General features: G+C 50.5%; 72 protein-coding genes and 1 non-coding gene across 73 annotated transcripts in view; 39 read left to right on the top strand and 34 right to left on the bottom strand.

Moving 5' to 3' along the window:
• Window positions 1-1,674: 1,674 nt before the first annotated feature.
• IWZ02DRAFT_486982 (uncharacterized protein) lies at window positions 1,675-4,080 on the bottom strand (the record flags this gene model as incomplete). Its single annotated transcript, XM_066769315.1, has 2 exons — window positions 1,675-3,417; window positions 3,478-4,080. 2 exons carry the CDS (start codon window positions 4,078-4,080, stop codon window positions 1,675-1,677), a joined length of 2,346 nt encoding a protein of 781 aa, XP_066627514.1.
• A 1,779-nt stretch (window positions 4,081-5,859) lies between these two features.
• Window positions 5,860-7,748, top strand: IWZ02DRAFT_369472 (PAS domain-containing protein; the record flags this gene model as incomplete). Its single annotated transcript, XM_066764438.1, has 3 exons — window positions 5,860-6,472; window positions 6,526-6,676; window positions 6,923-7,748. 3 exons carry the CDS (start codon window positions 5,860-5,862, stop codon window positions 7,746-7,748), a joined length of 1,590 nt encoding a protein of 529 aa, XP_066627515.1.
• A 4,478-nt stretch (window positions 7,749-12,226) lies between these two features.
• Window positions 12,227-14,679, top strand: IWZ02DRAFT_31133 (fungal-specific transcription factor domain-containing protein). Its single transcript, XM_066764070.1, has 5 exons — window positions 12,227-12,733; window positions 12,812-13,340; window positions 13,391-13,870; window positions 13,925-14,128; window positions 14,180-14,679. Exons 1-5 carry the CDS (start codon window positions 12,321-12,323, stop codon window positions 14,552-14,554), a joined length of 2,001 nt encoding a protein of 666 aa, XP_066627516.1. The 5' UTR covers window positions 12,227-12,320; the 3' UTR covers window positions 14,555-14,679.
• Window positions 14,680-15,786, top strand: IWZ02DRAFT_31141 (uncharacterized protein). The gene is made up of 2 exons (XM_066764072.1): window positions 14,680-15,247; window positions 15,511-15,786. Exons 1-2 carry the CDS (start codon window positions 14,805-14,807, stop codon window positions 15,515-15,517), a joined length of 450 nt encoding a protein of 149 aa, XP_066627517.1. The 5' UTR covers window positions 14,680-14,804; the 3' UTR covers window positions 15,518-15,786.
• On the top strand, window positions 15,420-16,496 carry IWZ02DRAFT_31129 (ADP-ribosylation factor family-domain-containing protein). The gene is made up of 4 exons (XM_066764069.1): window positions 15,420-15,734; window positions 15,785-16,029; window positions 16,085-16,150; window positions 16,216-16,496. Exons 1-4 carry the CDS (start codon window positions 15,587-15,589, stop codon window positions 16,306-16,308), a joined length of 552 nt encoding a protein of 183 aa, XP_066627518.1. The 5' UTR covers window positions 15,420-15,586; the 3' UTR covers window positions 16,309-16,496.
• A 1,803-nt stretch (window positions 16,497-18,299) lies between these two features.
• Window positions 18,300-19,232, bottom strand: IWZ02DRAFT_369211 (uncharacterized protein; the record flags this gene model as incomplete). The annotated part of the gene is made up of 2 exons (XM_066764415.1): window positions 18,300-18,476; window positions 18,567-19,232. The coding sequence occupies 2 exons, from the start codon at window positions 19,230-19,232 to the stop codon at window positions 18,300-18,302; spliced, it is 843 nt and encodes a 280-aa protein (XP_066627519.1).
• Window positions 19,233-19,498: 266 nt separating this feature from the next.
• IWZ02DRAFT_395036 (mitochondrial import inner membrane translocase subunit tim54) lies at window positions 19,499-21,173 on the top strand. The gene is made up of 2 exons (XM_066765576.1): window positions 19,499-19,679; window positions 19,743-21,173. The coding sequence occupies exons 1-2, from the start codon at window positions 19,559-19,561 to the stop codon at window positions 20,987-20,989; spliced, it is 1,368 nt and encodes a 455-aa protein (XP_066627520.1). The 5' UTR covers window positions 19,499-19,558; the 3' UTR covers window positions 20,990-21,173.
• A 5,686-nt stretch (window positions 21,174-26,859) lies between these two features.
• IWZ02DRAFT_473135 (DNA mismatch repair protein MutS) lies at window positions 26,860-30,200 on the bottom strand. The gene is made up of 6 exons (XM_066768982.1): window positions 29,643-30,200; window positions 29,487-29,597; window positions 29,071-29,437; window positions 27,604-29,027; window positions 27,040-27,555; window positions 26,860-26,998 (listed from the first exon to the last, which is right to left on the bottom strand). Exons 1-6 carry the CDS (start codon window positions 30,058-30,060, stop codon window positions 26,919-26,921), a joined length of 2,916 nt encoding a protein of 971 aa, XP_066627521.1. The 5' UTR covers window positions 30,061-30,200; the 3' UTR covers window positions 26,860-26,918.
• IWZ02DRAFT_440701 (uncharacterized protein) lies at window positions 30,201-31,704 on the bottom strand. Its single transcript, XM_066766853.1, has 3 exons — window positions 31,435-31,704; window positions 31,252-31,383; window positions 30,201-31,199 (listed from the first exon to the last, which is right to left on the bottom strand). Exons 1-3 carry the CDS (start codon window positions 31,546-31,548, stop codon window positions 30,357-30,359), a joined length of 1,089 nt encoding a protein of 362 aa, XP_066627522.1. The 5' UTR covers window positions 31,549-31,704; the 3' UTR covers window positions 30,201-30,356.
• Window positions 31,705-32,808: 1,104 nt separating this feature from the next.
• IWZ02DRAFT_440702 (Sas10 C-terminal domain-containing protein) lies at window positions 32,809-35,346 on the top strand. The gene is made up of 2 exons (XM_066766854.1): window positions 32,809-33,074; window positions 33,128-35,346. Exons 1-2 carry the CDS (start codon window positions 32,882-32,884, stop codon window positions 34,873-34,875), a joined length of 1,941 nt encoding a protein of 646 aa, XP_066627523.1. The 5' UTR covers window positions 32,809-32,881; the 3' UTR covers window positions 34,876-35,346.
• Window positions 35,347-35,417: 71 nt separating this feature from the next.
• IWZ02DRAFT_31270 (uncharacterized protein) lies at window positions 35,418-36,932 on the top strand. Its single transcript, XM_066764088.1, has 2 exons — window positions 35,418-36,347; window positions 36,681-36,932. Exons 1-2 carry the CDS (start codon window positions 35,869-35,871, stop codon window positions 36,898-36,900), a joined length of 699 nt encoding a protein of 232 aa, XP_066627524.1. The 5' UTR covers window positions 35,418-35,868; the 3' UTR covers window positions 36,901-36,932.
• Window positions 36,933-37,287: 355 nt separating this feature from the next.
• On the top strand, window positions 37,288-38,217 carry IWZ02DRAFT_369841 (uncharacterized protein; the record flags this gene model as incomplete). The annotated part of the gene is made up of 1 exon (XM_066764464.1): window positions 37,288-38,217. The coding sequence occupies one exon, from the start codon at window positions 37,288-37,290 to the stop codon at window positions 38,215-38,217; it is 930 nt and encodes a 309-aa protein (XP_066627525.1).
• A 215-nt stretch (window positions 38,218-38,432) lies between these two features.
• IWZ02DRAFT_486992 (magnesium transporter) lies at window positions 38,433-38,995 on the bottom strand (the record flags this gene model as incomplete). The annotated part of the gene is made up of 3 exons (XM_066769316.1): window positions 38,433-38,483; window positions 38,554-38,848; window positions 38,940-38,995. The coding sequence occupies 3 exons, from the start codon at window positions 38,993-38,995 to the stop codon at window positions 38,433-38,435; spliced, it is 402 nt and encodes a 133-aa protein (XP_066627526.1).
• A 102-nt stretch (window positions 38,996-39,097) lies between these two features.
• Window positions 39,098-40,551, bottom strand: IWZ02DRAFT_440713 (EF-1 guanine nucleotide exchange domain-containing protein). The gene is made up of 4 exons (XM_066766855.1): window positions 40,422-40,551; window positions 40,316-40,355; window positions 39,734-40,110; window positions 39,098-39,680 (listed from the first exon to the last, which is right to left on the bottom strand). Exons 1-4 carry the CDS (start codon window positions 40,459-40,461, stop codon window positions 39,430-39,432), a joined length of 708 nt encoding a protein of 235 aa, XP_066627527.1. The 5' UTR covers window positions 40,462-40,551; the 3' UTR covers window positions 39,098-39,429.
• Window positions 40,552-40,622: 71 nt separating this feature from the next.
• Window positions 40,623-43,607, top strand: IWZ02DRAFT_440714 (heat shock protein 78). The gene has a single exon (XM_066766856.1). The coding sequence runs from the start codon at window positions 40,801-40,803 to the stop codon at window positions 43,168-43,170; it is 2,370 nt and encodes a 789-aa protein (XP_066627528.1). The 5' UTR covers window positions 40,623-40,800; the 3' UTR covers window positions 43,171-43,607.
• A 302-nt stretch (window positions 43,608-43,909) lies between these two features.
• On the top strand, window positions 43,910-47,113 carry IWZ02DRAFT_31357 (fungal-specific transcription factor domain-containing protein). Its single transcript, XM_066764098.1, has 3 exons — window positions 43,910-44,148; window positions 44,198-44,280; window positions 44,337-47,113. The coding sequence occupies exons 1-3, from the start codon at window positions 44,056-44,058 to the stop codon at window positions 46,807-46,809; spliced, it is 2,649 nt and encodes an 882-aa protein (XP_066627529.1). The 5' UTR covers window positions 43,910-44,055; the 3' UTR covers window positions 46,810-47,113.
• IWZ02DRAFT_505328 (uncharacterized protein) lies at window positions 47,114-50,477 on the top strand (the record flags this gene model as incomplete). The annotated part of the gene is made up of 3 exons (XM_066770374.1): window positions 47,114-48,428; window positions 48,513-49,353; window positions 50,404-50,477. Exons 1-3 carry the CDS (start codon window positions 47,418-47,420, stop codon window positions 50,475-50,477), a joined length of 1,926 nt encoding a protein of 641 aa, XP_066627530.1. The 5' UTR covers window positions 47,114-47,417.
• Window positions 50,478-51,681: 1,204 nt separating this feature from the next.
• On the bottom strand, window positions 51,682-53,705 carry IWZ02DRAFT_478761 (uncharacterized protein; the record flags this gene model as incomplete). Its single annotated transcript, XM_066769075.1, has 4 exons — window positions 51,682-52,824; window positions 52,962-53,120; window positions 53,155-53,402; window positions 53,594-53,705. The coding sequence occupies 4 exons, from the start codon at window positions 53,703-53,705 to the stop codon at window positions 51,682-51,684; spliced, it is 1,662 nt and encodes a 553-aa protein (XP_066627531.1).
• A 322-nt stretch (window positions 53,706-54,027) lies between these two features.
• Window positions 54,028-55,427, bottom strand: IWZ02DRAFT_505340 (uncharacterized protein; the record flags this gene model as incomplete). The annotated part of the gene is made up of 5 exons (XM_066770375.1): window positions 55,181-55,427; window positions 54,919-55,096; window positions 54,407-54,879; window positions 54,305-54,368; window positions 54,028-54,270 (listed from the first exon to the last, which is right to left on the bottom strand). The coding sequence occupies exons 1-5, from the start codon at window positions 55,390-55,392 to the stop codon at window positions 54,028-54,030; spliced, it is 1,170 nt and encodes a 389-aa protein (XP_066627532.1). The 5' UTR covers window positions 55,393-55,427.
• Window positions 55,428-61,263: 5,836 nt separating this feature from the next.
• Window positions 61,264-63,631, bottom strand: IWZ02DRAFT_369281 (glyoxylate reductase; the record flags this gene model as incomplete). The annotated part of the gene is made up of 5 exons (XM_066764421.1): window positions 61,264-61,368; window positions 61,456-61,695; window positions 62,322-62,728; window positions 63,230-63,444; window positions 63,582-63,631. The coding sequence occupies 5 exons, from the start codon at window positions 63,629-63,631 to the stop codon at window positions 61,264-61,266; spliced, it is 1,017 nt and encodes a 338-aa protein (XP_066627533.1).
• A 433-nt stretch (window positions 63,632-64,064) lies between these two features.
• IWZ02DRAFT_412772 (CCAAT/enhancer-binding protein zeta) lies at window positions 64,065-66,993 on the bottom strand. The gene is made up of 2 exons (XM_066765736.1): window positions 66,841-66,993; window positions 64,065-66,793 (listed from the first exon to the last, which is right to left on the bottom strand). The coding sequence occupies exons 1-2, from the start codon at window positions 66,964-66,966 to the stop codon at window positions 64,235-64,237; spliced, it is 2,685 nt and encodes an 894-aa protein (XP_066627534.1). The 5' UTR covers window positions 66,967-66,993; the 3' UTR covers window positions 64,065-64,234.
• Window positions 66,994-67,096: 103 nt separating this feature from the next.
• IWZ02DRAFT_496192 (glycosyl transferase) lies at window positions 67,097-69,071 on the top strand. The gene is made up of 2 exons (XM_066770165.1): window positions 67,097-67,531; window positions 67,593-69,071. Exons 1-2 carry the CDS (start codon window positions 67,214-67,216, stop codon window positions 68,577-68,579), a joined length of 1,305 nt encoding a protein of 434 aa, XP_066627535.1. The 5' UTR covers window positions 67,097-67,213; the 3' UTR covers window positions 68,580-69,071.
• An 11-nt stretch (window positions 69,072-69,082) lies between these two features.
• On the bottom strand, window positions 69,083-69,163 carry IWZ02DRAFT_t9. The gene has a single exon. It is a non-coding gene; the product is annotated as a tRNA-Ser (tRNA).
• A 28,483-nt stretch (window positions 69,164-97,646) lies between these two features.
• Window positions 97,647-98,738, bottom strand: IWZ02DRAFT_368603 (uncharacterized protein; the record flags this gene model as incomplete). Its single annotated transcript, XM_066764386.1, has 1 exon — window positions 97,647-98,738. One exon carries the CDS (start codon window positions 98,736-98,738, stop codon window positions 97,647-97,649), a length of 1,092 nt encoding a protein of 363 aa, XP_066627536.1.
• Window positions 98,739-103,582: 4,844 nt separating this feature from the next.
• IWZ02DRAFT_31503 (uncharacterized protein) lies at window positions 103,583-104,392 on the bottom strand. The gene is made up of 2 exons (XM_066764116.1): window positions 104,284-104,392; window positions 103,583-104,232 (listed from the first exon to the last, which is right to left on the bottom strand). Exon 2 carries the CDS (start codon window positions 104,096-104,098, stop codon window positions 103,631-103,633), a length of 468 nt encoding a protein of 155 aa, XP_066627537.1. The 5' UTR covers window positions 104,099-104,232; window positions 104,284-104,392; the 3' UTR covers window positions 103,583-103,630.
• Window positions 104,393-109,691: 5,299 nt separating this feature from the next.
• Window positions 109,692-112,214, top strand: IWZ02DRAFT_505344 (uncharacterized protein; the record flags this gene model as incomplete). Its single annotated transcript, XM_066770376.1, has 3 exons — window positions 109,692-110,402; window positions 110,635-111,070; window positions 111,117-112,214. The coding sequence occupies 3 exons, from the start codon at window positions 109,692-109,694 to the stop codon at window positions 111,968-111,970; spliced, it is 2,001 nt and encodes a 666-aa protein (XP_066627538.1). The 3' UTR covers window positions 111,971-112,214.
• A 953-nt stretch (window positions 112,215-113,167) lies between these two features.
• IWZ02DRAFT_440752 (uncharacterized protein) lies at window positions 113,168-114,253 on the top strand. The gene is made up of 4 exons (XM_066766857.1): window positions 113,168-113,308; window positions 113,373-113,645; window positions 113,756-113,887; window positions 114,028-114,253. Exons 1-3 carry the CDS (start codon window positions 113,263-113,265, stop codon window positions 113,800-113,802), a joined length of 366 nt encoding a protein of 121 aa, XP_066627539.1. The 5' UTR covers window positions 113,168-113,262; the 3' UTR covers window positions 113,803-113,887; window positions 114,028-114,253.
• IWZ02DRAFT_429563 (uncharacterized protein) lies at window positions 113,943-114,254 on the top strand (the record flags this gene model as incomplete). The annotated part of the gene is made up of 1 exon (XM_066765997.1): window positions 113,943-114,254. One exon carries the CDS (start codon window positions 113,943-113,945, stop codon window positions 114,252-114,254), a length of 312 nt encoding a protein of 103 aa, XP_066627540.1.
• A 681-nt stretch (window positions 114,255-114,935) lies between these two features.
• On the top strand, window positions 114,936-115,337 carry IWZ02DRAFT_487004 (uncharacterized protein; the record flags this gene model as incomplete). Its single annotated transcript, XM_066769317.1, has 3 exons — window positions 114,936-114,963; window positions 115,014-115,148; window positions 115,201-115,337. The coding sequence occupies 3 exons, from the start codon at window positions 114,936-114,938 to the stop codon at window positions 115,335-115,337; spliced, it is 300 nt and encodes a 99-aa protein (XP_066627541.1).
• A 651-nt stretch (window positions 115,338-115,988) lies between these two features.
• Window positions 115,989-116,551, top strand: IWZ02DRAFT_487005 (uncharacterized protein; the record flags this gene model as incomplete). The annotated part of the gene is made up of 3 exons (XM_066769318.1): window positions 115,989-116,103; window positions 116,159-116,449; window positions 116,523-116,551. 3 exons carry the CDS (start codon window positions 115,989-115,991, stop codon window positions 116,549-116,551), a joined length of 435 nt encoding a protein of 144 aa, XP_066627542.1.
• A 519-nt stretch (window positions 116,552-117,070) lies between these two features.
• Window positions 117,071-117,455, top strand: IWZ02DRAFT_429566 (uncharacterized protein; the record flags this gene model as incomplete). Its single annotated transcript, XM_066765998.1, is given in 2 exon segments — window positions 117,071-117,113; window positions 117,133-117,455. 2 exon segments carry the CDS (start codon window positions 117,071-117,073, stop codon window positions 117,453-117,455), a joined length of 366 nt encoding a protein of 121 aa, XP_066627543.1.
• Window positions 117,456-120,618: 3,163 nt separating this feature from the next.
• IWZ02DRAFT_505355 (uncharacterized protein) lies at window positions 120,619-122,095 on the top strand (the record flags this gene model as incomplete). The annotated part of the gene is made up of 7 exons (XM_066770377.1): window positions 120,619-120,634; window positions 120,687-120,818; window positions 120,936-121,036; window positions 121,137-121,299; window positions 121,361-121,615; window positions 121,668-121,799; window positions 122,046-122,095. 7 exons carry the CDS (start codon window positions 120,619-120,621, stop codon window positions 122,093-122,095), a joined length of 849 nt encoding a protein of 282 aa, XP_066627544.1.
• A 991-nt stretch (window positions 122,096-123,086) lies between these two features.
• Window positions 123,087-123,453, top strand: IWZ02DRAFT_487011 (uncharacterized protein; the record flags this gene model as incomplete). Its single annotated transcript, XM_066769319.1, has 3 exons — window positions 123,087-123,114; window positions 123,163-123,294; window positions 123,341-123,453. The coding sequence occupies 3 exons, from the start codon at window positions 123,087-123,089 to the stop codon at window positions 123,451-123,453; spliced, it is 273 nt and encodes a 90-aa protein (XP_066627545.1).
• A 3,607-nt stretch (window positions 123,454-127,060) lies between these two features.
• IWZ02DRAFT_487013 (uncharacterized protein) lies at window positions 127,061-127,449 on the top strand (the record flags this gene model as incomplete). Its single annotated transcript, XM_066769320.1, has 3 exons — window positions 127,061-127,094; window positions 127,149-127,280; window positions 127,337-127,449. 3 exons carry the CDS (start codon window positions 127,061-127,063, stop codon window positions 127,447-127,449), a joined length of 279 nt encoding a protein of 92 aa, XP_066627546.1.
• A 1,936-nt stretch (window positions 127,450-129,385) lies between these two features.
• Window positions 129,386-130,892, top strand: IWZ02DRAFT_487015 (uncharacterized protein; the record flags this gene model as incomplete). The annotated part of the gene is made up of 5 exons (XM_066769321.1): window positions 129,386-129,419; window positions 129,473-129,607; window positions 129,656-129,784; window positions 130,516-130,659; window positions 130,699-130,892. The coding sequence occupies 5 exons, from the start codon at window positions 129,386-129,388 to the stop codon at window positions 130,890-130,892; spliced, it is 636 nt and encodes a 211-aa protein (XP_066627547.1).
• Window positions 130,893-134,202: 3,310 nt separating this feature from the next.
• Window positions 134,203-136,353, bottom strand: IWZ02DRAFT_467293 (major facilitator superfamily domain-containing protein; the record flags this gene model as incomplete). Its single annotated transcript, XM_066768550.1, has 9 exons — window positions 134,203-134,531; window positions 134,639-134,918; window positions 135,059-135,247; window positions 135,302-135,332; window positions 135,494-135,595; window positions 135,655-135,772; window positions 135,843-135,865; window positions 135,933-136,025; window positions 136,172-136,353. 9 exons carry the CDS (start codon window positions 136,351-136,353, stop codon window positions 134,203-134,205), a joined length of 1,347 nt encoding a protein of 448 aa, XP_066627548.1.
• A 1,100-nt stretch (window positions 136,354-137,453) lies between these two features.
• IWZ02DRAFT_440759 (uncharacterized protein) lies at window positions 137,454-138,602 on the bottom strand. The gene is made up of 2 exons (XM_066766858.1): window positions 138,410-138,602; window positions 137,454-138,329 (listed from the first exon to the last, which is right to left on the bottom strand). Exons 1-2 carry the CDS (start codon window positions 138,423-138,425, stop codon window positions 137,854-137,856), a joined length of 492 nt encoding a protein of 163 aa, XP_066627549.1. The 5' UTR covers window positions 138,426-138,602; the 3' UTR covers window positions 137,454-137,853.
• Window positions 138,603-139,085: 483 nt separating this feature from the next.
• On the bottom strand, window positions 139,086-139,676 carry IWZ02DRAFT_368765 (uncharacterized protein; the record flags this gene model as incomplete). Its single annotated transcript, XM_066764396.1, has 2 exons — window positions 139,086-139,371; window positions 139,408-139,676. 2 exons carry the CDS (start codon window positions 139,674-139,676, stop codon window positions 139,086-139,088), a joined length of 555 nt encoding a protein of 184 aa, XP_066627550.1.
• A 3,558-nt stretch (window positions 139,677-143,234) lies between these two features.
• IWZ02DRAFT_440764 (uncharacterized protein) lies at window positions 143,235-143,811 on the top strand. Its single transcript, XM_066766859.1, has one exon. It carries the CDS (start codon window positions 143,383-143,385, stop codon window positions 143,647-143,649), a length of 267 nt encoding a protein of 88 aa, XP_066627551.1. The 5' UTR covers window positions 143,235-143,382; the 3' UTR covers window positions 143,650-143,811.
• On the bottom strand, window positions 143,812-147,098 carry IWZ02DRAFT_440765 (ribonuclease R). Its single transcript, XM_066766860.1, is given in 4 exon segments — window positions 143,812-143,889; window positions 143,906-146,171; window positions 146,216-146,784; window positions 146,829-147,098. 3 exon segments carry the CDS (start codon window positions 147,022-147,024, stop codon window positions 143,982-143,984), a joined length of 2,955 nt encoding a protein of 984 aa, XP_066627552.1. The 5' UTR covers window positions 147,025-147,098; the 3' UTR covers window positions 143,812-143,889; window positions 143,906-143,981.
• A 79-nt stretch (window positions 147,099-147,177) lies between these two features.
• IWZ02DRAFT_31668 (splicing factor 3a subunit 2) lies at window positions 147,178-148,222 on the top strand. Its single transcript, XM_066764152.1, has 2 exons — window positions 147,178-147,343; window positions 147,391-148,222. The coding sequence occupies exons 1-2, from the start codon at window positions 147,332-147,334 to the stop codon at window positions 148,093-148,095; spliced, it is 717 nt and encodes a 238-aa protein (XP_066627553.1). The 5' UTR covers window positions 147,178-147,331; the 3' UTR covers window positions 148,096-148,222.
• Window positions 148,223-148,998, top strand: IWZ02DRAFT_31669 (uncharacterized protein). The gene has a single exon (XM_066764153.1). The coding sequence runs from the start codon at window positions 148,349-148,351 to the stop codon at window positions 148,841-148,843; it is 495 nt and encodes a 164-aa protein (XP_066627554.1). The 5' UTR covers window positions 148,223-148,348; the 3' UTR covers window positions 148,844-148,998.
• A 2,332-nt stretch (window positions 148,999-151,330) lies between these two features.
• On the top strand, window positions 151,331-152,056 carry IWZ02DRAFT_31685 (uncharacterized protein). Its single transcript, XM_066764155.1, has one exon. The coding sequence runs from the start codon at window positions 151,519-151,521 to the stop codon at window positions 151,966-151,968; it is 450 nt and encodes a 149-aa protein (XP_066627555.1). The 5' UTR covers window positions 151,331-151,518; the 3' UTR covers window positions 151,969-152,056.
• Window positions 152,057-153,103: 1,047 nt separating this feature from the next.
• Window positions 153,104-155,524, top strand: IWZ02DRAFT_31711 (chromatin remodelling complex Rsc7/Swp82 subunit-domain-containing protein). The gene is made up of 3 exons (XM_066764158.1): window positions 153,104-153,287; window positions 153,425-153,535; window positions 153,584-155,524. Exons 1-3 carry the CDS (start codon window positions 153,176-153,178, stop codon window positions 155,350-155,352), a joined length of 1,992 nt encoding a protein of 663 aa, XP_066627556.1. The 5' UTR covers window positions 153,104-153,175; the 3' UTR covers window positions 155,353-155,524.
• Window positions 155,525-180,052: 24,528 nt separating this feature from the next.
• On the top strand, window positions 180,053-181,512 carry IWZ02DRAFT_31831 (uncharacterized protein). The gene is made up of 3 exons (XM_066764169.1): window positions 180,053-180,649; window positions 180,718-180,971; window positions 181,027-181,512. Exons 1-3 carry the CDS (start codon window positions 180,323-180,325, stop codon window positions 181,313-181,315), a joined length of 870 nt encoding a protein of 289 aa, XP_066627557.1. The 5' UTR covers window positions 180,053-180,322; the 3' UTR covers window positions 181,316-181,512.
• A 3,635-nt stretch (window positions 181,513-185,147) lies between these two features.
• On the bottom strand, window positions 185,148-191,642 carry IWZ02DRAFT_478776 (uncharacterized protein). Its single transcript, XM_066769076.1, has 2 exons — window positions 186,940-191,642; window positions 185,148-186,893 (listed from the first exon to the last, which is right to left on the bottom strand). Exons 1-2 carry the CDS (start codon window positions 191,402-191,404, stop codon window positions 185,602-185,604), a joined length of 5,757 nt encoding a protein of 1,918 aa, XP_066627558.1. The 5' UTR covers window positions 191,405-191,642; the 3' UTR covers window positions 185,148-185,601.
• A 432-nt stretch (window positions 191,643-192,074) lies between these two features.
• IWZ02DRAFT_487025 (uncharacterized protein) lies at window positions 192,075-194,909 on the top strand (the record flags this gene model as incomplete). The annotated part of the gene is made up of 1 exon (XM_066769322.1): window positions 192,075-194,909. The coding sequence occupies one exon, from the start codon at window positions 192,075-192,077 to the stop codon at window positions 194,907-194,909; it is 2,835 nt and encodes a 944-aa protein (XP_066627559.1).
• Window positions 194,910-195,623: 714 nt separating this feature from the next.
• Window positions 195,624-197,236, bottom strand: IWZ02DRAFT_505379 (P-loop containing nucleoside triphosphate hydrolase protein; the record flags this gene model as incomplete). Its single annotated transcript, XM_066770378.1, has 4 exons — window positions 195,624-196,482; window positions 196,556-197,020; window positions 197,076-197,131; window positions 197,175-197,236. The coding sequence occupies 4 exons, from the start codon at window positions 197,234-197,236 to the stop codon at window positions 195,842-195,844; spliced, it is 1,224 nt and encodes a 407-aa protein (XP_066627560.1). The 3' UTR covers window positions 195,624-195,841.
• A 1,075-nt stretch (window positions 197,237-198,311) lies between these two features.
• Window positions 198,312-199,966, bottom strand: IWZ02DRAFT_478779 (P-loop containing nucleoside triphosphate hydrolase protein; the record flags this gene model as incomplete). The annotated part of the gene is made up of 4 exons (XM_066769077.1): window positions 199,863-199,966; window positions 199,587-199,810; window positions 199,091-199,551; window positions 198,312-199,033 (listed from the first exon to the last, which is right to left on the bottom strand). The coding sequence occupies exons 1-4, from the start codon at window positions 199,950-199,952 to the stop codon at window positions 198,312-198,314; spliced, it is 1,497 nt and encodes a 498-aa protein (XP_066627561.1). The 5' UTR covers window positions 199,953-199,966.
• Window positions 199,967-200,487: 521 nt separating this feature from the next.
• On the bottom strand, window positions 200,488-202,377 carry IWZ02DRAFT_31885 (P-loop containing nucleoside triphosphate hydrolase protein). The gene is made up of 3 exons (XM_066764175.1): window positions 202,172-202,377; window positions 201,673-202,120; window positions 200,488-201,624 (listed from the first exon to the last, which is right to left on the bottom strand). Exons 2-3 carry the CDS (start codon window positions 202,045-202,047, stop codon window positions 200,881-200,883), a joined length of 1,119 nt encoding a protein of 372 aa, XP_066627562.1. The 5' UTR covers window positions 202,048-202,120; window positions 202,172-202,377; the 3' UTR covers window positions 200,488-200,880.
• Window positions 202,378-209,151: 6,774 nt separating this feature from the next.
• On the bottom strand, window positions 209,152-209,766 carry IWZ02DRAFT_31888 (uncharacterized protein). Its single transcript, XM_066764176.1, has one exon. The coding sequence runs from the start codon at window positions 209,611-209,613 to the stop codon at window positions 209,203-209,205; it is 411 nt and encodes a 136-aa protein (XP_066627563.1). The 5' UTR covers window positions 209,614-209,766; the 3' UTR covers window positions 209,152-209,202.
• A 417-nt stretch (window positions 209,767-210,183) lies between these two features.
• On the top strand, window positions 210,184-211,978 carry IWZ02DRAFT_31904 (putative MFS multidrug transporter). The gene is made up of 3 exons (XM_066764178.1): window positions 210,184-210,400; window positions 210,447-210,823; window positions 210,868-211,978. Exons 1-3 carry the CDS (start codon window positions 210,340-210,342, stop codon window positions 211,957-211,959), a joined length of 1,530 nt encoding a protein of 509 aa, XP_066627564.1. The 5' UTR covers window positions 210,184-210,339; the 3' UTR covers window positions 211,960-211,978.
• A 1,645-nt stretch (window positions 211,979-213,623) lies between these two features.
• Window positions 213,624-214,620, top strand: IWZ02DRAFT_31919 (uncharacterized protein). The gene is made up of 4 exons (XM_066764179.1): window positions 213,624-213,754; window positions 213,810-213,884; window positions 213,937-214,264; window positions 214,318-214,620. Exons 2-4 carry the CDS (start codon window positions 213,879-213,881, stop codon window positions 214,440-214,442), a joined length of 459 nt encoding a protein of 152 aa, XP_066627565.1. The 5' UTR covers window positions 213,624-213,754; window positions 213,810-213,878; the 3' UTR covers window positions 214,443-214,620.
• A 251-nt stretch (window positions 214,621-214,871) lies between these two features.
• On the bottom strand, window positions 214,872-216,003 carry IWZ02DRAFT_505393 (uncharacterized protein). Its single transcript, XM_066770379.1, has one exon. It carries the CDS (start codon window positions 215,722-215,724, stop codon window positions 214,975-214,977), a length of 750 nt encoding a protein of 249 aa, XP_066627566.1. The 5' UTR covers window positions 215,725-216,003; the 3' UTR covers window positions 214,872-214,974.
• A 56-nt stretch (window positions 216,004-216,059) lies between these two features.
• Window positions 216,060-217,958, top strand: IWZ02DRAFT_31926 (uncharacterized protein). Its single transcript, XM_066764180.1, has 3 exons — window positions 216,060-216,268; window positions 216,316-217,161; window positions 217,250-217,958. The coding sequence occupies exons 2-3, from the start codon at window positions 216,353-216,355 to the stop codon at window positions 217,569-217,571; spliced, it is 1,131 nt and encodes a 376-aa protein (XP_066627567.1). The 5' UTR covers window positions 216,060-216,268; window positions 216,316-216,352; the 3' UTR covers window positions 217,572-217,958.
• Window positions 217,959-218,338: 380 nt separating this feature from the next.
• On the bottom strand, window positions 218,339-220,135 carry IWZ02DRAFT_368601 (glycosyl hydrolase; the record flags this gene model as incomplete). The annotated part of the gene is made up of 2 exons (XM_066764385.1): window positions 218,339-218,598; window positions 218,662-220,135. 2 exons carry the CDS (start codon window positions 220,133-220,135, stop codon window positions 218,339-218,341), a joined length of 1,734 nt encoding a protein of 577 aa, XP_066627568.1.
• A 388-nt stretch (window positions 220,136-220,523) lies between these two features.
• On the top strand, window positions 220,524-222,394 carry IWZ02DRAFT_440802 (uncharacterized protein). Its single transcript, XM_066766861.1, has 3 exons — window positions 220,524-221,534; window positions 221,584-221,865; window positions 221,927-222,394. Exons 1-3 carry the CDS (start codon window positions 220,755-220,757, stop codon window positions 222,323-222,325), a joined length of 1,461 nt encoding a protein of 486 aa, XP_066627569.1. The 5' UTR covers window positions 220,524-220,754; the 3' UTR covers window positions 222,326-222,394.
• Window positions 222,395-222,456: 62 nt separating this feature from the next.
• IWZ02DRAFT_31974 (translation machinery-associated protein-like protein) lies at window positions 222,457-223,473 on the top strand. The gene is made up of 3 exons (XM_066764181.1): window positions 222,457-222,510; window positions 222,565-222,705; window positions 222,885-223,473. Exons 1-3 carry the CDS (start codon window positions 222,497-222,499, stop codon window positions 223,294-223,296), a joined length of 567 nt encoding a protein of 188 aa, XP_066627570.1. The 5' UTR covers window positions 222,457-222,496; the 3' UTR covers window positions 223,297-223,473.
• An 840-nt stretch (window positions 223,474-224,313) lies between these two features.
• Window positions 224,314-225,743, bottom strand: IWZ02DRAFT_412815 (glutamine-rich cytoplasmic protein; the record flags this gene model as incomplete). The annotated part of the gene is made up of 3 exons (XM_066765737.1): window positions 225,628-225,743; window positions 224,469-225,550; window positions 224,314-224,398 (listed from the first exon to the last, which is right to left on the bottom strand). Exons 1-3 carry the CDS (start codon window positions 225,628-225,630, stop codon window positions 224,314-224,316), a joined length of 1,170 nt encoding a protein of 389 aa, XP_066627571.1. The 5' UTR covers window positions 225,631-225,743.
• Window positions 225,744-225,903: 160 nt separating this feature from the next.
• IWZ02DRAFT_412819 (uncharacterized protein) lies at window positions 225,904-230,325 on the bottom strand. The gene is made up of 3 exons (XM_066765738.1): window positions 229,927-230,325; window positions 229,633-229,882; window positions 225,904-229,589 (listed from the first exon to the last, which is right to left on the bottom strand). Exons 1-3 carry the CDS (start codon window positions 230,002-230,004, stop codon window positions 225,988-225,990), a joined length of 3,930 nt encoding a protein of 1,309 aa, XP_066627572.1. The 5' UTR covers window positions 230,005-230,325; the 3' UTR covers window positions 225,904-225,987.
• A 118-nt stretch (window positions 230,326-230,443) lies between these two features.
• IWZ02DRAFT_31998 (uncharacterized protein) lies at window positions 230,444-232,159 on the bottom strand. Its single transcript, XM_066764183.1, has one exon. It carries the CDS (start codon window positions 231,882-231,884, stop codon window positions 230,529-230,531), a length of 1,356 nt encoding a protein of 451 aa, XP_066627573.1. The 5' UTR covers window positions 231,885-232,159; the 3' UTR covers window positions 230,444-230,528.
• Window positions 232,160-233,927, bottom strand: IWZ02DRAFT_31997 (casein kinase II beta subunit). Its single transcript, XM_066764182.1, has 4 exons — window positions 233,709-233,927; window positions 233,001-233,246; window positions 232,398-232,955; window positions 232,160-232,341 (listed from the first exon to the last, which is right to left on the bottom strand). The coding sequence occupies exons 1-3, from the start codon at window positions 233,763-233,765 to the stop codon at window positions 232,491-232,493; spliced, it is 768 nt and encodes a 255-aa protein (XP_066627574.1). The 5' UTR covers window positions 233,766-233,927; the 3' UTR covers window positions 232,160-232,341; window positions 232,398-232,490.
• A 52-nt stretch (window positions 233,928-233,979) lies between these two features.
• On the bottom strand, window positions 233,980-235,683 carry IWZ02DRAFT_440822 (mitochondrial 54S ribosomal protein uL2m). The gene is made up of 2 exons (XM_066766862.1): window positions 234,338-235,683; window positions 233,980-234,291 (listed from the first exon to the last, which is right to left on the bottom strand). Exons 1-2 carry the CDS (start codon window positions 235,397-235,399, stop codon window positions 234,193-234,195), a joined length of 1,161 nt encoding a protein of 386 aa, XP_066627575.1. The 5' UTR covers window positions 235,400-235,683; the 3' UTR covers window positions 233,980-234,192.
• Window positions 235,684-236,273: 590 nt separating this feature from the next.
• IWZ02DRAFT_467305 (G2/mitotic-specific cyclin CYB1) lies at window positions 236,274-237,823 on the top strand (the record flags this gene model as incomplete). The annotated part of the gene is made up of 3 exons (XM_066768551.1): window positions 236,274-236,282; window positions 236,329-237,700; window positions 237,747-237,823. 3 exons carry the CDS (start codon window positions 236,274-236,276, stop codon window positions 237,821-237,823), a joined length of 1,458 nt encoding a protein of 485 aa, XP_066627576.1.
• A 1,839-nt stretch (window positions 237,824-239,662) lies between these two features.
• IWZ02DRAFT_32045 (uncharacterized protein) lies at window positions 239,663-241,465 on the top strand. Its single transcript, XM_066764184.1, has 3 exons — window positions 239,663-240,645; window positions 240,852-240,929; window positions 241,112-241,465. Exons 1-3 carry the CDS (start codon window positions 240,135-240,137, stop codon window positions 241,363-241,365), a joined length of 843 nt encoding a protein of 280 aa, XP_066627577.1. The 5' UTR covers window positions 239,663-240,134; the 3' UTR covers window positions 241,366-241,465.
• Window positions 241,285-242,799, bottom strand: IWZ02DRAFT_412834 (mitochondrial 54S ribosomal protein uL10m). Its single transcript, XM_066765739.1, has 3 exons — window positions 242,761-242,799; window positions 242,165-242,700; window positions 241,285-242,032 (listed from the first exon to the last, which is right to left on the bottom strand). The coding sequence occupies exons 2-3, from the start codon at window positions 242,675-242,677 to the stop codon at window positions 241,565-241,567; spliced, it is 981 nt and encodes a 326-aa protein (XP_066627578.1). The 5' UTR covers window positions 242,678-242,700; window positions 242,761-242,799; the 3' UTR covers window positions 241,285-241,564.
• A 111-nt stretch (window positions 242,800-242,910) lies between these two features.
• Window positions 242,911-245,165, top strand: IWZ02DRAFT_395126 (prolyl-tRNA synthetase). Its single transcript, XM_066765577.1, has 2 exons — window positions 242,911-243,120; window positions 243,168-245,165. Exons 1-2 carry the CDS (start codon window positions 243,025-243,027, stop codon window positions 244,821-244,823), a joined length of 1,752 nt encoding a protein of 583 aa, XP_066627579.1. The 5' UTR covers window positions 242,911-243,024; the 3' UTR covers window positions 244,824-245,165.
• A 1,545-nt stretch (window positions 245,166-246,710) lies between these two features.
• Window positions 246,711-251,241, bottom strand: IWZ02DRAFT_440834 (Gryzun, putative trafficking through golgi-domain-containing protein). Its single transcript, XM_066766863.1, has 5 exons — window positions 250,841-251,241; window positions 249,796-250,784; window positions 249,176-249,747; window positions 249,013-249,132; window positions 246,711-248,969 (listed from the first exon to the last, which is right to left on the bottom strand). Exons 1-5 carry the CDS (start codon window positions 251,117-251,119, stop codon window positions 247,138-247,140), a joined length of 3,792 nt encoding a protein of 1,263 aa, XP_066627580.1. The 5' UTR covers window positions 251,120-251,241; the 3' UTR covers window positions 246,711-247,137.
• Window positions 251,242-251,338: 97 nt separating this feature from the next.
• Window positions 251,339-253,498, top strand: IWZ02DRAFT_32215 (RXT2-like protein). Its single transcript, XM_066764189.1, has 4 exons — window positions 251,339-251,629; window positions 251,676-251,788; window positions 251,835-251,994; window positions 252,038-253,498. The coding sequence occupies exons 1-4, from the start codon at window positions 251,560-251,562 to the stop codon at window positions 253,084-253,086; spliced, it is 1,392 nt and encodes a 463-aa protein (XP_066627581.1). The 5' UTR covers window positions 251,339-251,559; the 3' UTR covers window positions 253,087-253,498.
• IWZ02DRAFT_32155 (mitochondrial carrier domain-containing protein) lies at window positions 253,498-255,472 on the bottom strand. Its single transcript, XM_066764186.1, has 2 exons — window positions 255,176-255,472; window positions 253,498-254,961 (listed from the first exon to the last, which is right to left on the bottom strand). Exons 1-2 carry the CDS (start codon window positions 255,210-255,212, stop codon window positions 253,910-253,912), a joined length of 1,089 nt encoding a protein of 362 aa, XP_066627582.1. The 5' UTR covers window positions 255,213-255,472; the 3' UTR covers window positions 253,498-253,909.
• On the bottom strand, window positions 255,473-257,701 carry IWZ02DRAFT_32154 (uncharacterized protein). Its single transcript, XM_066764185.1, has 2 exons — window positions 255,997-257,701; window positions 255,473-255,946 (listed from the first exon to the last, which is right to left on the bottom strand). Exons 1-2 carry the CDS (start codon window positions 257,401-257,403, stop codon window positions 255,734-255,736), a joined length of 1,620 nt encoding a protein of 539 aa, XP_066627583.1. The 5' UTR covers window positions 257,404-257,701; the 3' UTR covers window positions 255,473-255,733.
• A 33-nt stretch (window positions 257,702-257,734) lies between these two features.
• IWZ02DRAFT_32197 (Prefoldin) lies at window positions 257,735-258,663 on the bottom strand. Its single transcript, XM_066764188.1, has 3 exons — window positions 258,445-258,663; window positions 258,227-258,393; window positions 257,735-258,175 (listed from the first exon to the last, which is right to left on the bottom strand). Exons 1-3 carry the CDS (start codon window positions 258,622-258,624, stop codon window positions 258,001-258,003), a joined length of 522 nt encoding a protein of 173 aa, XP_066627584.1. The 5' UTR covers window positions 258,625-258,663; the 3' UTR covers window positions 257,735-258,000.
• A 1-nt stretch (window position 258,664) lies between these two features.
• Window positions 258,665-258,780, top strand: part of IWZ02DRAFT_32165 (alkaline ceramidase-like protein) — a 1,678-nt gene continuing 1,562 nt past the window's right edge. Inside the window, exon 1 of the mRNA XM_066764187.1 lies at window positions 258,665-258,780. This exon is cut by the window's right edge and continues 384 nt beyond it. The gene's annotated coding sequence lies outside the window, so the exon portion shown is untranslated.

Below are 258,780 nucleotides of genomic sequence, written 5' to 3' on the forward strand. Positions count from 1 at the left end.
GTCGCGCCCCGCAGCGCCTGCATATGCCACCCATGGCACGCCTGGCTGGCTTGCTGGCTGGCCGGCCGACAGCAACCATGATGGCATTGCGTCGTCGTCGCCGGTGAAAGTCGACTGACTGGTGACTGTTTCATGCAAAAAAAAAAAAAAAAAAAAAAAAAAAAAAACTTTGAGATGCTGGGACTGAATTGGATGCACTGGACCGGTCTAGGTGGGTCGCTTGAGCGCCGCCGTCAAACGCTTGCTCGCGCTGGGACGCTAGCAGTCCCGTCGTCTACCACCAACACCATCTACCTTACCTTACCTTACTTGTTTGTACCTTACCCTCCTTTCTCCAAGGCACTCAAATCATCATCAGCAAGACAATCACTACCTTCGCACCCTCTCAGTCCACATACAAACAAACAAACCCATAACGCACTCCCATCCCTCACTCCCCCAAGTCCAGCCACCACGCCGCTGCACACTCGCACCACCTCATCCCGCCTCGCCTTGCCTTGCCCATACTTCATGCAATGCAGTACAACACCAAAGCAGCACTACTGACAGATCCACCTCACCTATGTATGTAGCCCAACTGCCCCTCATAGCTGTCCCGCATCCATCATGCAACCGCGAGACAAATCCTTCTCTGCGCAGCGGGAACGGAGACGATGGGGGCGAGTCTAGAACGATGGGTGTGTTGAGATGAGCGAGGTTAACGGCGTGGTCTGGGGAGGAGATTGGTCTGTATCTCTGTCCTTCTGTCTGTCCGTCTGGTCATTCCATTCTGTAATCAACTAGTCTTTGCTCGTCGCCTTCGACGCAGTCGTTGGCCAAGTAGATAAATAAAGCGCGGCGTACGCTATCTTTAGAAGGTATACTCTCCGCTCTGATCTGTTCTGGTGGTCTGATATAAAGGCAAGAAAGAGCACATACAAATCATTCGTCTTTAGGCACAAGAAACTCCTCCCATCCCTCCATCCATCAACGCACGCATCTCCCCTTTTCCTACATCCTTTTCTTTCCCTGACTCCAAAGCACACCGATTGCCCTCACCCCCCCCCCCCCCCCCCCCCCCCCCCCCCCCCAAAAGAAAAAACAAACATATCAACCCCAAAAAAAATACCTCGACCAACAAAGGCCCAAACCCAAAAAATGAGTACTAATATGTACGAGGGTATAAATATACACACTAAAAGGCAGCAGCCAGGCAGGCAGGCGCCTAGGCAGATGGAAAGGCCACAAATAAATGCATGATAACATGTCCGATCAACGAAGAAATAAGAATGGAAGAAGTAACAAAAAGGTATCAAATATGGGGCAAAAGCAAAGATGGCAAGGTAAGCGTGAGACACGCGAGAAGGGGAAAAAGATGGACAGGTAAATAGATCAGGACCGGCTGTAGAAAGCAAAAGAGAAGAAAAGGCATTTATGCATTGGTTCAGAGCTGTAAAAGCCGTTATCAGAGGGGGGTATACGTCCAAGTTTTTTTTTGGGGTTCGCCGGAAGATAAGTCGAAATGCACATTTTTGGGGAGAAAGAGGTCGAGATGGGATGGGATGGGTTCAAAGATCGAGCTTGAGGTACGGGTCCTTGGAGTGAAAAACGCAGGTTTTGGAAAAGTCGGACGAGTTGAATGAGTCGAAAAGCCGTGACAAAAGCGGCGGCGAGTTGGTGAAGCATGGCCACTCATCACATCTGAATCTCTTCGGGCACACCGTCCAGTATCTTCCTCGCGGCATCCAACCGGCGCCTCCAAATCTTCATCTCATACGCGTCCTCCTGGGCGTTCTGCAGCCGCGCGCACACCTGCTGGATGCTCGTCGTCAATGCATAGAGTAAATCCTCGTCCTTTTGCGCCAGAGGAGTCAACTTATCCCGACATGTCGACTGCGCGAAAAAGGTTGACATGATGCGCGCCGTCGAGTCTTGGCCGCTGCCGCTGCTAAAATAGGCTTCGGAAGGGGGAGACTGGAGCAAGGGACTCGAGCCGTTGAAGGAGCTTCCAGAAGAGTTCAGGTGAAGGGGGCTGTAAGACGAGGCGGCGGAGCGCAGGTGCTCGGATCCAGAGGCCGACGAACTGAGCGACTGGTTGCTCCTTTTTGAGGCGATGGCCACGGCGTGAGCGGCGCTTCGTGCGAGATGATGGTCGATCGCTTCGTCTCCTTGCTCATCGTCATCTTCTGACGGCTCAATGTCAGCATCGGAACCCTCGTCGCGACCTTCAGTGGCAGTCTGAAATGTTGTAATGGAAGAGATGGAATCGGCCGACTTTTGGCGCTGGTGATTCGGGACAGCCAGCCTACCAAGCTTTGGAGGTGATCGTGCGTTGGCTCTGGCTGCTGCTGCTGCTGCTGCGGCCGCATGGCGAGACGAAGGTCGCGTCGTCTCGACCGAATCTTCAGAAGAGGCGGAGCTTACGCTGTTGCTACGCTGTTGTTCGGCTCTGTAGGTCCCCATGGCGCTGTGGAGAAAAAAGTTCTCATAATCAAAGGCGTCGGCGCGGTCTTCGTGGCGTTCAGACAAGACCTGGTCAGCATCCTCGAACTCGTCGTCGCCGTAAATTTCGCGGTCCTCTCGGTTGTGGTGGTTGCCATATGGTCTCACGGCCTGGGGCGATCCTTCGTCATAGTCGAATTCCTCGTCTGCATCCTCGAATCGGCTGTCATAGTCAGACTGTTGACTGCTATTCCGGCGTCCCCTCAACTCCATTGCTGTGTGCGCGCGCGGAGCATGTGTTGCGCTTTTGGAGTGGTTTGCGGCCTGCGAACGCGAGCGTTGATGCGAATCATCGTCTGCGTCCCAGTGATAGCCATTCACGTCAGAGTCGTGCAGATTTTGAAGACTTCGCCTCTTCAAATGCTCCTCTCGCGCCCTTTCTCTCAGTGTCGAAATGCGGCGGTTCAACGTCTGCATCTGCGATCGCAACTCGCTCGCTGTCGAAGCGGAGCGATGAAGAGTTGAATGCTGCTGCGTGGCTTCATCCTCTTTGAGAGTTTCGAGAGTGGGGGATATTTGTTGCGTGGAGCCACGCGACATGGACCGGTAGCTTTGCTGCTCTCCCGAGACCCACGTGTGTCTTATGGTCTCTTGACTTTTTGCGCCTCTCAGCGTGACCGTGGAGTGTCTTGGATTGGTTTGTGGCCATTGCATCCTAAAACTGCCCATAGCGCTCACGGCCCTCTGCGCCCTCCTTTGCGGCGTGGTTGTATTCTCTTGCGACATGTCCGACACTTCGCTGTGACGACGCGTGTGACCGGGGGTTGTAGCGCTCGATCTTGCGGCGTGTTGGGCTTGCGGTATGTAAAAGGGGCCCTGGCCTTTAGGGATGGGAGATACACTCGAGGGTCTCTTAGGAGCAATGTAGGAATTGTACTTGGGACGCGGAGGGGGTAAAAGGGATTGTCGCGCGCCTCGTAAATTGCCTTCCATGAGCTGTAGACGTGTCAGTTGGCGGCGGGCTTCCAAATCTTTGGCGCTAATTTAGCGACGTACGTTTAGTCGCTTCTTCGCGTTTGCCAGAATCATCTCAGCCCTCTTGCTCAGAGCAGCCGAGGATATTGCCTCGAGATCGAGCTCCTCGTGGCCGTCGTTGAACAGGTCCGTGTCCGTCTCTTCATCGCTTCCTGCCACGTAGGGCAGATTTCCCAACCTCGACGAGGCGTCGTCGGTGCCGTCGGTATCGCTCTCGACCAGAGGCCCATCAAAACCGGGCCAGTGATTATCGCGGTCGTCGGCCTCGTGATTGCGGCCCGTCTGCCAAGCCTGCATGCCGTTTGCGCGCGATATTGCCCGGAGCGAAGATGAAGATTTCATATCATGTTCCCTGAGAACCAGTCGTTGTGGGGTCGTGTCCCCGTCGTCAGTGGACGCGCCGTGGGAGCTGTGGGTGTAGCTGGTGGGCGGACGCGACGGCAGGGGTTTCACGCCGGGCGAGGGATTCGCCAGGCGAAAGGGCTCGCGCAGCAAGTGGGCGGGAGGGGAAGGCGGGCGAGTGGGGTGCAGCTGTGGAGATGGGGTCGAGTCGAGCGAGTTGCTGAGGTCGGGCAGGATCAGGTCGGGGTTGGTGAGGGTTGGCGACGAGGGCTCCTGGGACATGTTTTCCCAAGTCACCAAATTGCTGCTGCTGCTGCTGCTGTCTGCGCTGGAGAACATTATTGCGAGAGCAAGAGTGGGTGGGTGTGACCCGTTCAGCGAGACGACCGGGATGTCCTAGCAACGAGGATTCAGGGCATGACGGCCGGGGGACGGAGCGGCTGTCGTTCAGTCGTCGCGATGGCGAGCGAACCAAGGGCGGACAGTCTGAGGAATATAGGTTGTTGGTGTAGCAGGCAGATGGACGCTTTGGCCCCGGTCGTCGACATTATTGCGTCGAGAAATTGCTGGTGCCCATGGCGGCGTAGCTGCTAACCTCAATTGGGTGGGCGATAGTCAGGGGCCGTGGAGGAGGATCAACAGAGAACGTCCTCTCTCTCTGTGTGTCTCTCTCTCTCTCTCTCTCTCTCTCTCTCCAGCGACCAGGTCTCGCGAGCTTGGCTGCTGTCGCCCTGTCAATCATCTGCAACCACTTCACTGTGCAGTGCCGTGGTTGCATTGCTGCTGACCCGACGCGACTCAACACCACATTCCGCATTTGGTCCCTTGCCTTGTGTCCAGTGATTGACGACCATCACTGCGCCTCAGCCCCGCTATAAAGTCCAAGGTTATGGTGATCGCGTCGTCCACGTGCCGATGCCCCGAAATTACCACCTTCTCTGCACCGACTACAAGAAGTCGAAAACACCAGCCTTTTGTGTTGTGGCGCGGTCAAACACGGCCGCAACTCTCACCACCACCACCACCACCACCACTACCGCCACGGCGACCTGCATCTAGGGGTCCTAAATCTCGATATGCGTCAGCCTGGGCCCGAAGCCAAGGCAAACCCTCATAATTCGTATCCCAGGCGGGTCAGGTACGACGACGCCCACGGTGTTTACCAAAGCTGTTGCTGGGAAAATACCACCAGCAAGACCGGGAAACCCAGCAATTGTGGCCCGGCTGCCCAATCAAACAATTGATCGGAACTCGGCGGCGGGATCTAGGACAACAAACGGTCGGAAGCGCCAGCCGTTGTCCCGAGTAGCTTTGGGTTCATTTACAGTCGCGGTGCCAACACCTTACCTAAACATCCGACTTCTGCTCGCGTTCCAAGGCTCGTGGCAAACCCAGGTTTGTCTGCACAGAATGAGCTGGGATCTTATAGGAAGAGGCCAAGTCCACGAAGACGCTCCCGATCCCTCTGTAGGCCCGCCGGCACGCCCAAAATCGGCTCGGTCATCCCGCTGGCCGGACTACTCGCCATCGAGTGATCCAACTGCTGCGTGAGATACCCTGGTGTATCGCCGCGAATGGTACATTTCTGGATGGCTTCTCATGAGCCCAGAACCGCGGGGACTTCCTTGTCACCATTTCGCCTTGCTCGCTTTTGCCCGTGGAAATTTTTAGCCTTTCGAGATATCGGTATTGGACTGACTGACCTCTTGCCTCCTTGCCTTTGAGTTGCCGCGGCATGGCTCCAGCTCCACCGTCCTCTTCCATCGGGATCTATATTAATTTTTCGGTTAATTGCCAGTGCCGAACCCTTTGTACAATGGCTTCGGAAACCGTTGACCCTCCACCCTTGCCATGTGCTATTCTGCCGTCCTCGCTGATATTACTGTGACCATGGATCTTGGAAATGGGCTGAGCCCTCTCCAAGGTCGTTACCTACCCACCCGCAGTAGGAGGGGTATTGCTTCCATGTCTGTATTTCCCTCTGTTGAGCATGTACCGCAATCTTCGACATATATCCATTCCGTCGAAGACCTCACCCTCAGCCCTCCCCGCCGAATCGCCATGTCTTCAAGCGACCCGTCTGCAGATCCCCCATCCATCTTCGACACGGACGACAACGACCCAGATGCTTCATCGAGTGCTTCCTCCAGGACTTCAAACGGCTTCGATCTTATGCCGCCGCCTCCAAATGTAACCCTTACCAACGCCGAAGTCCTCTCAGTTCGACTGTTCTCGACCGACCACCTCAACCTCATCATACACCACCAGCTATTCTTCTCCCAGTTTATAGCATTTCTCAACGAATACCGGCCCAATCACGCACCGACGCTCATCAGGTATCTGGAAACGCTCAAGGCAGCGGCTGCCGTCGACTACGCAAACGCCATCGCAAGGCAAATTATTGCTCCCGGAAAGAGATCATCTGCCACTTTGGTGGCGGCAACCCTGAGCAACAAGTTTGGGTCTGGCTCACGGCGCGTAGCAGAGCAGCTGGTTAACGAGGCGCTCCCGGCATACATAACCTTTCGGCTGACCAATGTGGTTTCGGAGCTCCTCGTCAATGAAATCTCTGGATGCAACGGAGGAACACGCAACTTGGTGACCGGACTGGCTGAGGCCTATTGCCTGGCAGACCCGTCACGGCCAGGCAACCCGATTGTTTATGCTTCAGAAGGTTAGTTGCGCCCCGGCATAAGGTTCAGCGTCGACGGAACTGATACGGCTCAGGTTTTCACACGACGACCCTCTACGGCAGAGATTTTGCCCTGGGTAGGAACTGCCGATTTCTTCAAGGTCCGAAGTCTTCGCGTGCAACGATTGCCCGCTTTACCGCTGCCATTCGAAATGGCCAGGAGAACAGCGAGCTTCTACTGAATTAGTAAGTAATTGCGATCATTCGATGTTTTGTTTCGCATTCAAAGCACGGCATCTCCCAGCCCTCGGATGTAGCCGGCGCTACTACATTGTACCGATTACCTTTTGACTACCGCTTTAACGTCAGATATGCTACACAGCGCCTCAAAGTCTTTCTTTTTCGGCGTTGATTTATTTCTAAACGGTCCAACTAAAATTAGCGCGTTCAAAAATTCATAAATAACCAGCCGGGCTGACCATGAATTCACAGTCGTCGCGATGGCTCCCCTTTTCTGAATCTTTGCCTGATCGCACCCCTACACGACAACAGGGGAAACGTCCGCTATTTCATTGGATGTCAGATCGATGTCACCAACCTCGTCGAAGGCTGTCAAGGGCTCGAGTCTTTCCAGACGCTCCTCGATGAAGATCAACGGATGCACCAGCGAGAGGCATCAGCGCAGCAGCAGGAAAAGGATGCACTCGAGGCTTTGGGTCGTTTAGGAGAGCTGTTGAGCATGGAAGAGATGGAAACAATTAGGTCAAAAGGACGGCCTGGATCCGACTCGCGGTCAGAGACGCCGGCACGAGGAAACCGCCAGCTCGCCTCAAGTGCCCAACTTCGTCGCAATGTCAGCGTAGAGGATTCTGCTGAAGCCGGCTCTGCACGGGTCAGGGCGGCCAACAGGCTCAATCCAAGCGGAAGATTTCCCAATGCCTACGAAATGTTTATGCTCGTCCGCCCCTATCCATCTCTCCGCATCACCTTTACTTCCCCCGCACTTCGAATCCCAGGACTTTTGCAATCCCGCCTACTCGACCGCATTGGTGGGCCACATACCGTTCGGGAATACATTCGAACGGCACTAGCTGAGGGCGCGCGCATCAAGGCAAAAATAAACTGGCTCACCAACTCGGGTCATCGCAAGACACCAAGTCTTGACCGCGCAGGGAGGCCGCAGGTGGACATTCATGGCCAACCGCCGCCTCACTACTCGAAGAGCAAGCCAAGATGGATACATTGTACACCACTGCATGGCACTGATGGTAACATTGGGGTTTGGGTAAGTAGCCGAAATGGTCTCGAATCAACGTGACTGACAAATTCGTTCAGATGGTGCTCATGGTAGAGCCTGACGAGAACGAAGCTCAATATTCGTCCTACCCGGCAGGATATCAGCAAAGTTCCTCGTACCGCGACCGTCGGAATCACTCCATCTACCCTACGCGATCCGACTCGTCTATAGGCGCCACTCACGCAACAACAGGCCCTGTGTCAGGCAGAAAGGCTCCCTCTCCCGTTCCCTCGCGGTACCCTCCACAGCGCGCCGCACCCAATCCCATCGAAACACTTTCGGCTCTGCGCCATGGCGACACCAAACTCGATCAATCTACCCCTGGCAACTACTCACAGCCGCCGTCTCCTCCCCCTGGTTTTCGGGCCTCCAGGGCGACCCCACTCTACATCAACACCAGCCACGGTGGAGCTTCTAAAAACACCAAAAACGGCCCCGCCTCAACCCACAACTCGTCCTCTGCTGCGCGTGCTATTTTCGACCACCATCACGGCGGGCAGCAATACCACGACTCGCACAATGCCAGTGGCGTGCGGCGTTCACGGTCACTGACGATCCAGGCCATCACCATGGGTACGGCAATAACGACGAACTCGCCCGTTCCAGCCCCGTCGTACCATTCTCCGCCTGCAGGCTACTCGCCCAAGCCGCCAACGCCTACCATTGACGACCTAGCAGCATCGGCGGCGCCGCCCAGTCGTTCGGGCACGCCAGCTTTTACGTTGACGAACCAGCTCTCTCCCAAAGGGCGCTCGGGCTACACGCCAACGCCGACGCTGCCATCGTCGAAAGCGTGCTCGCCACTGCCCAGCCGCGCAGGACTGAGAGAAGGAGAGAACGGGACGGACGGCGATAATGCGGAGGAAGCTTCGGGCAGCGTGACGCCCCTCGCTGGCGGGGGAGCAGGGACGCCAGCTAACACGCCGCGCCGGGGAGGTTACGAAGTTGGCGACGACGGTGGCAGAGCCGGCCGGTCCGTCACGGCGCCGTCCCGTACTGGCAGTGTTTCGACGTCGTCGACGTCTCTCCACACCGGCCGCTTGACGCCCGTCACCGCGGGCACTTCAAGCTTGTCCGGGCGCACGCCGAGCACGGGGAGGTCGCTCGTCCGGGGGGCAACGGAGAAAGACAGAGAGAGGAAGAGGGAGCGCGAGCGCGAGCTCAAATGGGAGAGTCAGCAGCAGCAGCAGGAAGTGGAACGCCATCAGCGCCAACAGCAGCAACAGCAAGGCAGAGACAGCCCCATGGCCATCCCCTCAACCCAGCGCCCTCGCGCCGGCTCCTCCGCGCACACGCCGTCGCCCGCCGCCAACAGCAGCAACAACACCGGCGTCGTTCCCAAGAAAGTCGAATGGGTCGAAGGACTGCATCGGCAGGCGTCATTCGGCAGCATCAGCGTCGGCGGCGGCGGGCGCAACAGTCCAGCGCACGCCAACAGCAGCCCCGTCACGCCGACAACGGCGCTCCCGCTCCCGCCGCCGCCACCGCCGCCTCTAGCGCGTGAGAAGAGCAAGCGCGGCGGCCTCAGCAGTCTCCTGACGAGCAGCAAGTCGTCGTTGAAATGCGCGACGTCGTCGAAAGAAAAGGCCAAGGACGAGAAGGATAGAGGGTTACAGAATACGGCCCGCGAGCGCAAAGGAGGCACCGGGACGCGCACGCCGACGCCAACGCTGGGAGGTGCGAGTGCGAATGTGCCTGCTGAACGTGGTGGGAGTGCAAATGGGAGTAGGAGTGGGAATGGAAGGGAGACGCCGTTGACGGCGCTGCCTGTGCCCCCGCTTCCGCCGCCGATGGCGCCGCCGAGGGAGTCGAGTCCGCGGTTGGAGGTGAGGTTGTCCGGGTTGGGGGAGTTGGAGATTGATGATGATGAGGGGCTTTTAGGGTTGTGAGGGAGGGAGGTGGTGGAGATGAGTGGAGGATGAGGATGTAGATGATGAAGACCTGAAGGGGAAGAGGAAGATGATGATGAGATGTACGAGGAAGATGAAAAGGCGACGTGTACGATGTGATGGACGATATGGCATGGCATGGCATGGTACGGTACGGTACGATCCAGAATGGTTTTGGTTTGGGATAGGACACCACCGGTCGATTGTTTGACTGGTTGGCTGAGTGGTCCGTTGGGCATCACGGCGCCCTTCGCTTCATCTTTCCACCCTTCTCCTTTCCATTTCTCTCCATCTGTCTGTCTATCTGTCTATCTTTCTGTCTGTCTGTCGCTTTGCGCTGTCGGCTGCGTTCAATTTGTCCACACTGCCATCGTTATCGTCGTTGTCATCTTCGTCTTCATCGCCGTCGCTCTGCTGCTCTCATCGATATACCCCTCGCTGTCATGCGTGCCGCTATACCGTCCACTTCAACCTCACCATTTGTTTTCTGTACAGTACACACACCTTCAACCCCCTTCCCCCACCACAATAATATTCACGACCGAGTCGAGTCGAGTTGTCACTCGACATAAATAATTCTGTGTAGGTACAGTACGTCTATGGCCTGTAAGTTGCTTTTTCTGCGTGTACGTAATTTTAAGCTTGATATACGTATGTATGTGTACAAGTAAACGCGTGTACCGGCGTCGTCGGTCGTCGCAATAAAGACAAGACTGTGTCTCAGACCCCCACCCACATTGCTTGGCTCCCGGCGGCGCATCTCTCTCTCTCTCTCTCTGTCTTGGTCAAGAAAGAGGAGCTAGCGGGCGAGGCACTTGTCACAATTACACAGGAGCGCAATCAAATATGGCTATTTCCTCCAAGTATTCAGGCTGCGACTATCTATGTAGGTACTGACCTACTTACTCAGAGCGCCATGTGACGGAAGAAGCTTCGAGAAACGTTTCGACATATGATAAGGGACCCAGGGGTGTGGTAGAAGCAGCTCTCATCTATAGCATGTCTACATGTATGATACGTATGCTGGGCTCTTGGCCAATCGCGAATGCGAATGTGAATGAGTACAGTACTTACAGTACGACTTGACGACTGCCATATGGATGGATGGATGGATGGGTGGAGTGGGCTGAATACTTGTCGCGGCCTTGCAGAATGGTTTGCAGTGTCATCATTGCATCCCAAGTCGTGGCCAGACGCTGATGTGAGTCTCGACAGTCGGAGATGATCGAATGCGAATGCGATTTTTCCTTGCCGTCGTTGTGGTCAGGTGGGTTGCCGCTCGCCAGGGGTGGCTGCCTGCAAGACTGTTACTACGTCGGCGCGTCGGCGTCAAATCATGCAAGTGTCTACCATGATTTACGCTTGATGATGATGGATGGCGGAGGGCGTGTGTGGTGCGTCGGCTGGCTGCGCGCGCTCTCGCAGACAGCCGACGAGTAAATGCAGACGCAACCCCAACAACGCCTCCACATTTACCCCCCTCCCTCCCAAGTCGTGGGTAATTACTCCGGGCCTCCAGCAGTGCGGAATCGGGCGAGAAACTCGGACCCAGCAGCCACTGCCAGGCTTCGCACTCTGTCTGCCTCCACAATTCCTGGGACGTGCGGGCCAGGTCTTTTTAATGTACCGGGCCAGAAAGCAGCGGCGCGGCACATGAGTGCGGTCTGCACTGAGGCATGTGACGACGATGTCGTCTCGCGTCGCCCGTCTGATCAGTTGGCCGTGTGCGAAGGTGTCGCCGCTTTGTTGGCGCGCGGCTTAGGTAGCGGGCACATGGTTGATTGCGGCTTGTGATTAGGTGGGTAAGGTAGTGTGCGTGGTTGAGTTGGCGGACCCTGACAGACAGCTGCCAGACACGATGCAACTAGCTGATTTGGGCAAGAGGATGGATGGGTGCTTTTGCTGGTTGGCGCTAGGGTTGCTGGACTTGGTTAGTGCGGGTGGTGAGTGTGGTTTGGGAGCAGTCGTTGGGTTGTCAGGTCCACAGTAGTGGGATGGCGAGGAGCATTTGTATTTCTCGTGTATCTTTTCTGCCGCGTGCTGGAAGGCTTCCTCTCCATCGCCTAGATAAGAAAACATTCGCACTGTGCTGTTGGCAGAGAGATGTCATGGCATGTGAAGCAGACTTGGGAGTTTGCCGGACCTCTTCCAACCGCGCGTCATGTAGATGAAGTGTCGCGTATTCGTTTTGCTCAGCCCTGGGAACGTAGCACCGAAAAAACAAAAAGGCCATGCAGCAAACAGCAGACAAAGCCATGGGCAAGTGAATGCTGCAAACGCGACCAATCGGATCGAAATGTTAGAGGGATCAAGGGCAATGCGGCCACGACATTGGTCCATTGCTGCCATTTCGCGAACCGTGCGCGCGCCTCAATCTAGACGTCTGACGTACCATGACGACGCCGATGTGTATCTCGACACGACCAAGACGCACAATTTCTTGCCCAAGCTCTGTCAGCAACACCCACGGTACTTACGACCGCGCCCTCGTAACCTGCTGTCAATCAGCTCATTAGTCTCGTTGCGCACTGACGCTGTCAGTACCAAAGCGGCCATGTCTGCAGCATATATATACGACCATTGCGACACCAGGTCTTCTGGCCTGTCATTTTCCAGCTTTGGCTGACACTGCATCCGACGCCTTCTTCATCTTTCCGTCTTTCTGCGCGTCAGCTTCCGCCGCAGACGATCCTTGCTGCCGCCAATGACGCGGCCTGAAGTCGATTTCAACGACTTGTCGCGGGAAATGCCCTGGCAACGACAGCGCTCAACTCCTCCTCCCAGAAAACGCACTGAAAGAGCTTGCGACCAATGTCGGAAGAAGAAGTCAGCTTGTGATGGGGGCCACCCTTGCAACAAGTGCTTCCCTTCTACCCGTTGCACTTACAAGCCTTCGTCCAAGAAGTCGGCGTCGCCGGCGAGTGACAGCGGCGCAGATAATCTCAGTCAGCGCAATCAAAGCCTTGAAGATGAAAAGGCATTATTGAGAGATCGTCTCGCGAGACAGGAAACTTTTGTCCGAAAAGCATTGTTTGCATTCATTCATCGTGCTGGTTCTGACACAGACGGCGATGTGCCATCTCAAGAGACTCCGGGTGAGGAGATCATTGACAAGCTGTCCGTAGTCTTTCAATTTCTTTCGTAGCTTTCAAGCGCCCTTGGTAATTTCAATGATGCTGACTCAGGGGCCCTTAGAATTGCAATATATTTCGAAAACATCCATCCGCAGCTTCCCATGATCCGCGCCGCGCGATTCAAAAACTCGTCGGAAAGTCCTTATGTCTGGGAAAAACCTCCACAATGCCTCCGATACATCATGGCTGCCCTTGCTGCTACTACAGACGCCAGCTATGTGCAGAAGAGCAGGAGCTATTACAATTCAGCAAAAAAGTGTTTCCAGAGAGACAAAGATGACGAAGTGTTTAATCCTCAGTCAATTCATACGCTGTCGCATGTCCAAGCTTCGGTGCTCATCGCCACATACGAGTACCGTTCCGGCATATCCACACAGGCTTACTCAAGTACCCGCAATGCCCTAGACCTTTGCAACTTGATGCGCCTCTACAAAGAGCCTGGTCCTGGAATCTTTGAAGATACTATCGCAGCTGCTCCCAACGACGCTGCCGATGCTGAGGAGAGGCGCAGAACCTTTTGGGTCTGCTTCGACCTCGACGTATACAACAGCATCGAAGAGGGAACTCCCCGGCTGTTCAAAGACGAAGACGTAAGGCAGTCCCTGACGGGTTTGGAATTGTGACTGATGGAAATATCTAGATAACTGTTCGCCTGCCCATGTCCGACGAAGACTTTGAAGTGGGTCGGGAAGCTGTAACGATGACGCTTGACCACGCTTTGACTTTCAGAGGGGTTCCGAGTCCTGCGCCCTTTGCCGCAGCTTGTGTGATGGCTTGCCTTTTGGGACGTATCACATCCCACAATGAGAAAGGCAAGCGCGACAACGAATTTGCCGACGCTTTTCTGAAGCGCTACAAGGAGCTCGATTCGACTCTTGAAGATGCAATGTCAAGCCTTGCTGAAGAATTCAAGTCAGCTGGAAAGAGTTCCAATCCGAGCCATGTGTTCGTGGGCGTCAGTCTCCACTCAGCCAGGATCATGCTTCACCGCGTGGCCCTTGAGAGAGTGAAACATTTAAGAGACCGGTCGCTCGAGAAAATCTGCAAAGATCAATGCGCGCACGCAGCGCATGAAATCTCAAAGATGTTCGACGGGTTGGAAAAGACGAACATATCCCGGGTAGATGATCTATCCCCAAACGCAAGCAAGCCAGACCGACTAACACGGAAGTAGTTTCCTGCCTTCACGTCCTACTGTCTCCGACTGGCTGCAAAAGTGCTCCAGTTCCTCAAGCAAAACAAAGATTATGAAGACCAAGCTTTGGTCAGGGCGATGCAAGCACTAGAAGTCAACACAACATCATACGCCTTGGATCGTGTCAGGAAGCTGAATTTAAAATTTCGCAACATGGCCATACCCGGATGCACAAACTCCAATGTAGGCTTGTACACTGGCTGACTTGGCTCGTCACAACTGACAAAGACTTAGCAGCAGAACTTGCAGTCGTTTGGTCAAGGCCACAGTGCCCCGGCGCCACCAATCGCTCCGATTTACTGGAGTCCGCAGGCCACATCATTCGAGCCCCAGCGATTGTCTGCCTTTTCTTACGGCATCTCGAACATGCAGCCTACCATGATGTCGAATCAAGGGAATCAATTCTTGTCAACGTCGCCCATGAACTCAGAAGCAACCATGTCAGGGAGTGACTACGGCAGTGCCGACTCTTCTGTCGGCCAGTATCCAGACATGTCTTGTTTGGGCCAGTCGGCAGCGGCATATTTCCCACAGGGACATGATTGGAGTAGATGGCAGAGCTACGGGGCAAGGACCGGCCAGGCCTTTTGGGGCAATCAAAGTGGGTGATCGGTGCGACAGGGCAGACAGGTGGCTGGGCAGGGTCAGGTCGTGACGATGACAATGAGAGTGGCGTCGTTTTCGGGAAGGATTTAACAAGCGTAGGAGTCGGCAGTGATAGGCTGCAGTTTTTGGAGGTGTTCCATAGGAGAGACGGGTAATTCGAGAGGACACATGTGTGGTACCGGAAATATGCAGACAGGCAGACATTTTTGACAGGTCTCTCACCTAAGATGATGCAAATGGCGATTGCAGATGGATGGATGCCGTTGCGCACTTGACCAGTATTGGCAAGCAGAGCGGATATGATGACGGTATGGGAGGCACAGCGAGGCTGAGTCTTGGGAGGAGGAGGAGGAGGAGGAGGAGCAGGAGAAGGAGGAGAGAAGAGGGTACGGTGTCTGGGGCGAGATGCGCTGATTCGAGAGCGACGAGGCCGACAGGCGCGCAGTTTTGCGAAAGGCTCCCCTTGGACGACCCACCGAGCGCATCATCACGGTGGTCGGCTCCTTTGGTCCCAGTCCCTTTTGCAGGTTGTGGAGGATTTCGTCGCTCCCGCCCGATTCGGATAGTCCAGGGCCCGTGCGCGTGCCCAGCGACAGGAAACACCGTGGACATTTCAACCACGACCATCACCGTCCGATTACCACCTGCACACCCCCCACACCCTCCTCAATCAACCCTTCTCTGCCTGCTATCGAGGTAAGTTTGCCCTCGTTCCTCCTCGCGACTCGTCCCAGGCCCACGCTGTCACCTGCCCGCTCCGCTCGCTCGAGGTGCTCGCTCTCGCCCTCTCTCCCTGCCTGTGCTCTCTCTCGCTTTGGCTCTCCAGACCCGCCGACAGCTTACGCCCACTGCTCGCCGCCGTCGTTGCTTGGCCATCGCATTTGATTTTCATCAAAACCCGCCTCGCTGCTTCACCTCCGCTGCTGGTCGCATTGTTGACGCTCGTTGCTTTCGCTCAGGCTCTAGGTTCCTCATACACCGCTTGTCCACACCCCGAACCCCCCTTACGGCACACACGACACCGCACCCGCAACCATGGGTCTCACATTCTCGAAGCTGTTTGATAAGCTATGGGGAAAGAAGGAGATGAGAATCCTGATGGTCGGTCTCGACGCCGCAGGAAAGACGACCATTCTCTACAAGCTCAAGCTCGGTGAAATCGTCACCACCATCCCCACCATTGGTGAGCGCCGCCGCCGCCCTCTTTGTTGACCTCGCTAATCCCCCCGCCAGGCTTCAACGTCGAGACTGTCGAGTACAAGAACATTCAGTTCACCGTGTGGGATGTCGGTGGACAGGACAAGATCCGCCCCCTGTGGAGGCATTACTTCCAGAACACCCAGGGCATCATCTTCGTCGTCGACAGCAACGACCGTGACCGTATAGTGGAGGCTCGCGAGGAGCTCCAGCGCATGCTCAACGAGGACGAGCTGAGGGACGCTCTCCTCCTGGTCTTTGCCAACAAGCAGGATCTTCCCGTACGCCCGCCCAGCCTCGTCGCAACCATCGAGCCCGGCTGACAATCTTTTGCAGAACGCGATGAACGCCGCCGAGATCACCGACAAGCTCGGCCTCCACAGCCTTAGGCAACGCGCCTGGGTAAGTCTTGCCCGCGATCGCGCGCTGACGGCGCTTACCGGGCACCAGTCGCTAATGGTTCACAGTACATCCAATCCACCTGCGCTACCTCCGGTGACGGTCTGTACGAGGGTCTGGAGTGGTTGAGCAACTCGCTCCGCAAGGCGGGCCACAACTAAGCGAGTGTTTTTGCTACTGCTGCTGCTAAGAGCCTGACGATTCCCCCCGGTTCTGCGAGCGAGAAAGAAAAAATGTCATATCCCTCCATTACTCTCTCTCACTCGTATTTCAATCACTTCGTTCATCACACGACACCACCTTTCCTTCCCCATCCAGCTGCTGCTGCTGCTGCTGCCGCTGCGTAAGCAACAACATCGACGACGAAATATGCAGGGTGTTATAGCCGGGTTCCAGTCGGGGTTTCGGTTCGGGTTGGGGGTTCGCGCGCGAGGGGGAGGGGGAGGTGGAGTGAAAGAGAGGATGGCGAATTGCTTGGAGTCTTCTTTTTTTCTCGTTTCTCTTTTTTTGAAATTATCTTAATTAGCACAAGTGCCAATGATTTTGGAAGTCACGATGATGAAAAAAGACAAAGCACACACACACACACCGCACACTTGTACTTACAACTGGACACCTACAAACTCTCGCTCTGTTGGTCCTGGGGGAAATGAGGCGCCTCTTTCTCTGACTAACGTCTTACTACTTCTACATTGTACCCCACACATGTACATGACGAGTAACAATACAAAAAAGAAGGGACAAAGAAAAAAAAAAAAAATTACATTGGGAGAGGGACCGCACAAGCATGTGTTTCGACGCACACGCGACAGGGCGGCAGGGGGGAACGGAATGTGGGAATGGAATGCAAGGGGTCCTGTCTATGCTCTAGCATCTTTTCGTTGGTGGGTTGATTGCACGCGCGCAGGCATACACACTTACATACATGTTGGTTTAGGTTGGAGTGAGTGAGTGAGTGAGTAAATGAGGGGGCTTAGAGGTAGCTGGATCTAGATGGGGGGGGGGGGGGGGGGGGGGGGGGGGGGGCAAAAGCATGGCGTTCATTTATGTCTTTCTCTCTCTCTCTCTCTTTTTCTCCCTCTTTCTCTGTCTTTCTCTCTCTCTCTCTTTTTCTCCCTCTTTCTCTCTCTTTCTCTCGTTTTTGCTTCGTTGATTAATCGATCGATTAAATTGATTGATTGAGTCGTGGGTGATCCATTGGTCTGATTAAGGTGTATAGTTGGTTAGTTAATCAGTTAGATAGGTGGTCAGCTGCGCTGCGAAATTAGCTTTGTGGGGGAGAAAAGAAAAGGAGAGAGGAGAGGAGAGGAGGGGAGAGGAAGGTGGTTGATGATGATGATGATGATGATGATGATGATGATGTGGGATTTAGGAGGGTTGTCTTGTTGCTCTTCTTTGTTGGGTCGTTTGGTTCGTTTTGTTGCTGTACCTTGTGCTTCTTTTTATCTCGGTTAAGGTGATTGACCGAGGTTGGGGGTCGAGGAGGGTGAGAAGGGTGGTTAGTGTGTAGTGCTCACCGTATCGTACTTCTCCTCTTAGTCTGTAGATTAATTGATTTATTGTTTGTTCTAGTGCTAGCACTGAGTAGGGTAGTGTCTCAGTGTACTGTATATATTGTGAGTGTGGGAGTGAGAATATTGTTCTGTTAACGTAGGTGGGCGATGGCATGATGCTTTGATGATTTGTTAGATTACATTGCCGTCCTGCTAGACCACTTCAACAGAGGTACTCAGAGATACGAATGCCTGAGGAAGAGCGAGAGGTGTGATCACTCTTTGTCCACAAACAAAGTCTCTGCGTCGCTTTTGGCTTATTGAGGCGTGTTTTTAGTTAGGCAGAGAGCAAGCGATGGTGATGTGATGTCTGCTTGCGGGCCGCTTACATGTAATCGATGGATGAAGGAGTGAAAGAGAGGTGGGGCGGGCAGAAGGATGCACTGAATGCTTGACGCTCGACAAATACATGTTAGACACGGCAAGGAGCGGAGAAAGGAGGACATTTGGCTGCGCATGTCTGCTGGCATTTCATGCGTCCATGACCGCTAGCACTGATAGCTTAGGATGCTCTTGTAGCGCTATCCCTCTTGAAGCCGCCGCGAAGTCGTTCAGGGTATCCTCCTCTATGCTGTGTAGTGTTGTGTTGACTGACTTCCTCATTTCTGCCTCAATGCCTTACTCTTCCTCTTCTTGAACACGACGCCCACGCCATCGCTCTTTGCTGCGCCGGCCTGCTCCTCCTGCTCGTCTTCCAATTTGACCGGTGGTATGTCAGATAGCTTTGCACTTGGTGCTGCATCGCTTGCTTCTGGGTCTGGCTTGACTTCTTCAGGCTCTTCTGGTGTTTCCCTCTTTACTGGCGTCTCGTCGTGTTCCGTCGTCGGTGCCTCAGATCCAGTGTCAGGGTCGGGCTTGACATCCACTTCCTCCTTCTTGACCACCGGCTTGCGCGCCGTGCTGAGCAGCGCCTCAATATCGTCGTCCGTTGCCGCGTCCTTGGCCGTCGAGCTGTACGTCTTGAACGTGTTTCCCCACCCGCGCTTGGGACGCTGAGCACCGCCTTCATCCTCGTCGTCGTCATCGTCTTTCTTCCGTTTCCTGACACCCACGTTCAGCGCCCCAGACGCCCCGTTGTCCCCCGCGCTCTTCTGCTCGCCGCCAATCGGCTTGACCGACACCGTCTGCCACTCGCCCACCATGGCCATTTCTCCGCGGTACTCGTCTGGAACGGCCACGCCCATGGCCGCCAGCTGTGCGAGCTGCCGCTTGCGGTCTTCCACCGTTGCCTGCCGCGGTGCCTCTCTTGTTGCACCGGCCTTGCCTCCTGCTGTTCGTGCTGTCGATGCCGAAGATGACGATGACGCTGAGCCTCCTACTACGCCGTTGAGGCGCGCCACCTCGTCGCGTGCGCGCTGCTTTTCGCGGTCTTCTCGCTCTCGTTCGCGATGCAGGTCGCGTAGTGACCGCTGAATCGCGATTTGATGTTTGCCCGTCGCTTCATGTTGCTGCCGTTCGAACTTGGTGTCTCGGATGTGCGTCTTGCAGAATTTGCACCAGTATTTGGGCGTAGATTTCCAATATTCCGCCATGGTGTTTGAGGCGGCTTGTGAAGTGTGGGATGTTGGGGGGGGGGGGGGGGGGGGGGGGGGGGTATTTGAGAGTGAAGACAACGTTCTTTTTGTAGCGAGCCGTCTGAGGTAGTCGAAGTTGATTGGGACCGATCAGGGACTGCGACAAGGCGTGTAGTGGTGGAACTCGAGGTTGTAGTTGTACGTGTGGAGAGTTGAGCGCGGCGGCGAGCAAGATGGCAAGCTCGCGGGAGATCGCCGCCAAGGCCGCTTTCACGCGCCGCCAACCAGACTCGAATTTTTGGACCTCTGCCATCCCAAGCTCTCCATTCCACCACCCGCTTGCCATGTCCGATGCCCCCAAGCCAGATGCCAGCTCTGCTTCGAGCGCGGCAGAGGGCGCTGCCAAAAGTGCTGCGCAAAATGCAGCCAAGGCCTCTGAGGGCAACCCCGTCTTCCGCATGATGGGTTCGTCACCGGTTTGATTTGTTCAACTTGATATGAGGTCACAATGGCTAATGCGTGCTTAAGGACTGCCAAATTTCAGATTGAAACTGCCGTCTCGCAACTGGATGATCTTCCTGACCATTACGGGCACCTGGACCGCAGCTCTCGTTTATGATCGCCAGCAAAAGAAGCGCATCCAAAAGAAGTGGTGCGATGCCGTAGCACATCTCGCCCGCGAACCGCTACCCACAGACACTATGCCGCGACAGATGACCATCTACTTGAGTGCTCCCCCTGGCGACGGACTCATGGCTGCCCGCGAGCACTTTCACGAATACGTCAAGCCCATTTTGGTGGCCGCTGCCATGGACTGGGATGCGGTCGAGGGTCGCAAAGAAGGCGACGTACGCGCCGGTCTTGCTGAGCGCGTGAGACGATGGCGGAAGCTCCGCGGCGAGGCGACATCGGAGCCGCTGATGGAGGACGTGGAGAGCGTGACGCAACACGCGCGGCAGCGGGCCGGCATCAAAGAGTGGGACGGCGTAGGAGGCAGCGTGGTCATCGGGCGAAACACTTGGAAGGAGTATGTGCGAGGACTGCATGAGGGATGGCTGGGGCCATTAGACCCACCATCAGAACCGGAACCTGTCAAGGAGGCCACCCCCTTGGCCACGACCCCCTCTGACGATGCATCGCCGAGCACGCAGCCCGCTGCTACCGACGACCAGCAAAAGCCTCCTGCAGAAGGGGACCAGGAGCAGAAGAAGGAAGAGGAAGGAAAACCCAAGAAGAAGACGCAACCTCCCCCGTTCATATCCACCTCGGCCTACTCGACGGCCCTGCTCGCCCCCTCTACCCCTTCCGAGCTGCCCCCTGCCACCGCCGTCGCATTCCCTCACATTCTCGGCTTTCTCAACACTCCAATCCGCATGTACCGCTTCCTGACGCGACGCCACCTCGCCGACCAAATCGGCGCCCAGGTCGCCGCCGCCGTGCTGGCCACGTACAAGCCGTTTGATGGGCCCACCGAGGGTACTAGCTTAGGCGCAGTCGCTGACGACGATGGATCCGCGAGCGGCTGGGAGCAGGCGCGCTTGCTGCGTCACGAGGAGATGGAGTGGCATAAGAGCGTAAGGAAAGACGCCGAGGGCAAGCACGCGCAGGGCAAGGAGAGCGTCTGGTGCGATGAGATGGTGCTCGAACCGCGGGTCGCGAGCCGCATGAGGAAGTTTGTGCTTAGCGAGGAGGACAAGGCGAGGGTTTCTAAAATTGCCGAGGGCAAGGAGGGTGTGCTGGGCGAGTCGAGCGAGTCGAGCGAAAAGGAATTATAGGCGGGTGGATTGAGTGTGCTTGTAAATAGATCTGTCTGCCTTCATGTGGCGAAGGCGTTCTTTTGGATCGGATCTGCTGGGTTTAGCTGTAGGATTTGCATCGGATCACCCTGCTCTGATTGTCATCACAAAATTTAGAGGCTTTTCTGTAAGATAGAAAATGAGGATGCATAGATTCTATGACTCTGGTAAGTGCCTGTCCTGGGTAATGATTGTATGCTGACTTGGCCTCTTAGATACATATGATTGAGTTGGTACCTATGACTCCAACCTTGAACATTCAGCGCAGTATAAGATCATTTCCGCGGCCTGGGAGGCCTCCAAAGCAACGCGGATGCTTGCTCTGACCACCAGTCGATTACCCATTTAAAGCGCCATCAGAACCCCGATTCTACTGCAACATTACCACTCGCATCAAAACGAGTCCGTGACTACTTCATCGAAATCAAACTGCGCGCCTCCTTCTCCCCCGTCCTTCTTTCGGAACGTCCCTTCAACCGCTGGCTCTATGACCCCTTTTCCTCGCACCATGACCTCCATCACCATGTCTCAACGGCGTCCAGCATCAACAAAGAACACCAACACCTGATGAGACCCTCTTGAGATCGTGGACTCTGGATTCAGCGACGCCAGAGGAGGGCAAAACAAACGCAAAAGACAGTGCCATTCCAGCATTCCGGACTGCGAGTAGTTCGTTGGAAATGCTGTCATTAGTGTATCACTGCGGTCGATGGACAGTCAAAACATGCTGCGATCGGAGTCTTATATACCTCCCTCCGAGGCAGCCAGGTCTGCCATGTGGCCAAGGTCCTGCGGCTTTGGGTCGTCATGTTTCAACGTCCATCGTCAGCCCAGATGCCCGCGCGGCTTCTTCTGCACTTCAGAATATGATCAGGACGGCCGTAAGACTGCCTCCGCTTCGATATGGCTCGTGGTAGCGATAGCACATCACATCGTTCCCCCATGCGCATCTGTCTTGGGCAACGTCTAGGTCTTCTGTCTTTTCACTTCGTCACCCTATCCTACGCTCTACTCCACCATTCCACAACGCCGTCCAGCGCCAACGTCCGACAGAATTTATGAACACGGGCTCTGAAATCAACAAAGTCTCACGGCGGCCAAACGAAGACCAAAGACAAACCCAGTTCTCCAGTGTCACGGTCTTGAGTGAAGCAGGCAGCTTTGCGCCGTCGATTGATGGTCGAAGGTGACAACAATCAGGACCTTTATACTGTTCCCTGAGAGGGGAGCTTAAATGACACACGTGAACATGGTCTTTACGCTCCGTCACGTCTTGACGCTAGTCAAAAGGTACCTGCGCAGCTTTCCCTAGATGTCATGTGTTCAAGATGAATTGATCAAATACCTCAACCTCAATTTTGTGATGCTAGAGCAATCTTTCCCCCATCTGTTCGAAGATTGATCTCTATTTTGCTGAATTTTGATGAAGCCTTTTATTTCACCTACCAATTCTACGATCCGCATCGTTATCCATCAATAATGATAACCATCACTTCCTAATAAAGTCTCCTTGAAAATTCCAAGAAACACCGATGATAAGAAAGTGGAAATTTCAGAACGACGAGCTGCCACCACCAAAGATGGTAAGCCGCTGTGACCAAAATGGGATAGATGTCAACTCCGGTGATGGACGGTCGAAGATCGACTACAAGCAGGGCTTTCATACCCTTCCCTAAGGGCCGAGGGGCTGATCTGTGACCCGAAACCTGACCGGGCGTGGTCCTTGCGCTCCTACGTCTTCTCTTACGCGGTATATATTCGACTTTGACTAATGACTTGAAGGAAACTAAGCTCCACGCGACTATATTTACATCGCACGATGGTCTGCCTTCACAAGGCCAACCGTGAGGACTGGTCTTTTTCTAGCCCTCCACCCTATTGCTTCATTCATTGAGAGGTCCATCATCCTACATCACCGTCGCCCGATGACATCCAACATCAGCGTCTGATGAGGTTTCCAAAACCGTAGATACTGCATTCCACGAAGTCCCAGCGAATCGAAAGATTCAAAGAAAAAGTCAGTATGAGAAGCCGCATCCAACAGAGTAAATGCATGGCTGATATTGACCCTATGTAAGTATTCTTCTTCCCGAGCAATCTTAGGAAGAAACACGGGTGGACTGGTGCGGTGGATGGACGATTGAAGCCTAGAGAGGCTGGGGTTCTATATCTGAGATCTTGTCCTGTTGATCATGCGCTGGGGCACGCGGAAAACCGGGTTGGCAGGAAAGAGGTCTGGTGCATCAATTGATGACGCATTTGTGCCAGCGGCGGCGCAAGGAAAAGGAAATCCTAAGTCTCATCCGTTAGTCCCTTGTACCTCCTCCTTATTGTCCATACGCACTTTTCGTCATTGCAGCCGCTCTATATGCATCTTTGCCATTATTCTCTAACGCTTTCCGTCACTGAACTCTGAAAGCAGTTGCCCCTGAAGTGATATTTCCAAGAGTAAAGCCTCGAAAGTGAGCCATCTGAAGATGAAGAAATGAAGTAGAGTGTGAGGCGTGTGTAGCAGACTAATAGAGAACAGTCGGCTTTGGTATCTGTCACACACAGAGGTCCGTGGACTGATGCCGTTAATGGATCGCTGGAGTTTGCTGAAACGCAGAATTTATGTCTGCGAGCCTGGGTGCTCTCGTTTAAATGTGCGCTTGCCTTGCGTGACTTAGGGGCATCAACTCAGGGGCATCTGATCACATAATACCCGCGAGCTTGCTGACTGAGAAACTTAAGTAGCAAAGAATGTAAGGAGGCAAGTAACTCAAAATCTAATGATCGGTGTTTTCTACTGCACCATTTTGTTGCAGAAGAACCAGTCACCATTATTTCCTACAAATGGGCATCCCTCTCCGACGTAACAGTGCAAAACCATCCACACCACCTCGTGAGTTAAGTGTTGTCAGCGCACTGGATTGAATTAGGATCCATTCATAATTCATCTGCTTATATACTCAAGTTCCAGGGGCTAAAGCATGTGCATCATCAAGCGGAACTCGCAGAGCCGATTTCCCAAGAGTCGCGACTGGCTCAGTACTCAGCGCATGATCAAGTTCCAAGTCTTTCGGTCAGTTCCTTTGGTCTTTCTGCAAATCAATCATTCGGAAAATTGCTGCGCCGATAGACGTCGCTATTTTCACTCGACGTCAGTGTCGCTCATCATCATTGCCTCTCGCTGCTACCCCCTTTAAACCCTGAGCTGTCTAAGACTCGGTAGCTTGAGCGGCACAAGGAAGAGAAAACAAAAGTGACGTTAATGGTTGTGGCATTCCAAGCGGCGGCGACAGTGCGACAATGAAATGTTTCAACTGCACATTGCCGACGGTCGTGGCTGTGAGTTGCGAAAGAAAAGCCTCACCAGGACTCCTTTTATATCCTCAACCACGGAGATGTCACGATAGGTAGAGAGCAACTGACAAACAACTACCGTTTAGGAGAGTAGAGAAGCTTGAGCAGGAGTGTTGCCGCATCTTCCAAATTCAGGGGTTAGAACATGAAATCGAACATGTATTTCCAGCCAGCTTTCTTTCAACAATAATTGCATCATCACACCTCAACGCTATTACGCAACGAAATATCTGCACCCCACGGCGGCTGCGCGGTTTCCAAAGCCTGCCGGTGACTACATGTCTGCGAAAACCAAAAGACTATCCAATGCCTATGATTTCTTCACAACAGTCTCAAGCTCCGCAATTTGCCTGGTGTCGTAGTTGTGGTTCAGTGTTACTGTTCGAGAGACGTAGATGGTGAGGCTTATATACTGGAAGTTCATGGGCTCAGAGGTGACTTACGGTCACTTGTCACATGCGATGCGGAATAGGGAGGAGGCGCGTGAGTGATGACGCAAGCTTGAAGGTCCAGGGCAGATAAGGGAGTAAGTGTGCAAGACAGATAGAGCTATTGCTAAACAATTCAAGACATTTGTTAGTTCGTCAACTCCTCAACCGTCGCCACAAGCATGATTAGAGACAGAAAGCACTTACACTTCCACAATACTTAGGGGTAATGCTTTCCCTCAACATCGTCCAGTCCCGTAGTTCTTCATCATCATCCAACGCTGCCATTGATTCAGCTTTCTAATCCACCTCTAAGTCATGCACAAGAAGAGAAACAAGCCTGCGGAAACAAAAAAAAGTCTTGGTCAAGCAAAAGAGGACAGAGAGTCTTGTTCAAGCAGAAGACGAACCACAGTCTTGTTCAAGCAGAGAAGAACATCCTCAACTGCAGACGCGGTACCTTCACTGTTGTTGTTGCGCCCTCCATCCGCTCATAGAAGGAAGGATTTTATATCCAGAGGAGCTAAGGCGCGCGCACGTGGAATTCCCACCTGAGGAGCGTGACAGCTGGCGAGCACGCATGAAAGCTTCATGTGAAAGACCGCTGATTTCTTTCTGACTCTTATCACATGGGCACGTGAAAGAAGCTGTCAGTCTTTTGACCGCGTCCGTCAACTGAGGTGTCTGTGTTGTGTGCGGTGTCGGAGGTGGAAGAGCGATGTAAAAGAGCCGCCTCCAGCATCTTCAGAGTAGCAAGAGACAGGCGTATCGAACATCAGCAATAAAGCAGACGAATACAACATCTGCTTACTTTCTTGTGTCTCTCTTCTGCCCGAGCTCCAGGAGACTTGTCTTTCTGCCGTCCCTCTGTGCGTCCAGCAGTTTAAAGAACCTTGTCAAAAATTCCCACTGCGTCGCATTATGATCCGCTGCTAAAGCCCATCAAACAACCAGAACGATGAAAGTAATTGTTGAGTCATAACGACACCTCTCATCATCATTAACCACTAGGAAAAAACGACACTCCAATAAAAACTTGATTGGTTAATTGGCTAGATACTTTAGGGTTTGCGGGTGGGCAAAACCAGCAAAACAGTTCGACCGCAGGCGTGTCACCTGCGGCCTACATCTGCCCACCCAGAGGGAACATGAGCGGTATAATACACTACAACACAACAAATCCCTCTAGAGCGCGACCCCCCCGGACGGGGGTCGAACTCATGATCTACGTTCCAGCCGGCGAAACCCCCAGTGCTAATGGCGCAGAATCATTCGCGGGCGACGGGGCGTCATACTGCGCCATGCGGGCGGGGCGGAGGGGCAGCCGGCTGGTGATGGATAGCTCGCGTTTTTGGCTTATGAAGGAGGGGTGGTGGAAGGAGGGACTTGAGGTTGAGATTGATGGAGGGCGGGGATACTGCTTCGTCGGGCCCCGCTTGCTTTTTGCCAGACAGCGGATCCAGAGGTTTGTTTACTCATACCCATATCAAAGAACTTCGTCCAGACAGCGAAGAACGCGAGCACGCGCCTGCCTAGTCCTGCGTTGGCGGGTGCTGTCATATGTTTGGCGAGTCATAAGTCACAACTCACGAACTCCAACCAACCTGGCGGGCCCAGACATGTAAACTTTGTCCCTGATGACCTTCTCCTGAGCTTCTCAGGCCCGATATAAACGATGGCTGGGTTTCATCTCACCAAGATGCGAGACACCGAAGAAGAAAGTGCAGTCGAAGTCTTCATCTTTGACGACTGTGTCTTCGCTGAGAGCAAGAATACCCTCTCACTTTATTTTCGCGGAGGAAGCAGAGACGCGCAAGGGTCGCTGTCTCTCTCTTTGAGAGTTCGATTGAAATTGGAAAGATGCGGTCAAAGCATGCTGGCATCTTCCGTTATGATGGAACGATGACGTTGTGCACCACTAATGAGTTAAGACGTAGAATGTTGTATGTCACTGGTTTCTCTAACTCAGGTTTAAGAGCAAAAGCCTCAAGCTTATCAGTCACTCAGTCAAATAAAATTGTGGATGATGGGAGTGTAAGCGAAATGAGGGACAAAACCCCCCTTTCGAGCAAAACAGTATGTAGACACTCCTTCAAAGAATGTAGAAGAAGCAAAGAACGCTCTCGACAAACCACTCAGACAAAACACCTCAAGACAAACTCCCCGAGAAGCGCGAACTCGCAGTCTCCAGATCCCGCGAACTCATCGTGCCCGTCTGCTTCATTATCAGCACCTCGTCGAGAACACTACGCGCACTTCTGCCATCTCCACAGGCAGAATCATCGTTATTATCAAAATCCACTGCAAGAAACGCGCGTGCAACTCTCTCAGCCTCCTGCAACTCCTCCGCCTCTCCCTCCGGCATGACCGCAAAAGCCGCAACCAAATCCTCGCCCTTCATGGCAAGCAAAACGAGCTCTTCAGCGCGCTGCACCACCTCCTTACTGATGCCGTTGTTCTCTGCGCAGGCGGAACCAAATGATTGCGTGCTGCGGCCAGGACACAAGTTGTAGAGGTAGGTGATTTGGTCCTCGACGGTGGAGGCTTCTTCGTCCACGCGTACTTGCATGTGGGCGAATTGTAACTGTGGCGATGGTGCAAGGAAGCCACCTTCGAAGATATCGTGAAAGTGCGTCGCGGCAAGGACTTTGGGACAGGAGCGCGGTCCGCGGTCCAGTAGATGGACTAGGACGCCAGCCATGAGACCAGCGCCGTCGCTTGATTCTGTCCCTTTGCCGAACTCGTCAATGATGAGGAGGCTGCGGGGCGTAGCTAGCGAGAGAGCCACAGAGATTTGTTGCAAGTCGATCATGAAAGCGCTTTGGATCCGCGAGACGGACTCGCGGGTTGCGATTCGGGTGAGAATCTTGTCGGTCAGACCTATCTGTGCATACTCGGCAGGCACAAAACTACCAATGTGGGCCATGTAGACGATGAGAGCAACCTGCTTCATGTAGACGCTTTTGCCAGAGTAATTGGGACCCGTCATGATGAGCATGTTTGGTCCTTCCGACTCGTCAATCGAGCGACCATCAGGAGTGCTAAGGTCTGAGACCGATGCTGATGATCCATGTTCCTCCAATTCTGGCTCTACAAAGCCAGCGAGGTTTGTGCTGTTTGCAACGTAGGACGGGACCGTGAGCTCTTGCAATAGATGTCGTCCACCCTCAATTTTGACGACATTCTTTTCCGTGACCATTGGTTTTGTCAGCTTGTGCATTTGTGCCCCTTTGGCGAGCGCAAGGAGGACGTCGAGCTCAGCGCAAATATCCGATGCAGTCGCAAGGAGACCTTCGTATTCGAGGATTTCCTGGGCAAGTTCATGAGTGATTTCAATCTCCCTGTCGCATATCATGCCGTGAACATCTCCAAAGTGTTCATCCATCTCGCGCATTTTATTGTTTTTGAAATACACAATTTGTTCGCTGGTGAACATTGGCTCCCACGGCTCTTCAACAGATCCGTCATAAACACTGGTTCCAGAGACTGGATCGATTGGAACGGTGGTGAGGAATCCAATCTGAGGAAAGAAGATGACATTGATATTGGCTCCCAGGACTGCAGGAACTTCGTTTGCAATTGAAATCGCAACCTGTGACAAGAGATGTTCCATGCCGTCGTATGTGTTCTTCATGTTGTCAAGCCTTTCATCGACTCCGGGAAGGACGACAGTCCGGTGCTGTTCAGCAGACTGATCAAAATCAATGACTTCGCTGATCTTTTTTCCGACTTGACCAAGATCATAGCCATCGTATCTGTCGAATATCTTTCTGCAGATCGGAAGCATTTCCGCGCCATTCATCTCTTTGAATGCATCCATAATCTTCAACGCATGGTATGCAAACAAGCGGATTGTGGACCAAATTCCACTTGTGATGCCTGTTTTCTTGCCAGATCCTGTGTTGACGCCTTTTCGGAGGTTTACCATGACGACCCTCATGTTCCTTACCTTCTTCAGCATATTCGTCAGATTGTCCATGACCGGCCCATTATCTGGCCGCATGAAGACCGAGATAGAAAAGAGGCGTTGGTGGATGACATTCAAATCCGTACTCGGCCGAAGGAAATACTGTCGCAGCAAGGTTTTGCCTTGAGGAGTGCGAGCCAAATGGTGGAAAAGTCCATACACAGAAAGACCTTCCTTCGATCCGGAGCTAGCCTTTGTAGGACCCTGATTGTGGGAATGTGGGTGTGATTCTGATTGCACAATCTGCAGCGACAGCAATGTATTCATGTTCATGAACCTGGAGAGATTAGTTGGCGCGCTTGAAGATGTGACAGACTCACATGTGGCCTTCGAGGGTAAACATGACAATACGAGACACTCGAAACAAAGCGTTTCCCGTTGGATTCCCCGGGAGGAATGCAGCGGCCCTCCGCCGTTGCAAATAAGCCAAAACGGCTCCAGCGCAGCCCACGGTCACTTTGCAATCTATATCAACCCAACCCTCGAGCTGCAAGAGATTCTGTTGGCGGGCGATGTCGGTATCATTCACAATCTCCGCTGTTTGAATGTCTCCAGGCACGGTAAAGGTCACTTGCGGGCCTCTTTCGGAACCAATATTGAGATTGACTAGCTTGTTCTTCGCTCCTTCGTATGCAAACTCGGATGCTGGACGAATGTCGAGCATGAATGGAAGAGCGAATGGGTCATCTAGAGTAATCATGTTAGTATCTCATAGTGGAAATGGGAAGAAGCCTACTCGAGCCATCCACCGAGCTGCCTCTTCTGCGTTCTGGATCGAGTTGGTCCAAGACAGCATCGTCGACCCGAGTAGAGACAAGGACAACCGTAGGCTCAACATAGAGTTTGACTGGAGGGATCAGCTTCTGGTCTTCAATAGGTCAGACAAACTTACGTGCGTCGACAATATCGACACCACCAAGCCGGGCATCTTCCATGAAGTAGAGTTTCTCTTCGCGTGCAACGTAATATGCGCAACCAATTGTACACTTTTCTCGTACATCGACAGCCATGACAATTTCGCTAAGCATGTCCGATTCGGCTTCATCGTCGCTGGCTTCAATATTGGCCGGTGCAACTCTCGCGTCGCTCGATGTGGTTGATGGAGGGACCTGGGACGAACGCCATTGAACCGCACGCCCAGGTGCCTGTAATGGTCTGGAGGGTGCTCTGGGTAGAGATGATGTCGATACTGCAGAGCTTGAGATTCTGGGCCGTGCGGACGTTTGAGTTTCGCGACTTGAGTAGTGGCTGCTTGTACTCGGGGCGCTAGGGTTGGTTCTCCTGCGTTTGAATGCGCGCTTGGGAGGCATTTCGGCAGAGTTCCTGGCGCAAAGATTTCTTGGGGTCAGGTCAGTGAGGAAGATTGGAATTCGTGAGGTGAAAGTTGGTGCGCAGGCAACAGATCAGCTGAGACCCTGAACTTTGGAGGAAGGCGCGTCGACACAGTCAATACCAGCAAATTGTTTTCGCAATATTACGCTGCAAGATTACAACTGTAGTCGATTCTTTAATTCTCTCCGAAGCAGCCTATGCCGCCCTGCTCAAATGCTCGCCATTAATAGTTGATTACGCTAGCATCGCTTCAGCTGAGGCGGCCCAGTGTTTATTAGGCGGGCTGGCCTTTGCTGTCACCAAGGCCGTGCGTTTTGCCGTATTTCCAAGCTTTTCCATCCATGTCGGGCTGCACGAACAGCCATACTAGACTTGTGACCCAGCTGAATACCGTATCAATGAACCAGTTGTTCCTCGGGCTGCCAGCGAGCGAACTAGCGCGCATGGCTTTTCCTAGAAAGTTGGTCGCAATGAGATAGTAGCCCCTTTCCAACTCCTTGACTGCCGCAACAGCCACCTCATCTTCTGACTGCACTGAATCGCCCTCTTCCAAGAGTTCCGTGATGGGATGCTTGGTCTTGGCCTCTTCCACAAGTCCAGGGGAGGAAATGGTGCCAGGGCAGACGAGGTGGATCTTGATTTCAGGGGCAGCGACGCCGGTTGCATGATAACGGGCCCCGTTGTAGAATTGAACCTCTTCGTGAAGGGCATCAGACAGATTTCGCAGTGCGGCCTTGGCTGGGCTGTAGGGAGAGTAACCCGCAACACCAACAAAAGCAGCGATAGAAGAGGTCATGATAAAGTGACGCGCCGGGATGGTAGTGAGTGATTTTTTATCGACATCCTTCAAACCGCCCGAGTTGACCCAGGTTTTGAGCGTGGATTGGGCGAGAAACGCGGCGGCAAAATAGTTGATTTCCATTTGTTGCCGCAAAACATCGATAGAGGTGTCAATCAAGAACGCAGGTGTGGACATGCCAGCATTGGCCCACACAATGTCAGGTGGCTGGCCATGATTCCACTCGGTGACTTCGCGGATGATGCGATTGTTTTCCTCGGGCTTGGTGACGTCTGCGCTGATGTGATGGAATCGTTGCGTAGATTTCGCAGCAGCTCCCTGAGTAGAGACATGAGTTCAAATTTTACTTGATTGAGCGCGATCCACTTACGGAAATGTACTCCAAGGCAGACTCCAGATTATTCTTGTTTCGAGCGACAATGACGACATTTGCTCCCTTTTGGGCGAGAAGTTTTCCAAGTCCTCTGCCCATACCCTGGGAGCCTCCAGTGATGACAACCGTCTGCCAGAGAGATGAGCCGAAAGTCAGAAGAGGACCCGCTGAGAGGCATACCTTGCCGTCCACCTGAAAGTGGTTCTTTTTGCTGAAGAAGCCCGTGATGTCTAGAGCAAGGACTATAAAGAAAATTGAGAGGAGTACAAAGGCCCAGAATAAGCCCAGGGCCATTGTCAATCGTTGAGCTACGAGTTGTGGATGGGCATGGACGAGTTGATGGCTGTGTTCTTTCAGTCCGAGGTGTCACGAAGACGTTTGCAGGTGCTTGAGAAAGCGTAGTTACAGCTATCCTAGACGATTAAAAGGTGGAGAGGAGAGAAGGCGGAGCAAGGGCGGGAGCTTAAGGGTTTTATGGACCCGTAGTGGCCTGTGCGTCTGTTATGCCTCGCTTAGTAGACGGACCTAGGTAAGTAGGGTATACATTAATAGACGCGACTTATAGGGCTTATATTATCTAGTAAGCTATACTTAAGCTATACTACCTTCTATTATAAATTATTAAGTAGCTAATTTATAGGCTTAGGTATAGAGGCTATCTACTTAGTTAAATATTATTATACTACTACCCTAGTATATAGACTAACTAAGTAAGATAGCTACTATCTTACTTACTATACCTTTTTAGGGTAGCTAGTATAGTAGTATTAGTCCTACTACCTTATAGAGTTAGTAAGATTTATATCTACCTAGAGGTTAATAGTTTAAGTCCTAGTTAAACTACTCTTTATTATAGTTTCTAACTATTTATATTCTTAGATAGATTCTATAGTTAAAGTACTAGGCTTAAAGTACTAATTCTCTATATATACTTACTTAGATTAGTACTTTAATCCTACTATTATAAGACTAGCTTACTATAACTATTTATTACTATAAGAAAGGAGTTAACTTATATATCTATATATTAATCTTCTAATAATAGGAGCTATTTTTTAATTTAACTAGCTATAGTAGTTAAAGGTTTTAAATATAAGATTTAGTACTATAGGGGGTTAAATTAAGTAGTAATAATAGTATATTTAGAGTAGATATTAGATAAAACCTTAGTTTATAAGGTTTAATCTATAGAGGGCCTTTTATATATCCTTACCTATATATATAGCCCTATTTAGGTCCTAGTTAGTAGCTACTAGGCCCTATCTTAATCCCTAATCTCTAGTAGGGTCCGTAGGCGTTAGTATTATACTAGATAATTCTAGATAATCTAGAATAAGGTATATATACCTTATAAGTAAGGAACTTACTAAACTATTCTTTTAGTATAATATAAGGTATAAGGTAATAGAGTAGAGGTACGTATAGGAGGAACCTTAGACTAAAAGAACATGCCTAATAGATATAAGCGGACGCGTCGGGCGTAGCTAGCCCTAGTGCGTTTAAAGTTCCGACATTTAGGTCCGAGCGTTTCACCGCCTTGGATCAACTGGCAGAAATTACTTTTCGACGCGACATTTTGGCGGCGCATTACAACCCACACGTCTTGCACCACCCGCCATCGTCAGCCATGGCCAAGAAGAGAAAAGCTTCCGGCCAAGCATATGGCCCACCCAAGGCCCCGAAAGACGAAAAGACCAAGCTCAACATCAACACTTTTGAAGATGTCGCCGACTCCGAAGACGAATTCCACATCAACCGCGACAAAATTCTGTTGGACGAAGGCCCGGAGGCAAAGAGGCGCAGAAAATGGCAAGAACAAGGTGCGTCGGCCGGGTTGTTCAATCTCTGCTCGCGCGCTAATACTGGCCTACAGATCAATTTCTCGAGCCATCCGACGAAGAAGTCCTAGCCTACGATGACAAGTCGGAAGACGAAGACATGGTTGACGATTCCGACGAGGACCAAAACAGCGATGACCAGGAACCCGGCGAAGGCGACGAGGAAGAAAAGGAGGAGGCTTGGGGCAACTCAAAGCAAGACTACTACGATGCGGACAAGATTGAGACGGAGCAGGATGCGTTAGACGAAGAGAAGGAAGCCTTGCGCCTGCAGAAGAAGCAGTTGGAGGGTATGACGGAAGCCGATTACGGTTTCGACGAAGCCGACTGGGCTACGGGCGATCAAGATGACGCCGAGGAGGGCGACGGAGAAGTTGTAACGGAGAAGCTGCCCGAGTTGCAAGTCACCGACGACATGAGCCCCGCCGAACGCCTCAAGGCCCTCAAGACAAGATACCCGGAATTTGAGCCATTGTCAAAGGAGTTTTTGGATTTACAGCCCTTGCACAAGGAACTGGCGCTCGCAGCAGCTGCGGCCCAGCAGATGCAAAAGCAGAGGGCTGCCAGAATAACAGGCGACAAGGTTCTCAAGACTCCCGCAGCGATTGTCAAGTACAGGGCCCTTTCTGCTTATTTGGCGGCATTGACCATGTACTTTGCCCTCCTGACGTCTACATCGGCAAACGGCGAGAAGACGCTTGCACTCTCCCCGGTAGAGCTTCGAGATCACCCACTCATGGAAGGTCTGGTCCAGTGTAGGGAGCTGTGGAGCCAGGTGAAGGATATTTCCATCACAAACAAGATTGCTGACAGCGACACAAGCAATGAGCTCGAGGCCATTGAGGAAGAAGCCGACGCAGATGTTTCGTCTGTGGACGTTGCTGCAGCCAACGACGCCAAAGCCGCCAAATCCAAGAAGAAGAGCAAAGCGCAGCGTGCAGCAGAGGCCGCCCAAGCCGAAGCCGAAGCCAAGCGGGCAGAGCGTCTTCGCAAGACTGAGGAAGAGCTCGGTTCACTGTCTGCTCTCACAGACAAGTCGGCACTCAAGAAATCACGCAAAACTAAGCAGGCGCCCAAGCCTGAGGCTGCCGTGTTCGAAAACGAAGAAGATTCAGACTTTGGCGACGAGACTGAACTCACGGCCGAGCAACTGGCTGAAAAGCTTCGCAAGAGAAAGAGCTTGCGTTTCTACACCTCGCAAATCGCTCAAAAGGCCAACAAGCGCGACGCTGCCGGCAAAGACACTGGGGGAGATGCCGACATACCGTACAGGGAGCGTCTCAAGGACCGCCAGGCCAGACTCAATGCCGAAGCCGAGAGGCGTGGCAAGAAGAAGGCGGCACCAGAAGAAGAGCTTGGTGGTGATAGTGATGAAGAGGACAGGCGGCAGGCCAAGGAGATTCGCGACGAGGCGGCCGACTCGGAGGATGACTACTACGACATGGTAACCGCACGGTCAAAGCAAAAGAAGAGCGACAAGGCAGCAGCAGTAGCAGCATACTCGGAGGCCGCAAGAAAGGGAGCGCAAGTGGTTGAGACTGAAGAAGTCGGGCCAGATGGCAAGCGCAAGATCAGCTATGCCATTGCGAAGAACAAGGGTCTGACGCCGCACCGCAAGAAGGACGTGCGCAACCCGCGTGTCAAGAAGAAGAAGAAGTATGAGGAGAAGATGAAAAAGCTGGGCAGCAAGCGGCAATTGTACAAGGGCGGCGAGGGCAAGGGCGGTTACAAGGGAGAATTGACGGGTATCAAGAAGGGGTTGGTCAAGAGTATCAAGTTGTAGGTTGGCATTTTCAGGCGTCACGCATCTCAATACCACATTAAAGAAGATTATTCACCAGGACTGAACATTTCCAGACGCGCTCTGGAACAATCTGGCACGTTTCTCATGGCCATTATACAGCGAGTGGAACTCCTCGTCAAAATGCAGCATCAAAATTTGTACCATACTCAGCTCTTGCACACAGACACAGTATTTTGGCCTTGCACTGCCACCAGCCTCAGTATCCTCACGCCGCTCTCCTAGTTGGCCTCTGCTCGCCCTTTTAGCCCTGTTGTTCAGTTTGAGACGTGTTACCCCTTCAGTTCCACCTCCACGTTTCCCGTTCTAGTCCCTTGGCCACGTTGTGGGTCGCACTCACGCGGGACGAATTCACAAGGGCTGGCCAACACGATTACCCATATTACAGGATGTGTGTTCAGAGCTGTCGGCTATTCTGTTCTGAAAATGTTGCGCCAGAAATTTGGCGTCAGGTGAAACGAAGCAGTCGTGTCTGCCAACATGAACACAGTCTGGACTGAGAAATGGAAAAGGGATATCCTTGTGTCAAAATAAGGTTTGCTCTCATTTTCACAGCGCTACTTGCTCCAATATCGTCCCCACTCGCACAGCTAGATCTCGCAGCACACAGAAGCAGCACTGCACACAGAAGCAGCACTCCATACATACTCCATATCCCCCACAAATGATCTCACAGCCCACGACCTTCCCATGCAGACATCGTTAACATGCAGTGCCAGTCAACTGTCCGCTGACCGGCGCACCTGTCAAACGGCGTCTCGAAAGCGGCTGGGCCGTCCTAGCTAGCCTAACAAGCAGTTCCTGCGTCGTAGCTTTCAGCAGCGGGTGGATCCTTGTCTGCATAAGTTTGGCACCGTCGCTTCGCCTCGCATGCGGCTGCCACTCACCCCACGCCTGCCCAGGAAGTCGGTCGCGAGGTTACTCTGGCACATCTGAGATGATTCTCCTGGTTTGTCACTAACTAAGTATCCGTCAATGAGAAGCAGGTTGCTGTCTTTGTTGAGCGAAGATCAGAAGCGCCATCTGTATTGCGGCTGGAAAAGCAAAGAACAAAAGAACTTTGGCACTTTATGCAGGGCACGGCAGGGCAAGCAGAAGCAAGGCGAGCCGTCACATCCAGCGACAACCCGGCTAAGCACTCTGCCAAACGTCACACGCGGGCAGACAGCGACCTCGCGCCCTCGTGCCTTGCCCACCGGTCGGCACTGGCGAGTAGCAGGTAGCTGGCTCTTGTTGCACACAGCCGAGAAGAAGCTAATGCGTGGTCGGGGAAAGGGGGGAAAGGGAAACTTGCTGGAGCAGCCCACGACAGACGGAAGCTGCTTTTTCTTCGGTTGTGTTGAGGTGGTGGTGAGCTGCTGGTGTGAGACCAATACTGCTTTGTTCATGATCTTACAAAGTCTCGACGGGCCAAGGCCACAGCTTCCAAAGCGTTGTTTTCTGAGCTACTACAGGTGCGTCTATACGAGTTGCGCTTGTTCCCCTCTCCACCATCTCCACCATCTCTACCACGGGGTGTCCACCACTCTCCCCTTACTCTACCAATCACCCACGATCCTCTGCACTGCAAGACAGAGCACCCGACATCTTTGTGCAGTCATTCTCTGTCTCTCATTACCTCACCCAGCCCACCAACAAACCAGCCAATAGCTCTTGTGCGCCACAACCCCCGCTCAAGCTCGATGCTTTTGCTTTTGCTTTTGCATCCCTGCCACCAATGCATATACGCACGTTTTCCCCTGTCACGCAGTCTTCAGACCAAACGATCTCATCCTCCATGAGTACAGGTTGTTGAGGCTTGACCAGGTGCGAGTTGGCGCTCTTGCCAAAAACTCACAGCACGCAGCATACCTTCTTTACGCGCAGAGCAATATCTTGTCTCTCCCACCACCGCGCCGACCCCAGTATCTCAGAACCTCCTCTTTTACTTTTCTGCTGTATACCTTACGCAGGGCTCACGCTACCCAACTCAGCACCCCGAAGCTTTGGCAGGGGTCACAACCTTGAGCCAAAAGCCTGAACTCTCGCCCAGCCCCCCCCCCCCCCCCCCCCCCCCCCCCCAGACAACACTCCAATCGCAACACTAGGAGCCATTCCCAAACCCTCCGGCCGGCAGTCTCCAGGTTCCTAGGCTTGACTCAGGAATAAGGGAAAAAAGCGCACAGTCGGGTCGGTCTGGCTAGCCGCGTGCCGATTCCCGGAAGCCGGTACATGGAGAGCTGGACAACGATGCCGTGGACGAAGCAGAAGCACGACACGCTGCACCATCACCACCACTTGTTGCTTGTTGGCGAAGAGGCGCTTTCGACATCGGCGCACGCGTTTTCGCTTCCCCTCCCTTTTCCTCATTCTCACGGCTACAACACCAACGACAGCCAAACAAACACCATGATGATGGATGCTTTCGGCGACACACTGCTGCCTCTCCCGTTCACCTCCAGCACCACAATGCTGCTTCTCCCCCTCATCAGCCTCCTTCTTATCACGCCCTTCCTCATCTATACCACCTACCTCGACTACCGAGCCTTCCTCGCCCTCGGCGCCGGCGGCACCCCACACAACTTCGGCGGCTACCTGCGCATCAAACTGCTCTCCTTATTCTGCCTCTCGAACCCGCGCGTGCCAGCACCGCTGCCGCCCGACCTGCGACCAACGGGATACCTCGACGGCACCAAACTGCCGCTGCGCCGCGGTCCTCGGCCCGAAGTACGCGGCATCGCGCCGCACCGGCAAGTTTTGGACAAAATGGGTGCGAGCGAAGGCGGCGGCATCATCTTCGACTCGATGCTGGCGCGGCTACGTCGCATGGCGGGGCCGGAAGCGGGAAACGGGCTCGTGGAGGGGACGAGTTGTTTCGAGAAGCATGGGACGGGGCTGTTCAGTACGCGGCCGCTGACGCCGACGTGTCGCGGCGAGGTGTGCCATATCCATGCCAGCGATGGCAGTTTGCACCTCACGCTGTATCCGGGCGATGCGAAGGTGGTGATTGAGCGCGGGTGGGGCGAGAGACATCCGCTTGCGAGAGGCGGCTGGTTGACCAGGTTTGTGCCACAGCATTTCCTCATGGTGTATGCGCCGCGCGATGAGGCAGAGATGGACGTTGTGGAGCGCATTGTGAAGGCGAGCGTGTGGTGGGTTAGTGGTGTTAGTGTTGGTGGGACGAGTGTGGATGGGCGCGCCAGGTCTGAGACCGATGAGAGGGCCGTGGGTGTGGAGAGGCAGCAGGAGAGCCGCCGTGATGATGTTGCGAAGCAGATGGACGGCTTTTGTCTGGGTTGTCGCCGGAAGATGGACGGGGAGTCTTACAGTTCGTTTGGTTCATAGCAATTGGACATGAGATATTCGCTCCTGAGGTATCTCTAGAGCACTGTTTTTCGATGCCTCGACTCTCATACCATTCGCCATGGCCAATGCCTCGCGTTCTACTCTCCCACTCGACTCATCTCGCAACATATCAGAACCTACAGTCAGTCAGCAAACCACCCTTCCATCCGGATTCCCCGTCCACCTCCCATTCAACTTACCCCATAACCTCCCTATCAAAGCTTCCCACCACCCCTCACCCAATCCGCAAACTCCCTGCGCTTCTCCTATATCAAAAGTCAGCCAGCCCGACCCACCAAAACCCCAAACAAAAACAAGAACCAACAAAATACTCACCCTCCCATCCCAAAACCCCATCCGCTCCCCCGTAACCCACGCCCACGGGTTTCCCAGCGGCACCTCTCCCTTCCCCTGTGCTACCCCCTTGACTAACCTCCGCCTCGCCTGCTCGCGCTCGGCTGCGCCGGCCCAGCGCGCCCAGCGAATGGGCTTGAGCGCCGGTGACGCGGCGATGATGCCGATGCACGTCAGCAGCACGCTGAGGAGCGTTTCGCAGACGATGTCGAGCGGGAGCGAGGGTGTGGTGTGTGAGGTGGCGTAGAGGGTTGAGTGTTCGTGGGCGGAGTAGACGCTGTGTGGAAGGGAGAGGGTTAGTCTGGTGGTGTTTTGTTGGTTGGTTTGGGGGTTGGTGGGGAGGGGAGCGGAGGGGAGGGGAGGCGTACGCGTGTGTTAAGAAGAGGAGGCCGGTGATTGTGAGGAGGCTGGGTAGGATCGCCATGGTTGAGGTAGGTGGCGGTTGGCGGATTGACGTGGTGTCGTGAGGTGGTGAAGCGCTACCGAATGGGCGATGTTGCGGTGGTGGTATTTGATGGACGTCGGATGTGCCGTAGAGCGCCCAAGCTTCTTGCTGCCAAGCGACTTGACCGCCTGCCATCCCACAAATCAGCTCGCTCACATGGGCCACGCCTTGGACCCCGCTAACAAAAAGTCACTGATGTTTGATTATGGATAGGTAGTATTTGTGCCATCATTTATCTTTTTTTCGTTGTTGGCATCTATGAAATCACTCATGATCATCATTCCGTAAAAACCCAGAAACCCCTCATGAGCAAAAAGGTACTTGGTGTGACGCAACCAATGCTAAAAACCCTTAGGTTGGTACCCTTTGAGCTTGGCGAAGAATTCAAAACAAAGCAGTTCTACAAGACTGCCTTACAACTTCTGCATGGCAGCAATGTCGGTGGACTGGATGTATTCGCTCTGCTCCTCCTCCTCGTTGGGGCCGGTCTGAAGCTGCTCCTGGAGCTCGTCGAGAGAAACCTTCTCGTCCTCGACGACCAGGTTGATCCGGAGCATCTTGATACCGAAACCAACGGGGACGAGCTGGGAGGCACCCCAGACGAGACCGTCCTTCTCGATCGAACGAACCTCCTTCTCCATCTCGGCGAGATCGGTCTCGTCATCTGTCGAATTGGGTTAGAACAAGTAGAACAAAGGAGCGTACAAGGAAGCTTACCCCAGGGCTTGACGTCGAGGGTGACGATGGACTTGGCGGCGGGCTTGTCCTTGCCAGCCTTCTTCTTCCTGTATTCCTCGAGACGCTGCTCCCTGATTTTGACAGCCTCGGCGTCCTCCTCCTCGTCGTCAGAGCCGAAGAGGTCGACGTCGTCGTCGTCCTCCTTCTCGGGAGCACCGGCGGGGTTGACGGTGAGCTCGCTGGACTCGGGGCCGTAGGCAGTGGCAGCCTTGGAGGGGTCACCGGGGAGAGAGGAGAACTCGGGCTCAAAGGTGGCAATGTGCTTGTACCAGCGGTAGGCGTGGGGGAACTTCTCGACGGCGGGGGCCTCCTTCAGTTGCTTGAAGACGGCGACATCGGCCTGGGAGGGAGCGTAGCTGTTTGACAGTCAGCATGCTGCGACAAGTTCAATTGCGATTGTGAAATGGATTGAAGCAAGGACAGGGTCAGAGGTGCGCAAAGCGCTTGTTGTGGACTCATTTGCGGGGTCTTAAGCCGCTCATAAACACGGACCAATATTTCTCATCATTCAGGTCGAGGGACTTGAAAACAAGGGTGTGTCATGGGATGGACTGCACTTACCCGACAATGTAGCTGCGCGACTCGACCCAGTTGTTAAGGACTATGTTCAGGTGTCAGTCAAAGTTTGCGCGGGGCCATTTTCAGTAGCAGAGGCGCTCTGACGTACGGGTGAGGCCAGCGTCGGAGACAAAGTCGGTGAAACCCATTGTGAAATACGGAAGAGGTGAAGAGTGGTCGTTGGGGTATCAAGGAAGCAGGAATTGAAAAGTGGTGATGGTTAGAGAGGGGCAAGGTGTCGTTGGGTTTTGAGGGAAAAAACCCACCCGCAGCTTTGCACGGGCCTCGACCACGCCCGGAAAATCTGGTTGGCCCGTCCTCCGGCGCTACCGTGGCGCCAGCTCCCTGTGGCGCAGCTGTGGCGTGAAGAGAAGCTCTTCGAATGCTCCAGTGATGTCTATGACATTGTCACTCCCGACGCGGGAGAGATATATACGACCTGTACCTCGCATGCTGTATTGGCCAAATGAATTTCCTCGACTGCGAAAATGTTGACCACTCAAGCGAGATCCGCCGCAAGGCGCCTTTCCATTTCAGCTTTGGATGCTTCGAACGCGCTGCGTCCGCGCAACGCTCGATCTTTGGCGACAATATCCCAGCGAAAACCAACATGGGCAACCTCTGCGACCACACTCAGACCTACGTATGCCATAAGACACTACGCGAATGGCCGGCCACATCCTCCTGGCGGTACCCATCGGATGAACATGGGCGGTGGTGAGGAAAAGCCGGCATTGGAAGAGTATGGTGTCGATCTTACGCAAAAGGCAAAAGACGGAAAGTTGGACCCGGTGATTGGCAGGGACGCAGAGATACACAGGACTATCCAGGTGCTTTCGCGGAGGACAAAGAACAACCCAGTCTTGATTGGTGCTGCCGGTACCGGAAAGACGGCAGTGCTCGAGGGACTTGCACAGCGCATCGTCAGAGGAGATGTTCCCGAATCGATAAAGGAGAAGAGGGTGGTTTCTCTGGACTTGGGTTCGCTCATTGCGGGTGCCAAATTCAGAGGCGATTTTGAGGAGCGGTTGAAGAAGGTTTTGAAAGAGGTGGAAGAGGCCAAGGGTGGCGTCATTCTCTTCATTGACGAGTTGCACACCCTTCTCGGACTTGGCAAGGCAGAGGGCAGCATCGACGCCAGCAATTTGCTCAAGCCTGCGCTCTCTCGAGGCGAATTGCAATGCTGCGGCGCAACAACTCTCAACGAGTACAGGCAGATTGAAAAGGATGTCGCGCTCGCAAGAAGATTCCAGCCCATCCTCGTGGGTGAGCCTTCTGTTCAAGACACGATTTCGATTCTCCGCGGTATCAAGGAAAAGTATGAAGTCCACCACGGTGTACGCATTACAGACACGGCTCTCGTCGCCGCCGCAACCTACAGCAACCGATACATTACCGATCGCTTCCTTCCCGACAAGGCCATCGACCTGGTTGACGAAGCGGCCAGTGCTCTTCGTCTGCAGCAAGAAAGCAAGCCAGACGCCATTCAGGAGTTGGACAGGCAAATCATGACCATTCAAATTGAACTGGAGTCCTTGCGCAAAGAGGATGACGTTGTCAGCAAGGAGCGTCGGGAGAAGCTTGAAGAGTCGCTCAAGTCAAAGCAAGAGGAGTTGAAGAAGCTAAATGAGAAGTGGGAGCAGGAGCGCAGCCAAATCGAAAACATCAAGAGCATTAAGGAAAGCTTGGAGAGAGCCCGCGTTGAGCTCGAACAGTGCCAGCGCGAGGGCAACTTTGCCAAAGCCAGTGAGCTCCGCTACGCCACCATTCCCGAACTCGAAAAGAAGCTTCCCAAGGACGGTAGCGAAGGGCCAGACAAGACCCCTGACAGTCTGCTCCACGACTCGGTTACTGCCGACGACATTGCCAACGTCGTCAGCCGCAGCACCGGCATTCCGGTCAGCAAGCTCATGTCGGGAGAGATTGAGAAGCTCATCCACATGGAAGACACTCTTCGCCAGTCTGTCCGTGGACAAGACGAAGCATTGACTGCCGTTGCCAATGCTGTCCGCATGCAGCGCGCAGGTCTCAGCGGAGAGAACCGTCCTCTTGCCAGCTTCATGTTCCTCGGACCTACTGGTGTCGGAAAGACGGAGCTCTGCAAGAAGATGGCCGAGTTTTTGTTTTCGACCGAGCAGGCGGTCATTCGATTCGACATGTCCGAGTTCCAGGAAAAGCACACTGTCAGCAGACTCATTGGCAGCCCTGCCGGATATGTTGGTTACGACGACGCAGGGCAGCTCACGGAGGCAGTGAGGAGGAAGCCTTATGCGATTCTCTTGTTTGACGAGTTTGAAAAGGCCCACCGCGACATTTCTACGCTGCTACTGCAAGTCCTGGACGAGGGATTCCTCACAGATGCACAGGGTCACAGGGTCGACTTCCGCAACACCATCATTGTCCTGACATCCAACCTTGGCGCCGAAGTCATTGTCGGAGATAATGCAGTCACCAACGCAGAGACTGGCGAAATATCACCCGAGGTCAAGAAGTCGGTCATGGACGTTGTGCAGGCGAGCTACCCGCCCGAGTTCCTCAACCGCATCGACGAATTCATTCTCTTTAGGAGATTATCCAAGTCAGCGTTGAGGGACATTGTTGACATTCGCCTGAAGGAGCTTCAGAAGCGCCTGGAGGACCGGAGAATCACGCTCAAGGTTCCAGATGAGGTCAAGGAATGGTTGTGCGACCGCGGATACGACCCGCGGTACGGCGCGAGGCCCCTGAACCGGCTCATTTCCAAGCAAGTGGGCAACAGTCTCGCCGACAAGATTATTAGGGGCGAGGTCAGAAATAATTCGACGGCAGTCGTTGGCATCAACGAGGACCAGAGTGGCCTATATGTGGCAGCAGAGTAAGCAGTTGGATAGGGGAGTAGTAGGGTGGTCAGTGTGTAGGTTGATGGTCATGCGGGACGATTGAGATTTGGGCCAGAAGCAGGCGCACGTTCTCCACTATGCAGGGTGTAGGAATATGCATTGCAGGCGTTCAGGGACAAGGATTCGGGGGAATTTTGTATAGCCAAATGGGAAAGACTTCACTCTTAATTGATGACGTCTATTGCACCGAGACGTTCCGCTGTGTAGAAGGCCTGGCTTCGTGAGGCGCCCAGCGAATTGGGGGAAAGCCGTGATGCGGCTGGACGCGATGGAATAGGGAACGAGGAGTCCGTGTCAGAGGCTTGCGGTAAGCCCGCTCTTGACGCAAGCGACAAGGTCACGATAGAGGTTGGGGGTGTGCATGGTGGAAGAGACAAGCGGCTGCAGACAGAGTTGCAGTCGGGCCGACCTTCTCCACACAGGGAGGGGGCGTGGAGCGGGAGCCATGGGGCAAAGGCCGACAACAAGCAAAGCAAAAGGAATCGACTGCGGGGGTCCCACCAGCCCAGGGCACCTGCACCCACTTGACTTGGTTGCTCTTGCCAGTCAGCAGCAAGTCAATTCTCATTAGCAACCCCACAACTTACTTCAACACACCCACCCTAACTACCCCAACTATCCCAAAGCCATCCCTCCCGCGCCGTCTCCTCTCGCTCTTCCCATGGATCGTCTTTGTCGCCATCCCAGCTAGAACCATCGTCGTCGCCGCAGCCCATTGCAACACCGAGACACACTCACACACACACACACACAAACACATAGCGGCGCGCCGCTACGCGTCACCGCCTCGCTCGGCCTTCCTGCCCTAGCCCCAGCCAATCTGCCGGCTATCCTTCTGTCCGCCCGGACTCGTCCTCCACCACCATGCCCGCCGTCGACAAGTCCCACTCCCAGCGCAAACCGCCCAGGCGACATGTCACCACCGCCTGTCTAGCCTGTCGCGAGTCCAAAATCAAGGCTTGACTCACGGAGCCTTGCTGCCCGGACAACAGCTAACCGTTCCTAGTGCGACGGCGGCCAGCCCAGCTGTGAAAAGTGCAAGACAAAGGGGAGAGAGTGCAAGTATTCGCAAGATGAGGACAAGAGAAGGTATGTCTCCACGTGCTCAACACTTTCTTGATTGGGAAATAATTCTCGTCGTACAGAGTCTCGTTGCGTAACGCCATTGAAATCCTGTCAGCGCGCGTCGACCACCTGAGCCAGCACATTATTTCCAATGGCCTCCAATTGCCACCCATGGAGCCCGAGGCCCAAGCGAGCCTTTCTCGCATCCTCGAGGTCCTGCGCTTGCCTGCCGCCAAATCAGCTGCCCTGAAGCCGCCGGTCCCATCAGGCCTAGAAACTTCCCCAGAACGTGGACCGCCTTCTTTGGACTTCGCGCCCGCTGGTTTTGACTGGAATTTTCTCGACACTCACCAATGGCCCGCGCCGTTTGGAGAGAATGGCAACCCGCACTCGGGATTCACGTCCAGCGTCGACCCCTCGGCCATTACGAGAGCGCCCATGGTCGAACAGCTCGCTGCCGCCGCAAACAACATGACTTCGCCACAGACGACTCAGTCGTACGTTTCGCCTTCGAGGGCTCAATCTTTAACCACGCCACCCGCTGTGGTGACCATGACGACTCCATCGACCCAGAGTGTGCCAGCATTGGAGCACAGTGGACCGATGGACAATTCGGCCGACGACAGCGATGATGAAAGCGAAGACGAGCTGATTAAGCAAATATCCACCCGAATGGGCTCCCTGCAGCTTGCCCCAGATGGTCACCTGCGCTATTATGGTGCCACTTCCAACATTTTGTGCGACTTTCCCGACACCGACCATACCCAGACCAGGCGAACTGTCCGCAGAGATGGTCGAGATGTTCTCGAAGCTGCCAACTTGGACAAGACCGTGGATCCATCTATCGAAGAACATCTCATCAGTCTCTACTTTGCTTGGCAGGAGCCATTCTTCCATGTTGTCGACGAAAAAATGTATCGCATTGGAAAGCAAGAGTGGCGCGAAGAGAAGAAGGACGTTGCCTACTATTCGGAGGTTCTCACAAACGCCATGTGCGCGGCAGGCGCCGCGTTTGATGCTCGCTACCACCCAAATTTCGTGACTTGGCCGAAATCTCTGTCCGACTATTTTGCAGATCGAGCAAAGGCGTTGTTGGAACTGGAGATGGACAGCCCCTGTATTGCGACAGTGCAGGCCTTGGTCATTCTTGGGAGTCACGAAATGGCTTGCAAGAGGGACGCGCGTGGCTGGCTTTACAGCGGAATGGCTATGCGCCTGGCCTTTGACCTCGGCCTCCATCTGGACATGTCTTCATACGTAAGACAGGGTAAAATTAGCTCGACTGAAGCCGAGATTCGCCGCGTGACTTTTTGGGGAGCCTACATTGTCGACCATCTCTCTGGCTTTTACTACGGACGACCAGTTCGTATCAACAATGGCGACATTTCCGTAGCCAAGCCGACTTCCGATCCATCTTCGGCCATAATGAGTGCGTGGGTACCGTACGGATTGCACACTCCAATGGCCTCGGACCCTTCCATGATGTTTCAGGTGCCACTGGAGCTAGTCTCGCGAGCTACGGTCGAGTTGTGCGAAATCATGGAGCCTCTTGGCCACGTCCTCTATGGAGTCTCCAACATTTCTCGACAGGATCTCCACCTCCTTTCTTACAAGGTCACTGGACAAATATTTGAATGGAAAGCCAATCTGCAGCCTCTTCTTCAAGTCGACTACCAGGACACCAACACTGCCTATCTTCCTCAAGTTTTGCTTCTTCATATGCTCTACCACCAGTTTATCATCTACATTCACCGGCCGTACGTCTCCAAAACCTACATTCAGCCATCTCCGCCTCAGGGTCCTGGCCATATGCACGCACAGCAAATGTGCATTGAAAGCGCAACTGCCATTGTGGACCTCCTGCGTCTGTATGAGCAACGCTACACGTTCCGCCGCATGAACATTCAGGCCGTGTCAATTATCTTTACCACCTCCCTAATCCTCATATTTCTCATTTGCTCCAAGCAGCGCGGCTCGCCTCCTCCCGTAACAGCAAGCTCTCCCTCGACTGCCAATGCTACTGAAAACGCCGTCGCATATCTCAGCGTCTGCTTCCGCGCTCTCGAGGATCTCACGCAGAGCTACGACAGTGCGCGCAGAACACGCGAGTTCCTTGTCGCCCTCCAACAACGCTGGCAAAAACAAGCATGCAACCACGGTGGCAAACGTGGACTCAAAGACCGCTCTACTGCCGCATCGCCTCGACATGAAAAGAAACGGCCACGAGCCAGCACCTGTGACGTCGCGAGCTTGACGGCTGCAGCTGGTGGATCTCAGGGAACCGGACTCATATCCGCCAACGGCAACACTACACGACACAATTCGCTCATCGGTACTGCAGCCGTAGCGAAGGGGGTTAGTGGTGTTGTCGGCTCGGTCCCGAACAACCACGGTGACTTGGAGGAGTTTGACTATGCTGGTTTCGGCGGCCCCGATTTTGCGGCTGCAGCATCGGCGAGAGAACAACAATACCATAGCCCGGACTCGTTGGGAGAAGACTTGTTAGCGCAACTGTGCTCCATTGGACCTGCGGGGTCGGTCACGTTTCCTTGAAGTTGTTGATGGAAGCGGCAATTTTTCCCCGTCGACGGCTCGCGTGATGCGAGCAAGGGTCCCCGCCTCCATCGTCATTTGTGGCTTTACCAACAGCGCAGCGCTTGAGGCATTACGGCTGGCAAAACATAATGCCGCCGGGACTCGTGTCGGGCTCTGGTTCGAAGGAACCGGATCATGTTCCCGATTCAGTGACGAACGAAGAGGCAGAGGAGCGCATCTGAAAGACTGGTATGTGTGCGATTCTGCCCAAGCCATTTGGATCTTTATTATTTGAAGGTCATGTTTTGTAGCAAGTTTCATATTTTTGTGGGGGTAGCCGGGTGTGGTGTTTTCATGTAGTGTGCGATCCATTTGGATGGCGCGTGTCAACAATAAAAGTTCGGTCTGGATTCAAGCAATCTCTGTCTAATTATTGTGCTGCAGGTCTGGACGCTTTGGCAATTTGGAAAGCGTCTTTCAGAAGTTCATCGTCGCTTCCGCTCGTTTGCTGTTTTGCTTTGCCATGTGGCAGCCGGCGCGGGCGAATCCGCTGAGCATGTTCATTCTTCCAACCTATCCACACGTCGCCAAATTTCGCAGCCACCAGCTCGGTCAAACAATTATCAATGTTGCATCGGATGTCACTCATACCCCTATACATCTTTTTCATTCTGGCCGCCGTACCGCTCGCCCGACCCTATCCACTCTCTACGCAGCCAACACCAGACGCCACAGCCCCTGAAATCGCAACGACCACACACGAAGAGATCCCGCGCTGCCCGGCCGGGCCCGGCAACGGCGACCTGTACGGGCTGGGGATCCGGCTGGGCATCTATCTGCAATGGCTGGCGAGCCACATCACGCACACGGTGTCGCCGGCGAGCGCGGCCGCCACGCACGACGCGAATTCCGTCTTTTTGCTCGCCATTCTGATTGCCCTGACGACGGGCACGGCGCGCCGGAGCAAGTGGATCCGCGCCGAGGAAGCATACATTGTGCTGCTCGTCGCGTGGGGCTTTGTCGGGACCGTCGTCGGCGTCGCGGGCGTGCGGTTGAGGGGCTTGGAGGGTAGCAGTGTGTGCGGATGGGTGTGGGTCAAGAAGAGGCTTTGTGACTGGATCAGGAAGAGACGAGCACGCGGGAAGAGCAAAGAAAAGACAAAGGGTTCGCCGCATGGGGAGGGTCGGCTGGCCAGCTTCCGTCGCTGGACACGCACGATGAGGCTGTCGGAAATGAAGACTCACTCACGTCGTCGACGCAAGCGCGTCCTGCGCCTCACGCTGGGTGCCGCCTCGGTCGTCAAGCACCCCAGCTTTTCGTGGGCTGGCGTCTTCTGGCGCAGCAGCATCCTGTCGTATCTGGCAGCGCTCAACGCGTGGGTGTGGTGGTCGGGCGTCGAAGAGTGGCAGCTGAGCCGCGCGCGCGGCGCCGGCGGCGGCAAGGCGTTTGCGCAGGCGCCGACGTGGGCCTCCGACGGTTGCGTCCATGTCGTCTTCTTTTTTGGCGCGCATGCCCTGGAGCAGGGCGCCCTCATGCGCGTGCTGCGCGTCGTCTCGCTCGTCCTCGCCGTGCCGGCGCTGGTCTTCAGCGTTGCGATTGCGCTCGTCGCCGCCGTCTTGTTGAGGTTTGTCGTCCAGGTTCTGCTGCTTGCCGCGAGGCACAAAGTCGAGGCGTAGAGCGTCCTTGCTCGCGGCCTTGTGGCGCGCTCTCTGGGCCGGCAGACTGAAGGCGACGACTTCATTACGTCTTTGTCTTTGAGAAACACGGAAGACACGCCGACTCGACGACACCCCTTCTCCTGGCTCCATCTTCTCCGCCGCCCTACCAAGTCAGCCTCGTCCAAACCAGTAAAGACGCAAGCGCGCTCCAAACCCAAATCCAAATCGGGACAGCGATCCGCGCCGGCCCACACCGAAAACGACAACGACAACGTCCCCAAACCCCTGCGCCGTGTCCGCCGCTCTTCCTCATGGTCGCTCGCCGCCGCCTCGTCGGCTGTGGGCAAGCCGTTCCTCCTCGGCGTCCGTGACGTCGTGACGCAGTGGTTTGTAAGGAAGGAGGCGGAGCAGTTGAGGATGGGGCGGGAGCGGGAGGATGAGGATGAGCAAAGACAGCAGCGTGGAGAGGAAGAGCGCGGACAAGATCTGGCGGTGGTTTGGAAGCCGTTTATGACGCTCATGATGAACAGAGGCGAAGGCGAGGGCGAGGTCAAGGGTGAGGAGAGCAACAGCAGCGCCTCACACGCGGCCACCATCAGCGCCTCGTCGAACCAAAACCACCGTCACTGCAAACACTCAACCAAACCCAAACCCGAACCTCGTCATTATCATCATCACCACCATCCCGACCCTCTCCCCCACCACCACACCATTCACTTCCTCCCCCAAATCCTGCACATCCTCCCCCTCGCCGCCTTCATCATCTCCATCGAAGCCTCGCTGCGCCTCGCCCGCCTGACCGCCGTCAACGACCTCTCGAGCATCGGCCAGCTCATCCCGTTCATCATCGGTCTGGCGTCGTTTGCCGCCAGTCTGCGCGAGGTCATGCTCGTCGTGTATAGGCGTCAGCATCCTGATTGGCGTGATTGGGCGTGGGAGGTTCGGACGGGTGGAGGAGGGCCAGGGGGAGCGCCGTGGGGAGGGTTTGGTGTTGGGGCGAGGGTTTTGAGACCGAGGAGGACGGGGGATGGTGAGGGTGTGTCGGCATTGTCGTTGCGGCGGTTGGCGGGCGCTGCGGGGAAAGGAAAGGGGAAGGGCAAGAAAAGGCGGAGGAGGAGTGCGAGTAGAGCGAGCGAGTTGTCTTGATGGCTGCCGAGTTTGCGGCCTGTTTGTCTGTCTGTCTGCCTGGTTTCTTCTTATCATCATCCTCCACTCTATCCAATTCGACTGAGTCCTTCTCCTTCTCCTCCATCTCCTTCCCTTCCTCTCTCAGTGCCACATTCATCTACTCAACTGCGCACCCACCTACCTACCGCAAGCGCAAGGACCCAGACTGGAAAGCTTCAGGTACAGGACGCCGAGGTGTCTGTACACCTGCCTGATTGGATAGTGTAAATCTCTTATAACTTCAAACGTGGTGCATGATGTTGCTATGCAGCCTGCTGAGCGCGCTTTTTCCCTTTTCCTTTTTCGCCGAAAGGGGTAATCGTGGTGTAACTTCGAACGTAGCAGTGGCTCTCACCTCTGTCCTGAGCGTACTCTTTTCCTTTCGCCGAAAAGGGTAATCATATTATAACTTCAAACGTAGTAGTGGATTTCACCTCTGTCCTTAGAGGTCTTCTGAGCCAGCTCCCAAAACACTCACTGCTCTGGGTACCTCCCTAGGCAGGCTCCGAACCACGCTGTCCCAGTCGCCGAAAGAGGTAATCGTGTTGTAATTTCAAACGTAGCATTAGCTCTCACCCCTGGCCCGGGAAGTTCTCAGCGCAACGTCCGTTCGCCCAAAGAGGTAATCGCCTTTCGCAACTTCAAACGTAGCAATGGCTCTCAGCTCTACTACCCTCAAGACTTCTCAGCTCTACCCTCAAGACTTCTCAGCTTAAAGCCTGTTGGCCCAAAGAGGCAATCATGCCGCAACTTCGAACGTAGTAGTTGCTCTCACCTCTATTCTTAGTCAGACCTGGTACTGAGTATGGACACTTTTACCTTTCGCCGAAAAGGGCAATCGTGTCGCAACTTCCAACGTAGCAGTAACTTTCACCTCAGGTCTGCCCTCAGAAGTTTTGAGCGCGGCGCTCAGAGCAATGCTGCATTTGCCCAAACAGGCAATCGCCCTTTGTAACTTCGGACGTAGCAGTGGCTCTCACCTCTGCCCTCAGAAGTATTGAACTGCTCTTGGTACACATGGACGCGGTCCTCAGGGCAATGTTGCACCTGCCCAGAGAGGACATCGTATTGCAACTTTAAACTTAGTGAGAGATGTTCTCTCACAGCCTGCTGAGCACGCCTTTCTCTTGCTGCCGAGATAGGCAATCGGAGATGACTGCCGGTTGGCCGGCATGGCGCGAGAGAGAGAGAGCGAGTAGGAGAGTCAGAAAGCAATGGAGAGGTGCATGGTGGAAGTCAAACACGTGCATGAAGACGGGGAATGAGTAAGACAACATGTGAGGTTGAAGCGTCAGTCACGTCCTGAAAAGAAAAGCAGTGGGTGGTTTGATTCGATTTGGATGTGGGATTGGGAATGGGGCGGACGCCCGCTGTGTGTTTGTTTGAGCGCATTGCGCATCAGCGAGACACTTCTGCAACTAACTAATCTAGTAGGACTTTGACCCGAGGAATTCGTTGTCATGGTGCTGCGTAGGAAGGCCGTTGGCCGAGAAGTCACCTATTGTGGTGGCGCGTAGTAGGGGTTTTCTGCTTCATACTGACTGACTGTCCTGTCCCTCAAATTACCTAGCGCGGCTGGCTTTGTGACGGCTCAGTGGTAGTTGGTGTGGTAGAAGGAATGCGCGTCTTCTCGTCGTCCGTTTTTTGTATGGCTGATTACAACAAGGAAGATAGGTAGGACTGTCAATCAACAAATTATCAAATGAGTGCAATGGATTAAAATGGTTTTGACTGTTCTGTCTTTTTGTGACTGAGAAGCCGGTATGGTCGTGGCCGGGAAGCCGCTTGTCTGTTGACGCTCGCCGTTTATCGAAAAATGCTTTTGGCGTTTTGTGTTGACGTGCTCCGGGCTGAAGCTTCCTATGGTGGTGTTGGACTATTCAGGCTCATATTCTTCTCCATCACCACCATGATCACCACCACAGACCCTGTCGTCGACTATGGGAGCATCACCGGCGTTGGCCCACACAGCGTCGACAAAACTATCGACTCGTCGTTTATACTTGATCCGACACGGAAACTGGTTGACGCGGACACAGGACTCCAACGTCAAAGGGGATTTGAATCACCCGAAAGGGCCCTCTTCTCCTTCGAAAAGGCGTCTCAATTTGTACTTGAAGACGGCGTCTAAGCGATTGGCAATCTGGAGCTGGATCTCGGACCACTTGTCAGGGCGTGATGGTCCACACACCCGGAGCGTATCGCCGTTTTCGAAAATCAAATCGAATGAGAGGAATTGGACGCGCAGCTTGACCAAGTTGAGCTGCATCCGCACGGCGTCAAGGAAGTCCTCCTCATAGTCGAAGATTCGTGGGTCGGCGTGACAGGGGACCGTCTCGTTGCTTTGGGGGAGGCGCAGCCCTTTGGGCTCCAGGAAGGATTTGACGTGTCTCTGGAGTCGTCTCGTGTGTGTCGTCTCATCCGGATCGAGGCACAGCTTGTAGTTATGGGGGGCCATCTCTACGGGCAATGGCTGCTTGAGCGCTCCGGGGCTTTTGGGGACAACCATCCACCAAGGAACTGCAGGAAAGGGGATCAAAAAACGCTGGAAGGAGCAAGCGGACTGGAACTCGGATTCCCACAGCCCGTCGGTTCGCACGACATGAATCAGTCTGCGCAGAACCAAGTACGCCCTGTTATATTCCTCAAAAGGCTGTTCGCCAAAAGCTTCGAGCGGGCCCCATGCCGGCTGGTCGACTTGTGTTACTTGGTGGACACTCGGGATTCGCAGACCCGTGCATTTGGCGAACTCGTCATTGGCAGCGTTTTGGAACCGGGCCTTCTCTTCTGTGGTGGCGCGGCTGAAAGCATCGCTTGTGCAGTGGACGAGGTAGCGCAAAAGTGAGGCCAGGAACCTATCCTGGCGAAGTCCTTTGCGGTTAAGGTTTCGGCACCGAGTCTTTTTGTAGTCATACTCTCTGTCTTCGTTCTCGGCGTCTAGCGGCTTATGGTACTTATCAACTATCTCCTCCAAGAGTAACGGAAACAAGTCATCAAGTTCGGTGGCGCTTTTCAAAATTTCAGTGACCTCTTCAAACTTTGTGTTCAAGCTGCCGTGCTGTTTCCAGACGCGAAAGCGTCGAGGATGGGATATGACAGCATAAACTGACGAAAGGCAGCCTGGTCGGTGAAGAGCAGGTAGGCGGCCAACGACACCTCGTTCTCGTAACATTCGAATCGGCGGGTCAAGTTTCCGGTTTTTATGCGGCTGTATGGCATGGTAACGTCTTCATTGTTGCAAAGACTGTATCCCGAGGTGTAGAGCATTCCCCAACTATGCTTGTGCATCTCGAAGAACGTCAGCTTAAGCGCAGAAGAAAGCTGCTGCAGTTTTGGTGCACTTACTAGGATGAACTCGCGGCGCGCCGGATCCGTCGTTGTCTCGAAGGGAACTGTGTCTTCCATGTTGCCGGACAGGATAGACGTTGGCTTACCCTGCGGGATGATGTTAGCTTTGACAAAAGCTGACAGGTGGTAAAGACAAGTCAGAGCGCCAAACCACACCTGCAAAGTACAGTCCTTCAGAGGATGAACTCACCAATCGAGTTGGCAGGTTGCGGATGGGCGCGGATTGGAGCGCGGGGCCGCGACCTGGGCGAGAATTCGTTCCGATGGCTGAAAGGACATAAATGTTGCGGAGAGAGAAGAGGAGACTGTAAATTGGTGGGGTGAGGCAATCGAAATGGTTTGTGCCGACGGGGATATGGAGTTGGCGGTCGTCGTGCAGCGCCCAAATACAGCAAGTAGCCGGGACCGTTGCATGACAGCGGCTCGGCCCGCCTTCCGCTAAACGTCAACCAACCTACCTTTCTTAGACCTCAGTTCCTCGCATTGCCGTCGATCGCAATTCTTCTGATGCCTTAAGTCTCAGGCGCCCAGATATGTCGTTATTTAGTTACAAATGCCCAACTTCCACTTCATGGCCTGACATCTCAGGCCGCAATCATTATGCAGGCGTGAAGTTGTCTCCATCTTACTAGCCGCCATGCGGATTCGGGCTTTGGTTTGCTGTAAGTCAACATTCACCTCAAAGAAAATCATGTAGGCATAGGCTTCATGGCTTCTACGGATAACAAATAACGGCTCCATGGGCGACTTCGCAGACTGGCGCTGTCTATTTGGCTAGTCTACTTTGCTATCTCTTCTGAAAGTTCCGCGGGTAGGCAGACTGAGGAATCTGTCGCCCATCAATGTTCAATCAGGTCATATGCATGACTGACTTTGCTGCTACCATCTAGTATCCCATGCGGCTCTGAACTAAGGAATCCACTGCGCGTTTAACTTCTCTTCAACATCCTCTATATGCTCCGATGGAGCCACGAGCGAGCCTACAGGACTCCCCTGCTTGACTTTGTAGGGGAAGTCTACTTCTGTTCCTCATCTTAATAGTCATCGTCAGACTCTTCCTTGATCACGATGTCCTGCTGGCTCCCGGGGACAGGATTGGCGTTGGCTTCTGGCTGATTGAGTTGATTGGCAAACCGTCAATCTCAGCGCGAAGCGCGTTGTAGAAGGCAAGATCTTCAGGCGGGATGGTGCAGACGGTGAAGTAGTGTTTTTCTCCAACGTCAATGCGGAAACGCCCGATGCGATCAGGGCGATGGCCGTATCTCATCAGCTGCTCGAGCTGTGCACAATCTGTCAGAACTACTCGCTGTGATGATGTAGGGATTTCTGTAAATACTTACTGTTCTGCGGCGAGCCGTGCCCTCATCTTCCTTGCGATCCAGCAGACATTGGGACGTCCATGTTCTTCGCAGCGGCATTCATTTCGCTCAAAGCAGAGGGACCGGTCTCTTGGTTTAGGACTGCTCGCTATCGCGAAGTCTCTAACGGGCGACTGCATTTTGTGGGGCACTGCCATAGCTGGGGTGCGGCGTGGTATGTGACCCTCCAAGCCAGAATCGAGGCGACGTCGTTTCGAATCGGGGTTTCCTTCAGATATGCTGGCGGTAGGTCGGCAATCTGAACGCAACGAAGCCGAGGGACTATTGCGTTCAACAGTGCTGCATTTGCATGTGGTGGGGTTGACATTTTGATGGTAGAGCTTTGGCGGCGCTGGCTGGCTCTTGGGCAAGAAGCTGAAGAAATCAGGTTCCTCAGCTTGACTGGTGCGCTGCGGTAGCGCTGTTTGGCTGTCGATGCGAGCAGACTGCATGGAATTTGGCATTTGACTGGCTGGTACTGGCCTGTGGCGATTCGGAGCAGGCGGTGGCTGGAGCTTTTGGTGCTTGCAAGGCTTCAATTGAATGCACGGCGCAGACTCTTACATTTCGGTAGTCAGATGTACGCAAGGACGCACCTCTAATAGTCGTTCTACTGCGATTTTGGACTGTGCTGACAGGGCAAGAGGCTGCATGTCGCTGGCAGAATATAGTGTGGTAGGCGGCGGGATGAGAGCCGGTAAAGGCTGAACTCTGACCGGTGTTGAAGACTTTATACCGGCAGGCTGAGCAGATTGGACGAGGACAGACATGTTTCTGTGAAGAACATTTGAGGAAGGCCCTTCACTTTGTGCTCCGAAAGCCGGACGACCGAGCTTGGTGATAGCATCAAGAATTTACGCCGTTTGAGCTTGGATGGCAGCCAGGCCCTCCTGCAGCTCATCGAGGCACTCATCGTTTCCTCCAATGCCGTCAAGTACGTCATGGAGACTTTCCCGAGTTTCTGCCCGAAACTCAATCTGGCGGCTTGTTCTGTACTGTGCTTGAGCGTCGTTGCAGGCGGGTGGGTCGCGGTCCTTGAAGTTGGGGTCGCGTTGAGCGCCGGGATCCATGCTGGCGGTTTTGTGTTTGTGGCAATATTGAGAAAACGGAATGACGGAGTAAGATCTATGAACTGGGGACTCCATTCGAGGCTACTCTGAGAGCTGACTATATACTCGTCCTACTACTGCTCAATTAACAGGAGCAGTAGTAGCCGTCCCAAACTGCTAAGAGGCTAAATGACTCCATTAGGCGATAATTAACTAAGTCCTAATAACTAGACGCGTATAAGACTAGTAGCTAAATGGTCTTAACTAGCTTAGCCGCATGGTATTAGTTATACTAAACTACTAACATACCCCCTAGGATGAAAGGAGATAATAAGGAGAGTAGTAGTAGATATAGGAGTAGTAGTTATAACTAAATAGAACCTACTAAATCATCTATCTATACCTAATTAGGTTATAAAACCGGTAGTACTTAATTATTATAAGTAGTTTAGTAAGTCTATCTACGGCTATCTTATTAGTAGAGATGTAGGAAACTATAGTAATACTATCTATAACGGCCTATTTAATGTATCTATAATATAGATTAATATACTTTATAGTAGTATTAAATTTAGTACTATTAGTAAATCTAATAGCATTTTTATTATTATTATATAGCTAAATAGGACGTATATCTAGTTTATTATAGCCTATCTTATAGAGGAGTCGTGCTATCTAGATAGCTTATTTAATTATAGAAGTAAGATTAATAAACTTAGCCTCTATTATAGACGTACTAATAAGCTTTTAGTACCTACTCTTTACATAAATAGGACCTCCTAGAGCTATAATAATATAGCTAGATAAGGACTAGTAGGTATCTAGATTATCTATAAATATAGTATTAGTATGGATTTATAGACTAAGACTACTATCTTTACTAGAATAGAGTATAATACTATAATTATATACTCCTTATAAGTAGTAAAGGACTTAGCGCGCGGCTATAAGGTATTTAGGAGATAGGTTTTACGTATATTATAAGAGATAAGCTACTATAAAGAGTATAGATAGATAGTATCTTATTACGTACTATATAAGAGAACTAACTATCTTACTATATAGTTATTATCTATTTACGTTAATCTTACCTTTAAAGGCGCGTAATTTATAGGAATCTATTAGTATAAGGATACATGAAGCACTATCTATACTAAATTATAGGAGTATATTATGGATATATCCTTCTTAAGATAGCATAATTATGCCATTTAAATATTATTTAACGTGTATACTAAGGAAGTAGTATAGTTATCCTATATCCTTAAAGCGGAACTCCTTATAAAGGAGTAAGATAATGCTATTAACCTTAGTCTTAGTTTATATAGTAATATAGAGATCGTTAATATAGATAAGGATAAATGTTAGTTTATTATAGCATTACATAATGCACTATTTAGAGGGAAGTAAGTAGAAACTAAGATGCTAAAGGAAGTTATAGAGATACTAAAACTAAGTAAGTAGTAATTATTATAGGCTATAAAGCGCATGTTAAAGGCGCTAAACATAGTAGGGAATCTAGTATCCTAGAGGTATCTAGGTATATACTAAGGTCTTTAACGGCGTATTTAGGAATGCTATTAGAATATCTCCCTACTTATAAAATAGCTAGAAGTGTATAAGGATAGCTATATATAGCATGAAAGTAGAAAAGGTAATAACTAGTAATAAGACTTTAGACGTGTTAAATCCCTAATATTAGAGATTACCTAGAACTATAATATAGCTCTTATATATAACCTTCTTACCTAACTTATTAAGTTTATAGACCTATACCTATTATAATAGTAAAACCTATAAGCTATCTATTAGGTAGTCTATCTCTTTAAAGGTACTAGTATCTTATAGTTCCTTAAGTTATTTATCTATAGATAGCTTCTAATAGACTAATTTAGGGCTAGTAGTAGCTTTATGTACTAAATAAGGTAGTATCTTATCTAATAGGATAGTATCTTACTAGTAGTAAGTAGCTTTATCTACGGCTATAAATGTGCGTATATAGTAAGTAGATAGACGTAGAGGGCGTTCATTAAGTAGTTCTTTATTAAAGAAACGTGTTAGCTTACGAATCCGTAATAGGTAGTAAGGGGTTATTATAGGTAGAGTAGTTATAGGAGGTAAAGACGGTAATAGAGGTTAAGGTATTATTATAAGGTCTATAAGTACTAAATTAGTAGATCTAGCTCTCTAATTAGCTAGAGAGACGTTAATCTATTCTATCTTACTAATTATTAGTAGCGTGTTATTAAAGGCTTCATCTTTACTTTCATCTTTAATAACTCTACTACTATTATTAGACCTCTCTACTATCTTAATTACCTATTTAGTAACATGCTAGAGTGCTTTAGGCTAGCCGCTAATAGCCTCCTTTACTATTTTAGATAGGAGATACATAATAAATAAGTCGTTACTATTATCTATAGTTTTTATAGTAGGTTTATTATTCATAGTAATAGCTTAATTAGGCTACGGAGTAGGCCTAAAATAAATATCTCTTATATGAATAATGCGATTCGTATATAGGAGATATACCTAGAAGATATACTTACTATTATAGCTAATAAATAATCCTTACTTAGCTTATAGAGTAAACTTAGTGCTTTTAAGACGTCTCTTAGCTAGGATGTAGGCGTATACCGTAATGCTAAAGACTAGAATTAGTAGCTAAACATCTTCTTATCATCTAATAGCTTTATTAAAGACATTAACTAGAGTCCTCCCTATAAGTACGCGCGTTAGGAGTTAATTAAGAAGATAGACTACATGCTAATAGGCTTTAGTCTATAATATAGGAGGCGTATTTAATATAATACTTATAGAGCGTACTATACCTATAATAAGGTATACGGCTAACTTACTTACGCTATTCTACTTAGGTAAGTATAGAGCTATCTTTTTAACGTCTATATCCTTTTACTTAGCCTATATAAAGAGCTTCTAGCCGCTAAACTCTATACTATTATCTATTTATAACACTTTAACGTTATGATTAAACTATATATAGACCTACTAATAGAAGTCCTAGATACTCTAGAAGGCTTTACCCTTTATCTTTATAACGGATAGATATTAGAATTATAAGTAGTTATTAACTAGTACTATCCCCTAACGGGATCCTTTAAGGCTAATAACTAGTAGACTAAATATATTAACATGTACCTAGCTAAACGGAGTATCTACGTAAGGTATTAGTTTATATAAGATAGTCTAGTAGGACTTAGCTAGATAGTATAGTTTATAATAGAAGGCTAAATTACTAGTAGTAATTAGCTATCCCTAGTACTAGAGTTTCTATATTATGCTATTATAGACGTGCCTAAGCTATTAGTACTATATCTTATATATTACTACTAGAGTATCTATTATTATAGTATAGGCTTTTAGTATTTAATTATTTATAATGATCCTAAGAATGTTTACCCCTAAATTATTAGGGCATAACGCGATTATTATTCTATATAGTTACGTATATAAGGTACTAGTAAGTTAATTAAGATATAGGCTTTTATACTTTAGCTTAGTAGCTAAAATAAGACTAATTATAAGTACTAGTATATAGAGTACGCCCTTAAGCGTAAGAGTATTAACTACTCTATTTATTAGATAGTTTAGGATAATATCTCTATAACTAATAGCTATAGCTATACCTAGTCCGCATACTAGGATAGGATTCGTAAACTAGGAGTAGTTTAATAACCTACTTAAGTTTAGTATATAGTAGGTATCTATACTAGTATTAATAATCTATTCATCTTTTATTAATACTAGATAGATCTATAAGGTACTAAAGTAGTTTACTCCTTATACTAGAGTTATATTATTTATCTTAATAGATATAGCTATAGCTATAGGCTATTTAGATACTTAGTTATCTATAATATAATACACCCCTAGAACTAGCTTCTAGTAAGTAGGACGGTGTTTAAGGTATAGGTATCTATACTTTAGCTTAGTATAGCCTTATTTACTATAGTGCTTATATAACGGTTTATTTATTATAGGTTATTTAGATAGCTAATTAGTGTAAGTAGTAAGTATAATAGACCTACGGTTCTTACTAGCGCGTTTAATCTTATTAGTTATAGCGTAGAACATGTTATTAAATAATAGAGATATTACTTTATCGCGCTAATTAGTATATTAAGTTATATACTAAACTAGAATGTCATCCTATAGGTTTTCTAGTAGTAGGACGCATAAGATTTAGTCTTTAACTTCCTATTAGATGCGGCTAATATAAATCTACCTTCTCTTATTTAAGGTATTATAGAACTCCCTTATAGTAGTAAAATCACTATGCCTATAGAAGATAAAGTCTTTAATAACGTCTACTTTAGAGAGTACCCCCTTAGCGTTATATAGACTATAAAGCTAACTCTATAACGCGTAAGCTAATTAATTATAGCCTTATAGTTACCCTAGTATAGGGACGGATATTAGCATTATAAACTAGTAGATAAGATATATATCTACTACATTATCTAAAGTAGATAAGGGTAGCTATTTAAGTAGGTAATTATACTTAAATAGGCGGATCTATATACTAACTAGCATCTTAAAGGTGTTCTAGTTATCTAGTCCTTATAAGATTAGGATGTTTTTTACTAGGATAGTTAACTTATTATTAGAACTATTAATAATAAGCTTAATAGGTTCGTCCTTAGCTAGTAGTATTAAGGATAATAGTATAGAGGATAATAAACTAGCCCCTAAACGGTAATTAGGGCTAGAGGAGGATATAGTATTAAGGACTAAGGTATGTTTATTTAACTAGATAAGATGAAATAAGACGTTAATAATAAGTACTAAAGAGTAAGAGTTATTTAAATAAGTAGACTAAATAATAGGATAATTACTAGAGATGATTTAATAAGGGAGGTATACTATAATACTAAAAATAAGCTTAAATAAGTGATTATGCGTGTAATATATAGGCTTATAACCTAATAGAGTAAGATCTATGAACTAGGGACTCTATTTAAGGCTACTCTAAGAGCTAACTATATACTCATCCTGCTACTACTTAATTAATAGGAGTAGTAGTAGCCGTCCCAAACTGCTAAGAGGCTAAATGACTCCATCAGGCGATAATCGACTGAGTCCTAATAACCAGACGCGTATAAGACTGGCAGCCGAATGGTCTTGACTGGCTTGGCCGCATGGTGTTGGTTACACCAAACCACCAACACGGAATGTGGCAAACGCTGCGACCGAGGGGTGCTGGTGACAAGAGGAGGGTGAGGTGATGGTGTTGTGTGTGGGTGGGCGATGGAGGTTGGAGGAGGACGGAGGGTGGTGTCGCGACGCGGTTTTTTTTGGCCCTACCCAAACAGACACCACGCCAAGCCATTTTGACTCATTGTGGGTGGCAGGCACTGGCTAAATAATTCGCCAGTCCGTAGGCCTCAGGCTCCAGGGCTGTTAAGTCAACGCCGCCCAGAGAAAAATCGTCTGGTCCCGTAGTCTATTGCTTCAAAGGAACGTCTGACATCATAATATTCTACGCAGAGGGGCACCAAAGCAAGGGAAATATTCTGCTTGTTGCCCAAAATGACTGATGAAAACATGCGCATCCACTTCTCTATCTAAACATCTCATAGTGCTCATGTGCTGGAAACTCTGATGTTTTAAGACGAGTGGCCATAAGTTTTGGTGGGTATCAGGCAAGAGGGACATTGGTCTATGTTGTTGGTTCGATTCTCTGTCTTTCTGTCTTCCCCTGACCATCCATCCATCCATCTGTCTATACCGATTTCCAGGATGTGCACGAAAAGAAGTATATGATTAGCCATCAACCCCATCTCCAGTACTCACAGGGAGCGGAGCCTTCCTGCGCACGCACGACGAGTCTGCGCTGCGTCTCCGTCTTCTCCCCGGTTGCACAATGAAAGCTTAGAACGACTCGCCCTCCTGCTCGGGGACGATGCAGTTCATTGAGCCGCGCTCGATGGCCGCGCGCACGTTATCAATCGTCCACTTCTCCATCGCGGCTTGCGTCTACATCATGACAGGACTCATTAGCGACACAAATCAACAAAAGAACGGTAGAAACGCCTGGGTCTCCCGTCGTCATTATCAACTCACCTCAAACGTCCACGTCCCCATATGCGGCAACAGCATTACATGCGGGTTCGCCACGAGGCCCGGGTGGATCTTGGGCTCCTCCTCGTACACGTCGAGGCCGGCAGACCAGATGCGACCTTCGTCGAGGGCGCGCACGAGGGCAGCTTCGTCGACGACGGCGCCGCGCGCTGTGTTGATGAGTACGGCGCCGCGCTTCATTTGCGCAAATTGCGCGTCGCTGATGATGTGGCGTGTGTTTTTCTGTTTCGGGAAAATTTAGCGTGGTATCAGTCAGTGAGTTGGATATTGGTTGGGTTTGTGCTGCGGTTGAGGGGGCTGTAGGTCTCGGGTCGAGAGGTGGCGCGGGCGGATTCTGTCATTTTCTGGACATGAGACTGTCTTGCAAGTGCCGGCTGTGCTGGTGAGGCGGCTGGGTATCGACGGAGAAACCGCTGGCAGATGCTCATCTCGCGTGTTGTCCTTTGCGCGAGGCGAAGCGATGGCGAAGAATGGAAGCTTCGCCTCCTTTCCCTCTCTCGACCATCTTCTGCACCAGCTTCTCCCGGACAGTCGATGTGACGTCGAACGTCTGCGTCGATGGACAGAGCTGGCCACTCATTGACAAAGCCTTAAGGAGACTCCTTCGATTCTTTGACCCGTGATGGCTCGATCCTTGTTGACAAGCTCCCCGGCTTGAGGCAGCGGATACCAGAAGGTTCCAGTCCATAGGGCAAAGTGGAGTAGCAGAGGGTGGTCCTTGGGAGTCGGTCTTTTTGACATAGTCAAATGCGCGCTCTCGAGCGGTCTCGTAGCAGTAGAATCCGGCGCACTTCTTCCCTAATGATGGCCGTTCTCTCGACGCGAAAAACAAAGAAAACTCCACTCACGTTCAAAGGCAGATTCAAGCTGACAACATCACTCCTGCTCAGCAAGTCGTCAAACGAGACATACTCAGCCCCACCAGCCAACTCCTCACTCAACTTTCGCCTGTTATGGTAGATAACCTTCATGCCAAAGGCGTCGGCCTTCTTCTTCAAGTTGCGGCCAATGCCACCCATGCCGAGGATGCCGAGCACCTTGCCCTCGGGGTCGTGGCCCAGCGGCGGCAGCGTAGGCGACCCGCGCCACTGGCCCGCGCGCAGGTTGAGCATCGACGCGTTGAAGCCGCGCAGCGCGCCCAGAATGAGGAACATGTTGGTGTCGGCTGTCGCGTCGTCGGCGATGGACGGCACATTGGCTACGCGGATGCCATGCGCCGTACACGCAGCCACGTTGACTTGGTCGTAGCCGGCTCCTACGGGCATCAAAGTTAGCCGTGATTCTGGCGTTGATTCATTTCTCGTGTGGAGATTAGAGGACATGGGCAATGTGCGCAATTGTCTTCTGGATGCGGCTGTCCCGCTTCAACGCGAGTTGCTCCGTGAGGCGCAGCGGGGCGAGCGATTGAAAGCTCGATCGGCGGAAATGACGTCGTTTGGAGTAAGTTGTGGAAAATGCAAACACCAAAAAAAGACATTGAAAATGACGTCGTTTGGAGTAAGTTGTGGAAAATGCAAACACCAAAAGAAGACGTTGAAAATGACGTTTTGTTTTTGGCCTGGAGAATCTTCGGAGAACAGCCAAATTAGGCTAAATTGAAACTCGACGCAATCGTGTTCCACAACTTGATGCAAGAAATAGAATGCCTGGAGACAAAATGGAAAGATTGGAGGTTCTTTGACCGTACAAAGCCAGCCAAGACGACGTCGAACAGCCGACGGCCAAACTCTTAGTAAGAAAACAGAGAACCACATACCACAGTGAGCGAGAAATTTCAAGCTGGCTGGCAAAACAGAAACCAGCTCCTCATCAACCATGCCGGTGATGGAGATGCTGCCAAACGTGCGATACGCGGCCACGGTGCCATCAAGGGCGCCGCTCTTGCACTCGGCGATGAAGTCGGCGCGGTTCGTCGCCTTGGGCGTGACGAGCTCGGCAATGGACGAGAGAGCCTCCCACGTCTTCTTCTCGCTACGTGCAGCAAAACATCATCGTGTCAGCGAGGTCAGTCGCTTGGGGCGGGCTTGCTGCTGTGCCGGTAGCGGCGCCACCTGTATAGGTACGTGCTTGCCGCCGGCCGACGTCAGGCGCGTGATGCATGTACTTACTGGTCAATGTTACCCAGCAAGAGCGCCTTGGGCTTGCCGACAGATCCCATTTTTGCTGATGAGGAAAAAGCTCTGCAGGTGATAGTCTTGGTGTTGTTGCACGCGCGGAAGAGGCGTTGACTGGCAGATGGGCGCTGATAAAGACGGCTTGAGAGCTGGTTGCAAGAGGCAGCCGGCAGCGAGGCAGATAATGTGTGGCGAATGAGACGCGAGGTAAATGGCGTTTTGAAAGGACGAATGGAGATGACGATCATTGATAGTTGTGGGCGATGGAGCAGAGAGCCGGATGTTGCCCCGCGCGAGATCGGAGTTGAGGCGGAAGAAGCCGAGGACGACGACAGAGCTTGGTGGAGAGGACGATGACGATGCGACGACGAGCAGTCTACACGTAGGTAGGCAGCAGATGTGTATGTAGTCTTAGAGATGGCCGTTTGAACAAGCTTTGTAGGGTCCCAACGGCCGCGGTTCACGTTGCACTATCTTATCCATGACAAACGGCCCATTAGCCTTGATTACTTGTCCGCTTTTGGCGTGCGAATCCTGGACCCTGCGACGAAAAATGTCGTCGTTTTGGGTTCCATCACTAAAGCTCACCTCCATGGCAAATTTCTACTATTTGGTATCTAGCAAGTAAACATGTCAACTTTTGTCCATCAGTACTCCTCCTCATCCTCCAACAATTTGGCGTAATCTTCGGCGCTGGCAAACGTCGGGAGATGCTTCAACTTCCTCTTCTTCTTGCCCCTCTTGTCGCCTTCGTCTCCGTCTTTGCTCTTCTTCTGGGGCGCAGCATCCTCCTCTTCCTCCCAGTCTGCCTTGTCATCGCCCTCCGGCAAGCCTTCAAAGTCACTTGGTAGCTCCTCGTCCGACCCCAAGAATGCTCCCTCATCCCCACTGTCCAACTCCAAGTCCTCGCCTTCTTCTGCATCGTCAATATCTTCGTCCTCATCTGGTGCCTCGACAATGACGACGCCACCATCATCATCGTCAACTCCGTCGTCACCCTCGCCCATGGCATCCTCCAATGCCTCGAGGTCGTCGTCACTTTCATCATCACCAGGCCCCTCCATCTCAGGTCTGCTACCCACGAGCGCCTTCCAAATCTCATCTTCTTCCGCATCGCTTCCCTCTGCATCTTCATCCTTTTTGTCTTTGCCCCTTTTCTTCTTATCCGCCGCTGCCTTCTTTCCGCTTGTCTCAAAGTACTTGTGGAAAAAGACCTCGTCCACAGGTACTTGCTCGACCTTTTGGCGCCAGAATGCTTCACTGTTGACCGGCGCCTCGGCGCGCGCTCCATCCCGATTCCGGATCAGCAAGTCGACACCTGTGGCGCCAGCCATCGGTTGCATGATGCTTGTGCCCTTGCCAGCCGTCGGCTTGGATTTGGCGTTGCGGTATGCGAACCGGTCGAGGAAGTGCATGAGCGTGTGCGAGCTGGGGTCGGGCTTGGGCGGCATTTCTTGGTCGTAGAGGAAGCGCGTGGCGAAGAGGGAGACGGAAGGATGGAAGTGTGTGGCAAAGGGGAGAATTTCCCACAGACAGGCGAGCTCTGCGTGGGCGTGGTCGGGGTCGCGTTTGCGGCCATCGTAGTGAAGACGAGATGCTGGTTTTGCGGGTTTCGGGGCATCGCTCGCCGCGGCTTCTTCTGCATCCGAAGGAGCATCAACGAAATGCTCTTCTTCGTCGTCATCGTTGATTTCTGGCGTCGAGAGCATCGCCTTGATGCTGGGAAAGACTTTGGTGAGTTCGTAGATGAGGTAAAGTACGCTACACACAAAAGGCGGTTCGTGGAGGGTGATTATTTGCAAAAGACGCTTTACAAATGCCTTGACGCGCTTGATACTGACGTCGGCCTTGAGCGACTTGTAAAGCAGGTTGAGGTACATGATTTGTTTTGACGAAGTGAGAAGACGAGGGTCGAGAAGTGACTCGTAGAGGGTTCGGTAGAATCTGTCGGTGGAAAAGTGCTTGGCCGCCGAGATTTGCTGGATTAGGACCAAGGCTTGCATGGCCGTGTTGAAGTTGGAGGAATGGGTGATGCGGAAAATGGTGTCGAGCTGCTTCTCAAAGGCTTCATCATCAGTCTTGGCATATGGGAATGCGCGGTTGACGCCGGTGAGAATCGCAGCGGTGAGCTTGTCTGCCAATTCCGTCTCCTGCTTTCCTGCCAGTTCCTGCGCTTTTTGTTGCTTCTGAGCCTTTTGCATGGCCTTTTTTCCTGCTTTGCCACCACCTCCTTGAGTCGGCTTTTGAGTCGTCGCGTCCGGTCTTGGGCTTTGCTTCAAAAGGCTCAAGAAGAGAGAAAAGTAAATCTCCATCAATTTGTTTGCCACCTCTTGCTCCTTTGTACTCAGTATGGTCTGGTTGAGAGTGATGATGGCGTAGTATTTGGCGTGTTGACTTTGGTGCGGTCGGAATAGCAGTTCGGATTCAATGGATCCAATGACGACGCTCTTCATGACGGGGTGAGAAATCTGGAGTTGGAGAAGCAGATACGACGCTCTGGACGCAATCTTCTTTTCTTTGTCGCCGAGCTTGTTGACGAGTAGCCTGAGCAAGTTGTCCTCTTGTTCCGGCTTCTCCTTGAGCAGCTCGTAAACGTAGGTGATGGATCGACTTCGCGAGTATTCGACCTCGTCGTTGCACCAGCCCTCCAAGACCTTGAGCATCTCAAAGTACGTCTTTTTCAACCAATCTTCATATGCCCAGACGATCAAATGTACGTCCTCGACTCCAGGCGGCAGTCTTTGGCCATGCTTCCAATTCGAGTTATTTCCAGAAAAGGCAGCGAGAAGCGCAGGCTGTTTGGCGAAGGAGCGCAGTTTCCGCTCCGGAGGCAAGACGACACCCGAGCCGAGCAAGTCTTTGAGCGCACCCAGGGCCATGAGCGCCTGGTTCCTGCTCTTCTTCCTTGCCAACCCGAGCAAATTCTCAAATGCCTTGGTAGTATGAAGCGGCGACTCTTGGACGAGCAAAGTCAGAGCCGACACCTTGTCTTCCAGCGTACCCGAGGACATGATTGTCGACAAGAACTTATGTGACGAATCGGCCGACATGTTGTTGTTGGCGTAAGTCGTGTTCTCTTTTTCCAGAAGAGAGTCGGCATATTGTTGGAGCTCGTCGAGTACATGGCGAGGTGGCGGGATGACCTTGTCAGGAATCTCTATTTCGGGGAGCTCAGCAGCGTGCCAGTCTGGTCTCGGTTGAAATGTCTAGAGGCGTTAGCACGAAGAAAAGACGCGGGAAGCGAGAGATGTACCAGTGTCGCCTTTGGGCGGCCTTGTGGCTCACGCTGGGCCTTGTGAGCGTGGCCGGGCTTGTCATTCTTTCGGAAAGGTTTGTCGGTGCCGTGACGCGACTCGGAGGCCGTCCGCTTCTTCCCCATGACGATAGAGGGTGGTGTCGTGGACCGAAGACGCGCGTTTAGAAAATTGTCGCCAAGATGCGGTCGGGTAGATCGACGGGCCGGGGTCCCTGCTCCTGCATCTCATGCTGCCCCGCGCTAGTGAGCTTGCGTTTGGTTGACTTGCAGCCATTCGGGCCCAAACAAAGACTCGCAAAAGAAATAAAGAGAAACACTCCGACTCCGACTTTCAATTCGAACCCTCTCCCAATCACTCGTCTCACCAACAATGGCTGAAGATCCAAAGATCTCAATTACCCCACTGCTCAAGCGCCTTTGGCCCGACTTGCCAGACCCAAATGCCCCGCCCGTCGCCGCCAGCGAAATTGCCCTGGCCGTCTCGCACATTTTTACAAATAGCCTTTCTCCGGTCCAGACGGGCGCTCTCTTGACTGCTCTGCATTTCAAAGAGCATGACCGCAAGGCCGAGGTTCTGTTTCGTTGCGCCGGTGCCATGCGCGATGCTGCTGCGCCCGTCGACAAAAAGGCCCTGCGCCAGGTTTTGCGAGACGATGGTCGCAAGGAGGGAGCATACCGGGGTGGACTGGTAAAACATGACCAATGGCTGGCGGGAGCCAATTTCGACACTGGGGCTGACACTCTCCAAGTGCGACATTGTAGGCACGGGGGGTGACTCACACAACACCTACAACGTATCTACAACCTCTTCGATTCTCGCCTCGTCGCTCCTCCGTCTAAGTAAGCATGGAAATCGCTCCTCGACGTCCAAGTCGGGCTCCGCCGATCTTCTCGACAACACAAAGCCGCGCGCTCCGGTTCTGAGCGCCGTCAACCCAAACACCTTGGCCACCATTTACAGCGAGACCAACTATGCCTTTCTCTTTGCGCCGACCTTTCATCCAGCAATGAAGTATGTCGCGCCGATCCGCAAAGAACTTGGCTGGCGCACAATTTTCAACCTGCTAGGTCCTCTAACGAACCCGGTCGAGTCGCTCATCGAGGCTCGCGTCATTGGCGTTGCGCGCCGCGACGTTGGACCCGTCTTTGCGGACATTTTCAAAATGGCTGGCGCGAAAAAGGCCCTTGTTATTTGCGGCAATGAGGACTTGGACGAACTGTCGTGCGCGGGTCCCAGTCAGTGCTGGATGCTCAAGGAGCGGCAAAACCCCGACTTTCGTGGACCCAAGGATGAGGAGGACGAGGAGTATACGACGTCGGACGACGATGCACCTCCGCGGACATTAGTTGATATCGAGCACTTTGAAGTGACGCCGGAGGACTTTGGCCTGCCGCGGCACCCATTGACGACCGTCAGCCCTGGCAAGGAAGCTCACGAAAACGCTGCAATTCTGATCAAGCTGCTCAAGGATGAGCTTCCCAAGGACGATCCAATTCTTCACTTTGTTCTGATCAACACGGCGGCTCTATTTGTGGCGAGCGGCATCTGCGAGGCCGACGAGAGCAACATGGGTGCCGGTGACGATGGCAAGGTCATTACCGAGAGGGGTCCCGGAGGACAGAGGTGGAAGGAGGGCGTCAGGAGAGCTCGCTGGGCCATTGAAAGTGGCGAGGCGCTCAAGCAGTGGGAAGCTTTTGTCGATGTCACGAACCGCGTCAACAAAGGCATGAGCTAGGGCACCCCGACGCATGCGCTACGGCGGGACTATTCCGGGGTGTTTCGCAGTCGGCTAGTTTCCTTCTACGGATGCAACGGTCGACCTCCGGGCTGATCAACTTCTGTCAAAACTTTGCAATTCACAAACTATTATTTGACGGATGCAAAAACTGCATGCTCGACACGTGCGTCTCCGGCGTGGTGAATCTGGAGCATTTCGCCATCTGCTAGTCTTCTTTCGCGAATACCATAGGTCGATCCACGAGCTGATCAACTTCGGTCAACACTTTTCGAGGAATTTTCGCTTAATACTTTTCAATCTTCACCCAATGGCTTCCTGGAATCTCCATTCCGCCCCAAACGTCAAAAATACAGGCCGTTTGTTTCCTGTCGTGGGGTCTCAACATGCCTTCCCCCCTTCCGCCCCCTCCCATCCCTTGCTTCGGATCGACACCACGAAGTCTCCCGGCTCAAGAGAGACAATCCAGGACTCAAAAAAGTGCAAAAAAGAAAAAGAAATGCCGACGCCGGCAGGATTCGAACCTGCGCTCCCGAAGGAAATAGATTTCTAGTCTATCGCTATAACCACTCAGCCACAGCGCCGAATCGATGATGTGGTAGACGTGTAATTAATTAACATAAACCCAGTGCGCGCGTGAGTCCCTTTCGTGATTGATTCATTAATTCATTAATTAATTATTTTACGTCTTACTAGAGCTATAGGCTATCTAAGATAGAGCTATCTATAGGGGATACTATATATATTTATAAGGTAAGTAGGGATGCCTAGCTAAAGAATCTTATATAATAAAGTATAATTCTTAGTATAATATTAGTATAGGGTTATTATAGATAGATAGTTTATCTAGGCTCTTTTTAGGTAAGGGGGGGCTAAGAACTAGCCTTCCTACTATTATCTAAGTAGATAGGTAGTATAAAGTAAGAGTAATAAAAGAAAGGGGGGTAGAAAGAAGGTATATATAGAAAAGTAAATATAGTATAGGGTAGTAGGTAAGATAGATTATATATATACTCTACTATAGCGTTCTAGTACTATCCCTAATAGCATAATTTTAAGGTAACCTAATATTTATACTAGGGGGATAGCTTTATTAGATAATAGGGGTAGTTTAGGTCCTAGGAGTAATAAGTACTATTATAGTTACTATACTTTAACGCTATATAGGTATATTTTATACCTCTCTTTATATAGTAGTTATAGTCGTACTTTTCTATAGTATAGGGGCTAGTATATAGTAAGCATTTAGTCCTATTATAATACCTAGAGGAGCTATAGCTAAATTCTTAATACTTTATATATTATATATCTAGAGTAATCCTAAGGAGTTTTATAACCCTTATACTTACTCCTATAAGATAGAATAGCTTTAAGATAGCTATCTCTACCTCTTTTACTATATAGAAGGCTATAATAACTAACCCTACTTTTTAGGTAGCCCTTCTTTTAGCCGAAGTAAGCTAGTATAGAGTTCTAATAATAGAAAGGCTAGGATTAAAGGTATAGACCTCTTCTATAATAAATTATCTAATATAAAGTAAGCGTAGGTCTTTAAGAGGGATACTATAGGTAATAACCTTATACTAGGTTTAGTTCTTCTAGACTATAGCGTCTAGGAATAGGTAAGTAAAGAGGTCCTTATAGGAGGTAAGGAATTTAGAGTCGTACTAGGGTAAGCTAGTAAGTAGGATGTTACCCTTCTCTATATATATTACTATTAATATAACTAGGCTAGATATACCTACGTTCTTAAAGGTATTATTAATGTTATTTTATATAGAGAGAGGGTTAAAGTCTAGGAAGGGACTTTACTACTAGATAATAACCTACATGTCCTATAGGGTCTTTAGAGGAGTAGTAGCTAGCTTTATAGTTATCTTTAGGTAAGGAGTTATTATATATAGTTTTCTAGTAGTAGTTACTTTCTAGGCTTAGGTTATATATAATAGGTTAGCTAGAGTTATAGGAAGAATAACTAGCTTTTATAGCTAGTAAACCTTTACTCCTAGCGTATAAGTAGTATTTTTAAGGGAGTAAACTTAAGTAGTAAGAACTAATAATATATTACCTACGTAACCTATCTTAGTATAATTCTATAGGATATTACTAAGGTTATAGAGTCTTTACTTCTTACTTATATTATATATAAGGTTTATTATATATAGGATATAAGAGAGTACTATATTAATTACCTCCTAGGTAGTATTAAAGTTTAGATAAAATCCGAACCTAGTCCTTTTTCCTTAGTAGGTAGGGTTAGGTTTAGAGGTATCTACTAGAATAGTTCTCTTTAGCATAATGTACTATTTCTTAATTAGGCCTAGTATAATAATTAGTAGGGATAATAGGGGGATAGGGCTTATAGGGAAGTCCTAGTCTATTTCCTTAGGTTTATTAGCTAGTTAAGTAGGTAGTAGGCTAGGCGGTATAGGGGTATCTTAGTCTATTTTCTTAGGTTTATAGTTATAGCTATCTAGTAGAACTAGGTTAGGTAGGGCCTCCCCCTAGGGGGTAGGTATAGGTATACTTATAGTATAATACTTTAGTATTACGGTTTCTAACTATTTACATCCTTAGATAGATCCTATAGTTAAAGCGTTAGGCTTAAAGTACTAATTCTCCGTATATACTCACTTAGATTAGTACTTTAATCCTACTATTATGAGACTAGCTTACTACGACTAATTATTACTATGAAAAAGGAGTTAATTTACGTGTCTATATCTTAATCTCCTAACATTTAATTAGTTATCTATAGATAATAGAGTAGTAGTAGCTAGATAATTAGGCCGCCTAGTAGGCGGCCTTATAGTAATAGTAGTAAGATAATTAGGCCGCCTAGTAGGTAGCCTTATAGTAGTAGTAGTAGGGGTTACCCCTAGATAAGCAGGCCTACCTTATAGAATAGGCATACTAATAGTAGTAGGAAGCGCTCTATATATAATAGTAGAACTAGTAGCTATACTACTAACTAACCGCCGGTCTATTAGATCCTAACATTATTTAGTTACTATAGTAATAGATAGCCTACTAGGCTAATAAGAAGGAGCGCGAATACTAAGTAGGTAAACTAACTAAGATCTTACTAGAGATACCTATTTATAAGGGTAATAGAGATAGACTAGATACGTAGATAGATATAGTTCATAATAAGATAAGCCTAGACTATACTAACTACGCGCTAAAGACTTAGTTATTTACTATCTAGGCTAAACTTAGTGGTAAAGCTACCTACTAAATAACGCCCTAGTTTAAATAATATAGGGATGATCCTAGTATAACCTTTAAGTAACTACTTACGTATCTAGAGCTAATCTATAGTAATCCTTACTAAGTAGTAAATGCGTAATACTAGATATACGCATTATACTAGTAGGGAGTACCGTTCTAGGAGTTTTTTACCGAGTTTAATTAGGTCTTATAGTTAGCTAGGAGTAATAAGTAGCTAGATTTAGCTAAGATCGGCCTCCTAGAGAATATACTAAGCCGTAAACTATTAGCCTAGATAGTAGGGTTAGCCTTAGGAGGAGAGTCTTAGGACTAATATATAGCCCTTCTTACCTAAGTTAGTAATTCCATAGAGAGATTTAGAAATAATAATAGTAGCGCGCGTAACGGCGGTTACTAGGCTAATAGCTAATTCCGTAAAGGCAGGTTAATAGGTTAGACCCCTAGTAGTACTATAATAACGCCGTAAGGACGGTTAAATTAAATAAGTACCACCCCTAAGGCTATAGAATAGGAGCCTACTAGTCTAGCCCGCTTAGCTATCTAGTATACTAAGTAGGTATTAGATATAGAAGTAAGCTAATAATATATATCTAAGCTCTATCTATATTACGGTAGTAATACTTACTTTATTAGTAAGTACCTATATAAGCCTACTCATCCTCCCTAGGCTATAGTAGTCTAGCCGTTACTAGAGGATAAGACTAAAGATGTTAAGGAGCCTAAATTAGGAAATAAGGAACTCTAGCTATAGTTACGGTCCGGAGTAAAGTTACGAACTAGAGGAGGTTAAATAGTAGGATCGTAGTCTATTAGTATAAGGCTAAGTAGTATATAAGGAGTGAATCCCTACTAGTATTAGCGCTAGTTAATTAAGTATCCTATACTAGAACTCTTATTAATTTAGGGAGTAAACTATATATAATAGTAACCTCCTAGTTTATAACGCGTATAAACCTCCTAGTCTATAAAATTACGCCTATACTAATACTTAGACTAAAGAGCTTAGGATGGTTAGTAAAGATAGTAACAGAGTTTACGCTTAATTTAGAAGGATACTTAAGGATAATCCTTACCTATATAGTACCCTAACTTCCTAATAGTATTAAGTTACTAATAGGAGTACTATAGCTCTACTAAGAGAGGGTCCTACTAGACCTATTAGCTAGGAGCCTTATATTTAAAGATACCGGCCTAATAGTATAGAAGGAGGGAAGATTAGAGGTTAAGGATAGAGTCTACTTTACTTAGGCTATCTCTACCCTAGCTTACTAACTACTTACCTAATTAGTAGCTAAATAGTAGAGAGGATACGTATTTATAGTAAGTCTTACTAATATTAATAAGGCCTTAGTAATAAAGCTAGTTATTAGTAGTAATAAGATCTATTACTATCTACCTAAGTAGATTAGTAATAAGTACTTACTATTATTTAATAAGGCTCTTATAGATTTACTCCCTCCTAACTAACTAGGAATTAACTATAAGATTAAGCTAAATAAGCTACCTAATAGGAAGGACCTAGACCCTCCCTAGGAACTACTATATAGAATAAGCCGTAAGGAGTTACTTATTCTACGTAAGATGTTATATAAGCTCCTAGAGAAGGGGTTTATATACGTAAGTAGCTCTCTAGCCGCGGCTCTAGTACTATTTATAAAAAAACCTAGTAGAGAATTAAGGTTTTATTACGATTACTAAGCTCTTAACGCCCTAATAAGGAAGGACTATTATCTACTCCTACTAATTATAGAAATATTAGCCTAGATTAGATAAGCGCGCTAGTTTACTAAGCTAGATATAGTCTTAGTATTCTACCGCGTTTATATTACTAAAGGAGATAAATAGCTAATAGCCTTCTATACCTAATTTAGACTATTTAAGTAGTTAGTAATACTATTTAGTCGTACTAACACTCCTAGTACCTTTTAATAGTATATTAACTAGGTACTAAGAGAGTTTCTAGATAATTACACTTTAGCCTACGTTAATAACGTTCTAATTTTTATAGAGGGATCCTAGAAGGAGCATCGCTACTAGGTTAAGATGGTAATAGATTACTTACTCGTAGCGGGCCTCTATATTAACATTAGGAAGTATAAGTTTAAGGTCTAATTAATAAAATACCTTAGCTATATTATTAAGGCTAGATAAGGAGTATATATAGACCTATCTAAGGTTAAGGTAGTAAAGAACTAGGCTAGACTAACTACCGTTAAGGCTATATAAGGCTTCTTAGGCTTTACTAACTTTTATTATCATTTTATTAGTAGTTTCTTAGAGATTATAGAACCTCTTATTAGGCTTACGCGAAAAAATAAGGAGTTTAGATAGGATAATAAGACTAAGAGCACGTTTAAGAGGTTAAAGCTAGCATTTATTAAGGCGCCTATACTAATATAGTTTAATCTAGAAAGAGAGACGGTATTAGTAATAGACTTATTAGGTTATGCTACTAGGGGAGTCCTTTACTAACGTAATAATTAGGGAGTCCTCCGGCTAACTACCTTCTACTTAAGAAAGAGTAACGTACATAAAGTAAACTATAAGATCTATAATAAGGAGCTCCTAGTAATTATTAAGGTACTAGACGAATAGGATTACCTATTAAGGAGCGTTAGTAACTTTACTATCTAGATAGACTATAAAAACTTAGAGTACTTTATAACTAGTAAGTAACTAAATAAGCATTAAGTCTACTAGGTAGAGAAGCTTAGCCGGTATAACTTCATAATAGTATATATCCTAGGGAAGGATAACACTTAACTAGATATACTATTATAAAGAGAGTAAGACCTATCTACTAACGCGGATAATAGCCGCTTAAAGTACCGCTTTACCTAAATACTTAAGTCATTACCTACTAGCCTTATAATAATAAAGGCTAGTTAAGAAGAAGAACTAGTAGAGGAGGATACTATATAGGCGTACCCTATCGCGTTAGGCGGTAACGATACCAGGGGTAAATAGATAACTAACGCGTAGAGAGAGTTAGTAGGAGAGGATAGAGCTTACTAGGCCCTAAAAACGGCGGTGCTTAGTAGGAGTAGAATAATACTAGTAGAGCTCTCCTTTAGTAAGATATTACTATCTAACTTAATAGTAGATAATAAGGATAACCTTTATTAGCGTAGTTACTTATAGGTACTAGATTCTAAACCCCTATAAACTAGTATCCTCTAGATAATATATAACTCTCTAGAGGCGATCTACCCTAGTAATAATAAGATAGTATCCTAGCTCTACCGTCTTAAGTTATTTTAGCCGAACTATAACGTGTAGGTAAAGCGATTTAGGTGTAATTATAACGTCTATAGAGTAACTAAATTCTAGAGAGACTATAAGTAAGGACTACTCTAACTACTCCTAGTCCTAAATTAATAGTAGTAAGAGGTATCTATAGATTTTATAGGCCCTCTTATAGCTAGTAAGGGGAATACCTACATACTAGTCATCATAGATAGGCTATTAAAAGGCATAATCCTAGAACCCTATTATGACCTAATAGCTAAAGCCGTAGTAGTATTATTCCTATAAATATACTACTAGCACTACGGGTTACCTAATACTATTATATTAGACTAGGGTCCGTAGTTAGTAAGTCTTTTATAGGAATACATCTATAAACTATTAAATATTCGGCGGCGTCTCTTAACGGGTTACTACCTAGAGATAGATAGTTAGACTAAGAGAGTAAATATAGAGGTAGAGTAGATGTTAGCCGTGTTAGTTAACTAAGCGTAGGATGACTAGGCTAACTACTTACTAGTTATTAAGTTTACGTTAAATAATAGGATGTTAGCTACTATAGGCCTTAGCCTATTCTTCTTATCACACGGTTATCACGCTAACCCCTTATAAATAAGACTCTTAGAAGTCCCCTAGCGCATTACTAACCCGTAAATACTAGTAGCGTAAGGTAATACTATTAGAGGCCTAAGAATAAGTCTAGACTATTCTAGACTCTTCTAGACCTCTTCTATTACTAAGAACTTATTCCTACGGGTTCTTTTAGATTCTAGCCCTTATTCTAGATTGTCTTATTACTAAGGCCTAGAATCTTCTAGTCTAGATTAATTAGAAATCGTCTTCTATTAATAGAAGAACCTATTACTAATTACCTAGAGATAGAACTCTCTAGAATCTATAGGTTCTTCTATATAAACACCCTTAGGTAGCCTACTAGTTAGTCCTTTAAGGAAGTTCTCTTATAGTAAAGAATCTACTACATTCTCTACTATAAACCATCTACCATATAGTATATAATAAAGATATTACTTATTTTTATAGAATACCGCTAATAGGTTATGAGCCCAGCTAATAGTAATCTATAGATTACTATATAGCTTACCTTATAATTTATAAGTAGGATTTTACTTCCTTCCCTACTTATAAGAAAGAATATACTATTCTTTCTATACTAGACCGCTCTTATAAGTAAGGCTTAGTAAGACTATCTTAGTAGATAGCTATTAAGCTAAACTTATAAAGAAGTCTAGGGAAAGCCTACTTATTTATATAAGTAAGGCATTTTTTAGGGTAAGGACTAGTATCCTAAGCCCTATCCTTAGGCTCTTAGCCTATCGAATTTTTCCTAGGACCGTTAGGCCTATATCTACCTAGGATTTTATTCTAGAACCTTCTAGTAGTCTAGAATAGCCTTATTTACTACCTATTCTTTACCTTTCTCCGCCTTTCTCCGGATTTCCTCACATTTCTATTAACTACGTTGATATAAGGTGTAGCTACGTGGCCTCTATACTATATTAGGCCTAAGTGTTACCCGTTTATACTAGTTCCCGCTAGTGTCTTGGCACGAGGAACACTAAAACTTCACGACACTTCGAAACGTTTTCGACCCGCATCGACCCGAATACTTTGCTTAGTAAGCAAAGTCGTATACCGTTTTGAAGAGAAAAACTCGGCGGACAAGGATCTAAAATCAGATTTTTTATATCTCTACTCCCGGCTAAGTTATAAGAGAAAACATCGATACTCTAATAATCTCCCTACTTTCTATTAGGTGCATCAGGCCTATTAGCACCTAATAAACTTCGAGACTTCATATACTTATAGTTTCCGCTTAAAACTATAAGTACATAGAGTTTTATACTCTAAAGACCTCTATAAGGTATAAAATCTTTAATATACCTTAAGAAAGGAACATCTTCTACTAGGAAATATAGGAAAAGAATTCCCTAGCATTCCTAAACTTAAAGGCCCTAAGAACTAGGAGTCTTAGCGATCTACTATAAATGATATAGTGATTATAGAAGGGCTAAAAGCCTATCTAGACTCTAAATCTTAACCTAAAGTAGAAGATCCTACCTAGGAGGTTAATAATACTAGAATAAGGACTTTCATTAGGACCTCTATAGATCCTAAACTTTATTCTAGCATTGCCCATTATAGAACTGCAAGTTCTATAGGAGAAGCCCTTAGAAAAAGATGTGAATCTAAGGGACTTTCATAGGAAGTCTCATACTTTATAAGGCTACTAAGCCTTAAAGATACGGGAGATATTAATACCTAGGTGGCTAATCTATTAGATGAGATAACACTATTATCTTAGACTAAGATGGCCTTAACGGAGAGGCAGAAACTAGGTGTATTCTTTAGTAATATACCTAGTAGCTATTCTTTATAGAGCGCCGTAGCCCAGCTAGGGCTAAAAGAAGAGACTACTCTAGACTACCTTATAGAGCGTCTAGTAGAAGAGTCTCGGCGCCGAGAACTAGAAGAAGAAAGTAATACTGCCCTTATTACTACAACTAGTAATAAAGGGAAATCTTCTTCTAAAAAGAACGCCTCTACTTATAATAATAAGAGTACTAAGAAGTGCTCTTATTACAAAAAGAATGGCCATCTAGAAAAGGACTGCTATAAAAGAGCTAGGAATTTAAAGGGTAAAGAAAATAATAGTAGTCCTACGGATTTAGAGGATACCCTATACATTACGGGTTATACCTCTTATTTTACCGCCGGTCCCGGCCTAAATGACTAGATTCTAGACACCGGCGCTACAGCCCATATGTCTAGACATAAAGATCTCTTTACTTCTTTAAAAGAAGTAAATTTACCTATAAAACTAGGTAAAGGAGAGATCTATGCTAAAGGAATAGGTACTATACCTATTACCTTTAAGTACGCTAATAGAAGGATAAATCTAACCCTTCTAGACGCTCTCTATATCCCCGATTTATCTATAAATCTTATCTCTATATCTAGGCTATATACATATGGTATATATCTAGATATAAAGAACTTAAGACTTATAGATAAAAGAGAGCAGATATATGCCGAAGTTTTACTTTAGAATAACCTATTTATACTACCTAAGGTAGAATCTACTATAAATCACTCATATATAGCAGATTTAAACCTATAGCATAATAGGTTAGGGCATATAAACTTAGAAGCTCTTAGGGCACTACTACCTGTTAAGGGTAGTAAAATAGACTATTCTATATGCCCTTTAGCTAAATCTAAGCGTACTATATCTACTACACTAGTAGCGGTCTCTAAACCTTATGAGAAGATAGGTCTAGATGTCGTAGGACCTATTACTCCTAAGGGAATAGGGGGATATACCTACTATATAGCCTTTATAGACTATTATAGTAGGTTTACATAGGTATTCCCCCTATTTACTAAAGGAGAAGCCTATAATAAGATAGTTTACTATCTTAAACTTATAGAGCCGCATGGTAAAGTCTAGTCTTTAAGGCTAGATAATGGCCTAGAATATAGGGGAACTTAGCTAGATTTACTAGCTAAAAATAAAGGAATAACTCTAGAAAAGAGTTCTCCTTATAGCCTAGAGCAAAACGGGCTTATAGAGAGGATACATGGGTTAATAGATACTATTACCCGTTGCCTTCTCTTAAATTCTAAGGTCCCCCTTACCTTCTAGCTAGAGGCTATTAAAACCGCCACTTATATTCTAAACCGGACCCCTAAGAAGTCCCTAGAGGGTATTTCGCCTCTAGCCCGGCTAAATATAGCTAAGGGCAGGTCTCCTACTATAAATCTCTCTTATATAAAGACTTTACTTCCGAAAGTCTTTATAAACATCCCTAGAGAAAAGCGTACTATATCCTCTAAGTATTCTCCACGCTCTAGGCCTGGTATATTATTAGGCTTTAAGGGGGAGCATATTTATAGATGCTAGGATATAGAAAAACGAGCTATTATACGCACTAGGGATGTTACCTTTAAAGAGGATGAATTTCCTTCTCCCTATACTAAAAGTATAGAAGATAAGGAAGATATAGACTATACTAAGCCTATATTTCCTTCTTCTATAACTAGCCCTCCTAATAGACTAAGATCTAGGTCTATAACTACTATAGATACTAGTAGGGAGGAGCCTAGGAGAAGTGAGCGCCTTAGAGAAAAATCCTCTAAGGAATCGACTACTATAGAGGCTACTATTAATAGCCCTATAGAAGAAGTACCTTATCCTCTTAGAGAGACCTTTAAAGAGGTTAGAATCCCTAGTAGTAGCAGCTATGTTACTATAGAAGGCCTAAGTAATATAGAGGAAGATATCTCTTATTACTTACTCTATAGTAATGGGGAACCTACTACTTATAGTTAGGCTATTAATTCTCCTAATAGCCTAGACTAGCAGAGAGCTATGCGGGAAGAATATAATTCCCTTATTAAGAATTAAACCTAGATCTTAGTAGACCCCCCTAAGGATAATAAAATTCTTAGAGGCAAATAGGTCTATAAGATTAAAACTAATAATAAGGGAAATATTACCCGCTATAAGGCTAGATAGGTAGTATAAGGCTAAAATTAGGAGTATGGTATAAACTATAAAGAGACTTTTAGTCCTATAGTCTTACCTATAGTTTTACGCCTACTACTAAGCCTTTCTGCCTATTTAGACCTAGAAATCGTACATATAGACGTCGAAACCGCCTTCCTAAATGGGAAAATAAATGAAGACGTCTATGTACATTAACCTATAGGCTTTAAGCTTAATAATAAAGTCTATATATTAAAGAAAGCTCTCTATGGCCTAAAATAAGCCCCTAGGGCATGGGCAGCCTGTTTTAGCCACTTCTTAGAAGAGAACGGCTATAACTAGCTTCTATCTAAGGCCTGCTTATATACTAAGACCTTTAAAGAAGGCTTATTTATATGGGTCTTAGTATACGTAGACGATATCCTACTTTTTAGTAAGGATATATCTATTATTAATTCTTTTAAAGAATTAATAAGGTCTAGGTTTACTATTAAGGACCTAGGACCTATTTCCTATTATTTAGGAATTCAAGTCACCCGGGATAGGTCTAAAAAGACTATATCTTTATTACAGGAAGGCTATCTTTCTAAAGTCTTAGAGACTTTCTCTCTAAGCTCTATTACGCCTTCTAAGACTCCTTATTTATATAAGGAGCTTCCTAGACCACCCGCGGACTATTAGGCTAGTGAAGACCTTATTAAAGAGTATAGATCTTTAATAGGCTCTCTTCTATATGCTATAGTCTATACTAGGCCTAATATAGCTTATATACTAGCTTCTTTAAGCTAGTATTTAAGCTGCCCTCTAGTAGAGCACCTTAGAGCTACTAAAAGAGTCTTATCCTATCTAAAAGGAACTAAAGATTATACTATTACCTATAAGGGTACTAGTTTTAATCTAGAATCCTACTCCGACTCTAACTTAGGGAATAAGCTTAATAGACATTCTCTAGCAGCTTATATTATTTACTCTACTAATGGGCCTATAGCCTAGAAGGCTAGTAGACTAACCTATGTCTCTATTTCTACTATAGAGGCAGAATACATAGGTTATAGTATACTAGCTAAGGTTATCCTTTATATTAAAGGATTTTTAGAAGAGTTAGGTTATAAAGACCTTATACCTACTCCTATAGTCCTTAAAGGGGATAACATACCGGCTATAGCTACTACGGAAGATGCTACTAAAAAGTCTAAGAATATAGATATAAGGTATTACTTCTTAAGGCAGCTAGTTAAGGAAAATCTTATAAGATTCTCCTATATCTCTACTAAAGAGATGCCTGTAGACGCCTTAACTAAGGTACTTACTAAGGCTCTCTTTACTAAATTCCTCTCTATTACCCTGCGTAATAAGTTAGGGGGAGTGTTAGAGGCCTAAGAATAAGTCTAGACTATTCTAGACTCTTCTAGACCTCTTCTATTACTAAGAACTTATTCCTACGGGTTCTTTTAGATTCTAGCCCTTATTCTAGATTGTCTCATTACTAAGGCCTAGAATCTTCTAGTCTAGATTAATTAGAAATCGTCTTCTATTAATAGAAGAACCTATTACTAATTACCTAGAGATAGAACTCTCTAGAATCTATAGGTTCTTCTATATAAACACCCTTAGGTAGCCTACTAGTTAGTCCTTTAAGGAAGTTCTCTTATAGTAAAGAATCTACTATATTCTCTACTATAAACCATCTACTATACGGTATATAATAAAGATATTACTTATCTTTATAGAATACTACTAATAAATACCATTATAATAAAGATCTAAGAGGCTACTACTTAGGCGGAAAATGTAATAACTATATCCTAGGTAGCCTAGGAGCGGTAGGTAAACTACTATTATAACGCCTTACCTACGTATAAAGTAGGCGATAAAGTTTAGTTAAGCCTCTATAATATATCTATAGACCGTCCTATTTAGAAGCTAGATTACTAGTTAGCGAAGTATACTATAACGTAAGTTATTTTAAATAAGGCCTACTAGTTAGATGTACTAGATACTATCTATAACATCTTTAATATAGACCTACTACGACTAGCATCCGATAACGCCTTACTAAGCTAGGTATATACGGATTATTAGCCGTCTATAGTTATCGTTAATAATAAGAATAAGTAGGAGGTAGAATGTATACTAGATAAACGTTAGCATTAAAACCGCTAAGAGTTCCTAGTAAAGTAAACCGGGTATATAAGACTAATATAGGAACTAGTATCTATATTTAAAGATATAGCGGCTATTAACGAGTTTAAAGCGGGTTAATAAGTTTAGGTTAGAAGTAAGGGAGCGCTACTAAATAATAAGTAAATAATAGCGGACCCTAGTAGTAGAACGTCTAATAAGTAATAGTACTATCTAAACGAGCTACTAGTAGTACTACCTATGCCTAGGCGCTATAGTACTAGGCTTAAGCGAGTAAACTAGCTAGATTATAACTCTAACTAATAGGGGGCCGCTAGTAATATGTACTAACTATATAAGCCCGCCTATAATAATCCTCTTCGTAAGGTCTAGAACTACTAAACCCTACTTATACTCTACTTACTATTCTATTAACTCTATAATCTTTACGACTATACTACCTTATAACCTTATTATCTTACCGCACTATAGACGCTAATAATAACTACTTATATAACTTACGTAACCGTATTACTAAGCTTAAGAATCCCCCTTCTCTAATTAATACTATAGATCCTATAGGCCTAGCCCCTCCTCCTAATAAGGCTAACCCTACTACCTACCCTAATACTTACCCTAGTAACCCTTACTTTAGTACTACTCTCTATATCCCTCCTATCTTTAGTAATATTAAAGACCTCCTTAGCGTTAAGCTCCGTAGTTACTACTTTTATATTATGTTAGGCTCTAGTTAGGATAACCTTAACGACTCTATCTATAACGTTATTACTACTACTAGTAGTATAATCCTCCCCTTCCCTAACTTTAGTAATACTAAGGATAAAGAGGAGGACTACTTAGGTCTATTCCCTCCTAGCTCTATCTAGCGTTAGATTATTATAGATAAGGTTATTATTAGTCTTACCCCTTATAACGTCCTACCTATACCCGGTTATAACACGCGCTAGATCTTACCTACTAAGCTATATATACTTATTACCGTTAGTATTACTAAGCTGCCCTAAGGCTAGTACTATTTAATCTATATCCTACCCCTATTCCCTTACCTTAGTATTAATAAGCGCTTTACGGTCTAGTAGGGTTACCTATCACCTAGCCGTATTACTAACTACTACGTCCGCTTATAGTAGATCTATAGTAATAAGCTAGAGTATAACGCGTTTATTATTTACTACCCTAACGCCTACCTCTTTCTATCCCTCTCCCTTAGTAATATGATTAAGGTTATAGGTAGCCTTATCCTTAACTACCCTAGTAGCCTACCTAACCGTAAGACCTAGTTCCTTACCTACTCTACTAGTACTAACATCCTACCGTTTAGCTAGCCGCCTAATAAGCATAAGTCTAGCTAGGGTCTTATCCTTCCTATTAAGTAGTTCCGCTACCTAGTCTTCGTCCGTATTAGAAACCTCCCTAACCCGGGCTATATCCTCTATAAGTGCCCTAGTAATAAAGAGTTCTAGGCCTACCTTATCTCTTACGGCTTTACCGACGAGTAAGCTACTATAGTAACTCTAGTAGCTACCTCATCCTATACTCTTTCCTTACTATTTCTTTTTTTTATATAGTAGATTAGCGCTATATTTAACGGCGTAAAGGGAGGGGTATTATTATAGTTTCTAACCGTTTATATCCTTAGATAGATCCTATAGTTAAAGCATTAGGCTTAAAGTGCCGATTCTCCGTATATACTTACTTAGATTAGTACTTTAATCCTACCGTTATAAGACTAGCTTACTACGACTAATTATTACTATAAAAAAGGAGTTAACTTACGTATCTACGTCTTAATCTCCTAAAATTTAGAGGGTAGGTTTTTACTTTCTAACTTTAGTTATATACGTATAAGCCTATACTATAGAGTTATAGTAGGTATAGTAATTTTTAATTTTTTAAAAATTTTATGTATAGTAATAACTTATTAACGCGTAGGCTTTTTTTAAGAAGTAGTAGCTAAACTAAAGAAGGTAATTATAGTAATAGAAGGCGTAGTACATAATAATTAATTAATTAATTCATTAATTAATTAATTATTTTACGTCTTACTAGAGCTATAGGCTATCTAAGACGGAGCTATCTATAGAGGATACTATATACGTTTATAAGGTAAGTAGGGATGTCTAGCTAAAGAATCTCGTACGATAAATTATAATTAATTAATTAATTAATTAATTAATTATTTTATATCTTACTAGAGCTATAGGCTATCTAAGATAGAGCTATCTATAGGGGATACTATATACGTTTATAAAGTAAGTAGAGATGCCTAGCTAAAGAATCTCGTATAATAAAGTATAATTCTTAGTATAATATTAGTATAGGGTTATTATAGATAATTAATTAATTAATTAATTAATTAATTAATTATTTTACGTCTTACTAGAGCTATAGGCTATCTAAGATAGAGCTATCTATAGGGGATACTATATATATTTATAAGGTAAGTAGGGATGCCTAGCTAAAGAATCTTATATAATAAAGTATAATTCTTAGTATAATATTAGTATAGGGTTATTATAGATAGATAGTTTATCTAGGCTCTTTTTAGGTAAGGGGGGGCTAAGAACTAGCCTTCCTACTATTATCTAAGTAGATAGGTAGTATAAAGTAAGAGTAATAAAAGAAAGGGGGGTAGAAAGAAGGTATATATAGAAAAGTAAATATAGTATAGGGTAGTAGGTAAGATAGATTATATATATACTCTACTATAGCGTTCTAGTACTATCCCTAATAGTATAACTTTAAGGTTACCTAATATTTATACTAGGGGGATAGTTTTATTAGATAATAGAGATAGTTTAGGTTCTAGGAGTAATAAGTACCGTTATAGTTACTATACTTTAATACTATATAGGTATATTTTATACCTCTCTTTATATAGTATTTATAGTTATACTTTTCTATAGTATAGGGGCTAGTATATAGTAAGCATTTAGTCCTATTATAATACCTAGAGGAGCTATAGCTAAATTCTTAATACTTTATATACTATATATCTAGAGTAATCCTAAGGAGTTTTATAACCCTTATACTTATCCCTATAAGATAGAATAGCTTTAAGATAGCTATCTCTACCTCTTTTACTATATAGAAGGCTATAATAACTAACCCTACTTTTTAGGTAGCCCTTCTTTTAGCTAAAGTAAGCTAGTATAGAGTTCTAATAATAGAAAGGCTAGGGTTAAAGGTATAGACCTCTTCTATAATAAATTATCTAATATTAAGCATATATAGGTCTTTAATAGGGATACTATAGGTAATAGCCTTATACTAGGTTTAGTTCTCCTAGACTATAGTATCTAGGAATAGGTAAGTAAAGAGGTCTTTATAGGAGGTAAGGAATTTAGAGTTATACTAGGGTAAGCTAGTAAGTAGGATGTTACCCTTCTCTATATATATTACTATTAATATAACTAGGCTAGATATACCTACGTTCTTAAAGGTATTATTAATGTTATTTTATATAGAGAGAGGGTTAAAGTCTAGGAAGGGACTTTACTACTAGATAATAACCTACATGTCCTATAGGGTCTTTAGAGGAGTAGTAGCTAGCTTTATAGTTATCTTTAGGTAAGGAGTTATTATATATAGTTTTCTAGTAGTAGTTACTTTCTAGGCTTAGGTTACGTACGATAGTTTAGCTAGATTTATAGGAAGAATAACTAGCTTTTATAGCTAGTAAACCTTTACTCCTAGTATATAAGTAGTTTTTTTAAGGGAGTAAACTTAAGTAGTAAGAACTAATAACGTATTACCTACGTAACCTATCTTAGTATAATTCTATAGGATATTACTAAGGTTATAGAGTCTTTACTTCTTACCTATATTATATATAAGGTTTATTATATATAGGATGTAAGAGAGGGCTATATTAATTACCTTCTAGATAGTATTAAAGTTTAGATAAAATCTAAACCTAGTCCTTTTTTCTTAGTAGATAGGATTAGGTTTAGAAGTATCTACTAGGATAGTTCTCTTTAGTATAGTATACTATTTCTTAATTAGGCCTAGTACGATAATTAGTAGAGATAATAGGGGGATAGGGCTTATAGGGAAGTCCTAGTCTATTTTCTTAGGTTTATTAGCTAGTTAAGTAGGTAGTAGGCTAGGTAGTATAGGAAAGTCCTAGTCTATTTTCTTAGGTTTATTAGCTAGTTAAGTAGGTAGTAGGCTAGGTAGTATAGGGGTATCCTAGATTTTATAGTTATAGCTATCTAGTAGAAGGGAAACTAGGTTAGGTAGGGCCTCCCCTTAGGGGGTAGGTATAGATATACTTATAGTATAATGCTTTAGAGGGTAGGTTTTTACTTTCTAACTTTAGTTATATACGTATAAGCCCGCACTATAGAGTTATAGTAGGTATAGTGATTTTTAATTTTTTAAAAATTTTATATATAGTAATAACTTATTAATATATAGGCTTTTTCTAAGAAGTAGTAGCTAAACTAAAGAAGAGTATTATATAATTAATTAATTAATTAATTAATTAATTATTTTACGTCTTACTAGAGCTATAAGCTATCTAAGATAGAGCTAACTATAGGGGATACTATATATATTTATAAGGTAAGTAGAGATATATAAGATTTAGTACTATAGGGAGTCGAATTAAGGGTAAATAATAATAATATATTTAGTATAGATATTAGACGAAACCTTAGTTTATAAGGTTTCGTCTCCTAAGGGCTTTTATATGCCCTTACTACTATATACGGCCCTCTTTAGGCCCTAGTTAGAGTCTACTAGGCCCTATCTTAGGTCTAAGTCTATAGTATTACACTATTCCCCCCTCTAAAAGGGCTATCCTTAGACCGTTAATAAGTAGTTATCTTAAGGGTGCTAAGTAGCGCGAAGTATAGTAGTATTATTTATTATTTCCTTATATTATTCGGCCTAAGGGTATAGTTATACTATTAGGCGCGTTCTAGTCTATAATTAGTATTATTATAGCCTTAAGCATTATCGTATAGTAATAGGTTTCTTTATTTAAGTCTATAGAGTTATCTACTTTATTATTAGCCTTATAGCTTATATGTAAGCGCCTAGATATTAGCTTATAGGTGCGGAGTTAGTAGCTAGTAGCGTATAAATAGGGTTACTTATCTTACCTATTTCTCTATCCTTTTTACCTACTACCTTTATACTACTCTCTTAGCCTTATAACTATAACTATAGCCCCCTCCCGTCTTATATATAATAAGGTTCATAGCCGCCTAGTTTATTTTTAACCTTAGCCGCTATTAGATCACCCTACTTATACGTACTATATTTATTACTAGTCTAGGGTACTATTAGGTAACCCTTTAGCTTCTATTACGAAACTATAGCCCTCTCCTTATAAGTATAAGGCGCCTAGTAGCTCTCCTAGGGGTAATACTAGTACTAGGGGTTATAAGCTATAGGTTTACTTATAGTAAGTTATTAAAGCTAATTTCCTAACTAGTTACTACTAATCGCTTTAGGGACCCTTTAATTATTTAGGCTTAGGTCTACATATTATTTATTAGTTATAAGGCGCTAATAGGTAGGAGTAGTAAGTATATATACTATGCTACTATAGCTAATTAGTATAAATAGGTAGGCTATTTAGGTACTACTTAGGTATATCGCTAACTAGTTATTAGTAGATTAATAAGCACTTTCGTTACACGGTTAACATAGCGCTAGAGGAGTATAAGTACTTAATTAACTACGCCTATTATGTAATAGCGCATAATAAGTTAGAGTCTTATTACTAGACCTAGTCTTAGGCTTAGGTATCTTATTTATCTCCCCTCCTTATAGCCGCTAGTAGTATAGCTACTACTCCCCTACTAGTATCCTATTCTAAGGCTAAGCTAGATCATGCTTATAGTCTTTTAGATAATAATACGTACGATGCTACTACTCTAGCCTAGTAAGATATATTTATACGTCCTTTAGCTTTATGGTTTAGCTACTTAAACATACTAGAGTATATAGCTTAGAACTATACTAAGGCTATAGGTAATAGCGTAAAGAGTAAGGGGGTTATGCTAGTAGAGTTAGGTTATTATTACTAGATAAGTCGCCGCGCTATGTAGAAGTATTAGAAGGTAAGTTATTACTACTTATACCTCTATTTAGGTGCCTATTAGCTAACCTATAGTAGAATACCGGCAGCCTTTTTAGCCCTAATAAGCCCGCTAATATTATCGTAAATAAGGGATTAGAGTAGTTATAGCTATTATATGTATATATTATACCTACCTATTATAATACCCTTTACTACGGCAGCTAATCTAGGCTCTCTTTTCTTTTTATAAGATTTATTTATGCTAGTAGGGCGTTCCTATTTTCTCTAGTTCCTATATAGGTTTTAGTTAGTAGAGTTATTAGGTCCTTTTTAATACTCTTACGGTAATTAAGGTCTTTTACGGGTATAGTTAGTAGAAATAGTCTACTTATATTAGGCTAAGTCTATAGGATAGTTTCTAAGATATGCTTATTCCTATCTAGCGCTTATCCTTACCTATTACTCCCTATAATCCTTTCTATACTCCTATTTAAATTAACATGCCTATATTATTACCTAGGCTACTACTTAGGTTATCTCCCTATTTCTATAGGGTATTATTAGGGCCTATTAGGGCCCTAAGGAGGCCCCCTACCGCTACTATTACCCCTTTAGGTTTATTTCTAGACCCTAGGGGTCGTCCTCATCCTTACTTTATAGGGCCTACTAGGGTTAGCCTATTAGCCGCCCCTTTAGGTACCGCCTACTTACGTTTAGCTAGGTCCTTTAAAACGTTATAGGTAGACTTATATACGTCTATTATTTCTTAGTAGTTATCTAGGCTATCCTTATATATCTATTTATTAAATTCGTTCCTATAGCCTACCTACTTAATGTAGTACTATACCCCTCTAGGGGTAAGCTTATAGTCTATAATAGTTTCTACTTCCTAGTACTCATCGCCCTTATTATTAATCTTAATAGGGTAGGGTTTAGCGTCTACTAGGCCCTAATAGGGTTCTAGTAGAGAGATATAGAATATTAGGTAGATCCTTACCATGCTTAGTAGGAGGTCTAGTTTATATATTAGCCTACCGTATCATTTAATAATAGGGAAAGGGCCTAGATAGTAGGCGTCTAACTTCTTTATTAGCCGTTTAGTACGAATGTTCTTTAATAAAAGAAGTACTCTTTCTCCTACATTAAATTATTTATCTAATTAGTAACGGTTAGTATACTTAGCCTAGAGTACTTAGGCGTACTCTATGCGCTCCTTAGCCTCCTTACGTGTTTTAGTTAGCTAGTAGAGGTAGCTCTCCGCCTACTAAGCTTACTTAGAGTCCGTTAGTACTATAATATTAGGGCCTATAGTAACCCCTTTATTATTAATTAGGTACCCTATAGTAGCCCTATTACTCCCCTCCCCCGTCTAGGGTATAGTATCTAGCATGCCGTTAGGAAGATTAGATACCTAGCTATAGGCTAGGTATATTAGAGCGAACTTAGTTATTAAGTAGACTTTACTATTATAGGTAAAGGCCGCTTCGCGTAAGCGTAAGGCCTAGTCTAATTATTTATAGTTAATATATATATATAGGTACACCTCTAGCTCCTAGTTTTAGTACTTAGTTTACCTATTAGTCTATAGGTAGAATGCTATACTTAACTTTTAGATAACCCTTAAGTAGTAGTAGAATGCGCTCTAGTAGTTACTTATAAAGAGGCTACCCTAGTCTAAGACGATATTAATTAGGCACCTAGTTACTATAATAACCTTACGCTAGATAAGAGTAGCTAAGCTATCTATACTTATAGTTATTTATATAGGAAAATACTATACGTATTTTATAAACCTATCTACTAGGACTAGGATAGCGTTATATTTACATCCTAATAGGTCCTAGGAGGCTAGAAGGTCTATAATAAAATCTATTATAAAGTATTACTAGGGTATTATAGGTCTTTAGACTAGTTTAAGGAGCCTATATAGCTTATACTACTACGGCTTATTTTACTAGTAGGCATTATAGTCTCCTATATATGCGGTTATGTTATTAGCTAGTATTAGCTACTAGTATTTACGGCTAATTACCTTAATTATGTATTTAACGCTAAAGTATCCGCCTACTAGGTTATTATAATTCCGTATAAAGATCTTACTATATAGTAGAGTACTATTAGGCATCTATACTTTACTATTCTAGTAGATAAGATCTTAGGGGTCTATAGAATACCCCTCTCTAGTACTATCTACCCCTATTACGCCGTCTACGCGGACCTCTTAAGATAGAGGGTCCTCTCTCTAGCTATCTAGAAGTAGCTAGAGAAGGGACTTAGGGGGGTTAGTATATACTATTTCGCTAAGAGTAGCTACTACTACCTCTTAGTAAGGTGTTAGACTTAGTACTAAGCTAACGCTAGTAAGTAAGGATGCTATAAGGGGGTATTACTTACATTATTAGACTTATTTTAAGGGCAGCCTTACTATTACCTTAGCTTTAAGTAGGTACCGTAACGCGTCCGTCTAGCCGGTAACTAGGGGTATAGTAGTACCTAGTAACTCCTTAAGGTCTTTTACTTAAAGCTTCTATTATAGAGTAGGTAATAGTATATCTAATACTAGTTATTTATCCGCTTCTTTAAAGCCCTTTATATAGTTAGGGCGGCGGGATAAACTATTAGTAGGGTTACTTAAGCTAGGTTTATAGCTAATCTTAAAGTTAAATTCTACTAATAATTCTACGTACCTAGCCTACCTTATAGTTAGGTATTTAGTATCTATAAAATAGTAGAGGTTATTATAATCCGTAAGGACTCACGTTAGGGTAGGTATATATACTAGGTAGTACTACTACATCTTAAAACACTCTATAATTATAAGTAATTCCTTATTATAGGTGTTATACCGTACCTCTATAGTAATAAATTTACGTAAGTAGTAGGTAATTAGGTACTAATAGGTAGCCCTATTACTACTAGTAGCTAGCTATAGGAGTATTCCTATATATATATAGTTAGACGCGTCTATAATTAGGGTTAATAGGTATGTTAGATTATAGTACTATAGTAGGGGACCTTCTAGGAAGGCTACTTATAGCTACTTAAAGGCCGTCTAGGCGGCCTCTAGCTAATACTAGGGTTAGTACTACCTTATAGGTCCCTTTCTAGTCTTTTTCTTCTTTACTTCTACGGTATTAGATAAGGCGCCTACTAGGGCCTAACTAGCCTCCTATAGGAGTTCATATAGGGGTTAGGTTAGCGTAGAGTAGTTCTAGATAAACTAGTAATAGAAGTTAGTAAAGCCTAGGAATACTTATATATCCTTATAGCTTTATAGCTCTAGCTATTCTTTAATAGTCTAGACCCTCTTAGTATCTATTTAGACGCTATTAGGGGTGATTACGAACCCTAAGAACTTAATATGTTTCATATAGAATGCGTACTTTAAGATTTTAGTATATAGTTTCTATTCTCTTAGCTATTATAAGATTTACTTTATATATTATATATAGTCCGCTTTATTTTAGGAGTATATAAGGATGTTATCTAGGTAGATAATATAGATAGAGTCTAGGAGCCTAGCTATAGCTTAATAGATATATACTTAGAAAGATATAGGAGTATTAGCTAGCCTAAAAGGTATAACTAGGTACTTATAGTAGCCGTACCGCGTCTTAAAGGCCGTCTTCTACTTATCTCCTACCTTAATCTAGAGTCTATAGTAGGCGTTACGGAGGTCTAACTTTATATATATAGTAGCCCCTAATACGCGGTCTATTAGCTTCCTAATTAGGGGTAAGGGGTAGTAGTTCTTAATAGTAACCTTATTAAGTCCCTAGTAGTCTATATAAAGGTATAGGGTCCTATTAGCCTTAGGCACGAAGAGGATTAGGGCCCCTATAGGTAACTTACTTAGTCTAATCTATCTAAGGTATAGCGCCTTTTCTAGGTACTCTCTAAGGATACTTAATTCTCTCTTAGATAGGTTATATATAGGTAACTATAGTAGCATTCTACCGTCCTTAAGATTAATTATATAGTTATATACTAAGTTCTAGGCTAATATACTAGTAAGATTACTATTAAAGATATCGTTAAATTTAGTATATTACTCTAGGAGGCCCTAGATTAGGCTCCTACTAGTACCTATATAGGCTACTAGGTATAGAGTATAACCGCCTTTATTAGGGTAACTAGTAGTTACTAGTAATTATATACCCTATAGGGTCCTACTAGGGCCTAGGTAGCTAACCTATTAAGGTTATTATACTATAGACCTATAGGTCTAGGCACTATAGATATATCCCTTAGGGCTAACCTCCTTTCTTAATTCCTCTAATAATACTTATTTAATTATAGGTTTATAGTCTAGGTTTACCTAGGAGAAGGATAGCCTACGTCCCTAGAAGTACTTAAAATAGTATTTAGCCTTAGAAATCTATTCTAGGCTAAGGATAAGTTTAAATACTATATCTTAGCTCTCCTAGAATAGTTAGGGGCCTACGGCTTAGCTCTAACCTTAATTATCTTTTATAGTTATAGCGAGCTAATAGGCTAGTCCTAAGGTAAGAGGAGACCTATTAGCTAAGGTAGTATTTAGGTAGTAACTAGGTAGCTCTTAGGTAGGGACTAGGCCCTTATCCTAAGCTACTAACCTCTAAACTAGGTTTAGGGTAGCGCTATTATTAATAAGAGCTATTAGGGAGTAAGTTCTAGTAGCCGTATTACATATAATATAAACTACTAATAAGTCCTATATTACTTAATAGTCTCCTTATTAATTCTCCTACCCTAGTTATAGAGATACTCTTAGGTATATAACTAGGATATACCTTTTTCCGACTTTTTATTAGTTAGTAGCGGTTAGTCTCTTCTTAGCTAGGGAGTACTATCCTTTTAGTACTAATTACTAGTCTAATAGTTCTTTAGCCTACTCCCCTATTAGGTTACCTTATTAGCCGCGCCCCTATATAGGGAGCCCTAGTATTTCTTCTTAGGCCTTAGCCCCTAGGGGGGTACTAAGCCGGGTTTAAACCGGCCCCTTTTAGGTACCCCTTTAGGGTTACCCTTTAGGGATACCTACCCTAGGAGCTCCTCTACCTTCTTAACTTTAGTAAATACATTACGCTTAGTCTTTATATAACTCTTAGTACTCATCTTAGTTAGCTTAGTGCGTAAGATTAGGTATACCTATAAGAACTAGTATATAATATAGTGCTCCTTATTAATAATCTTAAACTTAAGATGTTACTCCTTAGCTTCTAGTATAGACTATAGGCTTTTAAACTCTTACCCCTTTATTTAGGTTATATTAAAGAACTTTATATACGTCTTAAACCTCTATATATTAGGGTCCTAGATCTAGTCTATAATAAACGTACGGAAGTCTTTAAAGTAGACTAGGGGGTTTATTTTTAAGTTAAGGGCGTTAAACACCTTATTATATAGGTTTACCTTACTAATAGCTAACCCCTAGGTAGCCTATTATAACTAATACCCTAAATCTTTAGAGGTACTATATATCTTAAACGCGTTATTTAGGGCCTAAAACTAGGAGTCTATATTCTTTACCTCTAAGCTTATAAGCTTAGGCGTAGGGGCCTTAATAAGGGAGCTAAGAGGGTTATAATAGGGAGCTTATAAATTAGGTTACGAGTTAGGCCTAACTAGGGTTATAATAGGTAGCCCTAAGAGACTTTATTTAATCTCCTAAAGCCCCTAAACCCGTTAGTATAAATTAGTAAGCTCCTCTATGTTTACGGAATTAAGTATTACTAAGAGCGCCGTGATTTTATCGTTAATAGTTATAATATACGGATTTAGTATTAGAGTAGCTAAGAGCTAGCTCTTACTATTATTTAGGGACTAGATTTTAATATAAGTATCTTTATTAACTAGGCGGAGGACTATCCTCTAGTTAGTAGCCTCTTAGCCTCTAACTAGCTAGTTTATAGCTAGAGAGCTAGCCTCTAGGTTAATGCTTCCTAAATAAGTTATAGGAGCTATTTTTAATTTAACTAGCTACGGTAGTTAAAGGTTTTAAATGTAAGATTTAGTACTATAGGGAGTTAAATTAAAGGTGAATAATAATAATGTATTTAGTATAGATATTAGATAAAACCTTAGTTTATAAGGTTTTATCTCCTAAGGGCTTTTATATGCCCTTACTACTATATATAGCCCTCTTTAGGCCCTAGTTAGAGTCTACTAGGCCCCGTCTTAGGTCTAAGTCTATAGTATTATAAGATACCTAGCTAAAGAATCTTATATAATAAAGTATAATTCTTAGTAGACTATTAGTATAGGGTTATTATAGATAGATAGTTTATCTAGGCTCTTTTTAGGTAAGGAGGGACTAAGAACTAGCCTTCCTACTATTATCTAAGTAGATAGGTAGTATAAAGTAAGAGTAATAAAAGGAAGAAGGATAGGAAGAAGGTATATATAAGAAAGTAAATATAGTATAGGGTAGTAGGTAAGGTAGATTATATATATACTCTACTATAGCGTTCTAGTACTATCCCTAATAGTACTATTTTTAGTTAGCGTTATATAATACCTTTCTTAGTACCTATAAAGGTAAAAAAACGCGGGTAAGGTTTTTAACTAGTAGTATATATCTTCTAGCCGGCTAGTATAGTTAGCTAATACTTATTATAGAAAATAAATAATACTAAAGAACCTAGGTTTAATCTATACTAATATTACTTATAATTTAATCTAGCCCTATTACCGCTATTAGATGACTATAAGTTAACATTATTACTAATAATAGAGCTCTATATGCCGCCCTAGCCTAGGTATGCTACATAGACGAACAGCGTTAAGCCCTTGCCTTACCGCTAAACGGTCGTCCAATCATTATTAGGAGTGGGAGGGTTCGGCCGGAGCAGTTGCGGAGTGGTCGTCCAAGCTATGTCAACGCCTTCTACATGAGCCTTTCGCATCACTAAGAATTCCGGAAATCTTCTACCTACTTGCTGTGTAACTTATAATCTTCATGTTCATCGGCGCAGTTCGTGTCTCAATCTGTTCTCTATCCTCTACATCCTCTGCATCATTTCAATACTGAGCACTGCGCTGCAAACTCGCTCTGTCAATCTCGCAAACCACCACCATCATCAGCCCTACACGCGTTGAACTGCTCCAAGACCACCAAGATTCGCCAACATGAACCAGCAGCCCTACAAGCCGCCGCGGAAAGCTCCGCCTTGTCCCCCGATGCCCAGTCTTTAGCCCAATCCAAGCTTTCTTGGCCTCTTTTCTTGTCTTAACGTGCACGCTGGACGACGCGATCCCAGTTGAGCGCGACGCGTCGTGGATCGATCAACAGCCCATTACTGGACGCCCGAATCGACTCTGAGGTCGAGGCCTGCTACAAATGGAACTCTCGACCTGGGCACTGGGGCCGATAAGCAACATTCAATCGCTGCAACAGAGTATGATCTGGGAGCGTTCAAGTCACCTTGGACCAGGGCATTCGAGACCATCCAAGCCTTCGCAAAGTATGGCAACGAAGAGCACTCATAAGTTCACTTGTCAAGAGCTACAGTTCTGCGTCTTTGCGAGCGTGACGCGAAGATTCCTCGTAGTCAGCAAACTGGACTCGGCTGGTTTTTGACCTGCGGGCAAGGCGTCGCCTGGGCACCATCGACTGCATATCAAAAAGAATGGAGGCTATGCCGACGTCGGACTTTGAAAGCAAAGAAGACTGAGAATGATGCTCGACCAGGAAATACCAAATGGTCGGGATCCAAGGACACACGATTCGCTGCCCATGAAGGTCTCGCCTCACTACCAATCCAACCACCGAAAGCTCACCACGGTTTTGCCAAATCAAAACGACTTCCCCTGCACGCAAATTTGGTCGAAAAGACGAGTGGATCGTCGTCAATACCGCTCTGGGTCCAGTCTTCCGTGTCCAACATAGCATTCTTCACAAATCGCATCCACCGCCGATCAATTGCAAAGTCTCGAGCATTCCCCACAGACAGCCGGGAGCCTCCATCGCACGAAAGGCTGCCAAACGACTCAATTGATTCAGGTCATCGCTTTCACCACCGCTCCTGCCGTCGTCGTTATCGAGCGCGAATGGAGTGGCCTGAGTCGAGGCAATCGACAAGCCGTGGCAATCGTCCCTTGCGCGTCACACTGCGCGGGCTTTCTGGATACAGCGAAGCTGTTCATTTGTTGTTGGCTTGTTTCGTTCCTCGTTCACTTGGCAGCCGCCGCCGCCATGCGATGAACGACGGGAAAGATGCGTATATCATTCTAGCCTCTGGCGGCATGCCTCGAAATTGGCACAGAGACTCCCGGGCAACCACTTCCAGTCCACCCGGGCTTGACGTGCGTCCTTTCGCCGCTACAAGTCTTGGTGGATTATAAGAGAGCGAACAGAGTGGTCAGTGGTGGAGCAGAGCAGAACTGAAGCAGAGCGCGTTTGGCTTCTGCAGCTCTTCTCTCACTCTTTCTTCTTGGCTTTCTGTTGCCGTTCTTTTTCGTCTTTCTTTCACAGTCACTCGCTTAAAGCACATCTTTGCCCGCGTTGATTTCACCCCAAGTCTCCAGTCGCTTCGCTCGCCATGCGACTCCCAAAGAAGGTTCTCCTCGCCATCTTGGCCACACTCATTCACCAGGCCACGACTGCTCCCACGAACCATGAGGAAAATGTCAACTACAGGGATACCAAAGCTCGCGAAGGAGAGCTTGTCAAGCGCCAAATCTTGAACTTGGGCGGATCAGGTAGCTTCAACGCCTTCGCCTCGGCCTGTCCCGACCTCGTTCCGATCATCTCTGAACTTCCTTCAGCTGCTCAGTCCGCGATCCGCGTCTTGAACAGCGCCATCTCCAGTGCCCTGGTCACGAACTCCGGACTCCTCAGCAACGCCGTCCGGCCCACTTCGCTGCCTCTCGCGTCCGTCTCCAACTTGGTCAGCAACCCCCTTGCTGTCATTTCGGCTCTGCCTACTGGGGTGGTCAGCAACCCTCTCGCGGTCACGTCGGCTTTGCCCACGGGAAACCCACTTGCCTCTTTGGCATCCCAACTCTCCAGCAACCCTCCAGTTGCTACCTTGGTATCGCAAATTATATCCAATCCCGCTGCAATCGCCTCACAGCTCACCCAGAACCCCGGAGGACCCCTCCAATCGGTCATCAGCAGCTTGGCATCAAACCCAGTTGTTCTCCCTACGAACAATCCTCTAGGCTCCGTCATTTCCGGCTTGAACAGCAATCCTGCAGCAATCGTGTCCCAGCTCGCATCGAGCAACCCTCTGGCTGGCCTCACATCCCTGGTCCCCTCAAACGTCTTGTCGGGCTTGTTCTCTCTTCCAACAGGCGCTCTGACCTCTGCCGTCAACCCCATTGGTTCCTTGGTTAGCAGTGGTCTGCCTGCTGTGTCTTCGATCCCCACTGGTGCCCTGAGCTCCGCCCTCAACCCAATTGGCTCGCTGGTCAGCAGCGGTCTGCCCGTCGTGTCTCAAATCCCCACTGGCGCCCTCAGCTCAGCCCTGGCTCTCTCCAGCGCCGCCGGTCCCCTCAACAGCCTGCTCTCTCAAGCTTCGACCAACCTTAACATTTTGACGAACCTACCAAGCGCTATTGCCCCCATCAACTCCCTGGCGTCCCAGGTCGTCAATCCTTCTGCTCTGAACTCCTTGGCCTCGCAGGCACTGACTAACCCGACGGCCGCGCTCTCTGGACTCAGCAGCGCCATCGCTCCCATCAACTCGCTGCTTACAAACTCCAACATCTTCTCGTCTTTTTTACCTGGAAGCCTTGCTGTTCCTGGTACCAATGTGCTACCGTCAGGTATTCTCTCCGGATTGTCCTCGGTACCTGTTAGTTTGCCCACGAACGTCCTCCCCACGACAATCTGCTCGGCTTGCACCCCTGGCCTCTCCGGTCTTCCGTCGCTCTCTGGCCTCCCCAGCGTCCTTCCATCGTCTGTGCTCAGTGGTCTCCCAAGTCAGGTGATTTCTGCCATCCGGACCAACCCTGCGGCTTTGAGCTCGGTGATAAGTGCTTTGCCGTCAAATGTCATTCCTTCGGTGCTGAGCGAGCTGTCGGAGATCCGTACGCTGCTGCCCACTGCCTTGAGCTCGGGTCTGCCCGTTCTGTCGTCTGGCCTGCCGGCGCTTTCTTCAGGATTGCCTGCCTTGTCGTCTGGACTGCCAGTCCTCTCGTCTCGTCTGCCAGTGCTTTCCTCGGGTTTGCCTATACTCTCCTCGGGTCTCCCTGTCCTTTCATCTGGGCTGCCGGTCCTCTCGTCTGGTCTGCCAGTCTTTTCTTCAGGCCTGCCAGTCCTTTCATCTGGTCTGCCAGTGATTTCCTCGGGTCTACCAGTACTCTCCTCGGGTCTGCCTGCCCTTTCGTCTGGACTGCCAGTCCTCTCGTCTCGTCTGCCAGTGATTTCCTCGGGTCTGCCTGTACTCTCCTCGGGTCTCCCTGTCCTTTCATCTGGGCTGCCGGTTCTCTCGTCTGGTCTGCCAGTCTTTTCTTCAGGCCTGCCAGTCCTTTCATCTGGTCTGCCAGTGATTTCCTCGGGTCTACCAGTACTCTCCTCGGGTCTGCCTGCCCTGTCATCTGGACTGCCCGTCCTCTCATCTGGTCTGCCAGTGATTTCCTCGGGTCTACCAGTATTCTCCTCAGGTCTGCCTGCCCTTTCATCCGGACTGCCCGTCCTATCATCTAGACTGCCTGTACTCTCCTCGGGTCTGCCAGTGCTTTCGTCTGGATTGCCTATACTCTCCTCGGGTCTGCCGGTTCTCTCGTCTGGTCTGCCAGTCCTTTCCTCGGGTCTGCCTGTGCTTTCGACTAGACCGCCTGTCCTCTCGTCTGGACTGCCCGTTCTCTCGTCTGGGCTGCCCGTTCTCTCGTCTGGACTGCCCGTCCTCTCATCTGGACTGCCCGTTCTCTCGTCTGGACTGCCCGTCCTCTCATCTAGACTGCCCGTCCTCTCATCTGGATTACCTGTGATCTCCTCGGGCCTACCAGTGCTTTCATCTGGATTACCAGTGCTTTCATCTGGATTACCCGTGCTTTCTTCAGGTCTTCCCATTCTCTCGTCTGGATTGCCCATCCTGTCCTCAGGTCTGCCCATCCTATCATCTCGACTGCCAGTCTTATCTTCTGGCTTGCCTATACTCTCATCTGGACTGCCCGCGCTTTCCTCAGGATTGCCCGTTCTTTCATCTGGACTCCCCGCGTTCTCCTCCGGCCTGCCAAACTTCTCCGGTCTCCCAACTGGCGCCCTCAGTTTGGTGAGCGGCTTACCGTCTGCCGTGCAGAGTGCTTTGACCCAGCCAGCACCTGTCCTCTCTTCTGCACTCAATAACTTGCCGACGCAAGTCTTGCCCTCGGTCCTTTCTGAGCTGTCCCAGTTGCAAAGCCAGCTGCCTACGCTGCTCCCCACTCAACCTCTCATCAGTTTGATCAGCGGTTTGCCATCGGCGATTCAGAGCGCGATAACGCAGCCGGCACCTATCCTCTCTTCAGCCCTGAACAACTTGCCCACGGCCGTTCTCCCGTCGGTCCTTTCAGAACTGTCGCAGATTCAAAGCCTGGTCCCCACGGCGCCTATCAACTCCATAATTTCGGCCCTCCCAAGCAATCTGGCGCCAGTGCAAAGTCTTGTATCTGGTCTCCCATCGGCGATCCAGAGCGCGATAACGCAGCCGGCACCTATCCTCTCTTCAGCCCTGAACAACTTGCCCACGGCCGTTCTCCCGTCGGTCCTTTCAGAACTGTCGCAGATTCAAAGCCTGGTCCCCACGGCGCCTATCAACTCCATTATTTCGGCCCTCCCAAGCAATCTGGCGCCAGTGCAAAGTCTTGTATCTGGTCTCCCATCGGCGATCCAGAGCGCAATAACGCAGCCGGCACCTATCCTCTCTTCAGCCCTGAACAACTTGCCCACGGCCGTTCTCCCGTCGGTCCTTTCAGAACTGTCGCAGATTCAAAGCCTGGTCCCCACGGCGCCTATCAACTCCATTATTTCGGCCCTCCCAAGCAATCTTGCGCCAGTGCAAAGTCTTGTATCTGGTCTCCCATCTGCGATTCAGAGCGCGATAACGCAGCCGGCACCTATCCTCTCTTCAGCCCTGAACAACTTGCCCACGGCCGTTCTCCCGTCGGTCCTTTCAGAACTGTCGCAGATTCAAAGCCTGGTCCCCACGGCGCCTATCAACTCCATTATTTCAGCCCTCCCAAGCAATCTTGCGCCAGTGCAAAGTCTTGTATCTGGTCTCCCATCTGCTATTCAGAGCGCCCTCACCCAGCCAGCACCCGTTTTGTCCTCGGCCTTGAACCAGCTACCCACACAGGCCCTGCCATCAGTACTTTCAGAACTGTCGCAGATTCAAAGCCTGGTTCCCACGGCGCCCCTACAGTCAATCGTCTCGGCGTTGCCCAGCAATTTGGCGCCAATCCAAAGCTTGATCAGTGGTCTACCCCCTGCCGTGGAATCGGCGCTTACACAGCCATCTCAAATCTTGAGCTCGGTTCTCGGTGGTCTTCCAACGCAGGCATTGCCGTCAGTTTTGAGCCAAATCAGTCAAATCCAGAGTGCGTTGCCTTCGCTCGTCTCGCCCATCGGTTCTATCACATCAGGGATACCATCGGCCGTGCCGAGTATCTTGCCCAGCGGTGCTTTGTCCTCGGCCCTGTCTCCATTGGAGACTGCTCTTTCCCAATTGCCCGGAGGCATCGAGTCAGCGCTATCCCAGATTGCCACCAACCCAGCTGCGTTGAGCAGTGCCATCGTTGCGCTCCCTAGCTCCGTTCTCCCGGCTTTGAGTTCCGAGTTGGGCGCCATAGGTTCAGCTCTCACACCTGTAGCCTCGAATCTGGGTCCCATTGCTAGCAACTTGCCTGGTGCGGTGTCCTCGATTGTCTCCGGCCTTCAGCCCATTGCGTCGATTTTGAACCCAAGCAACAACCCTCTGACGAGTCTTTTGGCCCCCACGAACATTGGAAGCCTTCTACCGAGCTTGTCTGCCCCTAGCTTGTCGATTCCTAGCTTGAATGTCCCGAGCCTCAGCGCCCCGAGCCTCAACGTCCCATCTCTCAGCGCGCCATCCCTCGGCGTCCCGAGCCTCTCGATTCCCAGCTTGTCGGTTCCCTCCTTGAGCGTTCCCTCATTGAGCATCCCGAGCCTCAGTCTCTCAATCCCGAATTTGAGCGTCCCGAGCCTCAGCGTTCCTTCTCTTAGCGTTCCGTCTCTCAGCGTGCCATCTCTGAGCGTGCCGAGCCTCTCGGTCCCCAGTCTTTCGGTTCCTAATCTCTCAGTCCCCAACTTAAGCATCCCAAGCCTCTCGGTCCCAAGCTTGTCCATCCCCAACTTGAGCGTCCCGAGCTTGTCGATTCCCAGCTTAAGCGTCCCGAGCCTCAGTCTTACGGTTCCTAGTCTCTCAGTCCCCAGTTTGAGCGTCCCGAGCCTCCCAAGCTTGTCAATCCCCAACTTGAGCGTCCCAAGCCTCTCGGTCCCCAGTCTTTCGGTTCCTAGTCTCTCAGTCCCCAGCTTGAGCATCCCGAACCTCTCAGTTCCAAGCCTCTCGGTCCCAAGCTTGTCGATTCCCAACTTGAGCGTCCCGAGCCTCTCGGTCCCGAGCCTGTCGATTCCCAACTTGAGCGTCCCGAGCCTGTCGGTCCCAAGCCTGTCGGTTCCCAACTTGAGCGTCCCGAGCCTGTCGGTCCCCAGTCTTTCGGTTCCTAGTCTCTCAGTCCCCAGCTTGAGCGTCCCAAGCCTCCCAAGCTTGTCGATTCCAAGCTTAAGCGTTCCGAGCCTCAGTCTTTCGGTTCCTAGTCTCTCAGTCCCGAGCCTCTCGATCCCAAGCTTGTCAGTTCCCAGCTTGAGCGTGCCCGGCTTGAGCTTGTCGGTCCCCAGCTTGAGCGTCCCCACCCTCTCGCTTCCCAGCCTGAGCGTTCCTAGTCTCTCAGTCCCCAGCTTGGGTGTGCCCGGCTTGAGCTTGTCGGTCCCGAGCTTGAGTGTCCCCACCCTCTCGCTTCCCAGCCTGAGCGTTCCTAGCTTGTCAGTGCCCAGCTTGTCGGTCCCTAGCCTTTCTGTGCCCACGAACGCACTCAGTTCAGCCCTTGCAGGCGTGAGCTCCCTTGGAAATGGTCTATCGTCGGCCGTTGGAGGAGTTACCGGCATTGTGAACCCTACCCGCATTCCCTCGATTGGAAACGGCGTGTCTTCCCTTCTGGGAGGTGTGACAAGTGTACCGAACGCCGTATCATCTGCACTGGGAGCTGTAAACACGGGAGGGGCCTCTCTTGGCGCTGGAGTCTCTTCAGCCCTGGGCGGTGGCCTCGGATCCATTCTGAACCCCACCGCAACCGTGGCCCCGTCCTCGACCCGGGCCGCTACGGCACCGGGAGTCTCGTTCTCCATCATCGCGACGGGCACCGTCTACGGCAACGTGTACAACTACGTCTTCTACGCCAACACGCTGGTGAGCGTCAACGGCGGGTTCCTCGACCCGCGGACGGGCTCGGTCCAGGGTCTGCTGCCCGGCGGCCAGCTGGTCGCGCTGCTGAGCGACGGCCTGCACATCGCCAACAGGCTGGTGCCGTACCCGCAGGCGTGGCTCGAGATCCTGGCGCAGCTGGGAATCCGCCTTCCCATCGTCTCGCGTCTTCCCCTCAACATCCCGGCAAAGGCCTGATGAGTTTCGACGACCGACGGCCTTTGAGATCCTTCCTCCACTTGGTTTGCAAGCTTTGGCGAATCGGTACTACGTTGCATCACCATCATTGCTCGTACATTCTTGACATGTCTTATCCCCGCCCGCCGCCTGTCTCGATCATGTTGTAGAAGAAAAAAGTCTAGTCGAGCGCCCCAGCCAGCCAGCCAGCCAGCCAGTCAAATCGTCTCGTCATTCTTCCCTTGGTGTCCGACTCCTTTTTTTTTCTCTACCCCTTACTTTTCAAGCAAGCCCGCCGGCATCACCACGAACGGCTACGACGACGGAAAAGACGGATTGTGTTTGCTAACGAGAAGAAAAACCTGTCTGATGATCATGTCAACGTAAAAGCAAGCTGTCGTTCGGCCAACCACCTTTGGATCTTTGGTTCCCCCTGTACTACCTACCTCATGTTGTCTATGTGCGAGCGAATATGTAATTGTACTATTAGAGAGAGAGAGAGAGGAGAGCTTGGGGTGAATTCATCTTTTTTTTTTTTTTCCTCACATTGTCTGACTTTGATGCCGTGTGACTGTTGCAGTACATGAAAATTGTGACGCTGCTGACTATTTCAGGAGATTAACGGTGCGCTGCGTCGTGTGCGCATGATGAATGCTCCTAGTGCGCGTCCATGGTAGGCAGACAGGAAAATTGTTCAGAAAAAGCATTTTTCCAAGGAGTCAGTGGGCGATGGAGGAAGATCCATGCTGCCCAGCCCTGGCCTGTCCACGCATCCTCGTGATTATTGTAGTCTTGGACGTGAAACTGCGTCCATACCAAGCGCAGTCCACACTTTTGAGGGCAGACCTGAAGTGAGAGTCACTGCTACGTCCGAAGTTGCAACGCGATTACCTCTTTCGGCGAATGGGGAATTGCCCTGAGGACCTTATGCAGCCAAACAAAATTGAGCCGGCAGAGCTCTGAGGAGACTTTCACTACGTCCGAGGTGGCAAAAAAAAATTGTCAGTTACCGGTTTGGGTATTCATCTACTAAAGGGAATCGCATTCAACCAAGAAGGGCATTCATTGATTTGCTTATCAAGTGTAGAAGTATCCATGAGCAGTGTATCTTCATCCTGAGCGCTGTGTGTATGTATGCTATCAACTTGCTTGAAAATGCAAGCTCCAGGAGCGTGGAGCTGTTATTCTGTGCTGCCAATGTGACTGACTGACTTCCATGAGCGTAGAAGTTTTGCTCTCGTGTACCGCACGGTTGGCTGTCTCCCCTCTTCATCTCATCCACCCAATCACTCAATGTCCCTTCGAATTATGACTTTTCCCGTCTCTTAGGACCTGCGTGCTTCTTATCGTATCGAGTAGCAAGCTTCGTGTCGGCGGTGAAAGGCTCTGGTGCATGGTTGGGGTGTAAATGCCAGCAGCGACGGGCGGTGTGGCCAAATTCAAAGCACACCTGGCAGTAACTTTTCTTGAGGTGGGGGTGGAGGGCGAAGCAGGCTTGTCGCGTGTGGCCCGGCTTGCCGCACTCCCAGCACTTGAGACGTGATTTTAAATGCTTTTTCTTGTTCTGGATCGATACGGTGGCGGGAGCATCCGCCATCGAGGCTTTGGGCATCTCGACATCCTGGGCTGGAGTTGGACGTGCGCCGTGGATGTGGTGGATTGGAGACGACGCAGGACGGGCGAGTGAGCAACTCTCCCGTTTCTGGCCGGGAGGCGAAGATGTTGGGGGCGATGTAGTCTTGGTTTTGACTTGCGTACAGGCATTTGGAGGCATGGTGGTGTCGTTCACGGAACAGTCATTCGGTGGTGACTAGGCGACGAATATGAACAGGCGAGCGGGCAGCTCGTCCATTTCTTAATGAACGGCGGCGGCGAAGGTGACGATGGTACCATCTTGAGTTGAACGTCCTACAGACCCGATTAGTCATGTCGACTTCAACCACGAATCTCAGAACGTACGGCTGGTCCGCCAACACCGTTGACCTGCAATGCGCAGGCCAGAACGCAACGATCAATGACCTGCAGCCGGCGCTACGGAGACCAAGGAAAGCTTAGAAACCTGCGCAGGTCGTACTCAAGCAGCTCAAAGCACTGCGCCAGGTGAGCAACCTGGCGCTGGCCTGTTGCTGCCATGAGCGCCTCAAAGCGGTCTCGCAGCAGGTTCTTCTCGCAAGTGGCCAGTGGTAGTGCCATAATCCTGTCCCATGCCTGCCGAAGATTCAAAAAACTATCGGCTCGCAGTGGCTCCATTGCCAAAACTACAGGCAAGTGTCAGTAATCGATATTCGGCTGAGCGCGCACACCCAAGAGGAGAGGAGGGGGATTGGGGCAGATGGAAGTGCTTACTTGCCTCGGCCTGAAGCGTAATGCGTTGGAACGGGGGAGATTTGATGGATATGGGTGTCAAACACAGGAGCAACTTTGAGCGAAAGTTGTGTCCGTGATCTTGAGGGTGACGCTTGCTGTTGGAAAAGTCTCGTGCCGCAGGTCGGTTTTGAGTTTGGAGATAGCGGATGGTACAGTAACGTTAAGGAGCAACTTTGAGCAAGGTCGCGTCCTCAATTTCAATGTCGTTGCTTGGTGTTGGAGTGTTGTAGGTCTGTGGTGTTGTGTGACGGCGGCGGCGGTCGAGCGAATATGTTTTGTGGGTGCGCCAAAAGCGGTAGTTGGGCACCTGCCTTCGGCCCAGGACAACTGCCCACCGGCAGACACCTGTCAAGCCACACGCACGCTTTCTACCGACCCAGCCACAGAAATAGAACTCCTTTCTGAAGCAATCACAAGTGTAATAGCAGACGACCGCTCCCTCTACGCGGACGCTACAGCAAACGACAGCTCCCAAGACGCAACCACCTCGAGAGGGATTGCTTACCAGAGGCATACCAGGCGGCAAATCTCCCATCGCCAACCCAGCGACAGCAGCAGGCCTGCCAAAGCCACTTACCAAAGAAACTGTACTCTCTTCCTCAAACACAAGACGACAGCTCCCAAGACGCAGACCAGCCCAAAAAACCTACACATACATGACCTGCACTCACATGCCTACAGACAGTCTACAGAACATCGATGCGTCACCTCCATTTCACGAAGCGCCCTGCTTGAAGTATCATGATAGACGCAGAGGGTAGAGCCAGCGCGACTCCCCCGCCTCACAGACACATCGAGATCTTCTTCGCTGGTACTCTAGCTCGCTCGCCTTCTCTGACGATCAACAAAGACAGAGGCGAGCGATGGCGAGCCGTTCGCTGCGGGAACGTGAACGGTCAGTGCCGTAGAGTACGCGACACTGCTCTGACCTACTGCGCAAACGGGGATGGATAGAAAAGATCGAGACTGTTGGAAGGAGAGAGACAAAGGGAAAGACACGAGGCGCCGTCGAGCGAGCCCATCCATATCACAGGTCCGTCCGGCCCTCGTGCTCGCGCTCGACTTGACGCGTGAGCCAAATCGGCTGCTCCGATGGCAACCGGAAGAGTGAAAGGACAGAGGAGTTGACTCGGAGAAGCGGTGGTGGGAGAGCTGCTCGCACGACGGCACGGCGCGGTGGTTCTTGCTCGAAAGATTTCGGAGTGGTTCAACTTGCGTGGTCATTCGTTCCCGGTGCGCAGTTGCCCCACGCTCGCTTTCGTATTGGAAGGGCGAAGAGGATAGAACGGTCCGGGATGGGAAGGGATGGGAAGGGATGGTAAGATGGCGGCGGGCAGGAACGAAAGATTCCGGTCTTTTCCATTCTTCTGACGCAGAAACAGATTGCTGAATCTCGACAAAGAATTACGATTCAAACCAGGAGAGCAGGCAATACAAACACGGATAGAAAAGAGAGATTGGGCAAGATAAAAGTAGCACCGGGCATCTCGAGACTCACCTTGCTGGAGAGGAGGTCGACGCAGTCTTGCAGTGATCAAGAGTCAGTCAGACGCGCGCCAACGGCTCCAAGTCGGTTCCCTCCCTCCCTTGCGGAAAATGAAGGCGGCTTGGGCGAATGGATGCTAACCAGTCGACCAAGCAAGCGAGATGCTGTGCTCTTCTGGAAAGAGCTAGGATGGTCGCGCGCGGATGCAAGAATCCGTCCCGCAGCGCGCGTACCACCACCAGGAGCGAGGTCCCGAGGATGACGCGCATGCGCCGGAAGACACATGACATGGGTCAGTGCCTTCGGTTTTGCGTCCAGTCCGAAGACGATCGTCTTTGGAAGAATCGATGTTCACAATCGAAGCAGAGACTGCGCGCGAAAGGGAGAAGTAGTGGGAGGAGGAGCAGCTGCAGGTCCCAGCGTCCAACTTCTCGGAGGCACGTCTGTCGATCAAGAAGACATAGAAGCTGGAATTCGACTTCCAAGCGACGTCTATACTGAGTTTCTGGAACGACACTGTGCTGTCGTGATAGGGGGAAGAGCGTCACTGACATACAATGACTACGGATCTTACATGCTTTGCCGCTCATGTACGTCTCAGGCAATGGCGGGACTAAGGTTGTGGAGGCTTCTGGTTGGTGGGGACATGAGATGGTCTATAGGGCTACACAATCGTCTTGTTATAGCTGAGCGACATGGCACTTTAGCGGTCAGATTGGCTTCCTGTTGCTCGCTTGCAGCCTTGGGAAGATCGCTTTCGGCCACGCTGGGGACGACTGGTCTCTCACACACTCCCAGTGAACTGTGACAGGTCGAAACAGAATTCTGCATTGCTCAGTCGAGGTAGACCCACGTTGATTCGAGGTCTGGCGGTCGGCTGGTGTGGTCTTTCGAGGGGCGACGTCTGCTTTGCATGGACGCTTCTGCGCACCGCTCGGCTTAGACTTGATGATCTGCACTCGTTTCGTTGGTTGCGCCTTTACCCCGTTTACCCCTTCCACGTGGACTGGCATATGCATGTGATTGCCATTTGGTCAAACACTACAGCCGCCTTCCCTGCTCTCATGCAGCCCTCTCATGCCAGCGTGTGTATCACAACGAATCGAGCTGCGAAGAGGTGACCTGTAGAAAATCGTCGAGCTGGAGCGGAGCACGTTAACGGGCGGGCGCTGTTGAGACGGCTGCTCCTTGTTGGCGGGAGCGTCGAGGTCCTTGGAAAGTTTTGTCTGAACATCAAATCCCGCACCTCACGCGGACCGCTGGCTGGAACCCATCATGCCATATGAGGCGTGTGGCCAATAGCATTTCAGGGTCTCGTCAATCCTGTCTTCTAAGCCAGCAGGGTTGCTGGTAAATCTTCACCGGGCTTCGTGGATCCCCGCTGGGAAAAGTCGAGCCGAGAGAGCACACCAAGGGGCTGGGTGGACAGGTCACATTGTGGTCTCGCCGGCTCCCCCACGAACAGCATTGACGGGCAGCAACATTTAAATTTGGCGGCAGACGAAACTTGGCGACTGCTATTTGCGGCGTCGAATTTCTCCATATTGCATGCAATTTGCTGATATCAAACAATTTGCGAGTTTCCTTTCAAGTACGGGCGTAGCTGGTGACGAAATGATCAGCGGTTCTGGCGGCGGGGCTGGGGACAGGCGCCGTGTCGAAACCTTGCGTCCACGCCCAATGGATCCTGGGGACAGAATGTCGAGAGGTCCATCCGCAAAAGGCCCGTTTTCTGGACCAGGTAGAATGTGCTCCTTCATAATGGACTCCACACGGGTGATGGACGCCTGGGCAACGAGTGAATTAATAGCCAGCGATTTGACAGGTAACGGTTTGATGGGCACCGCCACTGCTCAGCGAGTGTTCCAAATTTGGACAAGAGCATGGGCCGGAGAGCACCGTAGCATCTGGGGGCTGGAAGCGAGCAGTAGCATAGACGTGATGTTCAGATTGGAGACTTGGTAGTGAGACGCGGTAAGGCCGAATGGCATTAAGAAGGGGTTGTCAAAAGATGTGGGCTGATTCTGGCAGCATTGAGAAAAAGACGGGAGATGACAATACTCTTGGGGCCAAGTCAGCTGCATGCTATCAAGTGCCGTGGAGTTGGAGCACCCGCATTGACTGGATGGGGCTTTGCCGCAGCGGGTAAAGCGCTACTGCGCCGCTTGGGCGGTCCATGCGCAGTTATGCTTGGAGATGTCAGCGCCTAGGTGGTGTAGGGGATTCCAGGGAACAGGAGACAGAGGAACAGGTGGTCCCTGCGGATTGCCCTGACGAAAGGCAACAAGCGAGGGCTAGTTAACGGGCGTAAAGGTGGCCCCAGACCGAATACGGCAGCGGGGGGGGTACGGGGGAGGGTTGAAATGGGGCACGGAGCGTGTGCCTGCAGCGGCAGAAGTGAAGATGTGGGAGATGAGGCGACAGAGATGATCGGATGGGGCATTCTTGAAGGAGGACTGGTGGTACAAGAAGACAAAAGGTCGTGATGCGTGGGTGTTGACGGGAGCGGAGGACGACCGGGACCTCGACTGGAGGGACGGCGTGCTTAGCTAAGGCATTGTCCCATAATGGATTAGCGCCAGGGCTGGGGCCTCCGCGGCGCACCTATGGTGATCGGGCGACTTTGTCCTTTCTCTCCGTCTCCCGCGTCTCCCCCCCCCCCTATCAATTTTTTTTTTCCCTGTGCGTGATTCGAGCAAGAGGCGCCTTTGCAAGTCCGTTTTTTGCCTCCATCTGCACCCTCTTCCACCCCATTCCTTTCGCCCGAGTCGAGGCGTTGTTCTCGCTGCCCGCCCACCCACCCGCCGTCGCTTAATGCTCCATCGCATCGACATTTCGGTTATCCTCGCTTGGGTTGCCAACTTGCGCTTCGACCGCTCAGGTAAGTCTACGCCGTTCCGCTGCCGCTGCCGCTGCCGCTGCCGCCCTCCCGTCCAACAGCCTTTTCTTTCTTTGGATCAATTATGTGCCCCGTCCCTTGAATTTCCCATGCCCGTTGCCCGTACGCCCTGCCCGCCATCACGACGCGCGCGCTGTCGCTGTTGCTGTCGTCGTGGTTGCAGCGGGCGTCCCTCCGGCCACTGCTCCGCCCTCCATGTCGTCGTCCTCATCGTGCCGCTGATCAACAAACCACCCCTCTGCAGACTCTCCACACCTGACCCCTTGAAGCGGGCACACTGCGCTCCCCGCCGCCGTCGGTCACCCTCCAGCATCACTCCCAGTCCGACCCCCTGCCAGGTGGAGGCCCGGGATCGCCTCAGTTGTGCTGCATGCGCTCTCGCCTCTTTCCGCCGCCGCCCCAGCATCCACCCACCACCCACTCACGCCCTGCCAGCCAGGCCTTGTCTCGCCGGCTGCAAGCGAACCTGCGCATCCTCTCATCACTGCTGCCCTCACATCCTTGCTGGCCTCTCGCTGCCCTGTTCCTTGGGGAAGTGAGTCCGTGAAGGAGCAGACGCTAATCTCGAATCTTGCAACCTTGCGCCATCGACGTGTACTGCGCCCGTAATCAAATATGGCCGACCAGTCGAATAATTCGCACCCGCCGACGCCTGCGGGTAACCATCACCACTCGCCGCAATCCCACCATCAGCCCTCTCACCAGCCGACCCAACCGCCGCCGCAGCCGCAGCCCTCGACCGAACATCCTCCTCCTCCTCCTCCTCCTGCTCCTCCCTCCCAGCAGGCCCAAGACAAGACGACCACTCCCCCAACTCAGCAGAATCACCAAGAGAAGCCGGTTGCCACGCAGACCCAGCAGCCGCCAGTCTCTCACTCCTCTCCTCACTCCTACCCATCTCCCTCAATGCAGCCCACCTACGCATATCCGCACCCGGCGGGCGCCCAAGGCGGCGTCGAGCCGTATCGCGCGTCGCCCACGGTGACGAGCATGTCGCTGCCGTCGCTCAATCTGCCCCCCATCCGCGCCATTGACGGACAGGTTCAGCAGCAGCCTCACATCCAGCAGTCCGGCTCGCCGCCGCTCCCGCCGCCCGTCGCGCCCATGAACACGTACTATGCGCCGCCAGTACAGCAGCAGCACCACCACATGGGAATGGCTTCGGGGCCAATGGGAATGCCGCCCAACATGCCGCCGCCGCATGTCCGCTACCAGATTCCGCCGCCGGGCCAGGACAATAGAATCATGTCGGGTGGAAGGCACAAGAAGGAGATTAAGCGCCGTACCAAGACGGGTTGCTTGACTTGTAGAAAACGCAGAATAAAGGTAAGACTGGTCGTCGGCGTGGTTTGCGCCGCATGTGTTGTGAGGTGAGGTTGAGAGCGCGTGGCGCGGTCGCGTGTCGCTTCGCTTCAAGGGAAGGAACGAAGCGAGAACTTTGCTGCTGCTGCTGCTGCTGCTGCTGCGGCGGCGGCGGCTCCTTCACCTCTGCCCCTCAACTCCCACCATCCTCGCCCATCCCACCACCCTTGGTTGCCCGTGCTTACTCGTGCTCCAGTGCGACGAAGCTCATCCGACGTGCCGCAATTGTCAAAAGAGCAAACGCGAGTGTCTTGGGTACGACCCAATTTTCAAGCAGCAGCCCGGCCCCGCGCAAATCCAGCCCGCGCCTAGCGCCGCTCCAGCCACAACCTCGACCGCCGTCACGGCTCCTCCACCCTCACCCGCTGTCAACTATCCACCACACGTCCCGCAGGGCTACGCTCCAGCAGGTGCAAGCTACGCCCCTCCGCCTGGCCATCAGGCCAGTCCCCCCGCTCCAGGTCCCGACCCGTCGTACGAGCTCACTTCTGCCATCGATCCTGCTCTTGCAGGCAGCGAACCACCAATGTCGATTCCGCCCGTGGCATACGATCCATCCACGCGTGTATACGTGAAGCAAGATGGCCTCGGCAGCTTGTCCCCGCCTTCGCCCGAGGGTCAGCCTCTAAAAGGTACAGCATCTACCAAACCTGGCAAACAACATGCTAACTTGTCCAGGCCGGCGTATTCGCATCGACGAGCTCTTCTCCCTCCAAAACGTTCCTCCCCACCCATTGCCCCCGAACCCTGGTCCGATACCCCCGAGCACCGTCGAAGAAATCAAGATACTCTTTGCCAGAGATTACGCACCTGCTGCCGACCGCTGCATCGAGACTACATGGTACTCCACAAAGGGCTTGCATCGTTTGATGGCGGACCAATCGGCAATGGAGCTGTTTGCCTTCTTTGTGTCCCAGATTCGCGTCGCGCAAGACTACGACAACCAGAGGAGGACGACCAGTCTCGAGGCACAACTCATCTGGAAGCTCCTAAGCTTGCCGAGGGAAGCTCTGTCGGCCATGAACGGCACCAACGGCACCAGCGAGCACCAGCTGGACCTGTTGCAAAAGGAGGCAGCACTGCGCGTCGACGTTCTCGAGGCGCTGCTCACGTATCAGGTGCTGCCTTTCAACCCCATTGCCGAACTCATCTACGACCCGCAGATTGTGCCCGTCAAGGAGTACGAAGTTGAGTTCTGGCGCGCCCTCGGTGCCTACATCACCTTCCGTGACGACAGCGCAGACTCTGCCCGACACATTGAGGCTACGTTGGGCCAATGCCGCAACATTCTTGGCATGATAGAATCCCGTGACGTCATTTACTCCATGATGGTTGCCCGCCATTACGGCGGCCGATACCCTGATCTCCCAGACATGACCACCCAGGTTTACCCCAACGAGCAAGAAGATGACCGCGCCAAGATGGCCGTTGCCAAGAAGTTCCTCGAGGACGAAAGTAGCGGCAAAGGCATGTCCCAAGTCATTTTCCGGCTCGCTGGCATGGCCATTCGCTCCTGGAGTCTTGGCCGGTAGACAAACACCATCTAGTGCGCTCTTGCATTTGAGCTCTGCCTGCATTGACCGGACCCGAAAAAAAAAAAGTTTTTACGTGCAATCATCGACATCGGGCGTTTCGAACTTTTACAAATGCGCGAGCTTCGGCATCATGTCCGTTTCGGCTCGACAGACTAGTCCACATGACAGTTCGGTCCGCGCCGGAATCTGCATTCATTTCCAAGGAGTTGGGTATGCTAGAATCTGCTTTTCTCCTTTTTGTTTTTCGTCTCGTTGGGGCGAAATAGGGGCGGCGGTACCATTCACAAACTCTTGCGAGCACGCAGAAAAGCGGGAGTAGGTGTCCTGTTTATTTCATATTGGCTTTTCCCAAACACACAAGTTGGCTTTTTCCTCTCAATCGTCGCCTCAGACTTGGCCTCATCAGCAAGGAAAGGAATCTGTGTTTCTGCCTTTTTTGCTCGCATACAAAACCAAAAGTTTTCTCTCATCTTCGCTCTCGTCGTTTAGTTGGTTGCCCCTTGTGTGTGTGGCTTGGCCGGCTGGCTTGCTTGCATGCTTGTCTCTCTTTTGCCAGGGCTTGCGGCCGAGTGCCTGCGTGCAGTGAAGTGGTCGCGGTAGATGTGATGTGCTTGTAAACAAGTAGATGAGAATGCTGTCCTTCTGTCTGTTTCTCCCGTTTCCCTCTTCAAGGCTGATGGCAGGAAAACGCAGCTTTCTTTCGATGCGTCGCAAACAACTCGTGGCAAGCTTGTTCGCAGAAATATGGCGTGCTCATGTGTGCACGTCCACTCGCGTGAGGCTCTGAATTCCCTGTCGACGTCGCCAACACCGTCATTTCGCATCCTCATCGCTTCTCGCTGTAGAATCGTCCATGCCAACAGCGCCGCAGTACAATTCGTCTTCGTCAATGTCCCCATGTGCCTGGCTGACAAACCAAACCATTGTCCGCACCATCAACACATCCATCCATCAATCCATCTATCAATCGAGCCGATCCAACCACAAGCAAGCAACCAAGCGTACGCAAGCATCTCCAGCGCGCTATAAAGTCTCCTCGTCGTCACGGTCGTCTGCGAATGAGTGGATAAGCCGATGGATGGTTTTGGAGTGGACTTGGTGGCATAGAGGGGCGACATGGGGTAGCCAGCTACACGTGCAGGAAGCAATAGCCCCCCACCCCCCCCCCCCCCCCCTCCCCATCGCGTGGCAGGAGCTCTGTCATTATCTTTTTTATCCTCCTCGCTCTTCTTCCACCATCTGGTACGCAATTCCGATCCACCCACGTGTCTTGCACTTGCCTTTTCTAGATGCATACCAAGCTCTCACCCTCACTCCTCCCTCTCCTTCTGCATTGTATGTACAGTAGAGACTCCCCTCTCACTTCAAATCAACTTTGACGCCAACACGAACAGAACAGCGCTATCGCACGCTCTCTTTCTCTCTCATCTCTACTCCGGTGACCAGCAAGCCGGCCGCATCGCATCGCATCGTTACGGGGTTACGACACAGCACAACACATACTACGTACACGTACACGCATATTTGGAGACACGGACGAACAGGCCGAGAGTCATGAACCAAATGCCGTCGCTCCTCCACCAACAAAATCCCCCTACACATGCGCAACTCCCAGTCGACGCACCACCTACCCTGCCGCCGTATCACCACACGCATGATACGCCGGGGATGTGTAAGCTACCCCTATCCTCAAATCCCCAACACACCCCCCCCCCCAAAAAAAAAAAAAAAAAAAAGAAGAAAAAAGAAACTCTGGAATCGGGGGCTGATTGAGATTTGCAGACCGCAAAATCAACCGCCGCCTCCGCCGCGCCGCAGGCAGGAAATAGCACATCAAATGGCGCCGCTTCTGGCTGTTGCTCGCGGCGCTGGAGCTCGAAGGCATGGCTAAGCCGCGGTGGATTAGGACGGCTGGCACGTCATACCTTGTCCCCCCATTCCCCACCCCACCCAGCCCTACCCTTTCCCCATGTCCTTATTTAGGCTCCTCCTCCATCGCTCACGCCCCCTTTGCGCTGCTAGTGCGAGCGGAGTGAGCACTAACACTCCTCAAGAAGCGACCAATACAGCCCGCGACCTGGCCCGCTTCTCCCACCGCCTCGCGCACCGGTACCTCCGCCACGTGCTGCCGCCGTTCTGCATCGATGTCGTGTGGGATAGGTTGAGAGTCAAGTTGGCGGATCCGCGTGTGGAGCCCATTTGGCGCACCCCGGCTATTTGGTGTTTGCAGCTTCGGGATCAGTTGGAGGAGGAGGGGGATGAGGAGGAGGATGAGGAGTGAGGGGAGGTTGGGGGGAGGGTAGGGGGCGTGAAGGGTTTTTGTGTTGAGGGTTTGGGGGGTTAGGTAGGGGTTGGGTCGGACTGTACAATGCTTACCACATCCTCCTCCTCTGCCATCTCTTCCCTTCTCTTCCCTTCTCTTTTCCTTTCTTCCATTAAAGCTCCGGAACCAGCCTTCCATGTGCGGACACACAAACCGCCGGGTTTGACGTTGTGCTAGTGTTAGAGCTTCGATTTTCTGGATGACGCCTCTTTTTTTTTCGCGGGACGAGGGAAGGGGAGGTCTTATGGTCTTTATTGCTGTGGTCGTCATGTCTTGATTGGAAGATGAAGCAAGTCATCCGACGAGGAGGAGCTTGAATTGGAGTGTGGTGGCGTCGAGATGGAGAGTTTTGGGGAGGTGTTGTCATTGTGCGGATGGAGTCTGGGTCGAGGTTTTTGCCTTGGGGTGTTTGCTTGGGGTCATCATTTGTCGATTGGGCGTGTTTAATTTGAGCCTGTGTGAGCGCTGGCGGTCCGCCGTCTGTTGCGTGTTCTGTTTTTCACTGCTTTGTTGGGCGCTGGAGTTTGGCTGCGCTTCTTCAACCTCCACCCGCCCGCCGTCTTCGAACTTCGACAACCACCTATTTTCTTCTTTCTCGTCCTCAGTTCTTCGGGAATTCCAATTACTTCAACTTCAAAGATGCCTCTCGACGCCATGGCTCGCAACTGTGCGCTTTCCTCCATCTTGAATCCAAATCCCAAGCTGACAGTAGACCAGATCTCGCGGTGGACGACCTTCTGCGCCTGATCGAGCGCAGCCGCACCATGTCGGCGCATATGCGCAGCCGCCTGCTCAATGAAGCGGCCCTTGAGCTCTACAATAGTGCCGAGAAGTGCCAGTTGGAGAGTGTCGGTATGCTCGATCGACATTCGCTCAAACACTTGATTATTGCTGACTCCAGCAGATGGCGTTTTCTATGCTCTTTGTGAGGTCAAGGCGCAGGGAAAAACCGAAATGACTTGGAATGTCTTGTTCCTGCACGTCGAGGCCTTGCGCACGGCCATCGGCTTGGGCTGGGGCCCCGTCGACGCAGACAACTGAAGGGTAAGCCGCACCTGGACTTCGTCGCTGCACTAGTAATTCTGACTGTCACCTCTTTCTTCTGATGAGCAGACTCCTCTTCCGCTGCTAATTACGCGCAGACCTTGGTCATGAAATGACTCTGATACATCGAAGCGGGTTGGGGTAGCAGAACTTGGGACTTACAAGCGGGCAGCGTGGGTCAATGGGTCATACTCAGGCCCAAACAATGACATACTTCTCTGCATCTTCGTCGCATCATCATTTGAATCCTCGAAAGCGCGATCCGGACATTTTCCTCGAACAACTTCAGCGTAGAAGGAGGCTTCGTACGCCCGGAGAGATGTAGTTTGTTTATGTCGTCTGCTTTGAGACAGTTCTTTGCAATCTTGCCCGTGAAAGGCTTGCTCTTGTTGTTTTTCTTTGGATTCACCAAAAGCGTCCTTTGTTCTTGTGTCCTATCATTTGTTTTCTTCGCTTGTTGTTTAGTTTACGAAGTGCGAGGTCTAGTACTCAAAAACTGGCACTTTTCGAGACAAGTCGGAGTGTTGCAGTACTTGGGCGCAAGACTGGTTGTGGTGTCGATTCTTTCCTGGCGGTTACACTGTTTTTTCTCCGCGTTGCCCCGGCCATCGGCGCAGGCGCAGCGTTGTGTCCGCGCTGTGTATAGGTATGTCGCTCCGCTCCTCTTTTGCTGACGGACACCAAACACCACTCCCCGCTTCCAACTCTGCCACATATCACGCTGTCGATAATGGTGCGTCGGCCAGCAGCAATGACCATCCTTGTAAGTGTCAAGTCAGCCTCCTTAAACGCGAAAACGCTTGCTGATTTTGGAAAAGACGTCGAGGTCGAACTCTTTCTGTTTCACGTCGAAAACAACAACCTTTCGCAAGGCCGTCGCGCCCAGATCGTCCTGTGCGTAGCCGAATTCCTGGATGGAATCGGTAGAGAGACGCCACGCGCCAGCCCAGCGACAATTGTCAACGTCGCCATCCACAGCGAGCACATGGGACGTCGAGGCGGCAGCGTTTGGATCGACCTCTTGCAGAAGACCGCGCAGCCGGACACCTCTGATCTATGGAGGTTCTTCTTCTTGCGCCTCTACGTCCTTTATCAAGTCTTTCACGATGGTAGGTGGGACTTTTGTCTACTACGCTTCGTTGCTGGCTAACTTATGCCTTTCGTGTAATAAACGTTCACGAGTCTCTGCAAGCTCTCCAGATTTTTCCTGAAGTTTGATTCGAGACAAGGAACACGCTGATGGCTGGTATGGGGATAAAGGGTCGGCAAGGGGAGTAACTCGGTTCAGTGGGTGGAGGAGGGAGGCAGCGTAGTTTTTCAAGTCAGGATATCCTCTATTACGAGGGTCGAACAGGCTCTCAAATCGCACTTCTATCATTTGATTTTCTTAAAAGGTGTCAAGATTAGTCTGTCAGGCACAGGGTGTTGATTTTCCCCTGGAGATTCGTGTGCCTTGTGTGGTTAGCGCCGCGGAAGGCGAATCACTTCACTCCACCATATCAGGCGAGGAGTGTTAATTCCTTCCCGCAGATTTGTGCGCCTGGTGTGTGGAGGCAGCAGCAAGCAATTCAATTCAGTTCACTCTATTGGCTCGGCGCAGGCGCAACTCTCAGGCGCAACTCAAGTTGCGCCTACGCCCGTATATGTAGCCCTCCGTCGCTCTTTTTCGACAACCAACAAATACTATACACCATACCTCCCTCACTCCATACACAACACCAACATCTACCATGTCTTCCTCCAACACGACTCTCATCGGCTGGGACCATGAGTGTAAGTTTCATCCAGCCAGTTCCCCTTCCTCCCGAAAACGCTGACTTTGCGAAAGACGTCGAGGTCGAGGCTCTCCTCGACTACCTCGAAAACAACGAGCTTCCGGAGGACCGTCGCGAACAGATCATGGAGCAGGCAGCCGAGAGGATGAACACCATCGACCGCCAAACTCTCCGGTCGGCCGAAGACTTCACGACCAGGAGCCTGTACTTCGTCAATGATGGCCAGATTTTTCTGTTGGAAATCGTCTGGGCTGAGTTGTACGTCGAGGATGCGCAGCCCGGCAAGTCTCCCCGCTGGAAGGCCTGCTATCTTCGTCTTTGGAGGATGTACGACGTCTAGCTCAAGCGTAAGCAACGATCTCGAGTCTCCGCTGTCAGGTCGCTGACTTGCGCTTGTAGATACGTCGCCACAGTCTTCTCTACGCGCTATCACATTTCCTCCGGGAGGCCAACAAGCTGGGGGATATATGGGGATGATGGGATGGGATTTGAGGGCTTCGTTTAGGAAATAAAGCAGGGAGATCACCAGTCAGACTGCTCTTCTTCGATGAATTGGCTCAACAGCTCTCGCACACTCTTTTCTGAAATTCATGTAACATCACATTTTTAGAGGCGGAGAGGCGATCTTCACCATAACTGTCTTCTTTTTCGGAGGTGTTAAGCACATTTTGTCAGGCGCAAAGTGTTAATACTTTGCCGCCAGGCGATTCAGTTCGGTAAAGTCTGTTAGCGCCGGCGTAGGCACAGTGTAAATAGTATTCTGCTGCTTTTGTTAGGCGCAAAGTGTTAATTCTTTGCCGAGAGGCAATTCAGTTCAGTTCAATCTGTTAGCGTCGGCGCAGGCGCAGTGCACATAGCACTCCGCTGCTCTTTTAACGACGAGCACCAAGCACAACGCCGCACGCTACGCTATACCTCCATACCATTCCTTCTCTTGGTCATTCTCTCGATTCTCCTCTTGGAATTCCTCTCTTATTCCATCTCGACCTCCCTCTCGACTTGCCTCTCGACACAGCTCTTGACCCCCTTCTCAATTTTCCTCTCGTCAACTCGTAAATACGTCAAGCACCATGTCGACCAGCGCCTCGGCAACCGGCAACACCCACTACTGTAAGTCCCGCGCCAATCTTTCCCAATCCACAAATACTTACCCTGAGAAAGACGCGGAGTTCGAGGCCCTCGTTACCTACGCGGAGAGCAAACCTGAACTCCCTCACGAACGCCTCGAACATGTTGTCCACCAGGCAGCGGAAGCCCTCGACAAGATCAGAACCGAGAACCCTCACCATTTCTCGAGCATCATGACCAGGGGGATCCATACTTTCTACGACGGCCGCGCGGTCACGTACAACGGGGTCTGGGCTGAGCTGTTCTTGCGGAACGAGTATGCCGAGACATCGAAGGAGTGGAGAACTTTCTACTCTCGTCTATTCAAGCTCCACAAAACTCACAGATCGAGTAAGTACACGTCCCACGTTTACGGGGTCTGAAAGCTGGCTGACGCTTCGAGAAGACTAGCTGCGATCTCGTCGGGTCAGAGTACGTTGCTCAACGGCGGAGGAGGACTTGGGGTCAGGGAATAGCTTCATACTGGAGGGAGATCGGAGCAAAGGCATTGAATGGTGAATGGAGTTATGGCCATAGCAGATACCCTTGGGCTTTCGTTTCCACCTCTTGTCATTTTCGACGCGAATCGTCTTCAGAGCCAGAGAGGCCATTTTGGCAATGATTTCAGGCTTTCTCAGCAGAATTTTCGAAGTTGCGAAGATATACGTAGTAACACCAAGATGGTGACATTCACTTTGAGCCATTCACTTGGTGACTGCGCGCCGCTGGCCAAGTGTGTATTTATTCGGCTTTCCATAAGCATCTCTTGACAGACTCCTTCTCAAATACCACATCCTCGCCAATTACCGTCCAACTTTTCCTTCCCACACTCTCGCCATCCCCACTTCAACGTCCTTCTTCTGTCTTCCAAACTCCTCAAAATCACCAATCACTCTACCGCCATGTCTACTTCAGCTCCCACAACTGGCGTCTCTCCAGCACGTAGGTCATTCCAATCCCCAAAAGAGCCACAACGCTGACTGCTCCCAGAAAACGTCGTCGACGAGCTCCTATCCTTTGTCGAGCGCACGCGCGGCATCTCCCAAGCTCAGCGCCGCCGCGTTCTCGACCAGGCCGCGATTGCCCTCTACAATACCACGCAGGAGACACCGCGCAGTAGGATCGGTACGCTCCGCACCCTTGTCAGCGACGGGCTTCTGCTGACATAGGTAGATGACACCTGGGAACAGCTGCACCAAATGTTCCCAACTGCAAGCAGTGACGCAGCTTGGAGGAACCTCTTCGTTCGCCTCGTTGCGATGCGCTGCTTCGTCGGCATCGGATGGGGCCCGGTTAACGAACCAACAGGTTAACAATAGTAAGTTTGATGCTGTCTACTATCGTCATACGAGTCATTCTGACTCATCCTTCTTTTAGCGGACGAATGCTCCTGGCTCAGACGCGGAGGGATAGTGATGCGTTGGAGTGTCAATTTGCAACCACGATTGACCCTGGTTGCTTGGGAAGTAGCCTGTTAGTAGCAGCTCACAATGTTCAGGATGGTTATACAGGAAACTTCATGCAGGCATAGCTAAAAGGGTTCAAGTTGGAAATTAACAATTCAACGTGTTGATCTCCGTCGACTCGTCGCGCGAGCGCCGTCTCTACCTGCACCGCGCTGAAGTCTCGTGTTCTACTGCAACAAAAATTTGTCTCACAGACTTTGCCGCAAGCAACCACGAATCTCACTGTCCACTCCAGCTTCTCAATCACTCATCATGTCTGGAAATGACTGTAAGTCTCAAATCCCCTTGAAGGATCCAAACTGACTATGAAGCATAAATTTGCATGGGAGAAGTCCTGCATATGTGTGAGGACGGCCAGCACAATCCAGACGCTCGCAGTCACTTGCTTAAACATACTGCCACGCTGCTATGCTACGCTGGCTAACTTAAACTCAAATTTTACAGCAATTCATGTAAGTAAGAATCCCCTTCATTTAGTTGCTGAAATGTTCTGACATTAACCAGACGACCTCTGGGATGCTCTGAACCGTAAGAAGGCCAATGAGGACAATGATGAGCCGTGGGATAAGCTCTACTTTCGAATCTCCATGCTGCGCGCGTACATGGACTTAGGGTGGCCTTTGCAGATTGCGAAATATTCTCGTCGGTTGAAAAGACAAAGGGAAGGGATGTTGGGGTAGAAAAGCAGCTGGAGACTTCAAGCTGGTCCACTCATTTCATGCCTCCTCTCACATGCTTCATTTTTTGGTGTTGCAAAGTCGCAAGCTTCCACAATAATTTTTTGGTTGAACATGGCTGTTTTGACTCCGGCGTTTTGGCACTTTGGTGTAAGCCCGCGGTGGCACGTGGCCATGTTTACATCTTCAACGACTTGTCTTCCACCCGGGCGCCTCTTCCCAAATCAACAACCTCGGTTGCAACTTGCTAAAGATGGCCACCAACCAATGTGAGCTTCATCCTGGCCTCCAATCAAAACCGTTTACTGACTTTTGGAAAAGACTCCCAGATTGACCAGTGTCTCGAGATCATCCACCACTCCAATATCTCGGCGGCCTATCGACGTCAGCTGCTCACCCTCACCGCCCGCGCTTTGCACTCAATTGGCAGGCCTACTCCCCATCAAGGCACAGGTACGAGCTACATCCTCCGCCTCCAGGCACAGGCAAAAGAATCGGCTGACTTTCTGAGAAGATGAGAATCTCTGGGCCCAGCTCGCCGAACGACACGCTGATCCCGACACCTCGGAGGCGTGGAACGATCGGTGGTTCCTTCTCACGATGATGCGCTACTTCATCGTCATGGGCTGGATCCCAGATTCCCATTGACACCCACTGCAGAACCTGTGAGGGTAAGTTAGCTTTTCCTGCGCACGACTCTCAATCACTGACACTTTCTGTTGACTTGCAACCCACTTCGCGCCCTTAGATAGACACATCCTCTTCTAATAGGAGAACAACATGGATAGATTGGGTGGTTTCTTCTCTGATGTTAAAACCATGAAGTCATGGGGTGTTGTCACAGAATTGGGTGGAGCTAGAAGGAATATGAGCTCCTGGAATGTTCTACTGCTCTCCTGCGCAGAAGAGCAAGCTGAGACAGGCAAAGAAGCATGTGAATAATCAATAGTGAGCTGCAGGTAATTTTTCACAAAGGCTCATTCGGTTCGCGCCAGGTCTAAAGGTCCGCAGAATCTTCACTTTGCCGGATCCTGAATCTTTGACAAACAACTCCAATCCAAACCGCTTGTCAGCTTCCAACCACCGCTCACTCAAGTCGCTCACCATGGAAGTCAACAATCCTGATTCTGACGCCCCGGCGTCCAACACTCCGGCTTCCGATGATCCCACGCCTAGCAACCTCTTTACGATCGGTGCGGGTTCCATCATCCCCAATGCCAATCCGCCCGTGGAAAGCGACGCCGTTTCTTGTACGTTTCAATTGCCGCGCCCGGGACTGCGCAAACGCTGACATTTTCAAAGACCAGCGTTTTGAGAACCTCATGATACATATCGAGCGACAAAACGCGCCAGCCAATTTTCGCCGCCACTTCCTGGAAATGGCCATGGTCACGCTGTGGAGGCTTGGACCAGGCCCGGATGAGGGCTCTACCGGTAAGAATCCAACTCTTGAATGATGGAGCTGTTCTAATCTCGAACAAGTCTCGGTCTGGCTTCAGATCAAGGAGCGTTTTTTCCGTGGACGCGAGCCTTCGGAGTGGAACGAGCGCTTCATCCGGCTCTTTCGCACCTAATTCCTGGAGCTCGCTCGCCCGCGGCCTTGAAGCCCCCTGCAGCGCTCGTGAGGTAGCTTCCAATCTTCTCTACTCTTCTCATGGCTGTGGCTGACCTTCATTACAGGGAGCCCTCCTACCGGAATCGTCGTCGTCGTCGTGCCGGCCTACGCGTGAGCACCCGAGCTCCACATAAAGTCGGGGCAGGATAGGGAGCTAGTGGTCAAATCGAGAGTACAGTGGGAGAAAGCAGGAGAAAAGAAGACGTGGAGAATAGTGGAAAGTCCTCATTCAATCTACAAGACTTTTTTCCGTCACGTGTCGCGCATCAAAATGCTCCGTCACGGCCTCAAATGCAGTCATACCGCCATTCCTCCCAACAACTCTATCAGCCCAAGTCTTCAAGCAAGTCCATTTTGATCAAGGGCTCAAGCTTTGTGTTCCATTCTTCAAGAGCCACAACATGATCCTGCCATGTACCTTCTTCAGTAACAGGAGAAAACACAGCAGCACGTCCTTTTTATTGGTCTTTCTTTTGGGTTTGTAGACTTGTTGCTACGTCAAGTAAGGTCGTTCCTTTGATACATATTTTCGGAATACAGAAAGCATGCCCGTTGCTGTCGACTCATTTCGCGCCAAAACACTACAATTGACCGGCATCCAGCCTCGCTCCCGACCCAAAGCAGACTATGTCTATTTCAGTACAATTCTATATAGCCTCAAAAATTCTTCAGGTGTCCGCAATCGGCAGCCCATATGGTCTCTCCCGGGTTTGTTGGTGCGGCTGCTTTGGCGTTTGTTAACAATTATTGTAACCTACAGTACAAAATCTCAATTGCTCTGCGCTAAGTCTTTCACGTCTCGTTGCGCGTGGTGGTGAGATAGGAAGAGCAGTCCTTGATAGTGGCGGCCATGAGGCGAAATGGTGCCATTGTCTAGGAGATTTGAACATACAATGGGGCAAAACTTTGCTTGATTTTGGCCCAGCGAGGCCTTTCAACGAATTTTTCGACAGGCGTAGGCACGGGGGCAGGTGCAGGCGCAAATTTCGTGCTATCGTTGCCGGCGCAGCATCCTGCCACACTTCCTCTGCTCAGCGTCAACCTTGCCTTATACAAAACATCGTCCACCATTCCCACGTCCTACGAATTCTATCACAGCCACAACCATGTTGTCTTTTCTCACTCGTGGTCTCTGTAAGTTGAACCCGCTACTCTTATTGTGCCTAGCTGACCGCAGAACAGACGACGACATCGACGACTGGCTCGATGAGGCCGAGCAACCTCATCGCCTGATGATGACGCGCCGGCTCCGATTCACATGGGCGCTTAGGCAGATTGAGGAGATCGGAAGGCCCGCAGTGCGCGGAGCCAACTGTAAGTACTCCCGAATCTGCCATGACCTCCCTGCTGATTTGCAAAGATGACGTCGGCCAGGATCTCATCGAGCGGTACCTGGACCCAGCCACGCCGGTCGCTTGGAAGTGGCGCTTCGAGCGTCTGCTTCGCATTTGGAACATGCTCCAGACCTCTTGAAGGTGGAAGTCCAATAGCGAACAACGTAAGTTCGCTTTTGCGATTGGATCCTGCGCTCTTTGTTCTAACTGACATCTCTGGCACAGTTCACAAACAATGCCTTTCGTCAAAAATTTGCTTTTCCACTCTCGGCTCTCGTTTGAGCAAAGATGGCGCAATCACGGATAAATCGGAGGCTTTAAAACTGACAGACAAGGGTCTAGCGGAGGTATTGAGGAGGAGAAGCAGAAGGGCTGCACAGCTGTGTTTTACGGGTGATTCAGTGCGCCCATTTCTGGACGAGGGCGCTGCTACCCTAAATTCAGCTTGTTGATAGAAAGTACCGCTAGTCGTCTTGGATGTGAGTCCTTTCCATCATCGATGGCGGTGCCGGCACTCTTCTATCCTGCGTTGTTTGCGAAGAAGCACGACCCAACTGAACACTTCGAGAGAGATCCACGTTTTGTCAAGAATCGCAACACAGCCAACTTCCATGCCCTTTAATCCTTCAAGGCATTCACTCTTCCCTGCAAGAAAGGCATGGTACTACAAGAGCAGCTCAGGTGCGTTTCCATCCTCATGCTTTGACCGCAGCAAGCTAACAAGAACACAAAAAACCGCGACCTCAATACCAACTTGGATTACGCCTGGCAGCTGAAATTCTCCTCAAATGCCCGCAGTCTACCGCCTGAGCTAACCAAAAGGACATGGGGGACTTACAGGCACCGGCTCGATAACAATTTTTGAGAGGCTCTTGGATCCACCCACACCGAAATCATGGATCCATTGATTCAAATTCTCGGTTCTCCGCCACTCTGAAAGCGTCCTACAATCGTTTCAGGGAAGAATTGAGGTGATAATTGATTCACTCCGGGAGATAAGGATCACTGATCCGGATAGACGCGCTGATACCTCCAACCCTCGTCGCGCTCTTACACCCAAACAGTTTCAAATATCCAAAAGACGGGACAGGTGGGTAACAGATTTGTAGAACAGGAACTGACCTGTGCAAAGAAACCAAGCAGATTTGAGAGAAGACGGCGTATTGAGGACATTATCGTGCTGACAGAACCAAATCTAGGCTCTCGTGGAGCAGAAAGCAAACGCAAGTCACATTTGAAAAGCCTCAGCAGCGACCTCGCATACTTCCACCATCTCATAATTTCTGAAACTATTCAGTGTCAATTTATGACCCTTGAGAGACTTGGCCGCCGAGCGCTGTCTGTCTGCGTGCATGGCTTCCCCGTCAACTTACTTCGGCGTCGGCGCACCAACATCCACCACAACGTATTTCCCTCCTCCGCCCGGCCGACCAAACCTTCCGTTACCATCATCCAACGACACACCATATCTTCAATCCACACCACCAACAACACCTGATTTCATCCTCGTTCTGTACCATGGCCTCAAGTCCCAACCTCTGTGAGTTTCCCGTCCTTATCTCCGAGAGCTTTAATGATAGTCAGGGAAGACGCTGAGCTCGACGAGGCCTTGGACATGGCCAGCGATCGTCTCGTCCCCGACTGCATGCGCCATCTCGCGATCGATTGGGCCACTCAGAGGCTGGAATACTTGGGCTTCCTCCTCGACAAACACCTGCAACGTGAGAACTCCCAGATCCTCGCCTGATTTTCGCTGGTACTGACAGCAGAAGTCGACCCCAACTGCGAGCTCAGGACTCGATTCCTCGAGCACAACATGCCAGAAGAATGGAAGTACAGATTCTATCGCCTGAATTGGCTCTACTGGACCTTTCTGCGTCAAGGCATCTCTGCACTGGTCTTCGTAAGTTGATCCCATCTGTCTTGTCTAGTCGACGACAGGACTCAAGCTAACAACACTTCCGAAGCCCCGAGCCAACCGGGCTTGAGATGTGATCCAAACGACCGAAGATTACATCTACCTTGGTCATCACCTTGCAATGAGAGCAACAATTGATCTCTTTCGTGTGGACAAGGATGGAAATACGGTACGGGCGGAACAATACATGAGTGACCTCAGACAGAGACTCTTCTACTGCTTCTTTCTTCGCCTTCGAACAGACAATTTCACACCCACTTCTCCTTGACCATAATCCTTTGTTGTACAAGAAGATTTGCAAGATCGACACGGCTGTCCGCTTGATTATTCGAAAGCTACGTGGTCGCAAAATTTGTCAAATGGCCTATCAGCAACAACAACGTGAACATCCAGACTCAGTTGCGCGAAAAAGTAGCATTGGACCACCGGCAACTGAATTCTTTCAAGTAATTACTCTAGAGGTGAACAAGCCTGCGTAAGATTCCACCGTCGACCGTGGACGTGGCTAGGCGAAAATTCCTAATTCGGGTTCAGGCGTGCCGCCTATGGAATTTCCACCAACGCCCACAAACCTTCTGTACTCTCACCTGATATACCGGCCACCGCTAAACATGGTGCTCTTTGCAAACACGTCGACCTATATCTGTGAGTTGCCCGTTTTCTCAATGTCCAAGAGATTTGCTAACGGTGACCAGGGACCTGGCTCCACCGGGCTCTTGACCGTGCGGAAGACGCGTCCTTTCCTGCCAAGCCTCGTCATCCAGCTCTTCGATGGGTGATCAGGACATTGGCAGCAGTTGGCATGCCAAAAGAGGTGGTCGTTATATCTGGTGAGAACTCCAATAGGTCGTTTCAATCGCCCATGCTCCATACTCACTGGAGAAGATCAAGTATCCTCGGTTCTCATTAATCGCTTCTTTGACATTAATACGCCCACTTCTTGGAAGCAGGTGTATTGGCGCGCAATGCATCTCTTATGGGTCCTCATCTCGGAGGGAGTCTCAGTCCTGTCCCGTAAGTGTGATTCCATGGTCTTGCCCTGTCGTCGAGTCCAAGCTAAAAAGACCGAAAAGCGTCGAATCAATTATTCGAAGCCCAGCCATGAGACTGCCCATGCTTACCACTGCCCTAACACTGCTCCTTGGTGGGCAGGATGATGGAAATTGGGATGGCTCTGTGGGAGGACAAAGGCGGACACATCGATGATACATACAACCCCGCCGACGGCCCACAAAACTTCCTGCGTACATCCAGCTAAAATGAACTTCTTTTCCGCATACATTTAAATGCCTCTTCTAGTTTATTGAAAGTAGTTTTGGTCCAAGGGAGACCAGCCCGCTCCTTCACATTTAAGTGACCTCCCCAAGCAACTTGTAGGATCTCAAGGTACGTCTCTTGAACACCGATACGCCAGAGATGGCTAAAGCCATGCCTGCCTTTCATTGAGGCCAATTTAGAACTTTGGAAATCACTTTTACCTTTGTTCAACTTCAAATGCAAATATTCCATGCTAGAATGAATGGTTTATGGGCTTGATATGGGCGTCGGGAGATTTGCCTAGACATTCTCGAGCACGCTCCTACTTGAAGAGCTTCTTGAGGGAGGTTATTCTTTCAAATACGTCCTTCAGAGGCAAAATCTGGCACGCGGTAATTTTCTCAAGATTTGCCTGGCCGGCGGGTTGGCACACTTGTCTCGCCGCGGGCGTGGGCGTTAGCGTCGGCATGCCGCCCACCGTGTAAATACCTCTCGACCGCCATCCACAAACCTTCCGTTGCCACCACATCTCAACACCCAATCTCAGCATCCAATCTGTTCCACTGTGACAATGGTTCAATTCGAAGTCGCTGGAGAAACAGTCTGTAGGTTTCGAATCCTAGACAGGCTGGCACTGAGTTCCGCTAATCGCCAAACAGGGACCGCCGTTGACCGCGCCCTCGACCTTGCAGAGGACAATGCCTCTCGCCCGTCTCTCCGTCACCTCGCTCTCAGGTGGGTGTGCCAACACCTGACCCTACTCTGTCCACCGCTTGGCTGGAACCCTTCGGGTAACAGCTCCCAACCGAACACTTCACACGCCGAGTTTCATACTGACTTATTGGAGGCGACCTATCCCAGGATCTCGTCGAGCGCTACCTCGACATCAACACTCCGGGAGCGTGGAGGATCCGATACCAGCGCGCCATGCGTCTTGGTTGGAGTCACGTTCTCGCATGAACTTGATCTTCTCGAGTAAGACCCTGCCCCCCAGGTCCAGCCAGTTGAAACTAGCTCACGATATTGTCAAGATTCCGACGCCTTGGTGATTTTGCGCAGCCTGAACGGCTAAAGAGCCAGCCATCCTCTTTCTAAAACGACTTGCATTCAAGGAAACGCTTTTGCAACAAAATGAAGGGTTTAAAGGAACGGGCATGAAAAAGGAACAATATACCGGCGTCTTTCTAGGGAGATCGCGTGCCAGCTTCTTTTAGCACAAAATGTTGTCCTTTGCAAGTCGAATTGGGTGAATCTTCAGCATCTCCTTCCTCTTTTACTCACGAAGTCTCACGCTGCGTAACTTTCTCTTCTTTAGAATTCAGGCTTCATCTCGTGGAATATTGTTGGACAGAAGGATCCGAGAATGCCCATATTTGTATCATGCATTGAAAACTATGTAGATCGGCCAGTGCGAAGTTTCTGTTAGATTTTTGTCGCCGATTGACAGCTGAGTGCGGGTCAGCGTAGCTCTTCACCGCGGCTGCTGGCGTCGACAACACAACACCCACCGCGCAACGCAAATATCTCTCCTACGTACCGATGCCACAACCTCTCATCCATGCCTCTGGAAAAATCGAATCAAGCCCTGACTCACTGAGTACCATGGTGTTCTTTGCAGACGTGCCCGCTCAGATCTGTAAGTTGTGAGCCCTCCGCCCTCAAGCTCTACTGACGGCCAGCTTCGCCTAGTCCTCGACTGTGCCGAGAATCAGTCGCATCCAGCCAGAGCTCGTCACCATGCCCTCAAATTGGTCATTCGTAAGTTTTTAGCCCTCGTCAGCGTGCCGCATGGGACCTTTCCGTCCAGTATGCACCCCCTCCCTCCCTACAAATTGTCAACCCGGCGAGCTGATCCGAAAAGACCAAATCTCCTCGATCTTGATTGAGCGATTCATCAACTAAAATACCCTAAAAGCTTGGATGCAGTTCTATCAGCGTGCGATGCTTCGCTCCTGGATGCTCATCTCGCAGGGCGTCTTGGTTCTCTATGGCGAGTATAATTGCTTTACCCTTGTCGATTGTCCCAAGCTAACAACAAAGGAACAGCTTCGAATAGGATCGTCATGATGAACAACTCGAACCACGGCTGAGATCTTATCTGCCTGCTTACAAATTTCCTTCAGCTTCAGCCACACAACGGAGGACAAAGGAGGCTTGGGAGAAGGACACGAGACAAACACTTCGTGTATAAAGACAGTTCGACTAGCTGTCGATAAGAATTATTATCTCAGTAGACTTCTCTTCGCTTTCTTGAGGTGACGCCGTACCATACTTGACCTCTCCCGGTGGGCACCGCCAAGGGCGACTTATGCCACGGCATTTTCCTCTTCGTTGACAAGCATTTGTTACTCGCCGCAGCGTCACCTGCTGGTGCTAGGCAGTCACTGCGGCCTTTCATGTTTTCTTGACCGCATTTAGAAGATGATGCGAACGGTACCGACCTTAATTCCCGCGTACAAAGTTGAAAAGACAAGCAAAAGAGCCTGATGCTTGGCTGAGGGAGAGGATTTGTCGTAGTGAGTCGATATTTTGTTGTCTTCAAGACGAAATCTAGGCGCAGAGCTAAACAACTACTCTGAAAATCGTTGATTTGCAAATGTGTAGTAGACATTGTGAAGCCCGGCAAGACCAAAACAACAATGAGCCAATCAAGTAACATCATTTTGCTTTTGTATATGTCCTCAGCCCAACAATGGATGGCATGCCTGTGTCTTGTCCTAAAAGCCTTCAGAGGGGTGATATTCTTCTCCCCAGCCATGGGCGGCCACCGGCAGGTCTTTCATGCCGACAGGCTGCAGCGCACACCGTACAGCACCCGCTTATAAAATCGCACTTCCTGCTGGCTACAACTTCCGGTTGTCAGCAAACCTCGTCCTTCCGCCAACAAACTGGCAACATGGCGTACTTCGGAGCTTTCAATGCCCGTCTCTGTAAGTCATGCGTCCTTCTCTCCCGTCTGCGAATTTCGCCAACGAAACAACAGGGAGCGAGCTCAATCTTGTCCTCAACTTTGCGGAGGACGTGACACTCGACGACGACGTCCGTCACCATGCCGTGAAGTGGGTGACCTGCGCCTTGGGAGCAATCGCCACGCCTCCACAAGTATCGATCTCATCAAGTAAGATTTCCCAAGGCTTCTGCTTGATGCGAATGCTGACTGGAGAAGACAATGCCTACGTAATTCTCGTCAGGATCTCCTTGGACGAGAACACGCCGACGGAATGGAAGCAGACCTTTCAGCACGCCATGCGCATCTCCTGGTCCCTCATTGGAGAGGGTGTCTCTGTTCTCAACGGTTAGTTCACCTCATAACAGGCCTGGTTGATCCGAGCTGATGATGACAAAAAAGCCTCCAATCAACTCATTCTGGCGAACCATGCGGGTCACTGACCATGGAGCCAACCAAAATTACTCCAGAGACATTCTCCTCTTCCCTACTCCGAGTCTTTCAACACCGAACTCAAGGAATTTCGTAGAAAGATAAGAGCGGTTAAACAGTATAGGGGCAGGACGTTGAAGGACGCGAACGGATTGCCTTGCCTTTCCTCCTCTTTTGGGAATATTTGTCATGAAACGAGAATCACGCAGTCTCACACAGGCCAGAGAGCTGCTTCGTTTACTTCATTAGATATATATTCACACTGAAATCCTTATGCTTGGATACTAAGATTGCGGCGAGACTTTTACATATCCACGTAATTCAGCGCGATGTCCTTAACATGGATCTGGCCATGGATACCGCCCGACGCCATCCACTCCTGATGGAGACTAGGGGGACCTGTGCGCCTCGCCTCGGGTGGTCGTGACATCACTCGTGGTTAGTTACTTAGTTGTTGCGCCTCTGCTTGTCCAGCCGTATCAAAACCTGTCCACCGCCCGCAACAGCTTCCCACCTCTACACTTCCCTTCGCCCAACCGTTGGTTTTAACGCACAATACTGCTACAGATATGAGTTACTCCGGGCCCTCCCGTTGTATGTTCCACATCACTGTCTTGCTCCCTCCACCCTTGCTAATGGTCAAACAGGGGAAGAGCTCAACCTCATGTTGAAATATATTGAGGATGATGAGGATGTGGACATAGAATTGAGGCTCTCGATGCTCAAGCTCGTCATCATCGACTTGGAAGAGGCCAGATCACCTAGCGGCTACGCTGCTTATCCCCCAACGCGTGAGTGCTCCTCGATTTCACTCTTTCTACATTTTCCAGTGCTAACCAAAGCATTCAACACCAACAAGATTGTCAAGGAGCTGTTCTTGTCCGACGACACACCCAACAAGTGGAAGCAAATATACATCCGCACAATGCGCGCAGAGCGGATCCTTGTCACGCAGGGCATCCATCTCTTTTCAGGCAAGTGGCCTAACAGAATCCCTTCAGCTTATTCAAGAGTTCCCAGCTAACGCTATTGGAAAAGACGTCCGCCAAGCGGTCTTGAGGTCAGCCACAGACTGAAGATAGTCCTTGCTGTTCCCAACTTCGCTTCCGTGCAAGCTTCTACAGGCCGACGTACAGCAACTCGAACAAAAATGGTGTGGAAGGATGCGCTTGCAAGCGGCATGTACGCTGCTTGCCTTGAAATGGAATCTTGGTTCTCTCTTCTTTCTTGAGTAGCTGTGTCTTGTGCATCAGCATGCAAATTGTGCGGTAGACGTGACGTGTGCTTTAGAACTGATTTCTCTCCTTCATCAAAACTCTTCCATACTAGCAAAGCGTTTGTTTGCCGGCACAGGTTGTCTGCCACCAGCAAGAGCTTCCTTTGTCAAGGAACAATGTCAATATCAGCCTGGTCCACGGCATTCTGTCTGACAGCACAAAACACGGAAACCGAAGACCAAGATCGTCTTAATGGCGCGCGAGACTTAGAAGCCTCATCGAGGTATCTGAACGTGACCAAAGAGAGTTGGAAGAACGGGGTGGCAGAAGCAAGCAGTGCAGTGGAAGGACACTTTACACTGAAATTTCAGCGTCGAAATGGACTATTGATTCTTGCTTTGCACTTTGATGAGCTTGTGTTTTGTATATTTTCAACACGCTGTGCTTTGGCAGCAGACGCGGTGATGGGAATTGTTGACAGGCTCCACCTGAGCTGTCGCTCAGAGGTCGACTGGGCGAGTGTTAACGCTCTGCTGAGTGTTAATCCTCTACAAGCCAGAGGACTCGTCACCGGCGGTTCCGCGTGAGCAAGTGCGCCTGACGCTTCCACTTGGTCTACATGGTCGTCGGTGGGCGCTGGTAAACACTCTGTCAATGTTGTCGACTCCACACGTCCAAGCATCAACAAACTCCTCAACCCTCCACACCCTCAACATACCTGTCCCTTGAAAGCCTTCGCACACACGACGTGGACCCTACAACCAAAAAAACAACGACTCGCTCTCTCGAGTCCGCTTTCGAACATTTCAATCACCTCATTCGTGGTCTCTCGCTCCACACTCGAGTCTATTCTCCATCCGGAAGCCATGGTGTTCTGGGACATCCTCTACGAGCCGGAGAGCATGTGTAAGGATCATTTCCCGTCCTATCTCTGAGGCCTTCAGCAGTCTAACAAGCCTCAGGGACCTCGATCGACCTCCTCCTGGACAAATCAGCCAGGAAAAGCGTCCACTGGAAGGATCGCTACGGTGCCATCGAGAGGGCCGAACTCGAGCTCTACTTCATCGGCATCACATTCGTTCCCGACGAAGACGGCAACGCAGACATGAGCTGCCACAACTACCTTTGCTCCGTGGACAACCGCGTGCCGGGCGCGTGGAAGGCCAGGTACGAGAGGCTGATGGACCTGGCGTACAAGTACTTTGATGAGATGTGAGTGAGGAATCTGTCTGTCGAGCCTGGGGGAGAGAGTGATTTCAGCTGATCGTGCTGGCGAAGGGCGGAAACAAATCCGCAGTAGTCCTGAAAGACGACGAAATCCCTTTACTTTCGGCCCTGGAGATCAAATGCTTCTTATCCTCACGCAGTTCAAGTGGAAATTGATTGGGGATACGGGAAACTTTTGGAGGTTGTTGGAGACGATGAGGGCCAGAGGGACGGTGCCAGTCAAGTGGTCACCCAAGATGTTGGAAAGAGAACGTCCATTCGCTTCACGAATGCGGCATAACGTCTGCAAGCAAGCACTACTACATCAAAGTCATTGCTTTCTGTAATCATCCCAACTTCACTTATTTCCCACCCCATGACATCGGCGCGACCTTTCATGATCTGTATAAACAGTTAGAGCTCCTCCCCGTGAACGACGATCCAAATCCCCATCTCTCCACTCTCTTTCTCCCCAATAGTCGCACAAGTCCAAGCGCAATCCCAAAATAAAAGAATCGAAGCCAAAGTCCCATCTTCGTCCTACAACAAGTCGCATCCGACAAGAGCACGACACACTCAAGCCATTGCATTTTCATCGACACATCTATCCAAACCCACCACGGCGTCAACAGAGAATAGAATCAGCACCCCGATTGAAGATCTACCACCAGCGAACGAGCCCATTCACCCATCCGTATCAACACGACTCAGACGACGTCGATGATATGGACGAGATTTAGCCACCCAGCCATTGCCACCACATCGCGTCCAAGCGGTCGGTGGTCCGCCCGGGCCTGTCCATGATTTAGAAGACGATGAGGCGGCGAGGACATGGCGCTCAGGCTTCAAGAGGAAATGGAATGTATGACGACGGCGCCAATGATCCCAGTGGTGCGGTGGGGGATAAGAGAGTGGGCAAGTTCGATGGCGATTGGTTCATTGGACAGGTCAAGCGCGCTGGGGACTTCTTCCTTTTGCTGATTAAAGATTGGCTTGACTGGATCAAGTAGGGACTTTCGCTTGGCCTCGCCAGAGCAGTGTCAGATGCTTAGAAGGCTCGAGAATCAAAGACGCGGGCAGAGACCAAAGGGCACTCGACGCCGTCAAGCTTTTCGGCATCAAAACGATACTAGTCGATTTCCTTCTTGACCACCATCGGGATGCCGACCTGGGTTCCGCTCCGCGATGCAGAAATATATCACGGCCAGCCGGCCGGCCGGCCAGCAACCTCAAGCACTCAGGAGTCGCGTTCCTCCTCTTAAACACCACAACCGTCGTCGTCGAGCGCTTCGGCGTACACCACGGCGCTTGAGTGGCGCTCTCTGGACGGAATAGAATAGAATGGAAGGCTGAAGAAGAGACGAAAGATTTTCGATTGAAATGGCCTTCGCACCTGTGCGCCAATCCGAGAGTGCTTAACGATTCGAGATAAGACGGCAAACAGAAACGACAGATTTTGGCAGGCGCACTAGAGTCAAATAGAGAGTGGAAATAAGAAACTTTGCTCTATCCACCCCCAAACTGCCGTGGTGGCCGTTGCTGAATGTCGTAGAACGAATCAATCAATCGTGTCTGTTTTTCTGCGTGAGCACGGGTTCGGGAAGAACCAAGCGTCCATTGGTGGGAAAGGAGGGTTTCGGCTATAGTTGCCAGCGCCGAGCCGGTTGAAAAAACAGGAAGCCGGGGGTGGACGGACCGTCGTCTTGATGGATTGATTTCTTGAAATGAAGTGCGGAGGGGTTGGGGGTGAGTAGTTGGTGGTGCGAGAATGTTGATAGACGAGAGATGCGGAGAGAAAGCTTCCTGAGTTGACCGTGGAGAAGGAATAGGAGGGAGATGTGGAGCTTTCATTGTGCGCAGCCAGGACGAGAACGAACTCTCCACTCACCCTCACCACTCACTCACCGCACCCTACGGAATATACCTAAGCCCCGGATGCCGATGCCCAAGCAAACACTCCAGCCTCTCTCCCATCACCGGCCCACCCCTCTCCACAAACCCATCCGGCCGTCCATCACGCCTTCCCTTACCCCTAGCGCCATTCTCATAATGCACGTATGCGATGCCCAAACGTGCCGTCACGACGCTGAGGTAGTAGATGCCCAGGTTGATGGTGTGGCCCTGCGTGTAGGCGGGCGCGTTTTTCAGGGGATACGTCCATGTGGCGGTCAGCGCGGCGACGGTGCCGAGGACTGTGATGTAGCCGCCTGCGACAGAGCGGACGGCGGGGCTGTCGACGTCTGTGAGGACGATGAATGGTAAGTGATGTACTAAGAATGGCCGATCGGTCATCGGCGCAGCGTTACGAGATCAAAAAGAGGGCGGAAAAAAGGGCGAGATAACGCACTGTGAATGCCCCAGGACAAGTAAATTATGCCCTTGGAGATGGATCCACTAGCTGCAAAGAAAATGGCCAAGTGCTGGTCCTTGACAGCAGGCGCAGAGATGAGGACAGCGAAGTGCACGATGCCGAGCAGGGCGAGCGGCACGATGAAGACGCCGCGGCGCCGCTTGCGGTCGCTGGCAAAGGCGACGGCGATGGAGACGAACCAGCTGATCACGAAAGGCGGCGCCGGAATGAGCTGCGCTTGTATCGACGTACAGCCCAAGTCTTTGAGAATGGCGGGCTGCGTTGCGTTAGCTGGGTTGCAAAGCAAGGCGAGGCGAGGCGAGGAGAGAGACTCGGGCATAGGGGAAAGGAAGGCGTGCCATGGAGAATGTCAGGCTGTTGGCTGTCAGCGCCGAGCACATGAAGCCGATGGCGGACGTCGTCGTGTTTGATGTTGAAGATGGCGGCTTCGACGTGGCGCCGCTGGACGGGCTCCATCCAGTCGATGCGATGGTCCAGCAGCAGTCGCTCCGTGGCGGTGTACTTTTCGCGCTCGTCGAGGGACTCGCACTGCGAGGGCGTCGACACGAGGAAGTAAATGGCCACAATGCCCATACGCATTGTGATCTGGTCAGCAAGTGTCAGCGGGCTGAAGACGAGGCACCCAGAGCGAGTACTGACCAGGCCTTCGAAGAAGAAGATGTTGCGCCACCTGGTGCGTCGTTAGCTGGGAACACACGACTCTGGACAAGAACGACTCACGTGTGAATCCGCATCGAGTTGATTCCCCAAGGAGGAGTATTCCCAGAAGATCAGGCTCATCCGAAGCTTTTCCTGCAGCAGTCACCCACGAGAAACCCGAAGCGAGCAGACCACCAAAGGCCCCCAGCCTTGGTCGTGGAAGACGTGAAGAGGGAAATGCGAAACAAAAGTTCCGTCCTACGATAGAAGAGGGAGAGGTAAAAGGCAAAGCCCCTGTCAAGTAGTGGTCGTCAGCTTCGACTGTTTTGTTCGAACAACGAAGGGAAACCGACGGTATTACTCCGCCTTCGAATCCGCCCAGGAACGCTCTCGCGAGCATCAAGTCCGTAAAGTTTCCCACGAACGCAGTGCACAGCGAAATCAAACCGAAGCCGATGAAGAGGAATGGGACTGCGAAGCATGAGATCAGCAGAGTTTCTTTCCAGCTGTAAGGCGGGTGGCGGCGAAATCCATGTAGCACCTCCTAATCGCTTCATGAGCACGCTGCTCGGAATATCGCAAGTGCAGTTTCCTGAGCCGAAGACGCTTGGAAAGGGGGCTAGATACTGACAGGCCAAAAAGAACGAAGATTGTAGTCAAAGACGAGTTAAACTGATGGCCCATGAGTCGGAGGTCCTGCCGCAGACCCTCAATGTAGGCGTACCTGTCCGCAGCCGAGGGTCAACGCCACCAACTTTCCTTCCACAACGACATTGTTCAAGACGGCAGAATGTGGGGCAACCATACCCGATGTACGCACTGGTCCGCAAAGCCAGCTTACTCTGCTTTTGATGTCCGGGGCGAACGTACCGGTCCAAGAAGCAAAACAGATACAGCACCGTCAGCAGCGGGACGAGATGCCAGTCAAGCCTCCTCTTCACCACCCTCTCTTCTCCTCCTGTCCAGTCCGCTACCACGACGCCAACACTCGAACCCGTCGATACGTCTTCTGCGCTCGGGAGAGGAAAGACTTCATCTTTCTCTTCCCCCATAACTTGCGGACGCCTACAAGTGAGAAGCTTCGCAGTAATCCGGAGGCGGCAAGCGACAAAACTTCCCTCTCTCCAATCTTTCTTCTTTGGCAAAAGGCGTGGATCCGAGCAAAAGAAGCGTCGACGTGATCAAAGCTTCTTGGCGACAAACAGGAACGCGGAATCGGACTTCTCGCAATGGAAGAAAGCCAGACTGATTCGACGGCAGCCAAAGCGCCGCGGCATAGTGCTAAAGTAGGCGAACACTCATCCACGCACCAAAGAGCCACCACTGGAACTCTCCTGCTCAACCCACGATATCAAGCGCGGACGACACGCCATCCGCGTAAGGCAATCCAGTTTGGTTGTTTCTCGGGCGGCAGCGGCGCCCCTGCTGCAAGGCACGGTAGATCAGGGCCAAGGTACCCAGACAGATGAGCAGGGCAACCTAAGCTTAACGCGAAGACCTGCCGGGCCTGGGCTGCTGCTCTCCATCCCAAGTCGTGCTCCGCGGATTCTCTGTGAGGGCCACCGTGGCTGGCTGCGCAACCAACCAACGGCTATGGCGCGCGGGAGGAAGGTTAAGCGTTGGCCACACACCCACCTACGGTACTCTGACCTCCCTGTATCTATCCACATCGCCTGAGGTTACCTTCGTCGCCGAAAGAAGCAAAGCAACACTTATCGCGAGAGGTAGGTCGGTCTACGCTCCGACTAGGCCCGCTTGCCGCGCCGAGACGCGCCTGTCTTTGCCTATGCATTCCCTCCTCTGTATGTAAGTACCAGGTATGTAGAACGTCGAGTCTAAGCACGTTGTAGACGAGTATGTGATAGGCGGACGGCAGCTTGGCAATGGGAAAAAGACATCAGCTTTTCGTACAGCGTTGGATGCTGCGATTGGCAGAGAAGTTTGCAGACAAAGAGAAGAATCGACGACAGAAACGATGTGACCTAAACGCCTTTTGCCCACCCGCGCGCCCTTGTTCCCTTCCCGTTCGCCTGCCTGCCTGCCTTGCGCCAAAAGAAAGAAGAAGAAGAAGAAGAAGAAGAAGAAGAAGAAGAAGAAGAAGAAGAAGAAGAAGAAGAAGAAGAAGAAGAAGAAGAAGAAGAAGAAGAAGAAGAAGAAGAAGAAGAAGAAGAAGAAAGGATTCTTGTTCCTCCAATGCCTGTACCGCACGAATGAGTCTCCTGCTTGTGAAGCGTGCCAACAAGTATGGACAGTGACTGTTCCTGTACGCCTGATCCCATGGATGCGGAAACAGCTAGTCCAACAACGTGACGGGGTAAGAGTGCCCCGAACGCATGCTCGCCGGTGGTGGAGGTGTTGGGCAACGACAGACAGGCCGGAGCCCGCACCGCACGGCACGGCACCGCGCCACGACTCCCGACCTCCACCATATGTACCGAGCACGACTCGCGCTACCTCGAGCGCAACCAAGGCCCGCAGACCCTCCTCACCACCAACGCCGCGGCTCGAGTCTCGCAGCGCCCCACAGCATCTCGACTCTTCCGCCCACCTAGCTAGCCAAACGGCCAACGCGGCGACGGCGACGGCGACGCCCTCGCCTTCGCAGCCTGCTGCCCCATCATAAACGCGCGCGCCGTCTGCTCCTGCGCCTGAAAGCGGCCATACTCACCCTTCCACACATCGACCCAGTAGGCGCCCCAGCGAGCGGCGTCGGCGAGCGTCTGCTCGGCGCCGTTGTTCCACACGTACAGCGCCGTCGCGACGACGGCCGCGGCCACGAGCAGCCGCATGGCCAGCGTGACCCAGAACACGACGACGCCGTAGAGCATTTTGAGGACGTGGAGGGAGAGCCAGAGGATGACGAGGAGCAGCGCGATGGAGGCGAGGTCTGGGTTTGTTGGTAGGCGCGAGAAGAGCGGGGAGAGGTACGATTTGACGAGGGACAGGATGAGGGAGAATGGTGCGGCGCCGTTGCCGCTGCCATTTTGTGATGCGTTTTCTTGTTGTGCCGTCAAGAACGCGGCCCAGTCTGCAGAGAGAGAGAGAGAGAGGGAGAGTTAGTGAGGAGGCTGAGCCACCGGCGGTGCGTTTGTGCGTTGCGTTGCGTACCTTGGATAATGTCCATGGCGAGGACGGGCGCAAGCACGAGCTTTGGAAGAAAAGCAGACGGCAGTCGAGCTGCGTGGGGGCGCTATGGCGATAGGCTAAGATGGGCGACGGGCAAGGTGGGTAGGTAGGTAGGTAGGTAGGTAGGTAGGTAGGTAGGGAGGGCAAGTGGCGTTGTTTAGGATACGGTGGTGTTTGGCTCCCGTCGGAGGTGAGCGAGCGGGAGCCGTTCGGGGTCCAGTCTTGGCACCACCTAGGTCCCCTTCCTCCACTTCTACCGCATCAAGGCACTCACTCTCTTTGTCGCAGCTTCAAAGACTCCGCAAGGCAGGAAAGTCGATCATTTGTTCTCGAACGCGCTCGTATCTCTTCTTTCAAACCAAAGCACAAAGCCCTCCTGTGGTATCTCAAAGCAACCCGCCCATCCATCCATTCATCCATCCATCCAGACATGTGGACGCGTATGTGGCGCCATTTCCATCGCCATCCATGCTCCCAAGCCGACATTACTCGGGCAAAACATTTCTCTCGTTTCTTTCTTACACAGCTGGCATGCAACAACATGATGATGGGGGGCTAAGAATATGTACATTATAACATGAGGGTCGTGACGAGGCAATCTGACTCGCCCATGATGGTTGCTCTGGCTGGCTCCGCCGGCGGACCGCATATTCATCAATCAAATCTTGTCAAAAGGGCTCGAGGTTTGCTGGAAGCCAAAGTCGAAGTCGGACGCCTCCGAGACGGACGGATGATGGACTCGCGTGCTCCGGGCCGACGCCGAATGCGTCCTCATGTGCATGATGCCGTCCTTTTGCGAAAAGGGCGTCGGCGGCCGGTCCCGCAGCGACATGCTCGACATGTTGCGGACGTGGGCCGGCTTGATGGCGCCGGGAGTGGTGGTGGGCTTGGGCCGGTACGTGTACGTCGGCACGTCCTCGAGGTCCTTTTCGGTGATGACGAGGCTGTTGCTGGCCCGGCTCCTCCTGTTCTGGCGTGACGACGGCGGCATGCGCGTCAGGGCCGGCGGGGGCTTTTCCGGCAGGATGCTGTATTTCTCGCGCCATCCAGATTGGATTTGCTTGCTCGGCCGTCTCCACGATTCGAATTCGGCGTCGTCCAGCGGCGTTACGGCTCTTGCAATGATGGAGCCGTTGGTCCTTCGCCGGTGGACGACGTAGGCAAAGATGCAGCCAATGATGAGCAGCGTCGCCGTCCCACCAAGGACTGAGCCCAGGATGATGGCCAATTGATGGTTGCTCCGGGCCATGTCGCTGAGAAGAAGACAATGACGTGGGCCGTCGTGCTGCGGGCTATGGACCAGTAGAAATGGTTACGACGGCCGGGAAAATCCCAAGGGAAAATGGTGTATGCAGGCAATGCGCGTAGGGCCTGGGCCTGGGCCTCGGCGGCGTCGATATGATGGCGTCGTTGGAGGAGCAGTCGGTCAGGCAGGACCGGTCAGGATGGGAGCGAAAAAAACAACAGCGACAGAGAGTATTTCGACAAGCTGAAGAGCGGCACGGCCAATGGGGACGGGGTTGGGGAGGAGTCATGAGATCGGGTGCATGCTGCCTGGTTGTACAATGGCGGCATAGGACGCTGGGATATGATGAGAGAGCACGGCAGACGCGAGTAGAAAAGCAACGGGGACCAGGCAGGACGACGATCAGATCTTTTTGGCCCGACGACGATGACATATTCAAAGTGCGGTGAGGGTATTGGCATGGTCAATGGTGGCAAGGAAGGTCAGCGCGTTCCTGATGCGCACGACAGACGGGAGAACGTGCTTGTGGTCGATCGTGTTCCAATCAGAGGAGCCATGGTGACGAGGTGGTCAGGGGCTGGCCCAGAGTAGTGTCGAGCCTTGTGCCTTGTACCTTGGAGGGCCGGCTGGTTGCAGGTGGTGGGGAGATGACGGATCGACCGCGAATCCAAAATCAGAGGTTTGGGCAAGGCGTCCAGGAGGTGTGGGTGGGAGGAGCTACCTACGGAGGCGCGAGGTTCCGTGAGGTGGTGAGGAGCAAAGGCCATATCCACATAGAGAGCACACCTGCACGCGAGCTGTCCTGGCTGTTCTTCATCCACATCTTCCTGTTCCTGGCAACAAGTCAGCCGTCACGCGCATATGCTCGGTGCTGGAGGAATGAAGAATGCACACCACCTCATGTTCCACAGTCCAACCAGCCTTGATATCGTCGCCGCCCATGACTCGCCCATCCCCGTGCAGATCAACCGTTGAGGGCGCCGTCTCGGCGAGAGAGAACCAAAGTCTTCGGCCACGACCCGTTTCGAGACGTCGGCACGAGGAATGTCTTTTAGATGAAGACGTCGCCGCCGTCCAATCACGGCCGCGGCGGATGACCTTGGCTTTCCTTGCGGTCGTCAGCTGCACCGTCTCAAGGCTCGACTGTGACTCTTCCAAATTGACAAATTCTCAGCCCTGGTTGCGGCCTTTCACTAGGTCATCACCATGACTGGTTGGTATCGAGCCCGTACGGCATCATCACCCGGCGAACCAGACGGACCCTCTTTTTTTTTTTTTTTTTCTTTTTTTTTTTTTCCTTCATCTCTCAACCTCACTGCACGACAGCGCGATAAGCTGCCTGCTGCCCCCTTTCCGCCTGGATCATCATAAGGGGGAAAGGCCGAAAAAGGAGAAGGAAAAGTCCGGGGGGGTCGACGAGGCGGTGAGCCGACGAAAATCTCGTGGCCTGCACCAATCAGCTGCCGTGTTGTCGGCTTTTCGTAGCCGCGGGGGATGCGCCGATGATTGCCTGGATGCCTAAATGCCTGAATGCCTGAATGCCTGAATGTCTGTATGCCTTGATGCCTCGGTGTCAACATCATCGTCCATTTATTTACTCCAGTATTCATGTTGCGCTGCCCCCTGCCAGATTAAACCGGACGGCAGGAGGCGTCCATCTGGCAAAGGAAGCCTTTTGCTCTCCTGTGCCTCCCCCTCCCGCCGTCGTCCGTCTGTTTTATCCGGCGCAACCCCGGTCCATCCCCTCTGCTTTGCATCTCGAGGATGCGTGAGTGCTGCAAGCAACGACACATTGTTTGGGAACAAAGACCATGGAAACTCTGCAAAGCACCACAACCCAAAGCTGCCGCCGGGCATCGTCTGCGAACATCATCATCCGCCCACACCAAACCATCCCAACCCACTCCGGACAAACCTCCGCCTCTTCCCTGTCCACCTCATATCCAATGTCCATCTAGGTACCCACGAGTACGACGCCTCCCTCTCCCCACCGTCGGCCATCCAAACACCCGCCATCCGTCGGCAATCTACATAGCTCGCAGCGAGGCTCCACCGCCGCGGGAATATCGCAATCCACGCGTGCTTTAGATGAGGAAAAAGCAACAACTCTCCACCCAACTCCCAATCCAATCAACCAACCAGCCCTTCACGAACGCGAGCGACGCGAGCCACCCCTGCGCCCACGCTGCCCAAATGAATCAAACACCATCGGCTATGTAAGTGGGCATGCATGTGTGTAGTTGCATAGTTTCCCACGCGTTCGTCGTTCCCGCACGCTACCCGCCCTACCCTGCCCTGCCATCGTCCCCATCGCATTTGAAGCTACATCCCTTGTGTACCTAACCCACGCCGCCTCGCCAATCGTAATATCTGGCAGCCGGCGCATCCGCCCACAAAGGCATGGTACTGTGCGTATCCCTCGCTCGTCTATCTACATACATCCATCCGGATACCACCCTGTGATCGGCTACGTACGCTGCCGCTGCGCATCCATGCGTCTGTGGAGAGACCTCGCGCCATCTACCCATGTTCTTCTTTCTCCCTCGCTCCCTCCGCGCCTCCGTCCTCCGTCCCGTTGCCGGCGCTGATCAAACAATCAGTGCGGCGATGCATGCCCGGCTGAGATGCTGCAATGTCCTGTCCTGTACTGCTGCGCCGCAGTGCAGTGCAGGGCGGTTGATTGCTTCGGAAGAGATGCGGCGAGGGTGACGCTTGCTTTGTCGTTAGTTTTGCCGGCGCTATTCTCGGAGCAGTGGAGGACGGAGGGGACTGTCTGTATAGGTGTGTGGGTGGGTGGGTGGGTGGTTTGAGGTTTGAGGAGGCGGGAGACGCGGCTGTGCTTGACGGCAATCAGACTGTGTGGGTAGGTAGGTAGGTAAGTAGGTTAATTGTGGAGATGGAATGATGTGGCAGATGAGGAAGAGGAGCGATGGCGTGGGGAGATGAAGTCGAATTGACTTTGGGGATTTTGGAAGCAGGTAGATTTGAGACTTTTCTCTACCATAGAAAGACGCAACCGCTTCAGAATCCCCGCCCTGCATTCTCAAACTACCATGGCGTCGCGCTTGCTCCCATTTTCCCTTCCGTTGTCTCTAGGCAACTTCTCTCAAAACAGCGCAGTGCTCCACATGGTAGTAGGTCCCTCAACCGTATACAGCACAGAAGAAGTCACCCATCCATCCATCCATCCATCCATCCATCCATCCTGCGACACTCAGATACCTTCCCTGAGAGCCATTGCACACGGTCATGCAGCTGAGGTAGCTATGTACGTATCCGCATTGACAGACTGGTATTACTTGGTTGTGTAACTAACATCCCTTTCCCTCTCCCTTTCTCCATCTTCCACGAGAAGCAGCATGTAGTGTCCATATCTCGCTCGCAAGCAACCAAAAACACCAGACCAGAGGATCAGGATACATGTACCTACCTAGCTAAAACCTACAGCCATCCACTCACCCCTTTCCATCCGTTAGCAAGTATGTAGGCAGTTCAACGCAGCACGAACCCGACGAGTGGACGGACAGACGGACAGACAGACAGACAGACAGACGGACGGACGGACAGACGGATAGATGCATGTGTATGATGTGCAATGTAGCGCCACACGACCGGACAGACACGCGGCAACCCGTCGCCGCCGCCGCCGCCCCTGCTACTGCCGCATCCCGCAGTGCCAGTGCCAGTGCCAGTGCCAGTGTCAGATTAAATGGGTCAACGCAGCACCACCAGACTCCTTGCCTTCCTGCCTCTTCGGGCCAGTGCACCATTCATTCATGCATGTCAGATGGATGGATGGGTAGATACATACACCAGACAGACTAGTAGGCGTGCCAGACAGGATAATAAGGGAAAAGAATGCACGAAGCGGGACGATGCGGGTAGGAAGCAGATGACCCTAAGCGGGCAGTGGGACCGCTCGACGCGACAGGATGCGTGTGGCACGGGGGATGGATGTGTGGGCTGGATGGGGTAGGTTGAACGTTTGTGTTTGCAGTCAGCGAGCCAGCCGGCCAGCCCTACCATGCGGGGAAAGATGTGGGTGTGGGTGTGGATGGAAGGAGAAGGCGACAAGGATAAGGACAAGGATAAGGACGGGGAGGGGAATGGATGGTTGATGATGCGCAGGGAAAAAAGGTATTGGTATCATATGGATTGGTATTGGTCTCGCCTCACTCTCGACCCGCTCCGCCACCACCACGACCCTGCCTATGTATGTACCTACCTACCTACCTACCTACCTACCTACCTACCTACCGCCGCAATCCATGACTCACCACTCCACTACCTACTTACACCATGCTACGCTCACAGCAGCCCCAGCTTGATCTTACGCTTCCCAGTGCTCTCCTCCACCTCGTCCTGAATGCGCACGCGCACCTTCTGGAACAACTCGAGGCGCACAGCGCGGGCTCCGCGCGTCTCGAGGACGTAATTCTCGGGGTCAAAGTCGGCCTCGGGCTCCGGGGAGGCCAAGTCGCGCAGACGAATGAGGCTCTCGATGCCGAAGCGCGGGACGAAGACGACGACGCCGTTGCTGAAGATGCGCATGACGAAGCCGTCTTCGTCGACGACCTTGCCCTTGAGCGCCTGCCCGACGAAATACTCGATGCTGGCGCGCCCCGCCAGCTGCGCGTTGCGGTGCCGCACGTTGATGTTCTTGCACACGCCCTCGAGCTTGCCCTTGCTGTGCAGGCTGGCGTCCAGCTGCTCGTATTCGATGGCCGCTGCGAGCTGCCGGTGCACTTCGAGGTCGGCGTACCGCCGGATCGGCGACGTGAAGTGCGTGTAGATTTCGCTCGCCAGTCCGTAGTGCCGGAATTCCGGGTACGCCTGCGTTCCCGAGCAAAAGTACTCGGCCGCCATCATGCAGCGCGTCGCCATGATGCGGACGAGCGTGTTGAAAAAGGGCTCGCTGCCGTCGACGCACGTGTCGAGCGAGTCGGCGAGCGCTTTGGAGCTGTCGACGCGCAGCTCCATGCCCTTTTTCACCTTCAGCTGGTTCGCGAGCTCCTCGAAATTGTTCCTCGGCGGCGCGGCGTGGCGACGGAGCAGCGCGGTTTGGGGAAAGGATTCGTACACCTTGCGCGCGACGCTAATGTTGGCGAGCAACATGAATTCCTCGACGAGCGAGTTGGTGTCGAGCAGCTTCTTGGTCTGCACGTCGACAGGGTCGGATGTCTCGGACTCGGTTTGCACCTTTACCTCTGGGCTGGCCAGGTTCAGGGCACCGGCGTCGTAGCGCTTCTGGCGGAGCTTCTTGGACAGCATCAGCAGTGTTCGCATGCCCTGCGTCAGCTCGTCTTGTTGCGACGCGTCATCGATGCGAATCTGCGCTTGCTCGTAGGAAAAGGCTTCGCGTGAGCGAATGACGGACTTGGTAAAGTCTGCCGAGACAATTTCTGCATCTGGCGTGATTTCCCACACCGTCGAAAAGGCATATCGCTCGACGTAAGGCTTGAGCGAGCACAAATCGGTTCCGAGAAGCATGGGCAACATGTCGATGCGCTTGTCTACCAGGTATACTGTGGTACCTCGCATGCTCGCCTCTTTGTCCATGGCATTATTGGGTTTGACAAAATGCGAGACATCTGCAATGTGGACACCCACTTCGAAATTGCCGTTTGGCAATTGCTTGGCGTGAAGAGCGTCGTCGATGTCGACACAGCCAGGAGGGTCGATGCTGCATACGAGCAAGTCTCTCAAGTCGCGACGGCTTCTCCAGCCAGGGTCGTCTTTGCTCTGCGGTACTCGCCAGTCGTGGCCTTCTGCCGGCAGACAGTCCAAGACACTCTTTGGGAATGGTCTATACTGGACGTCAAACTCGAGCAGCAGTGCCTCCGTCTCGGCGCCTTTCGACTCGAGCTCGCCAAGTGACCTCACAAAATGACCCATGGGATACCTCGACTCTCGATCCCACGAGTCGATTGTGACCAGCACTCGCTTGCCCAGCATCTCGCCCGCCTGGCGAGTGCGCACCCGAATCTTGGGAATGCGCTTGTCCATGGGAATGAGAAAGACGGTCTGCTGCGTGCGACTTTGCTTCGCTGTAGATTTGACCGATTCTTTATCCACGTGACCAACGTATTGCCGCCAATTTCTCTTGATGATTCCCACGACGCGAGCGGTTGGCTGTGGCCTGCCTTCAGCGCTCTTGCCATGCACCCTCTTGACCTCCTCTTGCAGCGCTCGCCGCTCGCGCTCCGTGACGACAGCCTCGCCCTCCTCTGCTTCGGCGTTTTCATTCCGGTTGAGCGTCTCTTCTTCGATAATCTTGGAAGACGGAGCTTTCCACTGATCCTTGGGCAGCACCTCGACAACCACGACGTCTCCCGACACGGCACGGTTGCTGTTTTCTCTGCCGAGGACGAGCAGTGCCTTTTCAAAAGCGGATACGTGGACGGAGCCTTCCAGGTAGTTGTAAGGAGAAACGTTGTAGATGCCTTGATGCAAAGTTCCCGCCTTGACACCCGTCATCATTTTTGAGATGGAGTAGTACTGTCAAAGTTAGCAGAGAACGATAAACACGTGATGGTACTGACCTCCGGGTATAACCACTCTCCTTGAGCTTGGCGGACTTCGCGTTGTTCCTGGCCTGCGGCCACCATGTCGAGCAGTTGGTCAGCATTAGGCAGGCCAGACACGTAGTCGGAAATTGAAAGTGCCGAAAGACCATCATCCTTGGCCTTGCGGAGGTTTTCCTTGTCGTCGGACAGCATTACGATTGCAGGGCACTTTCTGCGTCCCCCGGTCGCCTGTTGGAGATGGTCATGGTACCATTGCACAGCTCTTCTGACGGCGCGATCATTGCGGTCGTTGATGCTCTCGGCCTCACCGCGAGTGACGTACGTCTCCAGCCTGAAATCGTTGAAAAAGACGTAAAAGTGCTTGTCTTCGTTCTTGGTAAGACTGATGAGGCGGTGGTAGAGGGGGAGTGACCTGTTCTTGACTTCCTCGAGCACAGTCTGCAAAACGATGACATCGTGAAAGGCAGTTTCATTTTCAAACAGATCCATTCCGGTGAGGAATGCATTAGTATCCGGGACTAGATAGTGGCCATTTGGAAATGATTTGGTGCCCGCGGGCCTCTCGGAGAGAACGAAGGGAGAAACTGCCGGGAATTAGATTTGAAACAAAAACAAGCGGAAATCCCACCATTGTTGCTGTAGTCTTTGGGTGCAGAGTTGAGGCACGAAGTGCAGAGTTTCGAAGAGCATGGAATATCTTGTCTCAAGTAGACCTCTCTTACGATTTTTTGGACTTTGCCGCTTCGGGTCGACCTGACGTAGACCTTGCTGGCCAGGTTGGAGGCGGCGGCGTCGGCTGCAAAGGATCGCTTGAGACTGGTCATGTTTGAGTGGTCGATTATTTTCACGAAGTCGTCAAGGTGGGCCTGGGGTCCAGTGATGCGCCAGCTGTTGTTTGTGGTTGGAGCGCGTCGACTTTTCTGGACGAGGCGTGTTTGATCTGTTTGCATTGCTGACTCATCAAGCACGGATGTGTCCGCCCATCTCTTGCCCGTAACTTCTACGACAATCCAACACCAAGACGCGCCACACGTTGCGAGGACTTCTCACCTGGCGCAGTGCCTCTCGCTGGATTCCTGATTTGAATCTACAACGTCCGTTGCCTCGCCCTCATTCCGGCAGCTCTGAACCATGGATTACCAGGTACGCAACACCCAATTCTCTCATCAACACATCTAATAGTTCTACAGAATCGTGCCGGCTCCAAGTTTGGCGGCGGTGGCGTCGCATCAGCATCCGCAACCAATGCAGATCGACGCGAGCGTCTGCGCAAGCTCGCTCTCGAGACCATCGACCTAGACAAGGACCCCTACTTCTTCAAGAACCACGTCGGAAGCTTCGAATGCCGTCTCTGCCTGACGGTGCACCAAAATGATGGATCGTACCTCGCACACACGCAGGGTCGCAAGCACCAGACCAACCTGGCGCGACGCGCGGCGCGCGAGCAAAAGGAAGGTCGCGACAAGGACGCGCTGATGCCGGGCATGGGGCAGAGCGCGGTGGCAATCAGGAAAAACGTGGTCAAGATCGGACGGCCGGGCTACAAAATCACAAAGATCCGAGACCCGCTGACGCGGCAAAACGGGCTGCTGTTCCAGCTGCAGTACCCGGAGATATCGTCGGGGGTGACGCCGCGGGTGCGCTTCATGAGCGCGTTTGAGCAAAAGGTCGAGGAGCCGGACAAGTCATTCCAGTACCTGCTGGTGGCAGCCGAGCCGTACGAGACGTGCGCGTTCAAGCTGCAGGCGCGCGAGGTGGACCGCCGCGAGGGCCGCTTCTGGACCTGGTACGACGAGGACCAGAAGGAGTACTGGATTCAGATTCTCTTCAAGACGGAGCGCGAGGAGCGCTACAGCGGCGTGCCTGGCCTGGCGCCCACGGGGCCCCGCAAGTGAAACGAAACAATTACCCTTCTTTTCTTTTCTGGCTTGAGCGTGTCCCATGCATGCGTGCTCACATGGATGGCGCTGTTGGCTGGTTGGTTGGTTGGCTTCCTAGCTGGCGTTCGGTTGCATTGAGGCGGTGGCGTGGCGTCCCGCGGCGGGCGTGGCGCGCGCGAAACGAACCTAACCGTTTGACGGACGGACGCACACGACGATTTCTTTTTCCGGGCCACGCAGTCTCTCTCTCTTGCGGGCGGCTCTAATCATGTCCCTCCTCTCATGTGCCTACCTACACAAGCAGGGATGGATGGCGGATGGCCACCTTACTCAACACACCGCATCCGCAATGGCATCCCTGCCATATCAAACGGCTGCGTCCGCCCGGCCCAGCCCAGCCCAGCCCAGTCAATGTCCAACCGTCCCTTTGCTTTTTTTTTGCTTCGTCGTCGCGGCTGCTGTTTCTCGCTTCCAACGCTCAACTCGGCTCGACTCGTCACTTTACCGTCCGTCCGGCCCTACCACTGACTTACACACATGCTGTACATGCAAAGCCGTCGCCTGTCTGCCTGTGGTGGCTGGTGTCTCAGCCCGCCATGCAGAAACCCTTGACCGGTCTTTCTCTGCACTCTCTGCTGCACTGCACTGCATGGCGGCATGCACGGCAGCTACCTACACACCTACATACCTACCTGCATACGTTTCCGCCAATCCTAGCGCGCGAGCGAGCAGGCACACTGGACGGGTGTCACTGATTAGGTGACATCATCCTGATTGAAGACGAAACTTCTGTCTATCTGTCTGTCTGTGGTGCAAGCCGGCAGGTACATGAATACATACACCAGACCTAGACGCTGGGCCGGCCGCCAGAGAAAGAGTGCGCTGTGCTGTGCGGCCGTCTGGGCGACCTCGATTACCTCTCCTCTCCTCTGTGCCAGATTCAAGAACGCGGGGCAAGTGCGCGCGCACAGTGAAGCAATGTCTTTCGTCTGGCGTTGATTGGGCTGGGAACGAGGTAAGGTGGGATTCAATAGGTAGGGAAGGGTGGGAAAAGAATGAGTTACTGTAGTTGAATGGAGCATCCGCAGTCGATTCAATCTGAAGTCTCAGGAAAGAAAGGAAGGTACAAATGGATGTGTTTCGTGTGTTCTATGTGCTGTGCTGTAATTAACTTTGTGGTGTACCTACCTACCTGCCTACCTTTGAAGGTCCTCATCCTTTGTTTGTCAAAATGTTTCCATGCCCTCTCTCTCTTCCCCCCCCCCCCCCCCCCCCCCCCCCCCCTATCAAGCTTCTTTGCTAACAACGAGGCATTGCCTCCTCCTCCATTGCATCATTGCTGAACGGAATGGCAGAAGAGACAGCAGGTATACAGGGCAAACAAGTAACCAACAAGTAAATGAACATCAAAGTAGAACAAAGAGAACGAAAAGGAAGGAACCAACACCAAAAAAAAAAAAAAAAAAAAAAAAAAAACCCGATCTCTACATCACCAAGTAAACATATCAATGAATGGGCGAGTGAATAGAGCCTACCACCACCATCACTCCTCCTCCCTTCACTCGTTGGAGAAAATCTCCTAGGTAAGGCGGGTAGGTAGACAGGCAAGCCGGGCCCCACAGGCGAAGAAAAGCACGCACGCAGCTAAGCGCCGGAACAAGTAGAGTGAGTTACTGGAAATGGCATGGCGTGGCAGAAGAGCGGTCGGTGGTTGTGGAACGGGCGTCGCATGCCGTCCGAGTGAGTGAGTGAGTGAGTGAGTGATGGGTATGCGTGGATGAGGCGTTGGGAGAATTATAAGGATGGATGTGGACATGTTGTGTGCTGTGCGTGGGCTGTGGGCTGTGGGGTAGTACCTGAGGTGGGTAGAAATGTCTACACAGGTACTTGCTTGCTTACGTTGGCTACAACGATATAAACGATAACAACGTCACGTCCCTCCTCTCTCCTCTTCCCCTCAGCAAATGAGCCATGACAGCCATGACAGCCATGACAGCCAGCCAGCCAGGGCAGCCAGTCAAAAAAATCCCGTGACGTGACGACGCGTTGTGCGTCCACTGGCCGGCCGTCCCACCGTCACTGGTGCTGCGGCCTTTTCGGCGACCTCCCATCCATCCATCCATCCATCCACCCATGCGCCCTCTCTACTTGCCTACCTATGTACGCTACTATTTCCCATCCATCCATCGTACGTATGTACCCTTACCCAGCAGGTCACAACGCACCGCAACGCGACCCGAGCGGCCGGTTCAGTCGGGTGGGTTGTCACGCTGCGCTTTCGGTCACTGCGTGCCGCGCTCCCCTCCCATGCAGGACAGGACAGGAGAGGACAGGACGGGTGGAGGGTTAGCTACCGGGTGGGTTGGGGCTGGTTGATGAGGATGATGGGGATGGGGATGGGGATGTGAGATGGTTGAAGTGGTGGATGGGCGGGAGGGATGGATGGATGGATGGATGGGTGGGTGGGTGACGAGATGGATGGATGGATGGAGGGAGGGAGGGAGGCAGCACACCTACTTGCAAGGCACAGCACACACAGATTGATGGGCGGATTGATTGACGGGCGGGCTGGCTGGCTGGCTGGCTGACGGGCAGACTAACGGACTGACAGACTGACAGATGGGCTGAGGGAGGACGGGGTCACGGACGGGGGTGACACTCGCTTGCGCTAAGGCAGAGCTGGGAGCTAGTTACATACATGGACTTTTGGCTGGAAGATGATGGCGGCGGCGGCGATTGATTTTTCCTGGATTGCGAAGATATGAACGGCGATGATGATGAAGATGAGGAGATGGTTGAAGGACGGGGAGAGCGAGACTAGAGGAGACAGCCCATGGCGGAGAGACAGCAATCTGGGAATCAACAAGCAAGCAGCAAGCAAGCCGAGAAAGCAGTCCATCCAGTCCAGTCCAGTTAGCTCTCGAGCAAAGCGAGCGAGTGACAATGGCCGAAGACCACGACTGCAAACACACCGCCCATTTTGTGCGACTTGGGAGGTGGCAGGGGTTGCGACCTTGAGACACACACACACACACACACACACACCCAAGAAAGAGGCTTGACGGATTTTTTGACGATTACTGGATCAAGCCCCCCAGCCCGCCAAACGGTGGTGGGTGGAGGGTGTGGCCGCCCCCCCCCTCCCCAAAAAAAGCATTCCCGGGTTTTCGGTAGTTCGTGGGGCGCAGGGAAGGAAAGGAAGGAAGGAAGGAAGGAAGCAAGCAAGCAAGCAAGCACCTACGTACGCATGGAATCGCAGGACAACAAAAGAAAAGAGAGAGCGGTATAGGAGGAGGCGGCGACGGAGATGGCCGGCGTGCAGGATGAAGTTGGCCATGACAGGAGGAGATAGATGGTCGGGCCGGCCGAGATGATGGGGGATTAAAAAATGCCGTCAATTTTTCCAGTTCTGTCCAGTCACCAGTGGAAGAGAAGACAATGATTTTTTTTTTCTTTTTTTTTTTTTCTTGCGTGGTCTTGCTCGTGTTTCCAAGAGGCTGGAAACACCGGCGACTTGGTCAGATGACTGCAGGCTTGGTTGACATTCATTCCTATACGACTTGTCGATGCATGCCCGAATCGAGCGAGCAGGCCCCCTCGTCTCGGGTCGCAGCGAGGCAAGGCAAGGCAAGGCAAGGCAAGGCAAGGCAGGACAAGGCCAGGCCAGGCCAGGCCAGGCAAGCAAACAAAAAAAAAAAAAAAAAAAAAAAGGTCGATGACAAAAATTGGATTTCGGGGCGAGAGACGGGTGGTGAATGGACTAGGGTGGTCTTTATCGCATGGACGGGTGGGTATCTGATTATGGAGGGGGATTCAAGAGGGAGCAGTCAGTCAGTCACCTCAGTCAGTCACAAGGACGCGGGAGGTGATTCGCGGGCAAACGGTTGATGTCAACGTGTGGCGCATAGCGGAGGCCGATTGGAGGTGCGGGCAAGACCCTGCAGACGGCGGAGCAGATGACACGGGCAAGAGGCCTGCACGGGTTGCACCGGGCGGGCAGCACTGGGCTGGGAGATGGTGACGGCGACGGCGACGGGCCCCGAAGGTGGCGATGGCGAGGATGGAAACGAAGCTTCAAGTCAAGCAAAACGGTTGATGCGAGGAGAGAGACGAAGAGGTGGCGTGAAGATGGAGAGCAGCAGACATGGAGTATGTATGGATAGGTGTAGTAGAGTGGTGTGGGCCATGCCATGTACAGTCTGCGGGAAGCCGATGCGATGCTTGCAAGATCTTACATTACGAGTCGCCATCAGTCATTGCCGTCATCGCGAGCTGCAGGTCATAAGATTTGTTGGTTGTATTCAATTCTCTTCAATGGCTCGAGGCCTTCTTGACTCTCCTCATCTGTTCCCTTGCGACACGCGCCAAGTCTCAAGCTCCCGGCGCTCCGGCACGCGAACATCTCTCACTCACCCACTCACTCACTCACTCATACATATGTAGTTAACTATCTGTAAGTAGACAAGAGGCTGCTTTGCCTTTCTGATCCATCCGCTGTCCGTTTTTCCTTTTCTGGGTGGAGCCTCTGCCTTTTGACACTTGGGCGGTTTCTTACCTGGCTTTTGCTCTTCCTCTTCCTCTCTTCTGCTCTCCCACTCCACTCCCCTCCACTCCACTCCACTTGGCATCTAAATTGTGCCACTCGTCGACTCCTTTGGCCGTGCTTCCTTGCATCCTCGACCAGCCAACCACCACACCTCACCTCCATTCTTGCGAAAGGTCGGGTCCGTGGGTTGCGTCGGCGTCGGGTCAGAGATAGCCAATATCTCGATGCTGCCGGGACCGTGCAGCCGCCAGGCCAGCCCAACTCTTCACCGCGCTACACCACCACCACCACCACCACTACCAACAGACGACAACCACTGCGACACTGCATGACCGAAGCCCACAAACATCGCCGCTCAAGTCGCCCTCGCCGCCGCAATCCCCATCCCAGGTGCTCGTCGCTGCGCTGCGCTGCGCTGCGCCGCGCCGCGCCGCTTGAAACGCCGTCGCCGCGCGCTGCACTGCGTCGCCCGCCGCCCGCCCGTTCGCTCGCTCGCTCGCTTGTCCTTGCGCTCCACCCAGTCGCCGCTCGTCGCGCTTCCGACCGGGCATGTACTCGACCACCTCCCATCATCCCGTCTCGGCATCCTTGAACGGCGGCGTTGGTAATATCATGGACCCGACCACCACAATCAATCCCGCCGCCTTGAACTCAGCAGGTAGTATGTCGCCCTTCCCTGCCCGGCCGTTGGCGCCACCGCTCTCGGCTCGACAAGGCCAAGTGCGTGTCAGCGTCTCGCATCTCAAACTTCCACCTCTACCACCACGTCCACCTTACGCTAACATGTGCTGCGAGCAGTGTTGCCCGGCTCCACCAACCTCGCCCCTCACGCAAGCCCTCGCGGCATCAAGAGAAGCCGCTCGCCCGACGCTTCAGAAGATGTGCTCTCGGCGGATCGGGGAGACGACGGTGCGTTTTGCGAATCTTCGTCATTGTTTCGACTAACCCGCGACCCAGACGACAAGCCCAAGAAACGGGGGAGGCCGCCCAAGACGAGTCGCATCTCAGAGAGCCCCTCGACCCATCCCCATCTCCACCACCAACCCGCGCCTGGCCCCGTTCAGACCCCGCAGCTCAAGTCGCAGTCTCTACCGCAAACGTCACCCAGCGCATCATCCCCCCCAAAGTCGACACCCACCAAAGGAACAGTGCTAAAAGCATTGCCGACAGTTAGAGACCACACCACCGATCAGCTGAACCCCGAGGGTGACGAGTACATACCGCGCGAGTTCGACGACGCCGGAGAGAAAAAGGTCACGCCCAACGGACACCCGCTCGATGGACGGGAATACCGCTGCCGAACCTTTTTCGTCCCCAACCGCGGCAACAAGCTGTTTATGCTCGCGACGGAATGTGCGCGCGTCCTGGGCTACCGCGACTCGTATCTGCTCTTCAACAAGAACCGGTCGCTGTACAAGATCATTGCGACGCAGGCCGAAAAGGACGACTTGATACACCAGGAAATCCTCCCGTATTCATATCGCTCGCGACAGATTGCCATTGTGACGGCGCGCTCCATGTTTCGCCAGTTTGGCAGCAGGCTGATTGTAAACGGTAGACGCGTGAGGGACGACTATTGGGAAAGCAAGGCGCGGAAGCAGGGCTTCACCGAGGAGGATGCCGCTGGAGAAAAGAGGCCGGGTGCTGCGAGACAACGAGAGGCCGCCGCCGCGGAGGCAAACAACGCACATGCCCTGACGGCCCTGCCGCACGGCGAAATCATCTACAGCAATGGCCCTGCGCAGCTCGACGTTCCTCCCGGCGTCAATCCGACCACGCTCGCTCCGCTCCCCATGATCAATCTCGCTCCCGTCGAAGAGTTGCGCGCTCGAGACTTTGGAGGACTGCAGAGGCCGCGGCACGAAATTTCCGGACCGGCCTACGAAGGCAGGATGCAGCCCAGCACGGCCGCCGAAATTCTCAACCAGGCTGCCCATGCTGCCGACTTCAACAAGGGTCTCGGCCAGCAGCGCGGCATTCGGAGCAACTACATGGACGACTACTGGAAGCGGCCTCACGAGCCTGTACTGGCAAATCACCAGCGCCAACCCGCCGAGGGAGAAGGCGTGCAGCCAATCCAGCAGGGCGTCCAGTCGCCGCGGCCGGCGCCGACTTCCGGCCTAGGACCACCCAGCATTCCCTCGCACTCGCAACCTCCGGCGCAAATGATGACACCGCAAGCCTACTCCCAGCCTTCACCCGCTCAGAGCAACCTGGTGCAGACTCCGATGCGGCCGATGCATCAACCGCAGCAGCTGCACCACCGTTCGCCAAGCATGAACATGGGTCCCGGAAGCGGGCCGGCCCAGCCAAGCCCATACGGATATCCGCAAAACCAAATGTGGCCGCCTCCCCAAACCGCGCCGTCGCCTCTCTCGCAAACGCACCACAACATGCCGCAGTTTGGCCAGTCTCAATCGCCACACCCGCAGCCGTCGCCCATGCACGCGCCGCCGCCGCAGCTGCACCACTCGCAGAGCAGCGGCTCGATGCACGGCGGCGCCGGCGGGCCCATGGGCTACTCGACCATGAGTGGCATGAACCCGGCCGCCTACAGCAGCATGGGACGCAACCCGTACCAGCCCAGCCCGAGCCCGGCCCAGCACTTTGGCATCCACCAGAGCAGTGCCGCCGCGCAGCAGCCGGGTATGCAGGGATGGGCGTCGGGACCGCCGCAGCAGCAGCAGCAACCGCCGGCGCCGCAGCAAAACTGGCAGGGCTTCTAGGCGTGGCCTGGGTGGAGACCGTCAAGACCATCAAGTCATTATGATTTCACGTCTGGTACTTGAGCAGCAGCAGCAGCAGCAGCAGGATGGGCAATTGGGAAAGCGAGCGGGTATTTTTGGGTATTCCGGGTTCGTTCGGACGGGGACGCGTGCGCGAGCGAATCATCCGGCGTTTGTCCTTGAATTTTTTTTCGCTTCTTGATCTTTCTTTTCAAATTATTATTCCTCTCTCTCTCTCTCTCTCTCTCTCGCGCAAGGAGGAGGGTCCAGGTCTTTTACGTTGTCATATCAAACTGCACTAAAGGGGGGAAAGGGAGGACAGCGTAACTCACACTTTTCGGGCATGTTCGGGTTATTGTCTTTTTGTTCTTTCTGTTCGTTCTCGCTCTTCTCTCTCACGGTATTCTCTACAACAACACCACCACCTCCGCCGCCATCACCATCATCATCGTTGTCGTCGTCGTCATCAGTGTTGTCAACTGAAGGTTGGCTGCTATGGAGTGGCTGTTGCCTTTTGTTTCCTCATCATCACATCACACACACCCCTTTCCCCTTCTTCCCCTCTCCTTCCCCTTTCCAACCACCCTGTTTTGTTGGTTCGTTTCTCATCGTATGCTATCACTCATACCACACTACACGTGCGCTCGCTCTCACGCGCGCATGCGGCCTTCATACCCTGTACAATACACTAGTTTCCCTCTCCCTATCTATCTTCTCTCTCTCTCTCTTTCTCTCTCCCTCTACCGACCTACCAGCCGCCGTCCACTCATCGTCATTAATTCAATCCACTTACGAGCTTCCTTGATCCCCTACTCTACCCTCCGTTGATCACATCACACATTTCGCTCGCGCTGATTGTCAGTTTGCTTTTGCGTCGGATTGTCGGGCTCTCGCTGTCGTCCTGGTAAGTGGTAATGTTATTGGTGGTAGCGCAGCAGCGCAGCGCAGTGGTGGCTCGGTCTATTTGTTAGTCTGTTAATCTATCTTTCTGTCTCGGGAAAGAGAGAGAGAGAGAAAGGTAAGAGAAGACGAGAAGAAGAGCGGCGGCATTGTCTTGCTTGCTGACTTGCTTGATACTTGCCAGCGATTCGCTGATATGGTGTGGTATGTATGGATCATCGGTGTGGTTCGGTTCGAGAGGCCTCGCGTTCGTGGTTTGATTAAGGTAGGTTTGTAGTGCGCGCTGCCCGTCGTCTGTCTGTCTGTCTGCCAGTCGGTGGTTGGTAGGTATGTAGGTAGTGTTGTCTAATAAAAGACCGAGAGAGAGAGAAAGAGAGAGCCATCCTAAAAAAAAACGAGACGTCATCGTCGTCATTCCTTCGCCGCCTGTCCTCGACATGCAACCAAACGCGCCGCGTCGTCCGTCCCTCAACCCCTCAAACGCACGCACTGCATCCATCAATCTACCAGCCAACTAACCAACCAACCAAGTGATCGCGCGTCATTAACGCGACGCGATGCCGACGAATCGATTGCGCTTGTCGATCTTCCCCGCGCGCGCCATGCGTGCTGTGGCTCGCGTGTTGGAAGTGTGGAGGGGACGGGACGGGACGCGGGTGCGGGTGCGGGTGTAGGTTGGTGATGCTGCTGCGGCTGTTTCAAAACGGTTTGGATGGAGATGGAGATGGAGGAGGTGCGGGGAGGGGAGGGGAGGGAGGGCAAGGCGGGGCGGGGAAGGGAAGAGAAGGGAAGGGAAGGGGAGGGGAGGAGGGTAGGGCTGGCTGGATGGCTGGCTGTGAAGCAATGAATGCTTTGCGAATATGCAGTGGATAGATATGGTTTAGGTTGGTGGTGTTTTGGGGGGGAGAACAGTGTGGATGGGATGGGTTGTAGGCAGGTAGGTAGGTATGTGCAAGCGCAGTAAAGCAAAAGCGCAGCGTACGTGCAGTCCAGTAGTCTACGCCTTCACATCTTTCTCCCCGCCTCAACACCACAGCACTCCGTCTAGTCTAGTCCTCCCAACCCAACGCCGCCACCACGCACAAACACACCGCCACAACTGTCCCCATCCCCTCCCTCCATCCTACCTACCTACCAACCATCCCTCCCCTCCGCAAGCCGGCCCTGTCCCCTGCTAGCCAGACAAGGATAGCCCCCGCCACTACCCCACATCACAGCAGCAGCGTGTCCCGCACGGCCTAGCGCATATGGCTCGGCGCATTGAAGGTTAGGTTAGGCTAGGCTTGGTTAAGTTAGGTTAGGTCAGGTAGGTTAGGTACGTGAATCATCATCGACCATAACACCGAGCATCGCTGCGGGTCGGAATCTGCTCTCCGCGCTGGACGGGAATCGGTCCGTATATGTGTAATGGGGGGGGGGGGGGGGGGGGGGCTGTGTGGTTGGTTGGTTGGTTAGTTGGCTGCTTAGAAGACGACGGAGAGAGATGGGTTGGGATGCGGATTATGTGCCTGGGTGATTAGGGTAGAGTTGGGAGAAGGAGGAGTGTGGGAGCATATCGCTTTTGCGTGTGGGTGATCGATGGTGTGGAGGTGGTGGGGAGGGGCGGCGCGAGGCGAGGCGAGGCGAAGCGAAGCGGCGGGCGGGTGGCGCGGTGATCGACTGTGTTTGGGTGTGGTGGAGGGTTTGGTTTGCTGGACGGTGCATGAGGGGATTGGTGGTGCGTTGGTTTGCAACTTTTCGTGGTGGTGGTGGTGGTGGTGGATGCGGCGGAGTCCCGGTACCTGGTTTGAGGCATGTGGGTGGTTAGTTAGGTGGCTGTGTTGATAAGTTTGATATGTGGTCGTGTTTGCTTTTGTCTTTGCTGCCGTTCGTTTCTTTGTCCGTACATCAATCACTCCATCATCTCAACCGACGGCGCTTTTGGGGTCGACCTTTACTCTTTTTCTTCGCCATGTCTTCTTCATCGTACATCGCGCCGCGTTGAAGGGAGACACCTCGACCTCTCGGCTTGTCGCTCTCGATACTGGTGATGCTGGACTGCACATCCTTCCCTCCAGTATTGTCTTTCAACATTGAACATTCGCCTTTAATTTCTTCCCCTCGTCGCGATGGTAGCGCCATTCAACACAATGCTGCATCTGCCTGCTTGCGTCGAATCATTGGACATGAGCGCTCGCGTGAGCAAGGAGAGAGAGGATCCTTTCGCACGAACTCTCGAACGAGCTCACTCGCTCGCGAGTGAGCAAACGGCCGAGGACTGAACTTGGCTGCCTGCTCTAGTCGCTGAGGTAAGGTAGACAGGAGGCTTTTCCGTATTTCCTTGACTTGTACTCCTGGTAGACACAAAGAGACGTACCATCATCGTTCTGACCGCACACAGACAAGAGCGCTGTAGAATCACGGATAAGTGGGTACGTCCGTGTACGTAATCAGTCATGTGATGAGGGGAAGATATTATCTTGTCTCTACAACTATCTACTCATATAACTACTTTATATAATTAGAATTAGGTGATTATAAACGTATCTTATTAGTTTAGTACTAATATTACTACTACTACGCCTTAAGAGATATTAAAGATATCGTATTAAGCATGTATAGTAGAGTCATCTTAGCGCGATTCACCCCCCTAGAATGGAATAATTCTAAAGCCTAAGAGATATAAGAATGCTATAAGATGAAGTTATAGTCTAGCTAAAATAGGAAATGCCTTAGTAATGCTAAGGGAGGGTCCCCTAGGCCTCTTAATCATCTATTATAAGGTCTATAAAGCTAACTTTACCCGTATCCTTATCCTCTTATTTAATACCCTTAAAGTAGCTAACTACTACCTAGTATCTAGTCTAGGTATAGGGCTAATGGGTAAGAACGTAGCTTATATAGGCTCCTTTAAGGAGAAGCATCTTATTATTAGGATTTAAGAGATAGCTATAGTTAATCTTACCTAGATAGTTATTATAGTATAATCCCTCCTAAATAGGGTTAAAAACTAATAAGGCATATAGGCGTAAGATAATAAGATTATTAAATAAGCTAGCTTAATAGACGCTACTCCTAAGGACTTATATATAGTTTAGTTTCTCGTTATAGTAAATAGACTTATAGAGGATGAAGGCTAAGTTAAAGGTATAGCCGGTCTTATAGTTAAGTTTAATAAAGGTAGGGAGGACTAAGGAGAGGATATTATATATCTACTTTAATTATATAGGGTCCTAGTAGGCTCCGCGTAGCTAGATATAGTGTTTTCTAGTAATAGAAGTAAAGGCGGCCTAGATAGCTACTCTATGTTTAAGCGTTTAGCGCTTAAGAGGTCTAAAGATAAGGTTATTAAGGTTATTAAAGAGGCCGCTACTCTAGTAAGAGGACATTATTAGTTTAAAGGAAGGGAAGAAATGAGTAAGGATAGTCTTAATACGTAGGAGATAGTATATTTAATAAGAGGGTTATTAAATTATTAGTTATAGGGTTACGCGTTAGCGCTATTAGGTTTAGTATTAATCCTACATAACGGGATAAGCTAATATATTATAAGTAGTAGACTACTACTCCTAAAACTCTATACTAGCTAGAGTAAGTCTAGCCTATTAGATAAAGGCTTCATAGACTACTCTATTAAGTTATTTAGTAAGGCTATTAGTAGGTATCTCTTTAGTTAGATACTATTAAAACTAAATAGAGCCGTCCTAGTACGCTTAGCGTAGCTAATATTAATAGATATCTATGTATTAAAGAGATGTTTTTAGTTTAGGAAGATCTTTAGTAATAATCCTAAGCGTTTATTAGTTATTATACTAAAGAATTAGTAACGAGTCTAATTATAAGCGGAGATTCTTAAAGAATCGCTTCTACTAAACCATCTTAGTCCTAGCGCGAGAGAGAGATAATAACTTAGCTTTAGTAGTAGATTTTATGATGGTGGTTTAGCGCGTAGCCTTCTAGTCTACTAGGCTGCTAAATAGTATAAAGATCTATCCTTTAGACGACTTATAAGTAGCTATATTATTGCTAAATAAAGCGTCTAAAGCTCTAAAGAACTCCCTATATAGGGTGCTAAGCGCTACTCCGTTTAGCTATCCTTATCTATACCGTAGGCTAAGTTCCTTAGTATTAAGTAAGTACTATAGGACGTGATTAGTAGCCTTTAAATAAGCCTTTATAGGGTTTATAAGGTGTCTAGCTAGCTAAGATGCGGTAAAGGTAACATCTAAGCATGTAGTAATAGCTATGAAGTTAATTAAGCTAATATAGCCTTAAAACGCCTTAATCTCTTTAAGCGTAGTAATGTAGTCCTTAGGTGTAAAGAGGTCTAATCTTACTAGGAGTAGTAATCATAGAGGCTTAGTATTAAGTTTAATCGCGTACTAGGTAGCTATCTTCTTAATATACGCTTCTTAATCTACCTAAAGGACCCGCTTAGCCCTATTCCTAGTAATCTTCATGCCTAAGAACTAGTAGATAGGAGCTCTACCTATAATCTTAATCTCCCTCTTAAGTTTAGATTTAATAGCTACTACGTATACTACATCTTTATAAAAGTAAACTATATAGAAGTCGTCTACGTAGAAGAACACGTATATAAGGCTATTAGAGAAGAGATACTTAATTCCCGGCACTTATTTAAAGCTGAGCTTCCTTAGGATACCTATAAAGTGGGTTTACTAGAGAAGGGGAGCCTCTTTAAGGCTATATAGCGCTTAGTAAATCTTTAATACTATGCGGCCTAGACGTTTAATCCCTTCTAGAGGCTAGGTATATAGCGTATATAGGAGTCTAGCATTTAAAAAGGCGTTAATAACGTCCTATTAGTTATACTCTATGTTAAATGCCGCGATAATAGCTATTAAGGCACGAAAGATTCATATAGTAAGGGTAGACGCGTACGTCTTATACTTCGTGCTTTATAAGTCTCCTCTCGCATAAAGGTGAGCCTTATAACGCTCTAGGAAGAGGTCCGCGTTCAGCTTATATTTAAACACCTAAGTGAGGGGTATTATTACTACGTCTAGTAGCTTCTTAACCTACTTAAACGTCCTAGTATCTATTACCTTCTAAAACTCCTTATTAATAGCATCTATAAAGAGGTCTTTATGTGGGTATTATAGCATCTACTTATATCTATGAGGTTCTAGAGGAAGATTATTATGATGGAGCGCGGCTTATGTTATAATTTATATAGCTAAGGTAAGGGTAATAGCTAAGGTAAGTAAGGGGTAGAAGCTTTAGTATAAGAGATTAACTAGATAGATTATTAGCTTATCGTTAAGTTACTTTACTAGATGCTTAGGTTCGTCTTTAGCTAAGCGTTTAACGCCGATAATAGGCAGGAACATGCTATCTATATTTAGTAAGAGACATAGTTTAGGTATTACATTTAATGTAAGTAGCTAATCTTAGCGCGTTAGCGCGTCTATATTAAGCGTATAAGGAGGGATCTTATTAGTAATATGTAGTTCTCCTATATTATTAGTAAGATTTAGCCTCCACGTTACGGGATCCGTAAGAGTTAATAGGAGATTTAACGAGTCTAAAACGCTTCATAGTATAGCTAGGACGTCTTAAATAGGAAAGATTATATTATATTAAAAGTTATCCTAGTTAGTAGGCCCCTAATCTTCCTAAAATAGCTTATTTAATAGGAGCTTTTAAGGGTCGTAATAGGGCTCCTACTAGTTATAAACTTTCTCTTTTATATTAAAGAGTCCTAAGGCTAAAAGCAGCTTATAGAACTAGTCTAGTAGGTAAGAATTAAGTATATTTAGCGCATTAACAGCCTATTAGTCCTCTAGCTAGCCTAGGTAATATTATTAGCATTCATTAAAGAGGACGTTCCTAGTCCTTACTACCTTATTTAATAATAGGATCTAGATTCGCGTAATTATTATTAAATCCTAGCTAACTAAGTATCTAATATTAGCGCGTAACTCTAGCTTATAAGTCTTACCTAGTTAGTCCTTCCCTATCCTATAGATATACGCCTTATAGCTAAACAGCCTAATATGAGTAAGATTCGGCTTACGGCTAGTAGTAAGCTTAAACGGGGTCTTCTACTTTAGTCGCTACATTAGGGAGCGATTAACTAGATACGCTACTATAGCGTAAACTTCTAGCTAAAGGTTCTCTAGTAGATTAGCGTATAAATATAGGGAACGTACTACCTAAATAATTACCCCCCTAGCTCTCTTAGCTAGATCTTATACTAAAGTATATAGCGCTATTAGCTTAATCTTAGTCTTATTATTAAGAACCATTAAGCGGAACTCTAGGCTAGCTTTTAGCTCGTTATCTATCCTTAAGATGTAGATGTCTCGTCTAAGGGCATAGATAAACGCTATAAGCTTATTCTACATCTTTAGCTAGGTCTTAGTATTATTAGCGGGATATAAGCTTATAAAGTGTACTCTAGTCTCTAAGTCGTAAGCGTAGAATAAGTATAGGTCTCTATTATACGCGGGCGTAAAGTATATAACATCTACTACTATCTCTCCCTATAGGGTAGGGAGATAGGCTATAGCATGCCTATTATTCATTATAGAGCTCTTAGATCTCGCGTATACGTCGTACTTATTTATACGCGGGACGTCTTTAGATAGTATTATAATAGCTACTCCCTCTACGTTATGCTCTAGGTATTTAATTTACTTATAGCTAATATAGCTAAGAAGGGCGTGCTAGGCCGGAGATAGGAGAGACCTTATTAGGTTTATACTATAGTAGGTGATAGCTAGGGTAAATAGCGCGGTATTACTAGATTAAGTTTACTATTATTACTAGAGAGTTATAGTTTAAAGATCTCGAATAATAGAGGCGTAAGCTTATTACTTCTATGCTTTAAGGACCTAGTCTACTAAGAGAGGATTCCCTTATTTATTAGCTAGCTAGTTAAGTATCTAAGGTGTTTACTAGGCTAGAGTATTAATTAGGAAGTATAGGATACGTCCTTATAGCTAAGAGAGTTAAAGTAACAGGTCTCTATTATGGAGTATTACGTCATTCTATAAACGCTAAATGAAGCTAGCCTTCTTAAGGCGTCCTTTAGATATAATATTAACGTGAAAGCCTAGGATATACGCTACGTTATAGAGGTTTAAGTTATATAGGAGGCCTTTAGTGTCCTTTATGTAGAGTTTAACTCTTCTATACGTAACTACTCTAATTATCCTATTTCTAACGTTAATATTATTATTTAATAGAAGTCTAGTTAGTTTAAAGCTTACGCGGGAGTAGTAATTAATGATATAAAGATCTAAGCCTATATCTAGGATCTATCCTTCATTAAGAGCCGTTTAAACTAAGTAGTTCTACGGGTTTTAATTAGAGATAGCGACGTACGCGTTCCCTTTACGTAGTTTTATGGATTCGTTATTATCTAGTAGTTTAAGGACCTTAGTATCATTAAACCGCTTAGGAATAGCTCTCTAGTAAGGCTTAGCCTTAAGTTAGTCTATATAGTGTAATAGTTAAGCCTTCTCCTCCTTTAAGTAGTTATTAAGTGGCTTACGTTTAGCTAGGTTAATAATGTTATAGGCCGTACGCGTAGGGTACTACTTATCATCTATCTTCCTAGTTAAGTCTCCGTAGGGACGGCCTTTAGATGACGTAGTAGAACCTTTTATTATTATCTAGTCCTTATCTACTTAGCTTAAAACGTCTTAAAGAACCGCGGCATTACTACTACGGCTACTTATACTAAAGTCTTATCTATATGCTAAAAAGGTGTTAATAGCGGTAGAAAGATTAAGGTAAGCTAAAAGGAGCTTCTTTATCTAGAGAGTAGACGTAGCCTACTTATTAGACTTATAGACGGCTTATATAAAGTACTCTACTATCCTACCTACTTTAGGAAGCTTTAAATCCTCTATACGTTATTAGAGATACTCCTATTCGCTTACCTAATTTATAGGGTCTTATATCCTTAATCCCTTCTAAAGCTATCTTAACTCCTTTAAGAGTATCTATTAGCGGTATTCTATAAAGATAAGTAATATCTTTATTATATACCGTATAGTAGATGGTTTATAGTAGAGAATGTAGTAGATTCTTTACTATAAGAGAACTTCCTTAAAGGACTAACTAGTAGGCTACCTAAGGGTGTTTATATAGAAGAACCTATAGATTCTAGAGAGTTCTTATTAGCGGTATTCTATAAAGATAAGTAATATCTTTATTATATACCGTATGGTAGATGGTTTATAGTAGAGAATGTAGTAGATTCTTTACTATAAGAGAACTTCCTTAAAGGACTAACTAGCAGGCTACCTAAGGGTGTTTATATAGAAGAACCTATAGATTCTAGAGAGTTCTATCTCTAGGTAATTAGTAATAGGTTCTTCTATTAATAGAAGACGATTTCTAATCAATCTAGACTAGAAGATTCTAGGCCTTAGTAATGAGACAATCTAGAATAAGGGCTAGAATCTAAAAGAACCCGTAGGAATAAGTTCTTAGTAATAGAAGAGGTCTAGAAGAGTCTAGAACAGTCTAGACTTATTCTTAGGCCTCTAACACTCCCCCTAACTTATTACGTAGGGTAATAGAGAGGAATTTAGTAAAGAGAGCCTTAGTAAGTACCTTAGTTAAGGCGTCTACAGGCATCTCTTTAGTAGAGATATAGGAGAATCTTATAAGATTTTCCTTAACTAGCTGCCTTAAGAAGTGATACCTTATGTCTATATTCTTAGACTTTTTAGTAGCATCTTCCGTAGTAGCTATAGCCGGTATGTTATCCCCTTTAAGGACTATAGGAGTAGGTATAAGGTCTTTATAACCTAACTCTTCTAAAAATCCTTTAATATAAAGGATAACCTTAGCTAGTATACTATAACCTATGTATTCTGCCTCCATAGTAGAAATAGAGACATAGGTTAGTCTACTAGCCTTCTAGGCTATAGGCCTATTAGTAGAGTAAATAATATAAGCTGCTAGAGAATATCTATTAAGCTCATTCCCTAAGTTAGAGTCGGAGTAGGATTCTAGATTAAAACTAGTACCCTTATAGGTAATAGTATAATCTTTAGTTCCTTTTAGATAGGATAAGACTCTTTTAGCAGCTCTAAGGTGCTCTACTAGAGGGCAGCTTAAATACTAGCTTAAAGAAGCTAGTATATAAGCTATATCAGGCCTAGTATAGACTATAGCATATAGAAGAGAGCCTATTAAAGATCTATACTCTTTAATAAGGTCTTCACTAGCCTGATAGTCCGCGGGTAGTCTAGGAAGCTCCTTATATAAATAAGGAGTCTTAGAAGGCGTAATAGAGCTTAGAGAGAAAGTCTCTAAGACTTTAGAAAGATAGCCTTCCTGTGATAAAGATATAGTCTTTTTAGACCTATCCCGGGTGACTTGAATTCCTAAATAATAGGAAATAGGTCCTAGGTCCTTAATAGTAAACCTAGACCTTATTAATTCTTTAAAAGAATTAATAATAGATATATCCTTACTAAAAAGTAGGATATCGTCTACGTATACTAAGACCCATATAGATAAGCCTTCTTTAAAGGTCTTAGTATATAAGTAGGCCTCAGATAGAAGCTGTTTATAGCCGTTCTCTTCTAAGAAGTGGCTAAAATAGGCTGCCCATGCCCTAGGGGCTTAGTTTAGGCTATAGAGAGCTTTCTTTAATTTATAGACTTTATTATTAAGCTTAAAGCCTATAGGTTGATGTATATAGACGTCTTCATTTATTTTCCCATTTAGGAAGGCGGTTTCGACGTCTATATATACGATTTCTAGGTCTAAATAGGCAGAAAGGCTTAGTAGTAGGCGTAAAACTATAGGTGAGACTATAGGACTAAAAGTCTCTTTATAGTTTATACTATACTCCTAATTTTAGCCTTACACTACCCATCTAGCCTTATAGCGGGTAATATTTCCCTTATTATTAGTTTTAATCTTATAGACCCATTTACCTCTAAGAATTTTATTATCCTTAGGGGGGTCTACTAAGATCCAGGTTTAATTCTTAATAAGGGAATTATATTCTTCCCGCATAGCTCTCTGCTAGTCTAGGCTATTAGGAGAATTAGTAGCCTAACTATAAGTAGTAGGTTCCCCATTACTATAGAGTAAGTAATAAGAGATATCTTCCTCTATATTACTTAGGCCTTCTATAGTAACATAGCTGCTACTACTAGGGATTCTAACCTCTTTAAAGGTCTCTCTAAGAGGATAAGGTACTTCTTCTATAGGGCTATTAATAGTAGCCTCTATAGTAGTCGATTCCTTAGAGGATTTTTCTCTAAGGCGCTCACTTCTCCTAGGCTCCTCCCTACTAGTATCTATAGTAGTTATAGACCTAGATCTTAGTCTATTAGGAGGACTAGTTATAGAAGAAGGAAATATAGGCTTAGTATAGTCTATATCTTCCTTATCTTCTATACTTTTAGTATAGGGAGAAGGAAATTCATCCTCTTTAAAGGTAACATCCCTAGTGCGTATAATAGCTTGTTTTTCTATATCCTAGCATCTATAAATATGCTCCCCCTTAAAGCCTAATAATATACTAGGCCTAGAGCGTGGAGAATACTTAGAGGATATAGTACGCTTTTCTCTAGGGATGTTTATAAAGACTTTACTTCCGAAAGTCTTTATATAAGAGAGATTTATAGTAGGAGACCTGCCCTTAGCTATATTTAGCCGGGCTAGAGGCGAAATACCCTCTAGGGACTTCTTAGGGGTCCGGTTTAGAATATAAGTGGCGGTTTTAATAGCCTCTAGCCAGAAGGTAAGGGGGACCTTAGAATTTAAGAGAAGGCAACGGGTAATAGTATCTATTAACCCATGTGTCCTCTCTATAAGCCCGTTTTGCTCTAGGCTATAAGGAGAACTCTTTTCTAGAGTTATTCCTTTATTTTCAGCTAGTAAATCTAGCTAAGTTCCCCTATATTCTAGGCTATTATCTAGCCTTAAAGACTAGACTTTACCATGCGGCTCTATAAGTTTAAGATAGTAAACTATCTTATTATAGGCTTCTCCTTTAGTAAATAGGGGGAATACCTATGTAAACCTACTATAATAGTCTATAAAGGCTATATAGTAGGTGTATCCCCCTATTCCCTTAGGAGTAATAGGTCCTACGACATCTAGACCTATCTTCTCATAAGGTTATAAGCCCGGCTAATAGTAATCTATAGATTACTATATAGCTTGCCTTATAATTTATAAGTAGGATTTTACTTCCTTCCCTACTTATAAGAAAGAATATACTATTCTTTCTATACTAGACCGCTCTTATAAGTAAGGCTTAGTAAGACTATCTCAGTGGATAGCTATTAAGCTAAACTTATAAAGAAGTCTAGGGAAAGCCTACTTATTTATATAAGTAAGGCATTTTTTAGGGTAAGGACTAGTATCCTAAGCCCTATCCTTAGGCTCTTAGCCTATTAAATTTTTCCTAGGACCGTTAGGCCTATATCTACCTAGGATTTTATTCTAGAACCTTCTAGTAGTCTAGAATAACCTTATTTACTACCTATTCTTTACCTTTCTCCGCCTTTCTCTAGATTTCCTCACATTTCTATCAACTATGTTGATATAAGGTGTGGCTGCGCGGCCTCTATACTATATTAGGCCTAAGCGTTACCCGTTTACACTAGTTCCCGCTAGTGTCTTGGCACGAGGAACACTAAAACTTCACGATACTTCGAAACGTTTTCGACCCGCATCGACCCGAATACTTTGCTTAGTAAGCAAAGTCGTATACCGTTTTGAAGAGAAAAACTCGGCGGACAAGGATCTGAAATCAGATTCCTTATATCTCTACTCCCGGCTAAGTTATTAGAGAAAACATCGATACTCTAATAATCTCCCTACTTTCTATTAGGTATATTAGGCCCATTAGCACCTAATAAACTTCAAGACTTCATATACTTATAGTTTCCGCTTAAAACTATAAGTACATAGAGTTTTATACTCTAAAGACCTCTATAAGGTATAAAATCTTTAATATACCTTAAGAAAGGAACATCTTCTACTAGGAAATATAGGAAAAGAATTCCCTAGCATTCCTAAACTTAAAGGCCCTAAGAACTAGGAGTCTTAGCGATCTACTATAAATGATATAGTGATTATAGAAGGGCTAAAAGCCTATCTAGACTCTAAATCTTAACCTAAAGTAGAAGATCCTACCTAGGAGGTTAATGATGCTAGAATAAGGACTTTCATTAGGACCTCTATAGATCCTAAACTTTATTCTAGCATTGCCCATTATAGAACTATAAGTTCTATGGGAGAAGCCCTTAGAAAAAGATACGAATCTAAGGGACTTTCATGGGAAGTCTCACACTTTATAAGGCTACTAAGCCTTAAAGATACGGGAGATATTAATACCTAGGTGGCTAATCTATTAGATGAGATAACCCTATTATCTTAGACTAAGATGGCCTTAACGGAGAGGCAGAAACTAGGTGTATTCTTTAGTAATATACCTAGTAGCTATTCTTTATGGAGCGCCGTAGCCCAGCTAGGGCTAAAAGAAGAGACTACTCTAGACCACCTTATAGAGCGTCTAGTAGAAGAGTCTCAGCGCCGAGAACTAGAAGAAGAAAGTAATACTACCCTTATTACTATAACTAGTAATAAAGGGAAATCTTCTTCTAAAAAGAACGCCTCTACTTATAATAATAAGAGTACTAAGAAGTGCTCTTATTATAAAAAGAATGGCCATCTAGAAAAGGACTGCTATAAAAGAGCTAGGAATTTAAAGGGTAAAGAAAATAATAGTAGTCCTACGGATTTAGAGGATACCCTATACATTACGGGTTATACCTCTTATTTTACCGCGGGTCCCAGCCTAAATAACTAGATTCTAGACACCGGCGCTATAGCCCATATGTCTAGACATAAAGATCTCTTTACTTCTTTAAAAGAAGTAAATTTACCTATAAAACTAGGTAAAGGAGAGATCTATGCTAAAGGAATAGGTACTATACCTATTACCTTTAAGTACGCTAATAGAAGGATAAATCTAACCCTTCTAGACGCTCTCTATATCTCCGATTTATCTATAAATCTTATCTCTATATCTAGGCTATATACACATGGTATATATCTAGATATAAAGAACTTAAGACTTATAGATAAAAGAGAGCAGATATATGCCGAAGTTTTACTTTAGAATAACCTATTTATACTACCTAAGGTAGAATCTACTATAAATCACTCATATATAGTAGATTTAAACCTATAGCATAATAGGTTAGGGCATATAAACTTAGAAGCTCTTAGGGCACTACTACCTATTAAGGGTAGTAAAATAGACTGTTCTATATGCCCTTTAGCTAAATCTAAGCGTACTATATCTACTACACCAGTAGCGGTCTCTAAACCTTAGGGAGATTATTAGAGTATCGATGTTTTCTCTAATAACTTAGCCGGGAGTAGAGATATAAGGAATCTGATTTCAGATCCTTGTCCGCCGAGTTTTTCTCTTTAAAACAGTATACTACTTTGCTTACTAAGCAAAGTATTCGGGTCGATGCGGGTCGAAAACGTTTCGAAGTGTCGTGAAGTTTTAGTGTTCCTCATGCTAAGACACTAGTGGGAACTAGTGTAAACGGGTAACGCTTAGGCCTAATATGATATAGAGGCCGCGTAGCCACACCTTATATCAACGTAGTTAATAGAAATGTAAGGAAGTCCGGAGAAAGGCGGAGAAAGGTAAAGAATAGGTAGCGAATAAGGTTATTCTAGACTACTAGAAGGTTCTAGAATAAAATCCTAGGCAGATATAGGCCCGACGGTCCTAGGAAAAATTCGATAGGCTAAGAGCCTAAGGATAGGGCTTAGGATACTAGTCCTTACCCTAAAAATGCCTTACTTATATAAATAAGTAGGCTTTCCCTAGACTTCTTTATAAGTTTAGCTTAATAGCTATCTACCGAGATAGTCTTACTAAGCCTTACTTATAAGAGCGGTCTAGTATAGAAAGAATAGTATATTCTTTCTTATAAGTAGGGAAGGAAGTAAAATCCTACTTATAAATTATAAGGCAAGCTATATAGTAATCTATAGATTACTATTAGCCGGGCTCATAACCTGTTAGCGGTATTCTATAAAGATAAGTAATATCTTTATTATATACCGTATGGTAGATGGTTTATAGTAGAGAATATAGTAGATTCTTTACTATAAGAGAACTTCCTTAGAGGACTAACTAGTAGGCTACCTAAGGGTGTTTATATAGAAGAACCTATAGATTCTAGAGAGTTCTATCTCTAGGTAATTAGTAATAGGTTCTTCTATTAATAGAAGACGATTTCTAATTAATCTAGACTAGAAGATTCTAGGCCTTAGTAATGAGACAATCTAGAATAAGGGCTAGAATCTGAAAGAACCCGTAGGAATAAGTTCTTAGTAATAGAAGAGGTCTAGAAGAGTCTAGAACAGTCTAGACTTATTCTTAGGCCTCTAACACTCCCCCTAACTTATTACGCAGGGTAATAGAGAGGAATTTAGTAAAGAGAGCCTTAGTAAGTACCTTAGTTAAGGCGTCTATAGGCATCTTCTTTAGTAGTAGTAGGTTCCCTATTACTATAGAGTAAGTAATAAGAGATATCTTCCTCTATATTACTTAGGCCTTCTATAGTAACATAGCTACTACTACTAGGGATTCTAACCTCTTTAAAGGTCTCTCTAAGAGGATAAGGTACTTCTTCTATAGGGCTATTAATAGTAGCCTCTATAGTAGTCGATTCCTTAGAGGATTTTTCTCTAAGGCGCTCACTTCTCCTAGGCTCCTCCCTACTAGTATCTATAGTAGTTATAGACCTAGATCTTAGTCTATTAGGAGGACTAGTTATAGAAGAAGGAAATATAGGCTTAGTATAGTCTATATCTTCCTTATCTTCTATACTTTTAGTATAGGGAGAAGGAAATTCATCCTCTTTAAAGGTAACATCCCTAGTGCGTATAATAGCTTGTTTTTCTATATCCTAGCATCTATAAATATGCTCCCCCTCAAAGCCTAATAATATACTAGGCCTAGAGCGTGGAGAATACTTAGAGGATATAGTACGCTTTTCTCTAGGGATGTTTATAAAGACTTTACTTCCGAAAGTCTTTATATAAGAGAGATTTATAGTAGGAGACCTGCCCTTAGCTATATTTAGCCGGGCTAGAGGCGAAATACCCTCTAGGGACTTCTTAGGGGTCCGGTTTAGAATATAAGTGGCGGTTTTAATAGCCTCTAGCCAGAAGGTAAGGGGGACCTTAGAATTTAAGAGAAGGCAACGGGTAATAGTATCTATTAACCCATGTGTCCTCTCTATAAGCCCGTTTTGCTCTAGGCTATAAGGAGAACTCTTTTCTAGAGTTATTCCTTTATTTTCAGCTAGTAAATCTAGCTAAGTTCCCCTATATTCTAGGCTATTATCTAGCCTTAAAGACTAGACTTTACCATGCGGCTCTATAAGTTTAAGATAGTAAACTATCTTATTATAGGCTTCTCCTTTAGTAAATAGGGGGAATACCCATGTAAACCTACTATAATAGTCTATAAAGGCTATATAGTAGGTGTATCCCCCTATTCCCTTAGGAGTAATAGGTCCTACGACATCTAGACCTATCTTCTCATAAGGTTTAGAGACCGCTACTAGTATAGTAGATATAGTACGCTTAGATTTAGCTAAAGGGCATATAGAACAGTCTATTTTACTACCCTTAATAGGTAGTAGTGCCCTAAGAGCTTCTAAGTTTATATGCCCTAACCTATTATGCTATAGGTTTAAATCTACTATATATGAGTGATTTATAGTAGATTCTACCTTAGGTAGTATAAATAGGTTATTCTAAAGTAAAACTTCGGTATATATCTACTCTCTTTTATCTATAAGTCTTAAGTTCTTTATATCTAGATATATACCATGTGTATATAGCCTAGATATAGAGATAAGATTTACAGATAAATCGGGGATATAGAGAGCGTCTAGAAGGGTTAGATTTATCCTTCTATTAGCGTACTTAAAGGTAATAGGTATAGTACCTATTCCTTTAGCATAGATCTCTCCTTTACCTAGTTTTATAGGTAAATTTACTTCTTTTAAAGAAGTAAAGAGATCTTTATGTCTAGATATATGGGCTATAGCGCTGGTGTCTAGAATCTAGTCATTTAGGCCGGGACCCACGGTAAAATAAGAGGTATAACCCGTAATGTGTAGGGTATCCTCTAAATCCGTAGGACTACTATTATTTTCTTTACCCTTTAAATTCCTAGCTCTTTTATAGCAGTCCTTTTCTAGATGGCCATTCTTTTTACAATAAGAGCACTTCTTAGTACTCTTATTATTATAAGTAGAGGCGTTCTTTTTAGAAGAAGATTTCCCTTTATTACTAGTTATAGTAATAAGGGCAGTATTACTTTCTTCTTCTAGTTCTCAGCGCCGAGACTCTTCTACTAGACGCTCTATAAGGTGGTCTAGAGTAGTCTCTTCTTTTAGCCCTAGCTAGGCTACGGCGCTCCATAAAGAATAGCTACTAGGTATATTACTAAAGAATACACCTAGTTTCTGCCTCTCCGTTAAGGCCATCTTAGTCTAAGATAATAGGGTTATCTCATCTAATAGATTAGCCACCTAGGTATTAATATCTCCTGTATCTTTAAGGCTTAGTAGCCTTATAAAGTATAAGACTTCCTATGAAAGTCCCTTAGATTTACATCTTTTTCTAAGGGCTTCTCCCATAGAACTTATAGTTCTATAATAGGTAATGCTAGAATAAAGTTTAGGATCTATAGAGGTCCTAATGAAAGTCCTTATTCTAGTATTATTAACCTCCTAGGTAGGATCTTCTACTTTAGGTTAAGATTTAGAGTCTAGATAGGCTTTTAGCCCTTCTATAATCACTATATCATTTATAGTAGATCGCTAAGACTCCTAGTTCTTAGGGCCTTTAAGTTTAGGAATGCTAGGGAATTCTTTTCCCATATTTCCTAGTAGAAGATGTTCCTTTCTTAAGGTATATTAAAGATTTTATACCTTATAGAGGTCTTTAGAGTATAAAACTCTATGTACTTATAGTTTTAAGCGGAAACTATAAGTATATGAAGTCTCAAAGTTTATTAGGTGCTAATGGGCCTGATGTACCTAATAGAAAGTGGGGAGATTATTAGAGTATCGATGTTTTCTCTAATAACTTAGCCGGGAGTAGAGATATAAGGAATCTAATTTCAGATCCTTGTCCGCCGAGTTTTTCTCTTCAAAACGGTATACGACTTTGCTTACTAAGCAAAGTATTCGGGTTGATGCGGGTCGAAAACGTTTCGAAGTATCGTGAAGTTTTAGTGTTCCTCATGCTAAGACACTAGTGGGAACTAGTGTAAACGGGTAACGCTTAGGCCTAATATGATATAGAGGCCGCGCAGCCACACCTTATATTAACGTAGTTAATAGAAATGTAAGGAAATCCGGAGAAAGGCGGAGAAAGGTAAAGAATAGGTAGCGAATAAGGTTATTCTAGACTACTAGAAGGTTCTAGAATAAAATCCTAGATAGATATAGGCCCGACGGTCCTAGGAAAAATTCGATAGGCTAAGAGCCTAAGGATAGGGCTTAGGATACTAGTCCTTACCCTAAAAAATACCTTACTTATATAAATAAGTAGGCTTTCCCTAGACTTCTTTATAAGTTTAGCTTAATAGCTATCCACCGAGATAGTCTTACTAAGCCTTACTTATAAGAGAGGTCTAGTATAGAAAGAATAGTATATTCTTTCTTATAAGTAGGGAAGGAAGTAAAATCCTACTTATAAATTATAAGGCAAGCTATATAGTAATCTATAGATTACTATTAGCCGGGCTTATAACCTATTAGCGGTATTCTATAAAGATAAGTAATATCTTTATTATATACCGTATAGTAGATGGTTTATAGTAGAGAATGTAGTAGATTCTTTACTATAAGAGAACTTCCTTAAAGGACTAACTAGTAGGCTACCTAAGGGTGTTTATATAGAAGAACCTATAGATTCTAGAGAGTTCTATCTCTAGGTAATTAGTAATAGGTTCTTCTATTAATAGAAGACGATTTCTAATTAATCTAGACTAGAAGATTCTAGGCCTTAGTAATAAGACAATCTAGAATAAGGGCTAGAATCTAAAAGAACCTATAGGAATAAGTTCTTAGTAATAGAAGAGGTCTAGAAGAGTCTAGAATAGTCTAGACTTATTCTTAGGCCTCTAATAGTATCTTTTCCCTATAGTTACTTATTAGTATAAACCTATCCTTTAGAGCGCTTATTCTTTCCTTAATTATAGGTTTTCCGCGAGCTAAGCGTTTAGCGGTTAGGGAGTAGGTATCTATAATCTTATTAAGGGCGAGGTACTTCTTAGTTATAAAGTCCTTATATAGCGGGAGGAGTAGTACTTATTATTTATAGGTTTTAAGGTCCTTTTCGTTAGTAAGGACTAGTCCTTTAAGGAGAGGCTCTTAAGGCTCTATTTTAGGGAAGAGAGTAATAAGACTAGTATATTTAAGTAGATCATGTTAATTAAGGAGGGAGATAGTCTAGTTAAGCTATCTATCCTAGTCTTTAGCTATATTAAGAATGATAGTAGCGTTAGTAGCTATAGCGATTTTACTAAGGTGTAATACCTAGAAAGTTCTTAAAACTGCCTAATCTAGAAAGGTACGAGTCTTTATAGAGTAGGGTGCCCTAATATTAAAAACTCTACGTTTCCTATAGGATTATCCTAATTAGGTATAGTACTAAGCTTTAATATATAGCTAGGGGGGCCTACTTAAGTTACGCGGCTCTAATTAGTTAACTAGGTATATATTAGCGATTCCGGGCTTATAATAATCACGGATAAGTAGGTACGTCCGTATACGTAATTAGTTATATGATAAGGGGAAGATATTATCTTATCTCTATAACTATCTACTTACATAACTACTTTATATAATTAGAATTAGGTAATTATAAACGTATCTTATTAGTTTAGTACTAATATTACTACTACTACGCCTTAAGAGATATTAAAGATATCGTATTAAGCACGTGTAGTAGAGTCGTCTTGGCGCGATTTGTAGCCGTCGCGGCGACCCATTAACCGACTTCCAGCTCGGCGCCTCACATCTCAGGCCCACTCGCAATTTCCGATCTAGAAACTCTTGAGCCAAGTCTCGGCGTGGCGCTGCGAAATGGCACCGCAGACCCCCACACCTCGCTCGCAACGCGCATAATTGGCAGTGGTGGCGACAGCGGCGCAACCCGCGGCTGGCATGATGGCATGGTCAAACGCATGAAGGAGCGCTGGTCAAACGCATTAAGGCGTCGTCAAACGCATGACGCATGAAAAGCTGGACGAGCGTCTGCGCTGAAGAAGGCAAAGCGAAGTAACTTGCGACTGGAAAAGGCGAGCCGAGTCGAAGAAGGACATGTGGTGTGGTGGGGTTGAGGTGAGGTGTTCGGGGGCAAGGGGAAAAGCCGCGGCGCTGACCAAGTCGCAAGCGCCCCCTGAATCCCCTGAATTGCAACCATCTCCGAAAGGCTTGGTTGTAGACGCGCAAATCGCGCGCAGCTCTCCTTCTCAGACCTCAGCCTCGCCACTGTCGCCAATTTGGGCTCCGGATTTTTCCTCCGCGTCGCGCTCTTCCTCCGTTTCGCTCGCCGCGGCACAACCTGCTTTTCCACTCACTTCCCCTACACGCCGGCTAGCTGCGTCTCACGACCACAAGAGACAAGACGCCGACACGTCGTAGTGTCACTGTCACATTCACGCTGTCATAGACCGTGTGGTCCTTCCATTTCGCGATGTGTATTTCCGCTGTTTCGCCAACTGTCGGATTGGGCTGACGGATTGACCGGCCGATGGGCGGCTTGTGGGAGGATGAGAAGCAGACTAGCGATGCACGACATCAACAAGCTTGGGATTGGAAGATAGGGGCACGTTAGGCGCGTAAGGCGGTCCTTCGCTGGTGCTGCTGTCACCGTCGAAAAAATGATGTTTCTTGACATTTTGGATGCCTGCCACTGTGGTTGCGTCCAGGGAGCTGTCGGCCATTACTATAGTTGCACTAAGGGAACAAGCGTCCACTGCTATGGTTGCGCTCGGGCAGCTGCCATCTGCTGCTACAGCTGCGCCTTGGGAGCATTCGTCCGCTGCTCCAGTTATGCACCGGGAGCATTCGTCCACTCTGACAGTCGCGCATAGGGAGCAGTCCTTCGACTCCGCAGCTGGAAAGACCGCTCACTGGCTTTGGGACACGTCGCCCTTCGGTCATTAATGGCGATTTTAAAGATTCTGTCTACGTGACTGTGACAGAGAATAAACTGACCAGACTTTGTTGAGCAACAAAAATGGCGCGGAACTTACCGGCAGGCTGTGCGCTCATCGCTCTGTGGAGTGCGGCTTGATCGCCGACTTCTCGTTCTGTTTCGAGTGAAGTTTGAAGCAATTGTGATTTTGGTTCGCTTCCGGAGGGGCACGTCTTAGCTTTTCCGCAGGACTCGATGTGGCTCTCATTGACCTTAAAGATTTTAGAGAGCAATTGTCTGGAATAGAAGTCACGAGAAACCTCAGTCCTGACTTAAGGGCTCTGGTGAGGCACAATTCCCAAAGTCTTCTTACAGGACCTACTCATAAGTCATTCAAAGGACTGTTGACAGCGGAGCTGCTCTGGTTGCTGTATTCATGGAGGCCTTGCTCATGAGCCAGCAATTGCTCTTCGGTGGATCCAACGCGCTCTGACAGCAGCAATCAATCCACACTCTCTTCCGAATGGAAACTGGGTACTTTCTCCAATCTCGAGATTTTCCAACAATTTTGGTCCAGCCTTTTGATCATACTGGCGTTGGTGGCTTGTGTTTGGAGCTCGTTGTACCATTTTTGTTCCTCAAACATGATCAGAGCATACTCCAGTCGTTCAATGCGTTGTTGGTTGTCTATTGCGCCTTTTTTGGTGACGTTGCCGTGTGTGCTGTGCTGGCAGAAGGAGGAGCTTAATGGAGTCAAACTGGACTTTGGTACAATTAGAGGAGATGTGGCGGGTGCATAGTTCTAAAATTCTTTGTGGTTGGAAGGTATGCAGTCCGCAGTCGTCGCTAGCTTGGAGGAAGGCGCAACCTGAGGCGTGGCCGCCCACACAACTTACAATCAAAAGTATCGAGATTCCAGTCTCATTTCAATCCTTTAAAATTAGAAGAACAGGTAACTCACTGTGTTTCTTTCACTGGAGCCAAATCATAAGATGGTTCCGGCCAGCGATCAACAGGAGACCATCAGGGACCTCAAGGCGGTTGTCACTGAGCTTCAACATCAGAGGCGTCGCGGTGAGATCGAACCACGAGAGATCACGCCATGTTTCTCAATGAAATCGACAATCTAAACAGAAGAGTTTCGAGGCTCAAAAGAGAACAAATGACCGCCTAAGACGACAAAACATCCATTGATCAAGGGCAGTGGACCGCGCTCAAGGATCCTCCCAGCGCTCGGCCTCACACAGACAGGTAAGAATCTACTCTTATGGATATCAGTTGGAAACCCAATGTCGTTACACTCTTGTCTCTCTGAGCAACGCTGATACTTTCAAAATCAGCAGCAATAGTTCAAAGAAAGTGGACATGTCCTTGCATGAACATACGACAAGCCAGCAGACGGACGACGATTTAAAGACCCTCCTCTCGAAATTAGGCCTCTGCAACATGGATGGACATGACTGCGAAATCCCCGTCTGCTTGGAAGACCATCATTGCGCAAACACAAAATGCACAGGAAGCTGTGTACGTAAACATGGCCAATTTCAGAGGAGACACGCGACATGTGGATTGTTCCTTTGGAACTCCGAGCAACATGCGCAAAAGTACGAAAATCTTGAAGACCGTCCAAGAGCTCATGATCTGCGCGAATCCCGACTCGAGTTGCCAGCAAACCATGATCAGGCCTGCTCCAGTACTCTCCATTGAGCCAAATACGGACTGAAGAACGGCCCGAAAAACTAATCCTTCTTGCGACAAATGTAAATGACTGGGCCACATTCGCAAGTTTTGTCCTGAGATTTTCCCGGAGCTGAAGGGTAATTTCTGCGTGGCTTGCCAGCAGCTGGGGCATCCTACCCGGCGTTGTTTTCATGTTCACCCTGATTTGGCCCCCAAGGGTTTCCAGGCTAGTCCAAAAATTCGCGCGCGTTGGGTCAAGTACGGCCACCTTATATGATGCAGCCATGGACGAAGGACGCCGATCCATTCTTGTGGACTTGGGTGATACTAGGAACTGTGTTGGTGCGGCTTTGGGACATTGTCCTGGATGCGACGACGGAAGAATGATCGCCCTATCTCTCCTATGATACTGAGCTTGTTTAAGAGCTGCAGCTGTAAGCTTTGGGTCTTTTTCACGGTGCGAGGACGGAGAGCTTCTCACCTAATCATCGTTGTAGGCATGGGTGATATTGGAAACCACGGCTATACGGTTTTGAGTCTCAGCAGATACGATCACAGAAAAAGCGTGTTGGTCCTTCCTTAGGTGACCAACACTTAGTAAATGCACCATCTTTTAAGCACCGTGAGAGCATTACATGCATGGCTGACTGCTCGTTTGTGTGGTGTGTCTAAAACAGTGTTCCACTGTCTCCTGCGGCGCCGGCCCGGCCCGTAAGCGAAACTCTAAACCAACCCCATGCTGACACCCACAAGCCTTGGAAGTCTTCGCCCCACGGATTTGAATGTCGATGCATAAAGTGTGAGACCTTCATTTCACACAGAGAATGCTCTTGAGCTGACACCTTTGCACACCGCCCCCTGGCTTTGAAGCACTACGGACTTTTTTCTCCACTGTTTGCTTTCAGGTTTCTCGTTTCCAGGCTCTGATTGCGATCAATTCTGGATTGCAACACGCGTCGGGCTATCGCGTTGTCGTATCAAAGACCGTGAATGGGGCTCTACAGATGGTGTTCTAGAGCGGATTCCTCTTACACGAGTCGGCTTCCGCGTGCGGCACTCCTCCCACTCTACGAAAGGTGCTCGCTACTGACTGCTGCGACCCATGAACAAACCGCCGGCAACTCTGGAATGGAGCTTCCCAGGATGAAACCTCTCAAGCTGGTCCGAACGATCCATTCGCTTTTTCAAAAGAAGTCGTCCTTTCTAGCAGGAGGCGCCGCATTTTGGAGCGTGCCCGACCCACATTTCCGACCTGTTTGCAGGTGAAATTGTCCACCATACTGGAAGCAGCCCAATCTTGCTGGAAGTACCTTACTCTTGCTGCTGCTTATACAAAATGCGAATGGTTTGTTTCCAGCCTTGGAATGCACTACGAATGTGCTGGAAACTGGCATCGTCAGGGAAGCTTCATGCGCAAGACCGTCGGGCGGCTGTTGGGTCTGGTGGTTGCACTTTACCTCTAGGGAGACCGGGAATTTAAACAGAAAGATCTCGATTCGATTCAACTTCGATGAACAGAACTCCTTCTGGACAAGGGAACACCGGACCACTACGGAATCTGTCGGCTTGGACGCAAGGCCGCCCGAAGAATGCCTTGAGGCTTTCCCTGACGTGATGTCACGTCTATCATCCGCTCAACAGACTTCTTGCAATACTCCATACTGCGCAGCAGGCTCCAGAAAGATATCGATGAAGCTGCATTCCAAGGATCACTGGTGCCTACGCAGACGCGCAATCATGGAGACGCCTTGGGAGCGACGAATTAGCAACAATTCATGTAGTTGGGAATCCAGAGCGAATATCAGAGGGCGCATTGATGTCGGAAAGCTGCAAGAGTGGGGGCTGGTCAATGATAGAGTGGACGGAGTTGCTTCGGCCTCGGCAAGAGCTTATTCGAGGGGACGGCTTCATCAGAGGGCTGGCCACACAGGGACTACCAGCCAGTGAGTAAATGGAGCCTCTGTGAGCGCTCGACGCTGTCAGGACGCGGGACTTAATACAAAGGAAGGCAAGCGGAGGCAGATGCACCATTCATCAAACCAACAGACGAAATCTGGAATCTCTCGACGCCTTCTTTTCAACCCCACATTCTCACTTCTAATCTACAAGCACACTTTTCCGGCTTTATTTGCTCCTCTAGCAACTCGGAATCTGAAACCGCCAACCATCGCGGCTTGAGTGGGCCGAAGCGGCATTTCCGAACATGAATACTCCCAATGGCCGTCAAGGGAACCGCAAGAATAGCGCTGTCAATGGCGGCGGCAGCCAGGAGGAAGCATTGTTGGATGAGCTCAATCATATGAAGCGCAATTACCTGGACATCAAAGCCGTCATGGTCGCCCTCCAATCCCAAATGACACGGTTGCGGAGCCAACTCGCAGACATGGAAACTGAGAATGAAGAACTTCGAGATGAAGTCGGGACCCTTCAAACCCAGGTCACCGCACTCAAAGCCGGCGAGGCTCGCCCACGAAACGGTGGTGATGGTGGAAGCTCCAAGTTCGAGCACCACAGTGCCAACAGCTCAACGGTAAGCGGATATCAATTTGCGGAGAATCCACTTCGTGGCAGCCGAGTTGGTTGACATATTTTGTGCAGCTCTCCAGAAGTGCCCCACGACATTTGGTATCTGCAGGGTACAGAGGTCATCATCAGATGCCTAGAGCCCAACATCAGCCCGGAGGTTCCCATGTCAGGCGCGAAAGACATGACAGGACCACCGCACAAGCATCACCACTCGCTTGCGAACAAGGTGCACCCACTCTTCTGAAGAAGCAGCCAGCTCCCATCAAGCACGAGCACACGGGAGCGCAACGTGCGCATGAGAAATCAAATACCGCAGAAAAAGTGACGTCAGTCGTTCCCCAGTCCCGCGTCCCATCAGTCCAGTGACTAATGATTCCATAGCATCGCCTCTCTCGTCCACACCAGCTCTACCCCAAACACCAACACGTCAAGGCGTTTACAGAACGACCGCGCTCGTCTCAAGTCCGCCACAGACTCCGATCTTTCTACCGCCAGCGGCTCAGTCTCCCAACCCATCAGCAGAAAAAGACGTCGACTGGAGCTAGACGCAAGCGATGACGACAAGTCGAGTGATTATGAGCCGCCGAGGAAAGTGACGAAGCTTTGGCATTGTCCTCTGCAGTTGGCTTCGATGCGCCTGGGTTTCCTGCGGGACTATCGGGCAGAATAGAATGTATTGGGAGTAGTTCGTGTCCCGATGAATAACAAGTTGCGCGGCATGGCGTCTTTCAGCAAAACAGTTGGCTTTGCTTTCGGGCTCAGATTTTACCATTCCTTTCCAAAGCAGTATTCGTGAAGGATGTCGCATTCGCTCCTCCAGTGTTCTGATCCCGCTCCCACATTTCAACACCGAAAGAGGACACTCGGAAATTCGCGGTGGCTTGCATGGAGCACCACATGACTACATCGAGACAGCAGAGACCTTTATCATCTGAGCCAGCTTCTCAATCTGCCAATCCACGCCGACAGACCCAACACAAAGGGTGTCAAAGGCAGTGATTCGCCCTATATCTGGCTGCCTAGTGAACGACCGCTCCTATGACGCAACTGCGGCGGCGAATGAATGCTCCTTGGGCGCGGCAGTACGAACACGGCTCACCACAGTCTCAGCAACCCATCTACGCCGCAGTATAGAGCCCTCCAGCCATGGAGACGAGGTGGTCGTAGTGCTGAAACCAGGCACTCAAGGTGTTCGGATGGGCTGCCTTGCCGAGCAGCTCTTGGACGAGGAAATCTTCGCGTCGTGATTGTCCGCGCAACTGGAGGACATGAGGGGCATCGCGGCGGTTTCAAACCTTGTCGGAATCCAGTTGCAGAGCTCAGCCGACGCGCTGGTTCAAGTGCATAGCTGCCAAGCGAATGTACTTGCGGCGAGGCCAGAGTGGGAAGGGCGCTTCGCCTGCAAACTTGAGGCAGCTGTCCACTCTGGCGTCCTTTGTAGGTCAGCAGTATATTCGGTGTGGGGAGAGGCTGGAGACTTACAGAGCATGTTTCCCGGTTCGTTGGCGGTAGAGGTCGGGGGAGGTTGAGTGTTAGTTGCGCGCGCTGGGCTGCGTAGAGGCGCTAGAACGTGTACGGCGCGGAGGTGAGCAGACGGTAAACTACCACCGCCTATAGCATCAAGACGATTCTGCTGCGTACATGACCCAGGCCTACTACGAAGTAGCCGTGACGAGGCTACTTCATGCCGTGAGGGTTCTTGTGATATCTGAGAGAGAGCAGTAGGAGATTTATCCAGCACATTCAGTAGTTCGGACAGCATATCCTGACAAACTAGAGGCACATGGGCTATGACATAGGGGACAAAACGAAGAAGGACTGGTCATCAGGATGATCCATCCGCCGGAGCTCTGACGATGTCATCACTCAAAGTATGCACGTATTTGGAAGCATTGTGGAGGAATGCTCATGACTGTCATTTTTTATCTGATTCAAGATTCCATGGGCAACTGGAAAACTATGGAGGGAAGCCGTCTCGGTCGGAGCGCGACGAAGATGGCTGTTAGGTGCAGGGGCTGTGGAGGGAGCGATGTTAGCGAAAACATCAACAAAGAACCGGTTTCTGGCCACTTACTCCTTGCTGAGCAACGTATTGTGATCATGGAATTTCAATCTCATCGGGAGCACGACGAGAGAGATATCGATGTAGAGGGGCTGGAAAAAGGGGAACGTAAGCAAGGGTTATCAATAGAAGGTTCAGCGTCAAACAACTTACCACTCTGTCGTAACATGAACTGGACGAGCAAATACCATCGGGAGCACGAGGCAAAGGGCTCACCAGCGAATCGGCTACGAAGGGAAGGGCGTAAGCAAGAGTCATCGACAGAGACACCAGTGTCAGGTCACATACCGTGTTGCATGCCGGGTCGGGCAAGACCGTCCCCAACGCGCCAAGCTGCACAAAGATCTTGAACAAACGGCTGCATCGTTGCCGCCAGGCAGGCGAAGTCTCTGGCTTGTCTGCTCTTTCGAGCAGCTCGTTAATCATGCCGGCTATCACAGTCAGTCCCATGGCACATGGAGGGAAAGGTTGCAGCTTTGACTCACCAAAAAATGCTCATTGGCGAACCCTGCTGGGCACGCCGATGCGATCCAGCTCGCAAGCTGCTTCGCAAAGCAGAACACCCTGGCTAGACATTGGACGGCCCTCTTGAAGAGCCATGGCCAGCTCTCTGTCGAAATTGGTAACTTTGGCAGTCAGTGATTCAATGATCTGGGTCAAGCACAGGCGACCGCCAACAGTGGAGACGTGGGTTTGGAGACGTACAATTCTCCCTTGGGCGAGGGAGGACAGCAGGAGGAGGAGCGAGACGATGAGCACCCATGATGTTTGCGAAGTGGTCGGCGCAGGCGGGTGGGTGGAGGTTGAGGTTGGAGGTCAAAATGTGGTGTTTTGTCCAAGTCAAAAATCGTAGCGCGGCCCTCTTTAAAAGCCTCGCGCTCTGTGCCTACACTCGCCCATTAGCACCCGCACTATGCCCAATTGGGCCGTTTTGCGCCTGCGGAGGGAAGTAACCTGAAAGTGAAAGCACCCTTCCCACAGCCGGTGCGCCCAAGGTCACTCACTCGTCGTTCCCATGGCGACGTGCCAAACTGTCATCGAAGGACCATCCACCGCCTCTCCTATTAGCTCCACCAGTCCGCCAACAGGGAGCATTCATCTAATTCTCCCATTTTCGGCGCTCTCAGTACTCTCAAATACTCGTGAAGTCGAATACATAGCTAATACAACCACCGAATGCAAAACAAAACGAGATAGAACCATTCAATCCATCAACATGCTTCTGAATTTGCCCGCAAAAAATCCCTATTGGCAAACCTTTTTAACCACTGCTATTGATTTGTGTGGTTGAATACACAGTACACAAAACACGATGCATGAATTTCCGCAAGGCAAGATTTCTGATTGATTGCTCATGCTGTTTAACTGACTAACTGGACACGGGTATGGCCATTTCACGTCCACGGAGCGGTTTTCATCTTGGAAGAACTACTGTGTCGGCTCAAATCAATAGAAGAGGGTGAAGTGAAGTGTCACGTACTCGAGCTCTGATTGCGACCGGGGAGGCCAATCGCACTGTTGTGCCGGTGTGAGGCGTCCAAATTTCATATTCTGTGGGAGACTGAAACGTCAGCCCAAAACTCCAAAAATCGACCCAGTACGAAGGTGCCTACTCATCGCATGTCGTAGCCCGAGAAGAGTAATATGGTCTCAGAAGGTGATGAGCTGCGAAGAAGTCGAGACGCCAGCAAAAACCACCAACAGATGTCACAATTGTCGAAGGCTACATGCATACTGTGTGTATCACTGCGACGGACGCCATGGTGAGAAGACAGGCGAAGCGCTTGCGCCACGCGGCCGAAGTCTCCGGGCGCGCTGACCTCTCAATGAGGTGGTCAAGAAGGTCGACTGTCACAGTAGTACTCCTCAGCCAGCCAGTCTCGCAATTTACACACACACACACACACACAGACAGACAAACAAAGACTGTGGTGGCGCGTCCGAGGGGACTCACCGCCGAACTCGCGCCTTGGACGATGCTGGACGGCGTCCCGGCGGACGGCGGCGACGCGAAGATAGCGGCGCTGCGTCGCGGCACCGTCGCCTTTGCGCGACTTGGCTAAGCTGAGAAACCAATCGACGTAGAAGACTTGGGCGGTTAGGTCGGCCAGTTGGCGAGGTTTGTGGGCACGCGCGCTGGGTGGGTTCGTCAAGACTTACAGTCTTCAGAGGAGGCTTGGACGGTGATCTTGCCATCGAGTGGCTTCCAAGCTTTGAGTGGGTCTGACAGGAGCGTTATTGCGGTGGTGTGGGCGGTGGTGTGGGATGGAGGTGGAGGTTTGGTGTTTTGGCACGGTCAAATCTCAGCGCGAAGTCCACTTTTATTTACACCCACTCTGCGCCCAACCCGCTCTCCATCTGCGCCAGCACGCCGGCAGAGGGATGGGATGGCAAGAGAAGACACCTTCGATGTCCTCTCCTCACGCTGTTCCTGCGCGCGAGGAGCAATCATCTGTCTGCCCGTACCACGCCCAGCCTTCCCCTAGAAACGGCTGCTTCATCCAACACACCGCAACGGAAAAAAAAAAAAAAAAAAAAAAAAAAAGGCAACTCCCACTGTTGCACGGCAAAAAGACCGCTCTTACCTCTGCCGCCCACATGCCAGTCTCGAAGCGAAGACGGAGGACAGACAAAAGATTTTTCCCGAACCGAAATGTTTAGAGAGAGACCACGGGAGTGATATAACACAAGTATATACGCAGAGCGAAGTAAAGTATGATGATATGATGATGATGTATGCGCCATGCACCCTTCTTCCAGCCCTTCATCGCTCATCCAAAAGTCAACCAAACCAACGACCAATCCAAACACCAGCCGAACCGAGCACAACCCAAGTGGCCAAAGGAAACAAAAAGACCAACCCTACAAAAAAGCTCGCAGAAGTTGAATCAATCTCACTCCACACTCTCAAAACTCTTGGCACCCGGGGCCGCTGCAACAGCACCATCACCGTCCACGCCCACACCCTTTCCCTTGCCCTTGCCCTTCCGCTTCTCCTTCCGCCTAACAACACCAACCTCAACAAGCCGCGCCCACACGCCATCATCGTCAATCCTCGCCTTCCCCTTCGCCGAAGCGGTGCCAAGTACCCTCGTGCGATCAAACGCCAGTCCATCGAGCTTCTTGACGCCCTCGCACGCATGCGCGACGAGCATCTCGTACACGCGCCTGCGCAGCGCCGTGTCAGCGTCCAGCCGGGCGCGGTAATTTGCGTCGAGCACGGCCGGTTGAGGTGGGAGGCTGTGCAGGTTGGCGGGGTGCGGCGAGGCGTAGAAGCGCTGCGAAGAGGTAAAAGGGTCGGCGTCGGCGTTATCACCTGCCTGCGTTGCCGTGTCGTCGTCGTCTGAGTCGGCAGGGTGCGAGACGAAGGACGACGTGACCGTGGATGGGAAAGAGAGGGGAGAAAAGGTGGGCGAGGTGATGCCGCCGCCGGCTGCCGATGTGAAGGATCCGGGCGCGCTTGCTGGAGGCGGCGCGGTGAGGAGACGCGGGAGTGCGCTGCCGTTGTCTTTGGGAGATTTGGCTTTGCTGTGAGCCAGCGCGGCGGTGGAGACAGCGGCGAGAGTCGAGGCGAGCAAGGGTTGCGCGTAGAAGCCGACGTTGAAAGGGTTGTTGCGCATGTCGACCGTCTTGAGTGAGGAGCCAAGTTTGCTGAGCACGAGAATGTTGCGGCGCAGGCGTTGAAGGCGGTTTCCGGCGACTTCGAGCTTGCGGAGTTTCTTCATATTGAGCAGCGGTCGCAGATCCTTGACGGCGTTGGCATTCAAATTGAGGGTCCTCGTGTTTGGTGCCATGAGACCGAAGCGCTCCGGCAAGGCGATGAGCCCGCAGTTGGCGAGCTCCAGACGCTGGAGATTGAGTAGAGAGACATCTGCAGGCAGCGTGAAGTGCGACATTGAGTTTGCAGAAAGGTACAACTCGTTCAAGTCCGGGTTGCTGAAGAAGGAATTGGCATCGAACGGACTAGTCGGCTGTTGGTCACGAGCAGAGAGAATTCGGAGATGTCGCAGCGTCTTGAGGTCAGGTATCGAAGGCAAGTGGTTCGAATCGCACGAGACGGAGACGAGAGAGGGGAATCGAGACAGCGAGAGGCTCATAAGGCGATTGCGGTTCAGACTCAGGTTGCGAAGACGATGTACCTTGGCCGTAAGAGCGTGCGTTGGAAATTGGACAAGTTGATTGTCATCTAATGCAGTCAGTACTGAATCTAGCAGCGTGTCTTCAAAGCTTACCCAGTCCCAGCGTCTCGAGGAACGGCAATTCCTCGAGCCCCCTTATGCTCTTGATTGCATTCCCACTCAGGTCCAACTCCACCAGCGTATCGAGCGCACATCCCCTTAGATCAACGCGGCGAATCTTGTTGTTCTTGACACTCAGCTTGATCAGGGCATCCAGACCCAGGACGCCGTCAAGGTCTTCAATTTGATTGCCGTCTGCCTTGATTTCTCTCAAATGCAAAAGGCCCTTGAAGCCAATCAGGCTGTCGAGAGCATTTCCAGATACGTCCAGGTATTGAAGGTTGGCCAAGTGGCCCCAACCAGTCAGACTAGTCAAGCAGTTGTTTTGAATGTTGAGTCGGCGGATGGACGGCGGTGCACCCGTGAGCTGCGCAATATGATTGTTGCTGACATCGAGGTTTTCAACCTTGGCGCAGAGTTCGTCGAGGCGATGCAGAGTTGGCAGATCCTTATTCCGCAGTCCTACAGTCCTCAAATCTTCCCAGAAAAGTTCCTCTGGCGCCTCGTCTTGCAATGCCTTGACCAGCTCTACAGTGCCTTGTGCAAATCTGTCCTCGAGGACCGACAAAGCCTGCTTGTTGCCGCCGACGACCTTCTTGACCAGACGGTTGGGAAGCTCCTTTTCGTCAATCTGATTCAGCGTAAATTCGGGCAGCTCAGAAAGCAGAAAGGTCGTGTAGGCGGTGCCTGCCTTGGGCGAGTACGGTCCAACGGCATTGGAACCGACAGACGAGCCGAGCGGTTTGGAGACACTCGACTTAAGAGGCCTCGCGATGCTGACACTGAAGCGCAACGGGCTATCGCCCTGCTCGGAATACATTTCTGCGCGTTGGATCAAGGACAGGTCCGCATTCGTCTGACGGGGAGGAGTGGGGCTGTGGTCGGTAACAGTCTCCTTGGTGACGCTGCGGAACTTGTTGAATCGCGGGTGAGGCGTTGCCCAGTCACGCTTGAGCGGCGTTGCTTCATCCTGATCCTCGGTCTGGTAGTCGCCCAGATACGGCAACTCTATCGTCTTCTCTTCTTCAAAAGACTTTTGACGGGCGTTGGTCCTATCTCCATCGAAAGATTTTCCTGAAAGCTTCCTGAGCTCCTTTTCTACACCTTCGTGAATCGAGGACCGGTGGATCGACGACGGGACTTCGGGAATGGTATCTTCACGAGAAAGAGGCTTCAGACCAGCGTGGCAATGTTTGTCGCTCACTGAAGTGGCCCTGGTATCAGGCTGGACAGCACTGGATGACAAGTTGACAGAGTGCTTTGACTGAGCGCTGTTCGTGTCGGAGACGGGGATTTCTGCCCCTTCCCTAGTATGCGGTCTTTCTGCACTTGCTTTTCGAGAAGTAGTTTCCTTCTCGCGGTAACTCTGGAGAAACTCATTCGCTTCTTCGAACATGGATGGCGGGTACTCGGCCTGGCGCTTCTCATTAAGCTCGTCGACCGTCAGATCCGGAATGTTCTTCAAAGGGTCGTCGTCACTGGTGGTAATGTTGCTTACGTCAAGGTTGGACCAGTGGCTCCTTGCCTTTCGCCTGACCCAGATGCCCTTCTCACGGTCAAAAGTCATGCCGGCCAGCTCCTGGGGAATGAGATGCGCGACAGCCCCGGGGGCCAGGTTGGCGACATTTTCGGAACGAGAAACCCCAGTGGCGTTGGTTCGGCCCAGGGACGAGTCCAGCGTCGAGCATCGAGAGCGTGGTGACTGCGAAGACTTTGTGCCAGGTGGGCTGCCATCCGAGTGACTTCGGTCCCGCCGTCTCTGCATCGTCAGATTCCTCGTCAAAATGCGAATGTCGGGAGACTGGCCCTCGAAGAAGCGGCTCTCTTCGCTGGTGCGGTCCTCGTAATGCCTCAGGTTGTTTGAGCGGAAGCTGGCTATCATAAAGTCGTCGCCGTCAGTCTCTTGAAACTTTTTCAGGTGGCTGGCCACACGCGAGTTGGAGGTCCTCGGGGCGGCGGGGTTACTCCATCCATCCTTTGAGCCGTCGCGGCTGGGTGGTCGCGATAGAGCGAGAGGGCTTTCCGGCACTTGAAGAAAGGTTGGCCTCTCTCGCAGTGGGCTTTGGTCCGACTCAGCCAAGCTTTCCAGCGCACTGTTGGGACGCCCGCGCGTTCGGATGTGGTCCATGATCAAACGGGCCTGGTCCAAAAAGTCTTGAGTAGTGACGGAACGCTTGCGATCTTCGTCCCTCATGCGCTGGTTCCTCTTCACCGTAAAGGTGGCAACCTCACGAGCAATCGCTCGCTCGTGTTCTCGCTCCTCGGATAGACGACGGGAAGAAGGACTCTCCACGTGCTCTTTGATGACGTGTAGAGCTTTGGGTGAGTTGTGCAAGTAGGCATCGGTTGCACTCAAGACTTGGCGCTGGACTTGCTCCAATCTACGCTCGTTTGGAGTCGGATTGCGAGGCCGCAAGGAGAGATCTTCGTGCGGATCCTCGAAGGTGAGCTGAAGTTTATCGTACGAGTATTCTTCAACATCCCCAAGCTCAGACGAGAGAAGGGTACGTCGTCGCTTTGGCTGAGGGTTTTTGAATGGAGAAGTTGGTGGTCGCTTGCCCTCTGAAGTTTCAGAGTCTGGTGGCAAATGACTAGTGCTGAGGGCCGGAAAGAGCTGGTTCGGGCTCAAACGAGGCGACTTTGGAACCTTTATTGAGCTCTTGTTTGTCATGGTAGTTGCTCCACTCTTGACGGTATGCCTTGACAGCTTCCTCTTGTTCACGCTCGACTGGTGGACGTTTCCGTCGATGAGGTTGAACTTGAACTCGGGCAAGATGGGACGAGAAGCAGCAACATCGTCCCCGTAAGAATTGGAGTTGCGAGAAGAGGAAAACTCCTCCTCTGGAAACCGATGATTGTCGAGCTCACCGCGACCAAAGTAGCTTCCATTCGAGGTTCGGAATTGTTCCTCGTTATCATCGGATTCGTGGAATCCTTCTTCGACAGAGGGCAACCACGCCTCGAGACGCTTTTCTGGCGACTCTGAGCTGCTGGGCCTGCTTGAATTTGACGTAGTTGGCAAAGCATCTTCCAGTTGACTCATTCTGCGAAACAGCCGGTTGGCGGTGAAAGTGTCATGGTCGCCAAAAAGCTTCAGAGGACTTCCCGAAGATCTCGGCCTGTCAGAGTCTAGATTTGATTGTCCTCGTGCGGGTGTTTTGGGAGACAGAGGAGGGCTAGAAGAACGAGGAAGTTGGCGACGAATGTGCGTCGTCGGCCTTTCGAACATGGGCAAAGTCGCTTGCGAGTCTTCTTGACGGACAGATGGATCATTGGGGTCCGAAGTCTCTCCTCTCAATGGTGAGGGGCTGAGGTCACGTTGTCTAAACGAGCCGTCGGCAGAAAACCCACCTCGTTTGAGGTTAACAAACTGCCCAACGTTGAGATGGTCTGGTGTTCCAGTGGGAAGGTCGTCAGGCAGTGTTTCGGATCGCAATTTCGAAAAAGTCGAAATGTCGGTATTGCCATTGCTGTTGAGGCTCTCGTTAAAGGCCGAAGGGTTCGTTTTTTCGGGTTGGTTCTTAACCCGTTCCAGTTCAGATTTGGACAAGTCCAGCGGCTGGTATTCGATTCCTCCGTCCTTGGTATTGCGCCTAGAAATGTAGACTGGGCTGAAGCTGTCGTCCGTCATTTCAGTCTGCCCGCTGGTGACGCGGGAGCGGTCCTTCGCCGAAAGGCTAGAGTGCTCGTGGATCGGCTGAAGTTTTGGAGAGTTCCTCGTTTGGAGCACTGAGCCACCCTCAAACTCTGGCATCTCGACGACGCTTTGCATGGAATCCCCTTCCAACACGTCATAATCGCGAGATGAAGGCTTGGATGGCGAGCTCTGAGAGACTTGGGACGGCCACGGCGGGGGACTCGATGGCATCATCACGACGCTATCCTTGAGCATCGAAAGACGGCCCTTTTTCCTGCCAGGCGATGACGAAGGTGCCGGTGCCGGCTGCTGAAAAATATTCTCCAATCCCATTGGACTAAACAGATCCTTTTGGTCGCCGTATCCCATCTTGCCGTGTACCAGTCTGCGCTTCCACTCTGGAGTGTCCTGAAGCCGCTTGGTCTGCAAGGGAGCGGCGCTCTTGATTTCGACGGTGCCGTATCGCACTACGGAGTCGGCCGATGAGGTTGAAACGGATCGCGGATGCGAAGGGACTCTCGACTCATTGGGGCGCGCGGGAGAGGTCGCGGGGTAGTTGTTTAGGATGTTGTTGTCGCTCTTGCTGCGCTCGGCGAGTGCACTCTTGCGCTTGCCGGGCAATTGCCTCGCGACAGGCTCAGTGTTTGGCGTTTGCAATGCTGCGGGAGCGGGAGAGCTCTTGAGTCGTGGTATGCGGCTGCGGGATGGGGGATTCGAGTCGAAGCAAGATTTAGCAGCTGAAGAGTCGCGACGCGACGGCGGAGAAGAGGCGGCCTGAGGGACCCAGTCCTCGGAAAGGTCGTCCAGCCATGGTTGTGCCATTGTCGTGAAATTGGGCGCGATTTGCAGGCCTGTCGATCCCACGACGCGACAGGCTGGCGGCGTATAATGGCCTCTGCGGCGGCCTGTTGACGAGGGTGAGGGGGGAGGACGAGGGGAGGACGGCGGGAAGCGCAAGAGAGGAGGGCAACGCGCGCGCGGAAAAAAGAGAACTGACGGGAGAGATGGCCTCCACAAAGAAGTGGCGTCGCTAGCTGGAGTATTATGATGAGATTGATGGTGGAGGGCGAGGGCACAGACGGACACAGACACAGACGCGAGATGGACAGGCACCACAGCGGGAGAGAGACCGGGATCGTTGCCACGGCAACCACAAACCTCGACTCTCGTCGCCCAAAAGGTTCCGTTGGACGTGCGCGTCTCCAGAAATCCACCACGTCCACCGCTTCCTCCACCACGCCCGCCCACAAAAAGACCCGCTGCGCCCTTCTGCTGGGCTCACGCCCTGCGCTCGTCCTCAACACGTCTCCCGAGATCTTGTTCGACTCTCGGACCCCGTCGCTCGTTGCGTAGTAGCCGGTGCTCCAAGCGCCAAAACCAACAAGCTGTGCTCGCCTCCGTCGCTCCAGTCACCGCCTATTCACCTCGCAGCCACAGAAAAACCATGCCGTCGTGCTACTCCTAACCCTTCGTCCCTTCACCAACCTCCTCAATGGCTTCCCTTTTCCTGCACCCCCATCTTGCCGACCCCGACGACGACTTCTTCTTTACCCGCGATGTCGTCGACGATGCCGAGTTCCGTCATGACCACCACGATGCTAAGCGCCGACGCATCGAAAACTTGAGCCGCCGCTACCTCCAAGGTCATCCCATGATCATTCAGAGTGCTCGACTGCGAGGTCCCTTTAGCCATCGTAAATCTACGAATGTGACGGAAAAGACAACGGGACAATCACACGAGGTGCCTCAGAGACGTATGCCTCAGCGGCAAAAGGTGAAGAAATTGTTGCGGAAACACAGCTCGGACCATGGAGATCCAAGTCCTGCTCCCCGTCAGGTCACTCCAGAAGTCGCGGCAGCTGCTCCCACCAAGGAATCTACCCATGAGTGGTTGCGGAGGTTGGAGCCCCGTGCCGGTTCGCCGGAGGCCGATGGAGATATTTCGAGGCTTGAGGATCGTCTAGATCGCCTCGAGAGTCACACCCCTTCAAAACCATCCGCCCCGCGTTCAATTGAAACTAATCCCACTGTAAACCATGTGCTGGGAAGCAATGACTTGAGACTGTGTTGGAATCTCAAGGAAAGGAAAAAGGACTCCAGGGGAATCGCATCGGACTCCCTTCTCGACCTCCCCGAGTTTGACGACTCGGTCAAAGCCAGGTCCAACTCTCAGCCAACATTGACAAGCATTCCTCTGTCGTTGCAAGCCAATGTCGACGAGCATTCTGTGAGACCGGCTCCTGATGCTGAACACATCAACGACCAAACTGAGCCCGATGTGAAAATGTTGGATCGACTGGCGGAATCCCCCAGAAGTAATCCCCCTCCAGACACCAAAGCAAGCGACGAGGCTGGCCACACTAAACCAAAGAGCGAACGAGCCCCCCTCACCTCTCGTAGTGCGGCTTTCACGATTCCATTTCCATCACGCAGAACGAGTGTCATCAAAATTGCCGAAGGCCAGGAAAATGCTCCATACAATGGCGACAAGCCAAAAGAACCCCTTGCACGACCTCAAGGTTCTCGTAGACTATCGGAGCCAGGCCGACCAAATGAAAAGAAAAAGAGAACCCATGCTTTGCATGCTTCTCCGACAGGCTTTCATTCGCCATTCGTCTATCGAAAGGCTTCTGACGAAGAAAAGCCAAGATCTACTGCCGGGAAACGAGAGAAGCGCAAAGCAGCAACCGCCCGCTTCGTCGAATTTGGATCGTCTCCGTTGCGAGTGGATGACCGGGAGTTGTTAGATGGACAGGTGCAGAGTCCTTCCAAGTCAGAACCAATCCCAGAGAAGAATATTTCTGTCGAGCCCGACACTGATGCTTCCGATCACAAGTATTTACCCCAGAAGAATATTCTTGACGGGCTTGAGGGCAGTGGTGTGGCTCCAAAGAGCCTGTCCCAGAAAAATATTCCTATCGAGCCTGAGGTCAAAGATGTGGCTCACGAGATTCCATTCCAGGAGAAGCTTCCCGACGGCCCTGAGGTTAAGGATGTAGCTCACCGGAATCCATCTCAGGACAAACTTCCCAACGGTCCAGAGCTCAAAGGTGTGGCTCACGAGACTGTACCTCGGGGAAACATTTGCGACCAGCCAGAGGAAAATCACGTGGCTCGCGACACTATGTCCCCGGAAAACTTTCCTGACGAGGTTGATGCCAATCACATGGCTCACAAGAGCTTTTCCCAGGAGGATATTCTTGGAAACCCTGGTGCTAATGAACTAGCTCAGGAGAGTCTGCCACACGACTTTTCAACACAGGCCGCCCTCGTTTCCGCCCAACGAGCATTTCAGCAACAGCTTGTGTCCCCTGCAAAAAGGTCGGACATTTATAACCTCATGGACCCAATTTCAGACAGCCAAAACACGACACCGCCTCCTACTGGCCCAATGCCCACCTTCAGCCCCATCACGCCCTTCCGCATGGTCAATCAAGAACCAAAGTCGACGGAGAAACCCCCAACATCGGCCGCTCCGCCAGTCAGCACACAGGACCTCTTCAACGCAGCATCTCCCTTCGCCTTCAGCACCGTCAAGAAGCCAAAGCCCCGCAAGCGCGTCAGCATCGGCATCGAGTCGCTGCTCAATCCGCAGCTCCGCGGTCCAGAGCACGCGACGCCATGCACCACCTCCAAAGGTGCCAACGCGAATGCAGACGGTGATACCACTGTTGCCGACCCCTCGACCATGTTCGCACCCGCAGACGTCAGCATGGTGGACACGGGCACCCCCGCCCTCTCGCCATCTCACGACCGCTCGCTCCCGCTTCAATCGACTCCCTCATGGACGCCCATCAACAAGCCCGCCTCGCAGCCGTCACCGCCAAAGTCGACCTCTGCCTCGCCGCTCCTCTATCACAATCACCGCGTCCAACAAACGCCAGCTTCCCCCTCCTCAACCGCTCCGCCAACCATCTACCACTTCTCGCTGTCAGCCTCGCAGCCATCCAACAACAGCGTGTCCGCCTCTTCCTCTTCGACGCGGGGCCGTCGGACACGCCAGGGCCAGGGCCAGGGCCAGGGGCGTCGCTCCAACGCTACCAACAACACTAATAGCAATGCTAATACCAACACCAATGCTAGCAGGAGCATCAATACGAACGGCAATGTCACTGGCAACAGCAGCATCATGTCGGCGCCGCCGCCCTCGCAGCAGACGCAATCGGCGGCACCGCCGCTGTCGCTGCCGGACGCCCAACAAGTGTCGGGCAATGCGCTGCTGGGCGATGACGAGGTGGTCGACATTGATGCCGTCGTCGAGGCTGCGGATAGCTTCTTGAGTACGTGGGATTGGCGTAGGGATTTGGCGGGGGTGAGGGCGGCGTAGGAGAGAGGGAAGGCGATGCATGGGCGTTTATTTCATTGCTTGCTTTTACGTTTTTGATTACTAGAGGAGGGCGGTTGGTTCTGGTGGTGTTATGGTGTTGTGGTATTGTGTTTTCCGCGCTGGATGGACGAGAATTCTACGGTACTGCTGCTGCAGGTCTGATGCGGTGAGGTAGCTGGGTGGCTGCTCTGGACACTGATGAATGCATGCACTCACCATACCATATAACTGGCGTTGGCGCTGCTGCGCTGTGCTGGCTGCGCTAGATTACTCCTTGTCGGTACACAGGAGTGGACTGGCTGGTAGGTTGGTAATTGTTTCTCTTCAAGTCTTCTTCTCCTCTTGTCTCCTGTTCTTCTCTTCTGTTGTCTTCTTCGGTTCTTTCTCTTCTGGTCCTCTTGTTGCGCGTGCATGCACTAGCCCTGACGAATTTCTTTTGTATATCACGTTGTCTTTTCCATTCTATCTATCTTATGCATCTTATCCCCCAATATAGATACGTCTATACATGCATACATCACCAGCCATCATTCGTCTCCCCGCTACGCACTTTGCAAAGCGTCTAGGTGTCGGCGTGTTTACCTGTGGCGGGTGGCTGGCTGGCTGGCTGGCCAGTCGGCGTTCGTCACATGCTCACGCTTGAAGAGCGTTCATATGCCATTGGAAGAGTTCACTGCTGCTTGTGGATGGACTTGAGTGGGGTTGGCGTTCGTTTTTGGATTTTTCTGTTGTGCTGATGTTCTGCATTCTTTTATTCTGCACGAAGGTTACTGTGTGAGCTGTCTGTCTGTCTCTATCACCGTTTACTTCCCCTTCTCCATCTCTGTCTCCGTCTCTTCTGTCCTGCTCTTTGAAGACTACATAGGCAGGTATCGTGAGCGTTGAGATAGGTCGAATCGAGCCCACGCGAAGTGCATCAAGACACCATACCATCACCCACGTCTCACCCCCACCGGCGCCTGCCACTTCGGCACCGCAACCACGTTCCACACCTTCGCGCGCGTCACAATCGGCCACCCAGGCACCTTGCCATTCTCATCCTCCTGAAAAAACGACAGGTGCCACGCATAGCGAACAAACCGACCACCACCAGCATGTCCATGGCGCTCAAGAGGACCCACCACCCGCGCATCTAGCTCCAACGGCGCGACAGGCCGCGGCAGGTACGTCTGAACAACGAAGCGGACGCCATCGAAGACCAGACCGGCAGCGAAAGCGTCAGTCGTCAGGATGACGCGCGCCTCCGCGCGCTCGGCGTCTTGCAGGAACTTGTCGCGCTCCGTCTGCGAGTAGGTGCCTAGCAGAACGACGAGGCCGAGCCCGGGCATGCGGCGCAGTTGGTTGTATAGCGTTTCGACTTCGGTCGTCGAGTTGGCGAAGATGATGAATCTGTCCGCGGCCCCGTTGTACGTGTTGAGGATGTGCCGGATGATTTGGAAGTGGTGGATTTTGCGCGGGGCGCGCGTGACCGCGGGTGCTTGGTGATGAGGGATCGGTTGTCGTCCTTCAGGAAGTTGATGACCCTCTTCTGCAACCTCTCGGTGTGGAAGGTGCATGTGAGTGCGAAGATGGTCTTCGCGTCAAAAATGCATGGGATTCTCGTCAGCAAAGCGTTCGACATCGTCAAAATGGCATGGATATAATACCTCTGGCCCGAAGGGCATCCATTCCGGACCTCGAAGGGTCCGCCGGAAGCCTCTGTGCCTCTTCGACAATAAGGAGTCCTGCCTGGGTCATGGGGCAGCGGCCAACAATGTCGACGAGTCGGCCGAGCGTAGCGACCAATACGTCACAGCCCTTCCTGAGCTGCCCGATCTGCGGCCCCACTGGGTGACCGCCGATTGCCAGGGTGGTGCGGACTGGTCCCGAATGCGCCAATGCCTTCAGAACATCGAAGGTCTGGAGGGCGTTGTCGCGGGTTGGGGCGAGGATGACAACGGCTGGACCTTGAAAAGCAGGACGCGGTGCAATTGCTCCAGATCCCTGCTCCACCTGCTTGTGGTACTGAGAGAACGCGAAGGTGATGGCCGACAAACAGACTCCGATTTTCTTATCCAAGGGGGACTCCGAGGCGACGAGGACGTTGAACTTCTTCTTCCTCTCCAGAATTCCTTTCTATCTGTCAGCTTTCGAGTATTGACGCTTGAAGTCATGAGGGTCGCTCACCGGAGCAGCTCTGCTTGGACTGCAGCAGGCCGTGTGATGCCCAAGCGCTCCAGATTCTGAAGCAGGAACAGAGGAAGACTGTACGGTCGCCAATGGCACGGTGGCTCGGAGAAAACTCGCGAGAGCTGCTCTGAAGCCTTGGAGTCACTCGGCGTGGGCATGGCTGTGGTGTTAGGGGGAGCTGGCAAGTCCTGTCGAGAAGCCATTGGAGAGGAATGCGGAGAGAGTTGAAGCTAACGGTTAGAAAGAGAAGATAGACAGATGATTTAGGTGGCAGCCTTGGTAGAGGCAAAAGGTGGTTGTTGAAGGCAGAGGTGCAGCGGTGTTAAAGAGTTGGTGGTGAGCGGCGACTGATTACCACAATGAGCGAGTCGCGAGCCGGGTGACCGCCGAGGGAGCATCCCATTGACATCCACGCTGACGACGTACCAGGAGAAATTACGCGCAGAAGCTTCTGCTTTTTACACTCACTCTATCTCTACTTGTGAGTGTTGAGTATCTTGACGAACAAATCGCGCCTTGAATGGAAACTTGACGTAGCATCGCACACCAACACCGTCCACTCTCCCTCGCAGTATTATATATACATCATCCACCAAGATTATCTCAAGGAACTTATTCATGGAACTTGCATAGTTCGGTTGGGCGAAGGCACTGCACAAAGCCCTTGTTTCATGTCTTCAAGGCTGCTTTGTCCAAATTTCAACAGTCACTTGTTTTTCAATCTACTTGTGTCCTCCGGAGAAAACCGCGTACCGGAAAAAAGCTAGCATATCTTACCCTGCAATTTTTGATCAGAATACTACCACAAGCAAAACTCTGGCAATTGCCAAATTGGTCGTCATTGCGCATCAAGAGATTTGATGCTGGCGTTTTCATTGTTTTGTTTTCCGTTTTGTGTAGCTGGCTCTGCTTGTACACATGCGATTGAGACTGTTTCTCCTGTTGCTCCTCATCTCTTCCGACACCATGAGAGTTGGTAAGGCGAGCCTGCGAGCCTGCGAAGAATTTGGTCATTGCGGAGTCATACAACCGTCTGCAAGCGTGTCGGCACACAAAGCAATCGAGGGTCGGGAAAACACGGTACTGAAGAATAGACGCGGCCGGAAGTGATATTTTACACACAGGATATTGCGTCGGCGAGGGACTAGAGGTCAAGAAACCCGTGGATGTCCAAGGAGGCCGCAGCCGGACACGATGGTGGGTGACGAGGACGAGACAGAATGGATTGCCGCTTCAGGTCAAGAAGTGCTGGCGCCAGGGTTGGCTCGGAATGATGGTCGCGCCTGATTCGGAGAGGTTGAGAATCGCAACGCGGTTCATCTTCTGTTGGCCAGAACGGACGAGATGGTTGGCTAGGTCCTCGAACAGGTGGTAATCTTCCTTCCTGTAGAAGGAGATGCTGTGGCCAGGGGTTCCAGAACGAGCGGCGCGCGCGTTGCGACTGAGGAATCGAACGAAAGGGGAGTCAAGCTGACCTCTCATGGCCTTCTGAGGAAGATGCGCGTGGATAACAAGGCCAATGTTGGAAATCTTCATGCCGTTCGCTGACTGGTCGGTGGCGATGATGACCTTGATATCTCCACTCTCGCAGTGATGAAGGGCTTCCCTACGCTCCATGTTGGTGTAGTTGCCCCGAAGCACGACGAGGCCCTCAGCGTCCCGGAGCTTGGAAAGCAGCCGCTCGACTTGGCGACGGTTGTTGGCGAAGACCATGATCTTGCCCATTCTGCGTCCAACTGTAATGGCCTCCTTGATTATTACAATATCAAGGGCTCCACCGGATGCTGGCTGGAACTTCATGCCGGCTCGGTGCATACGAATGTTGGCCTTGGTCGACAGTGCGACTGTGGAAACCAACAAAGACTCGTCATCATCGACAAAGTCCACTACTTCGTCCTCAAGCCTCTCAAAGTAGGCCTTACAAAGACAGGCAAAGATGGTGTTTTCGTCAACGTCTGTATTATGTTAGAAATCCTGTCAACCCAGAAGATCAAAGGGCCTTGCAGACTTACCTTTCCTCCAAAGTTCCTCCAAGTCTTCGCGGAAAAAATTGCCGAGAAGAGTGTCGGCGCGGTCCATGACGAAGAGCTCAGTCTCGATGGACTGGCAGTATCTTGATGCGACTTCGATTAGTCGTCCTGGAGTCGCAACCAAGACATCACAGCCCATCCGGAGCTGCTTGAGCTGAGGCTCCAGGGGGGAACCGCCCACGACCATCGCCACCTTTAATTGTCCGCCTTGCACCAAATCCTGTACGACACTGTGGGCCTTGAGAGCGCGCTCCCGAGACGGAAACAAAATGATCGCCGCAGGAGTGCGCCCACGCGACCCAGAGCACTGCCTTCCCCTCTGCACCCTGACTTGGGCGAAGACGACAGCCGACAAGCACGCCCCAACAGTTCTGCCCGACTTGTTGCTCGAGGCGACCAACGCATTGAATCTCCTCTTGGTGAGGATCCGTTCGACCTGTTGCCTGGAAGCCGCAGAAAAATTGTTGAAGGCGCTCACCTCAGCAACTCTCCTTGAGCAGCAGTCGGCTTCTTAAATCTCAAGCGATTTAGGTTGGCAAGCACGTATTCGGGGAGGTTGAAGCCGTTCCAACCAGCCAATTCCTCAGGGCGAGCTCCACAGAACGCCTGAGAGTCGGTGGCAGCATCAGGCGTGTCAGTGACCAAAGATTGCTCGTCATAGGATCTCTGGTCTTCTTCGATTACGGATGCACTCGAGGTGTTCTGGGAGATTCATCAGCGCACGCAGCGTACGTTGTTTGCTTTCACCACTTACATTGGCCCAACCGGGCCAGAGCTCATGCTCAGACCTGATGGCCGGCGAGCGAGAGCGACGGTGAGATGGCGGAATGCGCGAAGAAGCCATCTTGGACGATTTGCAACGCGGAAGGAGGGATTGGAAACGGAAAGTTGTGGTTGATGATGAAGGAGGTGTGAGCGGATGCGTGATCCTTAGGTTGTGGGTTGAAGAATGACGGTTGAAGTAGAGGGTGGAGGGCAGAAGGCGTTGGCGTAGGCGAATTTTGAAGGCTGGCGCAGTGTGTGCGGACGGCGTAGATAGACGGCGCAGACAGAGCCGTCGACTGTAAAATGGTAGAGCCGCAGCAGATGGAAATAAACACGTCAAGTGTTAACTCGCATCTCTCACGCCTCATCCAGCTCGAGGACCACCACCGTGGCGTGGATTCAAAAAGACTCCTATGTACAAAGAGGTCATACAAGCTGTAAGTAAGCGAACTAGTAAGAGTCTCATTGGCAATAATTCAGTGCTATGTATTTCAGCAATCAGCGCAACGCAATTCAGTACAATCACAGTCTTACAATAATATCATTGCGCCGATTTGAGGGCCATGATCAGTTGAGTCGTTGTCCATCCAAAAGTGAGCATGCAGTAGGAGACTGAGAGCTTTATTAAATTTTGTGTGTTATGGTCTTAATGCTATCCAAGCTACCTAACCTGACCGTCTTTTCCCTTTGAGCTTTCCCAACGCGGTGTATACAGATCAACTCGGCGTGCCTCTCCAGAGCTTTTGGTTGTTATGGAGCAGCCACTCGATTGGAGGACGTTAGGCGACGAACTGTGTATTGGGAGGGGCCAAAGCTATCGAGTAATGTCAATTTCTTTGACGCTGGAAAGCCATAGAATATCGAAAACGACTCATATTCGTACAAGTTGATGGGCATGAAGAAGCGCAGAAGTAAAGGCCACGACTTTCGGCAGCTCGGGACTTCCGCAGACGAATCGAGCGCAGTTCAAATCGGCATTGCGAAGCCATAGAATGTGCTTTGCTCGCTCAAGCACCACCATTGCTGCGGCTGTTGCTGCTGCTTGGGGCTGGAACAGGATGCACTGGGGTAATCGACTCGCCCTGCCGGAGACGGTCGAGGAGCGCAGACCTTGTCTCCTCCTGCTGACCCGAGCGCACCAGATGGTGTGCCAGCTTGATGAAGAGGTGCTGGTCCCGCTGCGAGTAGAACGCGACACTGGTTCCAGCGAACTCCGACTGCGCAATTCGGTGGTTGCGCTTGATCAGCCGCACCAGCAGCGAAGAGTATTTCATATTGCTTGCCGGTGGGGGAAGATGGGCGTGGATCACGCACTCGACTCTGGGAATTGTGATGCCTTTGGCGGCGGAGTCGGTCGTGATGATTTGTTTTCCGTTCTTGCATGCGCGGCAAGCCTCCTCATACTCTGATTGCGCTCTTGGGCTGCCTGGGAGGACGACGAGCCCTTGGATACCACGGAGGAGGAATTCCAGGTTGTCGACTTGCGCAGAGTTGTTGGCAAAGACGATTACTTTGCCGGAAATGTCGTTGATCACCCCAAATATCTTCCTGCTCGTCTCAAAGTCTATGATGGGACGTGGCTTGCCATGGAAGGTCATGTTGATCCGCCCCATTGGAGTCAAGGGGAGAGGGAATGCACGCGTTGAGACCAGCAAAGACTCCTCCGCTGGCAAGAAGTTAAGAACGTCGTCCTCTAAGTCATCGGGGTATCGATCGCAGACGAATGTGAAGAGAGTGTTGTCGCCGAAGACGTCTAATCTTCGTCAGTGAATCCTCCAGACATATTTGAACCCGAACATATCGTGGTCCCAAAGGCTCTTGATTTGCCGCGTGAACAAATCGCCCAGGAGAGTGTGGACCCCATCCATAATGAAAAGGTCGGTGTCCATGATCGGATGACCGCCTTCGAAGACAATTTCTACAAGACGTCCCGGGGTCCCAACCAGGATGTCACATCCCGCTTGGAGCTGTTCACACTGCGCGCCCCAGCTGGTACCACCAATAGCCATCGCGGTACTGATTGCTCCCTTGAGCGCCAAGGCCTTCAAAATGTCGTAAATTCGAGCGGCCTTCTCCTGGCTCGGGCAAAGGATGATGACCGTGGGCACTGGACGGCAGGTCTCGATCCTACCTGCACGATTGTGCCTTTTATGGGCAAAGGAGAGCGCTGACATGCAGACTCCAATGCTCCGGTCAATCGAGGGCTCCGATACGCCTAAGAAATTCGATCTTCCAGTGTCGACAGCCCTTGTTCTGTTAGCTCCAGGCTCGCCCAACAAATGAAATGACGATAGTTACCGCAGCGATTCTTTCTGGGCATTAGAAGGGTTTCCGATCTCGAGGCGATTGATGTTGTCAAGTAGAAATCGGGGGAACCTGAAGGCTGCCTAGTCCGGAGACACATGACCAGCTTGAGGCTGCTCGCGAGTGACCTGAGCCGCTTCAGCTACACTGTGGGAGGTGTATGCGTGGGCAGCCCGTGGTCTTCCAGTGTTATAATCTTGGCAACGACGAATCTTCCATTGAATCTGACTCGCTAACTAGTGCTAATATATACTCCTAATCCTAGTCACGCTAGCTAGATTAGGTTAGGTAAGTAATACCTAACTAATTACCTATTATGCATTTAGATATTCCTAAAGCTAATATAGCTAGATATTAGATTATCTACTACTAATACCCGGCCTATAGCATAATACTCCCCCTAATAGTAATAACTATCTTAATTATTAGTTTTAGGACTATTATTAGGATCTAGGAGGTGCTTAAAGAGTTTAGGTAATATAAATATATTATATTACCCTACTAACTAGTCTTCTTCTATAACGCCGTTAGTATTAACCTAAGACCTTAACTCTATAATACCTAGTACCTTAGCGTAGGTCTAGCCGCCGTAGTCGCGTTAGTAATATAGATAATTAATATATAGGATGTTTTTAGCGTTATAGAGTTATTTATAGAGGTAAAATAGGTAGTTACTAGTAAGATAGCTAACGTAGGGTTATAGTAGTTATACTACTCTTTTAGATAAGTAGTATATTAGATATACCGCGTCTATAAAGCTTATAATTATAAACTAATAGCTAATATAGTATAGTTAACTTAGTATAATAAGATAGAATAACCCTTAAAGATTATAAGTAGTTATAGAGGTTATTAGTCCTTACCTATAGAGGTAATAGAACGACCTAAACGTGAACTAGTATACGTTAGTAACTTAGTTCTTCGTCTAGTTATTTCCTTAGAAATAGACTTTAATGGGTCCGGTCTAGTTCTAGATAAGCTATTATCTAAAGGTAAAGCCTTATTACTTATTAGTAAGGTCCTAGTCCCTTATTACTTATAACTTAAGCGCGAAGAAGATAGTAATAGTAATGTTATTAATAGTATAGCTTACTATAGCGTAGAGTAAAGGAGAGTAGGGGGGAAATAATTAAATAAAGGTATAATAAGTGCTTCTAGTAGTACTAGTTCTTAGTAAATAACTTAAAATAAAGGAGGGGTTTAAACGAATAAGGATAGTTAGATAAGTAAATAAATAAGAGTTATAAGAGCTAATAAGTAGATATCTATAAGGTAGACTAATATTACCTAATCTTAATAGGCGATTTTAGTTTAGTAAGGACGTTAGCTAACTAGTCCTTAGAACGAACGTAGACTAGTTTAATTTATTTAGTTAATACCTACTTACGATAATAATAGTTACGTAGGGTAATATACTTTAATTATTAGTAATTATTATAGTTATTAGCTAAGGTGATTACTACTTAGTTATTAACGTATATAGTAGTCTATATAGACCCCTTAACTTAGTCCTAGAGGTAGAGCTCTTTAAGTAGAGATTTAACCTACCGTAGTTACCTATAGGTTTTAGTAAGAGCTAGGTATTTAGCCTTAGTAGACGAATAGATAACCTCCTTCTATAAGTAAGACTTCTAGTAGATAGGTCTATTTCTAAGCTAGATTAGCATGCCTAATATAGACCTACTTATATATAGGTCCTTAGCGAAGTCGGCGTCTAAGTAAGCCTCTAGTATAACTAGTCCCTTACCTAATCGGGTATATTATATACCTTTTTTAGGGTTAAGTGCTATATATCTTAAAACGTACTTAGCTACGGCTAAGTACTCCTCTACTAGTCTAGCTAGAAACCGCGCTAGGTAGTTAACGGCGTAAGTAATATCTAGCCTTATTTAATTAGCTAGATACTATAAACCGCCGATAATAGAGTTATACTTATATAGTACGGTAGCTAAAACCTCCCTATCTTAATTAACTAGCTTAAGGCATTATTTAAGTAGTCATTTCGTGGGTTTATAGTTATCTAGGCCGTAGCGTTTAAGGAGTTAATACGCGTATAGCCCTTAGTCTAGTTAGAGGTAATCGCTATCCTTAGTAATTCTAATACCTAGGAACTAGTCTAATTAGATAGTTTTAATCTTATATACTAAGTAGAGGGAGTATATAAGATTATTAATCTTTACCTTACTTAGTCCTATAACTTAGAAGTTATTAATGTAGATAAGGATGAACACGTCCTTCTACTTATTTATATATAGGTAGACGTCTAAGATTATTAGCTAGAAACTAAGGTTAGTAAGTATTAGCTTTACATGTTTATACTAAAGTATAGCTACCTACTTAAGACTATATAATCCCTTATATAGTTTTAGTATTTTTCCTTCTTATTAAAACCCTTTAGGCATCTTAATATATAAATAAACGTCGAGATTTAAGTTAAGGAAGACTATTAGTACGTCTCCTTAGTAGTAGAACTAGCTATTATTTAATGCTAATATAAGTAGGATTCGTCCTATCTCTTAGTAAGGTATTAGTATGAACGTCTCTTTATAGTTAATACTAAAGCGTTAGGTAAAGCCCTTAGTAGTATATTAGACGCGTTACTTATCTAGGGTACTATTAGCGTAATACTTAGTTTTAAATATATATTTACTATATAATAGCTTACGGCCTAGTAGGAGCTTATTAGCGTTAATAATCTTTACTACCCTAGTATTAAGTAGATTATTAAACTCCTTATAGGTAGTAGTATACTACTCCTTTACTTTAGGAGAGGTTATTACCTTAGCCTAGGTAGTTAGATCTAGTAACTTAAGAGAATTATTATTATTATTAGGTTTAGTAGCCTTACTAGTATAGAGGCGTTTATAGTCGCGCTTAGTAACGCGCTAGCTAGTTCTTATAGTTATATTATTAGTGCTCTCTAGGTCTAGAGAGTAGGCTTATTTAGTACCTAAGAGTTAGGGTATAGTATCCTATCCCGTTATAGTAAAGTTAGTATGTAATAGGGTCTAGTTTCCCCCTTAGTAGTAACCTTATAGCTACTACTCCTCCTAATTATTAAGAGTAGTAGTTTACTACTTATTATAATTAGTAGGAGTTAATAATAGCGGTAGAGTTATTTACTCTCTCTACTTATTATAAGGTAAGGATCGCGTTATTAGTAGCGTAGTCTCTTATAGTTTTATTTAAGTAGCTATTAGTTAGTTCATTTAAGGCGTTTATTACTTAATTATTTAGTCTAATACCTACTCTAGAGGAGGATTTAGTACGCCTAAACCGCTATCTTAGTTAGCTAGCTAAGTATTCTAGCCGGTTTAACTAGCTAGTTTAGCTACTCTAGTAGTATACTCCCCCTTACTCCTAAGTTAGGAGTAGCCTTAGCTAGAGTAGCTAAAGGACTTAGAGTTATTAGTAGCCTAGTATAAGGCTATAGATTACCGGTCTATTAAGGATAGGGCTAATCTAAACATAGTATCTTCGTTAAATAAGATGTAAGGTGTATAAGATACCTTCTAAGTAAGGCCCGTCGTCGTCTAGTTTAGATAGAGTACGGTATAGTTCCTAGTTATATTATCTTAATACCCTAGGAACTAACCTATCTCTATATAGGGTTAAAACTTCCTAGGCTTTAGGTCTATTATTTTATAGGCTCTATAGCTAAATTATAGGAGGTCCTTAAATAAGACCTATAGTTAGTAAGGCTATTTAAGCCCGTCTATAAGGTCTATAAGAGGTATCTTCTTAGTCTAGAGATTATATAGTTAATTAGTAAGGAAATAGGCGTAAGAGATAGCCTATTCCTAGTAGTAGACTAGTATCCTAGCGTTAATAAGTAGAGCTCTAGCCTTACTAATAATAGTCTTATTAGCTAATTTAGCTATACCGTTCTACTTAGGTATTCTAGGTACTAAGACGTCTATCCTAATACTATAGTAATTATAGTAGTCCTTTAACCTTAGGAACTCTAATCTACTATCCCTAAATATAATCCTTACGCGCTTACTATATTAGTTATATATAAGGTTAATCTAGGAGTAGATCTTAGGCGTAAAGAGGTCTTTAGTTACTACTATAATGATCTAGTAGTATTAGGTACGGGTATTAGTAAGGATAAGGAGGTAGGCGTTTAGAGTATAGAGTACTAGGTTAACTAGTCTAACTAAGTTAATATATACTTTATTAAGTAGTTTATTTAGGGTTAGTTATAGCTTACGCGAGATATATCGTTACGCTTTACTTAATCTATAAGTTTCGTATACTATTAGCTTACTAAAGTCGACTCCCTCTAGGCTAATAGAGTTATTTACTATTTTCTTTAGGATCCTATCTCTAATATAGCCTAGCTATTAGTACTAGTAATTAGCGCTTATTATCTACTTAACTCGTAAGTATACTAGTATAGTAAGAAGATAAGGGTAAGATAGTTTAAGGTTACTATAGAGTAGTCTAATAAAGTAGATGTTACTTTATTTAATAAGATATATAAGTACCTAGCTAGTTCTAGTATAGACGAGAGTATTATCTTTATAAGTAAGGTAAGTAATTCGTTCTATTTAGCTAGTAGAGAGGATATTATAAGAGGATTTAGGAGAGTATAGGGTGTTTATTAGCTTAAGAGATAGTCGTCTAATCTTTATAATCGCGGTCCTATAATACCTAATAGACGCCGCGCTAATAGCTTAATTAAACTCTAGTAGTTTATTTATTCTCTTAAGCGTTATAAATAGCTTCCTATCCCTAATAAAGTAGTATAAGGAGCCTAAGTCCTAAAGGAGTAACTATTTATCTATTTATCTAACCTAAGTAGACTTATAGATAGCTACTAAGCTAATATATAGCTCCTAATCTTTACTCTTACTCTCTCTACTACTCTTATTACGTTTAGTAATAGCCTTACTCTTAGTATATACCTTCTTACCTCTTTTAGAATCCTTCTTATCTTCTCTCTTATTATTATATCTTTTAGTACCCTAGCTATTAGGGGCCTTTTTAGGGTGTTATTTATAATACTCCTTATTAGTATAAGTCTTTCTTTTACATTTATTATATAGGTCTTAGGGCTTACTACCTATAGATTTACTAGTAAGCTTACCTATAGCTAATACGGTAATAGTAGTCTCTTAACCTAGATTACGTCGGCTAGCTACCTCTTAAAGAGTACTTATTATAGTATTAATATCTATATATCCCTCTTCCTTAATAGCCTTAGTATTATGCTAGGACGCGACCTAATTAGCGCTACTTATACCTCTTATAAATAGTACTACTGCTAATCCTAGGGGCACTTAATACTACTTAAGATGGGACTTATTAGCATATATAAGGTAAGCTACGTTCTTAATTAATTTAAGATTCCGGCTAAAGGAGCTAATATACTCGTTAATATTAGATATAAGCTTAGTATAGAGTAGCTTATCTATAGCTTTAACATATAGGAGTAAAGATAACGGTTTAAATAACCTTACTATATAGTTATATATCTCTTTAGCTATTACGTCTTTAGTTATCTCTAGTTTAATAGTATTATTAAGACGGATTATAATTAACTTAGCTATAATCTTATCCTTTAAGATCTACTCCTTAATCTCTTAGGCTCTAGTTTTAATCTCGGCTACTTTAGAGTTAATATTAAGTAGTAGAGGGCGCGGCTAAGGCCTAATACTATCTATATTATAGAAGATATATCCTAATATCTTATCTTTAGCTAACCTAGCCTATAGGCTAGTCCTCTATAATAAGAATAATACGTCCTTCTTTAGGATAGTTATCTTAGGGTATTCTTTATCTAAAGATATAGTATTATAGTAAAATAATCGTTTAATAGGGTTATGAATAAGTTAGAAGAAATAAGAATAAGTAAGTCTTAAGAGTGAACTTAAGTTAGGTAAGTAGTAGTTATAAATTACCTAGGCTTATAACCTATTATAATCTTAGTAATAATGAATCTTCTATTAAATCTAACTCACTAACTAGTACTAATATACACTCCTAATCCTGGTCACGCTAGCTAGATTAGGTCAGGTGAGTAACACCTAACCAATCACCTGTCGTGCATTCGGATGTTCCTGAAGCCGATGCGGCCAGATATCGGATCGTCCACTACCGATACCCGGCCTGTGGCACAACATCCAGTACTGACGGTGTCCCTTGCAGTGGCCTCCTCCTGCGTAGGCGAGGGACGCTGAGTAATGTCATTGCTTTGTTCCATCGCCTGACTGGGCGACACAGCGATCTCCTGCGGAATTTGTTAGCGCGGACAGAGAGCAGTTGTTTCTTTCAGTATTCACGTTGAATCCCTCAGAGCACAGCTCAACAACTGCCTCTGTCGAAGGCGAGGAGGGCCAAGCACCGGGCATCGGGAATCCGGAGGTGGCCATTGCAAACAGGTGCGACGAAGAGGGGAGCGAAGTCGTGGTTGGGAGGTAAACGGAGATCGATCGGGCAGCGGTGTTGAGAAGCGAGCAAGCAGATGGTTGTTGGTGGCGAGTGGAGGTTGTAGGGTGGGGGTCGAGACTGGAGGAGGGTGGAGGATGTGGGAGTCGGTTGGCGGTCGTAGGGCGAGGAACGGATTTCGAAGGCGAAGTGTGCGCGGTGGATGGCGCAGCCCAAAAGGGAAATTGAATGTGAAAGCTTAGCTTAGGGCGCTCCAGGACGCCAAAAATTCACAACCACTCCTGCGCCGTAACCCAGCTCGAGGACCACCGTGGTTCGGCCCGCTCTACCTACATCACCAACTGCACCTTCTGGATGACAGGTACCGCGTGGGAAGACAAGAGCATACTTCTCGATCGAATCCGCAGTCTACGCCTTTCCCGTTCGTCATGCTGCTCAGTGCCTCCAGTGGTCTGCCGTCGCTCGCCGAAACACTGCTTTGCCCACTCCGACTCTGGTTGGTCTTGCTGTGGTTGTCGCGAGCTGAGGTAATACATGCGTTGGGAGCATTCATACGGCTGCCGTCACTTTGCCCTGCACTAGCCAATCAATCAACGATGTTGCTCGAAGTATTTGAGTCGTCGCGTAGTTGCTTACTTCTCTTCTTTGTAAGATGCTTCACGCCGCCTTTCCCCGGACAAGACGCTGACAGGCTTTAGATTCAGAACAGCGGCCAAGACGTGATATTTGTTGCGAATCTCGGCCAGCTCAGGAATCCACACGGTGTCGCCCGAGAACCAAATGGCATTCGGCTTGCCGATGGTACAGCCGAACGACTCTTGGTGCAGCTGGAAGCCGGTCGACTCGCCGCCGGGCAGGTGCTGGCAGGGCGTGGCCGTTGTAGTGAAGCGCTTGCCGCCGACCTCGTAGTCTGTGATGGTTTCGCATGAACGCATGCCGCAAACGGCAGGGCGCGGGGCCAGGTTTTTGGCGCTGTCCATGGCGGTCAGGACTTTGCGGCCGTCGAGGAGGCGGTCGGCCAAAGTCGTCGAGGTTGCCGACATGGTCTCCGTGGCTCAGCAGGACGGCGTCGATGGGAGGGGGTTTGCCAAAGCCGAGCCCGGGATCCTCGTCGACTTTGAGGGTGATGAATCCGAGGTCAAAGGAGCAGAGCCTGTCAGCGAGAAGAATGGGTCGGTAAGGAAGTTGACGCTGTCAGTCTCCAGGATGGCAGTAGCCGTTCCGATGTGGGTGATGTTGAGGCGGCTCTTGCTTGGTGTAGACATTTTGGAGGACTGGTTTTGCTGTCTTGCTGATGATTGAAGCCACTGGGCGAACAGGGCCCATATTTATAGGCATTTCCTTGGGGTTTTAGTCGACATGTTGGTTTGCGATCAATCTGCTTTCAAAAGTCTGATACGGCGGCTGACAAGACCTGGCTGCCGCTGGTGAGGTGAACGCGGAGGGTTTGTATTTGTACGGTCCCCATGGATGACAAACCACGTCATACATAGGTGGGCGGTCAGGGCACCATGTGAGGTGACGGCGGGGATCGGCATCGGCATCGGCATCGGCATCGGCATCCCGGTCCCATATCCCCTCGGCTCGGCCTCCAGGTCCCGTCCGCTGCAACTCCCAGTCATGACCAAGTCTAAGTCTTTGCAAACTGTCCAGGTCAGCATCTTCCCAAGGAGCTTGTGTGCTTGAAACAGCACAATTGATCTAGTTGGGCTTGTCTTGCGAGGCGGCATCGATCCAATCTCGTTTCTCCGCGGAGCTCGTGCAACACCATGTCCTTGACCGAAACCATTGAATTGGCAAGGCTGCCCACTACGCAGCCTGAAAGTTCAGGTATCACATTCCCACCACCTCAATGGTTTGTGCTAATATCTTCTAGATGTCTCTTGCAACCGTGATTCCAATCTCGTCGATTGGGACGGGCCAGATGACCCTGGCAACCCGTACAACTGGTCCTTCAAGAAGAAATGGACCATAACCGCCGTCTCGATCCTTGCGACGTTTACTTCTATGCTTAACGGAACCATCATCACTGTGGCTCACGAAGCTCTCGACGAGAGGTTCCATATCAACGAGGCCAACTTTCCCCACTCGTATTGGCCTGTCACGACGTGGGCGTTTGGAGCTGCAATCTTTGCATTCACCATTCTCCCACTCATGGAAGACTTCGGTTTCCGTCGCGTGTTTTTGGGAACCTACGCCGCATTTCTTCTCTTCTTGATCCCTCAGGCTGTCGCTCAGAATTTTGCAACCTTGGTAAGCACCTGATTTCCGACGATTTTCAACCTCTGACATTTCAGATTGTGACACGGTTCTTCTGCGGTGGCTGTGTTTCCATCATCGCAAACTCTGCGTCGAGCCTCATTGGCAACATTTGGGCCGATGAACATAGCCGAACCGTGCCCATGAGCCTGTGGATCGCCGTCTACCTCGCCGGCAGTAGTATGGGTCCTGTCATTGGAGCCACTGTATTCAAATTTCTCTCCTGGCGCTGGATCTCCTACTGTCAGCTCATCTGGTGCGGTGCACTTTACCCGGTTTATTGGATGCTTATGCCAGAGACTCGCAACAGCGTCATCCTCCTTGCCCGCGCAAAGAAGCTTCGCAAAGAAGGAAAGGAGGCGTATACCAAAGAAGAGCTCGACAACACGCCGCTGCTCAAGGTAGTCCTGAAGAGCTTCAATCGGCCGCTGTACATGCTTGTCACAGAGCCTGTTGCCTTTGTCTGTACGCTCATCGACGGCTTGGTCGTTGGAACCATCTACCTCTTTACCCAGTCGACCGAACAGATCTTTGCCAGCCTCTACGGCTGGACTCCAGTGCAAGCTGGCTTCCTCCAGTCTGCCGTCGTCGTCGGCGAAATATTTGGCTTGGTTGGCGCGCTCGGAAACGCCAAATTGTACTTTGCATCGGCGAAGCGAAACACGGAAATTCCAGGTACGCCGATCCCGGAAGCGCGTCTTTACATGAGCATCATTGCTGGATTTCTTGGGATGACGGGCGGCATGTTTGTGTACGCGTGGACTGCGTACCCCAGTTTACCATGGATCGCGCCTGCGGTCGGTCTCGCCATGGTTGGCGCTGGAAACACGGTCGTCATCATCGGAGCCTGCGACTATATCGTCGATGCGTACGCCAAATACGCGGCAAGCGCTATTGCGGCTTGCGCTTTGGGAGAAAATGTCCTCGCAGCCTTCATTCCTTTGGCGGCACAAAGCATGTACAACAACCTGGGTTACCAATGGGCCAGCTCTTTGCTTGGGTTCGTCGCACTGGCTTTGACGTGTGGACCAGTTGTGCTGGTGCTGTACGGCCGACAAATCCGTGACCGGAGTCCCTTCATGAAGGAGGCAGCGTTGGACAAGAAGAAGGAAGCTGGTTTGGTGAAATAGAGTGGCCTTGTTGGATATTGGTGTGCGACTCGCTGGTTTCAACAACGGCACACGTACGTTACTCCAATCGAAGCCATTACACCAAGCTGTCGGCCGGATTCCCGCCATCTCCTTCCGTTGTGGCAACATGAGTCCGATTCGGTATCAATTTCGGCGGGATGGACCGCAACGTTGAGTTGTGTGGTCAGACAGGCCATCACGGTCTCCCACCTGAGCCACAGCATCCCGCCAGTATCCCACCTCCATCTCACCGGCATCCCACACACAGCCCACATGAATTGACGCAGTCCCTCTACCTACACCTACTGGACCCCTTGCTTCATCTCTTTCTGCACTCGCAAGGAACTCCATACGAAATCCACACTTCGGCCTTCCGAAACAGCCCAAGGCTGCGCCATTGGAGCAGCTGGACGCTGTTGGCTTTGATTGGATTTGATCTTTCCTGCCTCTGTGCCTGATATCATCATCAGGTACTCTTTTTTTGTCTTTTTCTGTCCCGAAATATTGCTTGGGTATGCTGTTGCTGGAGCTTGCGGCGGACTTGCGAGCGTGAAGTGCAAGACATGAGAGTCGTCATAGTTGGCAGTTGGTGTTCGACAGCAAAGGCAGTGCTTGTAGAGGCCGTGTTGACTTCTTTGCGTTCTTTCTTATTTGAGCCTGCGCCTGCCCTCGTTTGCTTGCTTGCGCCGTCCGCCCACAATGGGCCTTTGGACCTTTAAAATTCGTCCCTCGTCCTGCGACCGCCAACCTCCTCCCACCCTCCACCTGTAACCTGTACTTTTGTTTTTGCCCTGCCATCACCATCCACGTTCACCTCCACGATCTGACAACATCCTCTAGCCTCGATCATTGCCTTCAGGTTGCTCACTGATGGTATTACCCTATGATCCGCCGCTTAGCCACCCGCCACAGTCTCCGTCCCTTGCCCCTCCGCCGCAACACACGCGAGGACGCTTCAACGCTCCACCCGAAGTTGACGACGTATGTACTCAACGGCAACGCATGATCTGAGTTCACAAACTTCACAGACGGATACAGCCATGGCCCCCACGGAGTTAGAAACCTCAAGCGTTGCTCAAGCTGAGGTACCAGATATCTTCTCGCAGGACAACGGCCGTGTCAGCGGCAAAAGCTCTCTAGAGCTCATCTGCGAGGTATGCTCTAGAACCATCCAGCACCACGCTGGAACACAAGTCTTTTGGGAATGCCGTGCCTGTGCGTCCAAAGGCCGACTCTAAGTTTTCTGCATGGCCTGCAATTGCCGCGGGCAGGGCTGCAATTCGGAGTACCACACTCTGATGTCTTACAATTTCGGAGGCTCCGGACTCAACATTTTGCGGCGCAAATAATTTGACAAGCCTGCTGTAAGTTGAAAGGCTAATTTTTACATCTCAAAAGCTCATGCTAACCTACTGCAAAGCGACTTGATCCAACGATGGAGAATCGTCCGTTGCCATCTGGACCTGAGCCTCCTCTTCTTGGGATCAAAAAGGACCGTGTATCCCACCAGAAACCCGCCAACAAGACTGAAGCGGTTAGGTCGACTCTCCAGCAGGACACGTAAGACTTGTGCTTGCCCGTTGTCTTCGCTGCCTGCTGACACTGGACTGTAGCAACCAAAGACCGCCCATTGGCAATGACCTCTCATTGCCGTCCGCCAGACCAGAAAGGCAAGCGAAAACCAGCCCAAAGCCGTTGAAAGGCTGGGATGCTTTCGGCTTGCCCCGGTTTTTGAAGAGAGCTCTCGCAAATTTGGACATCGAAAGCTCAACCAATGTCCAGTCGGAATTCTCAGGTGAGTTCCGTCACGGTTATCAAACTTTAAGACTCCAGACTGAGAAAAGAACAAGCGATCTAGGTAAGAACAAGTCTGACATTTTAATCTCCTCAGGACTTCCTTCGGGCAAGACTTTTGGTATATGCATGTGCGAAATCCGCTGCGCGTACGACCGTATGGCTAACAGTGGAGCATTGAAGTCCGGGAAGTTGGACAAGATGCCCGCCGCAGTCATTCCGTGCCCAGGCCGCGCACACGCTGGTCACACGTTTGAAGTCCTTAGCTTATTGACGAAGATGGGGCCTGTCCGTACGGCACTGGTCACTGGTGGAACCAGCACAAGAACACAGCTGGCGCAGCTTCGTCGAGGTTGTGATGTCGTCCTTGTTGCCACGCCTGGAAGGTTACTCGACCTGCTTTCCAGTCACACCTTTCCTGCCGTTAGGGCCGAGCTGTTGATCATGGACGCGGCTTTCACGATGCTCTCTGATACCTTAGACCAGCAGATGGATCTTCTCTGGAAACATAGTACGTACACAGTGCTGAGGTGAAATTCTGAGACAATTGACTAACTCTTTTAGAAATCATCGACGACAATACCATTTTCGTTTTCGTCGCCAACCGGCACTCGGTCAAGTTGGAAGAAAGGGTTTCGAGCTTCCTTCTCGACAACGAGACTCTGCTCGTGTCTGTGATGGCGCCTTAGCATGACCACGATGCTTAAGACCACTTCTGGACGGACGTCGCGACCAGCCGCTTGTGAAGTGGGATCTGTCTTCCATGTGCCCGCGTTGAAGAAATACTCGTCAGCCGCCATCAAGAACAGTGCAATACACGAAATCCCCCACGACACAGTTCCTCTCCCATCTTCCCCCCTCGGCGCAACACCGCTTGAAGCTCAGAAATTCGACAACCCTGCGTAGTACCCGCACAACCTTCGATCTGACCGCTTCTACTTCCCTGGAAAGCTTTTCTAGACGTTATCTCGTCGTTTCATGCTCTTGCTTGAGTATTTACACCAACACAACACGAAATTTGAGAGTTCCGGGAGATTGCCCATCTTACCGGTCTAAGTTGCGTTGGGAAAGGCTTTGAAGGATACAAGAGGGTTCAGGTTGCGTGGGTAGCGTTAGACTCATGGCACAAAAACAATCCAAAATAAGCTTTCAAACTCAAATTCACGGTTGGCATTGACACTTGACATTGACTTGGTAGCACTGACAAGACGTATTGATATCCTAATGCCTGACGTACGCATGCAAATCGCAGACGCCGGAGAAGGAACCGCACCCAAAACGCCGTGCTCTGACCTGACCACGACGATGAATTCTTTGACTGAGAATTGGCATGGCCCACTCTCGGGATTTCTGGATGGAACAGGCGTCGTGGCTGGACAGCTGCCGTGTGGAAAGCCGTGGCGGGCCTGAGGAGCCCTGCGGGCCAAGACCGGCTCTCCGGGGAAAGGATTTCCCGCCCCGACGGCCAACTGCACCCAAACAACACGTCGGACGACGCTTCTCTTCCAGACATCTCTCGCCGTGGACCCGATGATGTGCTTCGCCTTGCCCAACGACGCATTCGGCGGGATACTCTCCGCGGCCGGGTACATGTTGCTGAAGCCAACAGCCACATGTTTGGGGATCATGAGCGCATTGAGTGCGGCGGAGAGGTAGTAGAGCGTGGAAGGGACGAAGAGAGGCACTTTGGCTGCAATGGGGGCTCCTCTGAAAGTTGCAACAAGCAAGAGATGGACGAGGGTGAGATAAAGAGGCCGGGCCTTGAGCATGGGCCATTTTTGAATGGTGCATCAGCGTGGAGCCTCTTTGGGACTGGCAAAAGAGCTGCTTGCTTGCATAACGCCATCTTGCGGTGGGATGGCTTCGGTGGGATGCTGTTGAGCTTGCCTCTCCAGCCGGTCTTAGACCCATCGGCGGCATCCCACCGGATTGTGTGGGCGATTGTCCCACATCATCCGCGGCCATTTTCATATTCTCTCCAGGCTGCGAAAGGTGATCATATCCTCCTTCCCGTCAGTCAGCCTTTTCTTTGCCACTAATGCTCTCTCGTTCGGGAGCCCGCCACATCCAGTGGGCGGCAAATTTCCAGATCTTTTCAAAGCAATCCAAGCACTGTGGAAGCGCACTGGATGCTGCAATGGTGTGTTTTCGGAGCGAAAGGGTCTATCAAAATTATGGCGCTTCACACCCCTGCTCGAGATGCTCGCATAACTGAAAGAATGTTTCAGAGAGGATAGGGCACGCAATTCTTTTGAACAACTATCCACGTCTCTCGCCCCAAGAGCTGAGCAAAGAAATGCTGTTGGTTTGGTGCCTCAGGCCCGGCGGCCTCGAGCTGTTGCGCCTGTCCTAAGCGACCACCATGGAGGAAGGCGCGCTAGCCCACGCACACAAAAGACCTGTCTATCAAAAATCGGCATTGACTTACATCCACCACCTTTTAGCGCACCGTCTACCTCACAGTCACCGCATCCCGCTGCCGCCTGCGGCTGTCAACGACGCTTGACGCCATCTGGTACGCACCTCCTCTTCTCTTACCAGTCACCAACTCAAAAACTCTAGCTCACACGATAGCACGCTCAACAGTTCGGTCCGCAGGATGGAGCCTCCCACGCCCGGACGCCCCGCGCCCGAATGCCCCAAGCCCGAAGACTACGACGAGTGGCGTAACCAGCCAAGGCAGGAATGCATTTTCGAATGGAGGCCACGGGCCAACAAAGCCCTCAATCTCCTGGTGGCCGAGAAAGAGTGGGTTCGGAGCGAAATTGATAGCGCGCGTGCCGAGCGGGATACATTGGCGGACGCACATGAAGCGCTTGCGCGTGAGGTCGGACAGATGGGCGCACAGGTGCAAAGGTTTGTTCGCGACGCAGACGGATCCTATTGCACTTCGAGGCACTCGTGTGATCTGATCCATCGGCTGCAACGTCAAGTCACGCAGCGAGATGAGCGGATCGAGGCGCTTGAAGCGAGGATTGGAGCTCTTGAAGCTGGCCAGAGTCGTTCGGGCCATGCCTCCGCCACGTCCGTCATGCTTTCTCATCAGACTCAGCAAACTGGTCAAGCCTCGTCAAGCACCGTCACTCCGGCTGGAAGAGCAAGCAGCACTGGCATCCACGAAGGCACAACAGCAGCAGTCTCTCCCCCTCCCTTGGCAATGCGTCTAGCTTCTCCAGCAATCAGTGACGGACCAAAGCAATGTGGAAAGAGGGCGACGACGGAAGACAATGACATCCAGGGCCCCCCGGTGTCCAGGAAGAGAACTCAGCTTGACGGTCCCTCCATGAGCGCTCCACCGCTCCAGCGTGGTAGCCCCGCCCACCCTCGGACCTCCTTCGCCAATTACCAGAATGACAACACCCGCTCCTCTGCCAGCACGCCGGCCAAGCCCAGTAGAGCTACGAACAGGTAAGCCCTCCCACTCTACTGACTCAACCAAAGAAACAATCTCCGTACCTTTTATTTAAGACTGGCTGGTTCCCTAACGCTTCTGCAGAGTGATGGAGGTCATCGACTTGACCCAGGACGACGAGCCCGACGCGACAACCGGCAGCCCTTCTCCTACCGCAGCTGCAACTCGCCTCGGAAGCATTCATCTGGGCGGCGACCCCAACAGGATCGAGAAGGAAGGATCAGCTGTCGCTCGTTGTGCATGTTGCTCGGCCCCTCATGACGATGACGAAGACGGCACTTCGCAGCGCGGCAGCGAGAACTCGGACGACGAAGACGCGTCCTCCCTCACCGCGGGTGGTTCCGAGAGCGATGAGAATGCGGAGCACGACGGCACGTCCCACACCACGGGCGGTTCCGACTACTGAGCACCATCACGCGTGCAAAAGGGACGAACACAAGCCCAACGCACGACACAATCGGAAAGCTTGGTCATCTTCGCAGTCGCCGAGTCAACTGATTGGTCGAATCCTGAATCGGCAGTGTAGAATAACAAACCAATCAATCAAACCTCTCTTCTGGCTCACTGCATTAGGTCGATGCGCAAGACATGTTGACGTGAGGCATTGAACACATGATTAGAAAAGCCCCTTGGCCGATCTTTCTATCCCACGACTTTTGCAATCTAGTCTGGGCCACTTCTCCCGACCTAACTTAGACCGGAACAAGAATCAGAAAACTTTTCTACCTCTCTGTCTACTTGACATGCATACAGCTCAGCTTTCGACACTCGAATCGTTTCCGTGATCAAACACTGTGCGTGACATCAAGCAAGCTCTTGTGCCACCACTACCAGTCATCCAGCCAGCCATGCCTCTAACGACGCCTGCGGGCAATTCACTTCAATGACGCGAATCCGACTCTGTGAAGCGATGAAGCAGGCATACGTCTGTCTGAAATGTCAAGGCAGCAATCCATCAAGCTTCCACCGCATCCAATCCCCTCCATCCAATGCCCTCCATTCCAGTCAGTGAGCCAGTCAAAGACGCTGCTGCTGTGGTGAACTACAGTGGTCGTGACTTGTAGTTGTGTCCTCTGCTTTGCTCTGTAGCCGCCGCAATCGAGGAGCATTCATTCATTCATCTACCACACCACGTCACCACATTTGAGCCTTGAAATAGTCCCGCATTCAACATCAGCGAATGTTCAACCCCTCAAACACAACCTCGCCGTCTTGTACGAAGAAGCCTAGTTCCTTGACCTCATCCTCGTTGCCATTCTCATTCCCATCCTCCCCATCTACGCCTTCAACACAATCCTTCTCCGCCTCCTCCTCTTTCTCTTTCCCATCCTCTCCCGCCACGAGTAAGGGTGAGGGTAGGGGCGGTAATCTATACGTCAACGCCCTTCCGCCAACAAAGCACTGCAGGACATCATTCTGCATGAGCAATCTCACTACACCCTTCCCCTTCCTCTCATCCTCACCCTTTCCGCCCACCCACCCACCCCCATCTTCACCCCCTCTCCCCAGTCTGACCCCATCGATTCGCACAACCTCCGGCCCATCCACGCCCCGCGGGACATATAAGCCGTACTGATCAGCCCAAAAGTCGTCGAGGGGCGCGATTTCCGTTTGCAGAATGACCGCATACGGTATTTCGCTCGGACTGGTGGTGGAGGTGGTGGTGGGGAGAGATAGCGGCCGGAAGACGATGCGGTGGCCGCGGAGGGAGGGCGAGGTGCGGAGGAGGATGCCGAAGGAGGCAGGGAGGTTTGAGGAGAGGGAGAGGGAGGGGGAGAAGGTGAGGAGGTACGGGTAGGGATTTGGGTGCTGCTGGCGGAGGAGGAGCGCGTGGGGGTGGGGAAGGTCGAGGAAATATGTGCATGTTGTGCCGATGGCGGAGAGAGAGAGAGAGGATGAGGATGGGAGAGACGGCGTCGACAGCGGTCCCGCCAACGCCGCGACAGAAGAAGGAGAGGAAGAAGACTCGAGCAGCGCGTCCAGCGCCTCCGGCACCGGTTGCATCCTCAACGACCCATCCGCCTCCGCGTACACCTCCCTCGGCAGCGCCAAATCGCCGCCCCAGAGCCACTTACCGTCCGCCGCACACCAATCCCCCGTCCACCCAAAAAACACACGCTTGCTCGGGTCTCCCTTCTTGGCGCACGACTTCGCCGCATACCAGCGCCGCCCGTCCAACACGCCGCCGCACCCGTCGCGCGGCACGCGAAACGGACCGCGCACGCTGTCGGCCACGCGGTACACGGTGCCCGGGTGTGGCGCGGCGAAGCGCGAGTAGACGAGGTACCAGCGGCCGTTGGGCAGTGTGAAGAGCTCGGGGCACTCGGGGCAGAGGAGGTCGTTGGGGGCGAAGAAGGGCGTTGGGTCGAGCGACCAGCTGCAAAGGTCGCGCGAGGTGAGGAGCGCGAGACAACCGCGTGTCCAGTAGGGTCCGCTGGCGAGACGCGTGGCGACGAGCATCCAGTAGCTAGAAGTGGGGGCGTGGAAGAAGACGAAGGGGTCGCGGAAGTCAATCGCTTCGAAGGCGGCGCGGTGAGTGGCGGGTGAAGTGATGGTAATAGGGGAACCGTTCTTGGGGAAAGATGTCCCGTGTTTGTCTGTAGATTGAGCGTGGAGGATTACTTGACGGCCGTTCTGTGACAGGTTGTAGCCAGTATAGAAGATGTGCATAGTGTTGTCTGGTCCAATGACCGCGGAACCGGTCCACGCGCCGTCAGCATCGGGAGCGGACGCATTCTTGCTGGGCGTGATGGGCGGCTCGGCATCCCGAGTCCATTTCCTGAGGTCTTGCGAGCGAAGTCTGGTCCAGGAGGAGCGGAGCCGAGCGGGGTGGTGCCTGGTATTGGGAGGAGTCGTCAGATGGAAGAGGTGGTACGTTTCGTCTACCAGAAGCGGGATGGCGTCCGCGGATGCGTGGACAGGCGAGAGGCGGCTGTATCCATTGGACGTAGTGTCCGAGGAGTCGGACATGGTGTTGAGAAAGAGAACGACGTCTACGTCTTAGACCTTCTATACTGAACGAGTGACACGTATGTGGTGCCTTTCGTGCGAATGCTCGCTGTTTTCCACCACGCCCAATCTTGACCCGAATGCAAACAAAATTGGAAGTTGTGCCGGGCGACAACGGCGGGACTTGAGGCGCAAGCAAAAGCTTTGGGAAAATGATGCATGATGCAGATGGCTTTTGGCAAAACTGCCGATTGGATCGTCTGCATGGACGCAGTGATGGTTCCCGTCGAAGTAGTGGGGCCCCGCATTTTCATCACGTGGAGTTGAAAGTCTAACTCAGTCCCTCTCATTGCTTAAGGCGAGACAGGGGTCCTGGTCTTCACTGTGATGACGAAAATATAAGTGTGTAGGTGGAGATCTGAAATTGACTTGGCATATTCTCTCAAATTTGCGCGGCAGCAGTAGCATCTCGTGAATTGTTGGGACCATGAACAAGTTCAAAATCGAATGCCCCTGGGCGTGTGCTTTTTGCGCCTTTGCAGCGCTCGGAGCTTGTTTGTACGGCTACGATGGCGTCTACTTCAATGGAGTTTCCACGCTGGCACGTCAAAGCCCCAGTCTCCATGATTGAGCTGACAGAATGGCAGGATATCTTTGTGCAGCATTTCGGGACCAAAAAATCAGATGGCACGTACAAGATTCCGCCGTCTCAGTTGTCCATCATGACAAGCATGATCAACGTGGGAGAGCTCGTGGGATCTCTTTCTGCCGCGCCGCTGAACGATTACTTGGGCCGGAAGCCTGTCTTCTTGATTGCGTCCGCCATGATTGTTGCGGGCGTCATCATGCAAGTTACCACCGTGTCAAACCGGGACCACATTACGGGCGGTCGTGCGGTCCTCGGTTTCGGCGTGGGTGCTTTTTCCTCGACATCTCCACTGTACATAGGAGTAAGTGTCATCGGGCGTACTGGGCTCGCACTGACAAAAAAAAGGAGGTGGCGCCGTCGAGCATTCGAGGTCCTCTGCTCATGTGCTGGCAGCTCACGCTGTCAGTGTCGCAAATTCTGGCTGCTGCAATCAACAGGGGCATGGAGAGCAACAAGACTCCGACGGCATACCGGGTGCCAATCGGGTTTCAGCTCATCTTTCCTGGACTAGTCTTTGCCTTTGTTTACTTCGTGCCCGAGTCTCCGCGATGGCTGGTGCGCCAGGGAAAGGAGAGAGAGGCGGTGCGCTCACTCCAAGCCATTCGCCGTGGCGAACTCGGTTACGATCCGCAGTCCGATTTGCAGGCGTTGAGACAAGATGTAAATGAAGAAGCAGAGTTGACGGCACAGTCGAGCTGGTTGGAACTCATCACGAACCCAGTGGAGAGGAGGAAACTGATTTACTCCGCCGGGGCACTGATTGCGCAACAAGTGAATCTGAATGCTCTCGATCTGGTGCAAGTCAGCTAACTTCAGACAGATCAACGGGATCCAGTGGTTCTACTACTTTGGCACCGTCTTTGCCAAAGAGATTGGCCTCAGCGACCCCTTCATGATGACGGTCATCGTCTTCGTGATCCAGGTATTTGTTGTTCTCGCAGCAGTGCTCACTGCAAACAAGATTCCGCGGCGTCCAGCTCTCCTCATCGCCACCATCATCATGGCCATCTCAATCTTCATCGTCGGCTGTTTGGGAATACCAGGTTCAGAAGTTAGCCACACCAACGGCAAGGTCATCATCTCGTTCGTTATTCTGGAAATTGTGAGTCTCAATAGACCAAAAGGAAACAGCAGAAAGAATCTGTTGCTGAAATTTGAAACAGGTTAGCTTCAACTTCACATGGGGGCCGTTAGGATGGACAATTGCATCCGAAATGGCCGCGGGACGCAACAGGAACAAGATATACGCCATCGCGGTGGCGTGCTTCTGGGTCACAGTCTGGGCGACCGTCTTTACGCTCCCATACCTATATTACTCAGCGGATCTGGGCCCAAAGACCGGCTTTGTCTACACAGGCCTGTGTTTCATTACGCTGGCGTACGTCTATTTCTGCGTGGGCGAAGTGACGGGACGGACGATTGAGGAGATTAACGGCTTCTTTGCGAACGGCGTGCCGGCGAAGGAGTGGCGCAACCAGCCGTTTGCGCGACAGGCGGACAGGCCGACTGAATTGGGCGACTTCAAGGCCAAGGGCGCGAGCAGCGATGTCAAGGAGGTTTGAATTTCGGTGTGTGTAGCGTATTGTGTGTGGTGTGGTGTAGTTGAATGGAGAACCCCGCGCACAACGTCAGTCAAAACGTGCCTCTCCGATCTTCGCTGTTGCCATTGCCCCTCCTCCACCTCACAGTCAATTCTCTCCTCCCCACCTACAAACCAACATCACCACGCCACCATGTTCAAAAAAGAGTGCGCCGCCCCCGTTCAATTTTTCGCATTTGATACTAATATCCACTGCAGCAGCATCGCGCCGGGCGCCAAAACAAAAGTCAAGTCGTCGGTCCAGCGCGGCATCCGCGCAAAGGTCGCGGAGCAGTACCCGCTACTCGAGCCGTACCTCGACCAGATAATTCCTAAGAAGGAGCAGCTGGACCTGCTGAAGCTGTGCGTCTTCTAACTACCTACCACTTTACTTTTCCACATGCGTCTGCTTGCCTACGCGCCTCACCCACCACCCATCGTCCAACGACCCGGCCCGCCTTTGTCTCGTTATCCCCCTCCCAAAATAGCCATCCACAAGACAAACAAGCACGATTGCGCTAATACCGATAAACCACATGTAGCCCTGACCGCGTATCCCTCTACACCCTCGGCCACGACCCACTCTTCTACCAACACATGGACGACCCACTCATCCCGCACCTAACCCTGATCCACAAATACCCGCAATGCTTCGCGCGCATGCGCATCGATCGCGGCGCCATCCGCTTCGTGCTGTCGGGCGCCTCGCTCATGGCGCCCGGGCTCACCTCCCCGGGCGGCCGTCTGCCCGGCTGCGGTGATCCCACATACGACGCCCATGGCGAGCTGAAAGCCGGCGATGTCGTCGTGGTTGAGGCGGAGGGTAAGGAACATGCTTGTTTGGTAGGTCAGTTGAAGGTCGGCACGAAGGAAATTAAGGAGAAGAAGAAGGGGGTTGCGTTGGATGCGGGCCATTATTTGGGCGATGGGCTGTGGAAAATGAGGATTGAGTAGGAGGTGGGAGACGGGTGGACGACGGCGGCGCCGGGTGGGAAAGAGAAGAGAAGAGAGGGAAAGGAACGCTGGAGAGGCGAGAACGTGGCTGTCTGTCTACTGTGCTGCTCGGGCGCGCAAGGGTTCCCATCTAGACACGGCCATCTCGCTCTCGTCTTCGAGGGCGGAGTTACGTTCGCTCTCAAGCTGGACTGGCAATCATTCTGCTGGCCGGTGGTAGAAAGATGCGGCCAGAGCAGCAGTCACGGCAGAGCCGCCATCAACCAAGCATACGGTACGTGCAAACAGAGTTTTGAATCTGGCAGCATGTAGAGCAGCCAGCCAGCCAGCTATCCAGCTCATTGCACCCACGCATGCACGCAGCACGCACGCATCGATGCACTGCCCTCAAAGAAAAATTAAGACAAAGTAAAAGAGAGAGAGAGAGAGGGAGAGAGCAGTTAGTCCGTCCATCCACAGCACGAGCGAATTCACAAACGACGTGTCATGACCAACCAAATAAACCACCTACCTCACCTCACCTCACCTACCACGAGCAAGATACGTCACTAGAATCCAGCTTCTTGAGTGTGGGAGGAGCCACATCTTCGTCATTTCGATAATATCAGTTTTGAACACGTAGGTTGGTTGATTGACGTCTTGGCTGCATGCCTACATAATTTTACATAAATATGCAAGACGCAAGTACGCAAGTATGGAAGGCAGAGAGTCTCAACGCCAGAAATATGGAGCCAGAAAAGAGTCAAACAACCGGCGTCGTACATGCATCAAAAGTATCATGCTTCATAACGTAGTGTGGATCCCGGCCTTTCGTCTTCGTCTTCTTCGTCGGTGGTCGTCATCGTAGGTGGTATCTAGCTTCAACACGGTATGATAGGTAGGTAGACTGGGACATTCTCTTCCTCCTCCCCCTGTTCCCCCTGTATTTCCCCCCTTTCTTGTCCTGCAGCACCAAAGTCTCCTTCTTCAGCCCATTGCAAGTCTTGTGGATCCTTCCTGTCGCTGTAGTCTACTACATTACTGTCCCTGGCCCGCGCCTCCACGGCCAGCACCGGGACCGCCTGCGCCACCGCCGCCGCCGCCGCCCATGAAGTTTCGCGCCCTGCTTCGCATCAGTTTATGCTTGCTTGCCTCAACTTCGAAAAGGGAAAAGAGACAAAGGCAGCACTCACATCTCCATGATACTCGGATCCTGCATCATCTGGCTGAAATCGGGCATACCACCACCGCCGCCGCCCTGGCCTCCCTGACCACCCTGACCTCCACCGCCGCCGCCGCCGCCGCCAAACTGGCTCGCCATCTCGCGCAGCCGCGGGTTGTTCAGCAGACCCTGCATCGCTTCCGGGTTGCTCATCAGGTTCTGCGCCATCTGCCGCATCATCGGGTTTTGCATGAGCTCCGAGAGGTTCGGCATGCCGCCGCCACCTTGACCTCCCGCTCCACCACCCAGCATGCTGCTGAGGCCCGCGAGGTCGGGGAAGCCGCCCGCGCCGCCCGCGCCACCAGTAGCATCCGTGCCGCCGCGAGATGCGACGTCGCCGCCCAGCTCCTCGACGCGGCGCTTGGCCGTCTCGAAGCCGCGCTTCATGGCCTCGCTGCCGCCGTTGCCCTCGGCCTCGATGCCCTTCTGATACGCCTCCATACTGCCCTTTGCATCGCCAAGCGCAAAACGCGCCAGACCCAACCGACTCCACGCCTTTGCGAACTTGGGGTCAGCGGCGACAGCCATCTCAGCGTCGGCGGCGGCGTCCTGGTGGCGGCCGGCGCCCGAGTGCGCGGCGGCGCGGTTGGACAGGTAGATGGGCTGCAGGGGGACGAGCTCGAGGGCCTGCGTGTAGAGCTGGATAGCGGTGGCGTAGTCCTTGCGCTGCATGGCGGCGTTGCCCTGGCCCTTGAGCTTCTCGGCCTCAGCCTTGGAGTCAGCATCGCTGCCGGCGGCGGCGGCCGAGGCAGCAGACGCGGCCGTCGGCGTGCTGGGCCGCCCTTCCCTTGCGCTGCTGCCGCCCTCCGTGCTCGGCGTCGTGCGGCCCTTGAGCTTCTCGTACACGCTGTAGATGGCGAGCAGGTTTTGGCCGCCGAGCGCGTCGGATACGGCCGCGCTGTTTGACGAGTCGACCCCGAATGCTTCGCTAATGCAGTTGGTTGCGATCTCCATGCTCTCGGCGTCTTCGGCCGTCAGCGTGCCATCCTTTGTCGATCTATGTAGGAAGTCGATGATTGCGAGCGCCAGGCGCTTTTGTGACGCGCTGGGTGCCTGTTGTGACTAGCGTCAGTGGGTGGGCGAAGCTGGGAATGCGGGGCAGTGGGACGGCGTCGTCGAGTGTTGCTCACCATGATTGTGGAGGGAAAGATGGAAAAGAGGGTTTATGGGTGGTGTCAAGGGAGGGAGAGGCGAATGTTGACGGGAGATGGGGCAGAGGTAGTTCGTGGAAGCTTGTCGAGAGACGTAGATGGTCGGGAAGCTCAACGTTGCTCGCTCGAGGTCCCAAACCCTGTAGCGCACCGCCACTTCCCCACGCGCCACTTCCATGTGAACCACGCGGTGGCTGTCACATCCTGGCATCCACATTCAACACCACATCCACATCCAGGGAGCATTCGCCTGTCGTCCTATTCAATGACGTGTCATACATACATACAAGAAATCATCAAGACTCGGCTAACAAGGTATCTCGTCTACACGCTTCACATCTACAACCCATCTATACCCGCACCATTCGGACTCGGCGCGCCCTCACCCAGCACCACCTCCTCATCCAGCGACACACCCTCACCGCGTCTAAGCGCCATGCGAAAGCCTTTCGCAATGCCATCAAATTTGCCCCTGCCCGGCGCCGCATCGTCCATGCCCAAACCGCGAATAGCGCGCCTCATGCTATCCAGACGCGCCTTTTCGACCACGACCATGCGCCGCGCGAGCTCGCGACACGCGCGGCGGCCTTGCGCCACGCGGCTCTCCTGCCACGCCGCCAGCTCCGCCGCCACCGTCTGCTGCGTGTACTTGAGCTCCTTTCCCAGCGTCTCCAGCTCTGCCACGCTCTTGTCCACCTTTTCCGCAGCGTCGCGCTGCATGCGGTGCCGCGTGTCGTCGAGCAGCCCTAGCGGCCACCGGTCCGATCGCCGCAGCGACAGCGTGTGCCGGTCGATTGCTTTTTGCGTTGCTGCCATGGATCCGATCAGCGCGCCAGGTCGCGTCAGGGCTTGGAGAATGGCTGAGACCGTCGTGCTGATGGCGTGCATGTCGTAGTAGAAGCCGGAGAGCGGCGACGACTCCATTTGAGTCAAGCTTTTGGTGTAGCGCTCAAACGCGTGCTTGTGGGACGGCGGCAGTGCTGTCATTGTCGCGAGGGCGTTTGAGGATATTGAACCAGCTTCTACAAGGTCATTGAGGGAGCTGCGGACCTTGTTTGTGCGGCGCAAGACCGATTTGAGACTGTGGTGCATGCTGCGGACCGACTCGCGGGCATGCTGCACAAACAGCTCTACCTCGCGGACGTCGAGGATGGGCGTGTACTCTTCCTTGACTCGCTCAACTCGCGTCTCTGCCTTGCGCTTGCTGCGCTCCTCGAGCATCTGCGGATCAATCTCCGGGACGAGGAAGAACTCCCAGACGAGTTCGTGAGTCGAAAAGGTAGGGTGGCTCAGGAGAATCTTGAGAAAGCTGTCCAGACGCAATTGAATGTCTTTCAAAATTGCGCGCGACGGTTTGGAGGGAATGAGAAACGGCGAGGAAAACCCAATGACTCCAGGCAGCCAAGAGGCCGGATTCTCCATCGACAGCCACTTGGCCAGATTTTCAAAGTCGGCCAACGACCTGCGGCACGTCGTGACTGTAATGGCATTACTGCCATTCGGCGCACCAGATTTGAGCACCATTCGGATGGTGCCATCTTCGACGAAGTAGGAGCGCACAACAGTAGTAGTGCGGCCGTCCGGGTCTGGAGAGTTGGACAAGAGCACCAAATCGTCGATTCGATTTCGCACTTCGTCGTCCTTGGCAAGCTCGACCGCAGTCAGTCCTCTGTTGTCCTTGACGAAAAGATCGACTCGCGGGTCTCCAAACAGCACGCGGACGAGATCAGTCCTTCCATACTTGCTCGCCACCATGAGCGGCGTAAATTGCTTGTCGTTGGCGGCATTTGCGTCGGCATCGCAGTGGTACAACAGCTTGAGCGCAAGATGCGGGTCGTTGACAATGTGTAGCAAAGTGTTCCCTTTGCCGTCAATGTGATTGTCGAGATGCAGCGGCTGTCCATCACCCTGCGCGCGTGCGGCTGCCGTGACAGCGGCTTCAACCATCCACCGATACTCGGGGTGGTCGTAGGACCTGCAGAGTGCAAAAAGCGGCGTTTGTCCATTCTTATCCTTTAGTGTCCACGGAACCAGCTGTCCAATCCAAGGAATCAGCAGCGGCTGGTAAAACAGGTAATGCGCCGCACATCTCCCTTGAGAATCCTGGCGAGCAATGTAGTCGGCAACGGCGCGGTTGTTGGGGGCTTGGCTCAGGACGTACTCCAACAGCAGGTTGATGATGCCAGGCCGACTCCCTTGTATGGCCGCACTGAGCAACGTCGTTCCGTCGTTGTTGCTGTCAGTCAGGATAAAGTCGACTGGGTAAAACTCCTCCAGGCTGATGAGATATTTAAGAGCCTTTTCTTGTCCATTCTCGACTGCCATCATCAGCACTGATTGACCAGAAGGGTCCTGAGTCCGTGAAAGCGTCTCGATGGACGTATCTCCTTCAAGTCCGCTGCTTGCTGACATGACTGTCTCGCTTCGCGAACTAAAAGAAATGGCCGAGGAGAGCGAGTCACTCCGTGACTGCATGGAGACGCGCTTCTTAATCTTTGGTCGCTCGCCAGGCGGAGGCGTTTTCGCGCGCTGAAAGGGGAAGACGTGGGCCAAGGGCCCCGGACCGGCATCTTCATCCTCAAAATCGTCAATCCTGCTGCTCGGAGCGTTGTAATGCAAGTCTGCCCACGCGATAGTCGGTCCATTCGTCTCGGGTTCGTCTTCGTCGTGAACGCTGTCGGCAACAGAATATCTGCGCCCAGGTTCCAGGATCGACTTGAGCGAAGCCACGTCTCCGTTTTTGGCGGCTTGCCACAGTTGCTTGTTTCTTCTGCTCGCTTTTCTCAACCCGGCCGAATCGCGAACGAGATATGCCAAGACTGCTTCGAAAGTGCTCAGCGCGTAGCCAATCTCGCCGCTCTCTACGTCGTCTATGAAAATGAAATGCCGCATATAGGAAAGCCGGGCTTGTAACTGTCGCACAGATGATCGAATGACAACAACCAGCAACAACGAGACCAGGGTATCCGCATTGATGGTCATCATTGCCGCCTGCTTCTCAGACTGCGAGTCCGTCGGCCCTTCAACAGCAGATTCAGGCATGGTGATGAACTTTTGCGTCGCGAGCAACACATCCAACATCTCCTGCGGACTTCCTGCGCTGTTCATCCTTTTGAAAATCTCCACGCCTTTTGCCAGACGAAGCGCCAACTCCTTCTTCCCCGACTCTCGGTCTGGAATCGGTATTCCCACTTGGGAAAGGTCAAGATCTTGCATCTGGCGCACTCGTGACTCTAGTTCCAAATCGTCGAATTTCCGGACTGAAGATATCCGCGGGAAGAGGATTTGGCCGTGGAGCTGTTCGGCAATGTAGCGTTCAATCAGGCGTTCAACAATCGGTCCGGTCAAGTCGGTGGTCGCACCCAAATTCGAAAGCTGTTGCTTGTCCACCATTTGGAAAATGTCAATGGCCGCCGTGACTGCAGTTTCGAGCGCTCTTCGCATGACGTCCTCCTCATCATAAATCTCCAGCAATGATGGCAACCTCGTGCTGCCATTTGAAAGCCCGGACAAGCTGCTGTGAAGTGACGCCGGAGTACTTCGTTCCGAGGACATTGAATTCCGTCTACTTGACAAGCTGGACGGCTTATTTGGAGGGGCGGGCAGCGGCTTCTCAAATTCGGCTCCAAACTCTTTGAACAGCCGGTCAAGACCTGGTTGCATCTGCCTTGCAATCATAGGAAAAAGATTTAAAAGCTCGGCGAAAGACTTGACCTCCTTTTTTTGCGGACCCGACGATGCGCTGGCATTTGCCTCATTCTGCGGTGGAGCCTCGACAGCCTTGGGCGGAGATGATGGCGACGCGGGAACAATTGGAATGACTTCCAGCGCGCCGATCAGAGGCCGCGAAATGTAATACACAAGCCACGGTTGAGCGTCAAAATTGTCTGGATAGTAAATGATGTCGTGGAGCAATTGTGCCTGATTCAGCGTTTTGAAGCCTACCCAAGTCAGCCTTACTCTCTACGAGACAAGTGAACCCACCTTTGTTGCTGTACAGAAAAGTATCCTTGATTATCACCGTGCGCCCATTCGCCGTCTGGTACTGTTTGGCCTTGCCCCTGCTTTCGCGGAACGACGCCTCCTTTCCATTTGGCCCCGGCGGTACTCCACCCGGTAATCGAAGAACATGGCTGGCAAGGAAATCCTCGGAGCCCGCAAGGTCTGTGTAGTGGGCGTTGGTTTCGCGGTCTCTGGCGTTGAGAAGAATCTCTGTCGTGGGGACGAGAAGAACCTGCAAAAGTCAGAACGGCTCGAGGGGATTGCAGATAGACCAACGTGGTGCTGGGCGGGAGAGCACTGTCCCGGGAGAGAGCTTCGAAAGAAGGCTCGCAGAAAGGGATTTAGAGGTTGCATCCAATCGACATTGAAGGCAGATGCAGATGGCGGAGAGGGGCAAGGCGCCTGAGGCCTCGCGTTGAGAGATACCGGTCGAGCCGGCGCGGGCGAGTCAAATCACCAATGCGGGTCTTCGTTAGAGGCGCGTGCAACGTTGGATGAGGGGGGATATGCTGGCGGGAAAGAGGATGAGGCGCGAGCGGAGCGTTGTTTGGACGGCGGGAGTGAGACACGAGCTCGAAGCGTAGGAGGTGTGAGAGGGCGTCGACAGGATGGGCGAGTGAGGAGAGAGGTCAGTGGAATGCGGGTTGGGTTGTGTTGCTTGTGACAGTAGGCTGTGGTGGACAGGGAGCTCCATCATGGTCGCGCGCAGGTCGCGGCCGCCAAGCCACTAGATCCACTAAGATCGCCCCGGCCCGTGCGCCTCGTGCATTTTAAATTCACCACACCTGACAGCTCTGACGTGACTTCATCATGTAAGTTCGCTTTGGCATCTGATTGCAATTTCGTTTGCTGCGCAAGACAACCCAAAAACTCACACGTCAAGCCTTGGGGCCAGCTCTATAAGCCCCACCACTCAGCAACTCCATCATCCTATCCTCCTCCTCCTTCTCGAACCGCTCATACTCATTCTTCCCCGCCTTGGGGAAGCCCTTGCGATCCCATTCCTCAAACTTCTCAACGCCGATAGTGTGCCAAGGGACCCCCAAGTCCTTGCTCACACGGTCGCGCCAGTGGTCGACTTGTTGTGAACTTTGCTTGTCTTTGGGAACGGCATCAGATTCGAAGAACAAGTGGGCCATTTTCTCTTGTTCTTGCTTGCTGCGCTCAAGGCTCCGATTCGTTCGGTTCATCATGGTGTTCTTGTTGTATGGCTTTGGGCGCGTGTAGTCGACGCATTTCTCGTAGTCGAGCAGGTAGCCTGCTGAGTCGTACGTTGGTGGTCCGTTGGGGCCCCGAGATGCGCACAAATGGTAGGCGTGCGACGATCTGTTCGGGTCCGCCATGGGCTGTTCTTCCTCCCATTTCAGACGGTCAGGGTTGTTGTGGCGCCCCTTTTTCTTGGGTGGACCCTCTGGTGCGTCTTCGTCGTCGTGAAACATGCCATGCTCATCAATCGACATGTAAGAGCGACGTGAGTAGTTGGGATCAGTCTTCCAAGGAAACTCATCGACAACACCTCGAGAATACATCGGCACAGCGCCCTCTTCATTGACTGCGCGCGGATTGTTGATGCGGCCAGGAGTAGGGCGACGGTCAGGTGGCTGAATCGGGACTTGATGTTCCATGCCGTCGGCATCCAGTGATGGTCCAGTGTAAGTCGCCATCGTGGACTCTGTCTTCTCTCCATCAACTTTGACTTGTTTTTCCCCGCCCTTACTCCCCTGATCTTTGAGCATGTCCTCGAGCTTCTGCTCCTCCTGCTCGTCAATCCCATCGAGCTTCTTCATCTTCTCCCCGTCAAGCGCCTGGATGTCGTCGTCATCGAAGTTGAGCAACGCAATATCGCTGTGAGCTCGCTTTTGCGGGATACTCTGAATATTATCATGAAAGTCCTGCGGCAGAGACAGTTGGCCATGCTGCTGATGATGCTCGAAATCATCGCTGTCGAAGCCGTGGTTATCGGTGGACCAATTTTCGAATTGCTGCTGCTGCTGTTTCTGTTGCTGCTCCTGCTCCTGCCTTCTCTCTTCCTCTCCAATCTCCTCCAGAATCCGCGGCAGATCGTCCCCGGCATCGACATGGCTCACGGGCTGATTGCCAAGGCCGTGCTCGTACGCGAGACTGTCCTTGCGCTTGGCGTTTGCGTGAGCATCGACGTTGGCGTAATGATGTGCCTGGGCATGCTGATGGATGCCCATCTGATCGGCCTGCTTGCCGTTGCGAAGTTCGACCATGTTAAAGAGAAGAATTGAAAAGGCGATTGAAGATGAAACGAGGTCGATCAGCAAGATGAAGATGGAGGAGTTGATGGATTCGATGAATTCGGCGTCCCGCTTAAGATGTGGTTGAGGGACTGGACGCAAGCATCTAGCGACTTTCGAGGGGTTGATATATCCAGGGCCCAAGACAGGGACCGAGTGACGTCAGATGTGGAAAGACGACCTCATTGCCTGCTGGAATGGTTACCAATCCGAGGTTGTCCCGCATGTTGGACACCTTCCACGCTGATTCCCTCACGTCTCAGGACCCTACTTGCCTTGAAACTCCTAAATTAATGCATTTGCCACTCTCTTGACTCCCAAGCTGAGAGACTGCTTCGAGCAGCAGCATTCACGTTGTGGTTGAAGGGATGAATTGGCACATCCCTGGATTCCGCAATCCAGGAACGATCTGCAGCTTCTAGAACCGATTCTACTCGATATTAGCGTACTGAATACCGTATCGACGTGCCTAGCGTTGGTTACTACCAATGACCTCCGACGCCAAAGAAATGCCCACGAGCCTCCACCCAGGCTTTGTTGGTTACCTCCTCAACGCCATGAGAAACCCCACGAAAAAATTCAGAGATGCTGATTCCTAACCGAAGCCAAAGCGCCCTCGTAAGCCTCTTCGTCATCCATGTCTTCAAGTTCGCCGTCCTCATCATCCTCAAAGCCAACCTCTACATTGACTTTCCTCAAGCGATCCTTCATGTCTTCTTTGCGTGCATCCTGCCATCTTTGAAGTGCTGCGGCAGCGTGGACTCTGAATCCAAACACACGAGGTTCGTAGCGTCGTTGAGACTTGGGCGGTTGCATGGCGGGGTAGACTTGGAACAAAATGTTGTGGAAAGAAGTGCCAAAGTAGGCGCCGTCGATCGAAGCGTGGCGAGAAGATTTGGGGTTGTACAGGTCTTCACAGCGTGCGCAGTACAGCTTGACAGGCGAAGTATTTGATATGTCCGACTGGCCCATGGGAAGTAGAGGCTGTCCTTCGCACATGACGCGAGGACACTTGCCAAAGTCCGCTTTTTTGAACTTTTCAAGCTGTTCACTATTAGTAGGCATCCACGAGACACCGCGAACACCCACCATCTTTGCTAGTCCCCTGGTTGTCACAATGTACCGCGCGTGCACCAGACCATACAAGTGCCTTGCCGATTTCTCAATCGCTTCCCGCATATCATCGTCACAGTCGAGGTCGAAGACGTCGGTGATTAGGTCGAGCGCATACTGATAGTATTGGACCTCGGTGTTCAGGCCAGTCAAGTTGAACCGGTCGGTGAGGTAGTCTTCGTCGATTTCGCAAAAGTATTCATTGCCGCGGGAGGAGATGAACTGCGTGGAGAACAGGTTAGCGACTTTCCGGTACTTTGCACAACACGAGCCTTTGAGCAATTCGAGTCGTCTGAGTCGTCTGAATCTGAAGTTTCACTGTCCCAAAGGTAAAACAGAAGCTCTTGTGGACAAATTGCGTGTCCGCCCGGAGACAAAGTCATAGATTCCAGGACAAGATCGTCGAGGTTCTGATTTCCAGATGTATTCGAGTCGTTGTATTCCTTCTCAGGCCTCGAATTCTCCGAAATCTCCATGGAAAGCCGGGTATTACAAGTCTTTTTCCTGGGATGTTCCGCGCCCGAGCTTGTGTTGTCGTGCTCGATTTGAGTTGACGAGTCTTTTAGACGGTCCATGGTAGATGCGAGCGCTTGCGAGGTAACGGGAGGCGAGGGATAGGACGGTTTAAAGACCCGCGCGACGTAGAGACCTGAGAGAGAAGGAAGGCTGGGGAAATGCACCTACCCAATCGCGCCAGTAGCTTGTGTAGTCAGAGTCGGTTTCGCTGTTGAAGTCGTCCATGGCCAACCGATGAGCTGTCCGACGTGAGATGACGGACGGTCAAAAGATGGACGAGCGGGGCAGGGATTTGGAGGGCGTAGGGTTCTAGGATGTGCAGCGTGGGTTGTGAAGTCGAGGCGGAAGTGGGCTGGTGATCCAAAAGTCCCCGGCCGCTTGGCGAGGTCCGTGCACATAACCAGCTGGGGGGGGCAAGTTGAGAATGATGTCAAGACAGCAGTCGTACGCGTTGAATTTATAGGGAAGGGCTCTAGAAGCAACCGATAGCCGCTACAGGCTCAAAAGAAAGATTCACCTGTACGTGTAAGCTCCGAAATTCAAAAACATTTTGGATCATGAAAATGCAGTTCCGCCAAAATGATTTCAAGACACGATTTCATGGTTGAATTTTAAAAGCTTGCAGTTCTCAGACCCCCATAATGTACATCATCTATTTGGTCTTTCTCCTCTTGCCCTGATTCCTCTCGCGGTCCTGGATCAACCAAGGATTCTTCTTGCGCCTGGGACGAGTCTTGAAACCACCTTTGGCCTGCAAAGAGTTAGCTACGGACAACCGCTAATACAAGTAGACTTACCAGAGTTCCCCAAGGACTTTGTGGCGGCTTGTTACCCTTTGATTTACCTCTACCACCACCGTGAGGATGGTCGCATGCGTTCATGGCCATACCTCTTACCGCCGGCCTCTTGTTCAACCACCTAGAACGACCAGCCTTTCCGAGCGAGCGGTATTGATGCATGGGGTTGCTGGCAATGCCAATAGTGGCACATGCGTCCTTGTGACATATTCGGACTTCGCCGCTCTGCATTCTGAGAATGACGTCGTTTGCTTGCTTGGGAGTTGCTCCTCTGGACATGACGGTGGCATAAGTGCCAGCGGCGCGACAAAAGACGGCCTTGCCTCTAGCCTTCGATGCCACAGCATAGACTTGAGAGCCCAACGGTACCATGTGAAGGGGCAGACAGTTGCCACGGAAAGCGGTTCTGGCCGCCAAAACACCGGGATCAATGGTGCCGCCCATGGCAGCCATGAGATCTTTGGGGATACCCTTCATGAAGCTCTCGACAGTGTCTCCCGCCCTCATGCCCTCGGCGGCGAGAATATAGGTCAATTTGCCCGTCTGCATGTGTTTCAATAGCGCAATGTGCGCGCTGCGGTTGGGGTCGTACTCGATGCGCTCAACGAGTTGTTTGCCCGGGTCCATCCTCCTAAAGTCGACAGTGCGTATCCTGCGCTTGTGTCCACCACCGCGGTGTCTTACGGTGACGCGGCCATAATTGTTTCTTCCTCCCTTTCCGTAGCCGAGCTTGGGAAAGGTCAGGGACTTGACTGGCCTCCCTTTCCACAAGTGGTCGTTGATTGGCCGCACCAAGTGCCGAAGACCAGGTGTGCGTGGCGTGTAGGTCCTCATGGCAGTCGTCTCTTTTACGCGCCGAGCCGGGGGCTGTTGCATCATGGTAGCCTGTGGACTTCCCCATTCGGCGGCGCCCCATTCGGATGTGGAAGAGGCCCATTCTTGAGGTTTGGATGCCGAGGTAGTAACTGTTGCTGCCGTGCGGGTTGCTGCTGTGCGGACGGAGGTCCAGAGGCCGGTGCGACTCGAGCCAGCGCTACGGAGGGCGGCGCGGTATTGTAGCATGTTGGCAATTGACGATATCAGAGGTCCATTGGTGGCGAGGAGGCAATGGCTGTTGGGGTCAAGAAATGTTGGACGGGATGCGGACGTGAGCTGAGTCGGAAGATGTTCGGCTTTTGACGGACGCTGATTGGCTGGCGGCCACTACGCGTTTGAGAGAGACGGACTGCCCGGCACGCACCGCAGAAGCACCAAGAGCACGCACTGGAGAGAATGAAAGAGTGACAGCTTTGCATACGTGTAGCAGTTGGATCAAATAGAACAGTTCCCTGGTGGATGATGTGTCGGTCCAGGTGCATCGGTTGCGCCGGGGCGTTGCCCAGACGCCCTGCCAGCCAAAGGACCCGGACATTAGCCGGGCAAGAGGTGCCCTCTCAAGCCGTACCGAACACAACAAAGTCGCTGCAGCTCTTCAAGCGCCTGCTTTCGACCGTCTCCCTCTCGACACGACGCCCGTCATCACAACAACAACGACCCGCCCCTCGCCCAAATTGCTGCAACTCCCCTCTCCGTTGCAGAAGGCACGTCGGTCGCGCTTTTCATCCGCGAAATTCCTCCTCGCCCGTCTGCTTGCCTCGCGTCGTCTTACCTATCCCCAGACGTGTCCCGCTCCATGCTCTGAGCATCTTCAACCGCTACCTACTACTCGTCGTGCACGCATAGCTGTCGATACCATTACCTCTGTCACGATAGGCGTGCGTACACTGCTTGGCCTCTTCTCCGTTTATAATTCGGCCGAATCCGGCAAAGCTGACTCGCACCATAAACAGTACCCATCAACAACAACCACGCCCGTTAGACTTCGTCAACTCACCCTCTCCCCACCAACCAGAACCAGAGATTCCCAATTGCACAAGCTGTGACGAAGCTTACCGCCATGCCTCCCGTAAGTAAATTCTCACGCCTCACTCGACGAATCTAAGGCTGTGTAGGCACGGCCCGCCAGCCGTCGCACTGTGACCAACGAAAACGATGAAAACGCGACGACGACACGCATGACGCGCGCCAAAGCAGCTGCTCTCACGTCTTCGCAAGACGCCTCTGCCGCCGACCCACCAAAGAAGACGGTCGCGAGAAAGGCCTCGGCCACGTCTGCGACTACCAGGAAACGCAATGCGCTCGGCGACGTCACCAACGCAAAGGGAGAGGGAGAGGGCAAGGCTGGAAAGGAGGGCAAGGATGTAAAAAAGCCTCTTGCAACCAAGCAGGGCCCCGTGTCCAAGGCGGCAGCCCCGACTGGCGTCACCAAGGCGTCAAAGACCACCTCGACGCGTACCGTGCTCGGTCCCAAGGACAAGACTACCATCAAGCGTCCTGCCAGCGGCTCGGGCGTGTCGAGCGCCACGGCCAAGAAGCGCGTCACCAAGGAAAGCGTCAAGGAGAAGGAGGCGGAAGAGGCCCCGGCCAAGGAAAACACCAAACAAACCAAGGCCAAGGTCGAGACCAAGTCCCTGGAGCCCATTGAGGAGGTGCCTAAGATTCAGGCCAAGGCTGTTGTTGAGGAGAAGTCGGAGCAGCTCGAGGTTCCTGAAGTCCCCGACCTCGACGAGGAAGATGCCAACGACCCTCTGATGGTTTCGGAGTACGTTTGCGAAATCTTCGACTACTTGAAGGAGCTGGAGATTGTCACCATGGCCAACCCCAAGTACATGGACAACCAGACCGAGTTGGAGTGGAAGATGCGCGGCATCCTCGTCGACTGGCTCCTCGAGGTCCACACGCGTTTCCGTCTCTTGCCCGAGACTCTGTTCCTTGCCGTCAACATCATCGACCGCTTCCTCTCCCGCAAGATTGTTCAGCTCGACCGCCTGCAGCTTGTTGGCGTCACGGCCATGTTCATTGCCTCCAAGTACGAGGAAGTTCTTTCGCCTCACGTCCAAAACTTTCGTCACGTTGCCGACGATGGCTTCACCGAGGAGGAGATTCTCAGTGCTGAGCGTTTTGTCCTTGCTGCGCTCGACTACGACTTGAGCTTCCCCAACCCGATGAACTTTCTTCGTAGGATATCCAAGGCCGACAACTACGACATTCAAACGCGTACCCTCGGCAAGTACCTTCTTGAGATCAGCTGCCTCGACCACCGCTTCATTGCCTACCCTCCCAGCCAGATTTCGGCTGCTGCCATGTACCTTGCGCGTCTGGTGCTCGAGCGTGGCGAGTGGGATGCCGTACTTGCCCACTACTCTGGCTACACCGAAGAGGAGATTCAGCCCGTCCTCGACCTCATGGTTGATTACCTGAGTGCTCCGGTTGTTGTGCACGAGGCATTCTTTAAGAAATATGCCAGCAAGAAGTTCCTCAAGGGTGAGTCAGTCCCGTTTCTGTATTTGAATACGACTAACATCAACAGCCTCCATTGTCCTTCGCCAGTGGGCCAAAAAGTACTGCGCCGACCAGGCCGCCGAGGCCAAGTCGACCAAGGCTTAAGCATTCGCGTTATTCCGTTGGCTTCGGACGTGTCTTGACATCCACATCTCATCGGCGGTCATGATCCTCGGCGACTGAGATCTGGATAACCGACAGACACTCAATGGCCCCATTCGTCAAAGCATCGTGGTAGTCTTCTTCTTCCCTATTCTCATCCATGGCGTATTCAGGAAGGATCCTCTCTTGTTCAATTACTTTTTCCCCCATCGACTATGCTCAGCTTGGGGGTTGTCAGGCAGGCGGGCGTAATCCACAAAGATGGAAACGGCGCTGATGCCAGATATCTCCCGGCTGCTGCTTCTTCATCAACAAATACACGTCTTGGCTCTTCTTTCTTCATTCAAGGCTATTTGTGTACGGTAGATCAGCGGGCGAGCAGGCAGGCAGGCAGGCAGGCAGCACACAAAAAAAGGGCACGAGTACAGCGGGCAAACAGCTTTTCAGCAAGTCATGTTTTGCGTCGTGCTTGATCATGGTGTATTGTCCTTTTGCTGCTCTTAAGATTACGTCCGGGAGGAGGGTCCGCGGTTGATGGATGGATTCGTGGTGATGGACGGGTTGGGGGGTTTCGGTCTTGAACTTTGTGAATTACGAGCTTTTGAATGTTGGAAAGAGACTTTTTTCTCTCTCGTCGTTTTATTCCTGCTCTTTCTAGAGTTTCTTTGCCTGTTTGTCTTTTCTTTCTTCATCCACGATACACGCACGAGCTAGGCTCTACGCGAATTTATCGAAGCAAGGTGCGAGACCAGATTGGATGAGCGCGGTGGGTGGGAGGTAGCCCAGGTGAGGTGTACCGTGCGTGGTGTTACGAGGCCCGTTGCCCCGGCTGCGAGCCCTGGTGCCCGGCCGGTTGCGGTCGATATTCTGATTGGGTTTGGGGTTGGGTTGCTGCTGTGTATACCGACTGTTGACGCGCTCGGACACGCGCAGCATTCATTGGGCGTCAATGACCAGTCAGCCAGCAATCGGATGGCGGGCGGACATGCAAAGTTTGTAAACGAACGAAGGTTCGAGCGAGCGGCGGCGGCGGCGGCGGCGGCGGCGGACGGACCGCGCCGACCGAATGCCCAGATGGCTATGTAGGCCAGGACAGGGATTTTGCCTGATTAATTGACGTGTGAGAGGTGGACGAGCCAAATCGATTTATTTGCGCGAATTGGATCAAATAAGAGACTGAGGCGAGGCGGGGCGGGGGAGACTACATGTAGTGTATGTACTCTGGGTGTGGAGTATCGATGGCATCTGTAGAACCCTGTAGGAGAGATCGAGCGAACAAACCGACGAATGGACGGACGGGGAACAAGGGAGACGGGCCGCTCGCTGGTGGTGTTTCTTGCCAACGACTTGACGCTACGACCCGTTTCCATGGCGTCATGGATCACGTCGTCCAGCCGGTCCAACTAACCCAATCGACTGACTGCGGTGAGCAGCACTGCACAGCATTATTGCACTACATCTGCGGCGCCTAACTGCAGTGCCGTACTTGCCTGACACACGACGAGATCACCACGCGAGCCCGCTGCATTGCATCGCGTGCAAGACACGAGCGCAGCGCGAACTTGCCACGAGCTTGCAGCAGCCCCCTCGTACCCCGTAAACAACCTGTTTCTGCAGCAAGCCCGACGGACGGGCCCCACTCCGGCGGCTAGGTTTTCTGGCTGGACGGACGGACTTCGCTGGTTGCGCGCGCGAAGAAGCCCTGTCGATTCACGGCTTCTTTGTCGTCGATTGAGCAAGAGCTGTGCTGAGGCGAAGAGTTGGAACGAGGGAAACTGAAGGTGCTGGACGACGGAGAACGGAGACTTCAGTTGGAGCCATTGCCGACATCGCTTTCAACGACGCAACCTGAACGACCTATACAGGTATCCATGCAGGCTGACCGATCCCGTGATGCGGTGGTGATTGGTCGGGCCTTTCCTTGTCTCTCTCGCCATTGGATCTGCTGTCTCATTACTACCTACCGCACTGCATCCGTCCAAGGTCACGGGCGGGCAAACACGCAAGAGGAAGCAAGCAAGCAAGCAGACAAATCTAGATTTCCCATCTCCATTTCCAATCCAATCTCCAGCATCGACATCACGGGGCGTTACCGTAGACGGGGAGTACCAAAGATAAGGGGAAGAAGAAAGACGAGGAAGAGCTAGGAGCATTCACCATCACCACTCCACATCATCAACAATATCGGCATCATCACGAGACCATCATTCGTCGACGAGGCGAGTCCACACAATTTCAACCTTGCAGCGACTTTGGACGGCCATAGAAACAAAGAATCATTTCGCGCCAGCCAGCGAGGCAAGACGGACCCAACATGAGCGAGCCAAAAGAGCTGGCGCAGCTGTACCCGCAGTCCTGCCCCTTTTGCAGCATCGCGGCCGCGTATCCGCACCAAGAGTCGTCCACCACTCCTACACATCAACATCAAAACCAAAACCAAAACCAACAACAGCCACTCCTCCAGCAGCAGCGGCGATCTCAACAACAACAACAACAATCCCCCGATCTCAGCAACGCCAACAACAGCAGTCTCACCCTCCTCTCCAGCATCCCTTCCCCCTCATCCATCGACCCGTCCAGAGTCTCACCCGCCGCGTACGTCGTTCTGTCTGCGCCGCGCGTGCTGGCTTTTCTGGATATCATGCCTATGACGCGCGGCCATTTGCTGGTTACGACGAGGAGGCATCGGAGGAAGGTGGAGGAGTTGGTTGGGGGGAGAGCAGAGGGGAGAGCAGGTGGAGAGGAGGAAGATGACGGGGATATGATTGGAGAGGAGCATGAGGATGAAGATGAAGATGCGGATGGGGAGGAGGGCAGGGATGTCGGTATGTGTGTTTCTTTTGCATCTTTTCCCGTGCGTGGCGCTGTCTACTTTGCACTGCGTTCGTCTGTTGTTTTGCTGGCTGGTTCGCGAGAGAGAGAGAGAGAGAGAGAGAGAGAGAGAGATCATCCATCCATCCTTCCTTCCTTCCACTCGCACGGCATTCAGCACACGTACAAGACTAACTTCCCTTCTCCTCTCTCCACACAGGTTTCTGGCTCCCCCTCCTCGCAAAGACAGTCGCCGCCGTCACCGGCGTGTCCGACTACAACATTGTGCAGAACAACGGTAAGCCGTCCTCCTCTTTTCCCATCCATCCCCATCTCATCCCCACTCCCATTCGCCGCACGCCCAGCGATCGCCACAAGAATACCCAGCCCCATGACGCACCCCCAATCTCCGATCCCCCCCCCCCCCCTTTACCCCCCACCTCCCCACAGCTTCCTCACCTAACAAAACCCCACCCACAGGCGCTCGCGCCGCCCAAGTCGTGCCCCACGTGCACTTCCACATCATCCCGCGGCCGGAGTCGCTGCCGGCGCTGCAGAACAAGAGCTGGACCATGTTCGGGCGGGGCCAGCGCGAGGAGCTGGACGACGACGACGCGGCGGCGCTGGCGGCGCGCATGCGCGACGTTTTGGGGGCCGAGGTGGCGAGGGTTGTTTGGAGGACGGAGAGGAGGATGAGGAGGAGGAGGAGGAGGAGAGTGGCGGGGAAGTTGTGAGGGGATGGGGTGGTGGGGTGATGAGGTGGTGAAGATGCTTCTTTTCTGCGAACATACGTACATACATACATACGTACATGTTGGATTCGTACGTTGATTGAGAGATGGAGGATGACAGGTTGGTAGACAGGATTGGGTGGACATGGCAAGGTATCTAAGCTGGCTGTCCTCTGCGACAAGAAAGACAGTGAATCTACAACTACTCCTTCTCAGCGCCCTCATCCGTCCTCTTCGGATTCTCCTTCTCGTCCATGTCCGCCCGCCGGCTTTCCAGCGCCCACCACAGGCTCTTGCTGGCGCCCTCGAGTGCGCCCACCACGCCCACGGGCGCCGCCTGCAGCATGTTGACGAGCTGTCCGCGCAACCCGTCCAGCCCGCCCTCGATGCCGCCGACCCACCGCGTGCCCTCAAAGTCAAACACCTTGCCCTCGACGCGCGCGCCCAGCAGCATCAGCTTCGACAGCCCAACCTGCACCGCCGGCTCGTGGTAATCCGGGTTGACCTTTCGGCGTGGCGCAGGGAATTGCGGCGACGGCGCCAGGATGGACAGCACGGCCGCCAGATGCTGCGGCGACACGGCCGGGAAGGTGACGAGGGCTACCGGTCCTGAGAGCAGCGGTTTGAGAGACACCTTCTTGCGCCGCTTGCCAGCGATCTTGTGCGCGAACTCGGAGAGCGCATGTGTGTAGACGGGCGAGCCGGCGTTCAGGGGCTGCGGCGTCGTGCTGCTCAGCGTTGCGCTAGTTGCGAGCTGCGGGTTGTTTGGTGCCGGCCGCGTTGCCGCGCCGTGCAATTGCACCTGGTCCTGAGCGCCCGCCGTCGCGTTTGCCGCCTCTTGCCGCATCTTGGCCAGCTTGGGGTCGTAGAATTCCACAATGCGGAGCGCCGGCTCCAGCATGCCCGTCTGCACCGTGTGGAGGTGGATGGCTTGGTCGGCGGACACGCCTGGTGCTAGCTCGGCGTCGACGCTGCGCAGCGCTTTGGCGAGCTCGCGCCGTATGCCCGCCCACTCGACGGCGCGCAAGTTGTTGTGATGGAAGAGGAGGATGAGTGGCGATGACCGCAGCAACGAAACATATTGCCGGAGCAGCTGTGTTTTGCGGACCTCGGCGGGCTTGTAGGATGGCGGCTGCGTCTTGGGGTAGCGCTGAATGGGCGTCACGGCGCCAACAGTTTGGTCGATCGGTGCGGGAGAGACCGTTGCGGTGGCGGCACTTGCGAGACCTCGTATGCTCTGTTGTTCGAGGCGAATCTGGTGATTGTAGACCCGCACCTTTCTTAGGTGCGGGAGGCGCGGTATTCTGGGAGGCATTGCGAGGGCGGCGGGGACAATGCCTGGGAAATTGTCAGATTGAGAGACCTGGAGGCGATTGATTGCGGTAGAAGAGGCCAGACCTAGTGGTGGGTGGAGTTTGCTGTGGTAATGCGGAGGAGTCGACGTCTTCCGCAGCATCAAATTATTCGAAACGGGGTTAGCGTCGGGGGCTCTTCGGGTGGTCGACTACTTTGCTTCTGACCATCGACGTTTAAACAAACACCAATCATCGACCACCAATCTTGTCACTTTGGGCTTGGGGTATTGGAAAACTAAGAAGATGGTCTAAAGTTTCATGGTCCATCGTTTCATTGCGTTCAATATACCCCAAAAAGTCTTTCATCATGCTTGTCCCGTCTTTCCACCGCATTTCTCTTCGGTCTGCCGCAGCTCCGTCAAGACTGTCCAATTCTTCAAGTCGTTTCTTTTCCACGTCCACTGTGAGCCTTTTTTAGATCTACTATATGATTATCGCTGATTGTACCAGCGCTACCAATATGATCGACTGAGCAAATTCTGGATCCCTACAAGTGGCCTAACAGAAAAAGAAAAAAGAGAGGACATTGATGACACGACCGCAGACCTCGTACGAGGAGGCTTCCTCAGACAAGCTCACTCTGGAGTATTTCACATGCTGCCGTTGGGGCAGCGCGTGCAAGCCAAGCTGGAAAAACTCATCGACAAGCACATGTCGTCCATCGGCGCCAACAAGGTTTCTCTCTCCTCAATCTCTTCCGAAGAGCTATGGAAAAAGACGAATCGACTCCAAGGGAATCAGTTGCTAAGAGTCCGCGACCGCAAAGGCAACAAGCTGCTCCTATGTCCAACGCACGAGGAGGAAATCACGTCTCTTGTCAAGAGCCTGCTAGTCAGCTACAAATCGCTGCCGCTCCGCCTCTATCAAATTTCACGCAAGTACCGCGACGAGATGAGACCGCGACAAGGCCTCCTGCGCGCCAAGGAGTTCCTTATGAAAGACTTGTACACGTTTGACCATTTGGAAAACGAGGCCATGGCAACGTACGAGCAAGTCCGCGAGGCGTACGCCAACTTTTTCGCCGAGCTCAAGGTACCATACCTCGTCGCTCAAGCAGACTCTGGTGCCATAGGCGGTGACTTGAGCCACGAGTACCACTTTGTTGCACCAAACGGCGAAGATACCATCTTTACATGCGACAGCTGCTCATACGTAGCCAACGAAGAAGTGGCGACGCCGCGCGCATCGGAGCTGGAGAAGCCCGGCCACATCCAAAGCTGGCGCGGTCTCAGCAAGGACCGATGGAAGTATGTTGAAGTCTTCGCCATGGTGGACACGGACAACAACGCGCCCGAAGCCCCCATCAACATGCACGCCGTCAAGAAAATCTACCCAGACCTCGATACCGCTTTTACTGCCGTCCCCGCCTCCCAGGTCAGCGATCACAAGGACAAAAAGGTCGTTCGCATCCTCGACGCCAACGTCGCGCGGCACGTCGAGGCGGGCACGGTGACATTGCCGCCGCCGGCGCACGACAAGGAGATCATCGCGACGCACGTTGCGCCGGCATCGCAGTCGCTCTTTGCCGTCGAGCTGTCGACACCTTGTCCATCATGCAATGCGCCTTCGGGCTCACTGACGGCCAACCGCGCCATCGAAATCGGCCACACGTTCTACCTGGGCACGCGGTACAGCGCACCGCTGGGGCTGATGACCAGCAGTCCGCCGCTGCCAGGCGAGAGCGACCGTCGCGCTGTCAACCGTCCCGTCCAGATGGGCTGCCACGGCATCGGCGTCAGTCGCCTCCTGAGCGCTGCGGCGGGCTTGCTACGCGACGACCGCGGGCTCAACTGGCCGCGCGCCATTGCGCCGTGGGAGGTGCTCGTTGTGCCGTCGTCGGAAAAGATTGATGCCGCTGATATCGAGCAGGTGGCCTCAGATACGCTACGGGATTTGGATGTTGTTGTTGATGACCGCAAGGATAGAGGATTGGGTTGGAAGCTCAAGGATGCGGAGCTCATGGGCCCGAGTGTCATTGTCGTGTTGGGTACAAAGTGGCAGCAGGAGCGGAAGGCTGAGGTGCGGTGTCGTCGGTTGGGCGTGTTTGAAGATGTCGAGGCAGACAGGGTAGGTGAGGTTGTGAGGAGCGTTCTGGAGAGGTTGTAGGTATTGTACGTAGTCAAGTGCCGAGGACAGCCTGCTGCGAAACTGAGATGGTTTATCACCCTCACCCTCAGGTACACTTGGTCCTGTGGCTAGAATGATGTGATAACATCGAGGCAGACAAGGTGAGTGAGCTGGCGAGGAGCATTCGAGAGGTAGTCATGACCTGGTTCATGACACTGCACTGGCACGACGCATCTCAACTCACCACGCACAGCTCTCCAATGACGAAGAATAAAGCACCCCGATAACGCCATCACCAAAAAAGAGGGCGCCGCGAACCGCTGGAATCGAACTCATGGTGCTTCTGGTGGGATTCTCTACACTGGCCCGTCACCTAAAAGCCGCGCTCCATCTAGATTGTACGCGTCAGTGACGGAGCAGGACTGTCCACCCGGCCAGTTACACAACTCCTTCTCATCCGTAGGTTCTTTTAGGAAGTGATTGGCGTTTTTGCTATATACGGCTGCTCGGTGGCGCCGGCGGGCGGGCGGGCGAGCGGGAGGTAGGTAGAATGCTCCCGAATGGCCCAGAGCAAATGGCAACGGTGACGTTGAAAGGCAGGGAGGCTAAAAAGAGCCCTGGGTTAAATGTAGACTGTAGGAGTCGAACAGTCGAACTCCTGATGCGTCCAGCGGCCGCCCACAACCAGTGAAGACAATACCCGACTCACTCCAAAAAAGACGATAGAGAGAACCGCTGTGCTCGAACACTCGAACACTCGAACTCGAACTCGTAGAGCGTTCCGGAGGGGTAGTAACTCATGCACTCGACGCCTTCAAGCTGCTACAGTATCTACAATGTTGGAATCGGCGGGTACTACTTGAGCCGCTCTTACACCAAAGGCACGACGAATCAAATTCAACGGTTCGCGAGAGTAGAGTTGCCTTTTGCAGTTATGTAGCGTCCTTGCGGCGACGAGTGGGCATTTGGATGCTTCCGGAGCGTCTACTGAAGGTCAATGACAAGTTGGTATTTGACAGGTGATTGATGTTCAGGAGATCCAGAGGTTTAAGGGTTAGCAAATGCTCCGACAAATTTCAGTGTATCACCAGAAGCTAGCTCAACGACAGCAGTAGCGTCAAAAGAAGAAAATTAAACATTGTTCCAAGCGCAAAGACGAGCAAGAACAAAAGTCATGTTGGCTTTTACATGGAAATCGAGCATATTGAAACTCCCTCTGAAAGCCATGGCGTCAGTGAATGCGCAGTGAATGTGCGGAAAAGTCCAGTCGTGTAATCAGTGGTACCAGGAACCAACTTTCTTTGGTGCTTGGGAGGTGGATGGCTGATGCCCTGGAAATCATGACAATCCGACAAGGACCGACTGATGGATGCTCCAAAACACGCAACACCAAAAGCCACAACCTCACCGACTCGATGGCCACGCCGCGCCAAAAAGCCAAAACGGCTATCGCCCTTGAGTTTCAGGCAAATCGCACAAATCAGACTCCTTCACACCCGGCATTGGCGGGCTTCTGCCTGTCTGCTTCTAGCCCACAGAAAGCCCACCACAACAACAACCTCCACCGCCCCCCTTCCCCAACCTCGCCACCAGGCGTCATCTAAAACCCTTGAGGACAAAAGGAAAGCCCCGGCGCCTGGAGATAAGCGCCAGAATCGAACCCGCGCTAACGCTGCATCGTAGAAGGGCAAGTTCGCTCCCAACCCCACACCTAAAAGCCGTCACAGAGCCATAGGTGTGGCGTCAGCGGTAGTCGGATACAAACTCCCTGTCCCGATGCACCACGGGACCGATTCTGTTGGTTGTTTGGAGGGAGAGCGGTGGTTGCGGGTTATATGGGTTTGCTGGAGGTTCGTTTGGTGGTTGTTTTGCTGCCCTTCCCCGGGCTGTTGAGATCGTCTGGTGTAAATCGCACACCCATCACTAACCCGCTGAACATCAGAGCTGTCGTCATGCGCCCAGATTCAGTGTGCAATCATATTTTGTCTTTGTGTTTGATGTCATCTACGACATGCGCTCCAACAGCCAAATGACAGGGACTTGAGCTTGAGTAATTGAGAATATTCAAATTCCTACTGGGCAAGTGACATTGGGCATTCATGCCTCCCTTCCAAGCAGTCCATGATACTGCGTACTAACACAGACGAATAGCAAAGTAAAGAGACCGAAATCTTGACCTTAGCCAGCAATAAGCACGTGGTGAGCAGATAATATGTCCCAGCCTGTCATGCAAACGGAATTTCATTGTCGTGACCTGGAAGTACCTAATCACCACAGACTACGTGACTTGAAGGGACCTCAACTTTTCTCTACTCGTCCCCTTTACCCATGCCTCTAGCCGATCTAGAGCACTCTACTCCCCTTCAACGACGTCAGCCCAAATGGCCACACCACCACCATCCCTACCCTCCCTTGCACCAACAGCCCGCATCCCCTCCGTCGGCAGCACTTTGAGCACCTTGTTAAAATACCGATCCTGCACGCGACACCGAACCTCGACCCACGTGCCGCTCACAAGAGGGAGCACGTTGTACCGCACGGCGCAACGGGACAGCGGAAGCACGTGGAGGGCCGTCAATTTGGGGCCGGCAAAGGCAAAGTCATCCGAGGCGTCCATAGAGACGTCAAATGTGAGGAAATGCATGGTTGGGTTTTCGAGGTAGAGCGTGAAGTGAATGAGCTGGGGTGACGGTGATTGTTGGTTCTGCGTAGGAGTTTTGGGTGGAGCGACAGCGCCAGAGTCTGCGTCGGATGGTGCTATCGGTGTGCCGGACAAGGGAGCAGTAGAGAGCGTCGAATGTGAGGGTCTTGCAGACGCCAGGACTCGCGGCTCCGCATTCGACGCGATGAGTTTGGGATGCGCAATCGTGCTAGTGACGGGCTTCTCCAACATTTCTCCGGCAGCTTCAGACAGCGGCCGCCTGCGGCGCCACGTGACGCTGATGCTGCTCTCAAGCGTAGAGCTGCGGCGGTCCTCGAGACTGATCTTTTGTACATCGACGACAAAATTGCGCAGGTGTACCGCCTGCGGCGAGATGACAGCTTCGGCGTCGACCACAGGGACTTTCGTGACGCTACACATGGCGCCGCCGTGGACAGAGTGGACGGCCAAGTCGGCGTCGACGATGATGAGATCTTCTTCGGCGTATGACCCAATGCGCGCTTTGAGAAGGTACCGCGACGCAAGGCCAAACGCCTGCGTCGGCGAATTTTCGTTGGGCGGCTCAGGTTTTTGCGCGTCGTCGACACAGAAGAAGCTAGGCCACGGATCTGGGTGCACTTGGGGCGCAAAGTCGTATGTGGCTTCAAAGGGATCGATGAAGACAAGCTCGCCAGCCATGATTTTGGAAATAGGCACGTCTGGGTCGCTGAGGACGTGGTATACCACTTTGACTTCGAGCGAGTACTTTTGCGAATCGGGTGGTGCGACGAAGGAGAGACTCTTTGTTTGTTTGCTTCCAGGGGCCATTTTTCCAATCGATTTGCCTGGGAGAACGGACGTCTCGGCATGTTCAGCATCAACCCAATCAAAGTCGAGATGCTCCTGGGTGTGGTTGAGAAGGTGAATCTCCAGTGACGCTTCCGTATCTTCCTCCTCGTCATTCTTGATTTGCAAATCCAAAACCACGTTCTCATTCGTGTAATACTGCTTTTGCAAGTTGACGAGCCGAACCTCCATTTTGGGCGGTTTGGGGAGGACTCGAAGGACTGGGTCTTCAAAATTTCTTGCCAGCCGCTTCGACTTGAGACCATTTCCCCCCATGTACCACCACACTGGAGGCGCCTCGTGTTGTCCCTCGAAAACAGACTGCAAAGTGAAGCGATCGGTTTGTATTTCAAAGCAAGTCTGCTGCACATTGACATCTCCGTCTTCCTTGAGGATGATGGGAAAATTAAAGGTCCGTAATGCGCCGGCTGGAAAGGAAAGGTCGGCACAGCCTTTAAAGCTTGGTGCGATACCAGACCTAATTACCTCTGTGAGGCTGACTTCGGTGGCGGGTGTGGCTTCCGCTTTTCTTTCGTGTTGGAGCTCTATTCTACCCAGCGGACCGGCAAAGTCGATACGGATGCTGGACAAAGTGATTGGCATCGATCCACGCTGGGCATTGGATCTCACGGCGATTTGGATATAAAGAGGCTCGGCAACATGTCCCTCGCCAGCAGCAAAGGCGACGGTTGTTGATACTGTCTTGTCAGCTATTTCCGACATCAAGAACGGTCAACTTACGACAGGACATGACTTTTCCGGCGTCGATCGTAACCTTGGGAAAAACATGACTCTCCTTTTGGGTAAACGAATCCAAGCAATTGTTGAAATCATAAACCTTTTTCGGATTTGTACGCAGCACTACACAGTCAGCACCCCTCTGTCACCTAGGCCTTCCACTTACATCTGCTATGCAATTCCCACTCCGTAGCCAAAAACGTCTCTTCCTCGCCGCAGTGTTTGGAGCAAGTGTTGAGTGCCCACGTCACTTCGGAAACAAGAGGCCACCATCTCTCATCACGCCAGCACATGCCTTCCCACAAGGGCTTGAGGGAACCCATTGCCTCGCTGTGTCTGCCAGCGTGTAACAGCTCTTTTCCAATGGCCAACTGAAGCCTGTCACAAAGGCGTTGTTGGCCGCGTGCGTGGAATTCGCCAATGGCCTTGTTGAAGAGGTCAACAATGTCAGCTGCGTGGTCGTACCCTTGACCTCCATGAACTGGATGCGGGAATTCCACGTGCGGCTCGGGTACCAGGAACGTATCGTAAGTGCCATAGCGATTCGCCACCTTTGTTGCCGGAGACATGCCAGGAGGCATACGATCCTCCTCTGGCAAATCTTCCGCCAGCATCCTCCTGGAAACAGCACGCTCGGCGGCAATCTTGTACCAATACCCTGGGTGATGTACAAGATGCCAAGGTGCCAGTCTTTCGCCGATTGGAACTTGCTTTTCCGGCGGTGAAAAGAGTGGATATCTGTCGATGTTATTCTCGACGATCTGGAAGATTGGAGGCTGTACGCGCTGAATGATTTCTGCCATGACGACAGCCCACCTGCTCTCCCAAGCTTGCCAGCCATAGTTTGCAGAGCCTTTGCCGCGTCTGTCGAGCAAGTCTCGCATCCTATTCCTATAGTTTTGCCATGACTGGACGGCAGAAGTTGGGCTATTGTTCCACATGAAGCATCTGATTATGCGGATGGCAATGCTGTCGGCAAGCAAGCGCGTCTCATCCCATCGAGGCGACCAGCTTGCCGTAGTCTCAAAGACTCCGTCTCCGTCCAGCAAGCCGTCAATGGCAAGATTGTAGTGCCTACACGCAGCGTCCATTTCCTGTCGAAATTCGGCAAAGATGCCCAGCTTAAAGTCGTAACGCACATTCCAGCCAGGAGCTGCGAGGGTGTGGATTGGGCCGCGTGTTGGTGGTGCGGTAGGAGGAGGAATACTGCTTCTACCCTTCTTGCGTCTTGCATGTTTCGACAAGTCACGGTAGTGTTCGACGCATATCGGCTGGACCGTCGTCAAGACTTGGTGGACAAATGACGTGAGCTCAGCCCTGGATGAGCTGGCGGGCAGAAAGAAGAGGGAGTGTCTGGGATCAAGTCCGGTCGTTCTACGAATGTTGGCCAGTCGGTCCTCAATCTCTGGAGACTCAAAAATGGACTTGTCACTCAAAAGGACCACTGCATAATGCGTCTTGTAGCCAGAGTTGAGGAAGAGGCTTTTGATGCGGTTGATTTCAGCCTTGAGTTGATTGTCGTTGAGGCTATCTCTGCCGTCCTCGGATGTGAGGGTAAAGAAGGAAATGAAAACGGCGGGAATGTGGTACTGGTGTTTTGCGACCCACAAAGGTGTCATGACACCGTCTGGAAAGGTGGGCGAGCCGGGCGAGAGGGGAGAGATGGGCGAGTGTAGAACCCATTTGTGGCCATTTCCAAGCTGAGGGGTGCCTGGAGGAGTCTCATCTGGTGATATTTGTGGAGGCTGAGCTTTACGAGGAGGTAGAACATATCCCTACAGCTGCATGAGTCTACCTGTGGATTTGAACAAGGCAGGCTTGCCTGACCTACCCTCCCAACAGCCTTGACCCGGAAGCCCTTGATGTCCCCTCTATTCTTGGGCAAGCTATTCCACGGCGCATCTCTTCCGTCGGCGTTCAGAAACTCCAGGCGCAATTGGAGGGCGCGGTCACCTGAGACGACGGGGATGGCCGAGTCGATTTCAATGCCGCGGTCTTTGAGAAGGGTGTGGGGCTCGTAGGACGAGTTGATCAGCGTGTCAGAGCCCAAACCCGACAGCACGACGAAGGGTAGGTTATGCTCGACATATGGGAGAGGATAGGCGTCCATGGTGTTGATCGGCGGCAGGCCATAAGCAACGGGGGGAGAGCAAGGCGAGCGCTCGACGAGGGGCTTGCTAGAGCATGGCTTCGGGAGGTCGGGGAGGCGTTTGGTGCGATGTGAGGATGAGGATGCAGGTGGACACCTGGACATGCACCACCGGAGCAGTTGAGCTCATGCGCCCACACAAGTCGTTGCCCCTCGGGAGCGCAAGTTGGCGCATTTTCGGCCCGGTCGGCGGCCGCTAATTCTGTGGCCGACGGTTGACGTCGCTGAGTGAATGGAACCCGGTCCGTCCCCAGCGCTTTCGCTCCCACTTGACGCTCCGCCCTCTGCCTCTCCACGCGCAAAACGGCCTTGTTCTGCCCTCGCCCTCAAGCTCGAATCCTACCTACCGCCGCTTCGAATCTTCTTTACACTATCTCCTGCCTCCTCGCCGGTTTCGCACCATGGCAGGACAGCAACTACTCTTCGCCGAGACCATCACCGGCATGAAGAAGGTCCTGGCGCGATACGAAGGTCAGTCCGTCCTCTATGTCGCTTCTCAGTCAGCTCACATGCGCAGCTTCTGACGAGGACGACTCTGTTGAAATCTCTCGCTCCGTCCAGCACAAGCTGAAGCGCAAGGCCCCGCTCCCACACTCGATTCTGGACAATGGTCGGTCGGTTTACAAAAAGGTGGCTTCTCGCAAACGACCAGCTAGACAGCAGCTAATAGCACCAGGCCAAGATAGACCATGCGGGCTATGAGCGGCACATCATAAGCCGGAACCCGCCTCTCATCGACGAGGACGGGGACGAAATAGAACCGGACCTTGACGACGATGACTCGATCGACGGGTCTCTTGCAGACGAGAATCCATATGGGGATATTCGGCTCGAAGGTATTACCGCAAACCACCACCCGGGCGAGCGCTAACAGATCAGAACTCCTCGCGCCTCTGACCTCTGCCGCCGACCTCTCGACCCACCCCTCCATGTCGATACCCTATTACTCTACGCACATTACCGAACTAGCTCGCAACGCGAGGGATGTCCTGCAAAAGGAACAACAGAGCCTATGGAAGGCCAAGTCAATTTTCCAAAAACTGCTGGGCGACGACACATGGCTGCCAGTGGGGGCAATGGAGACTTCGTATGATCGCGAGATTGTGAATGGACCAGCTTCGGCGTCAGGATCTTTTGACGGCAATTGGGAAGATCTCCAAATACCAGACGACAACTCGACGGGCGCTATTTTGGGAGCTACACGGACGGACCATGACGCAAAGGCGGCAGAAGACGTGCAAATGGCCGATTCCGCGCGGCCAAATGGCACCCATTCGAATGGAGAAGCTGTTGAGAGACCACCAGAAGATTTACCAGACGCAGGGGCCGTGGATGGAGACGGAACTACGAACGGAGAGGCGTCAAAACCAGCAGATCAAGATGCAATGGAGGTAGACACATCAGAGCGCGCCAACGGCACAAACCACTCAGAAGACGGCGACGAAACCAACAGCCAAAACACGCTGCTGCGGCGCATGACGACGCGCGCGCAAGCACACCACGCCAATTCAACCTCCTCCGCCCCCAACTCGCCGCGCCTTGACTCGCCCGCCTCTTCGACCCCCTTCATCCACCCGCTCTTCCAATTCCCCTTCGAAAACCTGGTCGACCGCGACATGGGAGTGCCAGGCAGCGAAGCCGAAGAGACGCGCAACTGGCTGCTCATGTACATCCAGAAACAAGAAGAAGTGGTGCGGCAGACGCGGGGGCTGTACATGGGTCTCATGGAGGCGGACCGGAAGCGCAGGCTGGTGCTCAAGTGGACCCGCGCCGAGGGACACGTCGGCGAGATGAGCGACGGCGAGGATTGGGTCGACAAGGAGGAGTGGGGGCTCACGGAGGATCTTGTCAAGGGCAAGGAGGAGGAAGAGGAGGAGGGCGTCGTCCAGGGCAAGAAGACGAGAACGAGGAGGAGAGACGAGAAGTGATTTGCTTCGCGACGCTGCGGTGGAGTGGAGGTGCGCCGTTTTCCTCTGCTGATCGGTCCCCTCTCTTATATTCTCTTCTTCTCTTTGATTGCTGCCTGGCGTTCCCATTCCACCCATACCCATAGACTTCCCTTGTCCCTTTCCGCATCCATCGCCCATGCTATCCGATCCATACATGCGCATTTCACTTTCCACCACCCTACGCGTTGCGTGACACACCACGTCAAGTCTGCCTATGTAATTGGCACATTTACCGAACCGTACGAGCTTCGCAATAACTGTCCCTTCGCTCTTTGCAAAAAAGAGAGGTTGCGAATACATATCATTTATTCCCCGCGGAAATGTAGCGAGACGATTCCACAATCCATCCACATTGACTCATTCTGTTCCATTTCACCGACCGTCTGTCCATCGTTGCAAACTGCATTGCCCCTGTACCGAGTGGTGTTTATGAACCAAGGTATGTATGTATATCGCTTTCTCTTTTTCTGGACCGTCGTGCGCCCTCTTTCTTCACACGCCGTGGCGAGTTGTGTCGAGAGGTCTATTTCTCACAAAAGCAGTGTGAGTTGAGAGGGCGAGAGGTGGGTACATACATGGAAGAACCAAAGCATGAAAGCATGGAGAAGGCGTAGGTAAGTAGGTAGGAAAAAAAAAAAAAATCCGCCAACGCCATCGCCACCGCCACGAGCCCTGGCGGCGCCGTTTTTTCGTCCGTCTGTCGTTCTGTCTGTCTGTCTGTCTGTCTTCTTTTGTTCCCTTCTTCTTCTTCTTCTTTTCCTTTTCCCCCAATCGTAGGTAGCTGCCATACAATCTTCCCTGCTCACAGCCCAACCTCCCCCTTGACCCACGCCCTCTCGGCGCGCCTAACAAACTCCTCGTACAGCGTCCACGCGAGCGCGCTACTAACAGCCTTGCGCGCAATGCGCAGACCCAGCCCGTCGAACAGGCTGCGCACGCCCTCCTCGCGCAGCATGAGCCGCGCCGCCTGTCCCATGTGCTTGTACCGCGCCGGCAGCAGCTGCAAACGCGTCTTGATGGCGTCGAACGGGTTCGTCAGCGCGGTCCCCAGGCCCGCCGCGATAACGCCCGACGCGAAGTGTACGGATGCCGCCGTCGACGCGGTGAGCGGCGCGGGCGTCGGCGAGGGTCCCATGGCCGCAGCTTCAGCCTGCGCTGTCCATGGAGAAGACGAGGAAGAGGAAGCGGATGACGGTGTCGCGCTCGCGTTCACGCGCCCCGCCACCGCGCCCAGCCGCCTCTTGCACTCCTCGTAAAACAGCACGTAGAGTCCGGCGTACGGCGCGTCGCGCACGGCCGTGGCGCCAAAGCCAGCAAAGAAGCCGCGCAGCCCTTCGCGACGTGCTATGTCCAGTGCCGCCGACAAGAGGGAGGTGTAGGCGTACAGGCTGCTCTCGAAGCGCACCTTGAGCACCGTGATGGGCATCATGACGAAGCCGGCGCCTGCGCGCGCGAGCCCGCCCGTTAGGAGGTTGGATGTTGGGCTGAGTTTGGGCAGCGAGGAGGACGAGGACGAGGACGTGGACCCGCTGCCCCCATTGTTCGCGTTGGTGTCGCCGATTGCAGTGTAGGAGCCGTCGCGGCCATTGTTCGGCCTCCCCGATGCCGCCGCGACGCGCGTGCGCAGCGCGTTCAGCGTGGTAAAGTACAGCGCGGAGCCAAAGCCCGTCCGCAGCGCCGACGGCACCGTGCCGCGCCACAGCGAGCGTATGGGGTTGGGACCGGCGGCGATGGTGCGCAGCGTCGAGCGCAGCGTCGTCGCGTGTGACTGCTGCACGCGCGTTTTGAGCAGGTCGGCCGGTTGCAGGAGCACCGCGGACGTGAGGCCGGACGTTAGGCCTGCGAGGAAGTGGACTGGAGAAGGTGGGTGTGTCAGTGGGAGTGGGTGAGCTTGCGAGGGGGAACGGTTGTGGATGGAGGGTTGAGGATCTGCTGGGTGGTATGGGGAAAGGTGGGGAGCGAGCGAGCGGGCGGTGCTCGTGCTGCAGCTATCTGGGCTGCTGTAGACTTTTTTTGCTTTTCTTTTTCCTTTTCCTTTTTTGCGTACAGCGAAGCTAGAAAAACTTACAGGAGGACGACGAGCGCGAGCGGCTGCCATCGGACATGACCGTTCTTGCATCAATTGAAGTGGAGAAGAGGGAAGAGAGAGCGAAATGTGTTCAAGCTGACATGGCAGGCAATGGCGGAGACAAGAATGTTTGGTGTTTTGGAGTTGGTTGACGTCTGGTCGGATAAGCCCGGCCGAGCTGCAGTCGTCTGCGTCATGTTCGGCCCCGTCCGTGCGCGCTCCAGCTCTACAGGTACCACCTTACAACATAACTCCCGATGCTATCAGTCAACTACACCAAGACAAGATAAGACATACATGCAGGTCGCTTATAGAGCAGCTACATTTCTAGTCGCCCATTCTGAGTTCCAAAGTGGTATAAGGTAAAGAAAATCAGAAGCCATCTCGACGCCGATTAAAAAAGTCCCCGGTGTCGTCGGTCTACCCAAGGTCCCATCCCCACGAATGAGGAGAAGAAGAAGAAGAAGAAGAAGAAGAAGAAGAAGAAGAAGAAGAAAAAGAAGAAGAAGAAAACGTCTGTGTCTCTGCTCCAAACCGCCAGCTAAATGCTCAATCCCCTCAAAACCACGTGTCCTTGATGTGAATGTTGCGGACGGCGCTCTTGCTGCGCCCGCGCCGTCGCACCCACATCAGTTCCGGCTTGCCCGACGCCCGCGGCCGCTCCTCGATGGTTAGCGTCGTGCGGCGCCGCAGCGACTTGGTGTGCTCGAACAGCACCTCCGTCTCGCGGTGGTCCATTTCCTTGAGGATGATGATGTAGTCGCTGTCGGACTGGGAAAGTCAGTGTGCGTTTTCGTCGAAATAAGTAGAGGGAGACTCACCCTATCCCACTCCCACGGCAGCCCAAAGTACGTCAGCGTCGCCACCTCGAGGTGGCTTTTGTGAATCTTGATGTACGTTGGAATGCCGCTCCGGTGTCCAGGGGCGATCGTCAGGTGCGTGTCCTTGGCCTTTTCGCCCTTCATCATGTGCTGAATCTGGTCTTCGGAATAGCCAAGCTTGTGCAGACGCTCGTGCATCTCCTTTTCAAACTTCTCCTCCGCCTCCTTCTTTTCCTTCTTCTCCTTTTCGATCTTTGCCAGGCGCTTGCGTTCGTACTCCTCCTCCTCCTTCTTGGCTCGTTCTGCTGCTTCGGCTGCCTCCTTGGCCATTTTGGCTTTGAGAGCCTCTTCGGCTGCCTTGGCCTTTTCTGCCTCGTCCTTCTTGTCCTTGTGCCATTGGTCAATGATGCGCTGCTTCTTTTCAGCTTCTTCCTTGGCCTGGCGTGCGACTTGTGCTTCGTGCTCTTCAATCAGGCGCTTCTTTTCCTCGGCATCCTTCTTTGCCTTTTCGGCGGCTGCCTCTTGCTTCTTCTTTTCCTCTAGTTGCCACTCCAGAAGTGCCTTGGCCTTCTTCTCATCGTCCTTCTTCTTGGCTGCCTCTTTGCGGCGCTCCCACTCTTCGGCGGCCGCCTTTTGTGCTGCTTCCTCCTTTTCGATGCGCTCCTTTTCCTTGCGGATGGCGTCCTCCTTGATTTGCTTGAGCTCGCGTTCGTGTTCCTGACGCTTGCGGTCCGCCTCGGAACGTTGCCTTTCGTACTTGTCTTTCAGTCGTTCCTCCTCGTGACGGATGCGCGACTCTTCCTCCTCCCGCTTGACCTTGTCCTTGAGCATTTGGAGTTCGATGCGTCTCTTGTAGAGTTCCTCTGCCTCCTCGCGCTCCCTCTTCTCGCGCAGGATTTCGTTGTCATACTTCATGCGGAGAAGCTCTTCTTCATTCTCGTGCCGCAGCTTCGCCTCCAAGTCGCGGATGCGCTGGTCCTGAAGAGCGACCTGAGTTGCGCGGTTGTCGGGCGACTCGCCGAATCGAAAGTGGTCGTGATGGTGGTGGTGGTGGTCGTGGAACATGCGGCCTCTGCTAGGACTGCGGTGGGCGTGTTCAGCCCACTCGTCTTCCATGACGCGGCCCCGTGGAGTGCGCGGCGACGAGGCGCGAGCGTTGGCCATGGCGTCGAAGCGCGGGTGGGCATCTTGCTCGAGGTGGTTGAAGATTTGAATGTTTGGGACCGGTTTGGTGCCGGTGCTGCGGCTGCGGCGTATGCCACCGCCGGCAGCAACGTGGTACTCGTGCCGGACATTTGGAGAGAGGAAGTCATTGCGAGGCGCATTTCGAAAGCGGCCCGGGGCGACATGGCGAGCGCCAAAGCCCGGGCCTGGTGAGTCGTACTCTAGATCAAAGTGGTAGGCCATGGTTGCTGCGATGTCGGTTGTGACAAGGGTGCGCTGGCAGGTTAAAAAAGACGGCGGCAAGCGTCAGCACTAGACGTTGAGGAAGGTTGTGGCAGGTACGGGTATAGGCAAATAGTTTGAGTCTTGTTTGGATGGGGCTGGAGAGGAACAGGAACCGGTCACCGGACGCGGGGCGTGACAAGCACGAATGGAGGGAGGAAGGGAGGAAGAAAAAGAGGGTCGATAGCCAGGTGACTATGATTATCAGGCTGATGACTGAGAAAGAGGGCATCACGCAGTGCAGGCTGATTTTTATCATGGTGCAGGAGGGCTGAAGCTGCCTGGAGCTGCGAGACAGGGGTGGTCAAGGACTGCAGTCAGATGCGACAGATTGCCGTGGTGCGGAGCGCTCTGTGTGGCCAGGCAAGAGGTACATGCGCGCGGCTCTCTGGCGTCGTCATAAGCAGCGGTCGGTTTGGCCGTTGGCGGATTTGGGGGCAAGTGATTGGATTGTTGGTGGTGATATTATTGCTACCGTTTCCCGTGGCGCCGGCCGGGCTTGGGGGCTAGAATGGATGGATGGCTGTTTTTGGTTGCACTCGGCCGGAAGCCTGCTTTTCAAGACCTGGAGCCGGCTTGGAGGAGCTGCTCAAAGTTGTCGCGGCTGTTTTTGAGCGTCGTTTCGAGGTAATGCAGCTTCTTCTCCAGGTTGGCCGTGTCCGACTTTATCTCCTCGCCCTCCTTTGCCAAGCGCTGCTTGACCTCGCGGGTGGGGGTCAGGACGAACCTGGAGCTGGGTGAGAGGAGGCAATGACCAATGGAGGAAAAGTGGGTGGATGCTTACATCTTGCCGACGCCCTCGTAGACCCTAGTATCTTTGGGCAACGAGTCGACCTCGGTGGTGGTCAGCTGGAGCATGCGCTGCTCGCGGGCCTTTGCCGTAATCTGGGCCTTGACGAGGCCAATCTGCTGCTGCGAAAAGGTTGCCTTTTGCTCGATTTCTTGGAGGAGCTGTGACAGTTAGCAGCGTGCGATGGAAAAAAACGACTGTAGGTAACCCACCTTGGCCAGGGCCTCATTTGGAATGGCCATGGTTGGGAATATGAAGAGGTCGGGTGTCACTTGATGGGTGGCAGGTGGTAGAGGGTGACCGTGACCGGCGTGACCGAGACCGTGACCGTGACTGTGACCGTGACTGTGGCCGAGACCGACCAGACGGGAGGGAATTCCTGCCTGGGGCATGACGGGCGGATGGATTTACCCTCGGCCCGGGGCGCAGATCATGAGCATCCCATGTCATTCGTCATTCGTCATTCGTCATGTCCCGTCAGCAATTGACGGCAATTGCCCAACCCTAAAAGGTCAATTGAAGTGCTTTAGCTCCCGCAACTCTCTCGT

This window comes from Phyllosticta citriasiana (genome assembly GCF_038021145.1).
Source record: "Phyllosticta citriasiana strain CBS 120426 chromosome Unknown IWZ02scaffold_1, whole genome shotgun sequence".
Taxonomy (NCBI): Eukaryota; Fungi; Ascomycota; class Dothideomycetes; order Botryosphaeriales; family Phyllostictaceae; genus Phyllosticta; species Phyllosticta citriasiana.

Coding starts and splice junctions, on each gene's coding strand:
- IWZ02DRAFT_31133 (XM_066764070.1), top strand. CDS start 12,321: ATGACGCGGCCTGAAGTCGATTTCAACGACTTGTCGCGGGAAATGCCC. Junction 12,734..12,811: donor GAGGAGATCATTGACAAGCT/GTCCGTAGTCTT, acceptor AGGGGCCCTTAG/AATTGCAATATATTTCGAAA. Junction 14,129..14,179: donor CCGGATGCACAAACTCCAAT/GTAGGCTTGTAC, acceptor ACAAAGACTTAG/CAGCAGAACTTGCAGTCGTT.
- IWZ02DRAFT_31141 (XM_066764072.1), top strand. CDS start 14,805: ATGGATGCCGTTGCGCACTTGACCAGTATTGGCAAGCAGAGCGGATAT.
- IWZ02DRAFT_31129 (XM_066764069.1), top strand. CDS start 15,587: ATGGGTCTCACATTCTCGAAGCTGTTTGATAAGCTATGGGGAAAGAAG. Junction 15,735..15,784: donor CACCACCATCCCCACCATTG/GTGAGCGCCGCC, acceptor TCCCCCCGCCAG/GCTTCAACGTCGAGACTGTC. Junction 16,151..16,215: donor GCCTTAGGCAACGCGCCTGG/GTAAGTCTTGCC, acceptor AATGGTTCACAG/TACATCCAATCCACCTGCGC.
- IWZ02DRAFT_395036 (XM_066765576.1), top strand. CDS start 19,559: ATGTCCGATGCCCCCAAGCCAGATGCCAGCTCTGCTTCGAGCGCGGCA. Junction 19,680..19,742: donor CCCCGTCTTCCGCATGATGG/GTTCGTCACCGG, acceptor TGCGTGCTTAAG/GACTGCCAAATTTCAGATTG.
- IWZ02DRAFT_473135 (XM_066768982.1), bottom strand. CDS start 30,060: ATGCCTCCCAAGCGCGCATTCAAACGCAGGAGAACCAACCCTAGCGCC. Junction 29,028..29,070: donor TTTACCCTCGAAGGCCACAT/GTGAGTCTGTCA, acceptor TAATCTCTCCAG/GTTCATGAACATGAATACAT. Junction 27,556..27,603: donor GTCCGTCTCGCGGATCCAAA/GCGCTTTCATGA, acceptor CTCTCTCGCTAG/CTACGCCCCGCAGCCTCCTC.
- IWZ02DRAFT_440701 (XM_066766853.1), bottom strand. CDS start 31,548: ATGGCCCTGGGCTTATTCTGGGCCTTTGTACTCCTCTCAATTTTCTTT. Junction 31,384..31,434: donor ACTTTCAGGTGGACGGCAAG/GTATGCCTCTCA, acceptor TCTCTCTGGCAG/ACGGTTGTCATCACTGGAGG. Junction 31,200..31,251: donor CTGCCTTGGAGTACATTTCC/GTAAGTGGATCG, acceptor GTCTCTACTCAG/GGAGCTGCTGCGAAATCTAC.
- IWZ02DRAFT_440702 (XM_066766854.1), top strand. CDS start 32,882: ATGGCCAAGAAGAGAAAAGCTTCCGGCCAAGCATATGGCCCACCCAAG. Junction 33,075..33,127: donor CAGAAAATGGCAAGAACAAG/GTGCGTCGGCCG, acceptor ACTGGCCTACAG/ATCAATTTCTCGAGCCATCC.
- IWZ02DRAFT_31270 (XM_066764088.1), top strand. CDS start 35,869: ATGAGAAGCAGGTTGCTGTCTTTGTTGAGCGAAGATCAGAAGCGCCAT. Junction 36,348..36,680: donor TGTTTTCTGAGCTACTACAG/GTGCGTCTATAC, acceptor CCATGAGTACAG/GTTGTTGAGGCTTGACCAGG.
- IWZ02DRAFT_440713 (XM_066766855.1), bottom strand. CDS start 40,461: ATGGGTTTCACCGACTTTGTCTCCGACGCTGGCCTCACCC. Junction 40,356..40,421: donor CTCCGACGCTGGCCTCACCC/GTACGTCAGAGC, acceptor ACCTGAACATAG/TCCTTAACAACTGGGTCGAG. Junction 40,111..40,315: donor TCGCGCAGCTACATTGTCGG/GTAAGTGCAGTC, acceptor ACTGTCAAACAG/CTACGCTCCCTCCCAGGCCG.
- IWZ02DRAFT_440714 (XM_066766856.1), top strand. CDS start 40,801: ATGTTGACCACTCAAGCGAGATCCGCCGCAAGGCGCCTTTCCATTTCA.
- IWZ02DRAFT_31357 (XM_066764098.1), top strand. CDS start 44,056: ATGCCCGCCGTCGACAAGTCCCACTCCCAGCGCAAACCGCCCAGGCGA. Junction 44,149..44,197: donor GTCGCGAGTCCAAAATCAAG/GCTTGACTCACG, acceptor AACCGTTCCTAG/TGCGACGGCGGCCAGCCCAG. Junction 44,281..44,336: donor CAAGATGAGGACAAGAGAAG/GTATGTCTCCAC, acceptor CTCGTCGTACAG/AGTCTCGTTGCGTAACGCCA.
- IWZ02DRAFT_412772 (XM_066765736.1), bottom strand. CDS start 66,966: ATGGGGAAGAAGCGGACGGCCTCCGAGTCGCGTCACGGCACCGACAAA. Junction 66,794..66,840: donor GCCGCCCAAAGGCGACACTG/GTACATCTCTCG, acceptor TAACGCCTCTAG/ACATTTCAACCGAGACCAGA.
- IWZ02DRAFT_496192 (XM_066770165.1), top strand. CDS start 67,214: ATGGCTGAAGATCCAAAGATCTCAATTACCCCACTGCTCAAGCGCCTT. Junction 67,532..67,592: donor GAGCATACCGGGGTGGACTG/GTAAAACATGAC, acceptor ACACTCTCCAAG/TGCGACATTGTAGGCACGGG.
- IWZ02DRAFT_31503 (XM_066764116.1), bottom strand. CDS start 104,098: ATGCCTCCAAATGCCTGTACGCAAGTCAAAACCAAGACTACATCGCCC.
- IWZ02DRAFT_440752 (XM_066766857.1), top strand. CDS start 113,263: ATGCATACCAAGCTCTCACCCTCACTCCTCCCTCTCCTTCTGCATT. Junction 113,309..113,372: donor CCTCCCTCTCCTTCTGCATT/GTATGTACAGTA, acceptor CGAACAGAACAG/CGCTATCGCACGCTCTCTTT. Junction 113,646..113,755: donor GCATGATACGCCGGGGATGT/GTAAGCTACCCC, acceptor TGAGATTTGCAG/ACCGCAAAATCAACCGCCGC.
- IWZ02DRAFT_440764 (XM_066766859.1), top strand. CDS start 143,383: ATGGGTCAACGCAGCACCACCAGACTCCTTGCCTTCCTGCCTCTTCGG.
- IWZ02DRAFT_440765 (XM_066766860.1), bottom strand. CDS start 147,024: ATGACCAGTCTCAAGCGATCCTTTGCAGCCGACGCCGCCGCCTCCAAC. Junction 146,785..146,828: donor CAAAGACTACAGCAACAATG/GTGGGATTTCCG, acceptor AATTCCCGGCAG/TTTCTCCCTTCGTTCTCTCC. Junction 146,172..146,215: donor GAGAGTGGTTATACCCGGAG/GTCAGTACCATC, acceptor TAACTTTGACAG/TACTACTCCATCTCAAAAAT.
- IWZ02DRAFT_31669 (XM_066764153.1), top strand. CDS start 148,349: ATGTCCCTCCTCTCATGTGCCTACCTACACAAGCAGGGATGGATGGCG.
- IWZ02DRAFT_31685 (XM_066764155.1), top strand. CDS start 151,519: ATGATTTTTTTTTTCTTTTTTTTTTTTTCTTGCGTGGTCTTGCTCGTG.
- IWZ02DRAFT_31711 (XM_066764158.1), top strand. CDS start 153,176: ATGTACTCGACCACCTCCCATCATCCCGTCTCGGCATCCTTGAACGGC. Junction 153,288..153,424: donor CGCCTTGAACTCAGCAGGTA/GTATGTCGCCCT, acceptor TGCTGCGAGCAG/TGTTGCCCGGCTCCACCAAC. Junction 153,536..153,583: donor GGCGGATCGGGGAGACGACG/GTGCGTTTTGCG, acceptor CCCGCGACCCAG/ACGACAAGCCCAAGAAACGG.
- IWZ02DRAFT_31831 (XM_066764169.1), top strand. CDS start 180,323: ATGAATACTCCCAATGGCCGTCAAGGGAACCGCAAGAATAGCGCTGTC. Junction 180,650..180,717: donor ACAGTGCCAACAGCTCAACG/GTAAGCGGATAT, acceptor TATTTTGTGCAG/CTCTCCAGAAGTGCCCCACG. Junction 180,972..181,026: donor AATACCGCAGAAAAAGTGAC/GTCAGTCGTTCC, acceptor ATGATTCCATAG/CATCGCCTCTCTCGTCCACA.
- IWZ02DRAFT_478776 (XM_066769076.1), bottom strand. CDS start 191,404: ATGGCACAACCATGGCTGGACGACCTTTCCGAGGACTGGGTCCCTCAG. Junction 186,894..186,939: donor CCTCGAGACGCTGGGACTGG/GTAAGCTTTGAA, acceptor TGACTGCATTAG/ATGACAATCAACTTGTCCAA.
- IWZ02DRAFT_31885 (XM_066764175.1), bottom strand. CDS start 202,047: ATGTCAGCGCTCTCCTTTGCCCATAAAAGGCACAATCGTGCAGGTAGG. Junction 201,625..201,672: donor AGAGCCTTTGGGACCACGAT/ATGTTCGGGTTC, acceptor CGAAGATTAGAC/GTCTTCGGCGACAACACTCT.
- IWZ02DRAFT_31888 (XM_066764176.1), bottom strand. CDS start 209,613: ATGTCGGCAACCTCGACGACTTTGGCCGACCGCCTCCTCGACGGCCGC.
- IWZ02DRAFT_31904 (XM_066764178.1), top strand. CDS start 210,340: ATGTCCTTGACCGAAACCATTGAATTGGCAAGGCTGCCCACTACGCAG. Junction 210,401..210,446: donor TACGCAGCCTGAAAGTTCAG/GTATCACATTCC, acceptor AATATCTTCTAG/ATGTCTCTTGCAACCGTGAT. Junction 210,824..210,867: donor CTCAGAATTTTGCAACCTTG/GTAAGCACCTGA, acceptor CTGACATTTCAG/ATTGTGACACGGTTCTTCTG.
- IWZ02DRAFT_31919 (XM_066764179.1), top strand. Junction 214,265..214,317: donor GGATCTTCTCTGGAAACATA/GTACGTACACAG, acceptor TAACTCTTTTAG/AAATCATCGACGACAATACC.
- IWZ02DRAFT_505393 (XM_066770379.1), bottom strand. CDS start 215,724: ATGAAAATGGCCGCGGATGATGTGGGACAATCGCCCACACAATCCGGT.
- IWZ02DRAFT_31926 (XM_066764180.1), top strand. CDS start 216,353: ATGGAGCCTCCCACGCCCGGACGCCCCGCGCCCGAATGCCCCAAGCCC. Junction 217,162..217,249: donor CCCAGTAGAGCTACGAACAG/GTAAGCCCTCCC, acceptor ACGCTTCTGCAG/AGTGATGGAGGTCATCGACT.
- IWZ02DRAFT_440802 (XM_066766861.1), top strand. CDS start 220,755: ATGGCAGGATATCTTTGTGCAGCATTTCGGGACCAAAAAATCAGATGG. Junction 221,535..221,583: donor GGGCACTGATTGCGCAACAA/GTGAATCTGAAT, acceptor AACTTCAGACAG/ATCAACGGGATCCAGTGGTT. Junction 221,866..221,926: donor CGTTCGTTATTCTGGAAATT/GTGAGTCTCAAT, acceptor AATTTGAAACAG/GTTAGCTTCAACTTCACATG.
- IWZ02DRAFT_31974 (XM_066764181.1), top strand. Junction 222,706..222,884: donor CAGCTGGACCTGCTGAAGCT/GTGCGTCTTCTA, acceptor AACCACATGTAG/CCCTGACCGCGTATCCCTCT.
- IWZ02DRAFT_412819 (XM_066765738.1), bottom strand. CDS start 230,004: ATGCAACCTCTAAATCCCTTTCTGCGAGCCTTCTTTCGAAGCTCTCTC. Junction 229,883..229,926: donor GCTCTCCCGCCCAGCACCAC/GTTGGTCTATCT, acceptor TGACTTTTGCAG/GTTCTTCTCGTCCCCACGAC. Junction 229,590..229,632: donor TTTTCTGTACAGCAACAAAG/GTGGGTTCACTT, acceptor TGACTTGGGTAG/GCTTCAAAACGCTGAATCAG.
- IWZ02DRAFT_31998 (XM_066764183.1), bottom strand. CDS start 231,884: ATGGTCGAACTTCGCAACGGCAAGCAGGCCGATCAGATGGGCATCCAT.
- IWZ02DRAFT_31997 (XM_066764182.1), bottom strand. CDS start 233,765: ATGGACGACTTCAACAGCGAAACCGACTCTGACTACACAAGCTACTGG. Junction 233,247..233,708: donor CAAGCTACTGGCGCGATTGG/GTAGGTGCATTT, acceptor TTCTCCACGCAG/TTCATCTCCTCCCGCGGCAA. Junction 232,956..233,000: donor CCAGGGGACTAGCAAAGATG/GTGGGTGTTCGC, acceptor AATAGTGAACAG/CTTGAAAAGTTCAAAAAAGC.
- IWZ02DRAFT_440822 (XM_066766862.1), bottom strand. CDS start 235,399: ATGCTACAATACCGCGCCGCCCTCCGTAGCGCTGGCTCGAGTCGCACC. Junction 234,292..234,337: donor AAAGTCCTTGGGGAACTCTG/GTAAGTCTACTT, acceptor AACTCTTTGCAG/GCCAAAGGTGGTTTCAAGAC.
- IWZ02DRAFT_32045 (XM_066764184.1), top strand. CDS start 240,135: ATGAGCGAGCCAAAAGAGCTGGCGCAGCTGTACCCGCAGTCCTGCCCC. Junction 240,646..240,851: donor GGAGGAGGGCAGGGATGTCG/GTATGTGTGTTT, acceptor CTCTCCACACAG/GTTTCTGGCTCCCCCTCCTC. Junction 240,930..241,111: donor CAACATTGTGCAGAACAACG/GTAAGCCGTCCT, acceptor CCCCACCCACAG/GCGCTCGCGCCGCCCAAGTC.
- IWZ02DRAFT_412834 (XM_066765739.1), bottom strand. CDS start 242,677: ATGCCTCCCAGAATACCGCGCCTCCCGCACCTAAGAAAGGTGCGGGTC. Junction 242,033..242,164: donor CGGCGGGCGCTCAGGACCAG/GTGCAATTGCAC, acceptor GCGCTCTCCGAG/TTCGCGCACAAGATCGCTGG.
- IWZ02DRAFT_395126 (XM_066765577.1), top strand. CDS start 243,025: ATGCTTGTCCCGTCTTTCCACCGCATTTCTCTTCGGTCTGCCGCAGCT. Junction 243,121..243,167: donor GTTTCTTTTCCACGTCCACT/GTGAGCCTTTTT, acceptor TGATTGTACCAG/CGCTACCAATATGATCGACT.
- IWZ02DRAFT_440834 (XM_066766863.1), bottom strand. CDS start 251,119: ATGGACGCCTATCCTCTCCCATATGTCGAGCATAACCTACCCTTCGTC. Junction 250,785..250,840: donor GGGTCAAGGCTGTTGGGAGG/GTAGGTCAGGCA, acceptor ATGCAGCTGTAG/GGATATGTTCTACCTCCTCG. Junction 248,970..249,012: donor CGGAAAAGTCATGTCCTGTC/GTAAGTTGACCG, acceptor CTGACAAGACAG/TATCAACAACCGTCGCCTTT.
- IWZ02DRAFT_32215 (XM_066764189.1), top strand. CDS start 251,560: ATGGCAGGACAGCAACTACTCTTCGCCGAGACCATCACCGGCATGAAG. Junction 251,630..251,675: donor GGTCCTGGCGCGATACGAAG/GTCAGTCCGTCC, acceptor TCACATGCGCAG/CTTCTGACGAGGACGACTCT. Junction 251,789..251,834: donor GTCGGTCGGTTTACAAAAAG/GTGGCTTCTCGC, acceptor TAATAGCACCAG/GCCAAGATAGACCATGCGGG.
- IWZ02DRAFT_32155 (XM_066764186.1), bottom strand. CDS start 255,212: ATGTCCGATGGCAGCCGCTCGCGCTCGTCGTCCTCCT. Junction 254,962..255,175: donor CTCGCGCTCGTCGTCCTCCT/GTAAGTTTTTCT, acceptor CACCTTCTCCAG/TCCACTTCCTCGCAGGCCTA.
- IWZ02DRAFT_32154 (XM_066764185.1), bottom strand. CDS start 257,403: ATGGCCTACCACTTTGATCTAGAGTACGACTCACCAGGCCCGGGCTTT. Junction 255,947..255,996: donor TGCCGTGGGAGTGGGATAGG/GTGAGTCTCCCT, acceptor TGACTTTCCCAG/TCCGACAGCGACTACATCAT.
- IWZ02DRAFT_32197 (XM_066764188.1), bottom strand. CDS start 258,624: ATGCCCCAGGCAGGAATTCCCTCCCGTCTGGTCGGTCTCGGCCACAGT. Junction 258,394..258,444: donor CAAATGAGGCCCTGGCCAAG/GTGGGTTACCTA, acceptor TAACTGTCACAG/CTCCTCCAAGAAATCGAGCA. Junction 258,176..258,226: donor TACGAGGGCGTCGGCAAGAT/GTAAGCATCCAC, acceptor CCTCTCACCCAG/CTCCAGGTTCGTCCTGACCC.